We start from the raw sequence: 288,358 nt of genomic DNA on the forward strand, positions 1-288,358 counted from the left end.
CAAAAACTCACAGACACAGACAAGGACAGGGATATAAACACAGCACAGCCCCACAGCAACACGAACCTCAACCTCCATCACCAACATTAACTCTAACATTAACACTGGTGATCAGACCCTGTGACTGGTAATCACCCATTATTCAATTTACGGCTCCAGCCACAATCCCACGTGTATCTACAAGGAGGAATTTAACCCCCTCCCTGACGACCCAATTTCACCACACACACCCACACCTGTGCACCGGCAGGGCATTCATCACCACTGGAGAGCCTGGTCAAGGCGGGAGTCCTGTTACCAATCGCCCATAGTGATTGGGCAACGCATGTTGTTCCAGTACTAAAGAACGATGGCTCCATTAGGATCTGTGGGGATTTTAAGGTTACTATTAATCCAGTGTTGTATGCAGAACAATACCCACTTCCCCTTATTGATGACCTCTTTGCTGGTCTCACTGGAGGACAGAAGTTCAGCAAGACTGATCTGTGTCACGCATACTGACAGATGCATGTTGATGAAAAGTCATAGAAATCGCTGACTATTGTGACACACAAAGAACTCTATCAACATTTTTGTTTACATTTTGGAATAACATCCACTCCAGCTTTGTTCCAAACAGCCATGAACCAGATCTAGAGGGAGATACCAGGGGTCCAGTGCTAGTTGGCTGATATCCTGGTAACTGGCAAGAAACACCTCAACAATCTAGGCTGGAAATGACTGGAAATGTGTGGCTTACAAGTCCGCAAAGACAAATGTCAATTATTCTTCCAGCCGTCTGTCAAATACCTTGAATAATGTGATCGACTCCACTGGTCTCCTTAAGACTCTATCAAAGGTCAAAGCTGCAGCTCCTCAGAACTTGAGTCAACTACAGTCTTTACTGGGGCTACTTAATTACTACAGATTTATTCCTCAGCTAGCTACAATTCTGAAACCTTTACGTGGGCTACTATGTCAGAACAAGACCTGGAAGTGGACACAAGATTGTGATATAATGTTTAGCAAGGCTAAAGAATCACTGCTAAATTCATAATTCACATTATGCCTTCAGGAGAAGAGAAGCCAATTGCAGCAGTGTGGAGTAGTGGTTAGGGCTCTGGACTCTTGACTGGAGGGTCTTGGGTTCAGTCTCTGGTGGGGGACACTGCTGTTGTACCCTTGAGCAAGGTACTTTACCTAGATTGCTCCAGTAAAAACCCAACTGTATAAATGTGTAATTGTATGTAAAAACAATGTGATATCTTGTAACAATTGTAAGTCGCCCTGGGTAAGGGCATCTGCTAAGAAATAAATAATAATTGCTTTTGCATTAAGCAAGGCAGAAAGTAACTACGCCCAAATTTACATGAAGCACTGGGAATCATCTTTGGTGTTCGCAAATTTCACCAGTACTTGCTTGGACTAAACTTATTATTATTATTTATTTCTTAGCAGACGCCCTTATCCAGGGTGACTTACAATCGTAAGCAAAAACATTTCAAGCGTTACAATACAAGTAATACAATAAGAGCAAGAAATACAATAACTTTTGTTCAAGTAAAGTACAAGTTTGACAAACCACAATTCAATAATACAGCAGGTAATAGTGATAGTTACATCAGGATATGATTAAATAGTGATAGTTACATCAGGATGTGATTAAATACAAAGTACTACAGGTTAAAAACTTGGCAGATTACAGTATTCTGAAGTACAGGATTAAATGCAGTAAAATAGGGGCTGATAAGAGCAAAATAAAGCACATTTACATGAAGGGTGATAGTGTCCCAGGATACAAACAGAGGAGTTCTACAGGTGCTCTTTGAAGAGGTGAGTCTTGAGGAGGCGCCGGAATGTGGTCAGGGACTGGGCAGTCCTGACATCTGTAGGAAGGTCATTCCACCACTGCGGAGCAAGTGTGGAGAAGGAGCGGGCTTTGGAGGCAGGGGAGCGTAGCGGTGGTAGAGCTAGTCTTCTAGTGCAGGCGGAGCGGAGAGGTCGAGTGGGGGTGTAGGGAGAGATGAGGGTCTGGAGGTAGCTGGGTGCAGACTGGTCAAGGCATCTGTAGGCTAGTACAAGAGTCTTGAACTGGATGCGAGCGGTGATCGGGAGCCAGTGGCGCGAGCGGAGTAGTGGAGTAGCGTGGGCGAAGCGAGGCAGAGAGAACACCAGGCGGGCAGCAGAGTTCTGGATGAGCTGGAGCGGATGGGTGGCGGACGCAGGGAGGCCAGCCAGGAGGGAGTTGCAGTAGTCTAGGCGGGAGAGTACCAGGGCCTGGACCAGGAGCTGGGTAGCATAGTTGGTGAGGAAGGGTCAGATTCTTCGGATGTTGCTCAGGAAGAATCGGCAAGTGCGTGCCAGAGTGGAGATGTGCTGGGAATAAGAGAGGCAGGGGTCCAGGGTGACTCCAAGGTTCTTAGCTGAGGAAGAGGGAGAGAGTGTGGTAGATTCCAGAGGAACAGAGATAGAGAGATCAGAGGAGGGGGAGGAGGAGGGAAAGAAAAGGAGGTCAGATTTAGAGAGGTTCAGTTTGAGGTGATGCGAGTGCATCCAGGAGGAAATAGCAGACAGACAGGTAGAGATACGGGAGGAGATGGTGGAGTCAGAGGTGGGGAAGGAGAGGAAAATCTGAGCATCATCAGCATAGAAATGGTATGAGAAACCATAGGATGCGATGAGGGGGCCCAGGGAGCGGGTGTAGAGAGAGAACAGGAGAGGACCCAAGACTGACCCTTGGGGGACTCCAGTTAAGAGAGGGTGAGGTGTGGAGGTTGCTCCACGCCAGGTTACCTGGTAAGTGCGGTTGGAGAGGTAGGAGGAGAACCAGGCCAGAGCAGTGCCAGAGATCCCCAGGTCAGCAAGAGATGATAGTAGAATAGAGTGATCAACAGTGTCAAAGGCAGCAGAGAGGTCGAGGAGAATTAGGACAGAGGAGAGAGAGGCAGCTCGGGCACATTTAAGTGAGTTGGTGACAGACAGGAGGGCGGTTTCAGTGGAATGAGCAGAGCGGAAGCCAGATTGGAGAGGGTCAAGCAGAGAGTGGTTGGACAGGAAAGCAGAGAGCTGGCGGTGTACAGTCCGCTCGAGGGTTTTGGAGAGGAAGGGTAGGAGGGAGACAGGACGGTAGCTCTGGAGGGAGGTGGGGTCGAGGGTAAGTTTTTTGAGGAGGGGAGTGATCGAGGCTTTTTTGAAGGCAGAGGGGAAGATACCAGAAAGTAGAGAGGTGTTGAGGAGGGAGGAGATGAAGGGGAGTAGAGCAGGAGCAGCAGCTTGAAAGAGGTGAGTGGGGAGGAGGTCCAAGGCACACGTGGTGGGTTTGTGACCCTGGAGCAGGGAGGAGAGGTCAGAGTCTGAGAGGGGCAAGAAGGTGGAGAAGGAGGGTGAGTTAGTAGGGGTTGCAGTGGGTGCAGGAGTTGGAGCGGGAGGGGGTGCGGGGGAGGGAGAGGTGTTAAAGAGTTTGCGGATATCTGAAATTTTAGAAGAGAAGAAGGAGGCAAAGTCATCAGGGGAGATAGAGGAGGGAGGAGGAGGGGGGAGGGTTTAGGAGGGAGGAGAAGGTAGAGAATAGTTTACGTGGGTTGTTAGTGGAGGCTTGGATTACAGATTGGAAATAAGCACATTTAGCAGAGGAGAGAGTAGAGGAGAAGGAGGAGAGGAGAGTGCGGTAAAGGTCTAGGGCAGCAGGGAGTTTGGTTCTCTTCCATTTCTTTTCAGCAGATCGCAGTGTGATTCTTGCCGAGCGGATCCTCTTCCTATCTCTTCAATTTTTGGACCACACACTGGCATCCCATCATTGGCTGCAAGTAGGATGCAACGTTGGGCTATGCTGTTATCTGCTCACACATATGACAGTATTGGAGATCCACACTGCATGGCAATGCTGATGGTCTTTCCAGACTGCCTTTACCAGCCAGCCAGCCAGCCATTCCTCAAAGGGAACTTTTCTATTTTGGACAAGTAGAGAACACACCTATAACTTCTACTCAAGTAAGGAAGTGTACACGAGTGGATCCAGTCCTGTCCCAAGTTATGGATCTGGTGATACATGGTAAGTCTCCAGTGAACACCAGGGTCTCATCAGACTTAATGCCTTATGTCACAAGAACGAGGGAGCTATCAGTTCAGTCTGGATGCTAGATGTGGGGGATGCGAGTCATCAGTTGCGACAACAGATGTTACAACAGTTACAGGTCACTTTGGAATAATTTGTATGAAGGAAATTGCATGAAGTTACTTCTGGTGACCTGGCCTGGACAATGCTATTGAGGAGAAGGAAAGAGTTTGCACTTCATGTCAGAGGGTGAGGAACGGAACATGTCTCAACTGGCATCCCTGCATCCCTGGGATTGGCCTGAAAATCCTTGGCAGCACATCTATGACGATTATGCGGGACCTTTTGAAGGAAACATGTTCTTAATAGTTGTGGATGCTTATTCCAAATGACCAGAAATCTCTGTGATGACATCTACCACGACTGAGAATACTATTCAGAAGTTACGAGAAACATTCAGTCGTCTTGGTCTTCCAGAACAACTAGTGAGTGATATCGGGCCTCAGTTTGTCTCTCATGAGTTCAGAACTTTCTGCAAGTAAATGGCTTACATCAGATCAAGATTTGTTCAGACAATGAAACAAGCTTTAAGATCAAGCTTTAAGATCAGCACAGGGACACTTGTCCATTCAAAAATGTCTGGATAACATCTTGCTGTCCTACAGGAATATACCTCATGCTACCAGCAAAGTATCTCCAGCACTTCTACGATGGGACACCAGCTGTGTACCTGTTTCGATCTACTGAAATCACTCAAAGCAAAACAAGTTGTGCAACATCAACAACAAAGTAAATGGACAAGAACTAAGGGCAAAGGTTAGACTTTTTTTATCCTGGACAGTCAGTACGAGTGCAACACTATGTTACTGCAGCTAAATGGATCCCAGCTACAGTAATTGCACAGAGAGGACCTGTTTCGTACACTGTCAAGACTGCAAACAATCTCATCTGACAGAGACATGTTGATCAACCTTTGTAAGGAGCAGCAATACCTCAGGACACACCTCTTGTTGAAAGTGCTACAGTGCCTGGTTCTGCCATGGAAAACAAGTCAGGCCTAAACCAGAGTTACACTTTCCGCAGTTCAGAATACTACATCCCTCCATGTTCCAATGGCGAGTCTGGAGCCTGCTCTCAGACAACATTGATGCCTACACCAACTTCTGGTAAAGATTCCACTGCAAGAACACCAGAAGTCTGTCGTCACACAACTAGAGAGAGCAGCCCTCCGCAAAGTTTGAATTTATAGTTATGGGTGAACCCAGGTTATTGGGGAATAATCTGCAGGGTTAAGCCGTCTACCCTCATTCCCTAGTTTAGAAAATGTTATGTTAAATAGACATTGCCAATAAGGGGGGAGGAATTGTGGCTTAGCGTATTTGGAAGCAAGTGAATTATGGGATAGCTGGGGCCATCTTGTTACATTTTATGTTATGTTACAGAAAGCGAATAAAGAAGTTAATGCAAACTCACCTCTGGGTCTCACGTCAGCTGAATAAACAATAATAAAGGATATATTATTGCCTTCCTGAATATAACAAATACCATTAAAAATGTAATTCACCTTTCCCATAATGTGTGTGTTTTTTATATAGGAACAAACCGAGACCTATGGGATGATGGAATACATTATTATTTGGTTACCGCCTTGTGCTTTAACACAGCTTTATTGCTTGCAGTCCCATTTCTTGTAATATAAATCTCACTCTCACACCTCTGCAGTCGAACACGCACACAGGTCCATGATGATGTCTAGCGCCTCAGAAGGGCTGCCCTTCCTTTGGTAATCGCCTCTCACACCTTACAAGACAGACCTGCCGTGGTGCTTGAGGCTGAAGAGACTCTGTGAGTTCATGACCCAGTGGTTTGTAATTACAGAACTGACAGGCGACGAGAGCTGCTAGACGCTGATTCCTTCAAACAAGTTTCATTTCGCTGTTGAATCATCCTCTCTCCGCTGGGAGCCAGCTTTAAACAGCAGAGCCTAGGAAGCTGTGAAATGATTATCCGGCATTGAAACATCTCTCTGGGTCCCGGCCAGTGCCCTTACACGGAGAAAGAAGGGCTGTAGCCACTGGAAAGCACTTACACTAGTTTCTGAGGTTGGTCAGCTACAGTACAAGCCACTGCCTCTTCTTTCCTTTTTATCTCACTGTTTCAACAAAATAAACATTTGCAAATTGAGTGTTCTGTTATAAATGACTTATTTAAACAATGACTGCCATTACATCAAGTGTGCAAGGAGATTTCTGAATGGCTGACAAAAGGTCAGGTTTATTATAGAAGCCAGGGAGACTGTTGTATCTGTGAGATCACTTTAGGAATCTTCTAGTTCTGGCTATTTGAATTCTATTAGGGATACACTGTACATTAAAACCACGATTAGGCCACTTTGTTTTACAGTCTCGATTGACTCTTATTGATAGCACTGTAAAGTCATCCTCAGTATTAAATCCCCTGTAGAATCACAGGAAAGGGGACTTGAAAGGGGATCGCATTGCTATTGTAGTGGGGTCGCGAGATCACAAAACACTGTCGTAACTTTAAATTCCTTAGCATTTCATTACAGCGCATATACACTTAATCCCTAACAGTAAACGATTTGTTATGAAGCCATCCCTCCTTCTGTGTTTTGCTGGTCAGCCAATTAGCTTTGTTTTGTTTTGTTTTACTCGAGTAGAGCTATACCATAAGCACACAGTGCTTAACAGCGTCGCCTCTCCCTGCCCACCACGCACTGCAAGCAGTTTGAGTGACAAGTTTCGACACGAATGTGTTTAGGGTGAGGGAAAGCGGACACACACTAGTACAGTTACAAATAAAATGTAGCAGTCTATTGATGCTGTTTTTTGGTTCGGTATATTAAATGCAATCATTTCTTTAAGTGTGTCTATTTTGCTTAATAATATACAGTGCCTTGCGAAAGTATTCGGCCCCCTTGAACTTTGCGACCTTTTGCCACATTTCAGGCTTCAAACATAAAGATATGAAACTGTAATTTCTTGTGAAGAATCAACAACAAGTGGGACACAATCATGAAGTGGAACGAAATTTATTGGATATTTCAAACTTTTTTAACAAATAAAAAACTGAAAAATTGGGCGTGCAAAATTATTCAGCCCCTTTACTTTCAGTGCAGCAAACTCTCTCCAGAAGTTCAGTGAGGATCTCTGAATGATCCAATGTTGACCTAAATGACTAATGATGATAAATAGAATCCACCTGTGTGTAATCAAGTCTCTGTATAAATGCACCTGCACTGTGATAGTCTCAGAGGTCCGTTTAAAGCGCAGAGAGCATCATGAAGAACAAGGAACACACCAGGCAGGTCCGAGATACTGTTGTGGAGAAGTTTAAAGCCGGATTTGGATACAAAAAGATTTCCCAAGCTTTAAACATCCCAAGGAGCACTGTGCAAGCGATAATATTGAAATGGAAGGAGTATCAGACCACTGCAAATCTACCAAGACCTGGCCGTCCCTCTAAACTTTCAGCTCATACAAGGAGAAGACTGATCAGAGATGCAGCCAAGAGGCCCATGATCACTCTGGATGAACTGCAGAGATCTACAGCTGAGGTGGGAGACTCTGTCCATAGGACAACAATCAGTCGTATACTGCACAAATCTGGCCTTTATGGAAGAGTGGCAAGAAGAAAGCCATTTCTTAAAGATATCCATAAAAAGTGTCGTTTACAGTTTGCCACAAGCCACCTGGGAGACACACCAAACATGTGGAAGAAGGTGCTCTGGTCAGATGAAACCAAAATCGAACTTTTTGGCAACAATGCAAAACGTTATGTTTGGCGTAAAAGCAACACAGTTCATCACCCTGAACACACCATCCCCACTGTCAAACATGGTGGTGGCAGCATCATGGTTTGGGCCTGCTTTTCTTCAGCAGGGACAGGGAAGATGGTTAAAATTGATGGGAAGATGGATGGAGCCAAATACAGGACCATTCTGGAAGAAAACCTGATGGAGTCTGCAAAAGACCTGAGACTGGGACGGAGATTTGTCTTCCAACAAGACAATGATCCAAAACATAAAGCAAAATCTACAATGGAATGGTTCACAAATAAACATATCCAGGTGTTAGAATGGCCAAGTCAAAGTCCAGACCTGAATCCAATCGAGAATCTGTGGAAAGAACTGAAAACTGCTGTTCACAAATGCTCTCCATCCAACCTCACTGAGCTCGAGCTGTTTTGCAAGGAGGAATGGGCAAAAATTTCAGTCTCTCGATGTGCAAAACTGATAGAGACATACCCCAAGCAACTTACAGCTGTAATCGCAGCAAAAGGTGGCGCTACAAAGTATTAACTTAAGGGGGCTGAATAATTTTGCACGCCCAATTTTTCAGTTTTTTATTTGTTAAAAAGTTTGAAATATCCTCTTGATCACATTCCAGAGGTTTTCAATGGGGTTCAGGTCTGGAGATTGGGCTGGCCATGACATGGTCTTGATCTGGTGGTCCTCCATCCACACCTTGATTGACCTGGCTGTGTGGCATGGAGCATTTTCCTGCTAGAATAACCAATCCTCAGAGTTGGGGAACATTGTCAGAGCAGAAGGAAGCAAGTTTTCTTCCAGGACAACCTTGTACTTGGCTTGATTCATGCCAAAGCTGCCCGATTCCAGCCTTGCCGAAGCACTCCCAGATCATCACCGATCCTCTACCACATTTCACAGTGGGTGCGAGACACTGTGGCTTGTAGGCCTCTCCAGGTCTCCGTCTAACCATTAGACGACCAGGTGTTGGGCAAAGCTGAAAATTGGACTCATCTGGGGGTGCTTCAGCAAGGCTGGAATCGGGCAGATTTGTCTTTGTGAAGGACGCATGAATCAAGCCAAGTACAAGGTTGTCCTGGAAGAAAACTTTCTTCCTTCTGCTCTGACAATGTTTCCCAACTCTGAGGATTGGTTTTTCCAGCAGGACAATGCTCCATGCCACACAGCCAGGTCAATCAAGGTGTGGATGGAGGACCACCAGATCAAGACCCTGTCATGGCCAGCCCAATCTCCAGACCTGAACCCCATTGAAAACCTCTGGAATGTGATCAAGAGGAAGATGGATGGTCACAAGCCATCAAACAAAGCCGAGCTGCTTGAATTTTTGCACCAGGAGTGGCATAAAGTCACCCAACATCAATGTGAAAGACTGGTGGAGAGCATGCAAAGACGCATGAAAGCTGTGCTTGAAAATCAGGGTTATTCCACCAAATATTGATTTCTGAACTCTTCCTAAGTTAAAACATTAGTATTGTGTTGTTTAAAAATGAATATGAACTTATTTTCTTTGCATTATTCAAGGTCTGACAACACTGCATCTTTTTTGTTATTTTGACCAGTTGTCATTTTCTGCAAATAAATGCTGTAATTGACAATATTTATATTTGGAATTTGGGAGAAATGTTGTCAGTAGTTTATAGAATAAAACAAAAATGTTCATTTTACCCAAACACATACCTATAAATAGTAAAACCAGAGAAACTGATAATTTTGCAGTGATCTCTTAATTTTTTCCAGAGCTGTATATATATATATATATATATATATATATATATATATATATATATATATATATATATATATATGAATGACATTTTTTTTAATATTTACTGCCAGTTTAATTCAAGTAGAGTATGATATTGTAGCGTTTCACGCAGTAGGCAGAACAGTAGACAAGACGCTGCTTACAAATTCAAAGCTTTAGTATTGATGTTATCTCCCAGCACCCTGCACCAGCCACTACTCTAGCTGCTTGCTCCGGAACGAACACAATGAACGTGCAACGCTCCCTTTTATAACCTAGCTCCGCCTCTTTATGCTAATCGAGTGCCGGAGCGAACAGCTATCCCATTGGTCCCCAGCCGCACACTAGGACCAATGGGCACACACAACCAACAGCCAATGACAGGGGCCAGAGCGCACCATGCGTGCAGGATAGCTCGCACAGCCACAGGGACAGAGCGAACCCGCAACTACAGGTAATACAGACGGGGGGAGAGGAACACAATACAGCGGTATTAACAGCACAGACAGTAGAAACAAAAGGGAATACAGTACACAAAACATAAATAAACGGATCGATACAATATTTAAGGCCGTGTGAAAATCGCGATTTTACGGGCTGCGCAATTAGCCCAATACCGCGATTTTTACAATATTCTTAAGAAATAAAATATATATATATATATATATATATATATATAATTATTTGTATTTCATACAAAAAATGTTTTAAAAAATGACATTAATGAAACTGTACAACTCTGCAATGTGCCTGCGTGTAATATTCGCCACTCACACAGTGCTTTGCAGCGATGTCACTATATGCAATCTAAGCGGGAAATTAAAATACTACACACTGTCAACAAGAAAATGGATGTCTCTAAACGTTACTGTAGATCACTACCGAAACTCGTCTGTTGACAGGCATTTAGATTCACCAAAAAAGACAAAGGCGGAAATCCAGAGCAGTACTGCGACTGCTTTATTGCAAGGAAACAAAAAACGGTGACTTCCATATTCCAAAAGTCCACTTATTAAATGTTCACCTGACAGAGGCGTTTGTTTGCGCAAATATCCCTTTTGATAAATTGGACAACCAAAAGTTACGGAAATTCTACAGACAGTCTAGCAAGAGACGTGAATACTTACCTAAAGTTGCCGAGCACACAAGCAGAAGATTATGGAATTGGTAAAACAGTGGTTACTTGTCAGTGGTCACACATCACAGCCTGAGACATTTCCAAAGGGGGTCCCAGCAAAAAAAGTCTGAGAATCTCTGATTGAAATGATCAGACGGCGTGCTTCTTCCCATTCAGTACATGACAAGGCCTCAGTTAATCGTGTCAGCAGCTGTATTGTTTAACTTCACCCCCCTGACTGGCACATGGGGATGAATGCCCCATTCTGTCTCGTTATTTTTATGACTGTAGACAATGGGGCCTATTATTCAACATACCACTGTTTCAATCATTAAATTGAGAGCATCTAACAGTGGCTGTGAACCTCTTTGGTGCATTCCTGTCTGTAGAAACATGTACAATGCTGTACCAGAAAGGGTGTTGTTTATTGATTGGATGAATAGGATAGACCCCCAACACACTAGCCTCTCCCTCATCCAAACCCATTGTGCTGGACCCCCTGCAGTGCAGTAATGTGTATCAGACTGAAATGTCTGGTCTAGTCCTTGTTTAATGGTTTTGATACCAACTTAAATGTATGTATTTGTGCACAGGTGTTTAAGGTAGGCAGGGAAGGGTTCATTGCCTTCCCTGCCAAAGTAGTTCACGTGCAGACTTAGCAAACAGAATTAGCTCAGCAGATACTTGTTTTGTTAGCTGTGTTTGCTTGTTGCCTGTTTATTTTGGCCATTGTGCTGTTTTGTTTTGAAAAGTGTTTTTTTTTTGTTTATTTAAATATTTACAAATAAAACGTGCAACAGCTGTAGTACTAAGTCTGTCTATTTCTATATTTTCTGGTGTGACGTCACCCACAAGGTGACGGGAAGTCTGTTGACTTCCTAGTTCATGTGAGCAGTGTCTTTAGGAGAGGAGGAGAGAAGAGGAGAGGAGAGGAGGGGGGGGGGGGTCAGGTTAGGCTAGGCTGTAAAAAATGTCAATTAATAGAGGAATCAATACTTAATGACAGGAAAGAAGGCTGGCTAGGGACAATCTCACTCTCCAGGGGCAGGTTTTTCTAAACTTTCAATCTTGGTAACAGTGATGCAGATTTTGTAATCCTATGTTTTGTGATCGAGATTACTTTTATCTGGATCATTTTGATCTGGTTTTTCAGAAAATGTCACTGCTGGATTACATTTATCCAGAGAACAAATAATCACGATTACAAAGTCCAGTTTTTTGAAGTGGGCTAGTTCTTAAAAGTGTATAGTGTTTTTGTTTTTTTGAGGCCATTATTTGTGATGTAGTCTAATTTAACAAAAGAAATAAGATTGTGGTAATAATGAGTAATACACAACTTTATGTTGTTTTATAGTCTTTTTTTAACAAAAATCACACATCACTTTTAATGTTGGTGCACATATAACACATGCAAACAATTGTTATTTTATTTATACCTACTTAACAAAAATTAAATAACTAAATCAAAATTGAATAAAAATAAAACTTTTGAAAACAGTACAGTGCCTATAGGAAGTCTACACCCCCTTTCAAAATGTTCACCTTTTGTTGCCTTATAGCCTGGAATTAAAATGCATTAAAGACTCAACCATGAGCACCAAGGCGCTTTCAAAAGAACTCCGGGACAAACTTGTTGAAAGGCACAGATCAGGGGATGGGTATAAAAAAACATCAAAGGCCTTGAATATCCCTTGGAGCACGGTCAAGACGATTATTAAGAAGTGGAAGGTGTATAGCATCACCAAGACCATGCCTAGATCAGGCCGTCCCTCCAAACTGGATGACCGAGCAAGAAGGAGACTGATCAGAGAGGCTACCAAGAGTCCAATGGCAACTTTGCAAGAGCTACAGGCTTTTATGGCAAAGACAGGTCAAAGTGTGCATGGGACAACAATATACCAAGCATGCCACAAACCTGGCCTGTATGGTAGGGTGGCAAGAAGGAAGCCATTACTCAAGAAAGCCACATTGAATCCCGTTTGACGTATGCAAAAAAAAAACACTCAGGATTCTGTAGCCATGTGGCAAAAGGTTTTGTGGTCTGACGAAACTAAAATGGAACTTTTTGGCCTAAATGCAAAGCGTTCTGGTTGGCGCAAACCCAACACAGCGCATCACCCAAAGAACACCATCCCTACTGTGAAGCATGGTGGTGGCAGCATCATGTTATGGGGATGTTTCTCATCGGCAGGGACTGGGGCACTTGTCAGGATAGAATGGAAAATGAATGGAGCAAAGTACAGAGAAGGAAAACCTGCTGCCCTCTACAAGAAAGCTGAAACTGGGACGGAAGTTCACCTTTCAGCATGACAACGACCCAAAGCACACAGCCAAAGCTACACTAGAGTGGCTAAGGAACAAAAAGGTAAATGTCCTTGAGTGGCCCAGTCAGAGCCCCGACCTAAATCCAATCGAAAATTTGTGGCATTACTTGAAGATTGCTGTCCATCAGTGCTCCCCAAGGAACTTGACAGAGCTTGAACAGTTTTGTACAGAAGAATGGTCAAATTATTATTTATTTCTTAGCAGATGCCCTTATCCAGGGTGACTTACAATTGTTACAAGATATCACATTATTTTTACATACAATTACCCATTTCTACAGCTGGGTTTTTACTGGAGCAATCTAGGTAAGGTACCTTGCTCAAGGGTACAGCAGCAGTGTCCCCCACCTGGGATTGAACCCCACGACCCTCCAGTCAAGAGTCTACAGCCCTAACCACTACTCCACACTGCTGCCCCAAAATATTGCCAAATCTAGGTGTGCAAAGTTGGTAGAGACCTATCCAAACAGACTCAGCTGTAATTGTTGCCAAAGGTGTTTCCACCAAGTATTAACTCAGGGGGGGTGGAGACCCTCCCCAATTATGATCTTTCAGTTTTGTATTTTTAATATATAATTTTTTTCTCAATAAAACCTTTTTTCCCCTTAACAGTGTGGAGTATGGTGTGTAGATAAGTGGAAAAAAATCCTCATTTAAATGCATGAAACTCTGAGGCACTGACACAACAAAATGTGAAAAAAGTTCAAGGGGGTGTAGACTTTCTATAGGCACTGTATGTGTTTTTAGACATCTTCATTGTCTTCCTCGTCGGTCGGGAGTCCAGCATCTTAGACGAGCTTTAAGGAGGCGTATGTGAAGGCGTATGTGTATGTTTTTTTTTTTATTAAAGCTATACCACTAAATACGTGTTTTCCTTTTTGCTTGCATGGATACAAAACTTAAATAAATATGTAAATTGATATTATAACATTCGATTTTGACATATAGTGTGTGTTTGCTTTGACAATTCAAACTAAATATCGCTGTTCTATGATCATTTCAAAGCTAAATCCAACTCCGCAGTAGGATCACAATTATCCTGGTATTTTGGATCAAAGTAATCGTGTTCTCCTCTTTAAATTCAAAAAAATCGTGATTAAAAGCGCGATCAGATTACTTACTTGAATTGAGTGGGGGACTGAGGGGGGGGTGATTCTTGGACGCCAGAATCACCGTCGAGCCCTCTTGAGGTGTCGTGGGCTAGTCGACGAAACACCGAGGATGGAAGGTGCCCACTTGAAGACCCCAGAGATGTACCCTACTTCGCTCAATCCAGACAGTTGTCATGCTGATGCGCTGGGGAGACCGCACTGTGGTTGATCCCCGGAGCCATCATCGCAGCCGTTGTATGTGCTGATGCGCCAGGGAGGCAAATAAGCTGATCCCCGGAGCCAGCATTACACTTCAGCCATCAACACCAGACAGGAGATCTACTTCATCATATGGAAGGAAACGCAAATGGACAGAGACACAGATGGATCACATTAGTTTACTGTAAAGCTACGTCTTAGTTGGTGCTTATCTTGGCGAGAGCCGAGTTCAAATCAGCATGAAGTTTTAACATCTACTCTCGTGTAATGGAAATCACCAAAACGAAATCTGGATCACAGTAATCTCGATTGCATTTTGATGTTTTGAAAAACCCAATTTCACAATATAATCCAGATCAAACGCGGAAATCCCATTACTAAAGTTTTGAAAAACTGGCCCCAGGTGACAAAGGAAGTGCAGTGTGTGCAATGAGCTCAAGGCTTACAAACCGTGATTTCTAACCTAGAATAGCATTCAATATCATCTTTTAAAGTGAAAATACACATTTATTCTAACATCTTTTAAAACTGCACATTTGAGACATCTATAGTGACTAGAAGTGCATGCAGTGGAATTATTTTGTTAGCTAATGTAATATAGACCATTTTATTTCTTCCTGCATTGTACTGTGCATATGCAGGTCACAGTTTTAAAGTTTAAAAAAAAAAAAAAACAGTTTCCAGTTTGCATGACAGGTTGGTTTGGGATTGGAGAGTCGAGTGTGGATTTGAATGTTATTTTGCTGAATGCTGCTCTCCTGGAGTCGGCAGGTCACAGCGTCGTTGGAGGAGCTTGTTCCTGTCTGGCACCTGCTCTAATCTTAGCAGCCAGTCCTCCACCTAATTGCATGAGAAGATCTAATTGAGTAATCGTGGGCTCAGCAGCCCTCGTCACAACCTCCAGTCTATAAGCACTCTAATTAAAGTGCAAATGCAATACTCCCCTATCAGCTTTTATTAGCAGTGCCTTCGCTGACACCCTTGAAGTAATTAGGAGAAGACTGCGGTTCAATCACTCTGCTAAAAGGGCACAGATATTTAATGGTGCTGCCTGTGAGCGCCTGCACATTTCTTGGAGTCCGGCCAGTTTATAATGACATTTCTTCTCTTTTATTTGCCTAATTTCTTCTTCTCATCCAAGATGGAATGGAATCGGGAAAGGGCTTGAGTAAATGCTACCTCTGTGGAGCTTCATTAATGGAAGTTTGTCTGCCTTTCTCCTCTGTTGGGTGCTGCTAAATTACTACGCCTATACTAATATTGTGCACAGCCTAAGAATTGGCAGTAATAAGCTCATTAAAGCTACTGCAATCAAGTTTGATTTAACATTGTTAAAAGTGCAGTTTAAGACTGATCACCCTTCTGGAGTGAACAAAATAACCGGTCCCAGAAGACCAGCCCACTTGGTTTCGGATTCCGATCCCCTCCCCTAACTAATATTTTCTCTCCTCCTCCTCACCCCGTATTACAGTGAAGGTAACTAAGTCAAGTAGACAAATGTTTTGGCTACAGTTAAGGCTGCATTATCTGAACACCAGAAACGACACAGAAGGCTACACACAATGCAGTAATATAGTAACTACTGCACACACATACAGAGGATCCTCATAATCTCATTAGAATCGCACAGTACCTGAAAGGTTAAACATATCTGTAGAGAGGTTATCACACTACAGCTACCAACAATCCCAAGCATTTATTGGAGGCTAGGAATATGATAAAAGTTTGGAAAATCAAGGCAGTTATCTGTTCACCATGTACAGTGTGACAGGCATTTTTTGAAAGAGGACCCTAAAAAAACACCAAGTAATTGCAAAAAAAAAAACAAAAAAAAAACACATCAGTGCAAGAACTGGTCAGTAATCCTTTATAAACTGATATCCTGATGCAAGTCATTTGTAAGGAAGTACTTTCCTAAAATGCATCGAAAATAAAGCAGAAATAAAATCCACCTTCTACACCTTCGTTTGCAAACTATCTGAGTCATGCCCTCCACAGCAGAGATTAGCAGAGATCACAGCGCATTCAGCTCCGGTCATTCACTGAATAGCAAGCAGCTTCAGATGTCATTTTAATTGCTTTTTTATATGCCTTTGTTACTCATGGTATCTTAGTGCTTGCAACCCTTTTGAGTGATTCTGTTGCTCCGGTATTGAGCTGTCATTTTCTTAATCTGCCTTTCCCTGGCTTTGAACAGAACCCAGACCTATTACCAATGATTACAAACACCATAGAATAGTGAGGGTGTATAAGGGAATATACACAAGCAGTTACGATGACATTCTGAAGCTGCTTACTATTTATTTAGAAGCCCCTGCATTGACTCTGTCAATAGGGTGCAGTGCCACCATGGGCAGCCAGCATGGTACTGACCTGTCACAAAGACGGCTGTAGTGGGTGACACGTCAGACCAGAAAGGAATACACAGACAGACGGTGGTGATGAAAAGCCGAGTGCAAATGGTAGCACTCAGCGTTTATTAACAAAGTAAAAGGTTTAAACAGAACACAAAACAGGACACGGCACTGGAGCCAAAATAAACAGACAAACAAAAACGTACTAACACACAAAACAAGAAGACGAACGTTAACAAGTACCGTGCTGGCACTTCCAGCACGCTGTAGCAGTTGTTATCTTTTTAGTTTCTTTTTAGTTCTCCTCCTCTCTCTCCCGTTCTCCACTCACGAACACCCAACCCTAAGTGAATGAAACGTGCACCTATATATACTGTTGTGCCGGGATTCAATTACTAATTAATTATTCACTTGAATCCCAGCACGTGAATTAATTACGTGCAACCCCGTGCTCACATATTATTACATACTTTAAATGCACGTGAAGTGATGTGCAATCCCGTGCCTAAATATAATTATACAATTTAAATACGACGTGAAACACAGACCCGTTTATATCCCGTGTACCAATCTCTATACACCAACATTAACACACAAATGTACACAGGGGCGAGGCACATAGCCACATGCCCATACAAAAGTTTCCCATAGTAAGAGCATGGCAAGTGTAATAACGCAAAGTTAGATAAGCATTGTAAAGTCTGGAGAGGTATGGCAAACCTAGGTAAACTATAGTATATGCATAGTATAACCATGGGAAAAGCATAACAAAATTACATAGCAAATTTACTGTGGTAATGTTTTATAAGAGCTGTCAAAGTTTAATCTGCTGCCTAGTGTCACTGCAACAGGGTGATGCAACTTGTATACAGTATATTTCATAAACGTCAGTTGCATGATACATCAGTTATTAACAGCTTATTTATAGCAAAAGTATGTGCTACATGTTGTAGGTATTTTCAATTTTTGGTCCAATGTATTTACGTGTAAAAATGATTGTAAGACACTTTTTCCAGCGAACAAGTTTGCCACTTACAACTACCATCATTATGGGGTATCGTGTCCCCAGCCCCCGATCTCGGTACAATCTCCTTTCTCTCTGGATTAAAATCTTAATTTCTGAAATGACAAACTATTGCTTCACATCAGCCTCTGGGAGCACGATGCATGCAAGTAGAAAATAATTACAGTGATGCATTGGCAAGCAGTCACAATGCACACAATTAAGCTTCTTGTTATTATTATTTTTTCAGAAAAAAAGGATCATCTTATTAAATCACCCCGTACAAAAGCAAAATGCACCTTGCCAAAATCAAATCTAATAAGGGGAAATGTATAATTATTCCATCACACTGGTTTGGACATTAGAAATGACCGATTTAACTTCAATATTCTACCATGGATCACATTTTAGACTCCATTGCTCATTCATATAATCCTGGGAGAGCAACTGATTTGACTCCATCTGTGTCCGAGCATATCAAATAATGTGTTTTTTCCAGGAATTCCAGTGCTAAGATAATTAAAGGCGCAATTTCTCACGATCGCAATCAATTTTCCACTGAAGTGTAATTCCTTGTGTCTGTTTACCTTGTGTTCACCTGGCACCGGAGTGGAGTTCAGCAACTCAATCTCAACGCAGCTGGTCATATTCACACTGTTTCCACTGATATTTTTAGCAGGGTAGAATTCAATCTGCCTTCTTTATAAAGAGCAAAGAGTGTGGGAGTACTAACCTTGACATAATTGCCCCAAAGCACAGAAACGTCTGGTCACAAATGACCCAATACAATGTATTGTTCAATCCACAATAAAACACTCAAAGAGGGTATGTGTAGTAAAACTAACAGAAATTCATTGACAAACGTTTTGAGCAGAATGTCTTTCTTCTGGCATTAAGAAAGACTTGTAGTCGAAATGTTTGTCAATGAGTGTTATACGTTGTGGTTATGATTGATTTAAACTGCAAGCACCGACACTGTGCTGTCCTTGCCACTGTGTTTGTTTTAGTCTTCTCATATATGACACTCGGGGGGGATAAGTTATCGTGTTCAAGACCATAGCGTTTAAGGAAAGAGGAAAAGCATTTTTCAGGTATTATGAAGAGACAAATCTGGAATTAAACTGGTCATAACATATCACCTTCAATTGACAGGCAGATGTCAGCGATGACTTCTTCAGGAATGTATTGAAAAAACTGTCCCAATACAGGTAATTCATTCATTTTGTGAGACTGAACATACCTGGACAATCTGCTTCGTCGTCCTTCTTCTGCCACCCTATACCAATAAAAGCGCAGGACACCACAACACAAGTTTAAAGCAAGAACTACGTATGGATGATGCAACTACAGCAGAAGTGCCGGCTTCATTAATACCTTGGACAAAACATAGAAGCCTGGATGATGCAGGGGGTGCAGTCTAGGGATTAACACATGTTGTTTCTGAAATGGAGGATTGAAAGTGCATAATGCACTAAAGAAAATTTTATTTCATTACAAATGAACCCCCTATCTGTGATTATTGTGTCCAGTATTTGTCCAGCAGCGTTGTGCTGTTTGTCACATGACCGCACACAGTGCATTGCAGAACTCTCTAACATTATGACCAGTCAGTGCCTCCTTCTCGAGTAGACATCCCCAGTAAAGTCTCAGCTAAAGCCAGTTTACCATCAAGATTTTATGACTTTATGACACTGCTAATTGCTTATATTTACAGGAATGAATGTGCTTTACCTCCCTGTGATGGGGTACCCCCGCCCCTGGGTGTATTTTTGAATTATTTTGTATAGTTTGGGTTATGTATCACTGGGTAGTTATTGTATGTTGGTGTGTGAGCATGGGGATGTGGGTTTGTGTGTGTGTGGAATAGTGGTGACAGGGAGGCAGTTAAAATCCTCCCTGTAAAAACACGTGGGAATGTGGCTGGAGCCGGGAATTGAATAAATGATTAAATGTCCAGCCACAGGTGTATAAATAGGGTGATCACGGGTGAGAGAGGTAGAGTGTTCAGAGGTGGAATAAATGGTTAAATGTCCAGCCACAGGTGTATAAATAGGGTGATCACGGGTGAGAAAGGGGTAATGTTCAGAGGTGGAACGAGAAAGGTGGAACAAGTATCGTGCTTTAAACCAGCACGATACTTGTTTTATTTAGTGTTCGCTTTATTTAGTGTTTTGTCTGTTTGTAATGGCCAACATGCCTTTTGTTTTGTGTAAGTGTTTTGTTATGTTTAAACTTTTTATTTATTAATTAAACCGTGCAAGCAGCGCATTCATACTCCAGTCTGCTGTTGATTTTCATTCATTTCCTGGTCTGACGTCATCCACAAAGCCATCCGTCACACTCCCGTACAGGTGTACTCACCATCACAACAGCAGCTTTCCCAAGGTCTGATTCATTTTACTGTAGACTGTTTCGAGAGCTCAATTATTCTGCCACATCCCACGTAAACCCACTCATATTTCAATGATTTTAAACAGTACTGACAGTCCGAGATCCTGTTTGAAGCTGTCCATCTAATAAAAAAAACCTTTGCACGTGAAAGGTGAGTATCCTGTTTATTTCTTGTTTTTTTGTTCGTCTGAAGCCTAAGTCAAGATTTTAATTGTATTTTGCCCCTGAGAGGAATACCATTTTCCCTGTGTTAGACTGATAGAGAGACTCACTCCTGGGGTTGACAGTGGGGCAGGATTTCAGTGGCAGGGCTATGCTTTGCCACTCTCCCTCGTTCTCTGCTTTCTTGTGCCTTGGCTGTGCTTTGCAACACTATTCTATTCTTCACCACGGGGCTACAACAGTAAGCTTTTATTGTAAACTCTATAAACAATTTAATTAAGAACCAAATGATCTCACAGTAGGAAAATAATTTGGAAAACAGTGTGGGGAAGCTCTACAATGTTAAAGGGCTACTTGCTATCCTCTGCACTTTTCTTAGATTGTGTTTCTTACCTGTTTAATGTTCTATTACGCACATTCTGTATCATTTTCTGTTTGTTAGCTTTCTATCTATTCAAGCAAAAGTTGCTTCTGAAAACTGAAATAGTTAGGAAGCATGGCAAATAACGATCTAAGTAGAAACAAATATAGAGAATCACATTCAACACACACACACACACAATAGGATATTAATAAAACTGTAAATTATATATATATATCCTGTTAGTTCCAAACCTATATGGCTGACTTAACACACCAAGATTAGCACTGATTAGGCCTGAAGGCCTAATGCTACTCCAGGTAAGGTAGTCCAAGGCTAGTGTTAATCGGGGCTGTGAGACTAGCCCACAGTGTGACAGTAAGTCAATATGCTGTGTGTAGGTCCTCTTGTGCAGTTTGGATGAGTGAAGCGAAGATGAGTGGTTCTGGCGGCTCAAACTGTGCAGAATGATGTCTTCTAAAATAAGAGACTCCCTACACGCAATGTATCACTATAGACGCAACAATTAATCGATTGTTCATTATTGATCGCCTTTTACTTTTTCAGACTTCAATAAAAACATTAATTGATCTTGAATAATATTAATTTATCATGCATATATATTAGTAAATTATGCGTAATTTGAGTTGCATTATTGTCGATTTATTAGGAAATTGATTGCTGATTGCACTCTAGTATTAACTATTTATAAACAAAAAAACAAGGTTCGATAAGGTTAAAATGCACTGGCATTTTGACAAATCTTTCATGTTGAATTATATATACAGTAGTGTGCCAATGTATTAGAACACCCCATTGCTTCTGCAGTTTTGATTTTCAGATGAAATCAAATCACTGAAAATCTTGGAATATTGTCAAAATAGGCAAATTATGATTGTCTAATTTAAATGACGACCTCAATAGGCCAGTTCATTTCTCACACTCGGAGGTTTGCATGCAGGTAGGTATATAAAGGATATAAATGACCAGAGGCAGTCAGTGTAACAGTGCTTGATTGCTCGTTGAACCCCCAGTCTCTTATTAATGAATCACGCTTCCCTTCTTCTGGGTGATGTGCGTTTAATTTCCCCCTCTCACGTGACACTGGCATATCAACAATGCTGTTCATCCCATCTGTTTAATGAGCTGAAGCCAGGCTTTGCTCACTCAGAAATGCAAGCGCCCAAATCCCCCGTGCACATGCGCAGTAGCAGCCAGGACTGGCTATGATTGGCTTAAAAAAGTCTGGATAGCGCGCGCAGCCGGTTAGCGAACAAGGTGATCAGGTGATCAGGTGATCAGCGCGCATGTGCCAACAGTGTGTTACTTTGCGGAGACAGAAAACATTTAAACTGTTTAAATATTTTTTAAAAATCACAAGTCTAATTATCTTTGTCTAACTTCGTCTAACTTTAAATTAATGTTTATGAATATTCTTATATGTTCAAAATAAAATTACAGTGCTTTTTTTGTTGTTTTTTTTTCCTTTGGACTTAACTGTGACTTCCATTTAAGGTCTTATTTTTTCCTGTTCTTGGACTTTGAACTTGGGATTGATTTAGATTCAGGGACAACTTCAATTTAAATAAATACACATTTCCCAGTACGTTTAATATATTTGTCTTATTTCAGCATCTCACTTTTTATATGTATATATTTTTTTAATGTATGAAAACCGAACGATGTAATGCTTTAGCCATGGTATCAGTTGAAAAAGACATGATGGCTGACACTCCTGCCTTTAATAATAAGGTACTGTAATTGAAAACGTTGCCACAATAAGACATTGCCGAGCAAACATTTTGTATCGCTTCCAACAAGAAAAACAGATCCACTGGACAGTGTTTCTACCACTGAGGCTGGCCCCCCGACCTCACCCAGGACCCCACCCATCACTGCACCTGAGGTGTGAACAATCAAACATTCTGGCCAGCAGCCGCCACTGTAAATGACAAATCTTGACGTGCTCTAAGACATTTGCACACTACTGTATATATGTTACAGTTCATGTGTAAAATCGGTAAATCTATATATTAACCAGTAAATGTGTAGATTTACCAGCTCAGCGGTCAATCTAACAAATAACTAAGGACATGGTAGTAAACGATCTCTTTTACTTACATACATGGATCACTGTCTGGCAACAACAATTCACAATACAAAATAATGTTTTGCCGGGAAAATGACATAGCATACTATGTAATATTCCCACTGAAATACAAAACCTGCATGCACTTAGGTTATGCTTTTTTCTAAATGAGTTCAACTGAATAATACTAAATCATGCCTGTATGTAGGACAAAACATTACTACATAGTCTATGCTAAATACATACATTATTATTAGGCTTCCCAGGCATTCTGGCTGGGAAGCCTATTGTTATTGTGAGGATCTTTCTTCTTCTTCTTCTTCTTCCATCAATTTTAAACTGCTCCTGTTTGCACGGGGTGTAACCAATCAACATGAAACTTGGTAGGTACTTCACATACGTCATCAGCAACCAAACCCACTTCAAGTTTGCGAAGTAGAAGTTGCTGCGATAAATTTTACTATCAAAATGGCTGCCACCAAATTCGCCAAAACACGTCCCAAACATCAAACTACTTCCGTTTGCACATCATTTAACCAACTCCTAACTTGGTAGGCGTCATCCTGGGGACAATAGAATTCAGATATGGAAAATTGTGTTTTTTTTTTAAACAAGATGGCTGCCAGACCTACATCTTCTTAAATTTAAAACGGTTTAAAAACGGTTTACTTTACCAAACCTGAAAACCATCGTACCTGTATCAGTACAATTGACTTTTTCAAAAATTGTGTTTGTGCATTAACCAAGATCTCTGCCTGACGCAGTTTTTGGAAAAAACTTTCAAACTCTTCTTCTGGAGAACTGGTAAAGTTACTGATTTCAAACTTGTCAAATATCAAGAACTAAACTAAAGGTCTAGGGCAGTAGGGAGAGAACCAAACTCCCTGCTGCCCTAGACCTTTACCGCACTCTTCTCTCCTCCTTCTCCTCTATTCTCTCCTCTGCTAAATGTGCTTATTTCCAATCTGTAATCCAAGCCTCCACTAACAACCCACGTAAACTATTCTCTACCTTCTCCTCCCTCCTAATCCCTCCCCCCCTCCTCCTCCCTCCTCTATCTCCCCTGATGACTTTGCCTCCTTCTTCTCTTCTAAAATCTCAGATATCCGCAAACTCTTTAACACCTCTCCCTCCCCCGCACCTCCCTCCTGCTCCAACCCCTACACCCACTACATCCCCTACTTACTCGCCCTCCTTTCCACCTTCTTGCCCCTCTCAGACTCTGACCTCTCCTCCCTGCTCCAGGGTCACAAACCCACCACGTGTGCTTTGGATCCCCTCCCCACTCACCTCTTTCAAGCTGCTGCTCCTGCTCTACTCCCCTTCATCTCCTCCCTCCTCAACACCTCTCTACTTTCTGGTATCTTTCCCTCTGCCTTCAAAAAAGCCTCTATCACTCCCCTCCTCAAAAAACCCTCGACCCCACCTCCCTCCAGAGCTACCGTCCTGTCTCCCCCCTACGCTTCCTCTCCAAAACCCTCGAGCCGTCAGCTCTCTGCTTTCCTGTTCAACCACTCTCTGCTTGACCCTCTCCAATCTGGCTTCCGCTCTGCTCACTCCACTGAAACCGTCCTCCTGTCTGTCACCAACTCACTTAAGTCTGCCCGAACTGCCTCTCTCTCCTCTGTCCTAATTCTCCTCGACCTCTCTGCTGCCTTTGACACTGTTGATCACTCTATTCTACTATCATCTCTTGCTGACCTGGGGATCTCTGGCACTGCTCTGGCCTGGTTCTCCTCCTACCTCTCCAACCGCACTTACCAGGTAACCTGGCATGGAGCAACCTCCACACCTCACCTTCTCTTAACTGGAGTCCCCCAAGGGTCAGTCTTGGGTCCTCTCCTGTTCTCTCTCTACACCCGCTCCCTGGGCCCCCTCATCGCATCCTATGGTTTCTCATACCATTTCTATGCTGATGATGCTCAGATTTTCCTCTCCTTCCCCACCTCTGACTCCACCATCTCCTCCCGTATCTCTACCTGTCTGTCTGCTATTTCCTCCTGGATGCACTCGCATCACCTCAAACTCAACCTCTCTAAATCTGACCTCCTTTTCTTTCCCTACTCCTCCCCCTCCTCTGATCTCTCTATCTCTGTTCCTCTGGAATCTACCACACTCTCTCCCTCTTCCTCCGCTAAGAACCTTGGAGTCACCCTGGACCCCTGCCTCTCTTATTCCCAGCACATCTCCACTCTGGCACGCACTTGCCGATTCTTCCTGAGCAACATCCGAAGAATCTGACCCTTCCTCACCAACTATGCTACCCAGCTCCTGGTCCAGGCCCTGGTACTCTCCCACCTAGACTACTGCAACTCCCTCCTGGCTGGCCTCCCTGCGTCCGCCACCCGTCCGCTCTAGCTCATCCAGAACTCTGCTGCCCGCCTGGTGTTCTCTCTGCCTTGCTTCGCCCACGCTACTCCACTACTCCGCTTGCTCCACTGGCTCCCGATCACCGCTCGCATCCAGTTCAAGACTCTTGTACTAGCCTACAGATGCCTTGACCAGACTGCACCCAGCTACCTCCAGACCCTCATCTCTCCCTACACCCCCACTCGACCTCTCCACTCCACCTGCACTAGAAGACTAGCTCTACCTCCGCTACGCTCCCCTGCCTCCAGAGCCCGCTCCTTCTCCACCCTTGCTCCGCAGTGGTGGAATGACCTTCCTACAGATGTCAGGACTGCCCAGTCCCTGACCACATTCCGGCGCCTCCTTAAGACTCACCTCTTCAAACAGCACCTGTAGAACTCCTCTGTTTGTATCCTGGGACACTATCACCCTTCATGTAAATGTGCTTTATTTTGCTCTTATCTGCCCCCTATTTTACTGCATTTAATCCTGTACTTCAGAATACTGTAATCTGCCAAGTGTTTAACCTGTAGTACTTTGTATTTAATCATATCCTGGCGTAACTATCACTATTTAATCATATCCTGATGTAACTATCACTATTATCTGCTGTATTATTGAATTGTGGTTTGTCACACTTGTACTTTGCTTGAACATAAGTTATTGTATTTCTTGCTCTTATTGTATTACTTGTATTGTAACACTTGAAATGTATTTGCTTACGATTGTAAGTCGCCCTGGATAAGGGCGTCTGCTAAGAAATAAATAATAATAATAATAATAATAATAATAATAATAATAATAATAATAATAATAATAATAATAATAATAAACCTGCTTCTCCCGTAATTGCTTAAGGGTTTAGTACTGGAACTGGGGCTTCGGAGCCGTTAAACTGCCTGGCAGTTCTCGTTATTAATATTAATAATAATAATAATAATAATAATAATAATAATAATAATAATAATAATAATAATAATAATAATAATATTGCAAGCAGGGATGCAGTGAAGTTTAGAAAGACGAATCAAATAATACAAAAAATAAATAAATAAATAAATAATCCTAAGGCTGGAGTTTAAGAATGTATGTATTTATTTATTTATTTATTTTTGGTCAGCTGCCTGAAGGGAGGGGGGGGGGGGGGGGGGGGGGAGATTTTTTTTTTTTTTTTTTTTTTCAGCCGGGATGGTCCCGGTTTTCCATCAAAGGTCCCGGTGTCCCGACATTTTTCTCGACGTCTTAAAAAATTCCTGGTTTTCAGCCACTTCATGTAGCGCGACACATTCAAAATAAAATAATAAAAAAACAAGGTACAGGGTAATCAAGAACGTTATTTTTATAAAGTGATGAACACAGGCGTACGTGCTTATTCTTCAGTGGGCATGCGTTTTCATTTAGTTTTTATTCGATATGAATCTACAATTGTGTGTAATATTGTAATGTTGTAGCTGTTCAGTTCTGGCGGGATTTAGCCAGACACTAGGCAGTATTATTATTATTATTATTATTACTGAACTCAATATAAAACTATGCAATACATATAACACAATAAGGCTACTTAAACTATAGCCACAAATTATACACCCAGGAGTGTTGTGAAATGAGCTCTTATCAAGTATTTAACAATGTGTCCCGGACTGGTTTTGAGCTTTGAAAATTTGGGCCCCCTAGCCTTACCATGCTTTCCCTGTTCTTTATTAGGCCTACCCTTTTTTATGCTTTTACTATGGTAAACATTTATAAGGGTCCCAGGGGCTAGGCAGGCACTATTCCCAGGGACTGTTTCTACTCATCGCACTACAGCGGACTCTACTGGCAAGGCGCCATCCTGCATTATGGACGGCTGACTATTTCAGCTTTACTTCTCTAGTCTTCTCTTCCGGTCCCTAAAACTCTCCTTCTCATTCCGCCTCCTGCTTATTTATTTATTTATTTATTTATTTATTTATTTATTTATTTGTTTGTTTGTTTGTTTGTTTATAATTAAATTTAAAATAATTGGAGATAAGGGGAGTAGGCAGGAGGGGCTACAGCAGCGGAATCAATAAGTTACACAGGAAATTAATGTTCCAGAAATTTGACAACAAGACTCAACCACAGAGCACAGCCGGTCGGAAACAGCAGAAAAATCTACTGCTTAACCAGCCACAGCATGTCTAAACCTGGGCTGCACGCTTTCATCTCAACAACTCCCCTAGGAGTGAAAATTAACTTCAAGGCAGTGCGGCCTAGTGGTTAGAGCTGAGGGACTGGGAGGGAGGGAGTGTGGTCTAGTGGTTATAGCTGAGGGACTGGGAGGGAAGCAGTGTGGTCTACTGGTTAATGTTGAGGGGCTGGGAGGGAGGCAGTGTTGTCTAGTGGTTAGAGCTGAGGGACTGGGAGGGAGGCAGTGTGGTCTGGTGGTTAATGTTGAGGGACTGGGAGGGAGGCAGTGTGGTCTGGTGGTTAGAGCTGAGGGACTGGGAGGGAGGCAGTGTGGTCTGGTGGTTAATGTTGAGGGACTGGGAGGCAGTGTGGTCTGGTGGTTAGAGCTGAAGGACTGGGAGGGAGGCAGTGTGGTTTGGTGGTTAATGTTGAGGGACTGGGAGGGAGGCAGTGTGGTCTGGTGGTTAGAGCTGAGGGACTGGGAGGGAGGCAGTGTGTTCTGGTGGTTAGAGCTGAGATACTAGGAGGGTGGCAGTCTGGTCTAGTGGTTAGAGCTAAGGGACTCGGAGGCTGTGTGTGTTCTTGTGAAAATCAATGTGTGATTCAGTGGTTGGGGTTGTGAGGCAGGCTTGGCCAGTAGGGTGAGGAAACCTGTGGGAGTGTCAGAGAATTCCAACAGGGTACATATGTTAATTTGAATAAAGTAACTGCCAAATAGAATACAGCTTTAACCAGTAATGCAAAACAAAATAAAAAAATAGGAAAAAAATAAATGTAGATTTTATTAAGCACCACATTGAAGCAGTGCATATTACATGTATTGAAAACCTAAACAATATATTTTAAACATAGAATACATTAAAACAGAAGTCTCATATCAAGCCACAGGAGTAGCTGTGATTATTGGCATTAACACGCTGGCTCATACTGGATAAAAAAATCTTAGCTCAAATTATACCTCAAAAATCATTCCTTATTTTATGCGTCAAACGTTATAAACAGGGCGCGGTGACGTCAAGGAAGCCAGTTACTAGTACGATGTCGTCACAGTGGTAACCCGGATGTAGAGAAGCGGCTGTGGGAAAATCCGATCCGGCGAAGCAGCTCCTAAGGGGGTGAGTTTATAGTAATAACAACATATTGTTTTATTTAACGTATCTTATCAGTATGTGATGTGGCTGGGTACCGCTGTTTTAATATTGCATGTGTACAACGGTGTCTGGTTTTCATTTTGTCGGTGGAGCGGGACAAATATTGAGTTTAACTCCTTGTCTGACTCACTTCCAAAACAAAACTACCGTGGCCGCTTTTGACACTCGAACTATTTTTATTTTCATTTGAAAAAGTTTTTTTTTTCTTTTTTTTTTTTAACCGAGAGACGGTAGAAATGGTTGATTTGTAAACTAGAAATACAGAGCGAGTGTTATTGTTTGCATATGAGGCGTATATTTTTGGTAAACTATCATCCTCTGTCTCATTTAAACGTGGAGCGAATTGGTTTATTCTCTCTTCTTATTTTGGAAACTGTAAATAGTTACATTTTTACGTTTTATTTGGACCGTACGGGCTTGTGCGTCAGTGCAGGGGTCTGCCTTGCCAGATAATGAGCCGTTAGTGAAAGCGAATAGGTTGCGGGGTATCCTGCCACATAATACTCCCCGTCAATGCGTGCATGCGCATTTGAGCGCTGCAGGGATCCAGCCTGCCAGATAGTGAGCTCAATGGTGAGTGAATAGATCAGCCAAAGACATGCTGCAGGATAGGGTCCGCCTCTGTGTAAGTGAGTTTGTTTACATTGTGGAGTTAGAATAGAGGCTTTTCTTCTTAGAGATTGCGTAAAATATCGGTGTGCTGCTAGAATAAGTCAGTAAATATGCACTGTGTCGTTGGCAGCGACAGAGCATTGTAAAAAGTATCATTATGACATAATCATTTATTGTATAGTATATTGTAAATACAGTGACAAACAATGGATTTTATATGTCAAGCAGACATAGATGTGTGCAGTGCTTTTTGAAAGTAACGGTTATACTGCATCTGTTATATTGTTGGTGCTGCTAATCAAGACAGACTAATAGATTTACAGTTTAACCTACATTTAAAAGATCTCATATAAGCAGGTAGCCTACATTTATCCAAGGTTAGTCTGGAAACTAAGGGGCAGCCTTGAAATCGTACAGGTGTGACTAAGAAGGACAAAGCACAGCTTAAGTAAACATGTTTTAAATGCAATCATGTTCTACAGCTATGCTTGTATCTTATCTGTTAGAAGAAGCCTTTTACAATCGGAAGTATATTTTTTGTTTTCATGGGAAGGGCTTCAGTTAATCTATTAATCGATTATTGATCGACATGTCTTGCGCAGGGCCGGATCAAAGGATGTGGGGGCCCTGCGGTAGCCCCATATTTTGGGGGCCCTATGCATATTACGACGAAAGGTGTTATTGGCATATTGGTTAATCCAGCCCTGTGTTGGGGACTAGAAAGCGTGAGTGGAGCCAATTGTATATGGAGCAGGGGAGCGTTTTTTCTTAAATACATGTTCGGCCATGGAGTTTGCACAAAAAATATTTTAAATAAATGTGACAAATACAGATGCAGTCACTATACAGTATTTTCCATCATGCCTGTGCATCACAACCAATCATTTTCCAGTTTCGAACCAAAATTAGACATTTTTATGTTTTGCAGACTTGAATTGCATTTTCTTTAAAAAAAAAAAAAGCTTTTATATTCAATGTAATTGGCATTGCACTTTATAAAACATTATGGAGAGAAAAATATATATTCTGCCGATTGGAGCTGCCATATAAGCATGTGAGCAACGTCATCAATGTGTCCATCTGTCTGCGGTTGTTACATAGCCTAGATTGTTTTTATGAGTTCTACGGTTATGCACCAATACAGCACTGTGAACACGGTTTATATTTTCTGCACTCAAGGATAGTTCATATACTACAGTGTGGTCTGTTAGCCCCGTTGAGACTCACTCATATGTGTTTGTGGGTTGCTTTGAGCTCTCTATGAGATGTTCGGATACAAACAAGCCCAGCATAAAGCTAATTTGATACGAATCATATGCAAAATTTGAAATAGGTGAGTCTATCTATCTCTCTCTCTCTAACTCTCTATCTCTCTATCTATCTATCTCTTAGTCCCAGTATTTTAAATTCTACTACTTCATCTGATATGCATTTATTTGTGGTGACAGAATCTAATAAAAAAAAAAAAAAAAGGTGAGTATGACCAGTCCCTTATTTAATGTTTTGGGCTTGTAAATTCATACCTGATTTATTCACATTTGACTGGCTGATATTTGAATGTATCATTATATTCATTGGTGGTGTTTTAAAAAAAACAATTTCAAATAGTCAAAAAACAAAAACAACTAGAGTATGCTACAAGTGAACTCACAATTAGTTTGATTTAATCCACAGGACCGGGTTAAGATGGGATCAATTCTTATTGTGAAAAGAAGCTGATTTTAAATCCTGTTTATTGTTTCTCCATTAACTGGCCTCTCCTGGATGCATCATTTACATTATCAAGGGAGCTGTTTGTGCAATATCTCCGTTATTCTTTGTCTGGCAGTAAATCAAGTCTTAACTACAGTCGGTCTGAATTTGTGGAGAAAAACAAGCGTACTACAATGTTATTCCGTGGTATTACTCAATTTACAAGCTGCTTGAATTTTCTGTTGGTTTATTGTAACATTCGCTTCATTTAGGAAGTCATTTTGAGCAAAATGCAGCAAGTTAGTCCCCTGGAGAATAATTGAAATTCATATAATTACCACTTTGGTGTAAATAATTTAAGAGTAAAATCCCAAGATAAGTGTAGAAAGCTAGTGCTGTCGTCGGTGGGGAGACCTTTCAACACATGCTGTTCTGAGTTCTGTTTTAAGGTTAAATTTTGTAAAGACCACAATCCGTTTTCGACTAAAATCTGAACCTGTGCTATGATGTTGGACGTCAGATCATTGAATGTCATGAACTAAACTTCCCAAAAAAGTAAGTTACAGAAACTAAACTACTAAAACTGTAAAAAAAAATTAAAAAAATACTCTGTCCTTGAACAGTGCTGATAGTCAATGTATCTTTAGCGTTAATTAATCCATTAGGTTGGTTATTTGCTCCTTTGCGGAGTGCATTTTGTGGAGCCAAGCGGTAATGGTTCATTGTGATTTAGTGTTACTTCTACTACTTATGCAAGGCCCGAGGCTTGCGTCTGGGTCTCTGTCTGCAGGTAGGTGGATACATGCTTGTGTCGTAGGTGGTTTAACACTGTCCTTATGCTGTTCATGAAGCTCGGTCTTTCTTTGCAAAGTGTGAATTTTACGGTTGTAGTTTCCTTTGGTAAAATTTCTCCAAACACAACGCCAGAGTCCTGCGCAGGTCCGGGTTTTTACGACCCGCTTTCAACCCGGACCCGCAACTCGCTGCAGCACCGTCGTCTTGCCCGCGACCTGACCCGCTTTATAAAATGGTATAAAAAAAAAATAAAATTAAAAAAAACAAACAAACAAAAAAAAACTTTCAGAATGAAAAAATACAAAGGGTAATTTGGCAAAAGAAATATTCAAGGTATTTTTTTTACTAAACTTGGTCACACACCACTTATACATAGATTAGACTGGAGGATTGGATACAGCCTTATTGGTACAACAACACAAAAAAAGCGATGTCATTGAAGGGAAAGATGGATTTTCAGGAAAACTGGCTGAAGATTTACCCATGGCTGGAGTTTAATAACGATAGTGGTCAAATGAGTTGTTTGGTCTGCAGTGTCTGCACAATTGTAGTTTGCTACCGCTGTTACAAAAACCTGTACAACTTGTAAAAACAACCTGGCTTTCAAAAAAAACAAAAAACAACCCTCGAAATAAAAACTTACCGGGTTCACTAAATTCTTCAAGATACACAAAAGGTTCCCTGTGACCTCACCTCAACAAATGTATAACATACTTTAAGGAAATGTTCCTTTCAGTGCAGTTTGGAACACATGTACAACTATAATAAGCAATACCTGGAGTTATTCAAATAGAAAAATAGCTTCTGCTTGTTTTTTTCCACTCTTTCTCTATAAGCTGAATTCAGCTCCTGATGTACAGGTGTTTTAGTTTGTCGCATCGCAGATTCGAAATCATTGTCAGCTATTACTGCTGCTTTGTGGAATTCCGATTTCTTTTTTTTTTTTGTGATCAAATTTTTATTGATTTTCACAGAGCACAAGCAAACACAAAAACAATATCACACAACATATCATATTCTCCTTCCTCCCTCCCCGCCCTCCCCTAGCGCCCAGCCCCCCCCATCCCTCCCCGGACCTCCTGAGAATAATTTGACATCGAATTAGCAGTTAGACAATAAATCACACAGTGACAGTCGCACAGTTTTTCTCCAATGCAATGACAATCAGACTTCAGACAGTAGCTTAATTATCTCAGTTGCAGCTCCCTTCCACATTTCTAAAGTGGTGTTTTTTGCCTTATTTATTCTGGCGGTAGATAATTCTAGCATGACTATGTCATTAAAATAGTACAACCATTACCGTACAGGCAGTCTATGATGAGGGAGCCAGCAGTTTTTCTTTGCCGCTGTTAAACTAGCAAGCCAAATTTTCCGCAGACGTAAGTAATAGTACAACTGGATCCAATGGTAAGCCTCTCCCAATTATCCCAGACAGTATAGACATCACCTGGCACCAAAAAGAGTTAACCTCTGGACATTCCCATGTGCATTAGAGTGTGAGGTGTGTTAAGAGTACAGAGTTTACATAGAGGGTCCGAGGTGATTCCCACAAGATATCTCTTACGAGGAGTCCAGTATGTCCTGTGACATAATTTAAAATGAATTAGTTGGCGATTGGGATTTTTAGATGCATTAAATATATTGTCCCAGACCGCATTCCAACCAGTTAGCACATCTTCTAAGGTGAGATCTTTCTCCCATAATTTGAACAAAGCCAGGAGGTTATATGACGCTTTTAGTAGAAAAATATGGTAAATGGCAAGCTAGGTTAGCAACACTAACAGCCATTTTTGGGTTTCTTTGTAACCAACAGAAGATCAGCTTGTTCTAGGTGCGTTGCTTTCTAGAAATATACCCCGGAATGTCTTTCTAGCAACAGAATGAACACAGGACAAATAAATAAATAAATAAATGCTACTTGTCTGAGGGTCAAAGTATCACGGCAAATCGTGTTGTCCTGGGCGTCGGACGTTCTGGATTGCACACTCAGGTTTTGAGTTTAGTTACGTGATAGAATAACCAATCAGCTTTTGAGTTTAGTTGACGATCCACTCTCTGTTTTCAAAAAAAAGTTATTATGGGTTGACTGACAGAAATTCCTACCACCCAGTTTCTTTGTATAATCACTGACATTCTACTGTAGCCTATCAGGCTTTCTTGAGCGGACTCGCTTTTGTTTCAACTGCCAGTTTCGGACACACTGGAGGGAGTGTGAAGTACTGTGACTTGTGAGGAAATTATTTATTTCAAACTGGCTACGGTACCTTTGTTTTTTAATTAATGCATTAGTTATGCATTCATTTTTGTCTGGGGAAAAAAACCCACTTACGTTTTAAAAAACAAAAAAGTGCTCGGTTTAGGTAACTTGTTAATGTAAGGATTTCTCATTGCCTATGTATGATATGCACATCTATGTATTCAGTTGTATTTGCTTCTTGCTTTTGAATACTAACAGGTTTTCAGTGCATTGATTTTTAACACATCTTTATGCTATTCGACCTGTGTCAAGCCAATTTCTCTTACCAGTGTGCTCTAGATTCACTTCCAGTGCACCAGGTATCTCCATGTTGATGTTCCATTATTCTTAATCCAGTCACTGTACATACCAGCATTCTGTATAATTTGGCAGGATCTTCTGCTTTGAACAGCTCAAAAGATACAACACTTTGTTCTGTTTTTTTATTTATTTTTTGTTTAAAAAAGAAGTGTTCCTGCTGTGATCAATGAACAGATTCAGGAGTGACTTCTGCCAGGGACAGGGAGAGTTTTTTGATGCAAAAACAGGTGGCCTGGTGCCACACATGATATGGTACTGTAGGGCTAAATCAATATTTTAGTGTTGGGGGAATATTTAGCATGTTCCAGTATTCTTTCAAAATCCAGGTGCATATTGGAATATTCTATTTTTAATTAGTTGATAAAGTTGTATAATATAGCACTGTATTACAATAATGGGAGTAACGTGTATACCCTGTATCCAAAGGGAAGAAGCCCTCTTCTGTACAGTAGAATGATGCTTTTTCTTTGATATCCATTGAGGAAACCCTACAGATGCAGCAATTAATTGCTTCATTGTTTTATCAGTACGAATAATAAACAATCTTGAGGTGCATTAATTTATCTATATGTTTTCTTTTTATAATAGATTATCACTGCCTTGCATACTTATTCTGTTTAACTAGTGAAACATATATATATATATATATTTATATAGCACCATCAAACTATAACTTGTTCTTTTTTTTTCTTGGGTGATATACCTTATTCTGTTATTACAACTGGAGATGGGAATTTAAAAAATGTAAACGTATAAACTCTGAAGAAGTAATTAAACGTTTAATAATATGCTAGACGTATAACCGATCACATGACAAATGTCACCAAATGCATATTTTATTTATGCTAATTTTAGTAATTTATCATCAGTAATCCGTCGCGTATCAGACAGCCCTAGTGCCACAGTAAGGGCGGATATTATAAAAAGTAAGTGGTTTGGCAGTTGTCTCCAAGTAGCTTTTCTAATTTGTGCAACAGAAAGATTGACACTGGGGCGGGTTTTATTCTTGGTCCATCTGGCGCTTCATTGGTGCACTGTGTGTGTTCATGCCTGTGGTAGGCGTGGTATGGTATCAATTCCATGGCAGGGTAATAACGTTAAGAGTTTGTTCCATATTTAAAATGGCATCTGTAAACAAAGGAAGCCACATTTGTAAATATTATGAGGAACCGGGCGAGAAAACCGTGGTATGTAAATAATTATGCCAAACAAAATTGCCGTACCACAAAAACACAATGCTTCACCATTTGAAATGAAAACATTCAGTATTGTTGTGGATAAAAAGCAAACATCCATAACAACATTTGCTGTAGATTTGGGCGTGATCACATTATCCCCTATGAGGACAGTGCGTGTGACTCGTGAATGTAGCAGTTTTGAAATCGGTGTAAGATTATCCCAATACTGTACCAATCCTAAACCAATAACAGCGAGGCTGGAAAAACTTAAAGAAAACCGTGCTGCAGACCAAACTTTCAAAGGGAGAAAAAGTTGCAATTACCACAGACTCGTGGACCCCGTTCCCCAATCTTCCCATAGGTGGAAGGCTTTTTCACTTGAAATTGTTCTGTAAGCTGTTGGACTGAACGGCCATTTGTTTAGTACAGTTTTTATTTGTGTGTTGGAACTACTGCACTAGTAAAGGACCACTGAGACACAGTTCAAACAGGTAGGCCAAGCATCTCTTTTTACAATTTAATGTAAAGTTGTGTGGATACGTGAATTTGAATACTTTGCGTTATTTAGTAATACTTGGCCATATACAATTAACTGCACAAGAAGGCAAACATTATATTAATTACTTAATATATTATAGGGCTGGGTCAATGCTGCTAAGAAATAAATAATAATAATAATAATAATAATAATAATAATAATAATAATAATAATAATAATAATAATAATGCATCGAATTGTTGGAATAATCATTGATGGATAAAATAACCATCTGGTTGTAAAAAACAAACACATCTATCAGTTCATTAATAGGACCTTTTTTTTTTTTTTTTAGGACAAGCACAATTTAAATCTACACTCTTATTCCTTGCCTTTCCTTTGGTTCCTTTAAATAATAATAATAATAATAATAATAATAATTAAAAACTCGCAGCACGTACATTTTCAGAGTAATAAGCATGACAAAAAATCTAGAGAAGAGACTAGAGGTAGGCTGCATTTTCAGGATCTGTTTTTGCTAGTTAAATTGTGAATTTAATTTAATTTTAAATAATGCCGTCAGACGTTTGGAGGTTTTTTTTTACAAAATAACAAAATGGAAAGGTAAAATGCGCTGTTTGTGAGTTTTAATGAGCTGCTGTGGCAACCACCAACCTGCGGGATCATTTAGTAAGACAGCACCCGACAAAATATGACAGCGGGAACACAACTAAAAAAACAAAAGGAAAAAAAGTTGATCCAAAAAGCATCAGAGCAAAAGAAATAACAGGCCTGATAGTGGATGTTGTCACACAAGATATCAGACCTGTTAGTATAGTAGAGGGAGCTGCGTTTAAAAATCTGATTTCGAATCTTGCTTCGGGCTATGAAATGCCCTGTCGAAAGACAATCTACAGATTCATTACTCTGGATCACGAACGTGCAAAGGAAAAGCTTAGACAGGATTTAAGTCAGGAGTGTAATTCAATGTCCATCACTACCGACGTATGGACAAGCATGACAAGAAGCGTGTTTAGCAGTCACCTGCCATTACATTAAGCAAAACTGGGAACTCGAGTCAAAAGTATTGGTGACACAAATTACACGAGACACAATAACTGTGAATTTAGCAGAAGCGATCAATTAGATAAACACAGAGTTTCACGTGGCTACAAAAGTAATAGCTTGTGTTCATGACAATGCGGCCAACGTGTGCCAGGTCCACGGTTTTCCCGCGGAATTGGGCTACTTCAAAAACTAAATATTAAGGAGTCGCAGGTTGATAACACTATGTAACACAATTCTTGTTCCTGGGTAGTAAGTGTAATTTCCTAATTGCTTATGCCTCAAAAATATAGAAAATGGCTATTATTCCTCACAAACTTTGCTTTTGTGACCAGGACAGTGATATTTTGAAATGTACCTATTTCCAATGAGAAAACGGGCGAATTTGTGTCTTTTCGTTCACATAAAGTCAGAAAAAAACAACATATGAATCCAAATTAACATGTATTTATACTAAAGTAATACAAAAATGACTACAAAAGATTTAGAAGTGAGTAGTTTTTCGAGATTTACGATTATACTGTAAATCACTTTCACGAATCAGCCCCCAAATGTAGTCTCCCATCATGTTCTCGTTATACTGTCTTTGGTAGCGGCGTTCAAAGTCCAGTACATCCTGGTGGAAGCGCTCGCCTTGCTCCTCCGAGTACGCTCCCATGTTCTCCTTGAATTTATCAAGATGAGCAATAAGGATATGGACTTTGAGGGACATCCTACAGCCCATTGTGCCATAGTTCTTCACCAGAGTCTCAACCAGCTCCACATAGTTTTCGGCCTTGTGATTGCCCAGGAAGCCCCGAACCACTGCGACAAAGCTGTTCCAAGCCGCTTTCTCCTTACTAGTGAGCTTCTTGGGGAATTCATTGCCCTCCAGGATCTTCTTTATCTGTGGTCTGACGAAGACACCGGCTTTGACCGTCCTGGTCACAAAAGCAAAGTTTGTGGGGAATAATAGCCATTTTCTATACTTTTGAGTCATAAGCAATTAGGAAATAACACTTACTACCCAGGAACAAAAAAAAATAATAATAATTGTTACACGGTGTAATGTAATTAGATTGGTTGTATAACTTTAAAAGACTGAACTGTTTTCATTTTTGCAATATTGTTTGGGATACAGTACCAGCATTAGTATTTAAATAAAGGGATCACGCGGTAATTCGGTTGCTGGCCTGGTCTGAATGTTGATTTCTCCCTTCAGAGCTTCCGTACGAATTTGTTGATAGTGACGTATGGATGAGCTGTACTGGGGCTTGTAGTTTTTATCAAATTTATACTAGGTATCTTTCCTTATGAAAGCTTTTGATTGTTTTTTTGATGCATAGGCCTATGTGTTAATAATGAGCTTGCTTTCACTTAAAACAAATAATAGGGCTATTTTTGAAGTGACTTTGGGCTATAAACCCTGCAGAACTCTGGCAACCCTGGTGTGAGCTGTACAGGGCACAATATAAATCTCTGCTTTCAGAAAAGCAAGGAGACTGGTTGCACATTTTAAAAAGAGTGAGATGGCTACAAGCGTTTTAAATAGGAAAAAAACGAAAATGCTGAACACAGAAAAAGCACCACTCAAGTTAATAAAGGACGTACAAACAAGGTGGAACGCGGTTTATTATATGGCCAGTTATTGCTGTTTTGTCAAACCCAGATTTGACCAAAAAGTCTAACGCAGCTACTTTAGATCTCACGACTGAGCAGTGGAAGCTAATGGCTAAAATACTACCTCTACTACAGCCATTCAAACTGGCTACAGTACTTTTGAGTGAGGAGAAAAACATTACGGCTAGTTTTTTGTACCCACTTGCAACAGGGATAAAACACAGACTGACTGAAGTTCCTGATGAAGAGGAGACAAGAAGTTCAACTGATTTGCTAATTCCAGTTACATGGAGTTTGAGAGATAAGCTAGTGCGTAATTTGTCTCAGCAATTTTGTTTACATCAGCTGAATGACCCACGTAATGAGGTTTGCCGCTGCTTTTTGTGTCATTTCATGACCCCATGATTTCATCATCTGGATTTCTTATCCGAACAGGCCAAATTCCGCGTGTCTGAAGAACTGTCTTCCAAACTAGTGAGGCTGGTGGAGGACAACCTCGAAAATGACGGAAATCGTGCCTGTACAAGCGAGTGCAGCACAGAGGCCTTGCCTGTTAAAAAAGAAATGAAGACCGAACAAGCAATGGAATTGTTACTTTGTGGACGGCAACAAACACACACTACTTCCAAGGAAACCTTAATCCAACAAGAGATGACGATTTATGCTACTGAAACTCCATTAAACATCAGCTAAGATCCCCTGATTTGGTGGAAAAATAACCAGACACGCTTTCCCAACCTAGCAGCCTTGGCAAAGAGCATGTTAAGTATCCCTGCAACACCGCTGGCAAAGAGCATGTTAAGTGTCCCTGCAACACCGGTCCCGAGCGAGAGAGTGTTCAGCAAAGCAGTGATGGTTGTGAACAAACTCCGTTCTTCTTTGAAACCGGAGAATGTGGATGCCATAATATTTCTGAATAAAAACAGAAAATAAACTCTGGAGAGAGCACAGACTTTGTTATGTTGGACTTGTAAATAGTTATTCTTGTGTTCCCCGTTGGAGATTTTTTTCCTATAATCCGGTTGCTGTCAAGAAATCTTAAGGTAAGACTGTAATATTTTTAATGTTTTATTAACTTTTTGTGGGGAACCTTGTCGGCAGTGTGACTAGACATAAATAATTAAATATGTAGTTTTAAGTTCAACTGGAGAAACGTTTACTTTTCGTGATTAGATTTGATGAAAATATATGTACTTATTATTTACACTGTTACTTTTGCGTTATGTAAAAACGATGCATTGGGTTATTATGAAAACGATGGATCGATAGTAAAAAACCACTATCGTCCCAGCCCTAGTATGTATATTTTTAAAGGGATATGCACATAAAAACAAACACAAAAACCATAATAAACAGGAAAATCGGCTTAAATAATGTTATATATATATATATATATATATATATATATATATATATATATATATATATATATATATATTTTAAATAAGGACCACAAAGTTAAAATAAATGATTGCTTTTCATATGTAAATATATGTTAACGTCTGTGTTTCATGTTGGATTGTGTTATTATATTTCTTTGTTTTTGGAACACTTCAATATTATCTATCGAAATACGTGCACGATATCGATATACAATTTTCATATCGATGCCCACCCCCAATATATATATATATATATATATATATATATATATATATATATACACAGACGTGCTCAAATTTGTTGGTACCCTTACAGCTCATTGAAATAATGCTTCATTCCTCCTGAAAAGTGATGAAATTAAAAGATATTTTATCATGTATACTTGCATGCCTTTGGTATGTCATAGAATAAAGCAAAGAAGCTGTGAAAAGAGATGAATTATTGCTTATTCTACAAAGATATTCTAAAATGGCCTGGACACATTTGTTGGTACCCCTTAGAAAAGATAATAAATAATTGGATTATAGTGATATTTCAAACTAATTAGTTTCTTTAATTAGTATCACACATGTCTCCAATCTTGTAATCAGTCATTCAGCCTATTTAAATGGAGAAAAGTAGTCACTGTGCTGTTTGGTATCATTGTGTGCACCACACTGAATATGGACCAGAGAAAGCAAAGGAGAGAGATGTCTGAGGAGAACAGAAAGAAAATAATAGACAAGCATGGTAAAGGCTACAAGACCATCTCCAAGCAGCTTGATGTTCCTGTGACAACAGTTGCAAATATTATTAAGAAGTTTTAAGGTCCATGGAACTGTAGCCAACCTCCCTGGGCGCGGACGCAAGAGGAAAATTGACCCCAGATTGAACAGAAGGATAGTGCGAATGGTAGAAAAAGAACCAAGGATAACTGCCAAAGAGATACAAGCTGAACTCCAAGGTGAAGGTACGTCAGTTTCTGATCGCACCATCCGTCGCTTTTTGAGCGAAAGTTGGCTCCATGGAAGAAGACCCAGGAGGACTCCACTGAAAGAAAAACATAAAAAAGCCAGACTGGAATTTGCTAAAATGCATATTGACAAGCCACAATCCTTCTGGGAGAATGACCTTTGGACAGATGAGTCAGAACTGGAGCTTTTTGGCAAGTCACATCAGCTCTATGTTCACAGACGAAAAAATGAAGCTTTCAAAGAAAAGAACACCATACCTACAGTGAAACATGGAGGAGGCTCGGTTATGTTTTGGGGCTGCTTTGCTGCGCCTGGCACAGGGTGCCTTGAATCTGTGCAGGGCACAATGAAATCTCAAGACTATCAAGGCATTCTGGAGCGAAACGTACTGCCCAGTGTCAGAAAGCTCTGTCTCAGTCGCAGGTCATGGGTCCTCCAACAGGATAATGATCCAAAACACACAGCTAAAAGCACCCAAGAATGGATAAGAACAAAACATTGGACTATTCTGAAGTGGCCTTCTGTGAGTCCTGATCTGAATCCTATCGAACATCTATGGAAAGAGCTGAAACTTGCAGTCTGGAGAAGGCACCCATCAAACCTGAGACAGCTGGAGCAGTTTGCTCAGGAAGAGTGGGCCAAACTACCTGTTAACAGGTGCAGAAGTCTCATTGAGAGCTACAGAAAACGTTTGATTGCAGTGATTGCCTCTAAAGGTGGTGCAACAAAATATTAGGTTAGCGGTCCCATCATTTTTGTCCATGCCATTTTCATTTGTTTTATTATTTACAATATTATGTTGAATAAAAAATCAAAAGCAAAGTCTGATTTCTATTAAATATGGAATAAACAATGGTGGATGCCAATTACTTTTGTCAGTTTCAAGTTATTTCAGAGAATTGTGTATTCTTCGTTTTTTGTGGAGGGGTACCAACAAATTTGAGCACGTCTGTGTGTGTGTGTGTGTGTATATATATATATATATATATATATATATATATATATATATTACAATTACACACACATACACACTGTAGAACAGGAATGTTGAAATGTACAGCACTTTCACCCATTGGCAATATGAATAACAATTTAAATGATGGCATATAAATAATTGGATAGACTTTCATAACACACTTCTACAGTTGCTCACTGCAGCTGACTGAGCTTGTAATAAATAAAATTGGTCTGCTTGCTATTTGGTTGTTTCATTAGCAGAGTTTTATAATTTGTGCTTCTGAGACTCATTGCTGTATTATTAATACCTAGTTTTGAAGCGGAAAGAAATTGCACTGAAACATGCTTGTTTATTGGGATGCAGAAATTACAAGGCTTTCTAACTGAGTTGCCTTTTGTAATTGAGAAGAATAGTTCTCTCTGCTCTAATTCAGAAATGAAATGAGATGTTCCTCAAGTGAAGACAAACACCAGTACATGTTTGTCGCCTGAATAAGATTTTTAATTGAACTAACTGGCTCATGCTGGTCTTGTTTTGTATTTTCAGGCATCCTGTGACCATCAGTATACTGGGTTGAAAACTCACAAGTCCAGAAACCAGTCCTGGGTTTCAAAATTGCCCTTGTTTAGGTATTGCTGTAATGACCAGGTGCCAGGAATTTGAGCAGTCAGGCCCCTGTTTAATCCTCTGAACTTCCTCTGAAGTGATCATGCTTTTCACAGCATGAATTGCTCCCGATCCACACTGTCTCAATAATGTGCAAGCAGCATGTGTTGTAACCAGATGATTGGCCTTCACTTTCAAAACATCATGCTTGCATATTATTCAGGTAGTGTTAATAGGGTTGAAGTCTGGATGAATCTGCAGTATTTAGCGAGGGGTGATATGAGGGGTCGGTGTAATATATTGATTTTTAAGGGTGTAATAATTATTTGTCTATCAATGAGTCGTAATACTTTCTTTACATGATATATTACATTGTGATATAGGTATGAATAATTTGTATTGTGATAGTTTATCATTACAAGCCTGTTGATATTTTGAAACCGTACACTACAGCAAGGAAACAAATGCAGAAATCACATAAGAACATAAGAACATAAGAAAGTTTACAAACGAGAGGAGGCCATTCAGCCCATCTTGCTCGTTTGGTTGTTAGTAGCTTATTGATCCCAGAATCTCATCAAGCAGCTTCTTGAAGGATCCCAGGGTGTCAGCTTCAACAACATTACTGGGGAGTTGGTTCCAGACCCTCACAATTCTCTGTGTAAAAAAGTGCCTCCTATTTTCTGTTCTGAATGCCCCTTTATCTAATCTCCATTTATGACCCCTGGTCCTTTTTTCTTTTTTGAATAAATCACACCCATTCTGTTGTATATGTGGGTGTTTCCTTTCTTTAGTAGATCATTTGATGAGGTACTGGGCAGCGTTCCCTCTAAGCTTTTTAGATACTGAGAAACTTGCCATTTTTGACTTGATTTTGAGGGTAAATTAACCTTTGGCCACGCATTAACCCTTTTAATAATATATTATTTTTGTTGCATTATACAATTTTGAAAATATTCCAACACAAGTATCTCAGCAATTTTACAATTTGCTTTAAATTTAAACAACATTTATTGTGACTCTGCCTCTGAATATGAATCATCCTCCGATTTGAAAATATTTTGTCTTGCGTTCATGGGACGCACACAAAGGGAAAGGGGCGCAGACATCCATATTCGTGGTAATGTATTACACTGCAGCAAAATGACCATCTCAGTCAGTCGAATTGTACAATTCAGTCAGTCGTCCTTGTGATGCAATGAATAGAACATTAGAAACGTCTATTACAAACTACAGTACTAAAGTTTAATAATGTTTTTTTTAGTAAGAATGCTGATGAAGTAGCAGCCAAATTGTGTTTTTTAAAACAGACAAAAACCGCACTTACATTTAAGATTTAATATATATTACAAAAACATAAATAAGTGCTACACATTTATTTTAAAAAGTCTGTTCCACCTCCACCTGTAAAAGGCTGAACTGATGTTGCATAGCCCGCCACTGTTGTCAAAGTATTGTGATTTTATTTATTTATTATTTATTTCTTGGCATTTATACTTCTAAATACTACAGAAAGACTGTGCTTTACTATTTAGTATTCAATTATACGACAAGTTCAAAACTGTAAAGTTCATGAGCAGCACTCTCCATAGAGACGCCTGCTTCGCCCAAGCGAGTGCTGCACGAATGTGACGCGCATTTCTATAGAGAATCAGCCGCAAGACAGCTGCAGATCGCTTATGTTAACGCTTTGCAAGAATACACACAAAATGATATGTTTACCTTTAAGGTTGATATTTATGATAATAACTTGCAAAAGTTAGTAAACGGAGTGTGAAGGTTGTTGCCAGTTATTGTGAAAAATGCATGCATTTTAGCCTTAGAGGGAACGCTGGTACTGGGTTTATTTTTTTTACTGTAATATGGCACAGTACTCAATTACACACTATTCATTGTTGGTTTACATTTTGAAAAAATGTCTGAACATGAAAAGCCTGTATTTGTCCTGGCTCTGATTTTTAAGGTAAATTGGGTAGATTGATTAACCCTTTAAGGACCAGGCGTTTTTCAGTGGGATGCTCCCCCAGGACCAGAGTTGACTCTCTTGCTATTACAATTCATTAACACTATTTTTTTTTTACAGTAGCATCTAATTGGTGTCCCTTTTTTCAGAACACTCTGGGGGAATACTATAAAGCAATGCAAAACCTTTTTTTCAACACAGTATTTAGTAGGCCTATTTACTTTTTTTTTTTTAAACATTGTCTTTTTTAATGTATTTTGCTTAGTGTTTTCAAAGACAGAAAGGTACAAAAACATTTTTTTTCTCTTACGTGAAGGACCCTGCAACACTCCCTGAAAGTTTTGTTGAAAAATGTAAATACGGGCAAAAGACATTCTTTAATTTGAGTGATTTTGAGTGTAGAGCCTTTTGTTAAAAAAACAAACAATACATGGTTTTGAACATTTTATTTTAAAAATGAATAATACTAAGAGGAGAACAACCTATATTAATAAACTGAATCACTGTCAGCAAATTCTGATTCACCAGAATCAGATGCCAGTATTTCTGTCAACAATGATTTTTATCCAATTGTCTTGCCATCTTGAAGTGAAATTCTATGGAGTGGAAACATTTTATATTATTGTGTGCATAGCAGTTTGTTTATACATAAACAGTAAACATATACACAGAATATTCTATTATCAAAGCAGTGTTTTACAAACAGCAAGAGCAACAGAATAAATACCGCTAAATAAACTATACAACACTATTATAAGCAAAGATTGTACAACTGCAATGCCATAATGTTTATTCTCAGGATCTTTATAAGCAATAATAGACACTACTCTCTCTCAGAAGGTTAAGTATCGTAACATGTTTTATGATTTAGTGTGTACTTCAAGTCTGGATGAATATTAGATAGAGCTTGGGAACATGTTGATCTCATTGAACCCATTAATGTTGGAACAAGCCGTACTATGGAGCACCATTTGTGCCCAAACTATCCGACTGTCAATTTGTTTGTAAATTCGTGAATTTGTCAATTTGTGAATTGGTCAATTTGTCCAGCAATTCATCCATAAATTTGTCAATTCATACAGTAATTCATAAACATATTTGTTAATTCATCTAATAATTCATTAATTAATTTGTCAATTCATTAATACGAAAGGCTGTACGGACGTGCAAATTTCCAGTTAACCAGACGAACTTCCCAACAAACAGACAAACATCCAACTGTCTATCTCGGCGGTTCTCCTCTATGGGCAGCAGTGTGGAGTAGTGGTTAGGGCTCTGGACTCTTGACCGGAGGGTTGTGGGTTAAATCCCAGGTGGGAGACACTGCTGCTGTACCCTTGAGTTCAGTTTCACGATACTCGATACCTCTTCAATACCACGGCAAAAAAAACCCCATCTGAACACGAAAAATAAGAGAACATTCCTTGAATAAAGGTAAACAATCTTGACTCTAGGTCATACGGTGCAGGTGCAGTAAACATAATTTGCATATTGTCACTTATAAAAAATTGTGTAGGACTATTAGCCCTTTAATAGTTCTGCTTGATTTTGGTAGCAAAATAAAGAGGATGAAGTAAAACTACAAGTGGATGAATTTGAGATTGTTATTAAGTGATTCAGGTGAGTGCTCCGTACATTATTGATGGAGAAAAGTTCTCCAAAAAGTTTTTACTGTTATTATATTTGTGCTTATAACTGTGACTACAGGGGTTTCAGGTAAGTACCATATGTGGAATAAATCAGCACAAACTGGGTTCAGAAAATAAAAAAAATCCATTGTTTGATTTGATACCCACTAAATTTAGTAGAGAAACGTAGGGCAGCAGTGTGGAGTAGTGGTTAGTGCTCTGGACTCTTGACTGGAGGGTCGTGGGTTCAATCCCAGGTGGGGAACACTGCTGCTGTACCCTTGAGCAAGATACTTTACCTAGATTGCTCCAGTAAAAACCCAACTGTATAAATGGGTAATTGTATGTAAAAATAATGTGATATCTTGTAACAATTGTAAGTCGCCCTGGATAAGGGAGTCTGCTAAGAAATAAATAATAATAATTAAACAAAAAACTAATGAATGGCATGATAAATAAATAAAATATGCTTTTTTGAAAAAAAAGAACATTTGTTGTCAATAAATATTTTTTTCAGTGCTCCGAGTAGAAAAAAATGTCTTTTACAATCAAACTTCAAGGTCTTGGGAACATGTCTAAAATGAATGAATTAAAATTGGAACACCAAAACAAAAGTTACAGACATTTATAACAAACTATAGAAAACGCAAGAAATGCAAAATAATATATAAAAGTAAAAGAAAATTACGGGTTTCCTGAAGCCTCTTGTCATACAAACACTGTGCTATTTTTAAAAATACACGTATATATATTTTGCTTGTTTAAAGAACTGAGCTAGCTAGCAGAGCTACCGATGTATTAGCTTAGCTAGCTTGCTCGCTCGCTGATTATCTGTAACATTAATGTGAAGGCAGACAAATACTACCTATCACTCCAACGTAGAGCACAACACCGTACACATTAGCGCGAAGTTAGCTAGCTTGCATTCTTAATTTCACATTTCCCCATCTTTTTCATTGCAGACATGTGCGAAATACTTCCACACAGCACTCCTGCTGTTCTCTTTTTCTAAGAGCGCCGGCCGCTGAGCTTGTGTGCCTTCCATCTTAACCTTTTACTCCTGAATCCTGGCTGTCTCGTTGTCATTGTTTCCACTTGGAGTGTATGGTGTCCCTGCGCGGACATAAAGGGAAGCTTTTTTTTTTTTTTTTTTAGAAAATCGACTCTGTCTTTTACATGAAGGATGCAAACACACAATTTTCATTATACAAGTAGTGCTCCGATACTTTCTGTTTTTCGGTATTACCGAATGCATAATTAATGAAGCTCAGAACAGTTTTTGAAATTTGGTATCGTGGTAGTATCAAAGTATCAGTATTTTTGACAACCCTACTCCCAAGTACAGTATCCACCACTTATACCGTACAGGATTATTTCGGTCAGCCCTTTATATCGGACAAATAGCATTTGCCATTCCCATTGATTTCAATAACAAAAGTATAATTTATACCACATTAAGCACATCGTATATTTCGGGCAAACTCAGCTGTTTGGATCTTGTTATGTGCCATTCACATAGATTTAAATAACAAATGCACTGCTTATTATTGTAGTAATCGCTCTTACTAATCCACCAATCAGCTGTTTTCACCTTGTTACCTTGCCATTCACATAGATTTCAATACAAAAGGCAGCACTATACTGTAGTAGAAGCTTGACAGATCAATCAATCAGCGGTTTGAACTTCGTTACTGAGCGATTATCCCCGTGTTGTACCTTGGCTATTTAATCCCTGTACGCAGTGTCATGTTTACAGTTTGAAAAAACAGCACTGACTGCAACAGCAAGCTAGCATGGCTGGAAAGAGAAAAGGAAAGAATTTCAGTCCTGCTTTGCTGTAATGTGGATGGCAGTGAAAAATATGATTGACAAATCGAAAACCCCCACGTTGTTTTAGATTATTATTTATTTCTTAGCAGACGCCCTTACCAGGGCGACCTTACAATTGTTACAAGATATCACATTATTTTTACATACAATTACCCGTTTATACAGTTGGGTTTTTACTGGAGCAATCTAGGTAAAGTATCTTGCTCAAGGGTACAGCAGCAGTGTTCCCCACCTGGGATTGAACCCATGACCCTCCAGTCAAGAGTCCAGAGCACTAACCACTACTCCACACTGCTGCCCTACGTTTCTCTACTAAATTTAGTGGGTATCAAATCAAACAATGGATTTTTTTTATTTTCTGAACCCAGTTTGTGCTGATTTATTCCACATATGGTACTTACCTGAAACCCCTGTAGTCACAGTTATAAGCACAAATATAATAACAGTAAAAACTTTTTGGAGAACTTTTCTCCATCAATAATGTACGGAGCACTCACCTGAATCACTTAATAACAATCTCAAATTCATCCACTTGTAGTTTTACTTCATCCTCTTTATTTTGCTACCAAAATCAAGCAGAACTATTAAAGGGCTAATAGTCCTACACAATTTTTTATAAGTGACAATATGCAAATTATGTTTACTGCACCTGCACCGTATGACCTAGAGTCAAGATTGTTTACCTTTATTCAAGGAATGTTCTCTTATTTTTCGTGTTCAGATGGGGTTTTTTTTGCTGTGGTATTGAAGAGGTATCGAGTATCGTGAAACTGAACTGGTATCATATCGAAGTTCAAAATTCTGGTATTGTGACAACACTACTTGGGAGTTATTCAAATATAAAAATAGCTTCTGCCCTCTTAAGGTGTCGTGGGCTAGTTGATGAAACACCAAGGATGGAAGGTGGCCCCTTGAAGACCCCAGAGAAATACCCTACTCAGCTCAGTCCAGACAGTTGTCACGCTGATGCGCTAGGGAAACTGCACTGCGGTTGATCTCTGGAGCCAGCATTGCAGCCGTTGTGTGTGCTGATGCGACAGGGAGGCAAAATAGGCTGATCCCTGGAGCCAGCATTACACTTCAGCCATCAACACTAGGCAGAAGGATATCTACATCATCAGTTTGAAGGAAACGCAGATGGATCACATTAGTTTACAGTAAAATAATCTATGTCTTAGTTGATGCTTATTATTATTTATTTATTAGCAGATGCCCTTATCCAGGGCGACTTACAATCGTAAGCAAATACATTTCAAGTGTTACAATACAAGCAATACAATAAGAGCAAGAAATACAATAACTTTTGTTCAAGTGTGACAAACCACAATTCAATAATACAGCAGATAATAGTGATAGTGACATCAGGATATGATTAAATAGTGATAGTTACATCAGGATATGATTAAATACAAAGTACTACAGGTTAAACACTTGGCAGATTACAGTATTCTGAAGTACAGGATTAAATGCAGTAAGATAGGGGGCAGATAAGAGCAAAATAAAGCACATTTAAATGAAGGGTGATAGTGCCACAGGATACAAACAGAGGAGTTCTACAGGTGCTGTTTGAAGAGGTGAGTCTTGAGGAGGCGCCGGAAGGTGGTCAGGGACTGGGCAGTCCTGACATCTGTAGGAAGGTCATTCCACCACTCCGGGGCAAGGGTGGAGAAGGAGCGGGCTCTGGAGGCAGGGGAGCGTAGCGGAGGTAGAGCCAGTCTTCTAGTGCAGGCGGAGCGGAGAGGTCGAGTTGGGGTGTAGGGAGAGATCAGGGTCTGGAAGTAGCTGGGTGCAGTCTGGTCAAGGCATCTGTAGGCTAGTAAAAGAGTCTTGAACTGGATGCGAGCGGTGATCGGGAGCCAGTGGCGCGAGCGGAGCAGTGGAGTAACGTGGGCGAAGCGAGGCAGAGAGAACACCAGGCGGGCAGCAGAGTTCTGGATGAGCTGGAGCGGACGGGTGGCGGACGCAGGGAGGCCAGCCAGGAGGGAGTTGCAGTAGTCTAGGCGGGAGAGTACCAGGGCCTGGACCAGGAGCTGGGTAGCATAGTTGGTGAGGAAGGGTCGGATTCTTCGGATGTTGCTCAGGAAGAATCGGCAAGTGCGTGCCAGAGTGGAGATGTGCTGGGAATAAGAGAGGCAGGGGTCCAGGGTGACTCCAAGGTTCTTAGCGGAGGATTCCAGAGCCGAGTCCAGTAGCAGCACGAAGTTTTAACACCTCCTCATGTACTGGAAATCAAACCTGTTTTTTTTCCACTGTTTCTACAGCTATTTTTCCTCATCCAACATCTTGTCCCATGATGGCTAACTGGAACACTGCTGCAGCAGGGTGATCCTGGTTTCATGCCCTGATGGTTTTTTTTGGGGGGGGGGGGGGGGGGGGGCAACATTTTTTCCCTGCACTACTCTCACAGAAAAATAAGCATACATTAATTAAAACATAAATATATTACCATGAGATTTACAGTATTTTAAAATAACAAAATATTGTATAGATAATATAAGAATTTCATTTCTATCATTATAAACATTGCCAATTTTCATGTTTTAAGTTTCACAAATCGATGTATTGTGCATGTCCAATAAATAACTAATATCGCTTCTGTTCAAATCTAGTAAATTTGAAATCTAAAAAAATATATGTAAATATTGTAAATGGCATACTATGTTAGCAACACTGGACCTCACTTACGAAGCGTTTACCGTACACAAAACATGATTACCGTGCGCAGTTCTGTCCCCGTCCTATTTACCCGCAAAGCGGGTGAGCATTGGTGGCGGAAGCTGTGTACGGGGGCGGGGGGCGTTCCAACTAAAACAAATATATTGAGTTAATACTGAATATTATTAAGGCCCTGCCAAAAAGTAAGACATACAACAAACAACTTTTCATTGTCTTATTTCATAAAAATACAGATTTTGAAATGGCAGATATGTAAGGTCCTGTATAGCCAGAACGTGTGAATGCGACACTATGATTTATTTTAGGCCAATTGTAAGTAGACTAAAATAAAAAGAAAATATGCTGAAATGTAGTTTAAATTTAAAATAATGTTATTATCTATGCATCCTACAACAATGTGAAGCCTACAACGCATCAGCATGGTTTGTTTTGTACTGTATTACACTCCTACATGTAATACAGTACAAAACAAACGAAAAAAGTAAAAAAAAAAATACTGCTAGATATTCATTTGATTTTACTACTGTACTGTTTAAGACTTTTGTACATATCTATAGGTTTCCATAATGTAATGTGTACTAACACATGTTATTTTAATATGCCCTACCATCCCTGACCATCTGGCGCCTCCTCAAGACTCACCTCTTCAGACAGCACCTGTAGAACTCCTCTTTTCCCTCTGGATACTATCACTCTTCTTTAAATGTGCTTTACTTGCTCTTATCTGCTCCCTATTTTACTCCATTGAATCCTGTACTTTACAGTGTTATTTAATCTGTAGTGTTTTGTATTTAATTATATCCTGATATAACTATCACTGACACTGTTATCTGCTCCGTTATTGAATCGTATTTTGTCATATACTCGTACTTGCTAGAACCGAAGTCATTGTATTTTATCTTGCTCTTAATTGTATTAATACTTGTACTGTGATTCTTGAAATGTATTTTTGTTTACGACTGTAAGTTGCCCAGGATAAGGGCGTCTGCTAAAAAATAAATAATAATAATTATATATAATTAGCTCAAATTATATATAATATATAATATATATATATATATATATATATATATATATATATATATATATATATATAATATAGTGCATAAGTATTCACCCCCCTTGGACTTTTCCACATTTTGTAGTGTTACAATCTGAAATTAAAATGGATTTAACTAGGATTTTTTGTCACTGATCTATACAAAATAGTCCATAATGTCGAAGTGGGGAAAAAAAAATCTACATATTTTTCAAAATTATTTACAAATAAAAAACTGAAAAGTCTTGATTGCATAAGAATTCACCCCCTTTGCTCTGACACCCTTAAATAAGCTCTGGTGCAACCAATTGCCTTCAGAAGTCATATAATTAGTTGAATGGAGTCCACCTGTGTGCAATTAAAGTGTCACATGATCTCAGATTAAATACACCTGTTTCTGGAAGGCCCCAGAGTTTGTTAGAGAGCATATCTAAACAAACAGCATCATGAAGACCAAGGAGCTATCAAAACAAGTCCGGGATAAAGTTCTGGAGAAGCACCAATCAGGGTTGGGTTATAAAAAAATATCCCAAACTTTGAACATCCCCCGGAGCACCGTTAAATCCATTATTAAAAAATGGAAAGAATATGGCACAACCGCGACTCTGCCTAGAGAAGGCCGATGGTAAGCAACCAAGAGGCCAATGGTAACTCTGAAGGAGCTGGAGAGATCCACAGCTGAGATGGGAGAAACTGTCCATGGGACAACTATCACCCGGACGCTCCACAAAGCTGGGCTTTATGGAAGAGTGGCGAGAAGAATGTCATTGCTGAAAAAAAAAAACTATGTTAAATCCCGTTTGGATTTTGCCAAAAGGCATGTGGAAAAAGGTTCTCTGGTCTGATGAGACCAAAATTGAACTTTTTGGCCTTAGCAAAAAACGCTATGTGTGGCGCAAAGCCAACACTGCTCATCACCCTTAGAACACCATCCCCACGGTGAAGCATGGTGGTGGCAGCATCATGTTATGGGGATGCTTTTCATCGGCAGAGACTGGGAAACTGGTCAGGATTGAGGGCAAGATGGATGGAGCCAAATACAGGGAAATTCTAGAGGAAAACCTTTTTCAGTCTGCAAGAGACCTGGGACTGGGGCGGAGGTTTACCTTCCAGCAGGACAATGACCCTAAACACACAGCCAAAGCTACACTGGAGTGGTTTAAAAACAAGAACCTGAATGTCTTAGAATGGCCCAGTCAAAGCCCAGACCTCAATCCGATTGAGAATCTGTGGCAAGACTTGAAAATTGCTGTTCACCAACGGTCCCAATCCAACTTGACAGAGCTTAAGCAATTTTGCCAAGAAGAATGGGCAAAAATTGCAGGATCCAGATGTGCAAATCTGGTAGAGACTTACCCAAAAAGACTCACAGCTGTAATTACTGCCAAAGGTGCTTCTACCAAGTATTGACTCGGGGATGAATACTTATGCAACCAACAAATGTCTTTTTGTTTGTTTAATTAACTTTTGTGTCACAATAAAAAAATATTTTGCACCTTCAAAGTGTTAAGTATGTTGTGTAAATCAAATGGTAAAAATCCCAATTAAATCAATTTTAATTCCAGGTTGTAACACTACAAAATGTGGAAAAGTCCAAGGGGGGTGAATACTTATGCAAGGCACTGTGTATGTGTGTGTGTGTGTGTGTATATGTATGTATGTATGTATATATATATATATATATATATATATATATATATATATATATATATATATATATATATATATACATACACACACTACCATTCAAAAGTTTGGGGTCACTTAGAAATTTCCTTGTTTTCGAAAGAAAAGCAAATTTTTTGTCCATTAAAATAACATCAAATTGATCAGAAATGCAGTGTAGATGTTGTAAATGACTATTGTAGCTGGAAACGGCTGATTTGTAATGGAATATCTACATAGGCGTACAGAGGCCCATTATCAGCAACCATCAGTCCTGTGTTGAAATGACATGTTGTGTTTGCTAATCCAAGTTTATCATTTTAAAAGGCTAATTGATCATTAGAAAACCCTTTTGCAATTATGTTAGCACAGCTGAAAACTGTTGTGCTGATTAAAGAAGCAATAAAACTGGCCTTCTTTACACTGGTTGAGTATCTGTAGCATCAGCAATTGTGGGTTCGATTACAGGCTCAAAATGGCCAGATACAAAGAACTTTCTTCTGAAACTCGTCAGTCTATTCTTGTTCTGAGAAATGAAGGCTATTCCATGCGAGAAATTGCCAAGAAACTGAAGATCTTGTACAACGCTGTGTACCACTCCCGTCACAGAACAGCGCAAACTGGCTGTAACCAGAATAGAAAGAGGAGTGGGAGGCCCCGGTGCACAACTGAGCAAGAGGACAAATACATTAGAGTGTCTAGTTTGAGAAACAGACGCCTCACAGGTCCTCAACTGGCAGCTTCATTAAATAGTACCCGCAAAACACCAATCTCAACGTCAACAGTGAAGAGGCGACTCCGGGATGCTGGCCTTCTAGGCAGAGTTGCAAAGAAAAAACCATATCTCAGACTGGCCAATAAAAAGAAAAGATTAAGATGGGCAAAAGAACACAGACACTGGACAGAGGAAGACTGGAAAAAAGTGTTATGGACAGACGAATCTAAGTTTGAGGTGTTCGGATCACAAAGAAGAACATTCGTGAGACGCAGACCAAATGAAAAGATGCTGGAGGAGTGCTTGATGCCATCTGTCAAGCATGGTGGAGGCAATGTGATGGTAAAGTGGGAGATTTGTACAGGGTAAAAGGGATCTTGAAGAAGGAAGGCTATCACTCCATTTTGCAACGCCATGCCATACCCTGTGGACGGCGCTTGATTGGAGCCAATTTCCTCCTACAACAGGACAATGACCCAAAGCACAGCTCTAAACTATGCATCTCGGATCTCAACCCTATTGAGCTGTTGTGGGAGCAGCTTGACCTTATGGTACGTAAGAAGTGCCCATCAAGCCAATCCAACTTGTGGGAGGTGCTTCAGGAAGCATGGGGTGAAATCTTTTCAGATTACCTCAACAAATTGACAGCTAGAATGCCAAAGCTCATTTCATGTATGTTTTCATGGAAAACAAGGAAATTTCTAAGTGACCCCAAACTTTTGAACGGTAGTGTGTGTGTGTGTGTGTGTGTATGTATGTATGTATGTATGTATGTGTGTGTGTGTGTGCATGCATACATACATACATACATACATACATACATACATACATACATACACATATACAGTACTGTGCAAAAGTTTTAGGCAGGTGTGAAAGTGCTGTAAAGTAAAAATTCTTTCAAAAATAGACATGTTAATATTTATCAATTAGTTTATATTTATCAATTAACTAAATGCAAAATGAGTGAACAGAAGAAAAATCTACATCAAGTCAATATTTGGTGTGACCACCCTTTGCCTTCAAAACAGCATCAATTCTTCTAGGTACACAGTTTTTGAAGGAACTCTGCAGGTAGGTTGGCCCAAGCATCTTGGAGAACTAACCACAGTTCTTCTGTGGATTTAGGCAGCCTCTGTTGCTTCTCTCTCTTCATGTAATCCCAGACAGACTCAATTGATGTTGAGATCAAGGCTCTGTGGGGGCCATACCTTCACTTCCAGGACTCCTTGTTCTTCTTTACGCTGAAGATAGTTCTTGATGACTTTCGCTGTATGTTTGGGGTCGTTGTCATGCTGCAGAATAAATTTGGGGCCAATCGGGTGCCTCCCTGATGGTATTGCATGATTGATAAGTATCTGCCTGTACTTCTCAGCATTGAAGAGACCATTAATTCTGACCAAATCCCCAACTCCATTTGCAGAAATGCAGCACCAAACTTGCAAGGAACCTCCACCATGCTTCATTGTTGCCTGCAGACACTCATTCGTGTACCGCTCTCCAGCCACCTTCAGAGCTACAGCATCGGAGGACCATGCAGCTCTGGGCTGCTTGCAGGCAGGCCCGCAGGCGCCCGGCCAGTCTACAGGGGTTGCTGGTGCACGGTGAGCCGAGGACACCCTAATCGACCTAAGCCGTCTCCACCCCGGTTGGCCAATTGTGCGCTGCCCCCTGGGAACTCCCGTCCATGGTCGGCAGTGGAATAGCCTGGACCCGAACCGGCGATCTCCAGGCTATAGGACGCATCCTGCACTCCCATGCATAGCGCGTTTACCGGATGCGCCACTCGGGAGACCCAACAAGTTCATGCTTGACCATGAAATCTCACATGAAATACTGTACTACTATTGTAGCTTCCGGTAGAATTTTGTGATATCATTTTGTAGTTTCTTAGATCACGTGATGTTAAATAAAATATCGAAATGATGTCTGAATCCTAATAATCTACTAGGTGATGCAAAACTTTTGGCTATATATGTAAATTATATGCGAGTGCATAACCTACAGTGTGGTACTGACAACTACTGTAGCATTGAGTTTTTCTACAATATTGTAAGAAAAGTCAGTCGCTCAGTGCATAATGCTTATGTGTGCCCTGGTGTGGACTAGCGGTATCGCTCCGTGAAAATGCCCAGTGGTGCCGCACCTGTCTATCCTGGGCTTTAGACTTTATACTTTTATTACTGGGAACCCCAAAATGTATTCTGGGACCTTCAGTTTTTTTACTTGAGAGTCCTGGACTCTCAATGGGAAAAAGTTTTGGAGAGCCCTGAAGTCATGTAAAAGTGGGTTAAAACTGAAAGAGCTCAACTTTATACTCCACAAGTGTGGTTCACAAGGCACCCAGCCCATGCTCTGTGCCAGCAGTTTCTGCTTTTTGTTAATGACAGGCTGAAGCACCGAACAACACGTGGGTGTTGTGACTCCTTGTGATGTTTGTTTCGATGATTCAGTGTGGGTTGCACTTGAATTTCTCACTGAAGGGGCTTCAAGGAAAATAACAGACCATGTCATGTCCGTGTCTACAGTACATTGTTCTCTCTGTTTACTGAGGTGCTTCACTTTAAAGATTCATGGTGTTCTCCTAATCGGATATGCCAGGGAGAGAGTATGTGCTGGAGAAGAATGAATCTTGACAGGTACTGTACAGTAGCAGCAGTAAACCTGGTGCATCTGAAATAGTATGGTGACTGAGTCCTGGCCTTGTTTTGAATCAGCCAAGGACAGCCTTCAAGGGAGCCTGCAAATCATTTGTTAACCATGAAGTGCTTTTTGTTCCCTGTTGTGCTGGGATAAGTATTTGAGCATATTGGAACAAATACAGCTTGAAATTTATTCGTTGCCATGCTCGTATTTGTTCACACAATGTATAAACAACCGCATCAGAAAGCTGCCATGCCAAGGAAACCAATGCATAAATGACATCGGAAATGAAAATTGTTTCTGTCCTTTCATCAATAGGTGAGTTCATGGGGTACTGTGTTTTTCTTACTCCCCAAGAGTAATATGGTATAAATTATACTCAGAATGAAAGCATATTCGAATATTTCATTACATTTTGAAAGAATAAGCATGAAAAAGCCCTGTTCGTCCTAGCTAATTTCCTGTTTTTTGCTGTGGGTAACTACCATAGCAATCCTATTGGCCGTGCTTCTTTTTTCTTTTTTGCTAGTAGGCACAAATGATTTTACAGTGTAGTAAAACTAAAAGAAACACTTTCTTTCTCAATGGTTTTTACTTAATTTAAATGGCCTCATTTTTCAAAAGATACACAAAAAATAAATCAATAAATTAAATTAATTACAGACTGTTTTCTTAAATGAAATCCCTGCAGTGCTGCTTGCTAGTTTTATACATGAGTTTTAACACGTGTTTTTTCCTTTTGATAATAAATGAGTAATGTACTCTGTCTTATGGTCAATTGAGTTTTATGTCCCATGATAAGGTGTGAAAATCTCTTAATAGTCCCTTTAATGAGCATGTCCTGGTCTTGCACCGAGCAGACATTAACCTGTGTCCGGGTGAAAAGTCTATCACCAAGTACTCTCACGTATGCAGAGGAGAGGGATTCAGTAAAGTTACAAAATAAGAGAAAGCTGTCGGGGAATAACATAAAGTAAAACGTGGAAATAATGCAGGTAAGAGAAAGGACATTAAGGTTTTAAAAGGGAGATGACCAGTTATCTCCATTTTTGATCAGAAGAAACACATTTTAAACCTGCACGTTGAAGTAGCCTGCTTATAAATGTCCCCAGGATTTTGTCGCCTTCTCCAATGAAAGATAACATACTTCATTTCATAGCAATAATCTATTATCCCTTTTTCCACTGGCACATCTGAGCCATGCGGGCCCCAGGCCCTCACAGTACAGGTGGTTTTCCACTGGCTATTTGTCGAACCGAGAGAGAACCAAACCGTGAAACTGTGGCCTCACGACACATCAGAATCTGGCTTGGGGGCGGGGTTAACCATTACGTAGCTTCAATCAATGAGCCTACGGTTTTTACCGTATGACGTCTAAGGCAGAGTATCTTGCTCGTTGGATCCAAATTAATGCTCTGTCTGAGAAGCATGCTTCTCCTCTTTGTGTAATCAGCCCGTTGTTGTATTTCAGTTGAATTCAGTAATATATGATGAACAAAAATGAAGAAAAACACAACCATAACCTCTGGATCCTCCATTGTCAACTCAAACACACAGCGCCTCTTAATACCACATCATCTGCGTGCGACTCGACATGTTCGTTGAGTGTGATGTCAGTGGCGTGGCTGTGCCTCTGCAGTCCACCTTTGCCGTGCCGGGCTGGATTTTTCCACATGTGGAACCAGGAAATCAACACAGACTGCATGGTTATGGCTGCTTGAAGCCTAGACAGGCCTATTTCTTTTTTACATTTTAATACATAGATTGAGAACATGAGTCTGAGAAAAAATAAATATAAAAAACAATAACCTGAAAGCAACAAAAGGATCCCAGGGTGTCTGCTTCAACAACATTACTGGGGAGTTGGTTCCAGACTCCCACAATTCTCTGTGTATAGTGCCTCCTATTTTCTGTTCTGAATGCCCCTTTATCTAATCTCCATTTTTGACCCCTGGTCCATGTTTCTTTTTTTCAGGTTGAAAAAGTCCCTTGGGTCGACATTGTCAATACCTTTTAGAATTTAAAATGCTTGAATCAGATCGCCGCATAGTCTTCTTTGTTCAAGACTGAATAGATTTAATTCTTTAGCCTGTCTGCATATGACATGCCTTTTAAACACAGAATAATTCTAGTCGCTCTTCTTTGCACTCTTTCTAGTGCAGCAATATTCTTTTTGTAGTGAGGTGACCAGAACTGAACACAGTATTCTAGATGAGGTCTTACTAATGCATTGTAAAGTGCATTACTTCCCTTGATTTAAATTCAACACTTTTCACTATATATCTGAGCATCTTGTTGGCCTTTTTTTTTTTTTATAGCTTCCCCACACTGTCTAGATGAAGACATTTCTGAGTCAACATAAACTCCTAGGTCTTTTTCATAGGTTCCTTCTTCAATTTCAGTATCTCCCATACAATATTTGTAATGTACATTTTTATTGCCTGCGTGCAGTACCTTACACTTTTCTCTATTAAATGTCATTTGCCATGTGTCTGCCCAGTTCTGAATGCTGTCTAGATCATTTTGAATGACCTTTGCTGCTGCAATGGTTTTTGCGTCTCCTCCTATTTTTGTGTCGTCTACAAATTTAACAAGTTTGCTTACTATACCAGAATCTAAGTCATTAATGTAGATTAGGCGTAGCAGAGGACCTAATACTGATCCCTGTGGTACTCCACTGGTTACCTCGCTCCATTTCATGCATTATAAGTTGCTGTTGTTGTTAGCTATAATTCTGTATCTGAGACTCGCTCACATTGACTGGATCGGGTCAGTAGGATTGGTTTCTCTTGTGTTATTTTCTGCTGGAGGACATGCTGTTGGCAGAAAAACATGTTGGTTGTTTTAAACCACCTCGTAGTAAGAAGATACTAAATAAAAAGCTGATTTCATAGGCAAAAGAGAATATGGTAACCAATAGATGCATGCTCTGTTTGTTATAGATCATTGAAATTACTCAGTTGTGCAAAGGATTAATATGAATGAGTTATTTAATTATACTATTCTCTGTTGTATTAAACATAGTGCTGTTGTGCATGAAATCCCAAATCAGCCCCCTTGGCAGATTTATGTAATCATTTTTATAATTCTGTACTCAGTTTGTACATTATTGTAACTGCAGGACAGACAATATTTTACAGTCTTTTTTTTGTCTTCCATTTTTTTATATGGTCTAGTGTAGCAGGCACAGTTCAATTCAACACGACTTCTCTGGTTTGTGTTTACAGAAAGGTGTAGCCTAAACAAGCTGCTGTTCAGTAGAAACTTGCTCCATTTTCATTTTTTGAATTTTCAAGTAATGTACTGTTTGTTATCTAGGGAGACTCTCTCCAAGCGGAATTTCTCAATTCCACCAAAATTAGATCAAGGAGACGCTTTGAATGGTAAAAATAAAAAACAACGGACTATATAAGTAAGGTTTCTCTGTGTCCTTGCCATTTAGCATGCCAGCGATGTCAAGTGCTATGGGGCCTTGTGGATTTACTGCATCTCAATAAGTCTCTCTTCTGGCTTACATTTAGTAATTGTCATACTATCTGCACAGCAGTTTTGCAGCTTTTTGTTTGCTTTCCCTTAGGCTGTTCAGCAGGCTAGCCACATATGTGGCATCTATAAATTGGACGTGTTGAATAAGATGAGTCACCATGAACAGGAAGATGTTGTTTTTGTTGTGTGTGGTTTTTTTAAATTTTTTTATAAATGTATACAAACCAGTGACTCTCCCAGATTAGGCAGTGCTTCCAGGGTAAACAGATGAGGACTGTTATTGAAAAATTGTGATCATTTGGTTCTAAATTGATCATTTACTGTGTGGGTAATCGAATCAACTACATATTTTAATCTAAATTGCTTTCCCATTTTGATTTCAATTAAATACCTGGTATTTGAGTGCATCAGTTGCTTTATGAGATCAAAGTGAAGGTTAACACGATCCCGTTCGGTTTTCACGGAATCTAGAAGATTAAAAACGAACTCACAACAGTAATGATACTAATGTCACAATTCAATGTGTCTTGATTATTATTATTATTATTATTATTATTATTATTATTATTATTATTATTATTTAGCAGACGCCTTTATCCAAGGCGGCGTACAGAGACTAGGGTGTGTGAACTATGAATCAGCTGCAGAGTCACTTACAACTACGTCTCACCTGAAAGACGGAACACAAGGAGGTTAAGTGACTTGCTCAGGGTCACACAATGAGTCAGTAGCTGAGGTGGGATTTGAACCGGAGACCTCCTGGTTACAAGCCCTTTTCTTTAACCACTGGACCACACAGCCTCCAAAGATAGGATATGCATCACGATACTATCGTTTTTTTTTTTTTTTTTACATTGGTACAATGTCATTTGCCACAAGTTTGTGAGAATGAAAATCCAGGCTTCCCATACATAGTGCATTTACTGTAGATTTGTGGCGATTCATGTTTGCTTGATCGAATTTTGTGTTTGTCGTGGTGGGAGATGTATTTGTGTGTTTTTTTTTTTTAAATCATACACCCTACATCAAGGGAACCCTTGAACCCTGGTTCCCTGAAAGAGAAGACGATCGCCAACCACAAGGTCGCATTGGTCGCCCTCACGGGTTCAATGCAAAAAAGAGAAATGGCTTCCTCAGTATGACGGTTTTAATCTCTCGGTGGGCGGGACTGAGTGCGTCATCCCAGGAAGGGGCCTATCAGCAGCTCTGATATAAAGAGCTCAGTAATACCTACCCAATAGGCAGGCATATCCCATAAGGTGGTGGATGTCTTCTCTTTCAGGGAACTATGGTTATGGTAGGTAACCTAACATTCTGAGCACTTGCTTATTTTTCTCTGTGCTGTATAGGCTGCAGTATAGTACTCCTTTCTTTACTGTAGTTTAACACTAGAACCGCCATGCGGGTCAATTTGACCCATTTTGGATTTAAAATGTTAATTGCTCTTCCGTTGTAAGTCTTATGTGTGTATCCGTTTTTGACTTTTCCTAAATATATGAATTAAATATCCAGACAGCGTTTGATAGCTAGAATCACAAAAATGATAGTTATAAACAGTTCTACCTAGAACAGCCACGTGAGTCAGTGTGACCATGCATTACAATACATGTCTTTTTTTAATATAACGTAAGATATTCTATTTTTTTGTAAATGCAGCAAACAAAACACGCCCCCTCCTAGCACATGTTTTTTAAATTTATTTCAGGCCTTTCTTTATTTGTAGACTGACTAGGAGACAGAGATTGCTATGATTGTGGATTTGTCAAGATGCAAACTCCTGGTCTAGTTGCTCATTTTTCAATGTACCTGGAGACAACAGTCCTTTTGTTTTGTTCCACAAATGCAACTGGGAATATATCAGAAGGAAGTATTTAATCTTGGAAGAAGTCATTTTGATTGGAAATACGGCAAGCTGCACTCAGATGCATACAGCAAACCGAAATGACAGGCAGGATAACAACTTATGTGCCTAATATGAAACATATGTTTATATATTCTTTTTTTATATTACTATTAGAAAAAAAAAAAAAAAAACACATTTTGGTTTTACAGGTTTGTATGTACCTGTTTACACAATAGTGTTCAATGGAACTGCGTCTGTGTTTACAACACAGCTCCTGGATGCAGGCACAGTCAGCTGGCAGACGAGTACGCTCCTCCATAGAGTACAATGCAGCCATCATACTGGAAGTAGTGTCATATTTTCTTTTTATGTAGTATTACAAACAATGATTTCGGTTTTATAGTTTTGTGTGTACATATACATTTGCGGTATATGTACATACCTGTTGTATGTGTGTGTTATATTTTTTCACTGTTTGTAGTTGTGCTGTATATGCACTCATTTTAAAAATAAAGCAGTTATGTTTAATTTTCCATTTAAATACGGTGTTTCTGCGATGCAAATGTTAGATATGATGTTCATGAATAAAACTTTTCAGTTGTATCCGATAGTATGTCTTTAATTTTTGTAACAAAGCAGTTTAAAAATGTATGGGACACAGTGACCCATGTGGCGGTTCGAAAATTCGGCGGTTCTAGTGTTAAAATAAAGAAGCAACAGAAGCAGCACAGTTGTTTAGGCTATATTACACATGTGCCATATGGCTGTGTTTTTGTTTGTTTTCGTTTTACAATTACATTCAATTAAAAAAAAAAAAAAAGTTCCACTTTTCTACAGTTATTATTATTATTATTATTTATTATTATTATTATTTATTTCTTAGCAGACGCCCTTATCCAGGGCGACTTACAATTGTTACAAGATTTCACATTATACAGATATCACATTATTTTTACATACAATTACCCATTTATACAGTTGGGTTTTTACTGGAGCAATCTAGGTAAAGTACCTTGCTCAAGGGTACAACAGCAGTGTCCCCCACTGGGGATTGAACCCACAACCCTCTGGTCAAGAGTCCAGAGCCCTAACCACTACTCCACACTGCAATTATAGCTCAATTATACAGTGAGCTAGCCTTATTTTTTTATTTTACAAACAACAATATTTGTGTTTTTGTTAGAAAACCAGTCATGCTTTGCCAGTGTACAAATTATCAAAATGAAACCATGACGTAAAAAAAAGCATACTGTTTAAAATCAATACTTACCTTCCCAGTGTTTTATGCCTCACGCTGACAGTTTAGAGCCGCTTCCTACTTCATTGGGTCACAGATGAGAATTTTGATTATCGATAATAACTAACGCAATAAAATTATCGCTGCAAAACAATTATCGTGATTATCGATTTATTTTTCCAACTCCAGCGACCATAGAGAACCATAGTGCTGACCTGACCTTTATTACATGTAAATACCAACCTTTTATTCATAAAACCACCCGGAACAGTCGGCTCCGAAGTTCCATTTGGGAGGAAAATGATGCACGTAATAAACACATAATACTACTGAAAAAACCTACCCCAGTGACCTTTATTGATCAGTGTTCGAAGCAAATTCCAACTGTCTGAAACAATGTTACAGCGCTTTTTAATATATATATATATATATATATATATATATATATATATATATATATATATATAATCTCACACCAAGAAAAGCTGCTCTTCCCTCACCTTTACAACTGAGCACCAGTCAATGGCAATTCACTTTCACATGAAGTGATTTAAAATCAGTTTGGAAGCCAATTTTCTTTTCACCCAGAGCATCAACATTTGTACTGCTGTACCGAGGCTGTAAACAGACAATGAAACTAGCAAGGGCAACTGATTCAGCTTGAACACAGGACCTTCCATTAGACCTAACCTGAAGAGCTCAGTGCTCCAGATATTTGTTTTTCTATCAGTTGTAATTACTCCCAGAAGTTTGACAGCAATAGTCATTTTAAATTGCTTATAAACTGCAGTAGTACATTTTTGTGATAATAAAATTAACTCACAATTGGTACAGGTCATAATAAACAAAAATAATGACGTCATGACTGTACAATTATTATTTTTTTTTTTAATTAAATTTTTTTACAACATTTGATAGGCCTATTAAAGTATAAAGGTACATGTTTTCAGATTGTCGGACTGAGCTTTTCTGCAAAGGTGCTTTCAGCTGCAATAGGTTTGCCACTTTTTCCACAGACCAACCCAGACATATTTCTCATTCAGCCTAGGTCTATCCAAACTGCAGAATACTGTAATAGTATTGGGGCAGCAGTGTGGAGTAGTGGTTAGGGCTCTGGACTCTTGACCAGAAGGTCGTGGGTTCAATACCAGGTGGGGGACGCTGTACCCTTGAGCAAGGTACTTTACCTAGATTGCTCCAGTAAAAACCCAAGTGTATAAATGGGTAATTGTATGTAAAAATAATGTGATATCTTGTAACAATTGTAAGTCGCCCTGGATAAGGGCGTCTGCTAAGAAATAAATAATAATAATAATAATAATAATAATAATAATAATAATAATAATAATAATAGTGTAACACAATACTGCCAGATTGCGGTACAAATCAGTAAGCATGCAGTATACACACTATTGTGCTATTGACATTTCTAGCAATCGAACTTGCAAGCCAGAAAATGAGTAGCTATGTCGTGCAGTATAGGCTAATCTTACCTGAGACAAGTAGCTGTGGTGATGAGTAACACCGTGACAAATCAATGCAATTTCTGAAGTGACGATCCTGTCTACCTGTTTGGTATTTTTTTACAAATAATTTTTCCATACAAGTCACTGAATTTCTGAGCCTGAAAAGCCGGTTTGACGATCAGAATTTTTACAGCCATTGTGTCATAGCAAATTTCGCTTGCACACGCAGACCAATTATTGAATCGTATTTTGTCATATACTTGTACTTGCTAGAACCAAAGTCATTGTATTTTTATCTTGCTCTTAATTGTATTATTGTACTGTGATTCTTGAAATGTATTTTTGTTTACGACTGTAAGTCGCCCTGGATAAGGGCGTCTGCCAAGAAAAAAAAAATAAAAATAATAATAATGATAAATGTTAACCTATATGTGTGTACATCTGCTGTCATCAATTAAATCTACCTTATTTAAACATTAGTCACCTCTACGTCGCTGTCTTGTGTTTTTTCGTTTTTGGCTTAAACCTAAGCGATTTCAAGACCCATCTACTTTTGCGTACCTCAATAATGGAGTACTTGCAGCAGTTGTCATCGGATTCAGAGGATTCCTAGGATTTTCTGTCATTAACAGATCATTCTCTTTCAGCTTCAATCCAGGGTCCATCCAGTCTCTGTTTTTTCTCCCCTTCTGGTATTTCAGTTACATCTGATCAGGCGCTCGACCAGGTTCCAGTTCAAATGCTGCCTACCGTTCCTGCCACCCAAACATCGAATCTGCGGCGATCCAAGCGTCTTCGGCCTCAGGACGCCCCTCCGGATCGATTGTTTTGGAAGGACTGGCCCATTAATAAATTGATAAAAACCCTCCTTAAAAATGGTAATGCGATTCCGGCAGGGAGTGATAGAGAGTCTCTTTTCATTCTCTATTGCAATTCCGTCTCAGCAGAACCAGTCTTTCCTCCGAAAAAACATAATCAGCCGCGCCCCGCCATTCAGCGTCCTAAAACAGACAGCAGGCAGTCTATTACGAATCTAGCCACCCCCACAACTAGCACCGCTAACCAGCAGCCAGCCATTGAAATCCAACATTCGCAAATATTCAACGAGATAAAATCATTTATGCAGCCTTTTTCCGATACTCTCTTCGGTCAGTTCTCAACTGTCGGATCTAGAAAAAAGGGTGTCTATTATGGAACAGGGAAAACAGTCTACAGCGCAGCCATTATTTTCAGCATCAAATAATGCAGCGCCGCCTACAGCTTCTTCCGGTCCAGCCCTAATTTCAGCCAGCGAAGCAGATTCTCCAATATACAACCTTGCTACCGCATCTACATACGGATCCTCCTCTCCAACGACAGCTAGACGTCACACTATATCTCCACAAATCAGACGTATCATTCTCGAAGGTAAGGACATTAATCTTGTTTCACTATTAATGACGACTTCGGAATTCTTGGACCATAGAGTGGTCGATTGTGGAGAATTGGCGGTAACTTTAAAATCCAGAGATCCAGAGATTAAAAATCTTACATTAGGGGAGTTTGTCCTTGCCTTCTCCATATTCAGAGATGTGTTATGCTCGGTATATCCTAACCGCAGAGCTGAATTGGAATCTTACGAATATTACATCGTGGAGCTGTCTGTCAGATACGGAGGGTCTATGTTTTATGAGTATCATAAAGCATTCTCTGCAAAAGCAGCAGCGATATTGGCAGCAGATAATCACATCATCTATTGGGCAAAACCTGATCCAGATCTATTTAATAGAATTTTTGGTGGTTTAAGGGCTAATGCATGTGGGGTCTGCGCTTCAACAGCTCATTCAACAGCCCTCTGCCCTAAAGCTGCAATTGCATCAACTTCTAAAGCACCCGGTTTCGCCACTAATTCATACAGATCTTCAGTACCTAATCCTATACATTCTTCAGCTCCCCTCGATCAATCTACAAGGAAAGACAAATACGGGCGCAGTATCAGATTTTCAGGAGGAAGACAAATCTGCAACAATTTCAATACTGGCTTCTGTTTGAATAGGCAATGCAGTTTTATCCACATGTGCAGCAAAGTGTCTTTCCCCGATGCTCACCGTCTTTACTCCTATAAACATCCTGGCGTTATCAAGTAAATTACAGAATCATCCCAACAGTAACTTAATTACCTGATCGACGGATTAAAAAATGGTTTTTCAACCGGTCTTACTCAAATTCCTTCTTCCTCGTTCCAAAGCAAAAATCTTTATTCAGTGACTCAAGATCCACAATCAGTGCAGTCTCTCATCGAAAAAGAAATTAAAAAAGGATTTATAGTTGGTCCATTTTTAGCTTCTCCTTTTCCAGTATATAGAATTAATCCTATCGGCATTGCCACGAGGAAAATGTCAGGAAAAAAGCGTCTCATTATTGATTTATCAGCACCACGGGGGTCAAGCACCAGAAGCATTAACTCATTAATTCCCCAAGATCAATTTTCCCTGCATTACATCACTATTGCAGACGCAATACATTCAATTAAATTAGCAGGTCGTGGTTCCTGGTTAGCAAAAGCAGATATATCAGACGCATTTAAAGTAATGCCAATCCATCCTTCTCTCCGTCACCTGTTTGATATATGCTGGAAAGGGAAGTTTTATTTTGCCACTCAATTGACTTTCGGCTGCCGCAGCAGCCCGAAGATATTTGATACCCTGTCGGAAGCATTGTGCCGGATCCTTCTTAATGTCTATCATGTCCCGTTCTTGCTCCACTTGCTGGACGATTTTTTAGTAATTTCTCCTCCTTCAGATGCACCAGCAGAAGCGATTTCCAATCTTAAAATCTTATTTTCTGAAGTTGGCGTTCCGCTTTCAGAAGAAAAATCAATCGGTCCCCTTCATTCTTTGGAATTCCTTGGAATCATTCTAGATACAGAAAAGTTTGAAGCCCGCCTGCCTGAGTCTAAACTTAACCATATTCGTTTGCTCATTCAGGAATTTCAGATCAGTAAAACAATTAAAAAACGGGCACTGCTTTCATTGCTGGGTTACTTTAGTTTTGCAATACGTATCATTCCACAGGGGAGGACGTTTATATCTCGGCTGCTAGCGCTGGCATCAACAGCAAAAAATCTGGACTCCTATTTAAATATCTCTTCAGAAGCTAGGAAAGACATTAAAATGTGGTCTGCGCTTATTCAGCACTGGAACGGTCTCTCTATGTTTTATGATGATTTCATTTCAGCCCCTCACGATATGGCTTTATTTACTGATGCCTCATCTCTGGGATTCGGAGGTCTATTTAATAATCAATGGTTTTGCAGTACATGGCCTGAGGAAATCGAGAACATATCTCCTCATCTAAAATCCACAGCTCTACTAGAGATATACCCAATAGTAGCAGCTGCCCAGCTATGGGGTCATCTCTGGTCTAAGAAATCAATACTATTTTACTGTGATAATTCAACTACAGTGCATATTATAAATAAAGGACGTTCCTCCTCCGCTCTTATTATGCAATTGCTGCGGCGACTAGTATGGATTTCAGTCTCTAATAACTTCCTAATACAAGCTCGCCACCTACCGGGCATTTTTAATAATGCAGCTGATGCTCTTTCCCGTTTACAGATTTCCAAATTCCACAGTTTGCTGCCCTCAGCTCTGCAATATCCAGCAGCAACGCCACAGTTCAATCAGCTGATTTTCAACTAAATCCAACTATTAATAAACTTCTTAATTCAGCTCAAGATTACATGGCATCAGCACTTGCCCCGTCTACCAGATCCTCGTACTCTACAGGTTGGGCATGTTATGTAACTTTCTGTTTACAAAGCAGGATTAATCCTACTCCATTCAACCAGGACTGGATCATGGCGTTCATAGTGCATGCAAAAGACTCTCTACATTTGGCACCAGCTACAATCAGACTATATTTGTCAGGAATTCAGCATCAATTTCGCTTGATGTCCATCAATTCCCCAACTCTTATCAATTCCAGCGGTTCGTCTCCTTTTATGAGGAATTTCCAAGTGCTCTCCGGCTCCTTCTTCTGCTCGCCTGCCTATTTCTATAGACATTCTCAGTAAATTGATTTCAATTCTCCGCCACGGCTGTTTTTCTCCATTTGATGATTTGACTATGGAAGTCATATGTCTATCTGCATTTCTTGGATTTTTGAGATGTTCTGAATATACAGTTCCTTCTATTGCCAGCTTTCCTACCCTAGTTATCCGCTGCAGTGACCTCATGCTCATCCCCGATTCTCATTTCATCTTATTTCTTCGCATTTCAAAAACAGATCAACTGCGGCAAGGACAATGTATTCAGCTTTCTAAGATCAACTCTCCTCTGTGTCCCTTCACTTCCATGTTGAAGTACATTGCAGAACGCAAAGCCATTTCATCCTCAGACCCTTTGTTTATCAATTCAAGCCGGTCCATTGTATCAAGGCATTGGTTTTCAACACACCTTTCCACTGTGGTATCCAGAGCAGGTCTTCCTTCGCAATTCTACACTCCTCATTCATTCAGAATAGGGGCAGCTACTTCAGTCGCAAAAGCCAACATTAATCAGCATTTAATTAAAAATATGGGGCGCTGGACTTCAGCAGTTGAAAGTTATATGCGTTCTTCATCATCTGAAATATCCTCCGCACATCAGTCCATTGCTAGTATGTCCGGAGTGGGGACGACCTTTCTGCCTGAGCCACCAAAGATTTCCCCCTAAGAAATAAAATTAAAGAAAGGGTTTTTTTTTCTTTCCACTGTGCAGAGGGTCTTCACATAGTCGTTAGGGTACAGTCTACTAACCCCTTTGTCACGTTAAGTGTTAGTTTTCTTTCGTCTAAATGTTTTCTCTTTTCTTCTTTCTTATGCATTGGTGGTTCTCTCTTTTTTCTTCATGTTGCGTCAGCGGGGAGCCGGGGGTCCATCTTTTGGGGGGGGTTAGTGATTCCACTTTCTCCAACCCTTTTGTTGAGCTCCGCTTCATTTACCTCATAGAGGAGGGTTCTCCATGAGTCAGAGGGGACCTCCGGCCAAACCCTTCCATCTGCATGTATGTTTCTTTTGGGATTCTTCTTTCAGGTCTGATGCCTCTATGTGAGGGTCCCCAAGCGGTGGCATCCCTCGTGTTTGTCGGGTCTCCTCAGCGACGGAACCCCCCTTCTATTATGTTGGGCTTCAAAGAGGTGGAACACCATGCATTATATGTTTTAACAAATACTAACTTTATGTTTTCTTTCCGGTTCGCGAGCCTCTTCGTATGTCGGGTAACCTCAGAGACGGTGCCCCTCTCGTATGTCGGGTCACCTCAAAGACGGTGGCCCCCCTCCTGTTTATCGTGTCTATCGATCAAGTAAATGTTGGGCCTGGAAGAGGCGGAGCCCCTCTCTCCATGTGTATATGTTTACTAACTCTGTCAATAAACACTATCAGGTGGCATAGCTCTGCCCCGTGAATAATAATAATAATGTAAAGCATTATTCAAATGCTGGGGGCACAGTACATTTCTATAACTGGAAATTCTGGCTGGTATTAAATTCACGGTTTTACTACTACTGGTAGATTTTGACAGTTTTTGAATTGGCGTTTATCACTTGGCACGTTCACAAAGAAGAATGCCACACAGTTTTGTATTTCTACTTTTTAATTTCAACAACATTCAAATACATGAAGTTTGTCTGCTAAAACAGTATTTCATTTAGAGTAACTAGTTAGGATCTACAATGTCACTGTAGCAACTTGGATAACAAGAAAGAAGGCCTTCTAAAAATGATTTACAATATTCATCGTTCTTATATGGCCCTTCAATTTCAAATAAGATATCAGTAATTGGAAATGATTACTAACTGCAGTACACTTTAACAATAGGCATTTATTAATTCTTAGTTTTGAAACTTAGCTGCGGTCCACTGACATAACACAGTGGAATGATCACAGTGTCATTTAGTAATTGCAGGACAGTTTTGCCACGTGTAAACACAGTTTACACCTCCTCAGAGTTTCTGATCGCATCATACATTCCTAAATCCATTGATGGAAATGTCCAGTCTGCTTTAAATTTTTTTAAGCAAATTGGCATTGTCACTCACTGCCATTCTCCTATTCACTTTAACAGTCGACACATTCTATCCCTTGCCCAGCGCGTGCTTCTTTAACCTGTGCTGCATACCACTAGTCTGTCAGAGGGCGGGATTGCTCACTGTATGCCACACTCTGATTTGTGGAAGTATTATTGGCGATCCAATCCAAACCACTAATAAAGCCAAAATAAATTCCACTCCAAAATGACCCGCTATACGGTATGTCAAAGAAAATGTTAAAGGAAGGTTGGTGTTTCTTATACGTTTCACGTAAAACTGGACATTAGGGTGTCCAGATTTTTAATTACTGCCACCCAGACACAGATGCCAACGTGTTCCTTACATGCATTGTGTTTAATCAGTGTTTTGACAGTGTTTAGACAAACAAGATTAAATGAATGCAGCAATTGCAGTAACTCACTCTATATGATAGCATAAACATGTAAACGTGTAAAGAAACATTATGATGAACTTATATCTCCGATAGCTCATTAGAATAACAATGACAAACTGAAGTTCCTGTAAACAAATAATTCAAAATGCTATGTGGTTTTCCAGCAGCCATAACGCAGGCCAGACCAGACTAGTTGTAATTTCTGCTGTATTCTTTATTTAATAGCTCCATCATTTTTCTACATTTTCTACTTCATTTTTTGTTACTCATGTATAAAATGTGCTTTTCATTTTAAATGACTGTTTATAGATAGATAGATAGATAGATAGCTAGATAGATAGATATAGTTTTAATTTGTTGCAACAGTATTCTGTCCGCTGTAGGTCTTTCAAAGCGCTGTAATAAGGAGGGTCTAGTTTCATTTATTTATTTTTTTTAATATTTACACAAACTGGACAGTTATTGTTTGTGACATGAATCAGTTATTCTCGAGTGCACCAGTAGAAGCTTCTGCCGATCGCAGAGAAACTAAACACTTGCTTTCTGTACTACCTTTAAAGCGACGGGGGTCGTATCTGTTTTTCTACGGCTGTGAAACAAATCATCTATTTTTTTGCTATGTTCCCTCTAAGACTTTCTTTTAGTTAGCCAATGTGGCTAAAGTAACAACATTTTTTAGCCACACTGGAAAAACTTAAGCCACTTAACAATACTGTAAACAAGTTAAACATACTGTTTCACAAGGCAAAATGACATGTATTTTATTTGAAAACATGTAGATATTTAAATACCAGACCCTACCCTTTACAATACACATAAACAGTATATTTAAATTGCACTTTAACTCTGATTCCTGTTTAATAAATGCCAAACTTAGTCCCACATGAAAAAATGTCATTACTGTTTTCCTAAATTCTGAATATGTTTGAAGAGATATTCATGTACTGCATAATCCTTTATTTTGACTGATGCGGTTTTCTTTCCACTGCAGGACATGCTAGTGTATGTTAATATTAATGCCTACCTGACCAACCGCAACTCTAGTTACACAAGCTTGTACTAATGTGATTAATAATATTAGTAGGATTGCACAGCCAATACTGTGTTCTTTCACCTGGGACTACTGACAGTAGTATTGCACCGATTCTGACATTAAAACTCAAAATATCATAGTGAGATGAATCATTTTTAAAATAATAAATGTGTTTTAATTTTTTATTAAATTGTTCCTCTTTCGAATTCACTCTGTTACTATTTCCAAAATATATTTCAACACATTTTAAAGAGAAAACAATAAAAACAAAAAAACTTAGCTGTGATCTTTTGAAGCTGCGTGTTTCTGTCTTACCGTCTGTGATCAGTGTTCTTTTGGGACCAGGCAGTATATTTGAAACCATGACTACTTTACCTCGCTGTGACTATTGCGGTCATATTTTAGTAGAGGAAACGTAGTTTTGGGGGGTGTAATGGTGGTTTTTCATCAGGAATTACGATGACCTACCTAACTTAAAACATTTATAAACACAACCCTAGTATATACGTATTTTTATTGCAGTTAAAGAACCAAATTGTACAGTTTCTATTTGTTTTCAATAAATAATCCTTAAACAGAAAACTGAATATTCAGGAAAATGTAACTGAAAAAAAACAAAAAAAAACTTAATTACCTGGCTAACTTCAGAAACTGGAAACGGGGTCCATAACCTGTGCTTGCTTGTTTGTTTGTTTGTTTGTTTATGTATGTATGTATGTATGTATTTATTATTTTTAAAGATGGTCTTATTTAAAAAAAAAAAAAAAAACAACATATATATATATATATATACTTCAGAAACTGTCAGAATCGGTGCAATACTACTTATATATATATCTATCTCTCCACTTCAAAGTTATTTCCAGTTAGAAGTCCCAACGTAAACCAATCTGAGCTGTGTATTTGTTTTGTAACTTTAACATTTTAGATTTTTCGGAAGCTATGGTACAATCTGCGCTGAAGAAAAATGATTCTATTTTGTTTTGGTTACAGTGTTTGCTGGCATAACGCAGTGTGAGTCCGATTTTGGTCTGTCTTGTTTTTCTTGGGCAGTTCTGCATCTCTTGGGTCTAGTAGCATAATTTTACCATTTTACCCTCTCTTCCTTTTTTTTTCATTATGAGCAATTTCCCCTCACCAGAAAGAGTTTCCGTACTGGTTTTGTTTTCTCTTGGCTTCCCATATCGGACACAAGCACCTCCTAGTATATGTTTCTTTTATGTAAAAGCGGAAATACTGTAGAAGAACTAGGATCGAAGTATGTCTCAAGTTGGACTGCTGTGTTTTCTGGGAAGATTGGTGGCATACTCAGGTGCCCGCAGAGATGTGTACACCATAAATCAGTCTGCATAAGTTTTAATGCTGTCTATTGCTTAATTACAAATACATGTCTAAAACCTATTAAACCTAGTCAAAGTAATTAAACGCATATTTTTTGAAGTGCACATGCAAGGATGCTGGCATCTGTGGTAGGGCATGTTTATTCACTGTTACACTGATAACTATTTTCCAGATGATTTATGACCCATTACAGCATGTGTGAATACAAATATCAATCAGGATTATGTTGATAAATATATTGCTGCCCCATGGAATACAGAGAAGATAAAGTAATGTGTCTCTTGTGAACGCTGCAAGGTCTTCTGTAACACTTAACTACTGTGTCAGAGTTCTGTAAACAGTGAAATAACATCCGTGATACAAGTTAAAATGAGATGCCCTTTTCATAACTGGAGGAGGGAGGATCTGTTTTTCCAAACTAGCTTTTGAAGTTGTAGAGTTGATAAAACAAGCAGGATTTTACATGCAAGTGGCCTGGCTTAGAGACGTCAGTAGCCAGATTTTTGTATTTGTCTGTATTTTGCTCCTGATTTAAATTGCAAAAGAAAATTGTAGGTTAGGAAGTGAATGTGTTTCAGGAGAGCCTTGCACTGCAGAGCTACGTTAAATTTGTGTCTCACCTTTTAACTCAGAAAAGAGAAAATTGGTAATTGGAAATCTTGGTCCCTGAATGATAATAATCAGCTGTTAGGATGGCATTTTCTCGAGCAGTTGCTCTAAATGGAGAATGTTGAAAATAATGGAGTGTGAAGATGAAAGGCAGTGTGGCCTCGTGGTTAGAGATAAGGTCTTGTGCACCAGGGATTTAATGTGTTTTTTTATTTTTATTGATTTTGTTCATATTTCTAATAACCTTTTGCAATAAACCAGACAACATGCAAAATACAAAACATGACCTATAAGACTGTTCATTGAGAATAATATCAACCAACAGGTAATACCTGCATTTTTTAAAATAAATAAATCATGAAGCTTATACGTAAACTTCTGAAAACGTCATTGACAGTACTGAGCATTCATGAGATCAACTTTGTTTTGGATGCTTCCAGCAAGACAGGATTCCAAATGTACCAGTAAATCAGTGTTTTGAAAGCTGGTTCATGGTCCCTTGTTTGTCAGAAGAGCTACACACGGCATCATTTGTATCTCAGGGCATGAAGCTAAGGTCATGAAGGGCAAGTCAGTATTGCCTTTGTTGGGCGTGAAGATTCAGGGGCACCAAGGCAATTTATAGGGGGCAAAGATGCAAAACATAAATCCAACCCAAGGGCACCAAGGCGATTTTCATGCTCATTCATAAAACAACTAAAAAGAAATACAGAGAGCCTTATGTTGATTGAATTAATTCAAACAAACACAAATCAATTGGTGATTCACACACTAATTGTTTCAAAAGTAAAATAAGTCACTTTTTCCATTGTAAAAATTAAAATGGTGTAAAAACAAATCCAATTTAAAAACATGAACTTTCATAATGAAAAAATACAAAGGGTAATTTGGCAAAAAAATTATATTCAGGGTCTTTTTTCTAAACTCGGTCACACACCACTGACTAATACATAGATTAGACTAGAGGCTTAGATAAGCCTTAGTGATACAACAGCACAAATAAGCAGTGTCACTGAAGGGAAAGTTAAAGATAGTTTTTCAGGCAAACTGGCTGAAGATTTGCCCATGACTGGAGTTTAATAACGATAGTGGTCAAATGAGATGTCGGTCTGCACTGTCTGTGCAACTGTAGTTTGCTAACCGCTGTTACAAAACCTGTACAAACAACACAGCTTTGAAATAAATAAATAAATAAATAAATAAAATAGAAACTTAGTCAGGCAATGGAGAGTGCTCTGCATCACAGTGATGAACAGCTGGATGTACTGGACTTTATCATTTCGCAGTTCTTGAAATTCACAGGTGCAAGGGATTTACAGTTTTGTTGTGGTGCATTGCTGGACACTATTCAGTAAAGAAAAGGTATGCTGTTTTTAAGCATACACATGCTAACCCTTTTTGTTAAAGCAAACATTTTACTAGTTAAGCAGAACTACGTAAGGTAGTGAATGTATTGCACAAAAATAAATGAAAAGAGAAATCGATGCACTTCTCAAGATTGTGTTTCATTCACTTATGTTATCTCTCCTACTCGTTTCATAACGCAGGGAGCTGCTACTTGCTCAGTGTTGGGTTTTTTTTTTGGTGTAAGAATTTGATCAAAACTAATAATTATCTACCTATTGTGTGTTTATTTTTAGTGATGGTGTTTTTGGGGGAATAGCACAGAATTACAAAACAGCAACGGTTATTGAAATGTCTATATAAATTAGCAATTTATATACACTGAAGAAAGGAGTTAATGTGTATTCACCATTGCATTTTGAAGTATTGCAATTTTAGGCCTATTCTGTCACAATTCAATTTCATTCTGTCTAGTCAAGTACTGCAGAAAGGACAAGATAACTAAGTTCATATTATTATTATTATTATTATTATTATTATTATTATTATTATTATTATTTATTATTATTGTTGTTATTGTTATTATTATTATTGTCAGGGACGAATTGTTGTGCACCCATTTCTTACCTGAACATTAGGTCAATCTTGGAACACTTCACTGCCACTTGAGACCGCTCTTCCTTCCATCTTTCTTTTTAAACGTTTTTGAGTTGGCACGGTGCTCACAGACAGAAAAGATGTGCTGGTGCTGATGGACACCGGCGGCAATGACGGACGGGCTTACAGACAATGTTTGCCTTTTTTTTATTTTTATTTTTTTTATTTTATTTTTTTGTGAGGCATTGCGGCAAGCATCTTGTGCGCTGCGGCAATTGCCATAGGTGCCGTCAGTTATTTGCAGTTGCCAACATTTTTCTGCATTGCTCAGCAGACTGTGAAGCAGCCCTAATGTTGGGTATCAGAATCTGTGGGTATACTGCATGGAGTTGCCTGTACACAAGTTCTTAAAGGTATTGTCACGTACAGAGTTAATTAGAAGTAGTGGTGCCTGGTTACAGAGGGAGTATTTACATGTGGCCAGCATTCCTACACACAAGCTGAAGGCTCTTCACCCTGCTCAGGTGTAATCCATTCCCTTGGTTACCAAGTGAGGTTTGATTATTTCATTTATGCAAAGCTTAAATCTGTACAGTTTTTAGAAAGGACAGATGTTGCCAGGATACTGCACTGTGGAATCTTAGTAACTGAGCCATGGCATATACATTCCATTAAATACTTATGATGTAGGTTTCATCGCATGGCTGAGAGTATATTTACATGGTTTGGGTTGGATTCATGTTTCAGCTTAATTATGGCTGAAACGATCTTGAGCGTTGTATGTTGAATATTGTTGCTCAATATATATCCCCTTCAGTCACTGCGTGTATAATTGTACCATGTTAAGTTTCCTATCCATGTATCCATTTTGTAATGCATATGTTTTTTTTTTGTTTTGTTTTTTTCAAAGTTTTGGCTGGGCAACTTCTCAAACTGTTTTAAAAATGCAAAAAATTACATTAAAAAATTGTCACCGAAGGGGAGATAGTGAGGACACCCGATAGTCAGTCATAAGTGAGCAATTAAATAAATAATTCAAAATCAAAAAAAAAAAAAAAAAAAAACAGCAGTGAGTGAAAGAAGATAACCACTGAGGGATGAAGAGCAATCGTGTTTGGGTTTAAATTCCCATTAAATCAGAAACCTGACAGAATGTTCCCACAGTGTTGTAAGTGGTTACGGGATGTTTGATTTCCACCCACGAGATTGAGAAACGTACGCTCCAATCGTGACCATTTAGCAGATTTATGCAGGCTGATGTAACCATGGTGAGCTTGCTTTCCATCCCTGTTCCTCAGTTCTGTTGTAATGTAAACCTTTACTTGTACACAAGCAGGCCCCACACATGCAAGAGTGTTTTTAATGGCTATTTAAAGAACCTCCAGTCCCACTCCCACATTTAAACTGAGTAGGGAAAGAGCAGTGGAAATTGACTTTAAAAGAAAAAAGGCCTTGTGCTGTTGAAGTGCAAGAAATCGTCTTTTAAATGCTAATCAATGCTGACTGGTCCATTTGCATTCAGATGAGTCATCCTGGCAATGTGCAGACTGATTAAAACAGCAAGACATGTTCCACTGGAAGTCAGACTGTGGTACTGTGAGGCATCTGTCAGTCAGTGGGATTCCACAGGGTTCCAGGTTCAGACCCGGAAACTGTAAGGCAGTGGTTTTCAACCGGTGGTTCCCACAGCGTAGCTCTCGCAAGGAACTCACACAGGGTAGTGCTGCCTGCGCAACTGGGAGCCTTCGTTCTGCAGCAATACCCTTCTAGTGTGGACGCAGGATCAAAAGTAAAAAATACCGGTGAAAAGCATCAAATGTGCAGGAGTTTTGAATGGGTTTATTAAAAAAAACAAAACATTATTTAAAAAAAAAAAAACTTCATTATGGTTCTTTTGATAAGAAAGACAGTTACCTATACTGGCATGCTGAGTTTCACATGAAAGTAAAGCGAATGTGTTTATGTATTAGTTACATTTGTCTATTGAATTTTGTCAATTATTTTGTTTACCTATATAGTGCTTAAGTGCAAATCTTTTTTTTTTTTTTTTTTTTTTTTTTTTTAAAGCATGATATTGTTGTATTGTGGAGGAGTATGTTTGCAAGAAGAAATCTGTTATTTGTGTCAATAAACCGTGTTTCTATAATCTGTGCGGCCTGTTGAGTGGATATATTATTATTATTTATTTCTTAGCAGACGCCCTTATCCAGGGCGACTTACAATCGTAAGCAAATACATTTGAAGTGTTACAATACAAGTAATACAATAAGAGCAAGAAATACAATAACTTTTGTTCAAGTGTGACAAACCACAATTCAATAATACAGCAGATAATAGTGATAGTGACATCAGGATATGATTAAATAGTGATAGTTACATCAGGATATATTTAAATACAAAGTACTACAGGTTAAACACTTGGCAGATTACAGTATTCTGAAGTACAGGATTAAATACAGTAAAATAGGGGGCAGATAAGAGCAAAATAAAGCACATTTACATGAAGGGTGATAGTGTCCCAGGATACAAACAGAGGAGTTCTACAGGTGCTGTTTGAAGAGGTGAGTCTTGAGGAGGCGCCGGAATGTGGTCAGGGATTGGGCAGTCCTGACATCTGTAGGAAGGTCATTCCACCACTGGAGCAAGGGTGGAGAAGGAGCGGGCTCTGGAGGCAGGGGAGCGTAGCGGAGGTAGAGCCAGTCTTCTAGTGCAGGCGGAGCGGAGAGGTCGAGTGGGGGTGTAGGTAGCTGGGTACAGTCTGGTCAAGGCATCTGTAGGCTAGTACAAGAGTCTTGAACTGGATGCGAGCGGTGATCGGGAACCAGTGGCGCGAGCGGAGTAGTGGAGTAGCGTGGGCGAAGCGAGGCAGAGAGAACACTAGGCGGGCAGCAGAGTTCTGGATGAGCTGGAGCGGACGGGTGGCGGACGCAGGGAGGCCAGCCAGGAGGGAGTTGCAGTAGTCTAGGCGGGAGAGTACCAGGGCCTGGACCAGGAGCTGGGTAGCATAGTTGGTGAGGAAGGGTCGGATTCTTCGGATGTTGCTCAGGAAGAATCGGCAAGTGCGTGCCAGAGTGGAGATGTGCTGGGAATAAGAGAGGCAGGGGTCCAGGGTGACTCCAAGGTTCTTAGCGGAGGAAGAGGGAGAGAGTGTGGTAGATTCCAGAGGAACAGAGATAGAGATCAGAGGAGGAGGGAAAGAAAAGGAGGTCAGATTTAGAGAGGTTGAGTTTGAGGTGATGCGAGTGCATCCAGGAGGAAATAGCAGACAGACAGGTAGAGATACGGGAGGAGATGGTGGAGTCAGAGGTGGGGAAGGAGAGGAAAATCTGAGCATCATCAGCATAGAAATGGTATGAGAAACCATAGGATGCGATGAGGGGGCCCAGGGAGCGGGTGTAGAGAGAGAACAGGAGAGGACCCAAGACTGACCCTTGGGGGACTCCAGTTAAGAGAGGGTGCGCACTTTATCACAGTAGCGGGGGGGGGGGGGGGGATAACATTTTAATCTAAAAAAAATGTTCTTCTCACTTTGTTTGCGGTCTCTTACATTGAGCTGATTATGATCGCATAAATCAAACCAGGGTGGAAAGGACTGGTATTAATAATGTCAATAAATTGCAGTATGTATGTACGTCTGTCTGTCTGACCAATTTAATACATGTTTAAGCTAATGATGGTAAATTTACCTTTTATTTGAACAATGTAATAAAGACAATAAACAATACAAGTAAAAGACGGAAAGAAAATGTACATGTTAAATATATTGGCAGATAAAAAATGTAATTTAATAATTGATTTGAAAAACAGAAAATAAATCCTAGGACTTGAGGACATTTAAAAGGACATCATATGCCAATTTTAATTAAACAAATTCCATTCATGTACCAATGCAGTATTAGTTAGTATTTTACAGTTAAATGTTCTAATGCTTTTAATGATCAAAAGTATTTTCTTTGCTCCTTTGTCATAAATCATGTTATTTGTTATAAATTTGCAATGTGTTAAATACTAAATGAAAATGCTTATGCATAAGTAGATAAACTGAAGAAAGTCCAAAGACATCAAACATGACAGGCAAATATACGAATAATCATTGTAGTTTATTACTGAGCCTCAGTTAAAAAAAAAATATATACAATAAATAAATAAATAAATAATCGCAAGTTAAAGTGTAATGTTAAAGCGCAGAAAACACAAGCTTATGAATTGAATGTGTCATGTTTCAGCTCAGTTTGAGACATATGCATTATTCACTGTTTCAGTTCATTTATTGACCAAATAATAATAATAATAAATCAGTCTGGTTGACCTATGGAAATCTTAATTTGTTTTATTAAAGGTGTTTTTTATTTTGATATGGTATTTTCCAAATACAATTGTATTTTGTAGTTAAAATACAGTTTATCCAAAGTAGTTTGTATTTGGTGTTTTTATACATTTTTCTCTGTTTTGTATTAATACATTTACCCAGTAATATTTTGGCCAAGCCTACAACAATATGTAGAACGAAAGTCTCATAATAAACCAACCACGAGATGCGAGATAAATGTAAAATGTATTCATTAACTGAGGATTGAAGTAGCTATTAACAAAAACGTTATTTCAGATTTACAACCGTTTTCTAAGTGCAGTGTTTAAAGTGGTTTGAAAAAGATCCTGGGGAGGTGGGGGTGGTTGCATGATTTTACCACATATATCGTTTTTAAGTTTTACTGTCAATTGTTTTTAGATTACGCATCATAAAATGTTTATATAAATTAATTTAAAAATCTTTACTTTTTTTGTGAACACACCCTGACAGTATTTAATTTATTTGCATCATGACAGCACCTTTTGAAAACAGCTCTTTTATATTTCTCTTTGTATTCCAGGTGGTGTTGTTTACATCAACAATCTAGGCAGGGGTTTCGCTGTCGCTCGTCACTCTCGTAATTTGCGAATGTTTTTTGAAACTGACGACAAAAAAAAAAAAAAAAGTGGAATCGTCACTAGTGACGATCGTTTCTGTTTGTACTATAAAAACAAATCCCTTTTGTTAAAGTCACACACAACGTCTCGTTCTTTAAAAGAAGGGATCGCTAAACCATAGAGTCACTGCTGCTGATCAGATCAGCGCTTCGGCCTCAGTGTTGCTGTAGCTTTCAGCATCACATTATTCTTTGCAACCTGACAGCTTCTGCCGCTGCGCTTTCACGACTACAGAGAGTTCTGCTCAAACCTTTGCATCCGCAGTGTTAGCGCCATTGCGCCAATGTTCCGCTGAAATTCTCTTAACGCGCTCGTGTGTCCCCCTTCCCTGACCAGACGCAATCAATACCAATACGCAGTAAATGAATGTATGTTGTATTACCATGACATGTCTGACGACAGGCTAATCTTTTTTTCATAATTAAACTCCCGTGCTTTTGTTCTCCAGTCCAGTAGAATGCGCTCACACCCGCCCTGGTTACACAGGCAGTTTCACAGTAAAGCATGGACAACAACATCAGGCTTGCTAACAACATGGTCCGGCGCAAATATAACCTCGTATCTGTTACACCGACCATTACTTCTGGAAGAATAAGTAATAAGCTTCGGCAGTGACTGTTGAAATATAGGTTATTATAGTTGTGCTTAAAAATACTGTCTGCAGAAGATTTGTGAAACGAAAACGCATCATTACCTAAAAAAGAAAAAAAGTAGCCTACGGTAACGTTATAAAATATGTGAAATGTGTGTTTTCTATGACCAAAAATGCTAAAATTCAGGGCCAAAAGTATTCCGTATGTGTTAAGCACCAACTGTCTCTTGACCATTTCGCCAGTAGGCCTATAACGAGCATGTTAAAATTATATATATACAGTGTATGTGGTTTTATACGGCACTGTATATATGCCTCAATACATCTTGCATTGAGAAAACACCACTGGAATCGGAATAAAGGAAATTATTATGTAATAGAGTTCACGTGCAGCATGGTTTTGGTAAGTATCAATTTCTAAACTATATAATTGTGCAGTATTAAAAATAAGTTAAAAACATAGCAAATCCACAAAACCAACGAAATACATAGTGTATATTTGACATTTTATTTGTAGTGTTTGTAACACGGGCCATCGTTTAACCTGAAGCAGATATACTCGTTTATCATATTATCAACACCACCAACGTGTAAAAATAAAGCAACAATTGTTTTGAAAACTGTCCAAAATATTTACTTGGTGGCTAAAAATGAAAAATGTCAAGATAAAAATGTCATTTTTTATATGGAAATTGTCAAAGTAAAAGGGGAAACTGGAAGAATTTACCATTCAGGACAACAGCATTTAAATACTACTACTATTAAACTGTATCTGTTGGTAATGTGGTTTCTTCTAGCAGCTTTTCAGGGCAAATAAATCTGGTTCTTGAATTTTAATGTTCTAAAACTTTACAGCTGTACATTACCAATTTATTTAAACTGTAGAGCATTATTAAAACGGTTTAAATTAAATAATTGTTTTGGTCAATACAGTGATTTAAGGTATAAAATAAAAACAGGCTTCATAACACCCTTGAAGACTTGAGCTGTGCGCCAGTAGTGACTACTGAATATCTGTAGTGACTAATGTTTTTAGAAAGGATTAGTCACTAGTGACTACAAAAATCTAGAACCCAGGGGAAAGCCTGAATCTGGGTAATCAACAGAATTAATTTTTTTGCGGAGGAGTTTCTTTGCTCTTGTCCAGATATTGCTGATTTAGTTTGGGCTTGGTGTCGACGACTTCTTTTTGTAGGTCTGATGTTTTTGTGTTGTCCAAACTGTCGGAATTGTCACTCTGTGATTGCTCAGTCTTAACATTGCTTTGGCTGGCCTAGACTGCTCTCTTCATTTTGATGTCAACAGATTAGCAGGTAGAAAAAGTGTTCAAACAGTTTTAGAATTCATTATAAAATCAAGTAAGTGTTACTCATGTATCTGTGTGTCAAATGGGAAGGCATTTAACTTTCAACAGTGGAGACGTACAGTAAAGAAAGACTGCTTTACACACTCGAAACGGCACGCAAAGGCTAAGGTGTCGGAGCGCACTCTGACCATTCGTAAACTCCTGGAGTGCTCTGTGGTGTCGTTCGAACAGATGAATTCCAGCGCGCTCGGAGCACACTCTGGCTGCTCCAGCTTCAGAGCTGGATTCTCAGAATGTTCACTTTCAAAATGGCTAACGGCTCACTGTGGTGGATGCTGGTATATATTTTTGTTATTTATTTCTATATTTGTCATTTTTTAATGTTTTCTGAAGGAGAAAAAAAAAAGATATATGCTTGCCTTGTTCAACACCAATTGGCACTGACCAGTTTTTTCTTTTTTCTTTTTTTTTTATAAACAGTACCGCTAAACAAAAAAAACCTGAAGAGCAGCAGTAATTACAGTAGTATTAGACTTTGAGTTGAAAAAAAATATAAATAAAAAAAAAATCGGTTATATCAGCCAAAGAAAAAGCCATTAAATGGCACAACTGCATAATGATCATAAGTTAATAATAGTTAAGGCTACGATTATGTCATGGAGGTCACGGAAGTCACGGATACAGTAAGCACATAGCAGGCACGTGTAGCTCAGCCAATGAAATTTGTTGTAATTGAGCAGTTAAGCGTGTGAAGGCTTAGATCGAAGAGAGGGCGAACTGTAAAAATGGCGACGCAAGTGCATCAGTGAGCAAAGTGGCAAACATCACTGCTAAGCAGAGAACTGGTAAATACCCAAAGGCAACATTTAATGAAAGTGGTGGATTAATGCTTTACATAAATGGAAGGCACAAGGCCTTGAATCGACAGTAGGCGAGACAGCTAAAATACAAAAAACGGTGAGCAAGCTGTTTAATGTAAAGACCGAAAGACCATAGGTCAGAAGTTTACCGACTTACAGACACTTTGTGCACCACCCTGCTAAGAAAAGCTATCTGGAAAGCTTGCTAAAACACTTTGGTGTTATACCTAGCTCAAATCAACTCAGAAAAACGTACTTGCCAAAGCTTTTTGAAAGGCATGTAAATTATCTGAAAAAAAACGCTGAATGACTGTTTTGGAATTAGTCTCGTAGCAGACGAAATTACAGATGCTGAAGGGCGCTACGTACTACATATCTTGGCAGTTCCAGCCATTTCAAGCCAACAAGGGGAAGGGAGTTTGGAATTGAAGTCTTTTTTAATAGAGTGTGTTTGTTTGGAGATGGTAAACTTTAAAACTGTGAGTCACGCAGTGGTGGAAACAGTTAAATACGGAATTCCTTTTGATAAAATTACTGCTTTTGTTACAGACAATGCTGCATATATGAACAAAACCTGGAAATGAAGTCTCAAAGCACTGCTTCTGAATGCAGTGCACGTAACATGCACTGCACTTCTCCTCAACTTAGTGGGTGATACCTGGAGAAACATTTGGAAAAGGAAATTAACTTGTTATTGCTGTAAAACGTGCTTTCACTGCCTGCCCTGCCCGCAAAGCACGGTTACATCAATCACTGCAGGAAAAGGGGAAAGCGCCTGCCATTCCACTGGTAATCACACTGGTGGAACAGCTGGTTTGAAGCTGGCCATTTTCATGCCAGCCACCTTAAGGATTATGTGGATTTTTTTTTTGAGGAGGAGTGTTGAAAATGTGGGCACCTTAATGACAACTCTCACTGCTTACGAAAAACCAGAAATCAGATCACATAAGGTGAAAAATGATTTGGCTGATCTTGCCAGTTGGGCAAAGTCTTTCAGTGACACGACTGACAACGTGCTAGCTAAGAAAGCCCTCCGCGAAAACAGCGATAAAATCGTAAACCTACATGACTGGATCTGCACGATTCTGTCAACCCGCTGCCAATTTCTTCAACACCTACAGAGTGTTTGATCCCAATCAAGCCAAATATCTTGACCTTGTATCACTAGGTGTATTTGTGGATATTACCATGTTTGAGGACAACACATTAGCAAAAGCGAAGTTTAGTAGCTACAGCAGTGCAATTTCTGAAATGAAATGCCTTAACATTGTGGAATTTTGGGTTTATTTTTAAAAGATTGCTTTCCAAATCTGGCAGTAATAGCTCTGAGGAGTTTATCGGTGCCAGCTAACAGTGCGGACTGCGAGAGATGTGTTTTCATCTTAAAAAGATATCTTGCGAGATGACAGACGCTCAATCAAAGAAGACAACCTGGCGATGTACAACATTCTGTTTCAGAATCGAGGAAAGCTCTAACTGCAAGTAAATTGCCGTTTTACACTCTAACAATAATTCTTATCAGTAGTCAAAACTATATTATAACGTTTAATAGGTAATTTAAAATCATCTTTGATGTAGCGAAAACAGTATTGCGTGTCTAAGTTTCCGTGATTTATTGTTTATTGCCCGCGACCTATCTGTGAATTTTGCTAAAATTCCCTGGGCTAAAATTGTAGCCTTAATAATAGTACTATCACCAGTATTAAACCGTTTTAGGTCGTTCGAAAACTAGAGAGAAAATTCATGCTCTGATGCACGCCAAAGATTTCTCGGACGCTCTTTCAGAGCGCTAGATTGAGTTTACGAACACACCCTAAATATTAATAACATTCACATACGTCATAAAACCAGTACACAAAAATAAAACAGATGAAATTAAACATGAAACGTATTAGTAGGATTTGACTGGTACGATTTCCAACACACACATAAGGAAATCATGAATTTTGCGGGTACAGTGACCTACAGGGGAAGTGCTTCCAGAGAATAAGGGCGTGACCTGAGGTGAAGTTTTTTTGTTTTAAACTATGGAGGTCTGGGTAGCAGCAGAACGGAATATCCCCTAGAAAGTGTCCTGAGAGGGATCAGATGATTCAAGGGCATTTGCCAAGCACTCCCACCTTTCACTTCCAGAGCTTGGCAACTCTATGAAATCAACCCAGCCTGACCCCGACCCTAACCCAACCCCACCCCAACCCTAACCTTAAACAACCCAAGCGCTAAAACCTAACCCTAACCCAATGCCCAACCATTAAGAATCTGATGCCCTCAGGACAGTTTCTGGTGGATATTCGTTTGTGCTGCGTCCGGGTAGGGTGTTTTGCTGCAGTATAACATTTATATAATTTTTCCTCCCTTGATTTTTTTTCTTTTCTTTTGCCGATTTTTATGCTATACCGTCAGTTTTATGAAATTAATTCAAGTACTTTTCAGGATTTCAGGGACCTGTATGGACCCCGATATTTACTACATATGATGTGAAAGCATGTAAAAATTAAAACAGCAAAATAATGAAACAAAAGAAAACTGAACAAATAAATATAAATAAATACATAAATAAATAAACAAATAAAGTAAACAGAATCCGACCTGAATCCTCACAAGTATCCGTGGTTGTGGACAGGATCGTCTTACGTTTCATTCGTTTTCTTCAGATAAGACACGATGAAGCCTGTTTGCTGCTTCATCTGTTCAAGCCGAGATTATTGGAGCATGCTGTGCAATGTGAATGTTTGCTTGATGACATACAGAGCTTTCCATTGCGTACAGTTCGGATGTAACTTATTTTGACGTACAGTACGTATTCCGTTCTACAAAATTAGGGGTTCACTTTTTTTTTTTTTACTGGTACAAGATGGCACAAAAAAAAGAAATGATATAGAATTACAGTAAAATTATCCCCCTGACCAAAAAGTAGGGGGATATATATACCCTCCCCCTGCCGCCCCCCCATGCAAGAAGTACTCCTTGCACGCTTTGCTCCATGCAAGGAGTATCATACGCTGAAGCATTACACACTCTCACTCCCTCCGCCCCCACAACCTGTTATTCATCTCTCTCTCTCTCTCTCTCTCTCTCTCTCTCTCTCTCTCTCTCTCTCTCTCTCTCTCTCACACTCTCTCTCTCTCTCTCTCTCTCTCTCTGTCTGTCACCCCCCTTTTTTTTGCTAGGACATGTTGTGGTTGTTCCACCGCGTTGTTTATTGCCTACATGTTTTTTAGTCAAAACCTTTCCCTATGACTAAATAAAAATATATATTTGTTTTATTTATTTACGGTAAAAATGATTTGTCTGTTTCGTCAATATTCATTAAATACATTACATACTTTCAGCTTGTTTGTACGCTGTACTCGTAATAATCAAGCGCATGCAAAAAAAAATGCCTTGTGCGATGCAATGTTGATATGCAGGGAAAACTAAACTTGTCTGCCAGCGTTTTGTTTCATGCAATTTAATAGAACAAATATCGGGCAAATTATTATTATTATTTATTTCTTAGCCAACGCCCTTATCCAGGGCGACTTACAATTGTTACAAGATATCACATTATTTTTACATACAATTACCCATTTATACAGATGGGTTTTTACTGGAGCAATCTAGGTAAAGTACCTTGCTCAAGGGTACAGCAGCAGTGTCCCCCAGCTGGGATTGAACCCACGACCCTCCGGTCAAGAGTCCAGAACCCTAATCACTACTCCACACTGCTGCCCTATCAATGAAGTTTTGGCCGATACCTATACTTATAAAAACCGAAATATTGGCAGGTATCGGTCGACCACTAGTTACCATATTGTCACAGCAACGCTAAAAGGTGAACTGAATTATAACAGTATTAATAATAAAAACTATTACAATAATCATAATACGAATAACAATCCTTCTCTGAATGTTGTCGCTTGTGTAGCCTCTCCCTATCTTCCTGCTGATACAAATGAGTCCTGGAAAGATTGTGAATTGCATTTCTGACCTGAACACCACCTAATATTCCAAATCAAAAAAGTTTGACAATTCAGTCCCGGATCTGGGTATCCATCGGCGCATCTTTTTTCGCTGCAGTCACAGCACAGAAACCTGCTGTGTTGCAAACTATTACTGTGAGACTGGATATAATAAAAACGAAATGTTGAATTCCCAACCAAAAAGCTGTTTTATCTGCAAGTCTGGGAAACTGATGGCAAACAAGGCAGAACATGACATTTTTTCACTATCATAAAGCCAGGTGGTCTTTCTTCCACTCCAAGACTGCTGAAGGCTGGCCAATGAATTTATAAATAGCACATATACAAAAACCTTATACATAGAGGTAATCTTGGACTTTTGTGCAATGTCCGGTTACAGATTGGATTTTAGACTGCAGATGGAACTGGTAGTGGAATGATAGTGGAATGAGATGAGGCTGAATTTGCACACTTGTTTTGTGGTGCAGATGGACATGTAAAGGAGGTGTAACATGTATTTTGCTGTTTCCTGTTGCAGATTGGTGGCCAGGTGGAAGAACTTGGCCAGCAACGGCTGGATTTCCATGCACAGATGTCCCAAGAGCTTTGATCAGGGTAAGGAGAGGGCAAGGAGGGGTTATGTGTTTCTTGGAAACCAAAATCTACTGTAAGGAAGAGTTCTTCACCTCCCTCTATCCAAAAATGAAGCCTAATGGAATATCAGACAATATTTGATTAATCGTTGAATTGTTTCAGCCCTACAGTTAATGAAAGGATCATATGCAGTGGTTGCCTTAAGATGAATATTGTAATTCCTTGAATAGTTTAGTTTAATTTCACTATGATTCAACAGTTCTGAGTAATAGTCTGAGTGAACGAGACAATTGCATCTCAGTTGACTAATATGAATAAATAACTTTTGACTACAGTAAATACAGTCCTAGTGTACAATTGCAGTGCCTTGCTTGCAAGATAACTTGAGGCCATGTAATTGCATTTTCTTCATTTCTATCAATCAATGATAAAATAAGTCAATTAATGTAAAACAAGAAAATTTCGTGAGCAAGAAATGTTTGTTAATTTCACATTTTATTAAAAATCTGCAAAATGAATGTGCTGTGAAATATATTATTCATATATGTGCCGTACATTGCGAAATTAAGTTGCCGCAAAAAAATCCTGTTTTATAGTATTGCTGGAAGAATTGTAAGATGATTTTCTATTCATGCCCGCTACTGAAGCAGCATTGGAAAGTGCTTGATTCAGTAGCCTCATTACACAAGGACAAGCTGTTTTCTCCTGGTATGCTTTTAGTGCTGGCCTGGCTTTGCCCAGGCTCAAACCAGCAAACTGTCTGCAATCCCAGTGCACTAAACACTGATCCACTTTCAGCTTGGAACAGAGCAGCGTGCAGTAAAACATGATGCTGGGTCTGCATGCTTCACAAAAGGTTAATGTGCACAGGTGTTATAGAAATGAAGACACTTCTGAGGTTCCACTAGTTCTACAGTACAAGGCGTATCGGTGATGTTGTTGTTTTTATGTGTCATTACATATTTGAGACATGCCATTGATTCCCTAACAGTCCTAGACTAATAGACATGCAATCTATCTTCGAGTGTTCAGGGTGGTGCTATGTTGTTGTTGCATAGCTGTACCATAAACAAAGAATCAAAAAGACAATCCCACTGTCTTTCCAAAAAGCACTGATCTTGGACCACCTTGCATAAAGTAACGTTATGTAGTCCCAGATTAGTGCTAATTGGCCATTACGAGCCATGAAACAGTAAATATCTTCAAATAGCATTTAATTTTGTTAGCTTTCCCCTACTTTTATGATAGTTCTTGTGGGTCTGTAACTTTCAGTTAAAATCAAATGTAAAAAACGCCTGGGGAATTGCTGGGACACGACAGTATTCCTCAATAAAACAGTAAAGGTAAAAACAAAAAATCAAAATGACACTAGAAGCTGCTTCTTCTGTTCAGGGCTGGACTGTTGAGCACCTCCTGGTGTGAGAGTCCGCTTGTGATGGTAAATCACAGTACAGGTTATGGGTATGGGGGTCAAGGTGAAAGATCACATTATGGCCTAGGGGCAATGGGATTTTACATTATTTTTAAGTGTGTCATTTCAAAGTATGGATAAGAAAGATACATTAGACGTTCTGTAGGGTTATTTAAACTTGGGAAGTGGCATCTCAGATAGTGGACTAGAGGAGTCAAGTAGCTTTTTCATGGAAGATGGATCTGACTGGGTGGCATACTTGGTCAATGCTCAAATGAATTGCTACTCTGAATACGTTCTCTGAATTGAGTAATACTACTTCCTCTCTGCACTGAGTTAAACTAGACACCAATGTTTTCCATTTAATTTTAGCGGATAAAAAATATAGATCTGAATGATCTATTAGATTTATCTAGGTGCATCTTGATGGACTCTTCAGAAAGAGAAAAGGGAATTAGAACAAAAGTTATAAAGGAAAAGTTGCATTTTTGTCCAAGACCTGTTTTTTTTTATTATTTATTTATTTATTTATTTATATATATATATTCTGGGTAATGGAATCTGTAATTCAGCATGCTTTGTTTTCCATATGGACCCATGAATCACAACCAGGTTCCTCCGAATTCAAGATGGTGACTCCAGATGCACTCTGCCGTGTTCATTTCACATGGAGTTTTCTGTTGGAGAGCCTATGAGTGAAATCTGTTATATCAACTCGTTTTGCTTTTTATTTTATTAACCACTTTTTATAATATTGCCCTCTGGGTCGTTAAAGTTTTAATTGTTAAGTTGGGTCCTGAAGCAAGTGGTGATCAAAAAATCTATAACATTTACATTTTATGTATTTATTTATTTTTTTTCATTAAAAACTGGAAATGCATGTGCAGTCATCTTTACCATTTGCCCACTTACTTGCCTGGTTAATTGAATAATTTCAGACTAGTTTTGAAGGGTAGTTAGTCTTCATGGTTATATAATGAAAGTGAGTGTCCCTGTCGGATGTTTTGAGTCTAATGTGGCTCCTAGTTACACAGCTCTCAGTAATGTTGCATTTAAGATCATGAGTCGGTGGACAGCATTGTGGTCAGCCACAGTGCCCACTGGAGCAGAAAACAAGAGATCCCAGGGAGTTAAAATAAATCAGTGCCTGAGGGAGTGCTGCATACTGAGTGGAGTGGCTCACTGGTTTCCGGATACTGGGAGAATAAATAATTATTTCTCATTCTGTACAATCCACATTTTTAAATAGCAAATTACTAAACTGTAGTTGTGTTATCTCTTTTTTTTATTGTGTGAAATTCTATAGGCATATTCTTAGACTTGACAAGGTGCAGATTAGCTGCAGGCATGGTCAATGTTCTTGGTGCAATTACTGTAATACGGGTTTCTTTATTTTTGATAATTCTGTGTCACTGTGCTTCTCACATGAGTTCAGTTCTAGTAGCCTGCCATAGATACACTTTTATATAAAAGTTTACCAGGGTAAATCTGCATGGTAATTTTGCAGTTTTCCCATGGTTATATAATGCACTATGCATAGTTTACCATGTTTTGCCCTGTTTCCTAATTTGCTTGACCTTACTTCTCCTGGGCTTTACAATGCTTACCTATGCTTTTATCGTGCTTTCGCGCTACTAAAGTGGTAGCTGCAGTCAGCTATGAAAATACTCTCTGCGGTAACTGAAGTCAATGTGGTATGCAGTTTTTTTTTAACCGCTAGAAGGCGTTATCTGACTAGAAACTGGTTTGTTACCAATTTACTACAGTGCGGATGTCTCAAGCTAAAGCTCGTGAATATCGCAAAGCTTACATTGAGTTAAAGTAATGTTTATACAGCACTGTATGATTCCGCTAACAGCTGGAATTTTAACGTAATGGAAATAAAAACAGTAACCTGATAACTGCACAAAGTAAAACAATACTGTAAGCACCATCTTTAAAATATTACGTTGCATGTAGGCTGTCGTCCTTTTTATTTAAAAACAGTGAACAATACAAAATAGACTGCACTGCAAATGTTTCTTACTTTACCATTTACTTCCTATCTCTGCATAATTGTGTGCCATTAAATATCAAAAACATTAACCTCAAGGTGAAACTAGAATAACCAACAATGGTAAACTTTTTTTTTATTATTATTAAAGCAGCATAAACATTATCCAAAGGGACTCTTTCTGTCGTTTTGCATTTTCTGTAGATGGTTTCCTTCCTTCATTTTTTATGGATCCATTTCAAACACAAACAAATCCACCAACTGAAGTCACACATGCGTACAGGTGGAAAGTGCGGACGTGATAGATTCTATGGGTTTTTTTCCATCTGCGGTTCACTTTGAGCTGCTAAACAAAAATGAAATATGTATGCATATTGTTTTAGAGATCAATTCAAGATCATTATTTTCTTTACTTTCATTTTTATTTGTGCATTTCTGAGTTGTCATGTGTACCCCCTATAACTCTTAGAAGTACCCTCAGGTATACACGTATCGCCAGTTGAAAATCACAGAGCTACAGTATAGTATGAAAATATAATAAATATGAATTTGGTTTAATCAAACCTTGCAGTTATTGTTGCTGTTGATCATTCGTTTACCCGTGCAGCATTACTTGCGGACTAAGAAAAAAACTCATTTAAAACAGCAAATTCAGCTCTGCAGGACAGAATTGATTCAGTTGCGCATAAAATAAAAACCCACTGCGTTTGGGAATTCAGTTTAACTTTTTACATGCTGTTATTTCCGTAGCCTCCAGTACTTGGAGCGCATTTTCCCCCCTGGTCTGCCCAAGAGGCAGTGGATACATTAAATGTGTCCCGGCTGAGAATAAAGAATATAAAAAAAATCAAAAAAGAAATCACTGAACTACTGTATTTTCATAGAACACCAGTTATGACAAATGTGCATAACATATATACAGTATGACATCGATTTTCGCCGAGTTTTTTTCCCCCACTTTTTGTGCATATACAGTATTAACAAATACAAAATGAACAGGAGTGATACCGAGTAGTGCATCATTATAGTTGGAAGTTATCAAGTACTGTACAGGTACTGTAGTGTAAATACATATTTACATTAAAGACTGCAGATTGTTTCAGATTCTTGCAGGACTGATCTCCTGTACGCTTAAAGGGCAAGTGTTTTGTGCGGTATTTATACTTGTAGTACTTTTTATAAAACCTGCTCTATTGATGTTAGTTCAATAACTATCACTCCTCCTGTTTGAACAATCAATTGACTAAGAGCAGAACTCCAAACCATGTGGCTTTATAGCAACGCTCGATTGGCCTCTGCGCTTCCTAATGCATTTTCTGCTCTCATGTTGGCAGGACTAATGAAGTGCAGCTGATTTAATTGTCGTAAACGGGATTGCAAAGCTGCGACATTTTTACGTTATTGCACAGACATTTTAATAGATAGCTGAGGCTCCTTACTATACATGTATTATCATAAGTTTGAACTGGTACTTATCCCTAATTTACTGTGCTGTATCCTTCCATAACCCCACTATTGTAACAGATTCTTAAAGGGGTATAAAGTGTTTCAGTTTCCAGTAGATTGCAACCCATTTAAACATGGTTTGAGAATACAATCAATGCACCCAGCTATTGTAACTGTTTTTTATGTTCGTCCTATTTGACTGTTAGGAAGAAGAGCAAGTTTCCATGCAAAGCTGCCATGTGATTACACTTAGTTTATGTTCTCCAGGATTCGCCTGTGAGCTTGCTGTTCAGTTAAAAATTTGAATAATAAAGCTTGAGTTTTATTAAAGGGCAGTCTGTGTTGGAGGATGTGGCTGTAGAGCTGGTCTGTGCTGAGTCTGGTCCTTGCTAACTCCTTTCCCTCTCAGCAGGGGCAGTACATTGAAGCCAGCGTCCTGCACAGAGAAAAGACCATCTAGAGTAGAGATCTGGGTGGGAATAGCAGAGGTTGCAGCTTTAGGGAGTGAGTATCCACATAGCTTTGTACTTTTGAGGGGGTTGGAAATGAGAAAATTACACCTTTTTTACAAAGATTAAAAAAACCCTCTATAGTGGTGATAGTAACTACAACGTTTAAGGTCTCCACAAACAAATAAATCAATTTTGATTCTAAATGCACACGGGGAAAACCCTGCTAAGGTCTATAACATAAGGGAGATGTTTGACTTTAAGTATAATTTTAAAACTAGGGCTAAGTGGTGTAGTCAGATAATTCACTTGTGTAAATAATGTGTTTGGGAATATAGGGTTGGCAGAGATGGGGTTAATTCTGTCCCTGCCAATCACAGGTGTGGCCATCCTCCAATTGGGTAATTGAGTGCTAATTGGAGACTGGCCCCCTGTATAAAAGCAGGGAGAAATCATTTGTTTGGGAGAGAGGAGTTAGGTGAGTGTAACTTTGTGAAACTGTTTGTTTGCAACTTAGTGAAGGCAAATGCCCAGCGTACGTTTGTGTATTTTGCTTAAATCTTTATTTTGGCCCTTGTGCCTTGTTTTGTATTTGTTTGTTAATAAATGTGCGCAAGTTAATACCAATTGCAACAAATTAAGCAGCTCAAGATAGTCCCTGGCTGCGTATTAAAAAATTGCAACAAACCCAAAGTAAGTGCTGCTGCCCTCTAGAGGATACTAAAACATGTTAATAAGTTAGTCCAGCAATTTCTGAATTGGCTGCATGACTGCTATTTTGTATTTCAGTGACTTTATTTTGGAAAGATACGTAAAATCCCCAAATGTATTGCCAACTTTTATGAAACTGAACTATTCATAACCAAAAATGATATAAAATGATTTGAAATCTTCTGGGGGGGGGGGGGAAGAAATGTGTCAAAACGTTTGCAACAAAACCAGTTTCATCCTTATTCAACTTAACGTAGGCCTATTTTATTATTATTAATAATAATAATAATAATAATAATAATAATAAATCATTCAAGTACGACTTTATAGTGTCTACTTTCAGCCTCTTCCACAGATCTTTTGAATTTGCTGCTGTACCTGACCGCCTCTCAGGGAAGGCAGCATTAAATCTGCTTATAAGTGTATTCCATGCAGTTGTGCACTGGAGAATTGCTGTGGAATCTTTTCAGCCATCCTTCACAGTTCCAATACAATCTTTTTATACACTCTATGAAATAAAGTTTTTGCTCCATTGTATAATTTTGCACACGACTACTGGCCATGATTGCCTTCATATGGATGTACTGAGAAATTAAGCTTTTATAGGCAATACCTGAAATATGTAATTAGCATTTCTGATTCGATTTACACATTTTTTAGTCCAGAATGCGCCTTTGGTCCTATAAAGGAATGCATTTGTTTTGTGTGTGAATTAAATGAGTACCAATAAAAGTTGTTTGTCCTCTAACGCAGCTTCATTAATTTTGGTGGTGTTTTAGAAAATTAGATTATACATGTGAATTTGGTAATGAAAATGGGAAAATATTCTCATGCAATTCAGTCTTAGTATTTACTTCCGTGCGTAAATACATGTCCGTACATAATTTTTAAAGTTTAAAAAATGTAAATTAAAAACTTCTTAAAAACAAAAACAAACAAACAAAAAAAAGATTTCAATCTTGTAACAAAAGATAACACTCTTAAAGGGTACCTGTAGCTAAAAATAACAAAGCTCTCCAAGTGCTTTGCATATCCAATAAATGGTTCTTGATGCACCAATTTGGTCAACAAGTCGCATGTTTAGCGATGTTTTCAATTTCTTTGTCCACTTTCTGGGTCAAGCAACACTTGAGGAAGCTGACATATTGGAGCCTTTCAGGCAGTGACGTCAAGTCATGATTTCCCTGATAGGCCAAAAGTTGCACGCATGGGTTTATGGGATACAGCTGTGAAAACCCATAGCGTGCAACATGGAGAATGCAAAGCATTCAGGTGCTTGAATAATAAACGTAAAAACAAGTTATTTTGTGTGCCGAAGTGTATTGATTCAATTTTTTTTTTTTTTTTTTACCAGTTCCTGTTTTTTAGGTTGTCTGTGTGTTTCCTCCTTTTCTCTTTCCGGCAGTACCGCTTCCTTTTTCTTAAAGTTTCATGATAATAAACCTTATAATATTAGGTAGCCTACACAAGGCTGTCAACTCCGGGAATTCTAATAGAATGTATAGGCTGTAACCAGCTACTACTGATGATGATGATGATGAAAAATGTGTCTCGGATGATTCGACCAGTTACGGTACAGAGTGCTTTGTTCTCTGTAGGCTTCTATGTACTTTGAAGTACAAATTAGAGTGATTTTACTTTAAATATGCGTGGTGTGGAGGTTTTGTATAATAATTTACACACGGACAAAAGTTATTGCAGCAGTTTTTCCATAAATATTTTACATTTCTGCAAAACACACTTACTACAAGTGCACCAAGTATTTGGAGCCTTCTTGGTTTGGTTTTCTCGGATTAGACTGGTTGCAGGCTCATCCTCATCTGAATCTTCACTATCGCTGCCTGACCAAGTTAAACTGGGGCAGTCCAACTTCAACGGTTCATAGAAGTACCCTTCTATTGGACTTTTTTCATCCATAATAATCGGATAAATGCTGTCGCAAATTATTGTGTTAGCTGCAGCTATAGACTAGCAGAGTTTGTAAATAGGGAAATCAACGACCCAATGTCATATCCTGTGCGCCACATGAGACGCAATGCATAGACGCAATGCATAGACGCTTCACATTGTTTTAATGCTTTTAGATCGTAAATTGGCCCAGCAGGTGCCTTTTAAATTGTCACGTTTTCAGCCACATGTTTTCTATTGAAATTATTCTATATTCACTACCACTATAGGTACCTTTTTTAAAATATCAGCTAGTCCCCAACTTTGTTCCCCAATCTATTTTCATTGCAATTGGTACTAAGTTAGTATGTATCTGGAGATGATCCTGAGACAGATAATACCGCATTAGCTAGTCTGCAGCTCCGTATTAAATCTACAAGCTTGTTGCAATTGACCCAGAGGAAGTTGAACTGGGTGCTTTGACTGCCTCAGGCTGGAGTTCTGCCAAGCGGCCTCACGTAATACCTATGGGGTGCATGCCAGTTCTTGTACAGCAGGTCTCCATTACAGAAGTGTGTGGGGGGGGGGGGGCAGTTTAACCATCTACAACTACCTTCAAACTTCACTTAAAAAAAGCTTTAATAATAAAACCGATTTTAATTAGACCTTCTGAAAAGACCTGAGGGTAGACTGGATGGCAAACAGCCGAAAGAAAAACAGCTATTTGAGTTTGGATTAAACTTTCTGCACCATCACAGGTTGCTTAGCAACTCCTTAAATCAGTAGAAACTGAAAGTTGGAGCCGGCTTGTTTCACCCTTATTACGTTAGGGTCTACAGCACACATCTGCCATTCTTGGTGACTGAAGTCTCCAGTGGCATGATTTGAATAAAGTAGCTAACAGTGATCACTTACCTCAGATACTTGCAGCAAATTCAAGGATAAAAAAAAAAATATATATATATATATATACACTATCGGTCAAAAGTTTTAGAACACCTCAATTTTTCCAGTTTTTATTGAAATTTACGCAGTTTAATGTCTCAATGTACTCTGAAATTAAAGCATAGAACAAATAAACAATTGGAGATAAAAAAGAAATCATGGAATCGTTTTGTTTAACAAAATTTAATCTAAATTTTTGACTCATCAAAGTAGCCACCTTTTGCAGATATAACAGCCGAACACATTCTTTCTACAATTGAAATCAAATATTATCGGAAAGTTCTTTCCAACACTGTTGCAGAAGTTCCCACAAATGTGTTGCACTTGTAGGTTGCTTTGCTTTCACCCTTCTGTCCAGTTCATCCCAAACCAGCTCGATGGGGTTTAAGTCTGGAGACTGTGCTGGCCATTCCATGATTTGAAGCCTACCGTCTTGTTCTTTTCTTCTAAGGTACAGTACTGTGCAAAAGTTTTAGGCAGGTGTGAAAAAATGCTGTAAAATAAGAATGCTTTCAAAAATAGACATGTTAATAGATTATATTTATCAATTAACTAAATGCAAAGTGAATGAACAGAAGAAAAATCTAAATCAAATCCATATTTGTTGTGACCACCCTTTGCCTTCAAAACAGCATCAGTTCTTCTAGGTACACGTGCACAAAGTCAGGGATTTTGTAGGCATATAGTAAGGTGTATGATTAAACAATTATACCAAACAGGTGCTAATGATCATCAATTCAATATGTAGGTTGAAACACAATCATTAACTGAAACAGAAACAGCTGTGTAGGAGGAATAAAACTGGGTGAGGAACAGCTAAACTCAGCTAACAAGTTGAGGTTGCTGAAGACAGTTTACTGTCAAGTCATACACCATGGCAAGACTGAGCACAGCAACAAGACACAAGGTAGTTATACTGCATCAGCAAGGTCTCTCCCAGGCAGAAATTTCAGGGCAGACAGGGGTTTCCAGATGTGCTGTCCAAGCTCTTTTGAAGAAGCACAAAGAAACGGGCAACGTTGAGGACCGTAGACAAAGTGGTCGGCCAAGGAAACTTACTGCAGCAGATGAAAGACACATCATGCTTACTTCCCTTCGCAATCGGAAGATGTCCAGCAGTGCCATCAGCTCAGAATTGGCAGAAAACAGTGGGACCCTGGTACACCCATCTACTGTCCGGAGAAGTCTGGTCAGAAGTGGCCTTCACTTGCGGCCAAAAAGCCATACCTCCGACGTGGAAACAAGGCCAAGCGACTCAACTATGCACGAAAACACAGGAACTGGGGTGCAGAAAAATGGCAACAGGTGCTCTGGACTGATGAGTCAAAATTTGAAATATTTGGCTGTAGCAGAAGGCAGTTTGTTCGCTGGAGAGCGGTACACGAATGAGTGTCTGCAGGCAACAGTGAAGCATGGTGGAGGTTCCTTGCAAGTTTGGTGCTGCATTTCTGCAAATGGAGTTGGGGATCTGGTCAGAATTAATGGTCTCCTCAATGCTGAGAAGTACAGGCAGATACTTATCAATCATGCAATACCATCAGGGAGGCATCCGATTGGCCCCAAATTTATTCTGCAGCATGACAATGACCCCAAACATACAGCGAAAGTCATTAAGAACTATCTTCAGCGTAAAGAAGAACAAGGAGTCCTGGAAGTGATGGTATGGCCCCCACAGAGCCCTGATCTCAACATCATCGAGTCTGTCTGGGATTAATGAAGAGAGAGAAGCAACCGAGGCTGCCTAAATCCACAGAAGAACTGTGGTTAGTTCTCCAAGATGTTTGGGCCAGCCTACCTGCGGAGTTCCTTCAAAAACTGTGCAAGTGTACCTAGAAGAATTGATGCTGTTTTGAAGGCAAAGGGTGGTCACACCAAATATTGATTTGATGTAGATTTTTCTTCTGTTCACTCACTTTGCATTTTGTTAATTGTTCAATATAAACTATTAACATGTCTATTTTTGAAAGCATTCTTACTTTACAGCATTTTTTCACACCTGCCTAAAACTTTTGCACAGTACTGTATATACACACGTGCTCAAATTTGTTGGTACCCTTACAGCTCATTGAAATAATGCTTCATTCCTCCTGAAAAGTGATGAAATTAAAATCTATTTTATCATGTATACTTGCATGCCTTTGGTATGTCATAGAATAAAGCAAAGGAGCTGTGAAAAGAGATGAATTATTGTTTATTCTACAAAGATATTCTAAAATGGCCTGGACACATTTGTTGGTACCCCTTAGAAAAGATAATAAATAATTGGATTATAGAGATATTTCAAACTAATTAGTTTCTTTTAATTAGTATCACACATGTCTCCAATCTTGTAATCAGTCATTCAGCCTATTTAAATGGAGAAAAGTAGTCACTGTGCTGTTTGGTATCATTGTGTGCACCACACTGAACATGGACCAGAGAAAGCAAAGGAGAGAGTTGTCTGAGGAGATCAGGAAGAAAATAATAGACAAGCATGGTAAAGGTAAAGGCTACAAGACCATCTCCAAGCAGCTAGATGTTCCTGTGACAACAGCTGCAAATATTATTAAGAAGTTTTAAGGTCCATGGAACTATAGCCAACCTCCCTGGGTGCGGCCGCAAGAGGAAAATCAACCCCAGAGTGAACAGAAGGATAGTGCGAATGGTAGAAAAAGAACCAAGGATAACTGCCAAAGAGATACAAGCTGAACTCCAAGGTGAAGGTACGTCAGTTTCTGATCGCACCATCCGTCGCTTTTTGAGCAAAAGTGGGCTCCATGGAAGAAGACCCAGGAGGACTCCACTTTTGACACAAAAACATAAAGGTAGACTGGAATTTGCTAAAATGCATATTGACAAGCCACAATCCTTCTGGGAGAATGTCCTTTGGACAGATGAGTCAAAACAGGAGCTTTTTGGCAAGTCACATCAGCTCTATGTTCACAGACGAAAAAATGAAGCTTTCAAAGAAAAGAACACCATACCTACAGTGAAACATGAGGAGGCTCGGTTATGTTTTGAGGCTGCTTTGCTGCGCCTGGCACAGGGTGCCTTGAATCTGTGCAGGGCACAATGAAATCTCAAGACTATCAAGGCATTCTGGAGCGAAACGTACTGCCCAGTGTCAGAAAGCTCTGACTCAGTCGCAGGTCATGGGTCCTCCAACAGGATAATGACCCAAAACACACAGCTAAAAGCACCCAAGAATGGATAAGAACAAAACATTGGACTATTCTGAAGTGGCCTTCTATGAGTCCTGATCTGAATCCTATCGAACATCTATGGAAAGAGCTGAAACTTGCAGTCTGGAGAAGGCACCCATCAAACCTGAGACAGCTGGAGCAGTTTGCTCAGGAAGAGTGGGCCAAACTACCTGTTACCAGGTGTAGAAGTCTCATTGAGAGCTACAGAAAACGTTTGATTGCAGTGATTGCCTCTAAAGGTTGTGCAACAAAATATTAGGTTTTTGTCCATGCCATTTTCATTTGTTTTATTATTTACAATATTATGTTGAATAAAAAATCAAAAGCAAAGTCTGATTTCTATTAAATATGGAATAAACAATGGTGGATGCCAATTACTTTTGTCAGTTTCAAGTTATTTCAGAGAAAATAGTGCATTCTTCGTTTTTTGTGGAGGGGTACCAACAAATTTGAGCACGTCTGTGTATATGTGTGTGTGTATATATATATATATATATATATATATATATATATATATATATATATATATATATATATATATATACTTCATATATACTCTGCCTCGCTTCTCCCACACAACTCCACTGCTCCGCTCACTCCACTGGCTCCCGATCACCGCTCGCATCCAGTTCAAGACTCTTGTACTAGCCTACAGATGCCTTGACCAGACTGCACCCAGCTATCTCCAGACCCTCATCTCTCCCTACACCCCCACTCAACCTCTCCGCTCCTTCTGCATTAGAAGACTGGCTCTACCTCCTCCTACGCTCCCCTGCCTCCAGAGCCCGCTCCTTCTCCACCCTCGCCTCGCAGTGGTGGAATGACCTTTCTACAGATGTCAGGACTGCCCAGTCCCTGACCACCTTCCGGCGCCTCCTCAAGACTCACCTCTTCACACAGCACCTGTAGAACTCCTCTTTTTTTCCCTCTGGACACTTATTACTCTTCCTTAAATGTGCTTTACTTGCTCTTATCTTTCCCCTATTTTACTGCATTTAATCCTGTACTTTAGAGTACTGTAATCTGTCAAGTGTTATTTAATCTGTAGTATTTTGTATTTAATTATATCCTGATGTAACTATCACTGACACTGTTATCTGCTCCGTTATTGAATCATGTTTTGTCATATACTTGTACTTGCTAGAACAGATGTGATTGTATTTTATCTTGCTCTTAATTGTATTAATACTTGTACTGTGATTCTTGAAATGTATTTTTGTTTACGACTGTAAGTTGCCCTGGATAAGGGCGTCTGCTAAGAAATAAATAATAATAAATAATAATATATATATTGGTGCTGGGGGTCTCCCGAGTGGCGCATCCAGTAAAGGCGCTTCACGTGAGTGCAGGATGCGCTCTATAGCCTGCAAGTCGCGAGTTCGAATCCAATCTATTCCTTTGCCGATTGAGGAGGGGAGCTCCCAAGGGGCGGCGCACAATTGGCCGAGCGTCGCCCGGGGGGGGGGAGGGTTAGGTTGGTCAGGGTGTCCTCGGCTCACCGCGCACTAGTGACCCCTGTAGTCTGGCCGGGCGCCAGACTAGTGACCCCTGTAGCTGCCCGAGAGCTGCGTTGTCCTCCGACGCTGTAGCTCTTGGGTGGCTGCATGGTGAGTCTGCAGTGTGAAGAAAAGCGGTCGGCTTGACGGCACATGCTTCGGAGGACAGCGTGTGTTCATCTTCGCCCTCCCGAGTTAGCGCAGGGGTGGTAGCGGTGAGCTGACCGTAATAAATAATTGGCCATTCCAAATTGGGAGAAAATAATAAAAATAATTGGCAACGACTAAATTAAAATATATATATATATATATATATATATATATATATATATATATATATATATATATATATATATATATATATATATATATATATTGGTGCTGGGACGAACACAGGATTTTCATGTTCAGATATTCACTCATAATTTTAAATATTTGTTCGTTTTTCAAAAAGTAATAAAAGCCATTATATTGCTCAGAACGCAGGCAGAGACAGCATAGCAGCAGAGGACGTGGCCGTGGCCCCTGTGTGTGTGTCTTTATTTACAGCAAGACCTTACAATATGGAACACGTTAAAATAGAAAAATATCCCAGAAGTAAAGAATAAGTTGTGTAGGACTTACTTTACCCCAGTGAATTAGCTACAAAACAAAGGATGCCAAATAAGAGTTCAAATTAAATGTTGTTTTGTTTTTTCCCGAAATAAATAGTACATAAAGTACACTGCATTTTTTTTTTCAATTAATTCCTTGCCATTGCCGTTTCTTCACAGTAAACAGTGGCCAGAGACACGTTTTCATAAAGGGTTACTTGTGCCTTTTGTAGCTGAACAGCAACGGAAACTGAAATTTAACTTTTAAAAACAAATAAAACAAACATGGAAATGGCGTTGTAAAGTGAAGGGGGAAAAAACTCACTGTTTTGGATCTCGTTTATTACATTCCACATAACAAAGTCGCAACAAAAAAATGTATATGTAATCTATATAAAAACCCCTAAACAACATTTTCAGGAAGTTGGGTACTGTTTAAGCGAGGCATTTCAGAATGACATGCTTGTTTCTGTCCCATGAGATTCTGGCTCGCTCAAAAGCAGCACAACGCGTTTTTGTCCCAGAGGCTTTCAGTAGAGATCATATGTGTGTGCACACATAATCTGGTTTGTTTACTTTTTGCTGTCTAAAGCTTTTAAATAGAGGCTCAGGAGCTGCTGTGTTGATGATGTGATTTTTTTTTTTTGTTGCGCAAATTCTGATGAGACGGTAAAGTCATTTGTAGTGACTACGAACATCTGTTTTTTGTATCTGAATATATATATTTGTCCCTATATATATATATATATATATATATATATATATATATATATATATATATATATATATATATATATGTATATATAAAATAGTGCTGTGCAAAAGTCTTAGACATGTTGCATTTTTCTACTCTGATGCATTGTGATCATTAGCAGTTTACTCAGCCTCCACTAGTGTTTTCTACTATTATGACAACCTTAACTTTCAAAAAGAGAGAAAAACATTGAGTGAAATAGCTTGCATCACTTTATTTTCAAGGTGTGGTATCCGAAGCATAATCAGAGTAACATCATCTGTAATTGACAAACCCAGGACTGGAAGACCCAAAAAGCTGTCTAACAAGTATGAGCAATACTAGAAGATAATATCCTTAAGGAATAGAAAGAACACAAGCGTTGAATTGACAACAGAACTGGCAGAAGGCACAGGTGGTGTTGTCCATCCATCAACAGTCCAAAGCACCTTTGACCATTGTTCCATAGTCCAATTTCTGTATTCTTGTGCATATTTTAGCCTTTAGTCTTGTTCCCCCATTCTTAAGATGTTCTTACTGTAACACATCCTTTAAGTCCGGATTTCAAGAGTGACCTTCGTAATGTTCATTTGATGGTCAATGACACCTGTGCCTTCTGCCAGTTCTGTTGTCAATTCAACGCTTGTCTTTCTATTCCTTAAGGATATTGAGTGGAAAAAAAGAAAGCTGCATCAGTCTCTGTGTGAAGTGATTTAAACAAATTGCAAAATGACAAAATGACAGTATGCCCCCCGTGCGAATGCCCGTTTGTGCCGCTCTGCAATATATTTTATTTTGAAGAGAAATGCACAATATTTAATTATGCCCAACTTGTCTTGCATGAATAAAGCAAACATTTTTTAATAATTAATATAAAGAGTTGAAGTGGTGGCTAAACACAAATGTTATAGGGTTAACCAATGACGCATGTCTCTTAAATACAATTTGCATATTTGTCTGCGTGGCAGCGCAGACATGCTGTTCTAGGTTCGGGATCTTCTACTTATTCTCATTTCCGTCGAAACTTTCAAGTGCTTCTAGTCCTACAGCTTTGATGCTATCGACGTGTAAATTGACAGTTAGGTAGCTACGGTATGTCTGGGGTGTGATTTGAACGGATCAGTTGTTAGGGGGAGTTTCTTTAAGCCTCGTTGAAATCTATTGTGGACCCTCTGACTTCACGCATGCGTATCAGGAATGACTGACGTCACAATTCCCATCATCTGATTAGCTTTCAGTTACAGTTACTCGCCTATTTACTCAACGTGAAATTCTGTACTTTTCCAACAAAAATATAACTAGTAAGCTCGTTTTGAATCTCACAATCGTATTGCATTCTTTAAGCTCACGTTTAATCCCTGACACAGAGACGCCTTTGTGGTCTTAATATATTCAGCATGACATGTTTCTATTCAGAGGACAACATATAAGAAAAACGTTGTTTTGAAAAATAACCTTTTGTGTAATTACATTAATTGTAGACTTTATTATTATTATTTATTATTATTTATTTTATTTTATTTTACATTTACCGTATACAGTATATTCCTTGTGCTATTGTTTTGTACGGGTCTGTTGAACGGATCACCTGTTGCGGAGGGATTCCTGTAAGCCCAAAAAAAAAAAACCCAAGGCCTTTTATTACCATTGCCATTCAGACAGAGTTTATGTTCATTCAATAAGCCTCCTTTTTTTTCTTTTTTTTTTATTGAACGAACATAAAATATGATTGCATTTATGAGACGTGTCATTTTGGGAGGGGGGGCGTATTACCTCGCGTGAATGCCCGCTCTGCAATATTTTATTTTGAAGAGAAATGCACTACGTTTTCAATTATGCCCAACTTGTGGTGGCACATCCAGGCCATGAACGTGATTTCGCCTAGAGAATACGATCATATTCAATGTAAGTTTCTGGTGGTACGCTAGGACCCTGGGGATCGAGGCAGCTGCATTTTCAAAATTTCCACAGGAACTGTCAATGCATTAACAAAGGTAAGGCGTCTCTTAATAAACAAATAATAACAATACGACACAGGCTGAAGAAACTGTCTTTGCTTCTATGTTTTTTGTTTTCCTGTTCATTTCACAATGTATAAGTAGCTTTGCATCTTTCTATTTTCTCTGATTCGCTCTTTGTTAGTTTTGTCATTTTACGTTTCACAATTTGTTTAAATCACTTCACAGAGACCGACACAGCTTTCTATTTTTCCCCGATTCTCTCTTTTGTTGGTGTGTCATTTTCCACTTCGCAAGTTGTTTAAATCGCTTCATACAAAGACCGATGCAGATGTTTTTGTCTTCTGCTTCGACCTTTTCTTAGTGAATTTTACATTTTGCAATTTGAGCAAAATAATTTACTCAAACACTGAAAACATTTCATTGCGGGCATTCCAAATTTGGTCATGTTAGTGAATTTGTTGCAATTTTAAATCATTATTGAGGCATTAAGGCATTTGATTGGCCTGTCATTTGTTTTCTTATTGAGATGAAGCAAAAATAATAATAATAATTCAGCATGTTGTCTGCAATATAAACGGATGTCTGTACACTTTCTCCAGCTTACTTTGTACTTTGCAAGATGGAACTGGAAGTCGAAGATTCTTATTGTCTTGGTGTGCAGGGAAAAACACAGCTTGTATTTGAAGAGCTTGTAGTCCTAATATCTAACTAACTGTTTTTTACAATATAAAAAAAAAATTGAGACAGATTTATTCCATCTTCCTTGTGTAACACTGTCAGGAACTACTGCTGCTTCTCCTCATTAGGCACCCAGTAGTGGTGGACTGTGTAACTGCCGACTCTACCGATCAGCTGCTTAGCAATGAGGGCAGCAACACACAAGCTGTGTGCTCCTACTGTATCTCAAATTCCCTGTTTCTTGAGGGATTACTTTTCTTTTTTGACTGGAAATAAACAGAGCGTGTCTCCTTGCCTTACAATCCTCAGGAGCTACAGCGGGTTCATCATTTGCTCTGGGTCCCTTTTTAAATCCCTTGTACGATATTGTGATTTTTTTTTATTTATTATTTATTTATTTATTATTAATTTTATTTATTTTTCATTTACAGTCAGTAACGCGGGTTATCCACAAACCACAAATTTGTGACAATGAATTTGTGTAATGAGTGTAAGGAGTGTAATGAATGGGGTGTATATTGGGAGAGGTATGTCAGCTGGAGTGTAATGAATGGGGTGTATATTGGGAGAGGTATGTCAGCTGGAGTGTAATGAATGGGGTGTATATTGGGAGAGGTATGTCAGCTGGAGTGTAATGAATGGGGTGTATATTGGGAGATGTATTTATTTTCACCCAGTGCCTTGCTTGTTTAATGCGGATCCCAAGTATCAATTTACTGCAATCCAGATTACATAAGAACGGAAAAACAATTCATGAAAGAGACAAGGTAATTCAGCCCTCAGTGCTTGTCTCGTTCGCTTTCAAGTATGAAATGTAACCATTACCTAATGGGTGTTTACCTCCTAAAGACCTGAAACCTGAATATTCTATACCAAAGCTTCTCAGCCGAGCCTGTGACGTAGTCATGACCCGCCCCCGAGGGCACAAAATGACAGCGCTCACTGACCCCGGCGCCATTTTTATTTTCTAGAACTGACCTGACAGGAGGAGCCTATCAGATAAGTGCTTATGACTGTGTCATTTTTTCGCTAATTATTGTGTTTTACATACATTGGGAATTTACACCTGTAATAGTTTTTTTTTTTTAATTAATTACGTGTATATTGTGCACTACAGCCTGTTTGTTACGCCCCTTCCCAGGGATCAAGCAATGTAAGTCGGCTGACTTTGTGCTCTCTCCCCAGGCTGCAAGAGCTCCGGCTGGAGTTATTTTATTCTCATTTTGGCTTCGGCCAAAATGACGTGATGGTTTGTATAATTAAGCGACTAAGCGCAGGCTTGTCTGCAATGCGTGCTGTGGCACACATGTAGTGTGGACCAAGAGGCCTCTTCAGTTGTGGTTGCTTGCAATCCCACAGCATCTTGATGCCGTTTTGGTGACATCTCGGCATCACCATTACGAGGGCTGTTAGTTCATTCTAACAAGCAGGTTTCCCTCAGTCTACCCACGGCAACTGCGAACCGGTGGACCGTTCCTGACCTGGTACCGTACCGAACCGGGACCGAGGTTACTGCACTGGTACCATACCGACCCTGTGCTAAAGTCACCAAACCGGTACCGAACCGACCCGGTACCGTCGCGGTTCCAACAGAGCTGTTGATTCATTTTAAAAAGCAGGCTTCTCTCAGTCTCGTGTGAGTACTGACTGAGTGGCTTTGCCAGTAACTTGCACAGGTCGGCATACCTGTACAGTGCCATCCACGATAACTGCGTACTGGTGGACCCATACCGTATCGGTACCGAGGTCACGCACACAATCCGTTCCCGGGTACAGAATCGAGACCGAGGTTACCGCACCGGTAGCGTCCCGGTTCCGACCCGCTGCCGACCACGGCTTACATCCCTGGTCCGGTATCAAGCCGGTCTTGTTCATGTCTTGAACAGCCCCGTTACTGTCTTTTAAAAAAAAAAAAAAAAAAACTGAGGCAGCTCCTGTACAGTGTTACTGTACACTGTATTGCTACTTGCAAAGTGCCTGGGTTTTATCCCTGCGAGACATGCAAGGCCAGTCTGCCTGTTGAGGACAATCATGGCAGATACTCTTCCTGCCTGGGGCCAGAGCACACAAAGGAGGCACTGGTGCTTCTGCGAGTTTCGCTAGTAGGAGGAGATGGAGAAGCTTTGGGCAGCAGTTTCTTACCAAGGAACAACGGTTGCAGAGTTACTATGTGAACGTTTGGCACAGTCTGCCCCGCCTGTCCCCTTGGGGTCCCAGGGGGCTACGAGCGCAGATTGGAGTAGGAGGGCACGAGCAGAAGTTGGCGTTCCCGTCTGAGGACATGGACTCAGAAAGCACATCCCCTGTGGTTAAGCGCTCCCTATCGGCAGAGCTTCTACCACTGCAGTATTGCAAGTGCCCTGGCCTACAGCAGGTGAGACAAGACAGTCCATCTTTGATGACGAGCCTACCACCTCCCTTGTCCCCCTCAGTACACCCGGAAATTATTTTTGAGATCCAGTCATCCTGGGGTCACCTCATATCCCCATAAAACCAGTGCACAGCAAGTACCTGAGGTTTGCGTTTTCAGGGAACAGCATACAAGTTCTGGGTCTTGCCATTTAGCCTCTCTAGCTCCCTGTGCCTTTTTGAAGTGCATGGAAGCTATATTGGTGCCATCTGAGACTCAAAGGCATCAGTGTACTCAATTATATGGACAATGCCTCATTTGTGCCCAGTCTCCAGCACAGGCAAACGCCCACGTGGAACTTGTCAACGGTTGGGCCTTACGACGAGTCCTGTGAAGCCAGCTCACGCCTTCTATCTAGGAGTGTGCTTGGACTCTATGTCCATGCTGTCCACTCTGTCGGACGGTGGAGTGCAGAGAATAGCCATCTGTTTAGAGCTGTTTTAGGTCAACAAGAGCACTCATAGTAGTGAAGTTCCAGAAACTTCTGAGCTTGATGGCAGCAGCTTCTCAGAACCTACCTTTGGGTCTCCTGCGCATGCACCTTCTGCAGGCCAGGTTCAACAGCAGGGTTTTTCAGCCCGCGTTGAACTGCAACCACCTAGTGACAGTGTTTCTCCACTGTCTAAGGCTGTGGTTCTCAAACTTTTGGTCCCCCCTTCCTCTTGTCTGGTACTATTTGTCGAGCCGAGCGAGAACCAAACCGTGAAACTCTGCCCTCACAAGACATCTGAATCCAAGCCAGGGGTGGGGTTAAGGATTTTCATCATTACATTGCATCAATCCGTACACTCCAGAAAGACAAACAACAAACATGGCGGGCAGCGAGTGTGATGAGAGAAAAGTACAGCCTTGGAAGTGCAGGCTCTAGTTTCTGTGGGCAGATAGAATTTTTCAGGAAGATCTGGAGTCGTGCGTCAGAAATAAGAAAGTTTATGCCCGAATTTCTGATGATTTGAAGCAAATGGACATAAACCGCAGGTTCGGTACACTTAACTCACACACTAAAAAACACAACATTTTACCAAATTGCTCATCCTTGACTTTTATTATATTAATATTAAGAAAAATAAAACAATTCTGAACTTATTTACAAAAATATAGTAAAACAAAATGCAACTGTACAATACTTACAACTATACAGCTCTTGATGCCCTCACGCAGCTTCTTTTTTTAAACGCCGAAACAAAAAACAACTCTAGAAACAACTATCCTTAAACGGGATATCTTTGGCAAATCATATTTTTAAAACCTTTTTTCCCCCTTCAGCAGAACTAATTGAACTTTATTAAGTCGATATAATCAGTAAAATGTGTGGATTGTAAAGAAATTCCTGAATATATTTTACAACATATAGCGATACAAGATACAGCTGTACCATTGGTCTATTCATTTTTGAACACCATTTGTTTGCACATCTTTTGGCAAACTGAGGGCTCGGTACGGCCCTGGCATGGCTCGGTTGTACAGTGGAAAAGAAGCAAGAGTGGAGACTAACCCTGAGGTGGTGAGCCTCGTTTGGGAGAGGTTTAGGAGAGCAGAGATCTCTTTGCCTCCCAGGAATCAACCCACTGGCCCCTCTGGCTCTCCAGAATAGGAGGTGGTGACCCGCTGGCGGTAGATGCCTTGGCACACCAGTGGCCGAGGCAACTGTTGTATGCCTTCCCACCGCTCGCCTTCCTCCTGCTTTGTCTGGAGAAAATCAAGCAGGACTGGGCCAAGGTGCTCCTCATAGCCCCTTATTGGCCCAGGAGACCCTGGTTTTAAACCCTGATGCAGCTCCTGAACGGCCAGCCGTGGAGACTGCCCAAGCACCGTGACCTGCTCAGTTAGTCACTGGAGACCTTATGGCATATTGACCCATCAATCCTGTAGCTCTGGGTCTAGCCCCTGAATGGCTGCATTAAGCTATCTGGGTCTGTCCAATAGGGTTATTGACACCTTACAACATGCCAGAACAACGGGTACAAGTGGAACGTCTTTCAGACGTGGTGTCTGTCTCGTGGTTTTGACCCCACGACTTGTCCCATGGTAGTAATACTACAAGTGTTGAGGGACTTGTTTGATGAGGGGAAATCCCCTATACATTTACAGGTCTATCTGGCAGCCATTCGGCTTCCTGGCAGGACAATTTGTGAAAGTGGTTTGGCGGCTTTGGCTGCCTAAGAAGGACATTTTTCCTCACTGGAGATTAAACGTGGTGCTCAATGCACTCTTGAAGCCTCCATTTGTGCCCATGCATTCAGCTGAGCTGAAGTATTTATCGTCCAAGTGACTGTTTGCTTGCTGTCACCTCCGCAAAGCGGGTGAGCGAGAAGCAGGTATTCTCTCTAGCAAAAGGCCAGGACAAAGGTTACGGTAGCTCATTGCTAGCTTCCCAGCTTTTAGATATATTTATTAGAGGAGCGAGTGTTTTCAAAAATTATATATTGGTCATATGGTTTCTTATGGTTTCGTCTTACAACACAGGCATGGAGGTGAGTTTCTCCCTCAATTTTTTAGCCCCAGCTACTTGTTATTGGGGTTCAGTATGGTAATGCACAAGGCAGCCTTGGCTTAGCCTTGTAGCATTCCGGTAGTGCAGCAATTTTGCACTTGCAATGACTTGGGTATACTGACCCATTCGGTAATGGTTACATTTCGTACTTGAAAGGGAACGTTAGGTTATTATCATAACCCTGGTTCCCTGAAATAGAAATCTAACCATTAACCTTCGATACATCTTATTCAGGTTTTTGGTCTTTGAGGTTAATACCCAAATGGTTACATTTCTAGTTCAGGGAACCTGGGTTATGATAATGACCTAAAGATTTTGGACATTCTGCTACCCTGATAATCCTTTACCGAATATTTCTTGATCGACCAAAGTTGATGAAAATCTCTGTTTTCAAGTTTTGAAAAAATACCACACCAAACAAATTACACAAGGCAATTATTATAATTTTTTTTTAACTTTTTTTTTGCTTTTTGGTGTCCCAGTGAAGCACATAGTGGGTAGACAAACGGATGATTTAAAACGTAGTTCCCTCATTTTAAATAATGGCCAACAAAACCAGCCTTGTGAATTTGTCATTGCATGTTTCTGGCTAGCTCAGCTTTTTCACTCATTTCCTTTGCAGCTTCTACAGGATAATGCTGTATTGTCTGTAAAAAAAATTCCTTTCATTGGCTCGGAGTGTTGGAGGGAATGTTGTACCAGGTGATAAGAACAGTCCATTTAATTGTACATTTTGCCCAGTCTGTAGCTGGAGCTGAGAAATGACAGCATCTTGTGGAAAATTGGAGCTCTGTGAATCGCTAACAGTAAATAGTGGACAATTTCCCTGTAGGCTAGTCAGCTTTGTAAAAATGCAAAACCTTTCCACATGCTCCTTTTGAAGAGCTAAGCCAGTGCATTGGCATTTTAAATAGGAAAAGGCATAATTACAATCAAGGGCCCCTCCACCCCCCCTTCCTGCCTCCCTCCCAAATGGAACTGACTTTTGAGAGACAAATTTAGACTTGTGTTCAAGGGAAAATTAATTTATTATATTCCGTAATTATCCTGATGCGCGTATTTACATGTCTGAGGGTCAGTGGCTTGTTTTCTTATGGTGAGGTGCTGGTGTTTACTCATGCTGAGGAATCTTTTGTATTTCATACAAATAACTGTAGTGCCATCGTTTGGGGGATTGCAGGGGAGCTTGGAGAATAAATTGAAAAAATGAGCATGCTTTGTTTTCTTTAATAGCTTGCTGTTCGGAAATATGAGACCAGGTTGTGTGAGGGATTGTTTGTGCTACTGGTTTTGTATATGCTGGTACTGTATGCAAATCTACTGCAACTGTTTTTGTATTTTCTGTGTGGTTAGCACTTTGCCTAACCTATTTGCATTGTTGAAATGTCAAGTTATTTGGATTAGGCTTGCAATATTAATACAGTCAAGAATGATATCTATTCTATCGGGAAAGTTTTACAGGGATAAACATTTGTTTTAAAATATAAATGTGATTTCACACATCCTGTGTAACACCTGTGGTTCCATGCATTGTATGAAGTGCATGTATTATATACTACCCTCTAAAAACACTGTTGTATTCTAGAGTACTCGAGTATACTTCACACCTTGTAGATAACATGCAGAAATGAGTACATGTTATAGAACTGTATTTGGTTATTTTATATATATATATATATATATATATATATATATATATATATATAATATATATATATAGTGAGCGTGTGGGTGCACACAGACGAAGCAGACAGTGGTTTCCGATATAATCCAAGTTTGTTTATTACACTTCACAAAACAGGATTTATACAACAAAAAAACAACAATAATGTAAACTAACTGGACAGTTAACCACGTCCAGTTGAAGTAATTGGTTCCTGGGTTTTACCAGCGACGTCTCTTTCCACTTTGCTGTATTCCCTTCCAACAGAGCCGGCCCAGGAAAGATCGCAGTCGCAAAGGCAGTTTTAGCTTCTCTTTTGTATTCCCGTTCAGTCTTGGTTGTAGATAAGCTCACGCTGCTCACTGGTTGGAAGCCAACCTTGACTGGCTGTGAAGGCTTTCTTTTAAAGGTGCTGGATCATCTAGGAATTGGACGGTTACAGGCTACAGGTGCAGGCCAATTAAGGCTAACGTGAATTAATCAAGGTACAACCTTGATCCCCTACCTAACCACACCTGCAGCCTGTTTACCCGTTAACTCCTTGACGTCATGGCAGGCAAGTACGCTGACCACAGGTCTATCATTGTGTTATCTTCAGCACCTGTGGGCTCGTTCCTAGCCCGCCATGAACGCCTCCTGCTGGTGAACCTGTGAGATGGCTCACATATATGTACAGTACCAGTCAAAAGTTTGAGTACACTTGCTGGAAACTAGGTTTTTTTCATAATTGACAATGTTTTACGTCGTATACGTTTCTGTAAATACTTGAAAATGAAAACACACGTTACAATATACAAAACAAAACATAAGGAGTATCAAAGCAATGTTCAAGAAAATTGAAAATTGTCTCTAAATCTTGGATTCCTCAAAATAGCCATCCTTTGTCTTAATAACAGCCTCATAAACACGAGGCATTTGGTTAACAAGTTTCAGCAGGAAATCACCCAACATGTCTTCCCAGCTCTTCTGCAGCAATTCCCAGAGATGTAGGGCACTTGTGGTAGCTTTGCTTTGACTCTTCTGTCCAGTTCATCCCATAGAATTTCTATGGGATTGAGGTCTGGAGACTGGGCAGGCCAGGTCATTAGATTGAGTTGTCCTTCACTTTCCTTCTTCACCAGATAGTTCTTGCACAACTTTGAGGTGTGTTTCGGGTCATTATCTTGCTGAAGAATGAAGGACTGCCCAACTAGCTGTAATCCTGATGGAATGGCATGCCTCTGACGTATGCTATGATAGCCATGCTGGTTGAGCTTGCCATGGACTTGGTGAAGATCACCAACTCTGTCACCAGCAAAGCAACCCCAGACCACGACACTGCCTCCTCCATGCTTGACAGTGGGAACCACACATGCAGAACTCATGCGCTCACCCTCTCTGCGTCTTACAAATACTCGGCGGTTGGACCCAAATATTTCAAATTTTGACTCATCGGTCCATAAGACCGACTTCCACTCCTCAAACGTCCAGTTTATGTGTTTTTTGGCCCAGGCAAGTCTCTTCCTCTTATTCTGCATCTTAACAATGGTTTCTTTGCAGCAATTCTTCCAGTTAGGCCAGCTTCACGCAATCTCCTCTGAACAGTTGATGTTGAAACAGCTGTACTTCTAGTAGCATTTAGCTGAGCTTGTATTTCAGGGGCAGTTAATCACCGGTTTCACAGACTTGTGACTCGAATGAACTTGTTCTCTGATTCTGAGGTCACCCTTGGCCTGCCTGACTTTGTTCGGTCCTCATGAGTGCCAGTTTCTTCAAATCGTTTGATGGTCTTGGCCACAGCAGTTACAGACACTTGCAAAGTTCTTGCGATTTGTCTTAAAGATTGACCTTCATTTCTTAAAGTAATTTCTTAAAGTAATTTTTCTTTGCTTAACTGAGCGTATTTTGCCATTTTCTGCTCCCTTACAAACTTGTGCCTATGCTACCTATATTTATAGTAATCATGGACCCTCAACAATAATTGGTGACAAAAGGTTAATTAGGTAACATGCTAGTTAACTCGGAGAACATCTAACAAAGACACTTCTATACTTAGGCCAGTGTTATACACATTTCATACTTTTAACTGACTTGGGCTTCAGACTGAAATCGCCTTGCTTTGGGTGACCATTTAATTGAAATTGACAAGATTTACATTTTCATTTAAAAATAAAATTTTTGAATGCAATTCACTTATGATTATCATCTTATATAAGTACACGTATCATATAATGAAATATCAAGTGTTTATAGACAAGTTTATAGAGTTAAAAGCATAGATAATCATGAAAAACCTGGTTTCAAGCAGGTGTAGTCAAACTTTTGAATGGTACTTTGTATATATATATAATATATATAATTTTGAAAGCACTTTGAAAAAAACAAATAAATGAAAATGTTAGCGCTTATACCCAATCTCCATCTCCATACCCAAGTGTAATACAGGAGAAATTTGGACATGGAACTGGTCGACGGGGGGCTTTTGTGAAGGAAGTAACATGGATTTGGTGCCGGAAAAGATTACAAAGTATCTCTGGGAAAGCGATCAGGTTTGTTTTCTTCTGACCAAGCAATATGGAGACAGAGAGTTCAACTTGTGCGTGGAGTTCATCCTACTACAAAGAAACCATATTACAGGTAATCTTTGTCTTCTGATATATCGCGGATACACTGTGATCGTTATTCCACGAAATGACCCACCAGCCCCCGAAGAGCACTCTGTGAATCTTCATACAGTATTCTTTTTATTTATCAGGTATTATATGAAAAAAGTTAACTACTGAATTCAGAGATTTACTTACTTTGTCAAGCTCTGCATCTTCTTGGCAACGGTGCGATTCCTCCAGTCATTCTGTTGTTGGATTTAAATAAATACAAGATACATTCCAAAATGAGATCTGGTTTAAAAAAAATCGAAAAAGAGGGAATCATGGCATGCACGTGAATGCTGTAAATGAAAACGTAGGCATTTGTGGAATTTGAAAAAAAGCAAAACAAAAGTATGACTAATAAATAACTAGAAATACTTAATATGTTTGTTTTATTATATTGAGTTTCTTTTAAACTTTGCAAGGTATTCTGTAACACTTAGCCCTAGTTTTGTGTGCTTGCTTATTTTGCTGTGCAGGTATTGAGAACTTTACCACAGGAAAATCCCCCCTGGGGACTGGATGGTGGGGGTTATTTGTGTTTGATGTTTTTTCTCTTTCAAGTACCAGTAAAAAATAATTTTAATCCTCACTGTTTGCGTCTATTTTAACTGCAGTGGTGCTGTGAGCTCGGATGCTGTATTACCCAAAAGTTTGCATTGCAGGTAGTTTGCATTGCATGTCTTTTAAAGAACCATCTCTTCAGACTTGATGATTATTACATTGATACACCAATTAACATTTTTTTGCCTTTTAAAATCAGTTTAGGAATTATTATTTATTATTATTATTATTATTGATAAAAATAATAATAAAAATAATTATTATTTTTATTAATATTTAAAGATATTTCAAGCTGGATTGCCTCTCTTGGCATACTACTTCCAATGTGTGTGTTTCGCAGGAGGTATTTGAAAGCCTTCATGCTTGAAGACAGAAGTATACAGTATAAGGCACTTTGTTGAGCAACATGTTTTAAAAACAACCCCCCTTCCAGCAGCACTGAGTATCAGTGTTCATGTATCCCTCTGTATCCTGCACTCATTGATTTATTTTGACCTTACCCGCTTATTGTGTCTTCTCTCTGTACTGAACACACCCTGCTAAAACTCTCTAGTGAAAGAAAGCTGGCTTTCCTTGTGGCTTCAGTGGTGTCATCATCACTCTGTTGTCATGGTTACCAGAACCTTGTCTTTTATTTTGAGGATTTGACTATCCGAATCTGATGATGTCACTTCATGGGGACAGGTTCTGAAATGTACATGAAAATTCATCACAAACCAACCAAAGCGTGTCATTCTGGAAAGGAATGCAAATGTGTTTGCAGTGCATTTACTGCTTAATTCTGACTGTGGCAGGATTGATTGATTGATTGATTTTGAAATTGTATGAAAAGTTCGAAGAGCAATTTTTGTTTATACCCATTTCCTAAAACAGGACTCCTTTCCAGTTTGATATTGTAACACCGGTTTCGCCACCAGTTTAGTTCTCACACTTTGTTGCCTAATTGATTGACACAAAACAATTGAACGGAACCTGCTGATATTGCCATAGTAACTGAGTCACCTCCTTACACTTTGACCCAGATGTACTTTTCCTCTTAAATTGTAGCCGCACGGCACGCAACTAGTTAAATCAAATGCGTAAAGATTTAACTATATAAAATGGAAGACACAAATGATAATATTCAGTGGCCCTGAGGACAAACTAACGAAAAAAAATACTAGATCGATTTTGTCTGGAAATATTTCGGAATGAATGCGGAGGACTCTGAAACAGGGCAACCTATTTGTAGTACTTGTTTGAAGCTGGTACCGTGCAAAAGTGGAAATACGTCAAATTTGTTTGCACATCTTCGTGATCATCACCCAGCTCAATATAACTTCTATATAAAATCTCCAGCGGTCTGCAACACAAAGAAGATGACAGCTGCTGCTGCTACAGGAGCTGCCCCAGGCACTGAAAGTCATGATTGTTCAAAGTCATCACAGCAAACTTTATTTGAATGTTTGAAAAAAAAAATAAAAATACATTTGCAAATACCACAAATGAGGGCTGGAAGTATCATAGAGCAGTGGGATATTTCCTGGGAAAGGACATGCTCCCAATCTACACCGTGGAAAAGAAGGGTTTTCAGCTGCTGGTACAGACTTTAAATTCCTTGCAGACAAGGTGATGCCTGATTTGTATCACAGCATCATGGATACAGTCAGAACGAGCTTAATAAAGGCTGACTATTTCAGTTTCACCACGGACATGTGGAGCTCACAAGCACTAGATAGTCACATGGGCGTTACAGTTCATTTTATTAATAAGGACAGGGAACTTAAGTCTCATTGTCCGGGGGGCATTTCCATTTTCAGAAGATCATACTGGGGCGCACATTGCCCAGGGCATACTGGATTTCCTTGAAGAATGGGACTTAAACAAAGAAAACGTAATAGTAGGAACCACCGACAATGCATCCAATAATAAACAGGCCTTTGAAATTCTAGGATTTAAACGACTTGGATGTTTTGGGCACAACCTTGACCTTTTTTATCAATAAATCACTCAAAATAGACAGCGCTCAACGAGCAGTCAGGTATGTCGCACTGCTGTAGATGATTTCAGCAGAAGCTGCAAACTAAATCGGACTGAATCTACCGCCGCACAAGCTGAGTCATGCAAGTTGGATATTCCTTTTTTGAATATATAATGTGCTTGAAATGCAGCATATAGTTAAAGCTTGCTCTGAAATTTAACATTTGATATTTTAAACTTTCATTAATTTATAGCTGCAAAGGTTTAAATGAAAAGAAATGTCCAAAATAATAAATGTCTAATGTAAACTGTATTACACAAAGTACCATTGTTTTCCTGTGGGACACATCATGTTTTACTTGTTCTGTAACGTTAAATGTTTATTGATAACACATCGTTTACATTTTACACCGTTTTATTTTTTGAAAAAGACAATCATAACTGTCCCATTTAAAAACTGAGGGAAATGGGAAGGATCAGCTGGACCAGCCCCACCAAAATGCTGCTACACCTGCTGAGTCTGACCCTGCTAACCTGAGTGACACACTGCGCAGGGTCAGCCAGCAGAAAGCACACAGAAGAATGCAGAGTTCTCACTGAAAGAAAGAGTTCATAAAGAGATTCATTCCTACTTATCCATCCCTCAACTTGATGTTGATGCTAATCCTCTTGATTGGTGGAAGGTTAATTCGTTGTCCTATACCCAATTGTCAACACTTGCACGTAAATATCTTGGGATTCCAGCAACAAGTGTGCCGTCAGAAAGGCTGTTTAACAGTTCAGGACTAATTGTTAACCACAAACTAAACAGAATAAAACCAGAAACCGTAAACAAAATGGTTTTCCTGACCAAAAAATGTAAAGTAAATATGGTTTCAAATGTTTACCTCTGTTGTATCTTCTGATCTGATGTGTTTATTTTCATGGTGTTGTAGGTTTGCCAAAACCAATGATTTTCAGAAAGTTCAATTTCTTGTGAAAGTAAAGATTACAGAACATACTGTGTACAAATAAGTTCAGAGGGAAGCTAATAAAGGCTGAATTGTTATTTTTAAGGTGATATTTTTTCAGTACTGAAGTCAAATATTAACATTTTTAAAAGATGTTTTAAAAAATGTTTTGTTCAAAATAAAGCATTGCTTGTTGGAATTGTAGTTTCAAAACTTTTTTTTTTTTTTTTTTTAGAAAAAACTACCAAAATAAATTATCGCGATAATAGCAGTTATCATGATCATTTTTTAGACAATCGTGATACAAAAATTTAATTATTGCCCCAACCCTACTTTGTAATAATTTATGGCATCTTGATGCACTTGAATACTGTAACAGTGTGGAGTTAAACTAATATATTAGTTTAAATTCACACTGTAGACCCCTATAAAGGTCCAGGAAAGAACACTTAATTAAGTTAAGATGCTAAAACTGTTTAATAGCTTGGGGTAAAGTTACTTGGTACTGAGTTAAATGGGAAAAGACCAATTACATAAAAGGTTTAAATTAGTTTATATAGTAGACCCCTCATTTATTGAGACAGAGATAGAAGATGATGCCTTTTGGAGAAGGCAGCACCTCCATGTAGACAGAAACAATCAATGAATGTATTTTTTGTTTTATGTTTGTGTTTATAAATGTCTTATTGCATCTGGCTGTTCCTGAGAATGTATTTTCCAAAAATCGATGGTCAGCTCTTAAGAAAATCACTGGATGAGTGGAGTTTAAATGGGCAATCGAAACATTCCCAGCACACCGGCCAGTGTCTTTGGTGTAGTTTGCTCTGTAGTTTAAGCAGAAAAGAATGAAAAACCGTGGAATTGATTTTCGAGTTGGTTAAACAGACAAAATGGAGGGTTCTGTGAGGGGAAATGCAGAAGAAACATTTGTCAGCAATGCCATGACAAACATATATATTTTTTGCATTCCCTTCTTGGGAACTGTGCAGGTAATCCTCTGGGGTCATACAAAACACATTCAGACACCTGCCACAACACTGTTAATAGGGGCCGGGTTAACTCTACGTGGCAACGAGTTTGAACGTTTTTTTTTTTTTTCTTTCTGAAATTCATGTCTACTCTACTAAGATATTAGGATCTTCATTGCCTGATAGTCGGACCTGACCTGAGATGCAGCCTTGTACAATAATAATAATAAACTATTTTGTATAGCGCCCTTAAAAGCAATCATCTCGGAGCGCTTGACAATTAATAATACAGCAATAAATAAACAGATTATACATAACAAAGCTTTAAAAACACTCAAAGAAGCAGAGTCCCTGATCTCTAGTGGAATAGAGTTCCATAATTTGGGGGCATAGCAACAGAAGGCCCTGTCACCCATAGAGCGCAGGCGAACAGGTGGGACACACAGTAGTCTGAGATCAGCAGAGCGGAGGTTGTGAGTAGGAGTGTAAAAAGATAAAAGATCTGACAGATAAGTCGGAGCTAGCCCATGAAGAGCCTTATATGTCAGCATTAAAATTTTAAAATCAATTCTGAACCTGATAGGCAGCCAGTGCAAGGCCTCCAAGACAGGAGTGGTGTGATCTCTTGAGCGGGACCAAGACAAAATTCTGGCTGCAGAGTTTTGAACAAATTGAATTTTAGTGAGGATGCTATTAGATACCCCTGCAAGCAGGGCGTTGCAGTAATCGATCCTGGAGAAAACAAAGGCATGAACCAGTTTTTCAGGTGCAGGTAGAGAAAGCATGGGACGCAGTCTGGCAATATTTCTAAGGTGAAAAAAAGAAACCTTGACAGTATTCAGCAAAACCTTGTACAGTATTCAGTACAAGGGACCACACCTCTTATAGTGTCAACCATACCACTACTCGAGGTGCAAGCAGAAACACATTCTGATCCAATATCCAACGAATAATAACAGACAATAAACAATGCAGTGAGAACAAAAGCAAGAAGCAAAAATGTGTCGATATGAATATAACTTAACTAAACATGCATGTGCATATTATAATTAGGGCTTCTGCTTTTCGGTTTTTATTATTTTCATTTTTCAGTGTTTTTATTTTTTAGCTATTTTCGAGTTTTATGTAAATCGTTGTTTTTCAGGGCTCTTTCTTTTTATATACTGCTTGAAATGATTGGTTTCTGTTACTTTCCAAAATGCTTGGGTGTTTTTTTCTGTCACAATAGTAGTAACTCGACAGTACTTGCACACTTAGTTGTACATTCTTTCCTTTGCTGTCTTCCACAACGAAATCTTATGGTCACGGGCACATTCTTCTGGGGTTTTTGTGTGTCTAGGAATTTTTTACATTTCGCCACAATTCTGCAATTCTGTTTTAAATTCTCACTATCTAAAGCCCCTTTCACACACAAATGCCGCGACTGAGCCGTCTCGGAGATTTAAAGATTATTTAAAATACTCATTCACACAGCACGAAATTGCGCAATCTATGCTGGTATAATACCGTCATAACCAGTCAATGGATTGTTTTCATGGCAACGGCGATTTGCCCATAAATTACAGCATCACGCACCGTCCCTTCTATTTGTGAATTCACCTCCTCGTCATCCGTGAAGTTAACAGTTCCTTCACTTATTCCAGACTCCAATTACTACCTTGTTCTTGATCAGCCATTGTATTTGAAAATAAAAGCCTGTAACACCAATGACAAAAATACTCAACATGTCTGGTATACATGCATTCATTTGGGATGTTCACTTTCAGTCCACAGCCACTATAGTGCTTCAGTGCTGGCATAGCATTTCACGCAGGAGTTAAGACGGTTCAGTGCCGTCTCTGAACCACCTCGCGAGTCAGTGCTGGTTCTGAGCCATCATGACTTGTCTGTCTTTTCATTGCTGTCCCTCTCTCTCCGGTTGGAAGGCTGGCAGCTCTGCATGTGTATGTATCCATGTCAAGCAAAATACATTCTCACTGCTGCTGCCAACTTAGGCTCCAGAAAAGGTTGTGTTTTAATTATGAAGGTATCACGCTGAAAGCAGCTCATTAAAAAATTTGAACTATTGTCCTTTTATTTGATATGCGCCCTTTCAAAATGAAAGCCACATTAAATGAGACTCGGCACACAAGAAAAGGAGCTGATCTTCGTTCAAACGGCAGTCTGTGTGTGTGTGTGTGTGTGTGTGTGTGTGTGTGTGTGTGTGTGTGTGTGTGTGTGTGTGTGTGTGTGTGTGTGTGTCTGTGTGTGTGTGTGTGTCTGTGTCTGTGTGTGTGTGTGTGTGTGCGTGTGCGTGTGCGTGTGCGTGTGCGTGTGCGTGTGCGTGTGCGTGTGCGTGTGCGTGTGCGTGTGCGTGTGCGTGTGCGTGTGCGTGTGTGTTTAGACACTTAAATAAGTATATTGTGTGAATCTCTAGTAAATAACTTTTTTTTTTTTTTTTCCCATCCACAGAGGGAAGACTGCTGCATGTGTTTTTCAGTTTTGTATTTTGTGTTTTTTTATTTTGGTGATTCGGAAGCTCCCATTCACACTCCAAGCTGGCGATGTCAAGAGTGTCGAGTCCCCCTCCTCCCGCGGAAATGTCAAGCGGGCCTGTGGCGGAGAGCTGGTGTTACACGCAGGTAACTGTGCCTCTGTGTCTCTGCCTGCACAGAGAAGCAAGGCTTTTATTATTACGGATAGTTCAAAATACCTTTTATGTCTATTTCCCAATTTTGCACCAGTCTTTTACCAAGATTTTATCATACACTCCTATCCTCCTGTATACATTTCAGATTACAGTTGGCTATAATCCAATAAACTCTTGATTTTTCTCCAAATATTTTGAACCTTTTTGGATTTTGTGCAATAATTCTATGATTATAAGAACCATCTGTATGTGCGTGCAGTGGTTTATGTTTTTGGTTCAGGTTGCTTTGCCCGGAGTTCAGCAGCAGTTCTTAAATTCTAGACATTATCTATCTACCTATCTACCTATATCGATCTATATCTTGAGATTTGATCATGTCTTTGAATTTTTCAATTTCAAGTGCTTTATTGGCATGACTTATACAAGTATTGCCAAAGCAATGATGGGAAAATTCCATCTTTACAATTAACATTTAAGACATATGTAAATGTTACATTAAGTAAATAAAACAAAAACAACACAGTATACTTAAAACAAATCATAACAACAATATATATTTATTTATTTATTTATTTATTTTGTGACAGGCGCTTCTGAATTGGACTGCCTCTTTTAATGCAGCTTTTTTCCTCTCCTAAGAGGATGGAAGAGTTTTTCATGGTCTGGCAGGTCTGGGAATTGTTTGCAGAGGTTTTCTGTTTTTGGGAATATTTTTAATTTTGGGCTTCCCTTAATGGATTATATTTGGAGCACTGCACTAGAAAATGTAACTCTGTCTCGACCTGGTTGAGAGGACAGTGAGCACACAACCTGTCTTCTTTGGGCAGCCATGTCTGCCTGTGTCGGCCGGTCTCGATGGCCAGGCTGTGCTCACTGAGCCTGTACTTTAAGGTCTGTTTCTGTTTCTGTTTACTGTCTTTCACCCTGGTCAGGTATTCAACCAGGGTGTAGTGTCTTTTTAGGGCCCGATTGCATTCCAATTTGCATTCAAATTTCCAATTTACTTAGTGTGTGTGTCCCAATAATAAGGTATTCTTACTTACTGTACACGGTTTACTCTGATTATATGTGTTAGAGTGGTGCTGTCCTTAAGCTGGTTGGTGTTAGTGTGGGTTAGTGCAGTGAGCTTCAGGACCAGCTGGCTGAGGGGACTCTTCTGTGAGCTCTGCTCTTGGTATTGCAGGGCTTTCTGGTGGTAAAGCTTTGTTACTATTTTTTAGATGGAGCCAAAATTGAATTGCTCTTTCTTGGATATTAATCAATAGTGGGTATTGGCCTAATTCAGCCCAGCATGCATTGTTTGGAGTTTTCATTTATATTTGCAGGATACTTCTGCAGAACTCTGTATGCAGGGCTTCTGTTGGGTGTTTGTCCTTTTTTGTAAAATCCTGCTCTGTGAGCGGACCCCATTCTTCACTGCCATACAAGGCAATGGGTTGGATGACACTTTCAAAAATTTAGCCAAATTTTAATTGGGATCTTTATATGAATTTTTCTCTTTAATAGCATAAAATGCCCTGCATGCTTTTTCTTTTAGTGCATTCACTGCAAGGTTGAAACTCCTCGACGTGCTGATTTTGAGGCCTAGATAGGTGTAATTTTTGCAGTGTTCTAAAGTGTTTTTGCCAAGGGTGAAGTGGTACTTATTTCCCTGAGATCTGATAGCTTGTATCAGATGTTACCTGATGACAATATCATTGGTACAGACACTTGTCTTTTGCAAGCTGTATTTTGTGATTGTCTCTTTAAAGCTCTACTACAGGTGGTGTCCAGTAGAAATTGTTTCACTGGACATATGAATTATACAGATCTCTTTAACATATTCATATTTACAAATCATTCCATCTCATATGACATACCACTTTGTTACCGGGATGCTTTGTTCCCTCAAACTCCCATTTCATGTTTTTGCTTAAATTGACAAAACCAAAGTTGGGTTTGGTGGCCATGGTTTACAGACAGTTAATTAGAAGCAGTTCTGGCATCAGAACAATATAGATATTAGCCATGGATTAATAAATAACAATGAAATTGAGGAAGGAAAGTTGCATGTTCATAATTATCAAAATTTTGTTCTTGTGTTTTTGTTTGTTTTTCTGTGTTGTCTGTGGTTGGCTTCTGAAGAGATGATCGCTATTTTGATGTGGTGTTACTCAGTGCCTTGTTCCCTGTCTGTCTGCACAGATTAAAGTGGTAAAGTTTTCCTACATGTGGACCATCAACAACTTCAGCTTCTGCAGGGAGGAGATGGGGGAGGTCATCAAGAGTTCAACGTTCTCGTCTGGAGCCAACGACAAGTTGAAATGGTATGTGAAGGGGCAGTAGGTATGCGCGCATATTTGCCATGTTAGTTTACTCTGCAGTATTAGTACTTGGGACAATGACTGTTTTGTGCTTGCCAGGCATAGGAGGTTACTCCTAGTCTAAAGAGTGGCAAGCCATCTGAGTGAAATGAACACTCATGTACTTCCATGGAGTCTTCAGTGTACAAAACAAGTACAGTGTGAGGAATAAATGTTGAACCCTAAATTAAATAGATGGCTTTAGAGTTCTTGGATCAAGCTCTGCATCTGCTTAGCAATGGGACACAGAACAAAGTGATTTTGCACCGCGGTTCTGTCGTTGGATTTAAATGAATGCAAGGTAGATTCCAAAAAGAGATTTGAATTTAAAAAAAAAACAAAAAAAACTTTCATTGCAGGAGAAACCCAGAACTTTCTGAAAACATACAGCAGGGAAGCCAATCTGGCTCTGTTCCTTTTAATGTTGAGAGGTTTGAAGACATCTTTTTTGTTGATGAAGGCTGTTTTACAAGCCATCTGCTGTGAAATGTTCAGACTTGCTGACTCGCAGCTCTACCAACAGGTGTCTGCGAGTGAACCCCAAGGGGCTGGATGAGGAGAGTAAAGACTACCTGTCTCTGTACCTTCTGCTCGTCAGCTGTCCCAAGAGCGAAGTGCGAGCCAAGTTCAAGTTCTCCATTCTCAACGCCAAAGGGGAGGAGACCAAAGCCATGGGTAAGTTGCGCTATAGTATGAAAGCAGTAACACATGGCATGCCTAGGCGTGCAGTTCATCACAAGGAGAAGTAGAGTGTCGATAAGCAGCCTGGACATGCGGAGTGTGTTCCTGTGCTTGCCCCTCTACCTGCCCCAGCCCTACCAAAGTGAATGGGTTGTCCAGTGAATTGGGCAGAATGGTTGGTTCTAAAAGTCCCACGCTGTGCTGGGATGCCGATTTTGCAGGTTGGAACACTTGTTAGCCAGTGAGATGGCTCCCTCTATTCTTGCCATTTTTATTTTAATCACTTAGTTTGGGGGGTATCCACACATGCTGATGTTGAGTGCTGATGTTTAGTACTGGCACACAACAAGCCATAGGAACACATTTATGCTTTTAAAAAAATGGCAATATGGGGTGCTGTTTAAGCTCATATGTGCTTGTCACTTGGTTTATTAAATATGAGCAGCAGTAAAGCGGTGTGTTTTTAAGGCCTCAGCTCATAAATTCATAGTGGTATTATTAGGTGATTTAACTAAGTTGAGGTTCCTTGTGTTTTTTTTTTTTTGTTTTTTTTTAAATAGAACACAAAATAGCGTAATAATCACCTTTAGGAGTAAAGTCTTTAATTTGAGCTGATTCGGGGTCTTCATTGACACATCCTGAAACCTTGTCAGGTTTTGCCACTTAACGAGATAAGACATACAGTAGTGTGCACAGTCGTTAAAACGCCAAGATTTGTCATTTTATATCCTTACCTGCATGAAAAACTGGTTGTGAGAATTCCAATTCAATTTCCTAATCAGTGATCTAGAAACAATAGGCAACTCATGTGGGAAAATTAGGCATCTTAAACAACTTCTGACAAGTCTCTGTCATTTTACCATTTGTGGCTATGCTCCCTTTCTCTCACTATTTTAAATGAATTGCATGCATGGTCTACTAAAGTCATTTCAACAATTTTCCAAGATTTTTAGTTTTAGTGGTTTGATTTCATATGCACAACAAATCAAAACAGAAGCAATGGGACTTTCTAATGAATGTGCACACTAGTGTATATAATGTGATTTCCTAGAAAAATAAAGGTTTAATAATAATAATAATAATAATATAAATATATGCAGGTAAACAAGAAAGCAAATGAGTCGGATGGTGTTTCAGCTGGTTAGAGACAACAGAAACCGTTTGACTATAAATCACACATTTAAATGTCACTCACATGCAAAATGGATCTTTTGATTTGTATAATGCATATTACGTAAACAAAAGTTGTTGTATTAAAATCCACTACCAAATCGTTATACATGGCAACTCTAAAGTACAGAGAAATCCTGGAGGAAAACCTGCTGAAGACTGCAAGAGACCTGGGAGAAGATTCATCTTCCAGCAGGACAATGACCGCAAACATACAGCCAAAGCCACACTGGAGTGGCTTAAAAACAAAAAGGTCAATGTCCTGGAGTGGCCCAGTCAAAGCCCGGACCTCAATCCGATTTGAGAATATGTGGAAAGAGTTGAAAATTGCTGTTCACCAAAGGTCCCCATCCTACTTGACGGAGCTTGAGCAATTTTGCAAAGAAGAATGGGCAAAAATTGCAGTGTCCAGATGTGCAAAGCTGGTAGAGACTTATCCAAATAGACTCATGGCTGTAATTGCTGCCAAAGGTGCCTCTACCTAATATTGACTCAAGGGGGTGAATAATTATGCAATCAATTATTTTATGTTTTGTATTTGTAATTAATTTAGAACAATTTGTAGATTTTATTTTTCACTTTGACATTATGTGCAACAGGTTTTTCGATAGACAAAGGCCATTCAGAAACCAGCCACCTCAACCATGGTTCAACAGGTAGGGCCACTTTCAACATGGCCAGGAGTTCAGACCACGTAGAACAGGACGTGGCTATTATAAAGAGGGAGGTAGACTGTCTACCTCCTCCTGACATTTTCTCAGCCTTCCAACCCCATCCACTGCCAAGGAGGAAAGATGTCCCATTTTTTAACCAGCTGGGAAAAAATTACATCAGACCCCTGGGTCCTGAGGCTTATTCAACAGGGTTACAGGATTCCGTTCCAGGTTTTACCACCATCAACAGGCATCATCCAGACAGATTTAGACTAGTCAAGGCTAAGGAGAATCTGCCTTTAAGAAGAAATAACAAATATGCTGCATTCCCATGCCATAGAAGAGGTCCACTTATCTTCACAGACCCAGGGCCATTACTCAAGATACTTTCTGATACAAAAGAAAAACGGGAAATTCAGGCCTATTCTAGACCTCAGGAACCTGAACAGTTTTATTCTTTCAGAAAAATTCAAGATGGTATCAGTAGCCATTATCATCAAGGCAGTTCAACCAGGGGACTGGTTGATTTCTATAGATCTCAAAGATGCCTACTTTCATCTTCCTATACACAAGGAATACAGAAAATATCTCACATTCTCCATCAAAAACTGCGAATTCCAGTTCAAAGTACTTCCTTTTGGGATCTCCACAGCCTCCAGGGTATTTACCAAGGTAATGGCTGTGGTAACTTCACATCTCCGGGGCATGAGCATCCACGTCTATCCATACATAGACAACTGGCTGGTAAGAGCTCCTTCCAGAGAAAAGGCTTTGGAACACAAAGACAAGGTACTCTGCCTTGGGCTTACTGGTCAACGAAGAGAAGTCTCACCCCAACACAGTCTCTAATCTTCCTAGGAGCACAGTTCAATACAATCTCAGGAAGAGTCTACCTCACAGAAGAAAGAGCTGCTACAATCCGACACATCGCAAAACATTTCAAAATAGTGGCCAGAATAACAGCACGTTCCTATCGGCAGTTTCTGGGGCACATGGCAGCATCAGTCTTCCTAGTAAAAGATGCGGCGTGTGAGGCTGTGTGGTCCAGTGATTAAAGAAACAGGCTTGTAACCAGGAGGTTCCCGGTTCAAATCCCACCTCAGCCACTGACTCATTGTGTGACCCTGAGGAAGTCACTTAACCTCCTTGTGCTCCGTCTTTCGGGTGAGACGTAATTGTAAGTGACTCTGCAGCTAATGCATAGTTCACACACCCTAGTCTCTGTAAGTCGCCTTGTATTAAATAATAATACATATGAACACACACAGAGGTGCCTCCTTTCTTCTTGGAACCACACCGTGCCAGACTCCCAGCGCATCAAGGTCTCCACAGGGGCAGCCACAGAAGCCAGATGGTGGTAGCTTTCATCTCGGGTATGCATGCCACTATCTCCACATCCGTCTACTCTCCGTCTATATACAGACGCCTCCCTGTTGGGGTGGGGAGCACACCTAGCAGACGCTCAGGTCCAAGATATGTGGTCACCAAAACATAAATTATTTGGAGCTCTTAGCAATCCCCCTGGCACTAATATTGAAACAAACAGTACTGATCCTCACAGACAACACCACAGCAGTAAAGTACATAAACCATCAGGGAGGCACAAGATCATGGGACCTCTGCACTTTAGCCATGAACATCTGGAACTGGTTCAGAACACAGGACATCTCTATAAGGGCAACTTATTTACCAGGACTCGACAACGGTGAGGCAGACCTACTCAGTGGAGTAATGGCACCCCACGAATGGAGGATTTGGCCAGACATCCTATAGTGGGTATTCAATGAACTAGGTCACCCGAAAATAGACCTGTTTGCAACAGCAAAAAATACCCAGCTGCTTTTGCTCCCGGTTTCACCAGGAGGCAGCAATAGCAGCAGACTGTCCATTTCATGGTCAAACGACCTGATGTATGCATACCCGCCCTTACCTCTAATACCAGAGTACTCAGGAAGGTAATAAGAGACAGAGCCAGTCTCATATTAGTAGCCCCCTACTGGCCCAAAAGGTATTGGTTCTCGGAGATTCTACAACTAACCGAGACAAGACCCATGCACTTTCCACTAAAACCTGACCCGTTATCTCAGAACAGGGGGAGCACTTTTTCAATGGCAACAATTGAAAAAAACCCATCCACCTTTCAAACCTATACAGGTAAATGAAGGGAGTTTGTTTTCTGGTGCAAATCAAAAAATCAAAATCCTTACACCATTCAAACATTCCCATCTCAGAATTTCTATCTTACCTCAGCCTCTTATTCCATAAGGGTCTCTCTCTGTCCTCTATTAAGGTACATGTTGCTGCTCAGTCTGGTACATAATAAGCTCATAGGTCCCCTATTTGAGCCCATGGCAACTTGTGACATGATGTATCTGACATGGAAAACAGCATTCTTGATGGCAGTGACATCGGCAAGAAGGGTAAGCGAGCTTCAAGCACCGGTTATTGAAGCGCCATATTTTCAGTCCTTTAAGGACAGGATTGTGCGCAGAACTAGTCCTCAATTCTTACCAAAGGTGGTAACTGAATTCCATATAAATCAAACCATAACATTTCCAGATTTCTACCCAAAACTTCACAAATCAAGGGAAGAGGCTAGACTTCATCTTATAGATGTCAGAAGAGCCCTAAACTTCTACATCCACAGGACCATCGGTAGCAGACCAATCAGGGCAACTTTTTATCTCCTTCAACTCACCAGACAACAGGAAACCTGTCTCTAAACAGACGATTTCGCGCTGGATAACATCATGCATTGAGTTCTGTTACAGGCTTGACAGCAAAACAGTTCCAAACCCCATCAAAGCCCACTCAGTAAGAGGAGTGACTACTACTTGGGCAAAATTAAAATCTGTTTTGATTCAGGACATTTGCAATTCTGCCACTTGGGCATCTTTCCGTACTTTTATCAAACACTATAACTGCAATGTATCTTGCTCTCAACCTAACTTTACTCATTCAGTTTTATCTGCGGTTTCTTCTACTAGCATCTTACCTACCACCCTTCAGTCTACATACTTTGGTATAGTTCACCTTGTGTGGAGTTCATCATACAAGGTAAGAATGCGAAAATTACCTGTAATATGGTTTCTTCATTGGGTGATGAACTCCACACACCTATATCCCACCCTCCTGTCCCCCTTCTCTTTTCATTACTATTTTTTCTTGTTTGGTTTACTTTGGTGAAATTTGGACAACCTGACTTGTCTACAAGGTGGGGGTTTTATGGAGGAGGAGCACATATTTGGCACCAATGAGGATTATAAAAAGGATCTCTGGGAAAGAGATCTGGTTCTTTTCTCCTGACCCAAGCGACATGGAGACCGGGAAGTTCACATTGTGTGGAGTTCATCACCCAATAAAGAAACCATATTACAGGTAATCTTCATATTTCAATCAAATATAAACAAGTAGCTATGATGACGTCGCCAGTAAATTATGCAAATTAGTACCGTCAATGGTTCGAACCTTCCTTCGGTAATGTGTTCTGAACCTTCGAAGGTCAAAATGTACCCTTCATTGCAGCCCTATGTATTGATAAATAAAACTTATAACTTAGTGAAATCTTTTGATTTAAGTCTATTTTGTCTGTGAGTCCTGTTTAGTTCATGTGTACTCATTCATTTTGATCACATACAGGGGTTGATTCAATTAAGAGACTATTAAGACTACATTCTTTGGTTCATTTCAATCTCATGAAAAAAAACAGGTGAGTTGTTTCATGCACAGCTTCCCTCCAGGTCAGACAGATAAGTATCATTAACAGTGAAATGCTGCTGATTTGTTTTGGTGAGTGAATGAACTTGTATCATTCAGTGACCGGTCTCCAAAAGGCGGCTTTCATTTTGTATTGTTTACCAAGGCCATGTTTGAAAGAATGATGTCAATCTGCTGGATTTTCCATTTCGAGCGGAGAGTGGCAGTCTGATCACAATAAGAGATAGCTCAAGTCTCAGTGGGGTTTGTATAATGCAGCGACGAATATTCAGCAAGCAAATGCTTTTGGTGGCCAAAATGACCATCGTTCACACAACAGAATTTATAGATTACTTTCAAAAAGATGCCATGCAAAGGAAAGCAATGCCTAAATGATATGTGTAATAAATACCACCTTCCACTGCACAGAAGAGTGTTTCTCTCCTTTCTTTAACAGGCGTTTGAGGTACCGGGTTTTACACCTGAGATTTTTTATTTTACTGTAATGCAGTATACATAATACTTTTGTTTTCCAGTTTATTCTAAATTAAAGAATATTTGAACATGGAAAACGCATGTGTATCCCAGCACTAATAGCTGAATATTTGTTGGGAGTGTAATGTATGGGTTGCTGTCAGATGTTGTCACTATACTGATTTAAGGTAGCTTTGATGGATTGTAGTTGAATGCTGTATGACTAGTTTGTTCATTTGTTGTCTAGAAGCAGCAAGTAGCCCGGTTTCCTCCTGACTTTTTTATTCTCCATGCTGTCAGATTACATTCCATTACCTATGTTTTATGGCCCCTCAAGTAGCAAATGAATTTGCTGTAAAAGGAAAATAATTGAGTGTTTTTAAGGACTTGTATTGACATCCGCTTCAATGCAGAAGTTATACAGGGGCTGGGGAGCATGGTGGATTAATGCAGAGGTTTTAGCTATGAGAGAGTTTTTTATAAAATCAATTGTCCTACCCAAATACATTGGACTCTCACACATCCTAACCAGTTTGGAGTAGTGATTTGTAATCTGTTATTCTAGTCCTTGAATAAAGCAAATGTTTTGCACTATATCAAGCTTGATTATCCGGTAACCTGTCCAGTTGTGTGCAGTAATCTGCTATGTTGCACTGCCATACTTACTTGTAAGGGTAAAGAGGTTGCATCGTATTTGAGGAGGTTTCTTGATTGTGGTCCCACTTATTTTGGTTAAACTTTTCATTTCTATTAATTCTCTTCTCTAATCACAATAGATTAGCCCTCTTCTGCGTTAGGGGTGTGCTGATTCATCAATTCACACTCTGAACCTTGATTTTTCTTTCTTGACGATACGATTATCGATACTGTGACCCCTGTATCGATGCATTGTTTATTTATTTTTATTTAAGTAAAATTTGATATGGTAACAAACATTTAATTTGTGTCTATACTGATAATTAGATAATATTAGTACTCTAGCAGCCTCATCTACCAATCGCTGTGTTAAGAATGCTTTTGTCAAGTCCGGCGGCAGCCGAGAAAAATGGAAGCTGACCGGAGGCGGGTTATATTAATGCTAATAATCTCATCAGGGTGATGGCGAAATTCAGAATGCTCTGGCTGGTTTAAAATCTAGTGTGGACTCACCTCATTTCTGTAAAATGTGTAAGAATCGAATCAAGTATTCAGGGAATACAACCAATCTGAGTGTCCATGACACCATCAGATCGACAGCACATCATCGCCATCACAGTTACAGATGCCGTCAGATCGTGAAGGTACGATAACTCGATATGCACAAGCTACACTAGACATAAAATCATTCAAAACGATCTGCAACATCTGTGCGCGCTAGCAAAGCATTACCTGTTCATCCCAGGGACCAATTTCTGCTGACGGACTGTTCTCCATTGCTGAAGATGTGGTAACGGCACAGAGAAGTGCGCTCAAACCAGGACTTCTAGATCACTTTGTGTTCCTCAAGAAAAAACTAAAAATGAAAATTCTATCTGTTTCAAAAAGAATCTGCATTTAGAGAACTTTTTTTTTCTTTGTCAGATTCAGAACTTTTTACAACTATACACAATTAGAGATGCCGTCACCAATTCCAGACTTGCAAAATAGTTAAAATATGAACATGCTGAGTTCATTGCAGTCATCAGCTGCATAGAATAACCATTCAGCAGAATGAGGCAACAAACAAGTGAGTACAGACATTAAGTTACTGTTTTGGTATCACCTAAATCCTTGAGACAGCACTGTGCACTAGGGGTGTGACTATTCATTGTGTATCGATGAATCGTACTGTCTTTACATGATATATTGTAATGTATGTATTGTAGTTTACCGAATGGTTCTTGAATGAAGAATACTTGTGCTTTTTAAATGGTATGAATACTATCTCATTTAAACTTTGTCTTTTTTTGGCCTCTGGAGGAGAAAGTTCAGCCCTGTAGGTGTCCCCCTGAGCTCACCAGGCTTCTGGCTAGTAGGATCCTTTGTAGCACGATGAGGAGAAACACACTCTGGTGGTTTTGCCTCCCTAACCTGCAGGAGCGCCAGAGCCAATGCAACGCTCCCTCTGGGATTAATCTTTGTCTTTTAACACTAGAACTGCCACGGCAGTAATTAGGATGGTTTGAGGCTTTCAAATTTAAATTACTTGCATGTCCGAAAGTTATGCAGTTGTCCGTTTTATGACTTTTCCAAAATACATGTGTTAAATACCCTGAAGGCATTTGAAAGGCATGATCACAAAAATAAGGAAGTTATAATCCCACCCACCTAGAACTGCCAAAGCAGTCATTTTGACTGCCTTTTACAATACTTTTTTTTTTTATTTTGAATATAACCTACAATATTCTATTTTATTTTTATAGACAAGCCTGTTATCTCTACTGGACCTGGCAACCATCAATTCCTTCGTTTTGTACAAGGAATGCACTGGGGAAAATATCAGTAGGAGAGATTTAATCTTGAAGTTAGCCACAGCGCTTCAAAATTAAAGCGCTGTGGTTGTATGATCTGCTTGAATAAAACTATTTTTGTATCATTTTAATATTGATGTTTAAACTCATTTAGGTATGAATATAACCACGGCCGTTCCAGTGTTAACAAAATAGTCCACCATTTAAATGATCATTTGATCGTATTGTGCATCCTACAAGTAGCCCTTGAGGACCATCGCTTGTATTGTGGTGCATATCGTATTGCGATCTGCATATTTTGATGCATATTGTGTTTAGTATCATTAGACCCTGAGCACATCATCTGGATCCCATTTCAGCATTAAGTATTGGTATTTTTCCCCTGGCTCCCATTTCCGATGTTTAACCACTGTGCCCAGTGCCCCTCACTGACTTTTATAAACTGCTACGGTATCTGAATTGTTGAAGAGTGAAACGCTGAAGTTTTCCAACCCAGTTGATAGACCAGAGACATTTGTCTGCTATAATGGAGACAGATATACTGACAGAATGAGACAGACATTGCAGGCTGAACCTTATTCTAGTGTTCAGTTGTACAAATATTTTTCTTCCAGGGTATTTCGGCTGCATCCCTTGGGTCTTTGTCATCCTCTCCCAGCAGACTGGAGGAAATCAGTCCTGGGAGAACTCTGTGACAGCTCAGAGTACAAGAATATTGATTTACAGGATTTATTGAAATTGATTTAAAAGTATAGCAGCATTGAGACCACGGCGCCTATCTATCAAATCTGTTTACTCCTCCAGGATGCAATTTACATCATTATTTTTTTGTGGCTGGAAAATAAAACTGCCAATGTGACTTAAAACGGATGAAAAATAAATCAAAAGGTTAATTTTAGGACTGTAATTGAATTCTACCAGGTTTCACATAAATGTAACATTGCTCGTGTGTTTTCCTTTCACAACAGAAAATGATGAAATGCTGACCCAAGTAGATCTGTCTAGAGTTGTTGCAGTAATATCAATTTGTTTAGTCCGAATTATGTCGTACTGAAAATTTGTTACGCTAATTATATTATCTGCGATAATCATGCTTCTGACACTTCTCTAAAATAAAGCTACGAAGGAGCAGTGCCACTGCCACCGAGATGTTATGTTCATCTCTACATCCATCTTATCCATACAGAGAGTGCCATGATGCTGGGCATCAGAAAATGACTAGTACATTCCCACCTCTGTTGGGGGAAAGAACAGGGGTTTGGCTTTATTTTAAAAAGCCAAGAAGCAAAAAGCAGACCAAGAAATAGTGTCCAAGGGACAAGTGGGAGTTAAAACTGGTTTCAAGATAATTGTGATTTGTCTTGATAATTTGTATCTAATAATCAGTACTTGAAAATGTCATTATTGTCCAACCGTACCAGAGAGGAAAGCAAACCTCATTTGGGTCATTTTCAGCTGGTGGCTTGGCCCGCTGACTGCTGCAGTAAGTAGATGGGTTGTTGTTTCCTCTTGCTTATCTTAACCCCAGTCAGTGGTAATACTTAGCAGGTGATGATAAATCTGCACGCACCCTGTCAAGATGGAAGATGACAAAGTGTGCAAGAAGTATTGTAATAAGCCTGTTCGCTTACTCGACAAGCAGACCCTATGGCAAACCAAGCAATTAATTTCAATGGTGTGTTCACTGTGATTTGATGGCACAGCTCAGCGATTACAATGTTTTCTGACCTGTGGGATCACAGTTGTCCAACCTGTTTGGATAAAATAGCCATACAAAAAAATTATAATCATCACCACGAGATAGAGTACTGCAACCTCAAATAATGGTTTACAAAAAAAAAAAATCTGACTAAATAGTAGAATGAAAAAAAGAGGTTTAACCAGACTGCAATATGTTTATTATTGTGCTCATTAAACATGTTTAAACACTTGAGTTCTGATGCATTTTGACTGCACTTGCTCCCACCAAAGACACCTGCAGTCTATTCAAATCTATTAATAGCCTTACACTGTGTTTCACCTTAGAAAAGATCCATATTGTGGAGCTCAATGAGCCAGCTCTGTGTTAGACCTACAGCCAGTTATGTTAAGTGAATGGTTGCATAGAAAAAAAAACTAAAACTAATTATGCCTCCACCATAGCAGACTATTAAAATTGCCCATTATCAATGTGTTTGGAGGGTAGACTTTTTTATTAACAACCTGCTGCAATGAGCTATAAATGAAAGTAATTAAATAACAATAAACAAATGCTTTCATCATGCAAATAGTTCCAAACAGACAACAATAACTGACAACAGGTTGCAAGAGATGACTGGTTTAAGCAACATGAAAACACTTACTGCATCATTTATTATAATTAAGGAAAGCAGGCTGGGCTGTGCAGTACATGTTTCATTTGGAGACAGTTGCATTTTCAGCATTTGTTTTGCCTGACAGGGAGGACGTTCTGCTCCACTGGGGGAACGCTGCACAAGCCCGGCACTGGCAGATGCAGATGGTCCTCTGTGGACTAAATATTTGTTGGCATCAAAAAACTATAGTGAGTGACTAGAGTGATGAATCCAAGATTGACCATTCATGCAGAGATGACCAGATCGGAAATTTGCATTCCTGTGTTAACAAACTTTCTTATGAATGACAATTTTATTGTTTAAACATGCTATATGGGGTGGTGGATCTTTTACACGCACTTCTCGTTTGTAAAACAAATTACTTAATGTACAGAAATAAGGAAACAACAACTGATTTACAGAATGCCTAGTGGTGGGGATTGTATTGCCCATTTTTCCTCACTCAGATCCTTAACTTACTCAATACCCTGTTATCTCTGAATAGATAATTGTCTCCTCTTTAAAAGTATTTTAAATATTTTAATGAGCAAGACATTTCACGTGAGAATGGTACCCCGAAATGTTCTTTTTTTTTCTAGGAAAGCAGTAAAACGGGGGATGGGGAATTTGTTGCCGGATAACTTCACTCAGACGACTTGCTCACTAAATATCTTGGTATCCCTGAATAGATCATTGCCTCCTCTTTAAAAATATGCTAGGGATTTTAATGAATTACTTTTTAGTAACAGGTCCGAGTGAGAAAAAATGGGCAATACAATCCCCACCCCTAGTCTTGCTGTAAATTAATTTTTTGTTTCCAAACTTTTGAACACTACAGTATATACTTTTGCTGTTCTTGTGAGAGATCAGCCTTGTGATAATGTATATAAAACATCTACTTTCACTGCAGTTTCTTTCATGTTCATGGTTTGCCTATTTCTCAGTTGGGGGTTGGGGGGTCCCTGTTTTTAGAAGTCCACCAAACAAAAATGTGTTCGCACCTCACCTCCTAAAAGATATAATTTAATCCTTTAAAAAGAGTCGTTGATAACTCTTTCTTCTTGTTTTGTTCTTCAGAGAGCCAGCGGGCATACCGGTTTGTGCAAGGGAAGGACTGGGGCTTCAAGAAGTTCATTCGAAGGGATTTCCTTTTGGACGAGGCCAATGGACTCCTGCCAGACGATAAGCTCACCCTCTTCTGTGAGGTATTAGTTTCACTCTTGTTTGATACGGTTGGATTAGCACCACTGCTCAAGTGTTTCCAATGTAACAGTTCCCTCGAAACCCCCCACAGATCCATCATCAAGCTTATATTTGTATCTATATCTTGAGAACCACCCATGTTCAACTGAGAGAATATTTCATCCAAATAAACTACATAAACAATAGTGCTAAGTTTATAAATACTGAAAGAAACTAAATTAATTCAATGCAAAACAGTTTTAACCAGAACTCTCTTCAATTTTAAAATGTGTATCACTTGAATGTATAAAGTTTCTCTTAGTATTTCTCCGTTCCGAGCAGACTTTAGCATTGCCTTCCTGTGTATCTTGTAGAGGTTTGTCTCAGTGCCGTGAGAGTAAACTAGGGGTGTGATAAGATACGCATCACGACATGCATATTGTTGTATTACAATACACGTGATGGTCCTGATAGTGCTTACGCATAATAAGATCAAATGATTAATTTAATGATGGATGTCATGTAAAGAATGTATCCCGATTCATCGTTACACCCCTAGAATACATTGCAGTAACTTTTCATACCTTTTTGTATGATGAGCATGTGTATAAAATATCTTCAGCAATGAAGGTTTGGGTTACTGCTTCAAAAATGCATCAACTTCTTGTGCTTGAGAAGGAACGTACTTGTGTATGAGTTCTGTCCTCCTGAACAACTTAAGTGAGCCGCTCACCAACCATGGTGAAAAACTGCATGGGCATTTTGTTGCTGTGGTTAGTGCATATGCAGGGAATTTGATGAAACTTGAGTGTGATGCTATTCTGTGGGTTTCTTTTTCAACACCTGTGAGGTATAAATTATCCTATGCAGGGTCAAACTGCCCACGCTGTGATGCCACAATTGCAGATGCCTCCCAGTTTTTCAACACATTAAAATCAAGAACATGTACTCAAAGCCGGTACAATCACAAAGTGATCACGATGGCAACATTTTTTTTTTGGACAATAGTCAGTTGATTGGAGCTTCTGTTGTCCAGACTTAGCCTCCCAAACTCTCTACATCAATCAAACAGAACATTTTGGGTGCAGAACTTCCTTCTCCTCTCCAGAAATCAATGTCACTGTATGTCTGGAGAAATGTATACTTGAACTCAGGGTAATGGGGGGAAAAAAAGTCATAGGACAATATTGTATTTATGTCTGAAAAACATACTCTACTGACCAGTCAATCCTAACAGACCGTGTTATAAGCCATGGAAAGAGCTCTGATTTAAAAAAAAAAAAAAAGAAGAAGAAAGAGAAATACAATCTAATAAAACAAAGAAAGCAGGAAAGTCAATAGAAATGAGTCCTGTTCTTTGTAGGGGGGGTGGTGTGGGCCCAGGGCATAGTGCAATCATCTGAAACCAGAATCTGGGGCAGCACAATTCACACTTTGATTTTCACTAATCTGAAGATTAACTTTTTTTTTTTTTTTTTTTTGCTAAACATTTCTTAAAAGGAGAAAAAAAATCCAACCCTTCCATTTTCATCACCCACAAACCCATATTTCAAAATTGTGTGTTTTGTCTGCCATTCTTAAGATGCAGTGTCCATTTAAAATGATTACTAAACATTTAACCACCGTCAAAGATACGCATGTCAAATATAGAGCTGGATATGTACAGTCCAAGGTTATTTATTCAGTATTTATATGGTGTGCACATGGTCACCTTATAATATTGGAGTATATCATAAAAAAGAAACCGTATTCTAATGGACGGCTTTTTTAATTGCTTAGAGACATTCACAATATGTTAAAAGTTTCAACTTTGTTATAACCCTTAGGGTGGATGGGCAGTCTCCTTTTTATAATTTCATCTTTTGTTTTGTGAGCTATAACAGATCTTGATGTCAGAAACACACCCATTTGCTGGGGAATCTGAACCATGGCAGAATGGAATAAAGAGACATCTAGGAGTTATATTTAAGTATAAAACTGATCGTGATTGTGGGTCACTGCCAAGAAGCAGATACCCACGAACACACACACACACACACACACGTTGTTTTAAACAAGCAACCTGAATATCATCCAGCTTTAGTAAAATCAGTCTTGGGTTTGTGCTGGCCTGCTCAAGTGCAAATGAGTCTGGAAGCGAGTCCTTTGAAGTCTATTGCTGAGCAGATGGTACTAAATTGAGCCACTCTGGAGCCCTGCATTTTTACTCCTGTTTTGGGGTAAACAACCAGCAGCTCATTCAAGCAATTTTATTTTATTAATCTAATAAACGGTGCTGGATCCAAATAATGTCACCGTTTTAAGTAATTAATTTTGTGTTTCACAGTTATGAAACCCTGTACACTCACTCTCTCACTCTCTCTCTCTCTCTCTCTCTCTCATGGATTTTTGTCTTGGTGTGTATAACGTCTATTTGAATTATATACATGGAGGCTGTACTAACACTGGTATCCGTAAGAATTGGCACCCTTAGGTTTTAGATACTTCATCATAAAGCTGTCAATATACTTTTACTAGTTAATTAACCCTTTGCAGTCCATTTATTAACTGCACGTCAGGCACGCCAGGTCTAATTAATTTTCACACGCGCAGTTAATTTTATACGCGCTGTTTAAAAGTATTTTTTTTCACAGTCAAACGGGTTTAAATGGCCCTGCATATCAACAAAGCACTCACTAGGCATCTCCAGCCCCGCCCCACCCTTTCGTTTGCTATAGCGTTCACCTATGTAAGAAATAAATAATAATAATAATAATAGTCGTACATACCGATCGATCATCTCCGGATCACTCGTTTTATCACCAAACTCCTCAATAATGCGATCCAAGTCATTATTTTATTACTATAACATCTGAAAAAAGCTCTGCAAATGTCCATGATAGTCTCTGTGCGCTGACGCACTCAGCCAGCTTGTTTACTATGAACGCCCCGTTATCTGATACCTGATACCATGTATGACTATTCATGAGATACTCCTTTTTTTTTTTTTTTTTCGACTTGTCTCGGCTCCTGTCGCTCCCACTCGGACATTGAATGGTTTTCTCGGCTTTTTCCGGAGAAAAAACGACTAAACACCCTTTTATTGCGTTGCTATAATGATGTCGGACCCAGTCCGACAAAGGACCTGTGAGGAATAATTGCAATGTCGGACCCAGTCCGACAATGGACCGCAAAGGGTTAAGCATCCCTGTGAAGGCAGCTGTATGAGTTTGTAAATCCACTGCCACACCTACTACTGCTAATATCTCATTAACCATTTCAGCTGGCAACTTCTTATTTTCAGTCTGGTGGAAATTCCTCAATCATCATGGGGGCAGCAGTGGAGTAGTGGTTAGGGCTCTGGACTCTTGACCGGAGGGTTGTGGGTTCAATCCCCAGTGGGGGGACACTTCTGTTGTACCCTTGAGCAAGGTACTTTACCTAGATTGCTCCAGTAAAAACTCAACTGTATAAATGGGTAATTGTATGTAAAAATAATGTGATATCTGTATAATGTGAAATAATGTATAATGTGATATCTTGTAACAACTGTAAGTCGCCCTGGATAAGGGCGTCTGCTAAGAAATAAATAATAATAATCATCTTCACAGCACTCTTCACTTTGATCTGTGACCTAAGATTCCTACCATATTGTGACTTTTTGTTTTCCAGATGCTAACTGTGTGAGATACTGGCAAAATACTCTGTGTGCATCTGTGTTCTATGACTCAGAATTCGTTCACAAAGTGTGTTTGTTCATTTTTCCAGGGTAATAGAATAAGTAATAGAATATGCCAAATATGTTTCTGACCTGAGTTAATATGAGGTAATGGGACTTAAGTATAGAGACCGTACACTATGAGCTGTTGTCTTAATATTTGGTACAGTGTAATACAGTGCTGTGTTCTTTGAATGTCTATACAGGTTCCATACAAATTAACCCTTTCACTGCTGCATTGCTGTAACCTCATGGATTATATATCCCTCCTCATTCATGGAATAACTACATCACTACATGAATGCTCATTATTATTATTATTATTAATATTATTATTATTTATTTCTTAGCAGATGCCCTTATCCAGGGTGACTTACAAATGTTACAAGATATCACATTATTTTTCTATACAATTACATTATTTTGTACACATTATTTTTCAATACAATTATATATATATATATATATATATATATATATATATATATATATATATATATATATATATATATATATATATATATATAATAAAAATATGTATGAGCTCACAGTCTGAGACAATGGAGGTGTTTCTCCAGGATTAAGACATGTTCAAACAAAGGAATTCTAATATGGGTCAGAATTCTGGCCTGATAAAGCTCTGCTTATCCTGGTTAACCCTCTCATAAGAATGGCATCACAGGAGAACAGAGGTTGCAGTGGAGCCATCCTTCTACAAAATCCATGTACTGTGTAGTTATTTGTTATTTAACCTGTGAATTCACAAGGCATTATTTCTATGCTGATTTTTTTCAGACCTGCTACTACCACAATAGAGAAATTGCAGGTTAATATTCTGCTACTACCACAATAGAGAAATTGCAGGTTAATATTCTGCATATATTTTAATGAAATACATGCATACATACAAAAATATTTTAAAATGTAGTTGTCATTTAAAACAGTTCTAATTGACCCGGAGGGTACCACAAGCAGGTCTCGAAGTTGGTGGACAGTTGAAGGCTTGGAAAAGCGTGCTGAAAGTGATTCCAAGTTGTCGAATGGGTGAAGAATAACTCAAATGTGTGTTTTTTTTTTTGTTTTGTTTTTTTTTAATATAAATGTGCTGACATTTTCTTACTGCAACCTGCCAGTCACAGCAAAGGATAAAAGGATATACAAGTTTGCAAAATTATTGGAAATAATAATACAGCACTGCTTTGTAATTCAGTCAGTCCTCTAGTATTGTGGTAACAAAAATGCTCAAGCCTACCGTTAATGTTCAGTAATCCTTTGTTCAAAATACATACATACTGCCAGGGATTTGAACCGGAATTGTTTCCGTTGGAATTCCAAACTGGAATTTTCGGCTCTGGTTCCAAAAGTTCCAAATGGCCGATTTCATTATGTTCCAGTTCGAACGAAATTAAATACCAGTTAATACCGTCTTTTTCTAGCCAAGTAGGCTATTGTATTGGTGTTCATAGGTCAAAGAAAATGGAATAGAGTAAACTCCAGATAACTCGGCACTCCAGGGGAAAACGGTGTGACAAGCTATCTGTCTGTATCAGTAAATGCACTTACTTCCTGTCTATAGAAACAACAAAGCCTACGTTGCAGCCTTAAAAGAAAATGACAGCAGTCTGCTTCTTTTTTTTTCTCCGTTGCAACTTTCTTTTGCATCAGTTTGAGTTTACTTTTTTCTTTTTTTTTTTTTAAACTGTTCAAAACAGCGACATTTCCAAACAATCTCGATGGGTTAGTGTCCATACATTCAACGTAATAACATCTCTTCAAAGCATGATATATTTACCATAACCTACATTCTTCTTCTTCTTCTTCTTCTTCTTCTTCTTCTTCTATTTAGCAGACGCCTTTATCCAAGGCGACTTACAGAGACTAGGGTGTGTGAACTATGCATCAGCTGAAAGACGGAGCACAAGGAGGTTAAGTGACTTGCTCAGGGTCACACAATGAGTCAGTGGCTGAGGTGGGATTTGAACCGGGGACCTCCTGGTTACAAGCCCTTTTCTTTAAACAGAAAAAATTCTCTCCAAGTAATCAGTTACGTATGAACACTCTAGCACTAAGGGGAACATTGTTATCATCAGTATGCATGTTTCACAGTTAAAAATTCAACAAATGTAACATGTACATACGTGCAACTTTTCTACGTACCACTTTTGGATATAACAATGAAAATGAAACATTGAACAATTAAACATCATGCACAACAAAGGAAATATGTTCTGCTGTGTGCTTTTCATGTAGATCTTTTATAGCTAATGTTCGGAGGACAATTCGATCACCATCAGTGTATTGATCAGTAATGCCCAGTACAGACCTATAAGGAATAGTTTAAATGAAATGTGTGTGTATATATAATAATTTGTATGTGTTTTATATGAAATTATGAATTCACCATATATATATGTATTTTGTAGCATGCACAGGGGAAAGCAGCAGCAGGGCTGGCAGGTGACGTATCGCTACTCTAATTATAGTTAATGCAGGCTTCTCTCTCTCTCTCTCTCTCTCTCTCTCTCTATATATATATGTGTGTGTGTGTGTGTGTATATATATATATATATATATATATATATATATATATATGTGTATATATATATATATGTATATATATATTGGTTACCTCCAAAATTATTGGCACCCTTGATTAAAGATGAGCAAAAAAGACTGTATAAAATAAATACCAGTACTGAGCTATATTGTAATTTTCCAACATGTGGAATATATTTGACTTTATTAATGATTCAATGGAATCAACACAAATTACACATTTCTATAAATTTATTTCCCAAAAAAATGAAGTGTCACAATTATTGGCACCCTTGTTTTCAGTGCTTTGTGCACCCTCCCCTTGCAAGGATAACTGAGTCTTTTTCTATAATGTTTAATGAGATTGGAGAACACATTGGGAGGGATCTTAGACTCCATACAGAATCTTTCCAGATCCTTGATATCCTTTGGTCTGCGCTTATGGACTGCCCTCTTCAATTGAAACCACAGGGTTTCAATGGGGTTCAAGTCCGGAGACTGAGATGGCCATTGCAAAATGTTGATTTTGATGTGAGCTTGGGGTCATTGTCTTGCTGGAAGATCCACTTAGGGCCAAGTTTCAGCCTTCTGGCAGAGGCAACCAGGTTTTTGGCTAAAATGTTCTGGTACTGGGTAGAGTTAACATGTCTATTGGCATGGAGGTGGCGTCTAATTGTAGATTTGGAGACTTAGTGACCCCAAGATGCAACCAAGTTCTGTAATTCTCCAACTGTGGCCCTTGGATTTCCCTTTGCCTCCCGAACCATCTGCCTCACTATGCGTGGGGGCAAGATACACTTGTGTCCTCTACCAGGCAAGTTTACCACTGTTCCAGTGGTTTTGAACTTCTTAATTATTGCCCTAATAGTGGTACGTGGTATATTTAGTTTTTTAGCTTTTGTTTTGTACCCATTGCCTGATTTATGAAGGTCAACAACCATTTGTCTCTCTTCATTTGTGAGTTCTTTGCCTTTCCCCATGGTGATGGATGACAAATGGATTTCATATGCGTGTTACCTCATTTTTATACCCCAGTGAAACAGGAAGCCATGGAAGGCCACAATACAGTTCCTTAAGACTGAGATGAACTTAAAGAAGTAGAATGTTAATGCAGATTTAATTTTGTTTGATTTTATTTATAACAATCTTTAGGGGTGCTAATAATTCTGACACCTATCTTTTTGAGAACCATTTTTTATTACTTGCTAATAAAAAACTTTCTCTGAGAAATTGTATTAGAATAAAAGAATATGGTTTCCCATATATTTGAGCATAAAATATAGCTCATTACCTGTGTTTATTTTATACAGCTTTTTTTTTTTGCTCATCTTTATCAAGGGTGCCAATAATTTAGGAGGTGACTGAATGTATGTGTGTGTGTATATATATATATATATATATATATATATATATATATATATATATATATATATATATATATATATATATATATATATATACACACATATACACAGACGTGCTCAAATTTGTTGGTACCCCTCCACAAAAAACGAAGAATGCCCTATTTTCTCTGAAATAACTTGAAACTGACAAAAGTAATTGGCATCCACCATTGTTTATTCCATATTTAATAGAAATCAGACTTTGCTTTTGATTTTTTATTCAACATAATATTGTAAATAAGAAAACAAATGAAAATGGCATGGATAAAAATGATGGGACCGCTAACCTAATATTTTGTTGCACAACCTTTAGAGGCAATCACTGCAATCAAATGTTTTCTGTAGCTCTCAATGAGACTTCTGCACCTGTTAACAGGTAGTTTGGCCCACTCTTCCTGAGCAAACTGCTCCAGCTGTCTCAGGTTTGATGGGTGCCTTCTCCAGACTGCAAGTTTCAGCTCTTTCCATAGATGTTCGATAGGATTCAGATCCGGACTCATAGAAGGCCACTTCAGAATAGTCCAATGTTTTGTTCTTATCCATTCTTGGGTGCTTTTAGCTGTGTGTTTTGGGTCATTATCCTGTTGGAGGACCCACGACCTGAGACTGAGACCGAGCATTCTGACACTGGGCAGTACGTTTCGCTCCAGAATGCCTTGATAGTCTTGAGATTTCATTGTGCCCTGCACAGATTCAAGGCACCCTGTGCCAGGCGCAGCAAAGCAGCCAGTTTTGACTCATCTGTCCAAAGGACATTCTCCCAGAAGGATTGTGGCTTGTCAATATGCATTTTAGCAAATTCCAGTCTGGCTTTTTTATGTTTTTCTTTCAAAAGTGGAGTCCTCCTGAGTCTTCTTCCATGGAGCCCACTTTCGCTCAAAAAGCGAGGGATGGTGCGATCAGAAACTGACGTACCTTCACCTTGGAGTTCAATTTGTATCTCTTTGGCAGTTATCCTTGGTTCTTTTTCTACCATTCGCACTATCCTTCTGTTCAATCTGGGGTCGATTTTCCTATTGCAGCCGCACCCAGGGAGGTTGGCTACAGTTCCATGGACCTTAAACTTTATTATTTTTATTATTATTATTTATTTCTTAGCAGACGCCCTTATCCAGGGCGACTTACAATTGTTACAAGATATCACATTATACATTATTTCACATTATACAGATATCACATTATTTTACATACAATTACCCATTTATACAGTTGGGTTTTTACTGGAGCAATCTAGGTAAAGTACCTTGCTCAAGGGTACAACAGCAGTGTCCCCCACTGGGGATTGAACCCACAACCCTCCGGTCAAGAGTCCAGAGCCCTAACCACTACTACACTACTTCTTAATAATATTTGCAACTGTTGTCACAGGAACATCAAGCTGCTTGGAGATGGTCTTGTAGCCTTTACCTTTACCATGCTTGTCTATTATTTTCTTTCTGATCTCCTCAGACAACTCTCTCCTTTGCTTTCTCTGGTCCATGTTCAGTGTGGTGCACACAATGATACCAAACAGCACAGTGACTACTTTTCTCCATTTAAATAGGCTGAATGACTGATTACAAGATTGGAGACATGTGTGATACTAATTAAAGAAACTAATTAGTTTGAAATATCACTATAATCCAATTATTTATTATCTTTTCTAAGGGGTACCAACAAATGTGTCCAGGCCATTTTAGAATATCTTTGTAGAATAAGCAATAATTCATCTCTTTTCACAGCTTCTTTGCTTTATTCTATGACATACCAAAGGCATGCAAGTATACATGATAAAATAGCTTTTAATTTCATCACTTTTCAGGAGGAATGAAGCATTATTTCAATGAGCTGTAAGGGTACCAACAGATTTGAGCACGTCTGTGTGTGTGTGTGTTGTGTGTATATATATATATATATATATATATATATATATATATATATATATATATATATATATATATACACACAGTGCCTTGCAAAAGTATTCAGACCCCTAACCAATTCTCTCATATTACTGAATTACAAATGGTACATTGAAATTTCGTTCTGTTTGATATTTTATTTTAAAACACTGAAACTCAAAATCAATTATTATAAGGTGACATTTGTTTTATGTTGGGAAATATTTTTAAGAACAAAAAAAACCTGAAATATCTTGCTTGCATAAGTATTCAACCCCTGTGCTGTGGAAGCTCCCAGTTTACACCGATGAAAGAAATTGCCCTAACGAGGACACAATTACCTTACCATTGGCCTCAACCTGTGAACCATTAAAGTTGCTGTCACATTTTCTGGATAAAAACCCCACTGTTGAAGGATCATTGGTCAGGCTGTGAATCTGAAGGAAAATGAAGACCAAAGAGTATTCTACTGAAGTTAGAGATAAAGTAATACAAATGCATAGATTAGGGAAAGGGTACAAAATAATATCCAAGTGTTTGGATATCCCAGTGAGCACAGTTGGATCAATAATCAGGAAGTGGAAGCTGCATCACACCACCCAGGCACTGCCAAGAAAAGGCGTCCCTCAAAACTCAGCGCTCAAACAAGGAGGAGACTTGTGAGAGAAGCCACAGAGAGGCCAACAATCACTTTGAAGGAGCTACAGAGTTCAGTGGCTGTAATGGAGTGGAGTAATGGTGCACCAGTCAACCATATCAAGAGCTCTGCATAACACTGGCTTGTATGGGAGGGTGGCAAGAAAGAAGCAGTTACTCAAAGTACCATCTGAAAGCACGTCTGGAGTTTGCCAGAAAGCATGAGAGTGACCCAGCTGCGATGTGGGAAAAGGTTTTGTGGTCAGATGAGACCAAGATAGAGCTTTTTGGCCAAAACTCAAAGCGCTATGTGTGGCGCAAACCTAACACTGCCCATGCCTCAAGACACACCATCCCTACAATGAAGTATGGTGGTGGCAGCTCCATGCCGTGGGGATGCTCCTCATCAGCAGGGACTGGGCATCTTGTTAAAATTGAAGGAAGAATGGATGGAGCAAAATACAGGGAAATGCTGCAAGAGAACCTGCTTCAGTCCGCTAAAAAACTGAAGCTTGGGAGGAAATTCACCTTTCAGCAGGACAATGATCCCAAGCACAAGGCCAAAGCAACATTGGAGTGGCTCAAGAACAAAAAGGTGAATGTCCTACAGTGGCCCAGTCAAAGTCCTGATCTCAATCCCATTGAGAATCTGTGGCACTATTTGAAAATTGCGGTCCACAAGCATCGTCCAACCAACCTGAACAACCTGGAGCAAATCTGCCAAGAAGAATGGGCCAAAATCACTCCGACACTGTGTGCAAAGCTGGTACATACTTACCCCAAAAGACTTAAAGCTGTTATTGCAGCGAAAGGTGGCTCTACCAAATATCAATGTGTGGGGGTTGAATACTTATGCAAGCAAGATATTTCAGTTTTGTATTTTTCTTAAAAATATTTCCCAACATAAAACCAATGTCACCTTACAATAATTGATTTTGAGTTTCAGTGTTTTAAAATAAAATATCAAACAGAATGAAATTTCAATGTACCATTTGTAATTCAGTAATATGAGAGAATTGGTCAGGGTTCTGAATACTTTTGCAAGGCACTGTGTGTGTGTGTGTGTATATATCAGGTTAATGAATAATTAAAAAAAAGAACTACAGTATTGAAAAACTATTACTACATACTAGTATTATGTTTAAGTTAATTATAGAAATATCTATATATTAGTAAATTGACAGAATGCAACGTAATTACATTAAAAAAAATGTAAATGAATGCTTAGGTCCATCAAAGTATGCCGCTACAAAACAGCAAATTGTAGGTCCAGGAATATAACTAGCAAACCTCTGATGTATTAACAAAGCGCTTCACTTAATTGCCACACATACTTGTTTTGTGTACATAACTTAAGTTAATAACAGTACCTGTTTATTTTGAGCAAATACAAGATAACGTAACGTGGATCCAAGATGTAGCCGACCGCAAGGTGGAGGCCTGAACTGAAGGCAATTATCTAGTGCTATTTCATTCACTGTTGGCTGCCCCGAAAAATAAAGCTAAATGTAATGTTGAATTTCATTAGCTGGCTGTGATATAATGCTTTGTCGTTGACTACTGATTTGAAGACCAAATTATTGTATTTTTGAAAACAAAGGAAAGAGACAGAGAGAACAGGCTGCAAGGGAATGAAAAAAAAAACCTGATAAACGAAATCTTGAATGTCGTTTTTGCTCCAGAACGTAATAAATTAATTTTGTTTAGTTTTTTGTTTCTGTTATGAATTTTTTTTCCCGTTTATCGTTCAATTTTGAATCCCTTCATACTGCACATCAGAGCGTTTGAATGGGGGAAAAAAAAGTGTTTTTTTTTTTTTTTTTTTTATTTGGCAGCTGTTTCTGAAGTAAAGAACAGGGCCAATGTATATTAACAGATTCTGCCGAGTCAACACCCCGGTTTGAACGATCACCCCACCCCATCTTTTACCTGAAAAATCGAATTTTCACCATTAATTTCCGATTTTTAATAACTATCTGCAAGTAATGCTTTATCGTGACTGTGTGCTGTGCTCTACTTTTGAATTTTAAGCATGTCTAATTGTAAATGTAATCTATCTACCTAATGTTAAAAAATACTCCCTCTGCAATAATGCCTGTAATTTCACCCTGCCTGAGTCAAACCCCCCCACACACAACACACACACTTTTGCCTTAAAAACAACTTTACGCCCTCTGGGCGTTGACTCGGCAGAATCCAGTATTACTAAACCCTTAGACTGAAACTCAACCCCTATTGGCTAATAGTGTCACATGACCAAGCATTGTTTGTGCTATTGCCCCTAAACCAGCCCAATACTTACTCGAACGGTTAATAGTCAAAACTATGTTGCCCTCTGTCATCACTATAAAAAAATATATTATATATATTATATATATTTTTAAGATTTTAATATTATTTTTTAGTATAAAGAGTACAGTACAATATACATATAGTGACTGGGTTTGGTTTTCATAGTGGAAAACTGTTCCCCTTGGTTTGAAATAGTGACTCTAGTAATCAGCTTTGGGCATCATTGCTCTCTGTCTGTACCTCTTTCAACCCTAAGGGCTACAGTTCTGCCCTGCAAACCTTGGCTCCAGTCAGTACATGCACGCTATTGTCTGTATTGGTGCTCAGTATATTCAGATATTCAGGTGTCCTGTAGTCCTAGCTTGCATTACACTGTCACAGACGAATACTATAGAACGGCAAGCATGAGTTGCAGAAGTGCTATTACTAACTTAATATACAGTAGTGGGCACATTTATTAGAGCACCTCAATATTTGTCATTTGATATCCTTTATCACTTAAGGACCAGGTGTTTTTCAGTAGGATGCTCCCCCAGGACCAGGTTTTTTTGTTTTGTTTTGTTTTTTTAAAGCTGTATTTGACTCTGCCTATAAAAATACTTACATTTATTCTTTACAGTAGCATCTTGGAATCTGTGTCCTTTTTTTCAGAACAGTCTGGGGAACATTATAAAATACTTCAGAAACGATAAAACGTTTTAAGTATTTATTTTATGTATTTCTCTTAGTGTTTTCAAAGAGAAATTAATACAGTACATTCTATGAACTGAGGGACCTAATACTTCCTGAAGGTTTTTTTTTTTTTTTATTGCTGTTTGGGCAAATTCCAAAATATTATTTTCACCAGAGTGATTTTGTTATATTATTTTCTTACACATTTTTAGCTGACTGCCTTTATATCTGAAATTCATAAAAAAAATAAAATCAATTTTTAGTAGTAGACACTTTTATTTTGTTGTTCAGGAAACTATAATATTTTTAGAAACTCAAAAAAAATTAAATTCTTACATTTTTTAAAAATGTAGATTTGGGGTTTTCAAAGGGATAAAAGTAAAAAAAAAAAAAAAATTAAAAAAAATTCTGTTCCCAAAGGACCATACAAAACTCTTTGAAAGTCTTGTGGAAACATGTAGAAATTAGGAAAAATACAAGACATTCTTTCACCTGAGTGATTTTATGATTTTAGAGCCTTTTGTTAAAAAAAAAAAAAAGAAAACCAGAACACATGGTTTATAACTAAACATTTATTTAAAAAAAAATGAATACTGAAAACACTCATATAAACTAAAAATAACAGTTCAGTGTAGTAAATTTTGTGGCAAGGTGTCCCACATGGGAGCTTTACACTGGGTGGTACATGTATCTTGTGTCTCTGGCTCCTCCTCTTTACACCGGGCGGTACATGTATCTTGTGTCTCTGGCTCCTCCTCTTTACACCGGGCGGTACATGTATCTTCTGTCTCTGGCTCCTCCTCTTTACACTTGGCGGTACATGTATCTTGTGTGTCTGGCTCCTCCTCTTTACACTGGGCGGTACATGTATCTTCTGTCTCTGGCTCCTCCTCTTTACACTGGGTGGTACATGTATCTTGTGTCTCTGGCTCCTCCTCTTTACACCGGGCGGTACATGTATCTTGTGTCTCTGGCTCCTCCTCTTTACACCGGACGGTACATGTATCTTGTGTGTCTGGTTCCTCCTCTTTACACTGGGCGGTACATGTATCTTCTGTCTCTGGCTCCTCCTCTTTACACTGGGTGGTACATGTATCTTGTGTGTCTGGTTCCTCCTCTTTACACTGGGTGGTACATGTATCTTCTGTCTCTGGCTCCTCCTCTTTACACTGGGTGGTACATGTATCTTGTGTGTCTGGCTCCTCCTCTTTACACTGGGCGGTACATGTATCTTGTGTCTCTGGCTCCTCCTCTTTACACTGGGCGGTACATGTATCTTCTGTCTCTGGCTCCTCCTCTTTACACTGGGTGGTACATGTATCTTGTGTCTCTGGCTCCTCCTCTTTACACTGGGCGGTACATGTATCTTGTGTCTCTGGCTCCTCCTCTTTACACTGGGTGGTACATGTATCTTGTGTCTCTGGCTCCTCCTCTTTACACTGGGTGGTACATGTATCTTGTGTCTCTGGCTCCTCCTCTTTACACTGGGCAGTACATGTATCTTGTGTGTCTGGCTCCTCCTCTTTACACTGGGCGGTACATGTATCTTGTGTCTCTGGCTCCTCCTCTTTACACCGGGCGGTACATGTATCTTCTGTCTCTGGCGCCTCCTCTTTACACTGGGCGGTACATGTATCTTGTATCTTGTGTCTCTGGCTCCTCTTTAGTGTAATCGATTAATCTATGTATCTGTTGCTTCGATTAATCAATTGTTCAGATAAATACCAACACCTCACCCAATAGCTAGCAAGTTGAACAGTTAACAGATTTTTATGTACCCAGTACAATATATGTCCCTTGATGATTTCACTTGCTTTGCTTTTCTATTTCAGCAACAAAAAATACTCTAAAGTATTAAATAGAATACACGTAGTATCCTAATGAACTTAATAATTTTACAATCAGAAACTAAGTTGACCACTTCATAAGACAAAAAACAACTATATGTTAATTATTGCTTTCTTCTAATTATTTTTTTCTAACAACAATGGAATGATATGAAAAAAATGTCCTTTACTTGTGAAACAAAACAAAAATGGTCTAACTTGTCTATTACATTTCGCAGCGGGATGTACTTTAAACAAATAACCTGTTTTGTTTTTAAATCTTAATAGCCTTTTAAAATAATTATTGGTTGAGGACTTTTGTCTCCTTCAGTCACGTGGCAATACAAAGTTGCATTTTTGTGAGTCCTCAGTATTTGCGTGTAAGAACACCAGCATATACATGTTCTGGGGTCAGGCTTGCCTTCTTCCTTGAGACTGTACAGCCTGTTACTGAAAACAAACGCTCAGAGGGAGTTGTTGTTGCTGGTATTGTAAGATAAGCTCTTGACAATTTTGACGGGTAAGGGAGTCTTTCCTGATTTGCCTTGCACCATGTTAAAGGGTCATTGTCTCTACTGCTAGACTTTTCTGAAAGATATTGCATCACTTCTTTCTGCACACATGAAATTTGCACTCCATCAGAATCTTCACTGCTGCTGTCTTCAAAAGAAAACATTTTGTCTATCACTGTCTGCTTCATTCTAGTTATCTTTCTTTTAACTCTACCGCTGAACAGTGAATGCTAAACATTAAATATTTATAATAAGATTTAGTGTTTAGTGTTCAGTGGTAGAGTTAAAAGAAAGAATAACTAGAATGAAACCGAAAGAAATACACAAAATATTATCCTTTACATTTATAATTATTTTAATAATTATTCAACTAAGGGGCTTTGTTGCAAAAATATAAATCCGTTACGAGTCTTTGTATTTCGCGTTTGCCGTTTCAGTGTTAACAGACGTTATTAATACATTTCAAAACAACAAAATAACCATTGGGGTCAGTGTACGAGACAAAATGAGTTAATACAATTCAAATTAGGTATAGTGTGTCAATATGTAAGGAATAACACGCCAGGGCGTGGGTTGTGTTGCATTAACATACGAGTGCCTTCATACCAACAAAGCCGTATGTTAATGCAACACAACCCACAAGCCCTGGAGTGTGTTATCCTGCTTATAAATGGACACAATAATACATAGAAAAACACTTTTATATATATTTTTAAAAAGCATCTGAACATTCAGTTTTATAAGATACTACAAATAATTGAGTTGCGCATAAATACGTAAACATACACACACGCATATCTATCATTTATTAACCCCTTCGCTGCTAAGGCTTTTTCCACCCCCAGTGCTAGAGGTTTTTCTTGAATTTGGGACTGAATTGTTTAAAAGTCAAATTTCTCACAGGTCTCTAAAGGAAACATAGGAAACCTATATATTGTTTTTTTCAGCACAATCTGAACATTTATATAATGGGCATATCTACTCAACTGATTGAAATATTGCAGATGAAATGGGGGGAAGAAATGAAAAATTACAATTTCTGTGCCACTTAAAAGCCCTAAAAAAGTAATTTCCAAACATGGTAATTGCATGTATTTTGCATTATTAATACATTAACTATCTATGGAGAAAAAAAAAAATAGGAGTTGGAATGTTTGTCATGGCTGCGTCAGCATTGGTATTAATAAATAATAATAAACAATATATGGAAACTGTACATATTTTTAAATGTAGACAGAAACTAAATTCAAAATATAATTTCGAAAGACTAAATCCCCCTACACATGTCCTAAAATTTTGTAAGCGATTACTCACTCACAGCCTTTAGGGCACCTCAATTTAATAAGGCTGTAAACTTCTGTAGTTCATACAGATGTTAATATTTACTAGCAGTGTGGAGTCGTGGTTAGGGCTCTGGACTCTTGACCAGAGGGTTGTGGGTTCAATCCCAGGTGGTGGACACTGCTGCTGTACCCTTGAGCAAGGTACTTTACCTAGATTGCTCCAGTAAAAACCCAACTGTGTAAATGGATAATTGTATGTAAAAATAATGTGTAAAAAAAATAATGTCATTGTATGTAAAAATAATGTGATATCTTGTAACAATTGTAAGTCACCCTGGATAAGGGTGTCTGCTAAGAAATAAATAATAATAATAATAATAATAACTTACAATTATTTATACAGGGATTGAAGGGGATAGTGTATCTTCTGAGAAACAGGTTTTGCTCTGTGTATAGCTCTCATCTCCAACACATTCTTAGCAGGATTAGAAACTAACAATATTGTGCTAGTAGTCCAAAGGACTAGTACCTTTTGAAACTTGGTAGTCCTGATGTAAACTTGCTAGTCCTTACGTGAAGTGCCTAAGTTGGAATCAACAACAACAGTTGGGGTCCCGAAAAATAGGCTTAGATTTTATTTTGCTAAAAAATAAACAGTTATAAATTTAGATTTTTTTTTTTTTTTAACAAAGCATCTTCGTAAACACTCAATCACCTGTTTGCACCTCATTACTGAGCGACTAACTGTACTGTGTGCTGAGAAACTGACACTGACAGCACCAGACGGGATGACAGAGGAAAAAATTCTCTCAGCTGTGTCACCTTGCCGACCACGAAGCTCAGCCTGAAACTGACACAGATGACACAAGTAAAATGTTTATTTTATTGTACATTACATGTGTTACTATTTACAAAAATGCTGGCTGGCTATGAATTACTATCTACAATAATTAATGTACTCACGTACACATGCAGTCTTCACTGTAGTCCCAATTTAAAGACAGTACGTTTCACTGTAGCCCTCTGGATGAAATTGTTAGGTGGCTATTTATTTATTTATTTATTTATTTATTTATTTATTTATTTATTTTTAATTAGCAGTGGGAGAAAACCGCTTCAGCAAGTACAGTAGAATCTGCCAGAACTGATGGACGCTGAATCTACTATAGATACTAATGAGAGCATAACAACTACAAAAGAAAAACGAGGGACACACAGATGTTTTCAAGAAAGCTGGGAGACTTTGTATAAATGGGTTTTATATTTTTAAACGCTGCAATAACAGTTGTGCTTATGAAGCATCAACACTGTATATTGACAGAACAGGTGATTTATTTGCACTAGGTGCGGGACCTTATTTTCCCCCACTGGTGCTTGAGCCCCAGAGCGCTCACGGAATCACCGCCTGTGCACCTATTATCAGTGATTTAAAGCCTGGTTTTCAAACGAACTGATTACCGCTCAGCAGTACTTTTACTGGTATAAGAAATGTGTGTTTTAAAAAAGTAATTTCAGCTTCCAGTCACTTAAAATATGCTGATGATAATGTAAACAGCACCAAGCTACAGACAGCGAGTGTGTCTGGCTTTAAACATGTTACTGTTTATAAATAATAACAACTTTATTATGCAAATATTTGTGTTATGTTTTAAGCTACAAAATACGAAAATGTTCATTATGGTAATTGTTTATTAGTTTTAAAATGTTTAGTAAAATGTGACCTATTGTACAACCGGTCCCCTTTGCTAATGACATCTTCAGTCTGGGTCGTAACCCGGTATAAATCTCCACATTTTTGTAAAATGACTTTACACTTACTTGAAAAGATGCAACATGTTTCAGGAGAACACAAACGTAAAACGTCATTAAGTGGGGTTGGCATTTCAGGGGAGATGAAGGGAGGTTTCAGTTCCGAGTTCCGAGTTTCTTAGCATTATTTGTGAATGCTTATTCACCACTGCTACACCCTGTTAGAAAATTGATTTCCCTGCATTTTTTTTAACACAAGACTGAACATGCGAGTATATGTGTACATTTGTTTTAAGTACTTGCCCAGTGGACTACTGAGACACAGACATCTACTATTCCTCATCAAATATAATTCGCCGCGGGCGAGCGTGAGTTTCTAACCCTGGTCTTAGTTAATTTAGTAAGCCAACATTTCTGCTGACAAAATTGTCTGATGCTTCAGCATGCCATATTATTTGTAAGAAGTTGCCACACAAATTGGACATGGTAACCCAGGGAATGTCTGCTGTCTGGGGTACATGAAGAGATTGATTGTCGTTAAGATATTGAGTGGTTTTTCTTTTATTGCCCTTTTATCTTCAGCAGATTGACGTTGGAATTCCAGCCCACTCCTGTTAGAAAATAACACATGAAACAAGTTGTTTTGTTAGGGAGTTTTGCAGATTTAAAGTCATCACACAGCTTACCCTGGTTTTGTATTATAAAATAACTCCATTTCCTTCTCTCCCTCTGTCTTACCCAGCAGGGAAATGCATCTTGTGGAATAAACAAGCTTCTTGCTTTCTATTTTCTTTGATGTTTGTTTTTTTTTTTCTTATCTCTTTTTAAAATACTTTGCTCATGACAGCGTACATCTTTTATGCACTGCTACCATATGCCGAGCGAGTATCTCGATGGCAGGCACAGCTGGTGCTAGCTTCACATTGGCATCTCGCCAGTGAACACACCCTGGGTTCCCTGCTGAAAAGGGATTCATGCGGCCCTGGGCTCAAGCCTTGACACTCAATCTCAATGGCTTCTACTCTGCTGGGGGTGCCCATTTCCTGTCCTGCACAATTGATGAGTTTTGGAGACTAATTGTGATCCCCAATGGCTGATCTTTACAACTAAGGGCCAGCCAAGGATTAATAGGGATGTTGACATTTCAAAGGGTTGGGTGGAATTTGCATAGTCTAGTTGAGTTGGCTAAGGTAGAAAGCACTGCATCTACACTCTTAAACTTTTAATTCCCTCAGCTAAATATATATTGTACCTCGAGTAAATCTTACCTTTTATTTATTTATATATATATATATATATATATATATATATATATATATATATATATATATATATATATATATATATATATATATATATATACACACACACACACACACACACACACACAGTGCCTTGCAAAAGTATTCAGACCCCTGACCAATTCTCTCATATTACTGAATTACAAATGGTACATTGAAATTTCTTTCTGTTTGATATTTTATTTTAAAACACTGAAACTCAAAATCAATTATTGTAAGGTGACATTGGTTTTATGTTGGGAAATATTTTTAAGAACAAAAAAAAACTGAAATATCTTGCTTGCATAAGTATTCAACCCCTGTGCTGTGGAAGCTCCCAGTTTACACCGATGAAAGAAATTGCCCTAACGAGGACACAATTACCTTACCATTGGCCTCCACCTGTGAACCATTAAAGTTGCTGTCACATTTTCTGGATAAAAACCCCACTGTTGAAGGATCATTGGTCAGGCTGTGAATGAAGACCAAAGAGCATTCTACAGAAGTTAGAGATAAAGTAATACAAATGCATAGATTAGGAAAAGGGTACAAAATAATATCCAAGTGTTTGGATATCCCAGTGAGCACAGTTGGATCAATAATCAGGAAGTGGAAGCTGCATCACACCACCCAGGCACTGCCAAGAAAAGGCCGTCCTTCAAAACTCAGCGCTCAAACAAGAAGGAGACTTGTGAGAGAAGCCACAGAGAGGCCAACAATCACTTTGAAGGAGCTACAGAGTTCAGTGGCTATAATGGAGTGGAGTAATGGTGCACCAGTCAACCATATCAAGAGCTCTGCATAACACTGGCCTGTATGGGAGGGTGGCAAGAAAGAAGCCGTTACTCAAAAAGTGCCATCTGAAAGCACGTCTGGAGTTTACCAGAAAGCATGAGAGTGACCCAGCTGCGATGTGGGAAAAGGTTTTGTGGTCAGATGAGACCAAGATAGAGCTTTTTGGCCAAAACTCAAAGCGCTATGTGTGGCGCAAACCTAACACTGCCCATGCCTCAAGACACGCCATCCCTACAGTGAAGTATGGTGGTGGCAGCATCATGCCGTGGGGATGCTTCTCATCAGCAGGGACTAATCTTGTTAAAATTGAAGGAAGAATAGATGGAGCAAAATACAGGGAAATACTGCAAGGGAGCCTGCTTCAGTCCACTAAAAAACTGAAGCTTGGGAGGAAATTCACCTTTCAGCAGGACAACGATCCCAAGCACAAGGCCAAATCAACATTGGAGTGGCTCAAGAACAAAAAGGTGAATGTCCTACAGTGGCCCAGTCAAAGTCCTGATCTCAATCCCATTGAGAATCTGTGGCACTATTTGATAATTGCGGTCCACAAGCGTCGTCCAACCAACCTGAACAACCTGGAGCAAATCTGCCAAGAAGAATGGGCCAAAATCACTCCGACACTGTGTGCAAAGCTGGTACATACTTACCCCAAAAGACTTAAAGCTGTTATTGCAGCGAAAGGTGGCTCTACCAAATATCAATGTGTGGGGGTTGAATACTTATGCAAGCAATATATTTCAGTTTTGTATTTTTCTTAAAAATATTTCCCAACATAAAACCAATGTCACCTTACAATAATTGATTTTGAGTTTCAGTGTTTTAAAATAAAATATCAAACAGAACGAAATTTCAATGTACCATTTGTAATTCAGTAATATGAGAGAATTGGTCAGGGGTCTGAATACTTTTGCAAGGCGCTATATATATATATATATATATATATATATATATATATATATATATATATATATATATATATATATATATATATATACAGACGTGCTCAAATTTGTTGGTACCCTTACAGCTCATTGAAATAATGCTTCATTCCTCCTGAAAAGTGATGAAATTAAAAGCTATTTTATCATGTATACTTGCATGCCTTTGGTATGTCATAGAATAAAGCAAAGAAGCTGTGAAAAGAGTTGAATTATTGCTTATTCTACAAAGATATTCTAAAATGGCCTGGACACATTTGTTGGTACCCCTTAGAAAAGATAATAAATAATTGGATTATAGTGATATTTCAAACTAATTAGTTTCTTTAATTAGTATCACACATGTCTCCAATCTTGTAATCAGTCATTCAGCCTATTTAAATGGAGAAAAGTAGTCACTGTGCTGTTTGGTATCATTGTGTGCACCATACTGAACATGGACCAGAGAATGCAAAGGAGAGAGTTGTCTGAGGAGATCAGAAAGAAAATAATAGACAAGCATGGTAAAGGTAAAGGCTACAAGACCATCTCCAAGCAGCTTGATGTTCCTGTGACAACAGTTGCAAATATTATTAAGAAGTTTAAGGTCCATGGAACTGTAGCCAACCTCCCTGGGCGCGGCTGCAAGAGGAAAGTCGACCCCAGATTGAACAGAAGGATAGTGCGAATGGTAGAAAAAGAACCAAGGATAACTGCCAAAGAGATACAAGCTGAACTCCAAGGTGAAGGTACGTCAGTTTGTGATCGCACCATCCGTCGCTTTTTGAGCGAAAGTGGGCTCCATGGAAGAAGACCCAGGAGGACTCCACTTTTGACAAAAGAACATAAAAAAGCCAGACTGGAATTTGCTAAAATGCATATTGACAAGCCACAATCCTTCTGGGAGAATGTCCTTTGGACAGATGAGTCAAAACTGGAGCTTTTTGGCAAGTCACATCAGCTCTATGTTCACAGACGAAAAAATGAAGCTTTCAAAGAAAAGAACACCATACCTACAGTGAAACATGGAGGAGGCTCGGTTATGTTTTGGGGCTGCTTTGCTGCGCCTGGCAGAGGGTGCCTTGAATCTGTGCAAGGCACAATGAAATCTCAAGACTATCAAGGCATTCTGGAGCGAAACGTACTGCCCAGTGTCAGAAAGCTCTGTCTCAGTCGCAGGTAATGGGTCCTCCAACAGGATAATGACCCAAAACAAACAGCTAAAAGCACCCAAGAATGGATAAGAACAAAACATTGGACTATTCTGAAGTGGCCTTCTATGAGTCCTGATCTGAATCCTAACAAACATCTATGGAAAGAGCTGAAACTTGCAGTCTGGAGAAGGCACCCATCAAACCTGACACAGCTGGAGCAGTTTGCTCAGGAAGAGTGGGCCAAACTACCTGTTAACAGGTGCAGAAGTCTCATTGAGAGCTACAGAAAACGTTTGATTGCAGTGATTGCCTATAAAGGTTGTGCAACAAAATATTAGGTTAGCGTTCCCATCATTTTTGTCCATGCCATTTTCATTTGTTTTATTATTTACAATATTATGTTGAATAAAAAATCAAAAGCAAAGTCTGATTTCTATTAAATATGGAATAAACAATGGTGGATGCCAATTACTTTTGTCAGTTTCAAGTTATTTCAGAGAAATTGTGCATTCTTCGTTTTTTGTGGAGGGGTACCAACAAATTTGAGCACGTCTGTATATATATACATATTATATGGCTTCTTTTTTTATTCATTAAATTTTTCTTTATGGCTTCTGTTTTTATTAATTTCATTTTTCGGTTCTTATTTTTAGCTAATTTTCGAATTAGATGTGAATCGAAATGGTTATTTACATTTGTGGGTAAATCGAATGGGTATTTACCTGTAAAGACCCCGAAACCTGAATAGAAATACCAAAGCTGCGCGCTAGCGCCTGTGATGCAGTCATGCCCGTCCCCGGGGCATAAGAGCACTGCAGACACAGCTGAACCTGGCGGGACAGGATAGACAGATAAGTACCGGTTGCTTCTGTCTGCATATTTTTTCGTTATTGTGTGTAGTACCTACTAATGCGATATTTTTTTAGTGTTGTATTATTAGTTTTACTAATTACACATAATTTTGCACACAGCCTTTTGCTTGTTAGTTCCCGCACCGGCCTTGTGCCCTGTGTGAAGCCGGCGGCTTCTGTCGCCCCTTCCCAGGGATCAAGCAACTTGAGTCGGCTAACTTGTGCTCTCCTACAGGTTGCTTAACTCCAGCTGGAGTAAAAAACTAAAACTTTGTTTTTGTGTACAGGTTTATAATTATTTAAACTATAATGTTGTGATTACTGTTTTACTGTGAGTTTTTTTCTTGTTTTTATGTGTGTGTGTGTGTGTGTGTGTTTTACTTTTTTTAATTTTTTACTTTTTTTTTTTTAAACACGGTTACAGCTTCTGGGCTCCGTTCCCGACCTGGCACATGCCAAACAGGGAATGAGGTTACAGCACAAGTGCCGTACCTACCCAGTTCAAGTCACCGCATGTGTACCGTACTGAGGGCGCCGTGTCTAGGATACCATATCGACCCTGTGCAAGTAATCGCACGTGTATCCTACCAAGGGCACCGTAGCATAGAGGCTGTTCAGATTTTACTGTTTCAGTTTACTGTGCAGTTTTACAGTACTGTACACTGCATTCACCCTGTTACGTTCTGTACAGTGGGGTTGTTACTGAACAGCTTGAGGCAATACTGTACTGGTACATTACTGTGCAGCGGTGCTTGGGTAGACTGAGGCAACAGGTTTTCACTGCATTGCTGTTTGCATCATGCCAGTTTCCTGTGACACATGCAAGGCCAGTCTCCCAGTGGAGGATAAGAACGGCTGGTGCTCTTCCTGCCTGGGGCCAGAGCATGCAAGATGGACACTTGTTTCACGGTCAATGGGGTCATTATACAGCCTGCGTGAAATTGGAGACTGGTGCAGGCACCTAAACTAAACTAGTGCTCTTGACCAAGGATGCTACCTACCCTAAAAAACAGTGTTTTTTGCATTTCTATTTCAGGGAACCATGGTTATGATAATAACCCAACGGTTTAAAGTATTCAGAATAAATCAATGTGAGATATAAGTCAGGAAGGAGGGACATTGCCCTGCTGCACTGGGAACTTTTTATTTATTTTTTTATTTTAGGTATTTTATAAAAAGAAAATCATTTGGGAAGCGGGAGTCAAGTCAACGTCAATTAAGTAGCCATTTCCATTGATTTTCTGGTTTATTGGATATACACCAATTTTCCTTTTTTTTTTATTTTTTATTGGGTGGGGGCGGGTGCTGTTTTATCTGTTTTTATTGGTTAAAACCGAAAATCAGAAACCCTATATATATATATATATATATATATATATATATATATATATATATATATATATATATATATATATATATGCATCATTTCTTATGTCTCAGTTTCCTGTATTAAAGATGCAAACACTTGATATTATAACATTTGTATATTGTTTTAGGTACTGAGATGCGTCCTTGTTTTTAATTAGTTTTTTTTTTTTTTTGCACAGTGTGCACTTCAGTGAAATAATAACAACTTCAACAATTGTGTTGAAACCTTTCAGTGACTTCTGTTTTTAATAGGGCTGGTAGCAGAGCAAGTACCACAGGTCACATTGTTAATGATCTTCAGGGATCTTCAGGTTTATTTTGTCTTGCAGCTTAATTTAGAAAGCATTTGCCATTTCATTTGTGAAATTGCTATTTTTTTGTTTTGTTTTTACAAGACTTGTCTTCCTTTTTACCAGAACCTATTTTTTTATTATTCTTTTTGATTTCATGACCATTTTTGTTCTTTATCTTGTGGAAGTTGCTGTCTATTACCTTTGTTAAAGTAGTATGCTGATTTGCTGTGCAGTAGTTAATGAAATTCAGGAATTAAAATGTCCCTTGTGCTCACAGTTGAATGTGTTTTTTTTTTTTTTTTTTAAGACCACCTTGAAATATGCCTTTCTATTGGCTTCTAGAACACTTAGAGCAAGGGGATGCCTTGGCGGAGAGTTTTAGTTTGGGATTTGCCTATTTAGGGCCTTGGCAGATGCACTAAACTGATAGGGGGAATTTAGCAAAGGACACAATGACATGTGTTGCATCAGTGACATTTGAAAATCAATTCAACATAATACCACTGATTTGCACACCACTCTTACAAGTTAAACCATGTTAGAATTAACAGTTTAATTGACATTCAGATAGCAAAAGCAGCAACAGGAGTTTCATCGATGCATCCACAGTTTTTTGGTTGAATTGGAAAATCTATTAATGTTTTAAATGTGAAATAGTCAGGATTTGAGGTGTCTGTATGAAACTGGATGTGTTACAGAAAAACTTGGTACAGGCATGAAATATCATTTATCTTAGTGAAGTCACTTTCAAATTGTGCTTTTATTACCTGAATTCTGCTCCCCTGATTGACAAGACACTTTTACCTTTGCCTTTTTATCTTGTCTGTGCAGCCCCTAATCAGCAATGTGCAAGAGTCTGCGCTTGTCCTTCAAAGAATCCTTCTGGAATATTATTTTGCAATGTGGTTCAGAGTTGACCTCTGAACATGTGCAGAATGCAATCTGTTACCCAAACCTCGACTGACCACCAGCCGAACTAGATGAACAAGTTGGATTGACCTCTGTTTCACAGCTTGATGTGAAAACAGCGTCACCTCCCAAAGGCTGAAATGGCCCATTGGAAAGCATTCAGTCTCTGCCTAGTTGCAGCGCAAACATTTAAAAGAATCAGATTTGGGGCTTGACACTCACTGGCTGATTTCATAAGTGTCGTCGGTTATATAAAAACTAGGTGTTTTGATGACAGTTCAACCACACAGGTTTTAGGAACGAAAGAAAAATCTTGATGCTGACTTTCAATGAAGCCTTCCAGGTTTCAGTCGCACTGCATCATCATTCTGCATGCAGCGTGGAAGCCCGGCTGCTCAACATGTCAGAGTCCTGCAGCACTCACAACATAAGAACAGTTAGAACAAGCAAAGGCAAGCATGTGTTTCAGAGATTTTATTTGCAATTGCAAACACATATGTTGTACATTTTTATAATTGATCTTACAAAGTCCCAATGAGACATTAAATTAACTTTGTGTCATTTCTTTTGTTTGTTAAGTTGATTTTTAATTTCTTTGGTTGTATGGTTTTCTAAACACGTACTGTTGCTGGTATTTAACCCTATAGGCCACATCAATGATCGCTCTTTGAGACAGTGTCTTTACAAATGGTGCAAAGCTGTATTCTATAGCCCCCTTTCCATCCATTTATCGAGCAAGTTTATAAGTCACTCGGTAAAATTGCTACAAAAATAGAGGGGTCATGTGATGCATCAGGAGTAAGCGGTCTTTCATATTTAATTTAAAATCCTATAAAGTGCTCAGCATAAGTTATCTTATCTTTTTAAAACCACTGAGATGGCAGGGAACAACATGAAACCAGTTCTGGGTGCAAGAACTGAAAAATCTGCTAAAAAAAAAAATCATTTAAACCTGACTCTCTGACACAAGATGGCACCGGCTCTCTCTTCTCAGAATATTAAAGCACAATGCAGGAGTTGGCTGCATTTTAGAGTCAACTAAAATTTCATGAACGGGTTGATGCTGTCGAAAAACAAACTGCTGAAGCTGTAACTTGCATTTCAGGTCTGGAAGATAAAATAATATCAATGGAAAAAAATGTTGACAATTTACAAACGGAGCAACAAAAGACAAATGTGAAACTACAAGACCAAGAAAATAAACAGGAGGAATAATTTGCGCATAGTCGGTGTTCCTGAATCATCTAATCTAAGAATCTATTTGAGACTTGTACGGGAAGGAAAATGTGGAAACTGGAAGACCTCTTGAAATTGAAAGAGCGCACAGAGCATTCTTGCCTAAACCTAGAGATGGAGGAAGACCACGCTCAATTGTCAGGCTTTTGCGTTTTCCAGACCAACAAAAAAATACTGCAGTCCAGATTCTACGTACAATGGATACAGATTTTCTGTTTTTCAGGACTACTCGGCTGAGCTTCAGATGAAACGCTCAAAACTCACACCAGCAAGGAGGTTCCTAAAAGAAAAAGGAGTTTGATACGGTCTGCTATATCCTGCAACACTGAAAGGCCCTGTCCACACTACCTAACCGATCTCGAGAACCGTACTCGAAACTGTTCTAATTAATCCAGCTCAAAGCGTCCACACTGAAGTACCGTTTCATGTTTAATCAGGCTTAATGCGTCCACACACCATTAGAATAGTTCAGTTACAATTCCCAGCAGTGCAACGAACCGTGGAAATTAATACGATAGTATCCCACCATGCACTGTATTTTATTTTAAAAGAATGTGTTATGCCCCATATTAACAGAGGTCCATATTGCTAAAAAGAAATATAACAAGTATTGTGGAAAAAGTAAATCCGAACACACACACAAGTAGGGCTTGACGTTTTCGGGGTTTATTTTTAATCAGGTGAAGTCCCTTTAAACAAATTGAGCTGATTCTGTTTTATAATTAAACTCAGAAAAAGCTGTTAATTACAAAACCATCTTTGTTTTTACCTTCATATCTTGCCTGAGCCTAATTCTGGTCCTCTTAATTTTATTTCAAACAGAGCTGACAAATTACGTGATTTGTTCATCCAACTTTTAACATGCATTTCATTTTTGCAGTCACCTAATTTAACGTTGTGTTATTTTCCCCACTAGTTTAACAGAGATATCCTGACAGATTTTTTGAAGCATAAAAATGAATACCTAGTGTGTAGTGTACACTGATAGCAAGTCCTTCAGGCGCCTGCTCTGAGTATTTCGCCAAACATACCACAAAGCATTTTGGGATATTGGAGGATACACAAAAAAATGTAGTTTGGTATTACAGCGTCCACACTTCTGATACAGAGGGCAGCAGTGTGGAGTAGTGGTTAGGGCTCTGGACTCTTGACCGGAGGGTCGTAGGTTCAGTCCCTGGTGGGGACACTGCTGTTGTACCCTTGAGCAAGGTACTTTACCTAGATTTCTCCAGTAAAAACCCAACTGTATAAATGGGTAATTGTATGTAAAAATAATGTGATATCTTGTAACAATTGTAAGTCGCCCTGGATAAGGGCGTCTGCTAAGAAATAAATAATAATAATAATAAACCGCACTACCTGATGCGATCTAATTAATTCCCCCCTGTGGTGGTCTCGAGTACGGTATTAAGTGCTGCGTAGTGTGGACGCAAACCGTATTTAGCACTTTTAAGCCGGCTTAAATACAACTAATACGGTTTAAAGGCATAGTGTGGACAGGGCCAAAGTGACAGACAAAAACAGCACTGTTCTACTGAAAACCTTTGAAGAGGTGAAATACTGTCTCTGTGTCAACTTTGACTTGATTGTGAAGGACCAGGAAATTGAGCAATAAATAGCTAACTTACATTACACCAAATTGACTTGAACATTCTGGAAAAATGTGTTAGAACCTTGTAATTTGAAAATGGGAATGCTCAAATGGAAGGTAACACCTGCAGCTGACGTGCTATTTAAGATATACCATAGCGTTTATACGTTGGGTGATATCCTTGTAAATGGTTCAACTTATTGTTATAGATTTTATTTATTTAGCTCATCTATCTATCTATTTATTTATGTATTTATTTATATGGGGGAAAATGGCTAAATATATTAACTTGATAATGACATTTATTTATTTTTGTAAATCTACAGTAGTTCAAAATGCATATTTTATATATTACATACATATCTACCATAAATGTCTATCTTATAGTTATGTATTTATTTAGCTTATAAATGTATTTATTTATCTGGGGGGAAATTGGCTAACTATATGGATTTTAATAGTGTCATTTACTTATACAAATCTATAGCAGCTCAATATGCATATTTATACATTACATATAGTACCTACCTAACATATAGTAAAACGCTGTATGTTTTCCAGTTTATTTATTTGATCTATTTTAGCGTTTCTGATTGAAGATTAGAAGAAAGGTGTATTCTTGTATCTTAACGTTAGGGCCCTAAGCCTAGTTTATAGTTTATCATGTTAGTTATCTGTCTATACTATGCTTTGCTGATGTTGATTGGTTAGGTACAGACTACATTTGCAGTTTTTATCTTTTGGAATTACTGAGCGATTTATTTTTTTCTCTACTTTAATCCTCTGTTGGGACTCGTTTTGAATAAGATGTCACGACCAATCAGCGATGTTCAGATTTTTCTGTATATTGTATCCTTTTACATTTCTTTTTCACATTCACTGTCTCGTTTCGTTATGTTCTGTCTGTTCAGTCCTGTTTTTTTTTGTCATCTCCTACTAACACAATTGATCTCCTTTTGATTGGCACAAAGTTAACAAATACAGTTTCTTCAAGTTAGATTAAATTATTACAACCGTTCAGCAATTATCTTTTTAATAACATTGTATTTTATATGGCCTTAACAAGTTTATATTGTTATATTAATCTCTGAATCGAATCATAAGTAATTAAATTACAAAAAAGGTGGGTGGGTACAGCACTACACTCCTCAAACACTTCTTTGACAAGAGGGGTTCTTATTTTAATTAATGAAAAACTTAATATTAGAGTACTTGATCTTAAACAAGATAAAGAAGGTAGATTTTTAGCAATTCGTGCTGAGTGTGGAGGTAAAGAGTTAGTCATAGCTAGCTAGTTTATGCCCCAAACATAACAGACTTGGTTCTTTAATTTCATTATTAACTCATTAAGTGATTGGATTGATCTTCCTTTGATACTGGGTGCTGACTTCAATGCAGTGATAAATAACTTTAGAACGTGATAGAACTTCAAAAAGACCACAGATTTTTAGTAAATCAACTCAAATAATAAATAACCTGGTTGAAGAGCTTAATTTACTTGATGTTTAGGGAGTTTTTAACCCAACTGGTAAAGACTTTACATTATTCTCTGCTGTGCACAAATCCTTTGCTAGAATTGACTATCTGTTTGCTAACCATTCTCTTTTACAATACATGTGTGATGCCACCATTGAAACCATTGAGATTTCAGACCATGCCTGTTACATTATCCTTACTGACAAACCAATTTAAAAACCTAGTAGATGACGATTTAGTAATTCTCTTGTTAATGATCCGAATTTTGTTGAAAATATAGATAAACATGTTAAATAATTCTTAGAATTAAATAGTAATGGTGAAGTATCTCAAGGGATCATTAGAGATACCCTTAAATGTTGTATTAGAGGCAACATTATATCTTTTACATCAGTGAAAAAGAAAGAACACATAGGTAAGATTAAACAGATGAAAGATTCAATTAAACAAGCCGAATGTTTATTTATAAGAGAACCTAGTTCTACATAATATTCTACACTTATACAATTAAAATTCCAATTGAATAATCTTCTAACTGATGAAGAAGTCTTCCTTCTTAAAACAATTAAAAGCAAGGTATATGTTAATGGTGTAAAATCTGGCAAGCTACTTGCATATTCATTGAAACTATTGGAAGAATCCAAGATCATCTCTTCACTTAAGCTTCCTACAGGTGAAATTACTGCGGACCCAAAACAAATTAATAGCACAATAGAGAATTTACAAGAAATATACACCTTAGAATCCAAGAAAGAGGTTAAAAGCATACAGATATTCCTAGATAAAATAAAAGTAGATCCTTAACTGAAGAAGATAAAAATATGCTTGATTCACCAATTAATTTGTCAGAAATAATCACAACCATTACTCCCTCCCTTCTAACAAATCTCAAGGCAAAGATGGATACACTTCAGAGTTTGTAAAACATTTAAGGAACTGGTCACACCTGTTTTTCTAAAAACTCATCTTTCCTGGAAGGTAAGCTTCCACCTACAATGAATACTGCAATTATATCATTACTTCTTAAACCTAGTAAGGATCCAAAAGAATGTCAAAGTTACAGGCCAATTTCCTTATTGCAAACCGATTTGTAAGGTTCTAGCAAGAATTCTTACCAACCGATTAACCAAATGTATCGGTAAGGTAATTGTCTTGATCAGAAAGGGTCTATAAAAAATAGATTTGCTGTAGATAATATTAGGCAACTGTTAGCAGTACTTGATATTCATAAAAACGCCTTACTTAAAAGGAAAGATAAAAGGAAACCTTGTCGTCCACAAATTACCAAATTGGAACAGTTTTTATCTGATTCTAAGAATGCACAGAGATTTGTTTCAAAATTATATAAATTGTTTCAAGATAGTCAAATTGCCTTTGGCTCTTTTAAAAGCTTACTGGGAAAGTGTTTTGAAAACAGTTCAGCAATAATACGTGGAGATTGATCAATAAAAATGTCAAATTATCCTCAGAAAATGCTAAATTGTGTTCAATTCAATATAAAATACTGCATAACGTTTACTTTACACCATCCAAGTTATATAATTGTAAGCTGTCAGGTAATTCTTCATGCTGGAGATGTGGCAAAGATAACTCTGATATATTACATTTAATTTGGTATTGCACAAAAGTTTCAGTATTTTGGAAATATATATTCTTTAATGTAAATAATATATTTAATGCCAATATAAAAATGTCTCCTAAACTAGCAATACTTGGAATACCTCTGATCTTTCTTTTGTAGAACGCAAATTACTTCTTGGTCTATTCATTCTTGCTAAAAAAGCTATCCTTTGTAGTTGGAAGGATACTGAACCTACGACTCTGTTACTGTGGCAAAATTTGGTATTAGGAGCCCTAACACTTGAGAATTCAGTTTTTCTGTCTGGATAAAATTTTCAGAGTTTTCTAATCAATGGCATGAAGTAACTGCTTATTTATTATCGATAGACTAGAGATCACTGCATGTGTATATTTATTAATGCTTGGCCGTGTGGTTAATACATTAACCAGTAGTAATTTTACATAATGTTATGTATTTGTAGGAGTTGAAAATCCTGTTATTGTTATTTAAAAAAAAAAAAAAAAAACTAATAAAATATAAGACAAAATAAAATAGTAGCGACATAAGGGTGAAAAATGGTTTTCCATCCACTGCAAATTCTAGCGAGTCAAAGCGAATTCCCTGTGACATGTCGTGATGTCATACCCAAGTTGCATATGTCGCAACGTTTTCTGCCAACTAAAATATATTCGCTAGATGATTTTCCATAGTTTTTTTTTAACTCGCTCGCTAGTCTAGCGAGTGTACATTCTACCGAGCAAGCACCTTAAAAAATGGAAATGAAACTTGATCAAGTTACATAATCATCATAATAATAATAATAATAATAATAATAATAATGATAACATTTCCTTACAGATACTTTGTTGACATTATATTAGAAATGTTCCACCGCGTTTATTTATTGAAAAACAATTTTGCTGACACAATTATATATATATATATATATATATATATATATATATATATATATATATATATATATATATATATATATATATAATATATATATATATATACAGACATGCTCAAATTTGTTGGTACCCCTCCACAAAAAACGAAGAATGCACAATTTTCTCTGAAATAACTTGAAACTGACAAAAGTAATTGGCATCCACCATTGTTTATTCCATATTTAATAGAAATCAGAATTTGCTTTTGATTTTTTATTCTACATAATATTGTAAATAAGAAAACAAATGAAAATGGCATGGACAAAAATGATGGGACCGCTAACCTAATATTTTGTTGCACAACCTTTATAGGCAATCACTGCAATCAAACGTTTTCTGTAGCTCTCAATGAGACTTCTGCACCTGTTAACAGGTAGTTTGGCCCACTCTTCCTGAGCAAACTGCTCCAGCTGTGTCAGGTTTGATGGGTGCCTTCTCCAGACTGCAAGTTTCAGCTCTTTCCATAGATGTTCGATAGGATTCAGATCCGGACTCATAGAAGGCCACTTCAGAATAGTCCAATGTTTTGTTCTTATCTATTCTTGGGTGCTTTTAGCTGTGTGTTTTGGGTCATTATCCTGTTGGAGGACCCATGACCTGCGACTGAGACAGAGCTTTATGACACTGGGCAGTACGTTTCGCTCCAGAAAGACTTGATAGTCTAGATTTCATTGTGCCCTGCACAGATTCAAGGCACCCTGTGCCAGGCGCAGCAAAGCAGCCCCAAAACATAACCGAGCCTCCTCCATGTTTCACTGTAGGTATGGTGTTCTTTTCTTTGAAAGCTTCATTTTTTCGTCTGTGAACATAGAGCTGATGTGACTTGCCAAAAAGCTCCAGTTTTGACTCATCTGTCCAAAGGACATTTTCCCAGAAGGATTGTGGCTTGTCAATATGCATTTGAGCAAATTCCAGTCTGGCTTTTTTATGTTTTTCTTTCAAAAGTGGAGTCCTCCTGGGTTTTCTTCCATGGAGCCCACTTTCGCTCAAAAAGCGACGGATGGTGCGATCAGAAACTGACGTACCTTCACCTTGGAGTTCAGCTTGTATCTCTTTGGCAGTTATCCTAGATTCTTTTTCTACCATTCGCACTATCCTTCTGTTCACTCTGGGGGCGATTTTCCTCTTGCGGCCGCGCCCAGGGAGGTTGGCTATAGTTCCATGGACCTTAACTTCTTAATAATATTTGCAACTGTTGTCACAGGAACATCAAGCTGCTTGGAGATGGTCTTGTAGCCTTTACCTTTACCATGCTTGTCTATTATTTTCTTTCTGATCTCCTCAGACAACTCTCTCCTTTGCTTTCTCAGGTCCATGTTCAGTGTGGTGCACACAATGATACCAAACAGCACAGTGACTACTTTTCTCCATTTAAATAGGCAGAATGACTGATTACAAGATTGGAGACATGTGTGATACTAATTAAAGAAACTAATTAGTTTGAAATATCTCTATAATCCAATTATTTATTATCTTTTCTAAGGGGTACCAACAAATGTGTCCAGGCCATTTTAGAATATCTTTGTAGAATAAGCAATAATTCATCTCTTTTCACAGCTTCTTTGCTTTATTCTATGACATACCAAAGGCATGCAAGTATACATGATAAAATAGCTTTTAATTTCATCACTTTTCAGGAGGAATGAAGCATTATTTCAATGAGCTGTAAGGGTACCAACAAATTTGAGCACGTCTGTATATATATATATATATAAAGAGGTTTTGGAGTATGCGTATTTGAAAGCAAGTCATGTAAATGGATCCCCGAAGGGAAAACACACCACTGCAAAGAACACTTTTGTTTGGAAGATTACTACTGCTTTTGCTGGCTCAACTTGTCTCCACCATGAAAATGATTCAACGGAGAAGGTGGCGGCAAAGACTAGCCCTCCAGAAGCTGGAGATGTCCATGCAGATGTTGGGTATACCGTGCCAGTCTCCACCTGACACATGGCAGTACTACCGCACTCAGAAGTGGTGGGAGGTAGAAGTGCAACAACACTTCACACACAAGCACTAGCCCTCCATAATCCTCCAAGCTGTAGTTGATGACAAATGAATTTTCCAATACATTTCTGTTGGAGTTCCAGGCAGTTCTCATGATGCAGCAGTACTCAAGATGTCTCAGCTGTACAAGTATCCAGAGCACTATCCCCAAACAGTAGCTGAGATTGAATAGGTGAGGAGAGGTGAGAGTTCCCTATGTTAGCTGGAGATCTAGATTACCCACTTCTAGAGTGGATCGTGAAGGCATTCCCTGGACCAGAACTCAGTCAACAGGAAGAAGCCTTTAACAAGGGTAAAGGTCGGGGGGGGGGGGGGGGGATTTTGGGGAAGCACTGTGAGGTGCACCATGAATTTATGCCAACAGTTACTACAGCCTGCTGTGTGCTTCACAACATCTGTGAATTGGGCTTCGAGCAAGAGTGGGTGTCTAGCGTAAGCGAAGAAGCTAGGGAGCGCGTCCAGCCAGTGCAGACATATGAAGGACAACCCAGTACAGAGGCCTGACGTATCTGTGATGCTTTGCGGGACTTCTTGCAGGTGAAACTGAACCTGCAGTGAGTATAAATGATGTAAATAAGTGTTGCATGCATAAAAGGTATTTACAAAGTTAAAGGTCTAAAACCTGCAGCATTGTTTTCACATACTTTTCCACTAGTTTAACACTAGAAGTTCCGCGGCAGTCATTTTGGTGGTTTTTGGTTTTAAAATGTAATTTTCTTCATGTTACACATATGGGGCTGCGCGTTTATGTGCGGTGCGACGGTGGCCTTTTCAGGTGTTTTACAATGTATTGTTCCTAGCAGCTATCAACTCCTGGTTACTTTACAAAGAATGCACAGAGAAGAATTTACCAAGGAGAGAATTTATTTTACTAATCTTGGCCCACCTAATGTTGGTTTGTAAAACAAAGGGGGAGGGGGGGTTATGTGGCTGTCTTGTATTAAAGTACCAGCTGCTTGAGTTAAGTAGGGAACAAGTGCCACTGGTTTGTTGGATCAGCCTGCAGTTTAGTGCAGCACAATTTTCACACATATCTGTCTTGGTCTCAGCATTACATTTGCTATTCAGTGTTATTCAGTAGTGCAGCAAAAGACTGGGTAACACTGCAAGGTGTCTCAGCAGACAGCCTGATTTCTTGGGGCGCCAAGCCAGGGGTGGCCAAGATTTGTGAGTGATGGATATACCGAGTGAGAAGCTGGTGTACTGCCTGGTTATGCCCATAATGAAAACTGTGGTAGGGGCCATGCTGCACACCAGTATTTAGGATGTTATTTTGGCCAAGTGTTTGATCTGTTGCAGAGGCCTGACTTTCAGCAGCATTGGCACATCTTTCAAAGCAGTCTACTGCTCTATTAATGGCTGACACAATAGAGTCAAGGGCCTTTTTGATCATTCTCTTCTTGTTTATTTTGTTTTTTCATAATTTCCCTGTGCATATCTTGCAACTGCCTAAACATTCCTTGGGTTGCACTATCACGCTTTTTTTAGTGGGAGCCTCTAAACTTTACCACCATTGCCTAGCCTAGTGCTAACCCCCTGGCTTGCAGTGCCACTTAATGTGGCAGATATTGACAGAGGTGTTTCAGTCTGTATTGTCCGATTTTAAATGTGTGGACAGATCGCTGTCTTCAAAGACTTTATCTGCAGCCTCTGCACTTCGAGTGTAGGGGGTGTGAACAGAAAAATCTGGGGAAACAAGGAGGGAGGTCACAAAACAAGCTCTCATTGCACAAAAAATGTATTTGAACATTATTATTATTATTATTATTATTATTATTATTATTATTTATTTGCTTGGCAGAATCTTCAGTTTCAGAGTGTTCAGTTTCAGGTGTTCCCAAATCTGATTCTTCTGGATCATCTGAAATTCAGAATTACAAACAAAATGATAATTTAAGACGTAACTGGACATTACATCTTGTTCTTTAATAGTCATTTCTATAGCTATTTTACAATTTAGTTCCTAAAATGCACAAGTAAAACTTTTTTTATATATATAATACAGTATATTGGTATATATAGGAGGCTCTGTGGTCCAGTGGTTAAAGAAAAGGGCTTGTAACCAGGAAGTCCCTGGTTCAAATCCCACCTCAGCCACTGACTCGTTGTGTGACCCTGAGCAAGTCACTTAACCTCCTTGCGCTCCGTCTTTCAGGTGAGACGTAGTTCTAAGTGACTCTGCAGCTGATGCATAGTTCACACACCCTAGTCTCTAAGTCGCATTGGATAAAGGTGTCTGCTAAATAAACAAATAATAATATATCTTAAATATATTGTAATATTATAAGCACACAACTGTTTGACTGAAGAAAAACAAAACATGAATCAGCACATGAAGCCTTCTCGATTGCTTGATTAACTGCAGTCTACCATTCCGACGTATTTTATTGCAGCACCATGTCTGGTCTTGGTTTAAAATGAATATACAAAAAAAAAAAAATACAAACAAATACTTCAATATAGACCACCATATACTAAACTCATGTACAATTATCGTAGCATTAAGACACTTACCATCAAGACTGTCAATCACCGAGGCACTGGCAACAACAATGGGTCCGTTTCGAAGAAGCATGGCCATTTCATTGTACCACTGAAATTCTTTCACTGCACCAGCTCCACTTTGTCCTAAAGTACGCCGTTCAGCCAAATAACGCTGCTTCATTGCTTTCCATTTATATCTCAGCACCTCCCAAGGTTTTAAAATACCTTGCGCTGCCATGTAATTTTGTATGTTTTGAAATATTGTTGCATTACGTTGTCGTTTGCCGTCAAGTGCAGAGGCAACATCATTTTTTGTTAAGTAATTTAAAAAATAATTGTTTCTCCTTTGCTCCAAGTGTGCCTTGTTTTCTCCGCCATTTGCAAGTAAAAAATTAAACCACCTCTAGCGAGTGAGCTTGTGTGGCGGAGTGTCCCGCCCCTATGTATTTATTTATTATTATTTGTATTTGTTTGCGGCGCGGATAAAAGCGCAGCATCTTTTATTATTTATATTTAAAACCTTGTGAGGATGCATGACTGATCAGCTACTGATTATTTAACTAGCTGACAGTCATGCATCCTTACCAAATGCGTGCAGACTGTGGCCAAGGGTTAATAAGATAATTAACAGCTAGTTAACCCCTCGGCCAGAGTATAAGAACCTGCAGCTTTCCGTACTGGAGGTGGGAGTGTAGAGAGGAGAATACGGGAGAGTGGAGAGAGAGAGAGCGAGCGAGCGAGGAGATAAAGAACAATTGCTATATTTAAAAAATATACTTGTTTCTATTTGTTTGGCCATCGTGCCTTTTTGTTTTGTGTTTTGTTGTTTGTTTAAATGTTTTGTTTTGTTTTGTTTTGTTTTGTTTGTTAATAAATAAGCCGAGTGCCATTGCATTCAGCTTCACCCGCCCATCCATTGTTTTGATTCAGTTACTTCCTGGTCCGTGACGTCACCACACCTCACCACTGCGAGCCAGCTTAAAAGTTGACTTAAACCGTTTTTCATAGCGTTTCAGCTATTTTCTTATTCACTTAAGTTTTACCAAGCTAAAAGATGGAAAAAGGCTTTATGATTCTCTCAATAAAATTCTACAGGTGTTGTCTTCTAAAAATTAACCTTTGGCCGTATCACAGATCTTTTCACATATCAATGTTACTTTAACAAAGCATGTAATCAGAGATGACTTTCCCCTAATGTTAGGCTCTGGGTGATGCTTTGTTTATGTAAAAAATAATAATAATTGTGATGCACTGAAATGTGAAGTGTACTATTTTGTGTTAATTTAATTAACCAAGTACAAATAAGCAGAATAAATCCACCAACCAGAAAGGTGACAAATGAAAAATACCATAGATAGAAGCATCATATTGATGAATCAGGAATTCCTGTGAGTGTGGTTTCAGTCGTGGATAACATGGAACTAGCATTGCATTGAAAGACAGCAGCTGATCTCCAGGGTCTATTGCTGACAAAACCACTTTGAAATCAATGTAAAAAAACACACAGAAAAACTGGGTGTAATATTCATCAAAGATGTGTTCCTTTGCTTAGAACTCCCCTTGGAGAATATATTCTCCGCGTGGGCCAAGAATCCTAGCTATCACCCTCTCTGTGAGGTTTTTAATTGTGTTTCTGGGCGTAGTGGCAGGGATTTGAACTGTGTGGTGCTGAATGCCTAATGCCTTTCTCCACTGCAAAAAAAATAAATCAATCAATCAATCAGCCAAGGCATCCTGCTTCAGCAGACTTTTAGTCCAACGCTTTACCTGCCCCGACATCCCCCCCCCCCCCCCCACACACACACACACTTGTCAATGTTGCTAATAATTCTCAGCAGAGATTCCAGCCCACTGGCTCTCCCCCCTTTATGCTTGTGCTGATGGAGTGGTTATCACAGCTGCTAATGAGTGAGTGATTAATTCCTGTCAGAAAAGAAGACTGATGGCCCAGCCACTGCTCCAGTTCTGCACATCCTGGGCTGTGATTTATGCTGCTGGAGTTGAGTTTGTGTTTTGGGGCTGATTTTTTGAGCTTTTAAAAGGTAGACGTTCATGGCTAGCTGTCAAAGCCATCAGATGGTACTGCAGATTAAAAGGTTAGATCAGCAGGGTACTGCTTGTTTTGAAACACTAGACTCTACTTGGAGGCAAAGGCAAGTTTTCACAGAGGAATAAAGCAGTTGCAACAGTCCAAAACTAGCAGTAAACCGCATAGTTGCAACCTTATTGATCTTTGAGTATGTAAGACATCCTTTAGTTTAGCTGCTTCTGTTTAGGATAGTGATGCACTCCTGGATGCTGCTTGTGTTCGGATTCCTCACACTGCTTCTGTTGCTGTTAGCTGCAGTTGGCCAGCATTAACGTCACTATAATCACTGCATGTTGATTAGGTTTTTTTTTTTCTGATCAGATTTCACTTTGGCATTTGTCACATATATCCCATTTAACTTTGTGTTGGTGCTCATTGGTTAATCAGCCAGAGACAGTGCTGTGTGAAAGTAGGGGTATTGAATAATATTATTTTCTTTAGCGCTGGGAAAAATATCAGAATATTCAAGCGAACATTACTCCATATGAATTCCGCCATAAATTACATAGTTGCTAAAAATTAGAAATACGTATCCCATCATTTTTTTTGCCTTGCACTGATTTACCACCTAGCCAGAATTTGCAGACAGTTCTATAATGGCGAGTGAAAAAACAGCTCTGCCTGATGTGTGGGATTACCACACATATATAAAAACAGGATCAACAAAATGCAGCTTCATATTTGGTAAGCAAGTCAGAATCGGGGGATACAGATGCAGGTATGTCACTTGAAACTGCTTCACACTTTCCAAACACTGGCCCAACTTGCAAGTTGAATGTTACTTATAGTGATCAATGTTTTGAAAAAAAAATATCAAAATGGTTAGTTTTTCCTTCTGCACAACGCTTTCTTTTCCACATTTATTTTATTTGAAGAGTTTATTTAAGTTAGATGTAACAGCTTTCACTAGCATGTACAGCTAAAAAGGCATAAGTAAACCTCAGTAATGCTATTACTTTATGAAAATGTCTTTTGCCACTTGGTTTATTGCGAAGAAACAACAATGGCAGGGATTTAAAAAAACATAGTCTACTTTATGAACTGGGTCTGCCCGGACTACACACAAGAACAAATGTGTAACTTTAACTACTGTGTAACATACTTTGCTTTTATAGTTAATTCGGTGGGGTAAAGTACAGTTTTCACAACCTATCCTTCTGGGGTATTTTTAATACAGTTTTACATATAATTTGGTGATATAAAATCATTGCAAATCGTTATACTTTTGTTTTAGCTGGGAATTGTGCAGCATGTGATTGGACCAGGAAAGTGGAACTTGGTTTTGTATTTATTTAATTAACTTTAATATGTTAGTAGTGTAATTTAGATTAGAAGATTGTTTGACCTGCTGTCAGAGCAGTAATAAAAAAAAAACTAGCAAAATACCAGGTTTTTGTCTCCAGTTTGTCATTAGAAGGGCCTGGGAATTAAGATCCTGGAATTAAGCGGAGACTGGATTGATCTCGAGCACTAGAGTTTTGCACCACTGATTTAGGGTATTATAATATGTATGCCAACGTCTTGATTCAGGAATTTGAGATGGTGTGTGCCTCGGACATCTGAATGTAAGTATGTTCTTTATTCACTTGCAGGTTACAGCTCTCAACCGATAACTTCAGGTTTACAGTATTCCACTTGTCAATACTTTATTCTGAAGCAGGCAAACAAGCCACTGCCCCAGAGTAACTATAAGCACTCAAGCTACTGGACTAGACTGCACTGGTAACTGTTAGAATCTGCATCCTAGTATACATGGCAACCTGTACATCATCAGAGCTACAACACTCGCTCCTTCCTTAAAGGAACATAACAAATAGTGTCTTGCTACATAGTTACAATGTGTGTGTGTGTGTGTTTTGCCTTAAAATGAGGGATCCTGTGACCTCCTCGCATCCAGTTGCATACAGGTTTTAGCTGGTCCAGGTTTTTCTGTGAATTGTAAGTGTTGTGAATATAAGATGCATGCTTTTGCCTAATTAGGTGCATACAAATCAAAACAAAAAATCATTTAACTGTGTTATATTATGTTATGTTCATGTACAAACACAGAAGTGGGCATCACATTTGACAAAAAGTCATTCATACACGGAGAGAGCCACCCCTCCTCATTGTGGTCATGGGTTGACATTTTGAGAATGTCACCCAGCTCTTCATTGTTAAAAACAGCTTGCCGTTACAAGTGATGAACTGGCTGGATTTATTTACTGACGAATGCATGCAAATTTACAGATGGAACAGAAAGTGCTGACCCGGCTTATTCACAAGTCATGCATATCTGGATCTGTACATGTTTGCAGACAGGCAGGCGTGCATTCGGCAGCAAACACGCTTGCATTTATTATGTTTTTAATTAAAAAACTCTTAAATCAGGACAGGCTTTCTGAAAGCGGCTCATCTGGTATTCTGGCAAGTCTGGAGGGAGATTGTGCAGCAGCAGGTAAACAGCTGCTATACAGATTACACTTGATTTAAGTCAATTACATTCACACAGAAAGAGAGACAGAACATTTACAAGTACAGGTGCAAGTCAGGAGATTTGGAACCTCGGCTCTGGCAGTGTTGGTCTCTGCGTCTGTCTCTGTTTTTTGGATGTAAGCTTTTTTTCTCCTGCGAAATCCGCCTGTTAGTAAAATCAGCATCTGTTTTAGTCCCACGCCCAGTTGTAAAAATTACTTGAGCTACACTTTGGTAATTCGTGTTTTATAAAGAAAAGAAATGCCTGGCTACTTTATTAAGACAATATTGCATAGGTCCCAAGTTTCATCAACTGGAATGCTGCTCCACACTATGTGCTGTGGATAAGGGGGGGTTCAGGTTAATCCCCTTCACCGAGAACATTTTGGACAATTATTTAATCGGATCTAAATGATTTAAATGACATTTCGAATTAATTAAAAGAAAAGGAAAACAACAACATTGATTAATTTAAAATTTATATAATTTGCAGCTTGAATTGAGAACCCATCTGGAGTACATACAATTTGATGAAAAACTTAAGTTTTTTACATGGCCCAAACAGTGATCTTACATATATCTTTTATTGCATTTGTACAATGACCTGTGAAATGCTGGTCACTTGGGTGGACCGTATTGGGTTGGGCTGCCGGTTGCCCTGATCACAGCTTTAATGAGACGTGTCATAGACTTCAGAGGGTACTGAAAGGTGACTTCAGGGATGTTAATCGATTCAGTAATTCATATTTTAGGTAATTGGTGCAGAGAGGTAGGCAGGTGATTGAAATGTGACCAGGTTGATATGAAGACTAGTTTATCACTCAGACTGCTGTCTGTCAAACACTTTCAATCTGAGGATATTGGGAACAGCTCTCTACTAAAAAATATGTGACCTGTGATGGTCAGACTAGAGGATTCAACTTAAAACAATAACGCATTTCAAATAGGGATGCACCGAATCCAGGATTTCAGATTGAGGAGGGTTCGGATTCGGCCGAATACTTAGGATTCGGTGAACCGAATCCTACATCCGTCCAAACACACACCCATTTTAATACATCCCTCCAATGTATGCAGTTCTTTAAATAAAAGACACAAATCCGGTATTGAACGTAACTGTTGTATTTAATAACAGGTATTCAAGAACAAGAACACATTTGATGAACTCTGTCGCAGCTCTCAACTCCCTAAATTACTGGTGGCGCACTCACTAAACACGTCACGCAGCTGCTGAATGTAAACAAAATAGTTGAACAATATGCTTCAAGATAGTTGAACAATATGCTTTAGTAAATTACATTTTACATTATTGCAGTGTGCCAATACAAGTTGAACCATTTGGGAACTGCTGTGTTTTATTAAAATAATTAAGACTAAAATATTAAAAATGCACTAAAACATCTTGATTAAGAATAAAGTGATCACCTGTACAACTATGATGGCTAAAAAATAGATTACCTTAGTAGGTGTGGTATAAAACAGCACCCCCCATTTAGTAAGCAGTTTCAAATTAGACTCTTTCTGTCTCCTTACCTTTTTTACAATGACTGTAGTCATTCTGAGTGGCTCTGTTTGCAGTTACTCAAATACTGTTTCTTTTTATTTTTATATGCAGTGGAACTCTGTTTGTCTGCGTGCTTGGGGGGGACGACATAGGTCCACGGATGTGTGAAATCCGTAGCTTTTTCTGTTATCAAAAAAAGAATAATACAAATAAATAAATAAATAAATAAATAAATAAATAAATAGAAATACTACAAAGCTACAAGATCATAAGACATTTTATGGCAGGAATAAGCTATTCAGCCCATCAGAGCTCTTTAAACTAAGTTTTGTGTGTGCATGTATGTATGTAAAGGTAATTTTGGAGCTGCTGTTCAGTTAGTCGCCTGCCATAGACATATATAACATGGGCTAGATCAGCCAAAGTCTGTTTATAGAGTCAAGAACCAGCGCCATCTCATATACTGCTGTGTATTGTAGATCAGCTGAAGTAAACTTATACAAATAAGGAAATGAAAAGATGACGTAGGCTCAGACTTTTTTATGAAGACAAAAAAAAAAAACACAGAATTTGAGTAATAGCAGTAATAGCCCTCAGACTGATTTCAAACATCATAACAATGTAGATTTAAAGCTACTTGCTCTTTTAACTTGCCGTTTCCCTCCATGTTTGAGAGTCCTGCTGGTGCTGAGTGTCTCTCCTCCTTGTGTGTTGCAGGTGAGCGTGGTGCAGGACTCAGTCAACATCTCGGGACAGAACACCATGAACATGGTGAAGGTGCCAGAGTGCCGGCTGGCGGATGAGCTAGGGGGATTGTGGGAGAACTCTCGCTTCACAGACTGCTCCCTGTGCGTGGCAGGACAGGAGTTCCAGGCACACAAAGCAATACTCGCAGGTGAGGTTGTGAGGACTAGACTGGGATTCCAGGAGCACGACAATCCCAGTTAAACTGTAAACCTTTTAATCATCGCACACAGTCCAGCAAAACAGGAACATGTCTGCATGAACTGGACCAGTCCATCACACCTGGGATGTGTTCTGATTTGATTACGTTAACTTTCAGGAATTTACATATTTTATTACACATAGATGAAAGATTTACCGATAGGCTTGCAATAAATACTTAATAATGCCGTTGAATTTCCCGAGGCAGAATGGACCTGTCGGTTAACTAAGCATTTCTTTAATTTGAGCAAACTATGAGCCCTATGGCACTTCATAAGCCCCCTGTGCGTGGTTGCTTTCTGCCAGATTGCTGTGCAATAGTGGGGCATGAAGAGATTACTCCTGTCCTTTTGATTTAAACTTCTGTTTTCTGACCAGAGCCCGCCTTCTAATATCTCAAAACTAGAACCAGTCATATCATTCAAAGTCCCTGAAGCACTTTTGTAACATTACTGTGGAACTTTCAGCTCTCACATTTTTTATAGACTGCTTTTTATCTTTTTGGGGGGTGGGTGTTCAGGTAGTCCTGTTTTTTGGGGATTCTCCAACCAATTTAGCAAATAAACAAATAGTCAGCTTGTTTTTTAGGTGTTGTATTTGGCTCCAGTGTAGGAGAGAAATGATCCAGGGATGCAGTTTAAATAAGCCTCACATTGTATTGCAGATTGAACCATTCTAGATGTTGTACTTTGAGCTTGATTTAGTCACACCTTAGCTCTAATAGATAAACTGTGGAGCTCACCAGCAAAGGCACTCTAGTGAAACCTGGAGTGCATGCATCTAATATCCAAGTGGCTCATTGGCCTTTTGATTACTAGCATCATTGGGGGAAAAAAAAAAAAGAAAAAAACAGGTTTGTCTTGGTAAATACAGAATTGATGTAATCACTAAATTGTGTAGGCACTGTGTAAAGAATTAAAATAAAAAAGTAAAATCAACAGCATGTGAAATACAATTTAATAGCAGAACTACCTAAAAACAATCCGATCATTGTTTTATAACTCATATTCTGGGATTATTAAATGGTCCAGTGGTTAACTAATGTTTAATCACAGGACAGGTCCTGATTCATTATATATAAAGAAATTGAATTAAATTGGGGGAGAAAAAAAACAACAAATTACATTCTGCACAGGCTGACAGATCCAGCATCTACTAGCAGGGATCAGAAGCAGCCGGTACCCATGGTGTGTATCAAGCACACAGCTTTACTACAGTGCACAGTGATTAACCCTGGCTGCAGCACACCACACGCTCACTTCTTATTTCTTAACCTCATCTAATACCATACCCTCACATTTCACAGTGTATTGCAGTCCTGTATTGCACATTGAAAGGTCTTAACACCACTGAGTTAAAGAGGATGTTTTCCCATTTGCTGTGGTCTCACCAGGACTTCATTTTGCTGATATGGCTTTTGCAGTATACAGCATTCAATTTGTACAGGATATCAAAAAGATTAGCCTGTTTGCAAGATTTAGACATAAGGGCCAGCATCAGGTCGGAGCATCATGTACTTTCTGAATGAACTCAAAAGGCGGCAACTAAGATTCTGCAGGTTCAAATAATTCCAGATGGATTCAGAACACAGAAGCACTCGGAATGATTGAAACAAATAAAAAGGCATTTTAAGCTATCTCCACCTTCCACTTTGGTTACTTTAGTGCTCATAAAAGGTGAAGGACAATGGTACTGCCAACAGGCACCATGAGACTTGAACACCCCCTGCCATTCAGTGCTGAGCCTGTTTCATGCAGAGGGACTGACAGGCTATCAGAGCAATGCCAGAAAAGACATGGGACAAATACAATCTTGTAAGTCAGAGTCATTTGAAAACTTAAGCAGGTGCAAAGTCTCTGGAGGGCAAGTTTGTCCCATGAATTCTAAGTTTGTGCTCTTGTTTTCCAGCTCGTTCACCAGTCTTCAGTGCGATGTTTGAGCATGAAATGGAGGAGAGTAAAAAGGTGAGCATATCTCTGGTTTGTTGAGTTACTGTCTAGTGAGGGGTTACTGTTCTGTGCTGTGTTTTGTACATTAATACACTGTGTCTGTTTACTGCTGCAGGGGACCCTAGTTATATTAAAAAAGAGGCTTCTCGCAACAGACCTTTGTGTTTAATCCTTTACAATTCTTTTATATATAAAGCCAAGGTCTGTTGTGCCGGTCAAAGAATATGTCAACCAAGACAGCAGGGCTCAGTGTCTCAATAGACAAGGCTTTCTTTTATTTTAAAGGTTATAATAAAATGCCCTTTTTTCCCTCCAAGTAACCAGCACTTAATAGTTTGTCTTCCTCCAGGGTCTCGGTTGTCTAGAATATATTTTTGTCTGTGTTATTGAACTGTAGGCTCTGCTATTGAACGCTTTCACTTATAGTTCGTTTCCATGTTTTGGTGCAGTTTGAAATAAGCTCATTTGCAGGTGTCTGAGATTTTCATAACATCCTGATCTGCTTCAAACCAATCAAAAAATATCAGTACATTTGCAAACCGGTCGCGCTTTAGTTCTTGTGCAAATGAACCAGCTATTTCAGTATGGCAGTCTACAGTACAATGTCTAATGTGCTCTGTTTTCTGCTATTACAAATGGTTCCTACATACTTTATAATTTAGTTCGCCAAAACAAAACAGGTTGTAAAGTTTGATTTCTTCCCAATAATAATCAGACTCTAGGTAAGTTCAATCAACTTTCTGGAACACACACATTAAAAAGTAGTACAGGACACAATAGCAACAGCAGTGGCACTGTGAGTAAACTCACAGGTCTCAGAGGATGGAATATGAGCCCCGAGCTGCAAATAAACCTACAGGTCTCGGCAGGTGGAACCCGAGCAACGAAAGACCTGTTACAAGCATTAATGTACCCAGCAAACGCCTGCCCACTGGGGTGGAACTCCACCTAGAAGGTGTGGAAATCGACTTTCACCAGCGAACCGAGATGGCCCCCTTCACAGGAGGTGTGTTAGTAGGTTTTCCGTGACGCTTACCTAAAGTTATAGTGCGTCACTTTTAGCAGAAGTTTGTGGTTTGGAACCAATTTGAGCTGCTTTGATTGTGGTTTGTGATTTTTTTAAGCTAAAACTCCTCCTGCGAAAACAAGGGTTTTATCATCCGTCCGAGGTCACAACTGCACACTTCAGTTATGAAAAAACAGTTACTAATCACAAATCTCAGTGAAGGGTGTAGTTCGGGCTACATGCAAAGCTACAGAGCTACAAGGTCAAGGCAATGCTAGGCAAGAGTTAGGAAAGCAAAGGTCATCACACACATTTTGCTTTACTCACGCAACACTAATGTCCACATCTATTTTGCATGTCATCAGCATTATACAAATACACCAAAAGCCACACTTCACATGTAATTTCAGACATAAGTTAAAATAAACCACAATAGGATATCCTACCAATTTAAAAATTAAACAAAGTATGTGTGAAAAGATCAATATCAGTTTTCCTTGGCATCGTTCGGTGTGTCTGAGAGCTGGTTTTGATCAAATGTATTTAATAAAAATAAAAAGTGCCTGGCTATTCAAATTACTATATTTGAATGTCTTTTTCCTGTTTCCAGAACCGTGTTGAAATAAACGACGTGGAGCCTGAGGTTTTTAAGGAGATGATGTGTTTTATCTATACGGGGAAGGCCCCCAACCTTGACAAGATGGCAGATGACCTGCTGGCAGCTGCGGACAAGGTGAGTAGTGAAACTCACTACCAGTACCGCAGCATGAACCACACCTACACGTAGACATAAGATAAATAACTGATTATTGATCGCCGTAGCTTTTATTTAGGCAGCTTCAATTAAACATTTTAATTAATGGATTCATCACCCTGATCCCCTATTTGGAGCCTCATGTAGCTGGCTTCTTAAAAACACCTGCTTTGCTTGTGCATCGCCAGACTAAAGCACTTCTGTTTCATGATGAGAAATGGTGGAATCTACTGAATAAAAATCAGTGGCTGTATTATATTACTTTGCTTAATGTGTGTTTTCAATTGTGTTTTAGGGCTTGTGATTAGCATACACATTTGTATTTTAGGGGGTGGAGAGTTGCTTTTGAATAACAGAGTGTTTTCAATGCATTATTGTTGGTTGTTATTATTATTATTATTATTATTATTATTATTATTATTATTTCTTAGCAGATGCCCTTATCCAGGGCGACTTACAATTTTTACAAGATATCACATTATTTTTACATGCAATTACATTATTTTTTACACATTATTTTTGCATACAATTACCCGTTTATACAGTTGGGTTTTTTACTGGAGCAATCTAGGTAAAGTACCTTGCTCAAGGGTACAGCAGCAGTATCCCCCACCTGGGATTGAACCCACGACCCTCCGGTCAAGAGTTCAGAACCCTAACCTCTACTCCACACTGCTGCCCTTATTATTATTATTAACTGTCTGATATTGGATAAGCTGATTGCACCTATGTTTAACTCAGATATGGTGAATAGTTGTAGCCCTGACCTGTGAGCTGCTCCATTCTTCTGCTTTTGCTCCCGATTTGAGGAGCCCCATGCCTGACTCGCTGTCTCTTGTGTCCCCTGTCCCAGTATGCTCTGGAGCGTTTGAAAGTGATGTGTGAGGACGCACTCTGCAATAACCTGTCAGTGGATAATGCTGCAGAGATTTTAATCCTGGCCGATCTTCACAGTGCAGACCAGCTGAAGACCCAAGCGGTGGACTTCATTAACTAGTGAGTTGGACGCACAGTTATGGCTTTTCAGTAATAATAATAATAAAACCATCCATCAGACTTGGATCTAGTTTAATAGCAGTAACCGTGCATAACAATGCAGTTGTCAGCAGGTAGGCTCGTACTGGTGATGCAGGTGTCCTTGCTATGTTGCTATGAATCTTGGCGAGCCTAAACTTCTTAAAAAATAGGTTTCAATAATCTAATAAATAACCAAATTGGAAACCAAATAACATGAATTCCATGTGGATAAGAGAATGACTGGCATTTGCAATCCCAAAAATGTTACCATTAGTATTAGTTTGGAGCAGAGATGATATTAAGTCACAAGACCACACAAATCTGGTGACATCGTCTTAATCATCAATGGACAGAAGTTTGCATTAAAAGAAATGCCACAGATTCTTTTAAATTAAAAAAATCCTAGCTTCATAAAATGGCAGGTTTAGCAGCAGTAAGTCTCCCTTACTCACAGTCCCCCTGAATATCATTAGCAGTCTAGTCCCGATACTGAATTGAAAGGAACCATGAAGATATCCATAGTGTGACTGCCTCTTTAAGGAGGTCAGGGAAAATTAGGTTTTTCTGTAATATGATCTGAAAACTTAATTAATTTTTACAAGGGGGAAAAAAAAATCTGCTGTGTTCCTTTGATGTTTGGAAACCTCTGTGAAAAGTAAATTAAAAATACCTGCACTTTTATAATTCTATTTTTTGTTAGCTTCAACTCAATAATTGTACATTCCGTTATGACAGTTTCATTTGGTGCTATATCGTGGCTTTGTTCAATTGGCCGCCAGAGATGGAAGGCTAGTGCATCAGTCTAATCAGCCCTCACATAGTTTTATTTTATTTATATGTGTGTGTGTGTCTGTGTCTGTGTGTTTAAAATCAATAAAGAAAATGTATTTAAAAAAAACTTAAAAAACTACAATAGCTCTGATCTTTTAGAGCTATTGAAATATTGTGAATAAAAGTCCTATACATTGTGTCCAGCTGGGTGCTGTCAAACACCAGAAGTAATGATTGCTTCCTGATTAAGTGAAAGGTCTGGGGTAAGAGGGAAGATGGATCAGGACCTATCGTCCCCTTTCTCTCTGAGCCACAGTCTTGGCATTCTGATGTTGTGACAATACCCCTGGGGCCTGCTTGTTCCAAGCATTTCAGTTTCTCTCAAATATAGAAACACCTAACGGATGCCAAGGAAAAAGAGTGGATATTGATCTTTCAATATTCTCCAAACCCCAGGGTGATGCAGAATGTGGGACTGCTCTTAAACCTGGCCCGAGGCTGTTAAAAAATTAATCATATCTCGAGACATTTCGCTGTGTAATCGCCTGACGATATGGCAGCCGTGTTACTCTGCATGTGCCTGTATTGCCTGTCTCCTTCTGGGTGCTGATGTGATAAGCAGTCACTTTGTAAAGTGGGCGGAATGGAGACCAATTCTACCTTCCGAAGTTGGGCTCCTGTGCACCCTGGGAAAACTAACGTTATTGGTTTGTTCGCCCGAGGGGAAAGCTTACCATATCACTCGCTTGATGCAATTAAGCGCAGATGCTATTACCAGGCAGGCTCTCGTTAGTCAATTAAGTCCACTGTTCCATCAGTAATGATGGATTTTATAATTGCAGCTCACAGAAAGACAAGGCAGTAGCATGAATACCCCTGTGTCTGCTTAGATGATGGCTGGTGGGGGGATGTTGGCGTTTTTTAACCAGATGTGAACCAGATGTGTCACCTTTTTGTTTTTTAACTAGACCAGCAGATGGCTCTTAAGCCACGTGTGACTTACTGAGCTCCATAGTATGTCTTATGTGAAGTTTCCTATTTAAGGTTTTAGTTTGAAAAGACTGTAAAGGGCAAGCTGTAGTCTTGGGTCGAGTCATGTACAGTCAACAAGCATCATATTGGTTGTTTTAATAAGCAGAAAACTACTGAAGCAGTTTCTTAGTGTAGTTGCTACTGTTTAGTCAGCTTTTTAAAAAAATTAAATGTTACAAATGTTTTAATGCAGCTATATATGAATTGCAGAAGGGACAGAAATTACAGCTACACAACCCGAGGAACCATTTCTAAAACCACCTCCCTAAAGGAATTCAGCTGGAGCATCAATAGAGCATCAACACTGTTATATGCTCCTAATATTGAGCAGGTGATTCAGTGGATACATCATGCATGTTCATACGATACTGAGGTTATTCCAACAATAAGTATAGCTGAATAACCCAGGAGCCCTGAAGGGGTAGAGCAGATTGTTTACACATTGAGTGTTCTGTTTATACTGTATAAGAAGGATTATTATGGAATAAAGTATTTTTAAACCTAAATTAAACAAGTTAATTCCTTAAGTCAAGCTCTGCTTAGGAACGTCCTGTAATTTGTAACAGTACAATTCGCCCGGTCATTTTCTGTCATTGGATTTGAATGAATGCAAGATAGATTCCAAAATGAAATGTGTTCACTCAGGACCACCGAATATGAAGAAGTTACTTGATGCTAGATATCTCAATGGTTGTTGTATTAAACAGGATATTAAACAGTTTATGCATGAAGTATCCCTTTAAGTAAGTAAAACATGTGCTTTTCAGCACGCCACAAACCCCATCAATATCTCTTATTACTGGCTGTGCATGGTGAAACTATATCGAGACAAACCAGGATAAAGGTTAAGCCTACACTGCATGCCTATTTTCAGAGGCAAAAAAAGTAATTTACTTGTTGTAATGCATTTAAAACAAGTTTAATGCCTTAGGGCAAGACCGTGTTGCACATGGTTAAAATAAAAATATATATATTAGAACAATGGTTCCTATACATTTTAGTAAGGTGACCCACCAACTGCATTTTTTTTTGCGACCCTATATATATATATGTGTGTGTGTGTGTGTGTATATATGTTTGTTGTTGTGTGGTTTGCAGAAGTATTCACCCCCTACCAATAATGTCACATTTTGTTGAATTACAAATAATGTATGCACAGTTTTTCAAACAAACTTTTTTTATTTAAAGCTGTAGTAGTTAAACTGAACACTGTTATATGAGGAGGAGGTTAAATGTCAGCAAAACTTGCAAAGAAAATGTACAAAATGAACTTTACTGGTTGCATAAGTATTCAGCCCCTTAAGTCAGTACTTGGTAGAAGCACCTTTTGCAGCAATTACTGCTATGAGTCTTTTTGGATAGGTCTCTACTAGCTTTGCAGAGTAGGATGGTGAAATCCTGTTCTGATAAGTTTGGGGATTGTCGATGAACTGCAATCTTCAAGTCTCGCCATAAATTTGATTGGATCCAAGTCAGGACTTTGACTAGGCCACTCAAGAACATTAATTATCATCTTGTTCAACCACTCCAGTGTGGCTTTGGCTTTGTGCTTCTGGTCATTGTCCTGCTGAAATATGATTTGCCTCCCGAGTTTCAGAGTCTTAGCTGACTCAAACAGGTTTTCCTCAAGGATTCACCTGTACTTTGCACCATCTATTCTCCCCACTAACCTGACAAGCTTCCCAGTCCCTGCTGAAGAGAAGCATCCCCATAACATGATGCTACCACCACCATGCTTGACAGCTGGGATGGTGTTGACTGGGTGATGTGCAGTGTTGGCTTGCGCCAGCCGTAACGCTTGGAATTTAGACCGAAAAGTTCAATTTTTGTCTCGTCTGACCACAAAACCTTTATCCACATGTCTGCATTATCATCTACATGCTTTTTTGCAAACTCCATATGTGCTTTAAAATGAATCTTTTTGAGTAATGGCTTCTTTCTTGCAACCCTTCCATACAGGCCAGCTTTGTGTAGGGACCAGCTTATTGTTGATGTGTGAACACTGACTCCCATCTCAGACACAGAACTTTGCAGATCTCTCAAGTTCATTGTTGGCTTCAGAGTGACATCCCGAACCAGTTTCTTTGTCCGGCTGCTCATTTTGGGAGGGTGACTTGATCTGGGTAGTGTCTGGGTGGTATGATGCATCTTCCACTTCTTAATGATGGACTTCACTGTGGGATAATCAGCCCCTTTTGAAATTTTCTTCTACCCTTCTCCTGCTCTGTGCCTCTCTACCACTTTATCCCGAAAGCTCCTTGGTCTTCATGGTTGCTTTGTTGGATCACTATGTGAGTTGCAGCTTGAAAGTCTTTATATACCTGAGGTAAATTATCTACAAGTTAAACCACTTTGAGTACACAGAGGCTGAAACCATTTCACTAATTTTGTGACCTTTCAAACAAATCATTTGCACCTGAGCTGATTTAGGGCTGCATAGCGAGGGAAAAACATCATCAGCAAAGGGCAAAAGTGGGTGGAAGCGCATACTCCAGGATCGTGATATCCGTGCATTAATTCGAAGTGCAAGACAAAACGGACGAGCAACTGCAGATCAATTGACTGCAAATTTCAACCTGCGGCGCGAGCAACCAGTTTCATCAAAAACAGTCCGCCGAGAACTCCACAGAACGGGATAACATTGGTGTTTCCATTTTTTGGTCCACTGTATGTATGTATGTATGTATGTATGTATGTATGTATGTATGTGTGTGTATATATATATATATATATATATACATACACACACACACACAGTTGTAGTAAAAAGTTTACATACCCCAATGGAAATTTTTATAATTTCTAGAAATTTCTCAAACAAAGAATTGAGCGAATCTTTTGCAGCAAATGTTTTGCATTTGTGGATGAGGAAAAAAAAAAGTTACAAGAAATAGATGTCTACAGTTATTTATTTCAGCAATATATATAGTGGTAGTTGCTTCCTTACTAAAACTTAGTGCTGTCATTTGTTAAAGGCAAGCATGCAACATCCCCAGCAGTTGCTGCCATTCATTCTCTGTCCGGTGTGGACCTGCCCATACATTGAGACTGCACGTCTGCATCCACTGAATTGGTTGGAAGTGTAAAGCAAAGCTTTGCCAAGTTATACAGATGAGGAAATCGATTAGAAACAGTCCCAAAACTTGGTTACTCAAGGGCATCTGGCATACTTTAATAAAGTCCATATGTGCAGCACGTTCACTGTCATGTTGTTTCTCCCATCCAGGAATTTATTTTATTAGTACAGAGTCAAAAGAAAGAAAACGTGCCTATTCAGGTCTAAAATTCTAACTGCGTTTAAAAAGTAAGGCAGCAGGTTGCTTGAAGCGAGGTGGCTTTGCTGATCTTACCTGTAGTACTGATTTAACTTGAATACAACCGACACCGACAGGAATACCTTTTGTCTGCACTGACTTTGAAGTTTGTTTTCTGAAAGCTGTTATTTGTTTTACGTTCTATTTAGCAGACTCTGTAGTAGCCTTTTGTTTAATAAGTGATTATGAAGCTAAATAGCGATTTGATTGTATTTTCTCCAAAGTCACATTACAAGATGTGCAAAACAATTTACCTCCATCTGCATGTAGTTTCTTTGGACATTTCTTGACACGATCCTTAGTCGTCCATTTTTGGTATTTTACCTGAAAACTAGTAGATTTTAGCAACCTAAATCAAAATAACAATGCAACACTGACTTTGTCCCTCCTCCTGTACAGGTCGCAGAAAAGTACGCACGCACTGATAAGCTGATTTAAAACATCGTTGTCATGTGAACAGTAGATAAGAAAGTTAGTCACTTTGGAGTATTTTTTTGTAAATGTTATTTGTTTTTTTTGTTTTTTTGCCTAAGTGCAATGCACACAGGATGGCAAAGGAATAAAAAAAAAGCCTATCTACAGAATTAGGATTCGTAGTTTGTGATCACTTGCGGTGTGCAGTAATTAATTTAAATTAATCTGTGGTTTCATGGGAACCACACGGCCAGTCATGGTTTTGGTTTATATCAACATGCAAAAATTTAGTTATCTATAATTAAATAGCTAACTGAATATTAGCAAGGACATTTTAAATTTCAGCATGTTTTGTGCTCATTAAACTGAACTTGCTTATGCCAAAGACTACTGATAGCCTTTGTATTCTTTTTAAGCCTGAATGGGATACTCCTTTTGGGGTGGTCAGTGAGCATATATGGTCCAATAGCCATATTCTGTTCTATAAAATACTGCAGCAAGAAAGCCTACTTTTACTTTTTGTACTCAATTGAACTATAATAAACTGCACAAATCTATTGATTAATAAGCTCTCTCTCTCTCTCAGCCATGCGGCGGACGTGATGGAGACGTCTGGCTGGAAGTCCATGGTGGTGTCTCACCCTCACCTGGTGGCAGAAGCTTACCGCTCCCTGGCGTCAGCACAGTGCCCGTTCCTGGGCCCTCCCCGCAAGCGCCTGAAGCAGTCCTAATGCTTGTCTACCCCCCCCCCCCACCCCATCAATCCTCTCCCTCCTCCTGCACCCCATCTACCAGATCCTCCTCACCAACCTGAACCCCCTTTCCGTGTGAGAACAGTTGTGATTTCATTCTTGTGAATTTTATCAGAAACAAAAAGGCAAGTCAGCACTGCCTGGAGCCATTGGCCGCTGCCCAGTGCAGGGTCTGTGCAAGGTGCCTTTGCAGCGTGGAGAAAGACTTCACTGAGTGCAGAAATCCACACAGAGACTTTTTAAAAAGCAGCACGAGCCGACGGGAGAGGGGGACCGGACCTGGATTCTCATAGTGACCCACTGCTTCCGATAGTGTGTTTCCTTGTAGACGTCAGCTGTATGGAACGCCCTGCTGTTTGTTTTTTAAACTAGAGTGGCAGAGGATGAAGATTAAGGATAAAGACTGTTTTTAACAAGGAGAAAAGCATTTAGAAATAATAAGTATAATAATAATAATACAAATCAACCAGAGGCTTTGAAGCAAAAACAAAAGCGTAGCGCTGTTTTAAACTTTGCACTACTTTTTCCTTTTTCTGAACTTGTCGCTTTTGTTGATCACAAAAAATAAAATAAGCAAACAGCAAATGGATAGGCTAGGATGCTGAAATAACGATTCCAAAATGTAACTCAATTTGTTTTTAGTTTTGTTTCCTTCGAAAAGCAGAAAAACTAAAGTGTAAATTCATTTTGTGACATATTTGTGTTGAGACTTTCCACAAGTAGTACTTGTGTATTAAATGGCCATGGAAAATAGTTTCAAAACTGAAAAGCAACAATGAAAACAGCTCAGCCCAGACTAAATTTTTTCATTGTATTAATATAACAAACACACAATTAAGTCTGATGTTTTTCCCTAGCAATTTGTACAGATTTTGAGAAATATTTTTTTTTTTGCTTTTATCTCCATTTAAATTAAAAAAGGATTTCTTTTTTTATTTAAAGAAAAAAGAATGAACATGTTGTATTGTTCATGTTGTCCAAGCTATTTCTGTAAGAAAAAAAGAAAGAAAAAAAAGCTGTTTCTATGTTACTCAATCAACTTTAATATTACATCTTAAAGAAAGATTTTTGTTTTCAGTGTGTGTGTGTGTGTGTGTGTGTGTGTATATATATATATATATATATATATGTATGTATGTATGTGTGTGTGTGTGTGTGTGTGTGTGTGTATATATATATATATATATATATATATATATAGTATAAAAATATCATCATCATCATCTTCAGTCTTTTTCAGTCCACAGCTGGATGAAGGCCTCCCCAAGATTCTTCCACAAAAGCCTGTCTGCTGCGTCCCTCATCCACGTTGCTCCGGCATGTTTACTAATTTCATCTTTATATATATATATATATATATATATATATATATATATATATATATATATATATAGTTGCTGTTCAAATGTGGAATACATTTAAATAGTTGTAACATTATGTTTGTTTGTTTTTGAAGATATAAATTACAACTATTTTGTATTGTATTGCATTTGTGTGTCTTGTGCTTTTTTTTTTTTTTTTTTTTTTTAAACAAATCAATCTGCTTCACACAGTGTCATGGAGTAACTATGTATGTGGAAGGTGTTGGTTTTTTTTTTATTATTATTTTTTGAAAGTCTTCACCTGGTGGTCTATAGGACCTTCTTGGTGTGTGCATTTATTTTACCCTGTAAGTGACGAGTATCCCTGTAATGGCATGTAGTGAAGGTAGGTATATTACACTTACACTTACTGTGCTGTGTCATGTCAGTTTGAGAGGGCAGGACCAACAACACAGATCAACCAACAGTTTTTCAGTGTTATATTGGATGAGCAACAGAATACAGTTTAATGGGAGGGATGGTCTTACCGTCACAGTTGGGCTGTATATGTGTGCTGTAATACCAGTATGTTCTGTATTCTCTAGTGTTTTAGGACTATGTTAGCAGATAGCACACATGCATGCGTTCTGTAAATATCCATCCTTATGCTATCTTCTGACAACCTCGATAGCCTCCCAGTAGGTCTCTAGGGAGCACTTAGAGGTCATACACCTAGTGGACCATGATGATGGATGTCTTGTGTGTTATCTGCAGAGAGTTGTATGTTGTTCGTCTTCAGTGATGATGGCTGTCTGTGGTTGCTTGTGTTGCCTTGCCCCTTCCACTGCTTGTAAGGGGGTGGGAGAGAATGCATTGCATTTCTCTATTTTGTTGTTTTAATATCAACCCTGACTGATGTATTAACAAAGGTTTTTGCAAATTTTATATATATATATTAGTGCCGTGAAAAAGTATTTGCCCCTATCTGATTTTATGCATTTTTGCACATTTTTCACATTGTATTTGGTCAGATTTTTTGGTGGGTTGTAGTAGTATATAGAGGGAGTCTGAGAGAAAAAAATGACACCAAAGTTTGGTGCGTCTCTCATTTGTTTGGTGTGCAAGGTAATCAAACATGCAATCTTCAGGTGTGAAAAAGTTATTGCCCCCCCCCCCCACAGTTAACTCAACCCAATTAAAGGGATAATTAGGGTCAGCTGTTTGAGTACTTTGGTTAACAACCAGGCCTGATTTGGGCCAGCCCTGCCCAATATAAATTGTCATGGTTTGGGGATGCTTTGCTGCATCAGGACCTGGACGCCTTGCCATCATTGAAGGAACCATGAATTCTGCTCTGTATCAGAGAATTCTACAGGAGAATGTCAGGCCATCCGTCCGTGAGCTGAAGCTGAAGCGCAGCTGGGTCATGCAGCAAGAAAATGATCTGAAACACACAAGCAAGTCTACATCAGAATGGTTGAACAATAAATTTCTGGAATGGCCTAGTCAAAGTCCAAACCTAAACCCCATTGAGATGTTGTGGCAGGACCTGAAACGAGCAGTTCATGCTCGAAAACCCACAAATGTCACTGAGTTGAAGCAGTTCTGCATGGAGGAGTGGGCCAAAATTCCTCCACGGCGCTGTGAGAGACTAATCAATAACTACAGGAAGCGTTTGGTTGCAGTTATTGCTGCTAAAGGTGGCGTAACCAGTTATTGAGTCTAAGGGGGCGATTTACTTTTTCGCATAACTTTAATAAATAAATAAAATATGTATCAAATTTTTGTGTTACTTGTTGACTCAGGGTCCCTTTTATCTAATATTAGGTTTTGGTTGAAGATCTGATAACATATATATATATATATATATATATATATATATATATATATATATATATATATATATATATATATATATATAAAATGGACTGGAGAGGAGGGCTATAGTGGAAAGTTAGTGACCCGAGGGAAGACTATTGTTACCGACGGGGCTATAATGCCCAAAGTAACAGTAGTCTTCCCGAGGGGCATTTCATTTTCCACTATTATCTGAGTCTTCAGTACATATTTAATGAGTCACAGTGCTCGAGTCCTGGTGGAACGCACCAGAACAACTTTCCTTTGCTTTTTTTCATAGCCGGAACAGAGTTCTGCCACTTTTTTTGGAACCTTTTTTGAAAATAAATAGAAATCTTTTCAAGCAAACTTATGTTCAAATTTGACCAAACACACGTGAAAATGTATCTAAGAATATCGCTGTCGCTTCGTTCTGGACGTTGAGACAGCAAACTCACATCTTGCCATATATTAAAGTTAAGAAAAGTAACATTTATTTTAATAAAAGCAAAGGAAAAAAAACCCATAAAATTTGAATTTATTCAACTTTTACTCATGATATACTGTGGGACGAGGGATATGAGTTTTGTTTCTATCCTAGCATGTGCTGACCGTGATTTACACTTACAGTCACTTTCACATATGCCTCAAGTTCAAGTTCTTAGTTATTTGCTTGTGCCAGGTCAGGGGTTTCATGTCTAGTAATTGTTGGTAGCTGCACGCAGATCTTTGCCTAGCCAAGTTATATAATATTCAATTTTGAACAATACCAGGTTTTATTATTATTATTATTATATTATTATTATTATTATTATTATTAATTTAATTCAGTAAAAACATTTTACGTTGTAAGAAGATCCAGTTAAAATAGTAAATGTGAATTTATTGATAAGAAACGTAACAAATTAGAGGTGGAACCTGAGTTAGACAAGCTGTTAAAGACGTGATACCGTATCGCTTATTTAATTTCAAATGTCATAAACTATGTGGTTGTTGTTTTGGGGGAAATATCCACACAAATGTATAAGCGTACAACTGTAGGACCAGCAGCACTTACGGAATACAGCCTGCTGTTTTGAGAATAGTATTGAAACGTGTTTTCAGTGCTGTATAGAGTTTATAGGTCAGTTTATAGTTTTTCCTTTTTGTAACGTTTTAAAAAATTGTGAAAGCAATGAACTGATATGTATATGTATACAAATATAACACACAGTGCTTCACTTGTCTGAATCAGTTTTACATTTAATGTACTTCTATATAACGCTTCAGTACCGCTGTCACATGTGCTTTGCAGAGTGACATTGCATACAGTGTAAAACTCAGGTTTGGGGCTATCACAAAAATACTCATTTTTAAATAAATCTTTAGAGTGCAATATCTGTATGTGTATTGCTGTTTTTGTAAACATCTGAACGCTCATTAATACGAACCGTTGCTGTTCCCCAGCTGTTCGGATGAACGGGCTTCTACTGTATGTTAGTCTTAGTTAATTTTGAACTGCTGTTGAAATGATATAGTGTGTTCTGGCACTTTTTTGGGGGGACTCGAGCACTGATGAGTCGGTCAATGATAGGCAAGGTTGGATAGTAAATATGACTTTAAATACTGTAAAGCCATAAATATTTGCGAGCCTTTTATCATGGGTTTTTCCTGTATGAAAAAAGTAAACATTTGTGGCACAAATATCTTAGTGCTTACATATAATGAAGTAATATACGACCAGTGCAACAGGTCGCCAACATTTCTGGAGCAAAATGGTGCGATTTGCCAAATATTTTGGAAGCAAATATTTATGGCTTCACAGTATTTTGTTTTAAATATAGCTGATACAGCATAAGTAAATAACATAAATAAACAGAAAATGGTTTTGAAGTTCATACCGCAAGTGTGTTCTTTTTTTTTTTTGTAGTATTTTTTATAATTCATTTTCTGTCACAATCGCCGTTCAGCAGTTTTTTCGTTCAGCCATTTTATCTAGTTGTTGGAGTGGAGGTGGAGGGCTTTCCTTTGAAAAGGGGCGGGACTGATAGTGATGTGAACCAATCACATGACAGACAGAGATCATTGCCTGGTGGTGTAAGGATATGAGGACAATAGTTCAATCTATTTTTGCTTCTATGATGAGGTTTTAACCAGTCAGAGGCCAGATATATATGTATATGTGTGTGTGTGTAAAAGAAAACAAATTGAATCGTTCTTGTGTGTGTAGTAAAGGTGGAAGGGAAAAAGGTCATGGCCCTACTTGATTCAAGAAGTATGGTTACCTTGGTAGCGGCAAAATTAGTGCCCTCCACTAAATTGGAAGAAGACCTGGGCTTAAATATTATGTGCGTACAAGGTGACACCCCCATATATACTTCAGCTCTAGTCTCCCTAGAAACATCAGAGGGCAAACTGGAGTATGACGTAGGGGTGGTCCCGAACTTGCCGTACGACGTAATACTCGGGCAGTACTTCCCTAACTTCACAAAGTTAGATCCAAAGTCTGTAAATTTGACCCCGGAAACAAGCAGGAAGTGAGAAGTAAGGTGCAAGAACAGGGTAACACTAGTGGGGGGGCAGGAACAGGCCAATCCCAAGTTGTTAGGAATGGAACCCTTGGAACTAGAGGAGATAGAGCCCAACCCCAGTAATTTGGGGTCATTAATGGAAGGTACGTGAGGGCAAATTTGATAAGTTTGCCCTCACGTTACCGGAAGATGGCCGACCCAGAGGAAACTTAACCTCCCAGATGTCCTTTCAGTAGGAAATGATGTCATCATGAAAGGCACATCTCAAAATAAAAAGGGCTTACTCACAAAGTCAGTTGGAAGGCGTAGAGGAGAGCTTTATGCTGAGAGAGAGAGAGAGAGACCTGTAAGTGCTGTTTATTGTGAATACCCATGTTTGACCTGCTTTTGTTTGACTGCCTGAATTGATACCTGACCCCGGATTGTGCTGTGAACCTGATTTTGTGTACCAACCTTGTGCCTGTTTTTTTTACCTGTCTTTTGGAGCTTGTTTATTAATATCAATAAACCTCCATCAGGTGCCATCCTGAATTAACATTGTTGTATGGGAGCTTATTTGTATGGATTTCTGCTATTGTTACATGCGTGCACATTCACTCCCACACAGTGCATTTGTCACTAAATATATATATATATATAATTAGTAGCCTACCAGACCTGTTTATTAAAGGCTCTCATAGACCCTCACCACAGCAGCTAGAGGAGCTGTGCCTGGTGAATAAAAACCTGCTCTGTATCTCCAAACTGAACAGACAAGCTGTGGGCAGGAATCTTGCTGCTTTGGTAGCTGCAAGACGACAGCTTTGGCTTTCGCAGGCACGAGTGTCTGATGGGGATGAAGCACCGCTGTTAGATGTCCCCATTACACCGGGGCATACCTTTGGTACGGCGGTGGATGAGATGCTGCAGCACTCCCACTGTGCACAGAGGAACTGGTGCATCTGCATCCCAAGCAGCCACCCCAGGTGCGCAAACCAGCGGCAAACTGACGTCCAAGGCCCCAGCAGCTTCAGAGACCGCCACAGCCTGCTGCAACTACAGCAAGGGGGGTTTTCATAATTGGCCCGCGGCTGCACACCGTGGCAGCTTTAACAAGTTCCACCGCCAGCCACAGAGACAAAGACTTCACTAAGCCACAAGCCCAGGGTCCCTTATCAGGGAACCACCTGGAGTATTGGCGTCAGTGCACCACGTTCATCTGGGTGCTTTCTACTGTACAGACCGGTTATTCTCTCCAATTCTAGCACGGTTCCCCTCCCTTTCGGGGCGTGACTACAACGTTAGTCACAGACCCTCGAGACGCTGGAGTAGTGTCTCGAAGTGGCAGCTCTGTTTCAAAAACGAGCTATTTGCACAGTACACCCCCTCCATTTGATGCTTTGGAAGGGTTCTACTCCAGGTACTCCCTGTGCCCAAGCAGGATGGTGGCCTCAGACCAATCTTCGACCTCAGACAGGTCAACCTGTATCTGAGTCGACGGAGGTTAAAAATGTTGACCATGCAACTGTTGTTGCAGTCAATAAGGCCAGGCGACTGGTTCATCACAGTGGACCTCAAGGACCCCAAAAAACCAGGGCACAGGAGGTGCCTGCAGTTTGCTTTTCGAGGAACTGCGTATGAGGTCCGTGTACTACCATTTGGCCTCTCTCTGGCTCCCCATGCTACCTTTACAGCATAACCTAGAAATCAGTTTCTCCCTCAAATTTTAGCCCTAGCTACTGGTTACTGTGGTTCTGAATAGTAACGCACAAGGTGGCCTCGGCTTACCCTTGTAGCAGTCTGGTTATTGTTCAATATTGCCCTTGCGACGGTGGTTCTCAGATTTATTTTAACTGGGACCCTCTTGAAGTAAATTGTATCTCGGAGATAAGTCACTGATTTCAGATGAATGGCTGCCTGTGCTACTGGTTCTATCCTAAACAGAAACTTGATCATCAAAAAGTCTTGGGCTTGCTTACATTGCTACTGCAAATAGCTATGTAGTGTTTTGGTCATGTATTCAGATTCATCAGTACACAATGATTCACACTTGTGTGAAATACTGGGTCTAGTTAATCAAGTTTTACAAGCACAGTTATCCTGAGAGGTTAGAAAAAATTATAGGCAACCAATAGTGGGTACTTTAGGATTGGCAAAAACCTGCTAGCTTAACAATATCTATTTACATCTTTAAGGAGGATGTCTCTTTATGATCCCTCAGATGAACGTGTTAGATCCATTGGCATTTCCCTGTAAAATGTTGTTCTTACTTTATAATAAAAAAGCAGCATGTGGAAAAGGCCATTCCCTGCTAAGAAACAGCAAAGGGTTTTTATTTCCCTAAAGCTAAAAACTCACAATCAATAAGGTCTGCTTTTTTTAATGAAGTAGAGTGCACAAAAGCTGAACTTTCACAAAATCGTAGTAAACAGACACAAAGGTAGTGTATATTAGATTCAAAGTGATCATGACTGAGGAGGGGGTGGGGTGGGGTGGGGTGCAGCTGTAACTGCTCTAAGCGTCCTATTAATATTATGTCAAAGGACAAACATTTCAACCGCAATGTTCCCAAGCCTGTAACGGGCATTTGAAGACAACACTATTTCAGTTTATATGAGAAATGAGTCAGTAATGATAAAATGTTCTAATAACCTAGCTGGGAGAGCGTAGTTGCACTCCCCCACCCCACATTGGAGATGGGGAGATGTGCTGGTCCATTTGTTACCTGTGAATCACAAAATGAAAACATTCCCTTTCCGTCTCATTAAACATGATGCACGGCTGAATGTGTGCCTGGCTGATTAAAATGCAAACCTCAGCTTTGCTTGGAATTGACAAACAGTCTTTAAGTTGCTGGTTGAAATCCCTAAACAAATGGTCTTTGTGTTTTTGCTTTGGTGTCTTCAGATAGAGAGACCTAGGTAGCCTAGGAGAAGAAATGTAATTGTTAAGGGACAGAAGTCACATTTTTGGAGGGATAGTGGAAGGAGATTTGTGAATGCGGGATATGTAGAGTGAATGTTATCCTATACCTCTATGCCTGTACCTATACAGTATATGTATGTTACAGATGAGTTTGTCACGTATATATCTGGAACACTAAGGACATAGTTAGTGTCAAAGTCTGTTGCTATGTGGAATATGGCCATGTATCACATTTGTCCTGAGAACCACTTATCCAATTGTGAACTTGGAAACCAACCAAAAAAAAAAAGTAATGTGTAAAATTATTTTCAGTCTCATAGCAGTGCAATTCTTGGCTCCAATAGGAGGCAATACTATTATTGCATTGATGTAACGTCAGAAGGTGGGATATACTGTTTTTAAGGAACCTCACTTCAGTCTGAAGCGTGAAAAATAACAAACAAAACCTGGTAAATCCAGATATTAAATTAAATATTTATCTCTGCCTAATTTTACCCCCATCAATCAAACAAAAATATATAATTTGTGGTGCCACTGTATGGTATATGTTGTTTCTACTAAACATCTTTGACTCCTTGGATGAACATCTATCTGGTTAGCATGCCGAGGGGCTTTTCCAGGGGTTTCAGCTTTTACACCTAGTCCTTTTTATTAACACTAAATGGAGCCAAATATCCCTTAATGTCCTTTCTGGTTAGAAATGCCATATATTTATTTTGCAGTCACCTTGAAACGAAATGTTAAACCTACCCCAAAGGCACAAAGAACATTTTTTATGCCTGTTTATATTTACACCATCCGTTCAACATTAAGGGCTTTACAGAGCAAGCAAAAAATTAGAACGTATTGTCTCGGTCGACAAACATGGCTTTTAAAATAAGCCGTTTGAAGCCAGCAGCCTGCACTGCTTTTGTTTTTGTATTAGTATTTCAATCCCAGATTAGGTGGTAGATAAGACACAGACATGTACCTAATAGTAAACCTGTTCTGAAAAGCTGATACACTGTTAGTGTGGTATTCTGGACAAATGTGGCTCATAAAAGTCAAACCACAATCCTGAATACACAGCTGCACCAAGACCACTCCAGTGAGCATAAACTGGGACTGAGGCCATGCTAGGATTATTCTGGGGGGGATCGTGACCATTCCTCAATGATTAGCTCCTTGAATTCCTGAAGGGGGGTTGTATTGGGGTTGGACATCTGCAGTAAAGTCTGTTCACCAGAATGGACTACGGGGGCATCTACAGCTGTGGCCAAAGGTTTTGCATCACCCCATAGAATTAACACATTTAGCTTCATAAAGTGGAATGAAACCTGCTGAATAATGTTATGTTAACATATTTAATTATACACTGCTTTTGTAGTTTTCCACATACTTCATGAAAAGCTGACAACAATGGAAAAATGTGACATTGAAATACTGTACTAGTATTATGGCTTCCGTTAGACTTTTGCGATATCATTTTGTAGTTTCTTTGATTACATAACAAATAAAATATCTAAATTATGTTCATGTAGTTTTTTTTTTATTATTTTATTTTATTTTGTTCTCAATCCTAAAATTCTAGGTGATGCAAAACTTTTGGCCCGAGCTGTAGAGGGTCATTCTTCTCTTTGAGTCAGGGAGATGCAGCTTCTATATATTACAGAATGCATATTAAGGTATCTTCATTACACAATGACTTTGTTGTGTGCAGAGTATCTTATGTCATCTTGTGCATGGCTCAAACTGCAGAAAGAATTTTGGTATAATACGTATGATAACGTAGTCACATGCATCATAATGCAAATTTATTTAAACTTACTATAAATCACAACACAAAGACTGCTACTATTTAACAGAAAGTGGTGTTTCTCCACATTAGAATTGTGTGTTCTAGGCACAGGATAGGCTGTGCTGGAGTTCTGACACCCCCAACAGTAAGGGCTTGATTTCTCATGCGTGAGATGATGGGTATCATAGTTGCCTTCTCCTGGGTGACAGTATTATGGTCGGTGTTTATCTTTTGGACAGACAAAACGGGGAAAAACACATATTAAACAATTTTATAAACATTGATTAAAAAATTCACTACATTTCAATATACTGCTTTTCAGTGTAGGGTGAACAGACATTGAGTCGGGAAACTCATGCGATAGATTATTTATTAAGACATAGACTGGGCTACACTGCTACATTATAAATACTGTACACAACATTGTTTGGCCTGACCATAGGGAAGCCATGGGCTGGGGGGAAGGATAGCTGCCCTCCCCATGCCCTTTGAGCTCACTGCGCACCTGGCCAGCAGGGTTCACTGTAGCACAATAAGGAGAAACAGTCCCTGCCAGTTTTGCCACCCTAGCCAATGCGACGCTCCCTGCAGAGTGCCTAGCGATGACTGGATATTTACGTGATTTGATCTGAGGTTAAAGTGAGTTCCCTATATCTAATTGGTCTTTTTTTTATAGCTTCCCCACATTGTCTAGATGGAGACGTTTCTGAGTCAACATAAACTCCTAGATCTTTTTCATAAGGTTCCTTCTTCAATTTCAGTATCTCCCATATGGTATTTATAATGCACATTTGTATTGCCTGCGTGCAGTAGCTTACACTTTTCTGGATTAAATGTCATTTGCCATGTGTCTGCCCAGTTCTGAATGCTGTCTAGATCATTTTGAATGACCTTTGCTGCTGCAACAGTGTTTGCCACTCCTATTTTTGTGTCGTCTGCAAATTTAACAAGTTTACATTGTTACATGTGTAGTGAATTAGGTATACAATTTATTTAAATATAAATTAGTCTCTAGTCGCCCACTCAGGGACGTCAAAATGTAAGCAATGAGACATACCATATTTAAGTTCTGGATCATGTAGAACTCAGATTCCATTGACAACAACCAACATTCACACGACGTGTCAAATATAAAGCAATAGTTTATTTGAGAATAAAAAGGGGTGCACAACTAATCTAATGATACAGAAAGGAAAGGCAATTAGTTAGAGATATGTATCCAGCAGTCAGTTTATGACTTTTTTTTTTTAAAAGCATTCTTTGTCAGTGGGGGAGTTTGTGACCAGAAACCAAGTAGACACAGAGAATGGCTTAGGACCCCCCTCTATATACTCTATTTCTGTTAATTCCATACACAGAATGATATTATGACCAACTCTGACACTACACCTGCCTGAACCACTGCTTTGCTTAATTGATTCATTTCACCTCTACAAGTAAGTGCTATTTGTGCTGTTGAAGCTGTTCCACCCCAAGCCTCAATCTAAACCCATAATTCTGCACTGCTGTCAAGCTGCTTTGAACTTGAATCCCATGAAAAGACCCCATACCGTGCCGATATAGAATAATGTACATTGCTTTCTAATGAGATTTAAACCCCTGTGATTCTTAAATGCACTTCACAGCACTGTGTGAGCTTCCAAGCTGAGTCTCAGTCACAGCTCACACTTGATAGCTAATGAGCTGAGTGATCAAGCATGTTTAAACCGTTTGCAGAGCTATTTTTTCTTTACACCCCTCCACACCCAAATTATTTTACGAAGAGGAGGGCAATGGCGAATGTAGGGTTATTGTAACAAGATGTTTCAGTAGTTTTGGTGGAACAAGACTATCTACCAAAATAACCATTTGACCCTGAAGAGGTGTGTGACCTAGGCAGTGCAAGTGTAACTGGTTTCCTGAGAGGGAAGGCATGGATTACCTAATGTACAAGTTTTAAAATGAAAAGACATGTTTGACATATAATGTTTGACATTCTGTGTTTCTTAAAACAAACTGCATTTGAGACCAGTGTAGCTAACGGAAGTGCAAACAGGTCAGATTTATGGAATTATTTGTAAGCTACAATCATTTTAAGGGAAAGTATTGGAAGGGAAGCAGACGGGAGAGTGGCATTAGGGAGGTGTTTACTGACAGAGGTAAAATCACTGCTTTTTGTTCTCTGTCATTGGTAAATTGAACTGGAGTAATTGAGCATGCCCCTTTCCATCTGACCTGAGGATTGGAGCAGCCCTATTCCTGGAAGTGTGATTATTGCAGTACAGTGATGGGGTGGACTGGTGATGAATCCTCATATTGCTTCATTGATTCAAAACATCTCTTTCACTTCCCTGCCCCTCTCACAAATCAGAGCTGTCAATTGAAGGAATTGAAATATAAAGAAACACTGATGACAAGTCATTTTCAAACTGTGTGTGTGTGTTTTTGCAAGATTTAGGTACTTGGGGTGGTGGTAGATCTAGGGCATTTTGTAGTTTTGGGTGTGTTGGTGATGAGTCTGATTGTGGCCAGAATTCAACATTCAAGTTCATCCCACAGATGCTCATCTGGGTTGAGAGCAGGGGATTGAGCTGGCCAAGGAAGATGACTGAAGTCTGTCTCATCCAGGCCAATCACGGACAGTATCAGCACAGGAGATGATTACTTTTATCATCTGGAATGTTCCCCGTCTGTCAGGTCAGACATTCAGCATTGTGAGGTGAACTGGTCAGCAAAAATTACTGCTATGGCCAGTGAGTACAGAGAACAAGGGTCTATAAAATTGGAATTTGCCAATCGGTGACGACTGAAAATGAAATATTAGCAAGTTGTTTCACCTTTTAATGGAACTATGATATTTTCAGAAATTTGAATTGTGTAGGCCCACTTGTGCAAGTTGCTCATGTCAAGGTCATTTTTATAATGAGAGCACCATCTTTGAACAATATCATCAATGCATACGTATCTCACAATGCTACACAACATAACAAATGGATGCAAAATGGGAAACATGAGGAACATGATTCAGCAGTGTGGAGTAGTGGTTAGGGCTCTGCACTCTTGACCGGAGGGTTGTGGGTTCAATCCCAGGTGGTGGACATTGCTGCTATACCCTTGAGCAAGGTACTTTACCTAGATTGCTCCAGTAAAAACGCAATTGTATAAATGGGTAATTGTATGTAAAAATAATGTGTAAAAATAATGTGATATCTTGTAACAATTGTAAGTCACCCTGGATAAGGGTGTCTGCTAAGAAATAAATAATAATAATATGCATAGGACACAAGCAGAATGTGACAAGTTCATTTCTGCAACTATACCCTATGGAAGTTCCATTGAAGGTGAAACAACCAAATCCCCATCATTTAGATCCTTGCCCTTTCAGTATTAAACACAATTCCTTCAGCCCTTGATGATTGTGTGTGATGTTCCAATCAGCCCTTCACTGGCTACTTTGTCTACTCTCAGAAAAAGGAAAAAAAAACAGACAGAAGAAAGTGTGGATGTGACAATGGAGCCGTGAAGGTTGTGTTTTTCAGCGACCGTTTTACTGGTCAGTAATCTGAGGTGCTAATTGAATTAAGGAGCCATTTGTTCTCCTACAACAAGCAACCGTAAAGCACCTTATTATGATACAGTTTCTTGATTTTTAACAGCTGCCTGCTTTATCTACCGGGGTTTAAAAGCAGATATTATGAGCATGTGATTTAATCATTTTCATGATCAACATTCAGACACACACTGCTGTACAGAGGAGAGCTCTTGTAGGTTGTCAGTAGCACTATAGAATCCTTGCTGCAAGCTTGTCTCACTAAACTTTGATAAACGGCAGACGTTAAATCCCTTAAACCAGTGGTTCTAGGGTGTCCTGTTTTTGCATTTGGAAAAGATGGTCATCTTAAGTGGTTCCCAACCATTTTCAATCTAGGGACCACCTTCATGTTTGGATTTTACACACTGACCACTTGCCATGCATTTTTCACATCAGCATTTTGAAACAAATGTGTATGTGTATATGTATATGTAAAAGTACATGTAGAAAGTATTTATATATCTAACTTCATGAGATTCCTGGGCTTGAATCTTCGCTACCCGGTCAGCACAGAATGTTGTCATTTGCGCATTGAAAGTTGCTGATGGCAAAGCTCCTGTTTCTTTTGTTCATTTATTTTTTTCACATTCTGAATGCTTTGTAGATAAACGGCATCTCAATTTTGTAGGTTTAAGAGTTTTTTGTTTTAAAAAACTTCCTGACAAATAATGCAGTGGGGCTTGTGTCATCCTTGTGTACAGTGCTGGTCCCAGCAACCGTTACCTTGTGTAGCAAAGTAATCTATCCATTTCTAACATAACTGTTATTCGCCAACTTTGCTCGATGTACATAAAAAAAAAAAAAAACACTGGAGGAAGAGGTGGGTGGGAAGCAATTTGAAAAATTAAAAAATGATTGGAGTCAAGAACAGACTGTACATATTATTACCAGAAGTAATGTTAATAGAATTTTTTGGTATATATAGTCATGTGAGATATTAAACCTGGCTGAAATAAACCCATAATAACATGGAGCTGAAATAGATCATTCACATGACGGTACAGTTCACAAGTCAAGCTAATACTGACTGTATAGCCTCTTTTTGTTTCACATTAACTTGTTACTATATGCAGCTAAAAACGTATGATATTAATGGGTATATTCCTGTATTCCTGGCAACACTGTAGCACATAATTTATATTATTGAAATGAAAAGTACAAAAACTGGTTTTAATGTGTGTTTTTTTTTTTATTTTTTATTATTATTATTTAGTCATTCCAACCGAGTTAGGAATGTTAAATGCAGTGTGCTACTTTTATGCTGAGTGAAAAGTAAGTTTACCACATTTACCATTGTGATCGTGTAGAAATTTATTTTTGCAAGAACTGCGTAACCGAATTTTGGGAGTTGTTTGCAGACCACCTGGAGTTTTGCTCATTGACGACAGGTTGGGAACCACTGCCTTAGACAGTCGCAGTCTCTCTACTTTTGTCCGGAGTGGCTGTGCACAAAATGTAATTTTACCTTTCATTGGAATGGGGATTTTGTTTTCAGATTTCAATATTACAAACAGTGGTCCAGATAAGCTGCATATCTGCCTTTTTTACTCATTAAAATATCTGAATACGCACTTGTGACAGAATACAGAGTGGTGACGTCAGGCCAGCAACAGGAACAAAAACAAAGAGGCAAGTACTGCAGGGCAAAAAGACGCACTGTGCGCCGTTTATTTAAATAACAAAACAAAATAAAATATTTTAACAAAAACACTTGCTCACAGAGCAAAAACAAAAGGTTCAACAATAACAAATCATGAACACAAAAAACTAAACAATACAGGTCAGGCTGGGCAATCGCTTTCACTGATCCTGTATTTTTTATCTTTTCTTTTGCTCTCGCTCTCGCTCCTCTGTACATCCACCCGAGTGCCGAAAGCTGCAGACTTTTATGCAGGTGACCATCTTCCGATTTAGCAACAATTAAACAAAATGAACTCGGGAGATGGTCACCTTCTGCACGAGGTTTTTTTTAATGTGGATGGGGCTTCCCATCCACGCTACTAAGCAATACAAAATAATAACAAAACCCGGCTCCGTCGTCATATTTATAAATAAATAAATAATAATAATAATAATAATAATAATACAACAAAACAAATACAAAATAATAAATTGCACATGGGGCGGAGGGGTAGTCCGTTCTAAAATAAACAAATACATGTACAGGGCTCCTCGTCCTGTTACAGCACTAAATTTTTAAAATGTAATATGCAAAGCAATTTTGCTACACCACTTGTCTGCCCCTGATCTGTAGAGGTAGAAAGTGGTACCGGCACCAAAACTTGACCTGTGTAATGTAAGAAAGTTGTACGCTGTCCATTTGGATACAGGTGCAATGAATTGCGATCTGATGTGTGTGTTCTATTGTCAAACAGATTTACCATTAATTATACATGATTTTTTTGCAAACAGACAATCCATTTCTCTAAAAAGAAAAAAACAATTCACGACAAACAAGACAAAATGAGAAGTAAAAAAATGTACAAGACCCAATGTGTTGCATATGATAAATATTTGCATGCTATTTTCTTAATGGTGGAAAAATATGATAAATTACATTAAAAACAATGTCAAAGACTGGAAAATATGATAGATTAAATTATAAAAGATGTAAAAGGTTGAAAACAGCATAACCTACAAGATTTGAATGGGCACTTCCCTGCTTTCTTAGCTGAAGTTGTTTAGGCAGCGTGAGCAAGCGCAGTACTGGTACCTGAAAGTTCCACAAACGGCATCTCATAGAATACATTATCTTCAGTTACTAGGAAACTGTCCACAAGAAAAAACAACCCAGCAAACATTATCCAATCTCTGGCTAGCCCTGTTGTTTTTGCATCCAATCACAGTAAGAATAAGAAATATTCGAAGCTACACAGGTTGAAGCGTAAACTCCCCAGTCCAGCTACAAATCCAGCTGGAACCATCGTCAGAGGCAACCGCTAAAAAAAAATGGTGCTTATAATATTAAACTGTTTTATAACTGTATTAATGCATTTCCTTATTGTATTTATCTGTATGGCTTTATATTGAAGTCTTAAACAAGTTCACTGAGTTTAAGAATTTAATGTTAAAATATAAGTAACGTAATTCATTTGCAGAGGCAGTGTGATACCTTAAAAAAATCGCTGAGCCGATAAAGAACCTTGTAGAACAAATGCGTTGTTGTACAGTAGTTCAAAAGTAATATTGCACTGAAAATGGAAGGCTGTTTTTTAATGCCTACCCCATTACCATTAAAGATTGTACAGTATTTATCGAGATTACTCATGATTTCAAGGTAATGTTGGGCATTTTACCCCCTGAAAATACATTTTACTCTCTGTGCTCAAATTAGAGGGGAAGTTACTCCCAGACCCAAAAGCTTATCTGAAGCACCAATTACAAATACTTCTGAATACATATCGCTTATTAACCAAGGTTGTAAAAATCATTTCTCTCAGTAGACATTGAAAAAGACTTCTGGTTGAAGTGTGTCCTGTTGTGTTTATTGAGTTTCTGTTTATTGAGTTTCTGTTACTATGTCTTAACCTTTTATAGTGTAACAAACTGCTTAGTTTCCTATATTCAGCGTGGCATGTGCGTGGACGGCAGCACTTCTTTATATTCTCACTGCTGCAACTCACTTCAGTTGTAAAGATCAATGGACCACTTCCATTCCTGCTGTGAAGCCAATCGCCTGTTTCCTTCCACCCAACCTGAGCAACAGATGTTGCCAAGCTGAAGTGCTTTTTCCTTTTTGATCATTTTCTTGAACTGTCATAATTGTGAAGTTATTTCCAAATGGCGTACCAAATGCTCTTCAATGGCAATGCAGACAGCGGCACTACAATGGCATTGCAGTGATTCTGCACTAACAAGCAATGGTACACTGGTGCAGCTACAATGGGATGAGGCTGACTTGAAAGGTATAACATTTTCATAGAACAACTGTAACACAATGGTAAAAAAACAGATTGAGGTTCTTTACCAGGGTACCATATTAGTACCTGCTGTGATACTGTATCTATTGTGATGCCATTGGTTGTAACAGGCTGTTAAAGAATTCTGTAAACCATACTTTTTTGGGGGCATATTAACTACATAGTCTCAAATGTGCAGTTTTGAAAAACATCTGACTACATAGGGTTAAAGAAAGTTCTCAGGTTCCATGCCTTGTTCTCAGGAACTGTTCCTAGGAGGCTGTGTGGTCCAGTGGTTAAAGAATGGGGCTTGTAACCAGGAGGTACCCGGTTCAAATCCCACCTCAGCCACTGACTCATTGTGTGACCCTGAGCAAGTCACTTAACCTCCTTGTGCTCCGTCTTTCAGGTGAGATGTAGTTGTAAGTGACTCTGCAGCTGATGCATAGTTCACACACCCTAGTCTGTAAGTCGCCTTGGATAAAGGCGTCTGCTAAATAAACAAATAATAGGTGACCTTAGCAGTGTGGACACAGATATTTCTTAAACCTAGTGTAGCACCAGTTGCTTTAAAATACAAGTAAATGTTTACTTTCACATTGGATACCTACTTAACAGGGGGTGTAAAGCTGTCATTAAGGCAAGTGGAGAGGCATTGAGTCAGGCAGGGGCAAAATTACAGGTGTAGGCTGGTAAAGTTTGTGTACTCTTCAGAGGAGCCGGACGGGTTCATGAAGATATAAACACTTCAGAGATTTCTCTGTTCAATAGTCTTTATTTCCTTGGCACAGGTTTATTGCTTTTGTTACAGGTTACAGCATTAGAATACAGAGCTCGGGGGCTCCCGAGTGGCGCATCCAGTAAAGGCACTCCGCGAGGAGTGCAGGATGTGCCCTATAGTCTGGACGTCACAAGTTCGAGTCCAGGCTATTCCTTTGCCGACCAAGGACAGGAGCTTCCAGGGGGCGTCACTCAATTGGCCGAGCGCCGCCCGGGGGGAGGGAGGATGAGGTCGGCCAGGGTGTCCTCGGCTCACCGCGCACCAGCGACCCCTGTGGTCTGGTTGGGTGCCTGCGGGTTTGCCTGTAAGCTGCCCAGGGCTGCGTTGTCCTCCGATGCTGTAGCTCTGGGTGGCTGCATAGTGAGTCCGTAGTGTGAAAAAAAAGCAGTCGGCTGACGGCACACGCTTCGGAGGACAGCGTGTGTTCATCTTCGCCCTCTCCAGTCAGCGCAGGGGTGGTAGCGGTGAGCTCAGCATAATAAAATAATTGGCCATTCCAAATTGGGAAAAAATAATTAAAAAAATGAATTGGCGAAGACTAAATTTAAAAAAAAAAGAATACAGAGCTCGAAGACACGTACTCAAAGTACCTCATGGTAACAATCTCTCTCCCTAGTTCCAAGACACAACCTAACTCAAAACAATTCAGCAGCCACATCACAGTACGTAAGGTCTTCCAGTTAAAGCTACAGCAGGATATATAAACATGTGATTACTTCTCGGCAGTTTTTTCTATTCACGTGAGCCACTCGGGCATTATTTACACATGGTTACTAAAAAACAAAAATGAATGGTGAAAATTTTACTTAATAAAAGTTGGGTGGGGGATCGTTCAAACCGGGGCGTTGACATGGCAGAATCCGGTATTATTTTAATGGTTCGGATAAGGTTTCTTCAGGGAATATACTGTGATCCCAATGGGATTTTTGTGTTATCCATTTATTTCAGGTGCTGAGGGGTACATGGCTGTTTTCTGCATTCAATAAAACTGAAAAAGTCTGAGTTTGAGAAAGAATTTGTTTGTGTTCAGAGGTAGCACGCACTTTCCCCTCTGGCGAGCTCGGACTCAAATCTCTGCAGCAGACGGTACAGTCAGCAGGTTACAAGTCTTCTGTGCTCCCTGCGAGCCTGGGCTTCCACATTAGCCACACTCCTTGAATTAAATATGGATAGTTCAGCAGATCACTAATGGCAAGACACATTAACGGAACAACCGTCTGGACCAGACAGATGGTCAAGTGGTAGCTGTGGGTGTCCTTGTATCGGGAGGTCAATGGACGATCCCCTACTGGGAACTCATTAGTTGGCCTGTGTTTTCTAGAAACTATCAAAATGAGCACGTTGTTTCCCCCTAAATAAATCTGTATTTCAGACATACATCTGTTTCCAGATTAGCACTAGTCTTTGACGTCCTTACCTAAAGTAACATTTGGTAGTCCAAGATTAGTACTTTAATACTAATAGGGGTCTGTTGATAAATTGATCATGTTTAAAATATCATGATCAACAGTAAAGGTGCGCAGATACTCACTCAGATTCTCCAAGTAATTCCCTTAAACATGTTTTTGCAAGTATTGATAACAATCTAAGTGAAGATCAAGAAGTGAAACAAACATTATTTCATATCAAATGGATAAAAAAAGACAAGACCAATAATCTCGGATAAAATGAGTGGTTTTATTTTATTATTATTTATATTATGAATTGAGCACCCAACTAATTTACCCCTCGATTTCTGTCCCTAATATGTCCCCTCATCGTAGCAGTTACCTGCAACAGCTCAGGTACACTGAAGCTTAACGGGCCTCCTCCCATCCCACGACCAAGCCAACCGAGTCCCTGTCAGTTCTTTTACCAGGTGATCCACTCAGAGACCCCTGGCTTTAGTTGGTTTGATTGCGGCAGATTCTAATTGAAGCTCACTGTCAGATTGTTACTGATTCTCTCAGTAACTGTGTAACTGGAACATTGCACCTTAAATCCATTGGGTATCGGGGGCTCCAGATCACTGTAAAGGGCTGTTAGTCACTGGTTAGCTCTGGTGTACCTGCTCTGAACTGATTTCACTTCTCATCACAGCATGAATAAGTCACACTTGAGTCTGTAGGGTTACTAATAGGATTGTTTAAGGGAGGAACAGTCTATTTTAAATCAAACTCCTGGCTCTTGATGATTTTAAATAATATACCTGAGTAAAACCCAAGGCTGGGTGCAGGGTTAGTTTCAAGCCACGATAGTCAAAACATCAGTCCATTTGATTCTTTTTTTTTTATATTGTGTTTAGATGTTATGGATTATTTACAGTGCCATGAAAAAGTATTTGGCCCCTGTCTGATTTTCTGCATTTTTGCACATTTTTCACATTGTATTTGGTCAGATTTTTTGTGGGTTGTAGTAGTATATAGAGGGAGTCTGAGAGAAAAAATGACACCAAAGTTTGGCGCTTCTTTCATTTGTTTGGTGTGCAAGGTAATCAAACATGCAATCTTCAGGTGTGAAGTTATTGCCCCCCTAGTTAACTCAACCCAATTAAAGGGATAATTATGGTCAGCTGTTTGAGAACTTTGGTTAACAACCAGGCCTGATTTGGGCCAGCCCTGCCCAATATAAATCTGACTAACTTTGGCCCTTACCATCAGAGTGAAGTTGTCAGCACACAGGTTCTAGAGGCACATCATGCCACGAACAAAAGAAATTCCTGAAGACCTCCGGAAAAAAGTTGTTGATGCCTATCAGTCTGGAAAGGGTTACAAAGCTATTTCTAAGGCTCTGGGGCTCCACCGAACCACAGTCAGAGCCATATTGTCCAAATGGAAAAGTTTGTGACACTAGTGAATCTTCCCAGGAGTGTCCATCCTGCCAAAATCTCTCCAAGAGCACGGCGTAAAATCGTCCAGGAAGTCACAAAGAACCCTTGAACAACATCCAGGGATCTGCAGGCCTCTCTCGCCTCGGCGAAGGTCAGTGTTCATGACTTCACCATCAGAAAGACACTGGGCAAAAATGGGATTCATGGCAGAGTAGCAAGGCGGAAACCATTGCTCACTAAGAAGAACATGAAGGCTCATCTCAAGTTTGCCAAAAAGCACCTGGATGATCCTCAAGAGTTCTGGAACAATGTTCTATGGACAGATGAGTCAAAAGTGGAACTTTTTGGCCGACATGGGCCCCGTTATGTCTGGCAAAAACCAAACACTGCATTCCACAGTAAGAACCTCATACCAACGGTCAAGCATGGTGGTGGTAGTGTCATGGTTTGGGGATGCTTTGCTGCATCAGGACCTGGATGCCTTGCCATCATTGAAGGAACCATGAATTCTACTCTGTATCAGAGAATTCTACAGGAGAATGTCAGGCCATCCATCTGTGAGCTGAAGCTGAAGCGCAGCTGGGTCATACAGCAAGGCAGTGATCCGAAACACACAAGCAAGTCTACATCAGAATGGTTGAAGAACAAGAAATTTAATGTTTTGGAATGGCCTAGTGAAAGTCCAGACCTAAACCCCATTGAGATGTTGTGGCAGGACCTGAAACGCGAAGTTCATGCTCGAAAACCCACAAATGTCACTGAGTTGAAGCAGTTCTGCATGGAGGAGTGGGACAAAATTCCTCCACGGCGCTGTGAGAGACTAATCAATAACTACAGGAAGCGTTTGGTTGCAGTTATTGCTGCTAAAGGTGGCGTAACCAGTTATTGAGTCTAAGGGGGCAATTTACTTTTTAAATTACAGAAATATGTATCAAATTAAATGAAATATGTATCAAATTTGTGTGTTATTTGTTCACTCAGGGTCCTTTATCTAATATTAGGTTTTGGTTGAAGACCTGATAACATTCAGTGTCAAAAATATGCAAAAATGCAGAAAATCAGACAGGGGGCAAATACTTTTTCACGGCACTGTAGTTAAGCTAGCTTTTTTTTCATTTTCCCTGAAGATTGTTGTTTCGCATTTTTGTTCTTGTTTTTCAACTTTTTTCATTTTGTCCCAGTGTGCAGGAGCATGCTAAAGTATTATTATTCTGTGCTGTGCATCCCAAGCTGGAATGGGTCTCTGTCACAAAGACGGCCGGAGTGGGTGGCGTCAGACCAGAAGCAGGAAATAAACAGACAGAGATGTGGTTTGGTGAAGCTGAGCGAATGCTGTCGCTCAGCATTTAATAAACAGAACAGAAAATAAAAGGTTTGAACACAAAACAGGACACGGCACTGGTAGCCAAAATAAACAGGTAAACAAAACGGACTAGACAGTAAACAGACAAACAAACGAAACACGGTGAGTGAGACAGTTCTTTTCTTATTGTTCTTTTCTTATTATTCTTCTTCTTATTATTATTCTTTTTACCTCCTTCTCCACACTCGTTCTCCACTCACCGAACACCCAACCCCGAGTGACAGAAATGTGCATCTATATATACTGTTGTACTGGGATTCAATTACTAATTAATTACTCACTTGAATCCCAGCACGTGAATTAGTTAAGTGTACTCCCATGACCACACATTACATTTTACCAGCACGTGAAGTGATTTGTGCCCTCCTCGTGCCTAAATACAAATCTACATTTTTAAATACACAGACCCGTTTATATCCCGTGTACCAATGACTATACACCAACATTTACACACGCACGCAACACATAACACACAAATGCACACAGGGGCGGGGCGCATTGCCACAGTCTCGTTCAGGGTTTTTTTTTTGTAAAATATAATAACACTATAAATTTAATGATTTTCAATAAAAAAATAAAAGGAAATTGCACAATTGTATGTTTAGGCATGTTGATATGAAAAGGTTGACGCTACCTCAGCTAGGATAGCACAATACTGCAGTGTAGTCAGGTTGCGTTACGATGAGACAAACTGCACGGATTCCAGACTGGAACTGAGTTCATCTGCTTGCTTCCCAGTTATACCTTCCTTCAGCAAGTCTGCTATATCTGGGAGCAGCTCAGAACCACCCCTGTAGAAGACACCGGGCAGGCAGGACAATCCCAGGAGGAGCTCAGCACAGTTATTTGCTCCCATAGCTACAGGGTTATAGTGCCACCTTACTACAGTAAAAACATTGCAAAGTGTAGTAAAGCACAGAGAGGTATGGTAAAGCACATTTAAAAACATGGTTAACCATAATGAACTATGGTCAGTGGTGTAGTCCTAAATCTGAAGATACCGGAACGTCACTAAAATGTTCTTAAATCAATCAATCAATCAACCAATCTTTATTTTAAATAGCGCATTTCATAGTGGACCACCATCACAAAACGCTTTACAAGATGCAGTAACACCAAAATCCATAATGCTTTAAATACAGAGAAGTGCATAATTCTTGATATACAGTAAAAAAAAAAAAACAATGCCTGGAAAGCAAGAGAGAACAAGTGGGTCTTGAGAGTTGATTTAAAGCGAGCGACGGTGGAGGCATCATGCACCAAAGCTGGGAGAGAGTTCCAAAGAGTCGGAGCCATGAAGCTAAACGACCGTTCTCCAAGTCTGGTGCACTTTTGCTTGGGGATAACAAGCAGGCTAGAGTCGGAGGACCTCAGCTTGTGGGAAGGGACATAGCGGGTCAGCAGGTTGAGGAGGTACTCGGGACCTGTGTGATGAAGGGAATTTAGGTGAGCAGGAGAGTTTTCAAAGTAATCCTGAATTTTACAGGTAGCCAAAACAGGGGGTGATGTGTTCATGTTTTTTTTACATCTAATAAAGATCCTGGCAGCGGCATTCTGAACTAGCTGCAGTCGGTTTATGGTGCGTGCCAGGAGACCACCATAAAGAGAGTTGCAGTAGTCGAGTCGAGAGGAGACAAATGCATGACAAAGTATCTCTGCATCTGGGAGGGATTGGTAGGGACGGACTTTGGAGATGTTTCGAAGATGGTAGAAGGAATATTTGACCACGGAGGAGATGTGGGCATCAGAGGAGAGGCTGCTGTCAAGAAGTACACCAAGGCTTCATACTGTGGGGGAAGGCAGCAACAGACAGTTTCCAAGGTTCAGGGCAGCTATATTGAGATTCTTAAGTTGAAGGAGTTCACATTTGCTAGTGTTCAGCTGAAAAAAACTGACAGACATTCAGGCCTCGATGTCTTGAATGCAAGCCGGGAGCTGGACCATGGCAGAGGGGCTTCCAGGGTCGAGGTTTAAGTAGAGCTGGGTATCGTCAGCATAGGAGTGAAACATAAGGCCGTGTTGGCGGATGAGGTGACCCAAGGGAAGCATGTAGATATTGAAGAGAAGGGGCCCAAGAACAGATCCTTGGGGGACACCACAAGTGACTGCGACACCACTGCATCCAGCATAGACAAAAGACTGCATGTGTCCGGATAGGTAAGAGGACATCCAGGAGAGACAGGTTCCAGAGATCGCAGCATATTTCTGAAGGCAGTCAAGAAGAATGCCATGATCTATGGTGTCAAAAGCGGCTGTTAGGTCAGGGAGGACAAGCACATAGGGGGCACCAGCATCAGCATTAAGCAGGAGATCATTCACAATCCGGAGCAGAGCAGTTTCAGTACTGTGATGCGGCCGGAAGCCAGACTGTAGGGATTCAAGCAGATTGTTATCTGTGAGATGTTTCATCAGCTGACTGGCTACAGCCCTTTCGAGAATTTTGGAGAGAAAAGGGAGATTGGAGGTGGGACGGAAATTAGATAAGTCAGCTGGGTTGAGGGAGGGTGTTTTGAGTACCGGGGTAATTCGGGCAAGCTTAAGGGCAGCAGGAACCAGGAGACACCAGGAATGGAGAGAGGAGAGGGCAGGTGGGGCAACTGGGGCGACAGGTAAGAGAGGAGGATGAAAGGGAGATGGCTCTGTCGGTGGCTAGATGTAGGATTTGGTCAATGGTCTTAAAGAGAACATTGGGTTTACCGTATCCCATAGTTATGATTTCAGAGAAGTACTTCACCCTGGCAGTGGCGAGCGCCCGCCTGTAGCTACAGAGATGGTCGGTCCAGATCTCTCTGTGAACCGTTAGTCCAGACGACCTCCACTTGCGCCGAAGCTTGCAGCAGGCAGACTTAAACAATCGAAGTTCAAGGGTGTACCATGGGCAGTTTCGATTTTTCTTGACGGTTCTGGTTGTAAGCGGTGCAACTGTGTTGCTGATATGAGTAAGGGTGGTGTTGTAGAGGGTCACCACATTGTCAACGGAGGACGGGAGAGTACCAGTTAGAGGGGATGAAGAGACACATTCGGAGAGTTTCGGAGGATTCTTGGGACAGAAGGAGATAACTGTATATAACAGTAGCAGAGGAAGGAGCAGGGAGATTAATATTAGCAGTGATTAAGAAATGGTCAGAGAGAGAGAGTTATCTGAGATGGAGAGATTTGAGGGGTCAAGACCCTTGGTGATGAGCAGACCCAGGGTGTGTCCTCGGGTATGAGTGGGGGCGTTGACAGATTGAGAGAGCCCAAGACAGTCCAGGAGCATGTTGAAGTCGGTTACTAGGGGGGAGGAAGGCAAGTCAACATGAATGTTGAAGTCACCTAGGGGTAGGATTTTGTCAGTAGAAGTGCAGACGAGGGAAAGGAACTCAGAAAACTCGGCAATAAAAGCAGAGTTGCTCTTAGGAGGACAGTAGATAGCCTTATAGGAGGCTGATTGGTCCAGTGGTTAAAGAAAAGGGCTTGTAAGCAGGAGGTCCCCGGTTCAAATCCCACTTCAGCCACTGACTCATTGTGTGACCCTGAGCAAGTCACTTAACCTCCTTGTGCTCTGTCTTTCGGGTGAGACGTAATTGTAAGTGACTCTGCAGCTGATGCATAGTTCACACACCCTAGTCTCTGTAAGTCGCCTTGGATAAAGGCGTCTGCTAAATAAACAAATAATAATAACACTATGTAACACAATTTTTGTTCCTGGGTAGTAAGTGTTATTTCCTAATTGCTTATGCCTCAAAAGTACAGAAAATGGCTATTATTCCCCACAAACTTTGCTTTTGTGACCAGGACAGTGATATTTTGAAATGTACCTATTTCCAATGAGAAAACAGGCGAATTTGTGTCTTTTCGTTCACATAAAAAACAACAACATATGAATCCAAATTAACATGTATTTATACTAAAGTAATACAAAAATGACTACAAAAGATTTAGAAGCGAGTAGTTTTTCGAGATTTACGATTATACTGTAAATCACTTTCACAAATCAGCCCCCAAATGTAGTCTCCCATCATGTCCTTGGTAGCGGCGTTCAAAGTCCAGAATATCCTGGTGGAAGTGCTCGCCTTGCTCCTCCGAGTACGCTCCCATGTTCTCCTTGAATTTATCAAGATGAGCATCAAGGATATGGACTTTGAGGGACATCCTACAGCCCATTGTGCCGTAGTTCTTCACCAGAGTCTCAACCAGCTCCACATAGTTTTCGGCCTTGTGATTGCCCAGGAAGCCCCGAACCACTGCGACAAAGCTGTTCCAAGCCGCTTTCTCCTTACTAGTGATCTTCTTGGGGAATTCATTGCACTCCAGGATCTTCTTTATCTGTGGTCCGACGAAGACACCGGCTTTGACCTTTGCCTCAGACAGCTTAGGGAAGAAGTCTTGAAGGTACTTGAAGGCTGTCAACTCCTTATCTAGAGCTCTGACAAATTGTTTCATAAGGACCAATTTGATGTGCAGTGGTGGCATCAGCACCTTCCGGGGGTCCACCAGTGGCTCCCACTTGACGTTGTTCCTCCCCACAGAGAACTCGGTCCGCTGTGGCCAGTCCCGCCTGTGGTAGTGCGCCTTGGTGTCCCTGCTGTCCCAAAGGCAAAGATAGCAGGGAAACTTGGTAAAACCGCCTTGGAGACCCATCAGGAATGCCACCATTTTGAAGTCTCCTATGACCTTGATGCCATCTCCGAAAAATGCAGATATGTATCCACTTAGGCAGCTGGAACTAAACTGAACTGGTGGGCTTAAGGCCCCTGTATTTATACTACTATTTATATTACTGGAAAATTCTAGAAAGTTCTAGAAGTTACTCCAAGTTTACTCAGCACTGAATCGATCTGGAATGTTCTGGAAAATAGGTCAATTTCAAAATATCACTGTCCTGGTCACAAAAGCAAAGTTTGTGGGGAATAATAGCCATTTTCTATACTTTTTGAGGCATAAGCAATTAGGAAATAACACTTACTACCCAGGAACCAAAAAAAAATAAAAAATTGTTACACGGTGTAATAATAAAGTAGATAACAGCAAGGGTGAGGGACATGGGAGAGGGGAGCTTGATGGCGAGATGCTCAAATGAAGAAAAGCTGGCAGAGAAAGAACTGAGGAAGAAAGCACAAAATTGGCAATAACAGCAGTGCTCCCGCCTCGGCCAGTAAGGCGATATTTGTCAGAGAGGGAATAGCCCTTTTGGGTGGCTAGGTGCAACAAGTGCATGTCGTTTACAGAGTGCCAGTTATAAGTTCGCTGAGAAGCAGAGATTTGTTAGTCAGAGAACGACAATTGAAAAAGGAGATTTTCAAATTTGTAGCAGGCAGCATAGGGTGAGAAGGAGTTAGTAAGGGTATGTGCAGCAGGTTCTTGCCAGTGTTCATTTTGGGAGTGGAGAAAGAGTGAGCTCATTTTGTCCAGGGGATCCAGACATTGGGTGTCAAAGTAGGAATGAGGCCTCTAGTAGCCATTGGGAGAGATTTGGAAGAGGTCCTCGCTCTGACTGACACAGCTCAGACTACCCTTGGATGTGTGGCCCTTAGACAGCTGGCGCTTAGAACGGCCGGTGTTCTAAGACACTGATTGCCAATTTATACTACTCTGTAGGCCTAGAGCCGTATACTTAACACAATATTCTAATCAACCTCACGATTAAACACAACCCAGCACAGTTTACAAAATGTAAATTACAGCTGTTAAAGGCAGGGATAGTTATCCCAGCAACAACGATTTTAACTAGCAAATTAAATAGAATCCACTTACCTGGTTATATGTTGAGTCGCCCAGCAGCAGCATGGAGTTAAGAAAATGGGCAGAGACACACAACACGTGTGGCAAGGTAAACAAACAAACAAAAAAAACCAAGAAACAAGAAATGTTATTTGTATACCGGACTTCTAGTAACACCTATTATAGGTAATGCATTTATGTAATCTCTACAAGTATTTCCACAAAGTGTCTTTCTCCATCATGTCAGAATGCTGTGTCTGTGCAGAACGATGTTGTCTGAGCCCAGTTTTGGCAAAGCTGAGAGGATACTGCTGTTGCTGTCATCTTTGTCAGCATTTTTAGCCTTCTTAAAAAAGTTGTTCACCAATAGAATTTCCTAATGCTCTTTTCATTGCATCAAGAGAACGGACTGAATCACACAGTTGTGTGGGAGATATTTTTCATATGACTTGACTTGCCTTATGCGAGTTCCAGCTTGACTATACCACTGACTATGGTTAATGCACAGGATGACTACAGGAAAAACTGCATATTTACTGTGTTAATCTTTTAGAAGGACGCTCTGGCAGGGTTTTGAATGGAAGTTGGTCAGTACTGCAGCACTTGGCTTGTAAGAGGGAGTTCATAAAGCATCATATGAACAATACATCAGTTTCTCATTTTGTAGACAGTCATCGTAGGCAGGAATACTTAGTGTGGATGGACACACCCACTTCATGTGTGCAAGTTATGGGAGAAGTGCAGCAAAGGCCTTCCATGAAAACTATCCAGAAAGACCCATAAGATGATTGCTGTCATTACCAATAAGTCAATTTGGGGAAAAAGTAAGTCACCCTGGATAAGGGCGTCTGCTAAGAAATAAATAAAAAAAAAAAAAAAAAGATTTTAAAGCATTTGAGTATCCCAATTTCAACTGTTTGTGTTATCAAGAAGTGCAAGACTCCTGGTACTGTCACAAAGCTCCCTCGGTCTGGAGGAAAGAAGGTTCTTTCACCAAGAACAAGTAGAAGAATTGTGAGGAAGGTTCATAACAATCTGAGATTGACTACCAAAGATATTCAAAGTGAATTGTCTGCAAGTGGGACTGGGATTTCCATTTCAACCATAGGTCGAGTATTGCATGGTGAAGGTCTCAATGGTCGCAGGAAAAAGCCACCCTTAGGAAAACGTCACAAGGACAATCGCTTAAAGTTTGCAAAATTGCATTTGAATGATGGATATGGGTTCTGGTCAAAAGTTTTGTGGAGTGATGAAACAAAAATCGAGCTATTTGGTCACGCTGATAGTCGTTACGTTTGGAGAAAGTCTGGTGAGGCGTACAAAGAGAACACCATACCTACTGTCAAGCATGGAGGTAGTAATATCCTTCTATGGGGCTGTTTTTCCTCTAATGGTACAGGAAATTTAGTTCCAATACATGGTAAAATGGATTCCATAGCATACCAAAAGATATTGGCCAATCATCTGAAACCATCAGCTGCAAAACTTGGTTTAAAGCGCAACTGGACGTTCCAACACAACAACGATCCAAAGCACACGTCAAAATCTACTTCAGAATGGTTAAAGAGGAATAAAATCAAGGTTCTGGAATGGCCAAGTCAAAGTCCTGATCTAAATCCAATTGAGAATCTTTGGTATGAGTTGAAGGCTGTGCACAAGAGCAGTCCTCGGAATTTGAATGAACTGGAACAATTTCGGAGTTGAAGAATGGTCAAACTGGTCAAAGCTCCATTTCAACACGTTCTCTAATAATGTTGCCAAGAGTACATGAGCTACTGTATTACTCCAAAACGTCATTAGCATGTTTTGTCCAGATAATAAAAATAGGATTGCCACCTGGCCCCATAATTCCAGAGCACTGTGAGACAGAAAAGGATTTTGAAGTTGCCTTTAAACTGAAGGAAATCAACACGTGAATTGAGCGCTAAACCTTTGCTAAATTGATTCTGTTGATTAATTATCTTGAGCCAGCATGACAATACAATAATAGCTTTTAACAAACAAATAAATAAGTACCATCATTAATATTTATTTATTTTATTAATAGTTTTAAAAATATATAGTTTATAGTTTCTAATAGTATATCTCCTTCTCCCACTCAAATCATTAATACTGACCCGCTGTTAACTATTCCTGACACCAGACAGCGTGAACACCTGATTAGTGTTATTATTTAATTGGGAGAGTCAGTGTAAATTAGGGCTATAGATTACTAATTAACAGGATATAAATAGCAACTTTTAAATCTTGATAACTGAAATACTAATTTTACAAAATAAAAAAGTATCTTTAATAACCTACACACTTTTTGCACTTTCTGCTTTTTTATTTTGTAAGATTTGTATTATCACAATGATTCTGATAATTTAGAAGCAGTATAAATTAAGCAAGTGTTTAGTGCTCAAGTCATGTGTTTATTTCTTTCAGTTTAAGGGCAACCTAAAAACCCTGTCTCGTCCCAACGTGCTTCTGGAATTATGGGGCCAGGTGGCAACCCTAAGTAAAACCCCATCTAATGCAGTTACCACACCAGACATAAACAACTCGAGCATTTCATTGGTGGGCTTGTGAGCAGTCTAAAGATGTTTCTCATTCATTTTACTATTGGAATTTGTCAGTCAAAAATTCAACAATGACGATTTGGAGACAATAACCCCAAAGTGTTCGTTATGTGAAATGGTGACGTTTTCAAAATTGTAGATCAGAATTCATCAGATGTAGCATAATAAAAAGTAATATGAGACCTTAGACTACTCCCAACCCCCCTGACCGCTAAAACTAGCATTGACACGGCACACTGCCCACCTGTACAGATCTACCCCATCGACACGGCACACTGCCCATCTGTAAAGATCTACCCCATCGACATGGCACACTGCCCATCTGTACAGATCTACCCCATTGACACGGCACACTGCCCACCTGTACAGATCTACCCCATCGACACGGCACACTGCCCATCTGCACATATCTACCCCATCGACACAGCACACTCCCACCTGTAAAGATCTACCCCATCGACACAGCACGCTGCCCATCTGCACAGATCTACCCCATCGACACGGCACACTGCCCATCTGTACAGATCTACCCCATTGACACAGCACGCTGCCCATCTGCACATATCTACCCCATCGATACGGCACACTGCCCACCTGTAAAGATCTACCCCATCGATACAGCCCACCTGTAAAGATCTACCCCATCGACACAGCACACTGCCCATCTGCACAGATCTACCCCATCGACACGGCACACTGCCCATCTGCACATATCTACCCCATCGACACGGCACACTGCCCACCTGTACAGATCTACCCCATTGATACGGCACACTGCCCCACCTGTAAAGATCTACCCCATCGACACGGCACACTGCACATCTGCACATATCTACCCCATCGACACGGCACACTGCCCATCTGCACATATCTACCCCATTGACAAGGCACACTGCCCATCTGTACAGATCTATCCCATTGACACAGCACACAGCAGATCTACCCCATTGACACGGCACACTGCCCATCTGCACAGATCTACCCCATCGATACGGCACACTGCCCATCTGTACAGATCTACCCCATTGACACGGCACACTGCCCATCTGCACAGATCTACCCCATCGATACGGCACACTGCCCATCTGCACAGATCTACCCCATCGACACGGCACACTGCCCATCTGCACATATCTACCCCATCGACACGGCACACTGCCCACCTGTACAGATCTACCCCATTGATACGGCACACTGCCAACCTGTAAAGATCTACCCCATCGACACGGCACACTGCACATATCTACCCCATCGACACGGCACACTGCCCATCTGCACATATCTACCCCATTGACAAGGCACACTGCCCATCTGTACAGATCTATCCCATTGACACAGCACACAGCAGATCTACCCCATTGACACGGCACACTGCCCATCTGCACAGATCTACCCCATCGATACGGCACACTGCCCATCTGCACAGATCTACCCCATCGACACGGCACACTGCCCATCTGTACAGATCTACCCCATTGACACAGCACACTGCCCATCTGCACAGATCTACCCCATCGACACGGCACACTGCCCATCTGCACATATCTACCCCATCGACACGGCCATCTGTACAGATCTGCACACTGCCCATCTGTACAGATCTACCCCATCGACACGGCACACTGCCCATCTGCACATATCTACCCCATCGACACGGCCATCTGTACAGATCTGCACACTGCCCATCTGTACAGATCTACCCCATCAACACGGCACACTGCCCATCTGCACATATCTACCCCATCGACACGGCACACTGCCCATCTGCAGGGGAAGCACCAGAAGTGAGATGTCTCTTTTCCACTGGTGATCCTGCTGAGCTGTAGTTATAGTGCATGTCACTAGCAAAATAATTCCAGCAAATCTTACCTAATATGTGTTGCCATCATTTCAGAGGTCTCGGATTTTCCTATAAGAAAAACGCACACATTATGGTTAAGGCTGTATTTTATTTGATGGTTATCACAGATTTCACGATTTCTGTGAAATGTACCCAAATGTACCCATTTAATATGTACTCCCCCGAGAAAATTCCCATTCTGAAAGAATAATATATATATATATAATTTGTTATCACGTAACAAATATTCTACAATTCAACATTTACTGTTTTTCAGGAAAGCATTTAAATATTTAGGAACATTTGTTGTAATAATAACTCGAGAAAAGCATCTATTTTAAATGGGACAACGCAATTTTTTTCTGCTTTAATAAATATTATGTTTAATCATGAAATATCTTGAATACTGCCCTAACAATAGGAAACAATGACCTGCTACACTAATCAACAAAATGAAATAAATGATAGACAGCACTCTAGATTATTCAATCAATTATGAACTAATTTCTACAGTGTAATGTGAAAATAATAGATTTCAGAGATACATAGTTTTCCTATTCACCGTATTTTCAATTTTGTTTTTAAATAATACAAAAAAAATATTTTGTGTAATGTTCAGCACAGGAGAAATCTGTGTGTGTCTTTTTTTTTTTTTAACCCCAAATAGACATTCTTCATGAATACCAAAATACCCTGAAAAGGTAAACATGAAGGATCCATATTTAAATTGCAACAGGATGAAAGATCAACAAATAGTTATTTGAAAATAAAAAATGTATAAGGGGGTTAATTTTTAATTTAGCAATAACTACAGTGTGCCTTGAACGTACAATCCGATTTCAGTCTTGTGAGTGCATTAAATCCATCCTTTGCTTGTAGCTATTATATTTAGGGCTTCTTTTTTGGGGGTTTTATAAAATTATTAATTTTTCGGTGCTTATTTTTAGCTATTTTCGAGTTTTATGTAAACCTGTTTTTTAAACTGTACATTATACAGTGTTACTGTAGGCTCATGCACACACTACTGTATTCTCTGGCAACGCAGGAAATGGGGAAAAAAAAGTGTACAGTGTTGTGTCTCTGAGTTGAGTTGCACAGATTTAAGAAAAACTTCTAAGGCCGTTGGGAAGCTGATTGCTTTAGAATAATAACTCCAGGATATCCAATCATAATTCAAAAAGGATGACACTTCTATTAGCAAAATAATTCAGCATAACCTCACCTCGCTCCGCTCCCAAATCCACTCTGCCCGCTTCTAGCGCGGTGTTACCTTATCTAGTGTCCCGGCCAACCAATCACCTTTCAGAACAATTTGCGCCGTTTATTCCTAATATGGAACTAATGTCATTAGTAATTTTCAACTCTTAAAGGGCTACATATCCCACATACAGTACCTTACTGTAGATAAAAGTCTTTTGATAGAAGTATGCACAGTATCTGGCCTGAGTTTTACAGGTTCGCTTCACCATTTTCTTATTTTTTCCACCGTTGTAAATACATATGCACATAACAACAGCACGTTGACAGAACACGTGGACTGCATTATGCAATTAGCCAAAGTAAAATGCATTGTACAACCGACTTCTGGAGCGCACAGCTTCATGCAATAAAGCGAATTATGCATTTAGACGATATGCATTTAATCGAATCATATGATCATAGAAAACAATGCATTAAAAAAGGGACCAGTTGCATGCTATGCAACTGGTCCCTTTTTTGGGCAGCAATATTGGGCAGCAGTGTGGAGTATTGGGCAGCAGTGTGGAGTAGTGGTTAGGGCTCTGGACTCTTGACCGGAGGGTTGTGGGTTCAATCCCCAGTGGGGGACACTGCTGTTGTACCCTTGAGCAAGGTACTTTACCTAGATTGCTCCAGTAAAAACCCAACTGTATAAATGGGTAATTGTATGTGAAATAATGTATAATGTGATATCTGTATAATGTGATATCTTGTAACAATTGTAAGTCGCCCTGGATAAGGGCGTCTGCTAAGAAATAAATAATAATAATAATAATGCAATTAAACGATGTATGCAATTATCCAGTATGCAAATAAAAGGAGTCGACTGTAATATATATACAGTCACCTCCAAAATTATTGGCACCCTTGATAAAGATGAGCAAAAAAGGCTGTATAAAATAAATGTTATGCTCAAATATATGTGAAAACCATATTCTTTTATTCTAATACAACTGCTCAGAGAAAAAGTTTTTTTTATTAACAAGTAATAAAATATTTTCTTGAGAGCAACCAACAAATGAAAGTGCCTGGAGTTTGCTAAATGGCATTGGCACTTCGATTGGAACTGGGTGCTATGGTCAGATGAGACAAAAATCGAGCTCTTTGGCCACGCACACCAGCGGTGGGTTTGGTGTCGAAAGAAGGATGCGTGTGCAGAAAAGAACCTCATACAGTGCCTTGCGAAAGTATTCGGCCCCCTTGAACTTTGCGACCTTTTGCCACATTTCAGGCTTCAAACATAAAGTTATGAAACTGTAATCTTTTGTGAAGAATCAACAACAAGTGGGACACAATCATGAAGTGGAACGAAATTTATTGGATATTTCAAACTTTTTTAACAAATAAAAAACTGAAAAATTGGGCGTGCAAAATTATTCAGCCCCTTTACTTTCAGTGCAGCAAACTCTCTCCAGAAGTTCAGTGAGGATCTCTGAATGATCCAATGTTGACCTAAATGACTAATGATGATAAATAGAATCCACCTGTGTGTAATCAAGTCTCCGTATAAATGCACCTGCACTGTGATAGTCTCAGAGGTCCGTTTAAAGCGCAGAGAGCATCATGAAGAACAAGGAACACACCAGGCAGGTCCGAGATACTGTTGTGGAGAAGTTTAAAGCCGGATTTGGATACAAAAAGATTTCCCAAGCTTTAAACATCCCAAGGAGCACTGTGCAGCGATAATATTGAAATGGAAGGAGTATCAGACCACTGCAAATCTACCAAGACCTGGCCGTCCCTCTAAACTTTCAGCTCATACAAGGAGAAGACTGATCAGAGATGCAGCCAAGAGGCCCATGATCACTCTGGATGAACTGCAGAGATCTACAGCTGAGGTGGGAGACTCTGTCCATAGGACAACAATCAGTAGTATACTGCACAAATCTGGCCTTTATGGAAGAGTGGCAGAAGAAAGCCATTTCTTAAAGATATCCATAAAAAGTGTCGTTTACAGTTTGCCACAAGCCACCTGGGAGACACACCAAACATGTGGAAGAAGGTGCTCTGGTCAGATGAAACCAAAATCGAACTTTTTGGCAACAATGCAAAACGTTATGTTTGGCGTAAAAGGAACACAGCTCATCACCCTGAACACCCATCCCCACTGTCAAACATGGTGGTGGCAGCATCATGGTTTGGGCCTGCTTTTCTTCAGCAGGGACAGGGAAGATGGTTAAAATTGATGGGAAGATGGATGGAGCCAAATACAGGACCATTCTGGAAGAAAACCTGATGGAGTCTGCAAAAGACCTGAGACTGGGATGGAGATTTGTCTTCCAACAAGACAATGATCCAAAACATAAAGCAAAATCTACAATGGAATGGTTCACAAATAAACATATCCAGGTGTTAGAATGGCCAAGTCAAAGTCCAGACCTGAATCCAATCGAGAATCTGTGGAAAGAACTGAAAACTGCTGTTCACAAATGCTCTCCATCCAACCTCACTGAGCTCGAGCTGTTTTGCAAGGAGGAATGGGCAAAAATTTCAGTCTCTCGATGTGCAAAACTGATAGAGACATACCCCAAGCGACTTACAGCTGTAATCGCAGCAAAAGGTGGCGCTACAAAGTATTAACTTAAGGGGGCTGAATAATTTTGCACGCCCAATTTTTCAGTTTTTTATTTGTTAAAAAAGTTTGAAATATCCAATAAATTTCGTTCCACTTCATGATTGTGTCCCACTTGTTGTTGATTCTTCACAAAAAATTACAGTTTCATATCTTTATGTTTGAAGCCTGAAATGTGGCAAAAGGTCGCAAAGTTCAAGGGGGCCGAATACTTTCGCAAGGCACTGTACCTACTGTAAAATGTGGTGGTGGATCTTTGATGTTATGGGGCTACAAGGGTGCCAATAATTGTGACACTTCTTTTTTTTTTTTGGAAATAAATTTATAATTTGAGAAATGTGTAATTTTGGTTGATTCCATTGAATCATTAATAAAGTCAAATATATTCCACATGTTGGAAAATTACAATATAGCTCAGTACTGGAATTATTTATTTTATACAGTCTTTTTTGCTCATCTTTATCAAGGGTGCCAATAATTTTGGAGGTGACTGTGTATATATATGTAAGCTATTTCTTCCTAATGTATTTGTTGCATCTATTAGGGGCAGGGTGTTGCAGGGGGATACTGGTTACACTGTTGTACCAGCTTCACTTGGAGACAAGACATGTTTGAGAGGTCTATAGAGTCCTCAGGGGTCAGAAAACTGAGATGACTGAAACAGAAAAGTATACATAAAGTTAATGTAAAAAAGAATGTATTAGTGAAGTTAACTGAGATATACCATATGCATAAGTTGCAGTTTAGGGTTATCTCAGAGTTGGATGGCTTTGTTTACACTACCTAAAAAGCAGTCTTAAGACCTAAACCAGCTTAGAGCTGTCCTGCTTTTAAAGGGGCATAAAAGCCCTTACCCCAGCTGATTCTATCCCAACTTTATGGAATCCCCATTAGATCAGAATTCTGGGAGCAATGACTCAGATCATTAGCAAGTCCTGAAGATAAGACCTACAAATTCTGTTAGATAAGATTTACTGAGATTATTTTCTTAGCTCTATCTGCTGAAGTAGCACTGATGTAGCTACATCAATCTTCTGCAGTCAATTAAAATAATTATAATTTAATATAACAATTAAGAAGAATATTGGTTTAATTGCTGCTTGACTGACAAAAATAAAAAGACTAAGATTGATGAAGACGTCCCAATTAGTGGTTGTTAAAAAGAAGTGGGACCATGGATTCTTCTATTGATTTAGGCTTGTATGAAGTAGGGCTATAATTTAGAACACTAATGCGCCTCTATAGGGTATGAATGAGCTGGTGTTGCTGGTATTTAGCTCGAGGTGATCAGAGTTTTAACAGCAGAGCAGTTCCCTGTCCTTGGAAGCCAAACAATTTCTGTGTTCTAGGAATTCCTTTGCTGAAATATTAGGGACAGCAAAGTCAATATGAGCAGCTCTCTTGTGGAATTTACCAGCCCAAATATTGTAAATACAGCACTGTGGATCACAGAGTCTGCACATTCCAGAACAAGGACCATACTGGCATTCCTATCCCATGGGTGCCAGAGCCAATGCGATGCTCCCTCTGTAATCCCCAGCAAAGAAAACTCAACCTGCGCTCCCCTGACTATATGATTCACCCTGGACACCACGCTGGACACCACGCTGCACACCACCCTGCACACCATGAGGCCGTGCTTTTACCAGATGAGGCTCTTGGGGATCCCGACATAATAACTTTTTAAATTTTTTTTCTCCTTTCCTCAATTAATAATATCCCATTTGCAGTGCTTAATTTGTAAATCGGGAGGTCCCGAAACACATAGTGAGCGCAAGGGCTCTGAGGTACCGGAACGCATGAGAAAAAAGTGGCAAACACAATGTAGCCAGACAATGTAACTATAACCTGTGTTAAGGTGTCATCTTTAGCCTTGGCTACAATGCTTGCTGCCGCTAAATGGGCCTTGGTTCGGTCATGTTCAAAAACGTTTTTTCTGAGGGCTCTTTGTTGTTTTTTTTACGTCGGAGGCAGAGGACGTTACTGTACATTCCACCCACTCTTTTGCTAGTTTCATCCCTCCCTATGATTAATACTTCTAAGTCATCTTGAGTAAAGTCAGCCAAATTACTAAATAATAATAATAATAATAATAATAGAGATATACACCTCATTTCCAAAATAAATAAATACAAACATCTACTGGTATTATAACGTTATTGTACCTAAGGCATAATTATATAATTTGTGATTACATATTTCACCTTGAGGAATGAATGTATTTTATACATGACGATTTACAACTACGGTTAAATATTTTATAATTTAATAATGATGGCGATTCACCTTAGTCCACAAGGTGAAACGTAGTATCAGCTACGATACAACAACCTTTTAGGAGGATACTGCACATTCTAATGGATGACATTCTTAAACGTCTATTATATTTTACACGCACATTAAATATATATTTTCTAAATGTTATTTTACTGTGTTAAACACTAAAAAATACTAAATATATACACGTTTAAACTTTGTTTTTATAAAATAAACATGTTGCGGTTATGGGTGTGCTTCAACGTGTGATTGATTACATGACTAATCCCAAAGGTTTACTGGATAGAAGAAGAATTGGGCAAACAGCATTTTGCTATGTGTTGAATAAATACCACGGATTAGTTCCACAAATACCACTCGTTCGAGCCTCTCTTTTTTGTTGTTGTAAAAAACAATGGGTGACTCCAAATGTATAGAAAAAAAACACATAAGAAATGCAATTGACTATTTTTTTTAAAAGATTGAATTAATTTAGATTAGATTAGATTGATACTGATGGCTAAACAATGCTAATGGTTCAAACTGTTCTGTTATCTCCAGTATTCTAAATATATATTATTATTTTTTTGTTAAACTATATTTAATTTAATGTTTATGAACCAAGTCAACCAAATATAGATTCTCCCTAGCTTTTGTGATGTGCAGTTTGTGAACGACTCGTTCTTTCCGGTTCAAGTAAACCTACGTAAACAATCTTAATGCGGTCTACATTGATTGGTTTTGTGTCATTGAATCAGTGAATCAAATGATCGAAATGAATCGATTCACCAAACTGAACTGAATCGAGACACTAAAAAGAATCGAACTGCCCATCATTAGTCCTCCCGACCCCGGCCCCCTCTCCCCCAGAGTCAGACTCACTAGTAGGGCTACTAGCTAGTGGAGGACGTGCCGGTGGTGATGCTGAGCTGGCGGGATTAGCAGCGCAGACAGCGCTGCTAGCTAAGGCATCGCCATCAGGAGCAGTTTCCCCCTCATTTTTGATTTGGCTTTCCTTTCCCCTCGACACGTTTCAAATTCAGTAGCGACGACTAGCCTAGGCTACGTGACGTGATTACGTAGGGACCTCTCACTAGCTGACCACCACTGTTTCAAGATCAGTTACTTACCTCGCCGGCCCGCCCCATAACCGCTATGTACAAATAAGAGAGCAGGTCTGGAATCGGTGTGGCAGGATAGGATGCGCTTTTACTGGGGGACGGGACTAATAACGAGGAGGCAGAAGCAACTTTAACTCTGATCGCTTTTATTAGAATGTTTACAGTGCAAACAGTGGAAAAAATAATAAATCATGCCGCGAGAGGTACCAGAACCGAGCAAATTAGGTGCCGGAAGAAAAAAAGTAAAATCTGAGAGGTGCCGGATCCTGTTCTGGCAGGATCCGGCTCAAATTAAGCACTGCCCATTTGTAGAAAACATTTTGATGCTTGTATAAACCTCTTCTGTTGCATTGTGCTTTTAACCCAGGCCATTTTCCCCACACAACCAATATTGAGGCCAGGTTGCTCAATTAATTTTCCGAGCTCTAGACAAGCATCAAATGCTTATTTTCTATGAAGGGCATATAATCAGGTATCAACTGATGTGAATATTTTGAATTTCCAGAGATGTCATTTTTCAAGCCATCTGTGGGACTCATGTTGAAGTATTAGGGATCTGAGAGCCAGTAAATGCAATACAGAATAGTATAAAGAACTCTTTAGTAATAAACTGAGAGCCTGCAAATTCAATACAGTCTAGTATACAGAACTCAGTACTGTACTGGGGATCTGAGAGCCAGCTAATTCAATAGTCTAGTATAGAGAACTCAGTACTGTACTGGAGATCTAAGAGCCAGCTAATTCAATACAGTCTAGTATAGACAGCTCAGTGCAGGGGATCTGAGAGCCAGCTAATTCAATACAGTCTAGTATAGACAGCTCAGTGCTGGGGATCTGAGAGCCAGCTAATGCAATACAGTCTAGTATAGAGAACGCAGTGCAGTGCTGGGGATCTGAGAGCCAGCTAATTCAATACAGTCTAGTATAGAGAACGCAGTGCAGTGCTGGGGATCTGAGAGCCAGCACATGTAACACTTTAACAGCTGCATGTTTTCCCCTCCTCTTGCAGATGGTGAAATCTCCTGGCCCCCTGAGGGAACTGTTTTACTTCACCCTGGATGAATAGTTTATTGACCGGCCCTTTATTCTTTAATCCGCAGCTTGAGTGAAAGGGGTCGATAAATCACTTCAAGTGCTGTGGGTCCGGGGCCGCTGCTCACTGCTCACTAGAACACGAAGCGAGCCGTTCCCCTGGGGGAGAAGGGGCTGCAACGCACAGCTGAAATTAAAAACACAACAGAAACAGCGTTCATGAAAAACACGGGTCAAAAGTGCCTGAAACTCCATGTCTCATGGTTGCTGAAACTGGTTTCCATTTCTCATTGAATACATTCAATTCATGGCTGATAGAAAATGCCTTAACCTTATCACTGGTTAACAGATGATGACTTCTGCAGTACACCTTACCGGAGGGCATAATGTTTCGGAATAGAGGACTGCATTAAGACATGTCAGACCAGCCGAGCGACAGAAGGCTTGTTTGCCTGACATTCTAAGCTGCTCAAAGTAGGTGGGGCCTATTACCTGTAACACAGGAAGTGCCCTCATAATGAGGTAGCAAATAGTCTTTAATCAACAGCAGTGACGATGTGGTAAGCAGGTTTTGCCAAAACTATGACTGGGAAATGCATTTAAACTGGTCTGTCAACCAGGCCTGCTTTGGAAACTGGGGTGTCAACAAGGTCTGCTAAGGCTACACTACATAAGAACCGATGTGAATAAACAGACTAATTACCAAACATTTCAGGGCAGAAATTAAAAATGATTGTAGGACCTTTCTTAACTCAAAAAGGAAAGCATGTTGGTTTATTAAGAGAGCTGTGTGAAGGGCCTGATTTAATATTAATCAGGATAATGTTTCCTAAGCCTGGGGAATTAATGGGGGTTAACAATTCTGCTCTTATTGTCAATGGGATTTCTAATGTCTGCAGAGTGGACATGACTTTGTTTGATGAGACCACTAATGTCTGCTGAGGGCTAACCTAGAACCCCCAAACGCACTCCGCTTATGACCTGAGTCGTATTCAAACCCGGGCCTCCGGTAGTAAATGGCAATTGCATTAACCTATGCTACCATTAAGCATGATGCATGGTTTCCTTAACACAGCGTAATAAAAACAAAAAATGAATAACATTCACGGCACTCATAATAATATTTAAAAGAAGTTGACTTTTTAAGACGTGTCTCACCGTTGTCCCAAATGAAAAGAGACATTCCTCATTTTAAACCCCAAATTGCCTTGCTCGCTCCCTGACCCTCTTATACCATTGCAAATTCCAGTTGCAATAAAGAAAAGCACCCTCGCCTCATAAAACTGCCTGTGTGGAATACATTACCTGCACCCAGGCAATTATCTCCAAAGCATTTTGCACATCCGTCTCTATTAATGTACAGTGTAGCCTGCAATCTGGCCATTCATTCATTTCTTCATTCATTTCACTTGGTGCGGAGCAGCATATTGACAGTGTGAATGATACAGTGTGTCTCTGAGCTCCAGTATAATTGTCTTGCAGGGCCATTTACTACACAGTTGCTTGTGGTCATTATTCTAAGCTTATTGACTGGAGCATAGCTGTTCAACAATACAATACCACATGGACCTAAAGCGCGTTTTAGTGAACCCCCCTCCGAGTATGGAAAGAAAGCGGGGAATTATTATTACTTTTACTTCAATCCAATAAATAGTGTCAACATTAAGAGTGCTTCTCCTTTTCATTTCTCCAATATGGCACAAACCAAGCAATATATCTTGACATTTTAAATCATCCAAAAAAAAAAAAAAAAAACAACTGTCTATTGTAACGATCTGAACAGGTTTTAATACAGCTGACGTCGAACTGTATTTTTATGGTTTTGTTTTTAAGTGGGTCTATACATCACCACTGGAGGGGGTGGGGGGGAACACCAGCGAGATTAATGCAGATTTAAAGAGATCTGCAGCTTTTTACATCATTAAAATAGACCCCCGTGTCTTTAATGCAGAAATCTATATAATTAAATGTTACGAATTATGTTTTTAAACTTAATGGCTACATAAAGTAACTTGTGTTTTAATACAACCAAAAATTATTGTCACGATTTTACGATCAACTTTAACAGTGAATCTTTGCATTGGTCCAAAGATGAAAAGAGAAACTATGTTGATGGTGATTGTATTGAACCAGCACAGAACTTGTACATGCATGCGTCCAATCAAAGATTACTTAAAATAAAGAAATTGCTGTATTTCTTTTTGTATGTCCAGAGTATGCAAACAAGATTTAAAAACAGTTTGATATTCTGAGTTACAGGGTGCAGATTTATGGATGTCAAACTTTACTGAAGTCCTCAAAACAGACTTAAAAAAAACTTGGGACTTATCATTTACAAATAGAACCCTAACGTTGTAGTGTTTACAGAGTCACAGTGTTGAACATGGATTAAGGCTGATTCTCAATTCAACCATCCCTAGATAAAAGTTTATCTGATAAATATCAGGTTCTTTGTGTGAATTCATTTAATTACTTACTGTACATGTTGCATGATTTAACTATTTAAACACAATAAGCCACTCAAAACAACACCGCTCTAGTAGTATAGGTAAGAGAACACCACTCAACACTGCAGAGCATTCCAGTAGTGTTGGAAAGAGAACCCTACTCAACACTGCAGAGTGCTCTAGTAGTATAGGAAAGAGAATGCTACTCAACACTGCAGAGCGCTCTAGTAGTATAGGAAAGAGAACTCCACTCTCAACACTGCAGAGTGCTCTAGTAGTATAGGAAAGAGAATGCTACTCAACACTGCAGAGCGCTCTAGTAGTATAGGAAAGAGAACTCCACTCTCAACACTGCAGAGCGCTCTAGTAGTATAGGAAAGAGAATGTTACTCAACACTGCAGAGCGCTCTAGTAGTATAGGAAAGAGAACTCCACTCTCAACACTGCAGAGCGCTCTAGTAGTATAGGAAAGAGAATGCTACTCAACACTGCAGAGCGCTCTAGTAGTATAGGAAAGAGAACTCCACTCTCAACACTGCAGAGCGCTCTAGTAGTATAGGAAAGAGAACTCCACTCTCAACACTGCAGAGCGCTCTAGTAGTATAGGAAAGAGAACTCCACTCTCAACACTGCAGAGCGCTCTAGTAGTATAGGAAAGATAATGTTACTCAACACTGCAGAGAGCTCCACAATTCAGTTACCACAGTAATGGAATGTTTTTTTTTCTCTATTATCACATTGTTCCAGAAATCTTTCAATATGCAAATGTAAACAACAACATCTGTTTTCTGCCATTTCCACCGACACCTTTGAGGCCTTGAAAGCTGGTGTTTGTGTATCACAGTTAATCTAATATAGAGTATCAAATCTTCAAATCAGCATCAAACACTGAAACTATTTAAGGAAGCAGCTTGTCATTTTAATTGCTGTTTTAGTATGTGATGGTGTTTACAATTCTTCTGACTGGTTCTGGGTCCAGTTGCTCCAATATGGAGTTAACATTGTTCTCTTTACCTTGCTTTGAGCTTGTCTGGAGAACCCTAAGTGTCAGGGCTGAACAGCCTGACTCATTCCTATCAAATCATGTTACAATGTAACCTTTCAACTCTGCCTAGGCAGAGTTGAAGTGTCACATGATTTGATAGGAATGAGGAAGGCGGTTCAGTCCTGGCACCTGGGGTTCTCCAAACAAGCTAAATGCAAACTCAAAGTCAGGTAGTAGCAGATTTAGAGAACAACGTGAACTCATTATTGAAGCAATGGGACCAGAACTACTCAAGATGATTGGAAACGCTGTAAGATAGTAATGGAAATGTAGAAAAGCAATTAAAATGACATCTAAGGCTACTTAATAAAAGCAAGGTTTAAAAATAGGAGCAATCTGAGTAACCAGCTATTGGTTTTGCTGTGCTTCCAATAGTCTAGTTATCAAACGGTTGCATAATACCAACATGGCTTTAGAACCAGTATCTCCAGACTTCCCAGTCCTCATCTCAAACCACTGTGCCGTAATGATTCACACCTGGAGCTGAACTTGGATAGCAATCTCAAATACAATCCACTGAATCTGTGCCTCAGGCCCTGTTAGCCCACCCTGCTTGAGCACCAGTCACTGGATCAGGGCAATAAAGTGTGTTGCTCTGTGTTAAACCATAAAAATGAATTACAATTTTAAAAGTGTCAGCCGCGTACCTCGTAAATAAGGATCCATATTGCTTTCGCGCAGTAAAGAAAAAGGTTATATTTCATGCTTCATGCTAGAATGGGCAGCCCTCTTTTATAGGCGACTGCCATGCTCCATGTTCCCAATTATACAGTTACTGGGGTGGTGGGGCGGTGATAATTGTTTGTGAATAGGACCGCAAGCTTCAAACAGCATGCCTTCCTGCAAAGAGAGCCAACCGCTGCATGTTTGGGTTAGTGGAAAATGTATTCTGTTGTTCAAAAAAAAAAAAAAATTAAATAAGTACAACCGTCGAGGTACATTTGTGCATGCAACAGCAATAGTGTCAGGGTTTTGCAGGCCACTCAGAGGGAGATGATGCAGACCCCCTTCGTATACGCCTGACAAAAATGACTGATTGGCGCCACTACCCTTATTTACAGTGCCCTGCTGAATGAAACCTGAAGTACAAAAGGGTTTTCCTAATTATTTAAAATTAATGTAAAGTTATTCACCAGGACACACTGCCTCCCAGTCCCTCACCTCTAACCACTAGGCCACACTGCTGCCCTCCCGGTCCCTCATCTCAATCCAATGGGCAGCAGAACTAAATTAGTCAGCATTGCTAGAGATGGTGTGTGTACTGGGGACAGGGGTGGGGGTATGGGATTTGGGAAATGGGGCATGGGGGATGGAGAGGAGGGAGGGGTTGAGGTACAGAGTGGGTCTGCAGATTGAAGTTAATTTACCTGCTCACTCTCCTCACTAATTACAAGCTGGGAACAGGAGTCTGTTTGACTGTGCATTTCTCTTGCCTGGAGTCGGCTGAGTAAGCAAATAATGGAATGATTAATTACAGGGGGAGCTGCAGATGCGGGGAGCTGTGGATTGGGGGGAGTTTTCAGGGAATGCAGCAGACATCTTCCTGGGCTGAATGTGGAGTTCTGAACACGGCATCACAAAACCAGTGCCCCACTGTTCATTAAGCAGGTACAGTGTGGGGATCCTTGACTAAGTCAATCATTCCAGAAATAAATAGTACCTGTTTGCACTTATGTCAGCTACAGAGGTCTCAGACAGGTTAAAGAAAGTTCTGTTTCTATGAACCATTTTCAGGAAATATTTTATACTTGCACCTCCTGAGTCATTCATTATTATTATTATTATTATTATTATTATTATTATTATTATTATTATTATTATTATTTCTTTATTTAGCAGACGCCTTTATCCAAGGCGACTTAAAGATACTAGGGCGTGTGAACTATGCAACACCTGCAGAGTCACTTACAACACCTGAAAGTCTCACCAGAAAGACGGAGCACAAGGAGGTTAAGTGACTGTAACCTCAGCAGTGTCTTCTGGTCATGTTAGTGGCTGAAAGCAAGTGGTCAATAGGGGAAGTAGCCGATTGGTAATTGACTGGAAAGAAGCCAGTGAAGGGATGGGGACAATTTCACTCCAGGTGACCAAGGACGTTCAAGACAGTCTAAAAGCATGGCTTGCAAACAGAGATGCGGTTAATCTAGTGTTGTACCAGATATTATGCTTCAAAATTGAAATACAAGTTTGCTAAAACTGCTCATTTGAGACCTCCATAATGACTGGATGTGCATGGCAGAGAAAAAAAAAACATGTTGGATGTCACGCATCTCAAGAGGTTAATCCCCCTCCGGCTCATTCGTGGTTAATTCTCAGGATACAATAAAGATTCAGTACATAACCATGATGTATCCTCTCTTTAAATATAGAGAATCATACAATGGATGGGCTGCAGTGACTCGCAAAATGCAAGAACAAGGAACTGTTCTAGTTCTGCAGCTTGTGTTATAGGATAAATTCTCTCATCTCTTTACTCCAAATCGCCATATTTTCAAAAAGGAAAAATGCAACTCAGATGTTTCACTGTGTTTGTTTAGATTTCCACTTACACCTGAGGATGAGGCCTTGGAGGTCTTGAAAGCTGGCGATTTTAGTTAGTCAGTATCAAAGGTCTCACAATTTATGTATAAATGGCTTTAACAAAAATTGGAACAAAAAATAAATTTACAGTCAAGTAAGACTAAGTTGAAACCCAGATTTCTTGGTTCAAGTCATGGTCACTACAGTAGAATATGTGAGAAGTTAATTTCTGTCTTTAAAAATGTGAATCTACAACCATTTGGATTAAATATATCCCATTACCTTACCAATATTTGTAAAGCATGTTGTTGCTACAGTTCCTGAAATTAGATCTTGTGATAACGGTTCAGTATCAGTACACAGGTACATGCAGTCCACTGAATGATTAAGTCATCGCTGACAGGAATACATGCTTCCTCAGAGCTAGTTCTCCAATTCTAGGTTACGTCAGAAACTGTGCAGTACGGTAGACTTCGAAATCGAAGTCCAGAAGACAAACGGTTTTGCTCATTCCTTCACCAGTAATTATTCTATCAGAGACGGTGTTAGTCCAGTGAGGGTGTGCGATAGATAGCAGCCTCATGTTCTATTATTTCAGTGACAGTGTTAGCGCTGACAGAGAAAGGACCGCGAGGAAGTATTTAATGTCACCCAATCGAATCCTGAAGACAGAGCTTCTCTGTGCTTACCAGGGAGAATGTGTAAATCATGACACCGCTGTGCTACTTCGAACCTGGCATTTTGAGAATTTCTCATTTCAAGTAAATCAATTCCAAGGTGCTGCTCCAACTCCGAACCAAATGGCACGCTGCGATATGTTAATCCTGCCATTAATCACAATGATTCCATCACCACACTTTGGAGCTTTGAATCATATGGTTTGTTCAACACAAATCAACCCGGTAATACAAATGTGCATTTCACACCCAGAGTCACAGGCGGAGACAGAGGACACATGAATAAATGTATTGGAGTTAAGAGAATTACAAGATAAAGGTAGGCCTACAACTATGATGCCTGGATGTTGTGTGCGTGTGCCCATGTTTACACACTGGGCCAAATTTTGAGGCAAAGTCAGATGGTCTGTAAGGAATTAAATACAGTACACAATGACTGCACTGGTAACTGTTTCCTCCTGCCATGTTCTTATGTTTACAAAGGTAGTTTTGAGTCATTCTCTGCTTCTGGGGTGTCAGAAGGCCAAATCTCTGTTCAAAGTAACATCAGTGCTCGCACACAAACAATCCCCAACACACAGTCCCAATTGCAGGGCCCGCCTTCTTTTATACCTTCAGCCCCGCCCCTTTACCCAAATGAGCTGGTCAAGCCTGACAAGCCTGTTGGGTCTGTCCCGGCCCTTTAGGACCAATGAACATTGCTGAACACAGAACACATTGCAGGATTGCTACTATATATATATATATATATATATATATATATATATATATATATATATATATATATATATATATAATATATACCCGAAACCCCCCGGGTTTTAAATTACCCAATGCTACCCGGATCTCTTTTTACTACCTGGATTTAGATTTATTAATTTGAGGATTTAAAGAAAATGTAGAAAATATGACAATGCAGTTGTATGCGCGGGTCTCTGGCCGGCATAATAAAGACAACGTTAAAACAAGCTTTGCATGAAACCTTTTCTTAACTGACAGGATCTCAGTGTTTTACAGAAAACAATAACACACAGCAAGAAGCAAGTACACCTCAATAATAATAACTGTGGCGATGTAACAGGGGGAGACCTGTACTGACTCTTCTGATGTGTTCGAAGTGCTGCAGGAAGAGGGCAGCCCTGTCAGTCATGGCAGTGACACGGAGAGGTGGGAGAGTGGGTGTGCGGGCTTTCCTTCTCTCTGAATGGCTGAGAGGCGGGTCTTGGGGGGAATTGCTGGCCCAATAAAATTAACATTCTGCTGTTCCCTCAGGTCTGCCCCTTTGAGAGAGAACAGACGTACGGACGCACTGGTCCCGATTCAGAACATGGCCGGAGAGGAAAACCCCAAAAGAAATAAAAGAGAACAGAAAGAAAAGAGGGTTAGCGGGGAAAACCGTGGGCAGACCCCATCAGTATTTGTTTTAGCAGTCTGAGGGAGCGGCGAGGGCAAGACGGAGACCCGGACCGTGCAGGTAGCGACGGTCGGGGTGAAGCTGCCGAGTGCAGCACCTTTTATTTGTAGTTTCTGATTACTGTATTTTATTTTCCTTGTTCTTTTCTCCTTTTGCTTATTTTTGGTTTGAGCACCTGCGAGTGCGCCTGTACTGTGTAACGGTACCGCTTCTGGTATCTCTGTGGCTCTGTTTTATCATCGCTGATAGGCAGACCACAGACAACAGTACCCTCTGCGGGCCAAAACGTGGAACTGTCCCACTAATAATAAAACTGGGCACCTGTGCGGTGTTGTCAAGATCACCAGTGTCTCCCGTGTGTCAGTGAATTACCCACCACCCTTCCACAGGCGACTATTCTTCTCAGGAACTAAATAAAATAACAGGGCAGTGTGTCTAATTTGGTCGCACATGCAACTAAAAATTAAATTTAATCTAAAGGTTGATTTTTAGCTGACTATAAAAAACAGATCTAAACTCTCATAGCTCAATCATAATGTACTCTGGGAATGTAGTTTATTGGTGTCCACAGCCCACTGTTAATCACACATTAAAAACTACAAATCCCATACCCTGCCAATTTCACTGATTTATCAGAGTGATGGCTACTCGTTTCCAGACAGTTTTAAAACTTGTCAAACCAAGATGAGGAAAATAATAAATGATTTAGTTTCACAAGAAAACCGCGATGAACAAAATTCAGATATTTTTATTCAATACCAATAAGTCAATATGGGAAAAAGTAAAGAGCTATCTGAAGACCTTAGGCAGAAAAGTATTTATTGTCATAAAGCTGGAGAAGGATACAAGATGATTTCCAAGCATTTGAGTCCCAATGTTAAGTATTGTTTCTATTAATCAACAAGTACAAGACTCATGGTACTGTCACAAAGCTCCCTCGGTCTGGAAGACAGAAAGTTCTCTCACCAAGAACAAGCAGAAGATTGACTGCCTAAGATATTCAAAGTGAATTGGCTGCAAGTGGGACTGGGGTTTCCATTTCAACCACAGGTCGAGTATTGCATAGTGAAGGTCTCAATGGTCGCGACAAGGTGACAAGGACAATTGCTTAAAGTTTGCAAAACGGCATTTGAATGATGGATATGAGTTCTGGACAAAGGTTTTGTAGAGTGATGAAACAAAAATCAAGCTATTTGCTCACGCTGATAGTTGTTATGTTAAGTCTGGTGAGGCGTACAAAGAAAAGAACACCATATCTACTGTCAAGCGTGGAGGTGGTAATATACTTCTAGGGGCTGTTTTTCCTTTAATGGCATAGGACTTAGTTCCATTAAATGGTAAAATGGATTCCATAGCATACCAAAAGATATTGGCCAATCATCTGAAACCCTCCACTACAAAACTTGCGCAACTGGACATTCCAACACGACAGTAATCCAAAGCACACATCAAACTCTGCTTCAGAATGGTTAAAGAAGAATAAAATCAAGGTTCTGGAATGGGCAAGTCAAAGTCCCAATCTAAATCTGATTGAGAGTTGAAGAAGGTTGTGCACAAGAGAAGTCCTCGGAATCTGAATGAACTGGAACAATTTTGCGTTGAAGAATGGTCAAAAATCACTAAAGAATAATGCCAAAAGCTCATTGACAAATATCCTAATTGTTTAAAAGAGGTTATTATTGCTAAAGATGCCTCAACTAGCTATTCATTTCATTTTCCTGTCAGGGAATGAATACTTTTGCAAAACAACTGCTGAAATAAATAATTGTAGACTACTTTTTGTAACTTTTTCCTCATCCACAAAAGCAAAACTTTTGCTACAAAAGATTTTTCCTATAAATATTTGTTTGAGAAATTTCTAGAAATTATATATTTCCATTGGGGTTTGTACTTTTTACTACAACTGTATATATATATATATATATATATATATATATATGACAGCAGTGTTTTTTTTCCCCTAGAATGCAATCAATAAATAACAGATGAGAGCTGCATTGCAATATTACAGAGGAAAGCAATATAGACTCAACGCGTTTATTACTAGACAAAACACCAGAGCTCAATAACAACCCGTCTCTTTTGTAGTCTGTCTGGAAGGAACAGTACACCACTTTCTTAACCCCAATGTATTACATTGCTTATTATTTCAACACTTGTATTTACCAGATGCCAGAATAAATGTGCATAATTGAAATAAGACACTCATTGCACTGCAGTCTGAGCCATTTCAAGTTTTACAAGCTGCAGGTTCTGTACACATTAATGTAGCAGGGAAAAAAAGAAAATGCCTGCAGTTCGTAAAAAAAAAAAAAAAACATGAAATGGTTTAAACTCCTATGCAAGGAGAGTCTTATTTCCATCCGTGTAGCGTGTAGCTTTGGAAAAACGAATTTGTCATTACAGTCGTCTCTGGCTAAGAGAGAACACCCCCCGGAAGCAAGCGAAGTGTTCTCTAAGAGTTGACCACCAGACACAACATGCCAAGGCCAATCACAAAATGACTCAATAAATACAAATGTAATGAGTGACGCACGTGCATCAGCATATGAAATGAACAAGTAAGAGAAAAGCAATAGGCAAGAGTACGTTAATAAACTATACTAATAGACTAACTGACAAACTAAAGTAACTGATGACAAATTAAATTAACAAAGCACCCCATACATGCAGCAGCGGCTCTAACAGTAATTATGAATACACTATTCAAGGCAAGCATACATTTTAACTAGGTCTAATTTACGGCCATTAGTTGTTTAACCGGCACTGTGACAGGGTTGGCTGAGTGGTGACATCAGACCAGAATGCAGGAAGAAAACAAACAAAAGACGCTGCGGCGCAGTTTATTTAAACAAAAATAAAATAAATATTTAAACAAAAAAGACACTGCTCACACAGCAAAATAATAATAATAAAAGGATATACAAAAACAAATCACGAACACCAAAATACCTGTTAGGCTGGGCAGATTGCTTTCACTGATCCTCTGTATATTTAAATCTCGGTTTCTTCTCCTCTCTCGCTCCCGTTCACTCCTCCGAACACCCACCCGGAGTGCAGAGAGCTGCAGGTTTATATGGAGGTGACCATATCCCGATTAGCAACAAATGTATCACTTAATTCATTCGGGAGATGGCCACCTTCTACACAAGGTTTTCAATTACTATTGGCAGAGGACGATCTGCCGATCTGTGCCAGAACACAAAATAAAAATAACAAAACAAACACACGGCTACGCCGCCGTTTAAATACACAAATACAATAAATAAATCATAATACAAAATAATAAACTGCACAGGGGCGGAGGGGTACCCCGTTCTAAAAATAAACAAATACATCTGTTTGTTTTTTTTAAATAACAAAACTAAACAAATACATTTAAGGCCCTCCCCCCTTTTCATGTACAGGGCTCCTGGCCCTATTACACGCACACATTTTTAATACGTTTTTTAATAACAATTTAGTAATACTTACAAAATCTATAGAATCAAAATAACAAAATAAATACAAATAAAAAATAAATAAATAAATAAATAAATAAATAAATACAACCCCAATGGGAATTTGGTGTTTTTAAAGCCATATTATTTTTATTTTAGTGTAACAAATCCTTTGCGTCCCTATTACCCTAATAAATATATAACTGGGCTAGAGCAGCACAGTTCTACGCGTACTGTTTAACCACTCTTTATTAGCAAAGCACAAACACAGAAACAAAAAAACACTACAAGGTTTATAACTAGGGCCCTGTGAAAATCGTGATTTCACGGGCTGGGCAGAAATTGTGAAATTAGCCCAATACCGCGATTTTACAATATTCTTAAGAAATAAAAATTATTTTACAATTATTTGTATTTCATCACATTCACGAAACTGTACAGCTGTCATATGTGCCTGCGTGTAATATTCGCCATGCACACAGTGCTGTGCAGTGATTATGTAATGTGACTGTATGAAATTAAAATACTACACACTGTAAACAAGAAAATGGATGTCTGCATCAGATCACCTAAAGCAGTATCCAGCAGTAGTTTACACAGCAATGGAGGTAAGCTCTTCTTCTGTACGTCCTGCAACGTTACTGTAGATCACTACCGAGAATCGGCTGTTAACATCAAGTATTCACCGAAAGAGAAAGGCGGAAGTCCAGAGCAGTACTGCGACTGCTTTACTGCAAAGAAACAAAAAAAAACGGTGACTTTCATATTCCAAAAGTACACTTATCAAATTTTGACTTGACAGAGGCATTTGCCAAATTCTTCTGCGTGTGTGCTCGGCAACTTTAGGTAAGTATTCACGTCTCAGCTGGGCTGATGAAGGAATCACTCCACCATTTGCTACACTGCCTGAAGAATTTCTGTAACTTTTGGTTGTCCAATTTATCAAAAGGGATATTTGCGCAAACAAACGCCTCTGTCAGGTCAGCATTTAATAAGTGGACTTTTGGAATATGGAAGTCACCGTTTTTTGTTTCCTTGCAATAAAGCAGTCGCAGTACTGCTCTGGATTTCCGCCTTTCTCTTTTTTGGTGAATCTAAATGCCTGTCAACAGACGAGTTTCGGTAGTGATCTACAGTAACGTTTAGAGACATCCATTTTCTTGTTGACAGTGTGTAGTATTTTAATTTCCCGCTTAGATTGCATATAGTGACATCGCTGCAAAGCACTGTGTGAGTGGCGAATATTACACGCAGGCACATTGCAGAGTTGTACAGTTTCATTAATGTCATTTTTTAAAACATTTTTTGTATGAAATACAAATAATTATAAAAATATTTTTATTTCTTAAGAATATTGTAAAAATCGCGGTATTGGGCTAATTATAATCTGACATTTTTTATTTTAATTTCCCGCTTCGATTGCAGAAATGTACAGTAGCCTCTTCCATTTATAGTACACACTGGAGAGGGTAGTGTATATATATATATATATATATATATATATATATATATATATATATATATATATATAAATAACTCCTCCTGGTTTCATAAACCCGATTAGCAATTGTAGACAGCCAGTCCCTTAACTAAATTAACATTGATTTCAGAAGACGGTGTTTTGAGTTACAGACTCATCTCGGACCCGTTTACTCCAGGAAAAAGAAAATGCAAATAATAACTCGCCAGCCCAGTGGATCAAGAAATTGTATATTATTAAGCAAAATAGACACACTTAAAGAAATGACTGCATTTAATATACCGAACCAAAAAACAGCATCAATAGACTGCTATAGCCAAACTTTTTCAACATTTTATTTGTAACTGTACTAGTGTGTGTCCGCTTTCCCTCACCCTAAACACATTCGTTTTGAAACTTGTCACTCAAACTGCTTGCAGTGCGTGGTGGGCTGGGAGAGGCGACGCTGTTAAGCGCTGTGCGCTTTATGGTATAGAGCTACTCGAGTAAAACAAAACAAAACGAAGTGAAATGCTAAGGAATTTAAAGATGACAGTATTTTGTGATGACCCGACACCCCTGTGCAACTCCCTTATGGGTCGGGACCACCAGATTCAGAAGCCCTGTACTAAATAACGTGTTTTTGACCCGAATGGCCTTCCATACATACCTACATACTTGCGCACATCTTTGAACCCCAACACTGTTTTTTCTGTTTATGTCTTGTGCCGTATAGACAAAACGAACGTTAAAATGTATAATTAGTCAGCCATTCTGGTGCAGGTGAATACACGTTGTTGTTTTGATTTTTTTGTGTGCTGTTAATCCTAACTGAGCCCCACTTCCTGCATATGCAACCCATAAAACCGCTACTGTGTGTAAATTGTGTATTTTAATATATTATTCACACATTAAAGTATTTTTTTTTCTTTTCATAGCCAAGCAGGGAGGTACTGCATGTATACATTCTAAAATACTTTAATTTAGTGTGAGTTGGAGACAAAAATAGTGAATATAAGGTTGAGAAAATAATACATTTTAAATGAAGCATAAACATCACACAACTATTGTTCTGATATGATTCTGTGTATAATTTCCTGTTATCTTTACTTCTGTTTCTATCTCCAACCCCCCTACACAAATTGTGTTAAAAAATACTGCAAATGTAAAACAAAGCTGCTGTTCTAAATAAACAATTAAATGCACTGAATATAAACATTTTAGAAGGTATACCTGCCTCTAATGTGTGGAGAGGATTTGTATCGCACAATCCCAATCCAAAAGTTATTCACATTTTTAAATATAATCCTGGTTGAACCAAAAAATTGTATTTCCCATATTTTGAAAAAACAAAACAAGTAGATTAGCTTTCTTCAGTCAGCAGGTCTCAGAAGATCAGAAGGCCCAAGACCACGCAGGACCTTGTAGTTAGTAACTTTAAAATCAATTCTTAAACCCACAGGAAGCCAGTGCAGGGATCTGAGTACCTGGGTGACAGAGTCACAGAGTGTAAGGAAGCATTGTGATCCTACAAGACATTACAATAATTAAACCTTGAAGTAATACAACGTTAACTGACATCTGTCCCAGTTAACATGGGCCTTGGCTTTGCAATGTCACTTCCATTCGTTATGCAGATCTTCCAGAGAAGCACATTTTAGCATTTTCGTTAAAAAAAAAAAAAAAAACACATATACAGTGATGTAGTCCTAAATCTGAAAGTACCGGAACACCAACAAAACACAGATTTTCTTAAACAAAAATGATACAAATTCATGTTTTATTTGTTCATTGAGATTGAGGTAAAATTTAATAGGTACGGTAGGGTGTGGCAAGACGCCCAGTTGAGGTAAAAAGCCCATGCCAAAAAAATATCCCTATGCACACGTATAGAGTTTAATAACAAACTATACTAGCAGACACCATCTCGTGGAGTTCTGTCATTGCATGCTTGCAGCAACAGAGGCAAGAGTAAGTTTTCAGTAAAGTTTCTTTTATTTTTACCCCATAATTACTAATTCTGCAACATTCTTTTTTTCTCCTGTAATAGTTAATGAACACAGGCTAAGCAGAGGATGCCACCTTTATTAATAATTAAGTTGTGATTAACGTGACGGCAGTGTTTCAGTGATAATATAACTACTTAATGCATTATGGGAAATGTTTGTTCTATAGCTCAAATAGAGCAAAACACCCTGTGACAGGGATGGCTGAGGGTGGTGATGTCAAAACAGAAGCAGGAACTGAAACACACAGGCAGGTTCTCGAGTGCAAGAGCGTACTGCAAGAGCGCACAAATAAAAGATTATATAAACACACTGCTCACAGAGTGCAAATAAATATTTAAACAAAACAAATCTCGGATACTAAAACAAAACAGACCTAAGGTCAGGCTGGGCAGTTGCCTTCACTGATCCTTACTGTTACTTTTGTTTTAGTTTTGTTATTCTCTCTCTCTCTCTCTCGCTCCTCTCGAACACTCACCCCGAAACAAGGAGAGCTGCAGGATTTATACTGTTGACCAGCACAAGGTTTTGTCTGGATGTGCCCCCCCTTTTTTTAAATTTAGTAGTCACCAATTAATTGGCCACTCCACTTCTTTTCACAATGCAGACCTACCATGCAGCCAGCCCAGAGCTACAGCGTCGGAGGCCGCAGGCGCCCGGCCAGTCTACAGGGGTTGCTGGTGCGCGGTGAGCCGAGGACACCCTGGCCGACCTAAGCCCCCCGCCCCCAGGCAGCGCTCAGCCAATTGTGTGCCGCCCACTGGGAGCTCCCATCCACGGTCAGCAGTGGAATAGCCTGGACTCGAACCGGCGACGTCCAGGCTATAGGGTGCATCCTGCACTCCAACGTGGAGTGCCTATACCGGATGCACCACTCGAGAGCCCCTCCCTGCCCCTTTTTATAGTGTGCAGGGCTCTCTCCTGCTGCCCTGCCACACGCCCATATAGCACAAGGGGCAAAAAGCCTACTGTGGGCATTTTGTACCATCATAGAAAATATTTAGTTTTTTTTTTTCAGTAGGCTACATATACATTTTCTATTTACAGGTTGTAATGGTTAGAAAATACTAAAGAAAGACTGAAAGGGGAAGTTATGTGTTGCTTGTTTTCCTCATCCAGACCCTTTACTTACTAAATACCCTGGTATAATCGTCTCCTCTTAACAAAAAAAATAATAATTAATGAGCAATTTATTCATCTCAGAAGTATAATGGTACTCGGAAATGTTATAAAAGCAGTAAAACTGTGGATGGGGATGTTTAGTATATAAAGGGTCTGAGTGTAAGAAAACTAATTTAATTTGATATTAGCAAATGAGTGCACACAATGCCAATGGCTATGTTAGAACATTTCCATTTATTGATTCCATTGATCGTTAGACACAACAAATGTGGCACCTAGTTTTAAACAGAAATGAGATAATGATCAGTTACCTAATTCTCTGGGAGATAGCTCGGGTAAGGAGGTGGTCTGTTGTCAGGAGAGGATTCAGGCAGCTTGTCTCACTCGCACTAATGCGTGTCTGTCTTATATATCCTATCTCACTGAGTGTGTGTGAAGCTGAACTTTGTGAACTCTGCTTACACTACATTTACCTAACAGTATCTAAACACGATCAATTTCTTAGCGCGAGTTATAATGTTGTTCCAGGCAGAACGGATGCAAGGGCAAAATGTACCCTCGTTTATCAGTCTCTTCTTCCTGTCGTCTGGGCTGGTTGAGTAGATACACATATCCCCACAATTGGAGCTGGGCTCCACTTATTTGTTTAGCCTTTTTTGATCCCTACATGAGTGTGTAAAAATGGGCAATGAAATTCCAACCCGACTCATTTTGAAGAGCATTTGTTGGTTCCAGAATTTGTGTCGGTATTGTATATTTGATACCAAACTAGGCTGAAGAAAACTCTCAGGTATTCTGGTACTTCCAGGTAGTCTGGTATACTTGCACTTTCTTTTAGGTCATTTCACCATCAGGGTCATAGCATGTCAGTCATTATGGGAAGCAGCTGGTTGGCTGTCAGGAAAGATGGCATTGAAGGGGTGGAGAGAATCTCACCCTCCAGGTAAAATGACCTAGGAAGTGCAAGTATAGCAGACTACCTTTAAGACTTGCAAACAGAGTTCTTTGTGTAACCTCTGTAACAAGATCAAAAGCATACAGCTGTGTGCACACGTGAGACCAACAGCACACAGCGAATGGAGGTGCAGAACAGGCACTGTAACACTGATGGGATCATTTCATTGGCTAAGATGGAGAGCTACAAGTGTTTAGACTAGTGCCCACCATTAAGGTAGGTTAAAATATAACATTATTATTATTATTATTATTATTATTATTATTATTATTATTATTATTATTTTGTTTGCAATAATTCTGAGGGGTTCTTATTGCAATTGCTCTATGATCTTTTTTTTTTAATGGTCGAAACGGTGGAAGATCTGAATCACACCGCCCTCTCATTTAAAAACCTATTTTTCTATGGACCTGTTTTCAGTACTTTTATTTAATGCAGTAATGTTATGGGTTAATAAAGCACCCCAGGGGGACGGGGGGATGGGACACCAACAGGATTATTATATAAAGGCCGACCGAAGTTAGATCAGTAAAATAGACCAGACTAGCTCACATTGCTAGCCATACAGAATATGTATTCACTAGATGTCTACAAATACACATAGTGTATCTACCCTGTTTTACACACACACACACACACACACACACACGATTGTAGCGGAACACATAGGCATATGCATACATTATATACACATACAATATATATATATATATATATATATATATATATATACACACACACACACACACACACACACACACACATATTGTTAACTCGACACCCCATGGGGATGCCATTTATTGTTGACTTATCCATGGTGTCGAGTTAACCACGGGTGCACATGAGCCATGGCATTAACATGCATATAAGTAACAGAACTCACACGTTTACAGTATTACAGTATTTACAATGTTTATGTTTATTTTTTAGTTAAATGTTCTTAAGAAAACGGTTCAAAGAACGGCATTGAATCAAACGATTACAGTGTACAGTACTGTACAAACTCGGTACAACTAGTATAGTTCGCTTGAAATAAGAATTAATAAAATAACAGCATTATTTTTACGAAAACAATCCAACCACAAACTGTGCACAAACTGTTGACTATACTTTTAGTTATTGGCTTGTACTGTCTAATTTTACGGCTTAAATGGCAAAAGTTAACATATGTACATTATACAGAATTAACTCGGTGAACAAAAACAATAATCAACGACTTACAGTTTCACACAGAAATCAAGCATCGTCGATTGTTCGCATGCAAAAAATAAAGTTCTGCTGACAAGCTTGTTATCCTGAATAACCCGAGCTTTACATCCAATTTAACAAGAACTCATTTCTCGCTTCTCATTCATTGTGCACTGATCCTGTAACCAGCTGCACTTGATCATTGCGAATGAATGAATGAACGATCCCTTTCCAGTCATAGATCAGTCACATGAAACCAGAGTGTGGCAGGGTGCGAATTGGTGACCATGCACACCACAAGCGAGCGCCTTAACCACCATGCAAAAGAGCCAGACTCATCCGCAGATGTGGTTACAGAGCTTTCAACCTCATCTCACCACCAGGGGTCAGAATCCATAACACATCCATCACCCAACACTGCCCGGTAATATGAAAAACAAACCCAACATATATATAGGGCTTCTAATTTTCGGTTTTAACAGATAAAACACCTCCAATACAAAAAAAAATAAATTGGTGGATAGCCAATAAACACCGGAAAGACTGTGGAAATGGTTAATCTATTCACGTGACTTTACCCTTTTCACATTTAAAAAAATAAAACCTACTACAAAAATAATAAATACATTTTCCTGTGCTGCTGGGCAATGTCACGCTTTCCTGACTTGTATCTATCATTGATTAGTTCTGAATACTTTAAACCCACCCCAAACTACTGAGTGACAGCACATTCCTACATTTCTACTGGAGACTTCGCTTGCGAGATTTAAAACAAGATTACAATCAGGATGTAGGCTTGTTAGCGGGATTTAAAGCTGTATTACAGTTAAGACACGGAGGATTTAAAACAGAATTGTGGTGAAATGTACAAAAATGCATACACACAAAAACCCCAGAAGACTGTGTCTGTGATCATAGGAATTTTGTTGTGGAAGACAGCAAAGGAAAGAAGGTACAACTTAAGTGTGCAAGTACTGTCAAGTTACTATAAATATTTTGACACACACACACACACAAAAAAAAAACAAAAAACGCTCAAGCATTTTGGAAAGTAACCGAAAACACTAATTTCATAAAGTATATCAAAAACGAAAGCCCAGAAAAAAATTGATTTACAGAAACTCAAAAATAGCTAAAAATAAGCACTGAAAAATACAATTAATAAAACCCGAAAAACAGAAGCCTTATATATATGCAATAAGAACCACTCGGAATGACTGCAAGCATCATAAAAACATAAGGGAACAGTAACTCTGGAAATGTCATTGGAAGCCACTTACTTGCAAGGTGCCAGTGCTTGATGTTATGGAGAGCTGTGGACACAGTGGTGAACATGTGTAGAAGTGATGCAGACAGACGCAGCAGTGATTGAATTGATTTATTTACTGACATTAAAGGCAGTACATCTAATTGTAAGACACATAAAAAGGGCTGCCCTCCCTTTATTCAAATACTCCAAGGTTCAAATAACTGGCTTCAGCTCCACAATACATGAATGTCTGTCTCTAAACCTGCCTGTGAGTTTGCTAGATATTTACGCCGGTGACATCTATTAGCGTTTTCTGTAAATGTGTAATAAAAATCCCCAGACAGCCACAAATAGTTTTATTATGTAAGAAACGTTTCAGGGGCAGCAGCGTGGAATAGTGGTTAGGGCTCTGGACTCTTGACCAGAGGGTCGTGGGTTCAATCCCAGGGGGGGACACTGCTGCTGTACCCTTGAGCAAAGTACTTTACCTAGATTGCTCCAGTAAAAACCCAACTGTATAAATGGGTAATTGTATGTAAAAATAATGTGTAAAAAAAAATAATGTAATTGTATGTAAAAATAATGTGATATCTTGTAACAATTGTAAGTCGCCCTGGATAAGGGTGTCTGCTAAGAAATAAATAATAATAATAATAATAATAATAGAAAAATAAGACAAAGTTGCCAAGAAGTAAAATAATTAATGTTAACATTAGTTTCCATTAGTCCCTTTCTGAAAACTATAAAACAATATAACTGAGGCTTTGGAAACCATCTTCTTACCCCTTACAGGGAATAGGGCTATCCTTCTGCTGCGACAAGAAAATCATTGATGGAAACCAAACTGCCGTGCCAAGTTTCCAACACCAGTTTACATTTCACGAGGAAATGCTCCATTATTTGAATTCTCTCAGGTAAAGTAAATCAATATTAAAACGTAGACTCATTTCATACCTGCTTCAAGAAAAGCATCAGTTATCAGCGTTAGCCAAATTATCATGCCCCCTTAGTGTTGTGCGGAACATCTTTTCAGGGTGTTACTGCAACTTCCTGTGCTCTAGGTCACATGATCTATTCAGACCACTGGAGTGTTGTATTAAAAAATAAATCTGAATATCGACAGAACCAAGACAAAAAAAAAACACAGCCAGTGACAATTCTTCTAAAGCTTGCTAGGACCAGCTCTATATCAAGACCTGAATAGCAAAGATACAGAAGTTAACCCATGCCACCAATTTAAACCTGGCACACAGAGGAGGGCAGGAATGGAATAAGGAAGCCCTGAACACAGTTTAGGAATCCCCTTTTCTACTTCTAAATGCAGTGACAGTTTACCATGGGGACATCTTAATAGGCTGGGAATATTTGATTCTGTGCGATTGCATTAAATTCCAGTAGGTGGGACAAATGGTGTGCTAGCAATTTATAAGCCTGATCTTGTTTCGAACACAATAAATTCACAATAAACCATTCATAGTTTCCCTCATTCAGCTTTGCACTTGAGTGTAAGTTTCAGGTGGGGTCACATTACCTGCTACAGAGGAAGTGAACAGGCAGGGTAAACGGCTTCACCTGTGTGAAAGTGAAGAAACAGTAGAGACCTGTCAGAATGTTTCTATGCTTAGTGTCAGTAGTGTCATCATTTCCTTCTTTGTTTGTTCCTGTCCCCTTGCCTGCCTGGTCTTTGCAATCATTCTGAGTGGGTTATGTTGTAATTACTCACTTACTTTTTCATTTTTAATTGTTAGGATGCTTTCACCCAAGTTCACAGTGTTTGCCATAGATATATGTTACATAGCCTAGATCAGCCTAATAGATCAAGTTATGCACTTAAACGTCATTACAATGTTATTATGTATAGTTATAATGTACTTAATGTGTACATATTTAACCCTACACTGAACCCTAACCCTTTTCTGATACAATTATGTACTTACATATATGGTGCAAACAGACTTACATAGGAAGTACTAGGGCTGTCAGTTAAGCCTCAAAATAGCAATCGTTTACTTCGGCACATAAAATACAATCATTCGAATAAATATCGATGATTGTACTGCCCACATACATTTTCGCTCCATTCATCTCCCCGCAACGTTATTATTTTAATATCACTGCTGTTAAGTAAAAGCTTGTGCACAACAATTGAATGCGAGCGGCAATTACGCCTTGGTAGCGTCAGGAGAGAAAAAAAAAAAAAACAAAAAAAAAAAAACAAAAAAAAAAAACAATATTCGCTACAAGCCCTACAACTTTAACATACTACTGGGTGTTACTAAAATATTTATTCCAAACAGATTACAGTACTTTGAAATATAATCTATATAAACTAGACACGACTTTTTGAGTGACAGCTGCAGCATCACGCATTGCATCTTGTTAATACTGTACCACCTAACCTTCATTATCTGTGAAACACAATGCAGAAATCCCTGCCTAAAACATCATCATCATCATCATCATCATCATAATAATAACAGATTGATTTACTTACCACAACATGCAGACTCGCTATAGGTCAAGCGCTGATCCTTACTCCAAAATTGCGTTTAACAGCACTGTTTACTTTTAGCGTTATTGAATATTATTAAATATTCATTATATACCAGTTCATTTTGAAACTCCAAAGAAGTGCAAACTATATACAGTCAGTTTTCTTCAATTTGCACAATTTATTTACAGCCTGTTCGCCAAAAATACAAGCCTGTCAACCTGCTCTGGATTCAAGGTGGCGCGCCTTTCATTTTTATAGCGTATACACAGAGGGGCGTACTTGCAAAGCATTTTCAAAACTGATTCGCTGGTAGGATGCGACCAGAAAATCAGATGCTAGTTAACACGAGCAGGAAAAGAAGAGCACGCCCACTGCTTGTCTGTTGCAGAAGTAATGTAAAGGCAGGGGCGTTCGGTGCAGTTTCGTTGACTTAAATAATGTTATTAACTATGCGCGTTCAAAAATGTAATTATTTAATCGATTATCCAGTATTTATATCGATGTATATAATGAGGAATGGAATCGATCTAAAAATAAATTTTCGATTTAATCGTAGCAGCCCTAGTAAGTACATTGTAACTGCATAATAATGACACATAACTAGTATGTAAATACACAGTAATTAGAGACACTTAATGTAAAGTGTTACCAGTGAAACGTAGCTATAGAGAAAATGATAACAATTTAGAGAGCAACAGAACTAAAAAGTCATTTGTAAATGTCTGAAATAATACGAAAAAAAAACATCATCTATTCATCACATATATTTTTTGCCTGATGACCTGATGTATTTGTGATTATGAGGATTGTAAGAATCTTGGTTTTATTTTTGAGGTGTACAGTTAGAAATATAATAATCAGTCCGGGGTCTCTAGGCTCCATCCCTGGATGTTACTATATACAGGGGCTGATGAATCATGGCAGAGGGGGCGATGTCTCAACCGCCTGCGCAGTGGAGTCGGACGCTGGAAGGAAGCATTGTGGAAGTGGGGCTATAGCACCTGCTCAGCCACCTGCGATTGCGGCACTGAGTCTCAGACTATGCAACATGTGCTGCAGTGTCTGCTGCTTGAAGGCAAATCGACAATCAATGACCTTGCAAAGAACAACAAACGAGCCAAAGCAAATGTAGAAAAATTGTCAAACGTGGTGAAAAGACTCGAGAAGAAGACTAACAATACTTTACTAAAGCAACAGTGAAAATAAATCATGCACGAAAAGTCAAATTTCGTGCATGAAGGTCAAAGAATAAAAAGCTTGTGAAAAGCCTAAAGAATAATGGAGAGGGAAGTGAATGAGGGACTGCCTTTCGACGTTATTACACAATACGGTGATGCTGGATGCTTTTTTAATGAGTTGACCTCATAGGTTTCCGTGTATGCACTAAATTTGCATTTGAAGTTATGCAAATACAGATTGAATTATTGCTTTATACATACTGTTTAACCATTCGGAACTAACAATACACCATAATTTTCTAAGCATGCATGTGTATTGTGTACAGCTAGAATGTTCATACTGGGAGGACTTGCATACTGTATACCAAAGGGAAAAGAGACTTAGCTGTTACAGGGGCCAAGTCATATGATCAGGTGTCCACTATGAGCTGTAATAAAAACAAGAATTTGAAAAATGATTCGAACCCCAAAAGACTGCTGGAAGAGATCCTGAGCCATGTGTCTCTATCAAGAACTAGGAACACCCTTTAGTGAGAACTTCAGTAAGTAGCAGGTGGGAAACCTGAAGTTTTCACAACACACTCCCAAGGTTTTGGCAATACATAGTGTTATGCCATGCACCTTGTATTTCCATGATTAACGCTCTTAGAGAAAATCACAGTAATCCAAGCAATTTAAACCACACTGTCCCTCAGTACCCACACTAGACTTGTGAATACTAGTCTCTTAATGCTTTGTAGTGTGAATCAGGGGATCCTTAAAAGTGGGTTCAAGGTGTGGACTACAGATTATTGCTGAGGGACAGACTGGTCCTTGGCTACACTTGAATACCAGAATGGTTGTCATTAGATCTCTTGAGATATTTAAGATGTTTATGAAGTGGTTTTAGGATGCTTTTGACTTCAACAGGAAACTGCACTGGAAATGTCATCACATTGTTTTAAAGACAGTTCAGATTTGTAATTTGACTCTCTTGACTGTCACGCTTTGCTTGCACTTCTTAAATGTCAGCCCCGATAGTTCAATAGACAAGCTAGGCTTAAAAGACAGTCTAGCCCTTCCAGCTGAGGACTAAGCTGGCACAATGGTTTGGGTGTTGGGCTTGAATGCAAGCTAGCAAAGTAGTACAGACTGAGGAGACTGCAACCACAAGACAGCTCAACTAAGATCTCTACTTGGGATTTTCTGGTGGTCGTGTTCACAGCTAGTCTAACCTCTATGATAGCTGAACTTCTCAGACATCTAGTTTTTTCCATGAATTTCAGCTCTGGTACCATTACATGAGCTGTGTGCTGACCTTCACTGCTTCACACACACTGAATAATGCTGAAAGGAGATCCAGTTAGAGGGATACATACTGAACAGTATTCACGTTTTAATAGATATACAGTACAGAGCTAGTAGCACATAGTAAGTATTGTGAAATTCAGAACCAAAAAGGCACCAGGCTGCTTGAAGTAATTGTGTGAACAAAGACATCAGTCACAGCAGTAAACCATTTTGATTTGTATTTGATTGTCCCTAAACATCATATTTGCATAAAAAGATCATGTATGCAAATCTGAAGTTTAGGGCACATGCATACATGCTCCTCGGCTCTAGACACTAGGTCACGTTACCTTTCGCACAATGCCTCAGCTCCAATCCCTGAATCACTCTGCTTTTTTTGAAATTAGCATGACCATGCTAACTTCAAATAGAATCACTAGACCACAACCAACCCCCCCCCCCCCAACCTTCGGCTTTAGTCTCTTGGTTTCCCAGTCCTGTTATACCACATTACCTTGCACACATATATACAACACATAGTCCTTCTAGTACTTTTTTTCCCCCCAGTCCTCAATTACAATATTCAAGAGGATCCTTTGCAGGTTCTCACAAAGGAAGTTCCTCCAGCCCTGTTGCCTCTATCCAGAAGGTAGGTAGGGCATCTCGTTGTGGTAGTTGTAGTCTGGGCACACTTTCTGGACCAGACGGTAGTCAGTGCTGTAGAAGGAGATGTAGATGCAGATGACCTTGAAGGGCTTGGAGCAGACCCAGGAGACGTGGCTCTGGGTCTGCTCCTGGAAGCAGGTCTTGGAGGGGTCGTAGTTGCACAGCGAGGTCTTCTTGTTGCGGTCCACCTTCTCGTACTCCACCCGGCAATTGAAGATCTTGGAGTCCTTGGGATAGAGCACACTCTGCCGCTCCAGATCAAACTCCACGGCCTTGACTGGGGGAACCAGGCTGACGGAGATGTTGCCCTGGCCAGTGGAGTTGTGCCGGAAGTAAACGCTGAAGGTGCCGTTCCCGTGGTCCACGATCTTGCCCGTGATCAGGAGATTGAGGCGCACCGTTTTGATGTTAGAGTAGAAGTCCCCCCAGCCGAACATCTTCTTGAACTTGCCAGTCTTGACGATGGGCCGTCGTTTGACCCTCGAGATGGAATCGGGTCGAAGGTCGCTCCCCAGCATCTCCCAGAATTCCTGCTTGGAGAAGGGGATGGGAGAGCGGTAGGGAAGTTCCAAGGATGTGGCATTAGCCACTCGGCTTCTAGTCTGTAACATCCAGCGACCCAGAGGTGACACCCCCTGTCCCTCTAGAATCCCCAAGGACTTGGGGGGGGTTCTCTCAATGCTTTTGGTGCTTCGGGAGTTGTCCTGTTGTCCTAGAGCCAACTGTAAAGAAGAGACAACAATCTTATATTTATAACGTTAAGCTTCTCAAGTGTAATACTGTATTTTCTTGTGCTGACATACATATATGATATAGACAATATACTGTAAAAATTGCCAAAACATGAATTAAACAGATTTTTGAATAATCACATTGTGAAATACCAAAGGAAACCTGCATTCTGAAGTATTCATCTGCTATTTTGTAGCACTGCTCGAACTAGTTTTACTAGGACCTGCTGGGAGGTCAGCACATTCAGGTGCCTACAGATCTGCAGTACACAAGAACACAACCGCCAGCAACACCCTGCCATGTCATTACTACAGGCTCTAGGGGTAACATGGAGATTACTAATTGAAATTTATATTATATCATCTTCAGCTGCAAGCCCTTGTAGGATCAAGTCTCATTTAACCTAAACAAGGATTTCATTTAGAGCGGCATGCACCTTCTTCAGCGCTGTGATTCTTTGTGATTACAGTACAGTGTGAGACAAAGAAACAGAGTTAGAATTACTTAAATGGAACTGTCAAATTGCATTGTTGGAATGTTAACAATTGGAAATGCAAACAGTTTTAATACACAGGAGTATGTTTCTAAATGCGTTCATATTCGTGAGACCGAACAGACCTGGGCAATCTAATTTGGGGAAAGTGTTCCACCCCCCTTCCCTAGAACATGTTATGACAATAGATCCCAAACATACCGTAACTCTAAAACCGTAGAATAAAATCTGTCACATCCCAAAACCACTGTTAGCTGTGATGCTAGAACAGAAATCGAGCAAACTGATTTCACAAAAAAGGCTACAACCTGCTGCTGTTCCACATAAACAAGCAGAACACGCTCAAGTCTGTTTTCTAAAAGTCCAAAACAAGGAACTGAAATAGTAAAACAGGTAGAAATGTTGATCCGAGATGATCTTACATGGGCTTAACCGTGAATTTAACTTACAGAGACGCAACAGGTATCGGGTATTGATCGCCACTCAATTAAACATGCATTTGACTGGAGATTTCCTTTAACCTGATTAGTCAATATGAGGTCCCTAATCTCTGGTAAAGAACCTCGAATGTTATCATTCAAACTATCCAAAATCTTTGCCTTTGGCTCAGGCATTTAACTGCGTGAGGCGAGCTTTACCAGATAGTAAAACCCTCTTCTTCAGGTTATATTGCTTAATTAATGGATTAATCACCCTAGTGCCCTATTTGGAGCCTCACGTAGCTAGCTACCCAGAAGCACCTGCTTTCCTTGCATGTGGACAGACTAAAACTTGTATGTTTGTATTTGTTTTGTGATGAGAAATAGCAGACTAATGAAAAACAATGTATGTCTGTCTGTATTTTAATAATAATGTTTTTAGACGTTGTTGTTATTCTGAGTGCAGATCTACACTCTCAGTGAAATTATAAGTGTAGTTGCTGCCAATAGGTTCCAATGGGCATGTGATTTATAATTCCTTTTTAAAAACAATGTTCTCAATGCTTTCATTAGTGCTGATTATTACCTGTTCAATATTAGTTAAGTGTTGCTGACTGCACTGCCAGTAACTTAAAAATCATTAGGAGTAATGGCAGAAACTAGACTTATTAAAACAAGAACCTCAATATTTAAGTTCATTTTAAATTTCTTACATCTTTTATATCCTATTACGTGTGTAAATTATCCTATTCCTCCAGGAAAATAATGTCATTTTCAACAACTGATTCTGCTTCTGAAAAGACTCCCAAAATACAATTTTAAGCTGCGATGGTTTAAAAAGTGTGTGTAGCTGTAATTCCTGGCAGTGATTTTCCAAATACTCACAGTTGCAGAGGGGGTAGATATCACAGCTGCCCGCCCCTAGTGGTCATTTCTAAAAAATATGCTGCTTTTAGGAGTCTTTTCAGAAGCAGTGCCTGTGGTGAAGTAGGCTGAACAAGCCTGGTAACTAATGATGTAAGCAGCAACAGCAACAGAGCGAATTATGTGTGCTTTGTATAATAGCAAATTAAACAGTCAAGAAATGAAATATTCAGAAGACGGCATCCCTTTAAGGTGTTCATGCATACCTTTGATGTGAATTGGACTCCTAATAAAAACACAGGGCAGGCAGTTCCTGCTGCGGATACTGTGCAAATACATTTTTCAAATTACACTTTTTTTTTTTTTTTTACCTTAGGCGATAGTTTCCAACTGAACCACTGCTATAGTGTTTCAAGCATCTACCACAGGATAATGAGCACTGTAATCAGACCCTGACTGGAGAGTCGATCAGTGATGTTCTGTATTTCAGATCCTGTGATTTTGTTTAACGGATAGCTTTTCTTTAACGAAGGGCGTTGATGGCATCAGGCAGCCCTGCTTGGCAGTCTGCTCAAAGTACCCAGCTGTTCAGATCAGAGGTGGAAGGAGCGTGTCGACTGAGTGCTCCAGTTTATTCTCTGTAGAATTGCGCTGGAACTGTCTGTCTCTTACAAGATAGTGACTGACTTAGCAGCTCTGGAGATGTCAATCCAAAAGTCCAGGTCGGTGAACAAAACTGTTGCAGTGATGTGACTGTGGGGGAATCCTGAACAGAGCAGCATGCCAACCAGCTGCACAGCACAGCCAAGCTTTTCTGGCTTTTTTACAGTTTTTACTGAAGAGGAACATGATGGTGACCAATTGCAACGTCCCGATGAAAAAGCTGTGTGCAAAGTGTTATTATTATACGGCATAGTTAGAAACCATGAATAACCACGGTATAGCACAGTAAACATGGAAACTGCCAGGGAAACTGGGAAAATTGACTATGGTCAAGTTCTATAACAGGATCTGAAAGATTGACTTTCAATGACATTTTGGAGCCTGTTGCAATGGGTCTGTGGTACTTTACATTAAGGATATAGGGCTTTTTATGGGCAGGGAACATCCGTGGCTCCAGGATTTAGGAGCCATGACTTTAAGTTTTAGGTTGCTGTTTCTGTGTTGCTGTTAGCCTCGGAATGGCACTGAGGGTCACGTGCTGCACTTCTACTGTGTAGAATGGGGGACAGGTCTGGGTCGGGAATGTGCTATTTATTTATCTTTTAAATCACTCAAAATTTTAAAAAGCAACTGTATTTCTTTCATTTTGTGATATAATTGTCCCAATCATTCTGAGGGGTCCTTATTTCAATTCCTCGAACACTGTGTTCTATGTAAAGATGCTTTCACTAGCGCTCACGAGCGGCTTTTCAGTTCTAGTTGTCTGCTGTATACTGGTATATGTGTGTATATAACCTAGGCTAGCTCAGCCAGAGTGTCCTAATAGAAGTATCAGCCAGCGTCCTCTAGTGATTTGACCCTTTTCTCTTGCTTCGCTGTCAATACATTGCCCCTATCTAGCCTGCGTAATACATGTTAATGGCAGAGCAATAGACAAAACACCTTCCACAGACAAAAACTAAACCCATTGCAATAAGAACCACTGAGAATGACTGGAAACAAGTTAAAGAAACGTAAAGAAAAGGAAGACCAACAAAGCAATACCAAGCCAGGAACATTTAAAAATGAAGAACCACATGTCATAGCTGCCATCCTCAGCCCGTGGGACATTGTATGTCTAAAGACAGGAGACACAAAGTTTCAGAAATGCCCAGCTCAGTGCGATTTGTAGCCAGATGGATAGAGGCTGCACAGCAGTCTTCTCTCATTGGTTACTTTAGAAAGGTGCTTCGTTTCAGTGTGTTGTCACCAGTGGCGTAGCTAGGGGGTGGTTTTGTGTTTTGAGGCACTGTATCTTTTTAGTCCCGTGTGAATCGACCATGTCAGTGTTACGTTACAATTGATATAGCATTTCCGGGGGTATTCGCTTCAAAGCAATACCAGCCTTCACAATAAACCATAATATAATATTCAAATTGGTACGATCTGGCCTGAGAGTCTACATTTCAGTAAAACACAACAATTGGGCATAACCAAATTGGGGACGGGCGAAAATACAAAACATAACTGGGGACTTAATTAATGCTCACTGGAAATGGTTATTATAGCCTTTGGAAAAGAAGGTGTAACGAAATGAGGTTCTTTGTTTACAAATCATGCACAAAAGTTTGACCAACTCTGAAGACACCTTTTTTTTAGTCCTGTGCGAATCATGCTTTAAATGGCTGTTGTAAAATCGAGACCTAGAAGTACTCAACAAGTTTGAAATGAAAAACAGGAGGATGGACTTGGGGGTCCAAACTGTTATTTAATTTGCATGTTTGATAACTGCAGTAGTGGTTCTAATGTAAGGTGAAACAGCACGGTTGGTAAGATGGCGATTTCCAGTTCACTGCAGGTTTGGAGTGTAGTTCATTTTTACTTACAAAAACATTTTCATAAATTATTACCCATCTGCAAAAATCTCCACAAAATAACCCTAACCCTAACCTCTCAGTCCTTTCCCCTCACACGTCCCAGCTTCTTCTTCTTCCTCCCTAGACCATCTCTCCATTCATTTTTACATTCATTTCAAATAAGTGGAATACATTGATTGTTGTACTATATACAAATGGTCAATATTTCTGTAAACAAACGCCGAAAGTGATGCAACACACCTCGACGGTGTTGTTGCTGTCAGTTGCCTTTGGCGGGTGTTCCTACCAGAATGTTTTTTTTTTTTTACTGGCATTAAGGGCTGCTTCATACTTCTGTCCAGATGAATAAGGTCACTCCGTTTCTACAAACCCGTCCAGCTGGGACGGGTTCCGTAAGCGGATTTGTCGGTAAGTGGATGTTGTATAAAGTAAACTTTTTAAAAGTATGGTTTGCAGACCTCATGCTGATCTGTGTCGTTTCAACTCCTCAGACACGATCGATTTAATCAGTAACAAGATCACTAGCTTCTGCCTCTGTGTGCTTTGCGGATTTTGCAAAGGGTAACAACACACTGCTGAAGACGAATGAAGTAATATATAATAGGTGCCAAATTTAACCACGCCGATTATTTTAAGCATATGTTCTTGCAACTTTGGAGTTATTGGTTGCGATATTTTTTATTATTATTATTATTATTATTATTATTATTATTAATAATAATAATAATAATAATAATAATAATAATAATAATAATAATAATAATAATAATGTTTCCATGACAACTCCAGTTATCTGTTCAGGCGTGCTTGGTTAACTGGGTTTCAGTTTCGCGGTGTTAGATTTATATTTTTAAATACATATTTACACATAAATAGATCAATACATAAATAATCACCGTACCGTGTGCAATAGATCTCGCTGTTATTAAGCAGATAACAATAGAATGTAACCAAATTCAAGCATCCTTCTAGGTATTTCAAAATGTTTCTGAGACATGCGGAGTGGTTTTCTTGTCCTAGGCTAGATATTCCTTCTCGGGTGTTATTGAGCGGCTGTCTAGTCACCAGTGTATTTTCTTGCACGGCAGTTATTGGTTTTCTCCGGGTAGCCTACGTGCCTATCTGGAAGCGGACTGTCGGAGAGCTGGCAAGTAACCGTGCTGGTGTTAAACTGGGAAATCAAGTGTACAGTGTAATATTCTGCAGTTTTGATTAGAATGACCGTGTCTCCGTTAACGGTTTATTTACTGTAACACGAGTTTGAATTTTATTTATTTCGGGACTAAAACCGTAACACTTTCGCTTACAAGGAGTTATCTGTAGGATAACTGGATTCCAATAATAAAGGGTCTGTTCCTAACAAAATAACGATTTTATTTTTAACACACAAGTGAGCCCTATAAAAATTACACCCAGATGATCCTAACTTTCCTTGTGTGGCAATATGTATTATTGTTTATGTGACAGAAAGAGGCATGACGATAATACGAGATTAATTTGTCTGTTTTGCTGTGGTAGTCAAATATGATTCTGCTGGGATCTGAATACATTAGCCCTGAGCAGATTCATTACTAATAGCTATAAACTTCAATGTCTTTTTAAAATTTTTATTATAGCTGTATTTAATTATTTTGTTGGATGATGTATTAGTCACCAAACGAACATTTTCGAAATGGCCTAGCAGATATTGCAGAGGCTTCTATATTTTAATTATACGAACAAGACATGCAGTTTAAAGGTCAAAACATACTAGTTTATTACTATATTAAAATGTTATGTTTGCAAACCATAATTACCTAACGCGCTATGATAAACACAATACTTAGCCAATGTGTTTCAGTTTAAACTAATATCTTTCAAACAAATACACCGTTACCAATAAGTTTGACTACACTATCCAATACAACACATTGATAAACTGTAACAGCATCTACCCAAAACGTGATATTATTTATTTATTTATTTATTTAATAACCGTTAAAAAATCTAAACTGATTTGGCATAGCTACTGATTTCAAAATAACTTTTGCTGTTTTGTTTGTAGACTATCAATAAGCTCTATTTTTATACCGGATACAAGTATACTCCATGTTCAGACAGAAAAAACAAAATTCAATGGGCAAGGTTACCAAGTTCCTTGGTGACATAATACCCGCTACTAAATAACTGTCTAATGCCAAATCAGTCCAGACAACGAACGGCCAGGTGAACCAGTCAATAGGTTCCAATAGACGGTCGCTGAACATGTTGAACACAGACCCCTTCGCTTACCGGGCACGCTGTCCCTAGTAGAAGCAGCAGCAGCAGTACGGTGCACCAGCGACTGGACCCCATCATCACAGCAAGTTGTAGCGCTCAGCTCCCGGCGTCGTGGCTAGTCTTCATTTAGGGCGATCCAACCAGGTCCTGTAATTCCAAACTATACAGCACGGTCCCATAGCCTAATAACCGGAGCGGCAGCGGTTTCTAAAAAAAAAAAAAAAAAAAACAGGAGGATCCAATTCCCCTTTTCTGTGGAATTATTGTAAAATATTAAAATTAATGAAGTCAATATTTCTTCCTCCAAGACCCATGTGAATAAATATATAACATCCCCGAACAACGTCGAGTTTTAAGACTCACTTTCGCAGGACTTTATTTCCACACAGGAGTAATTTAAAACGATACCGCCTAATTTCGTAAACTGAACATCGAAATATGTGTGTAGTGGCTAGCTAAGTCTAGCTGAGTCTTAATCAGCGCGGATGGAGAGATGGTTCTCTCCTTCTCATCATCTCAACCCCACTCCCTCTCCCTTCCTCCCTTCCTCCCTCCCTCTCGCTTCCTCCCTCCCTCCCTCTCTCTCACCCTCGCTCTCTCTGTATCGGCGAATGATCTACCTAATCACAACTCCCAGCTGGTACCTGGTCGAAAACAGATTTCTCAAATTAGGCAGAGCAACGTCACCACACGTCCATGGAAACCGTTCCTGTGTGTCCCGCTCTATCCCAGAAACCTGTTATAATACGCGGCTTCACCTGCTACAGTGCTTAGGAGATAACATACATGACCCAACTTTTAAAAACTCAAAACGTCGTCGTTCTTTTCAAAGAACAACAGCGGCTGCTGTATTTCGACTGTAGCCTCGTCTATCTGTAAGTGCAGGCGCGCTCTGCCCCGGCAATGCTATCCATACTATATGCATGGCAGTAACTAGCTGTGAGAACAAGACCACGCTTGTTTTTTTGCATCATCAGTGGTGATGCTCATGTAAAAATTCTGGTAACGTACAAAAAACTCCCCAATTTTCTCTGTTGGTTTGCGTGTAACATAGATTTGGAGATTGAATAGTAAATACCAAGCAGTCATAAGAATACTGCCAGCTAAAGCTTGAATCCTCAGTTTGACCTGGTAGAATGGCAGCTGTGGGTACGACGCTGCCTGTATGGTTCTGTAAATAAAAAATCCATGGAAAAGGTGAACTGTATTTAAGATGGATAATTAAGAAAAACATGCCTGGCCCGGATTCGCGGATTTTATTTAAATTGTATACATGTGTAGCGGTTTCTTTTCTAAACAGTTTAAACATTAAATGTTAGATATGGGAATTAAATAGCTAGGAATTAACCGGCTTGTTTTGCAGCTACATCAGTGGTGAAGAAAGAGAATGAATACTTTCTGTTTGTCACCTGTACGTTTCTGTCGAGTCTAGGAACTAAATAGCCACCTGCATGCGAGACCTACAGCGGCAGCGGGGTATGGGTGCCATGTGCAAGCTTGGTTTATATTTTTTAGGTATTTGTGTAACATTTTACTAAATATAAAACTAATCTTTTAAACACAGGCCTGTTGAGGTAAAACACATTTTTTTGTAATGATATATATATATATATATATATATATATATATATATATATATATATATATATATATATATATATTAAAACCGCACCTTTTAAGCTGTTGTCAAACTATAGCATTTAAAAAAAATGGAAAACGTTAAATATAAACGACGGAAAAATTAAGATAACGGACCGTCTTCCTTTATTTATTTATTGTCAGAAGACTGGTACAGCAAGCTTATTTTAACTTTAAACACTCAAAGACAATTACACGCAGAAATAGTAAACGGTTCATACGTGCTGTTATTATTATTATTATTATTATTATTATTATTATTATTATTATTATTATTGAGAAGAAGTTATTTAAATTACTTATACATTCAGTAGGAACTTATATATTAGTTAATGTAATAATGTCATATATTAACGCTACAGTCCGGAACGACGCACGGAAACTTGGATGATAACACCATGTAACACATTTTTTGTTCCAGGGTAGTAAGTGTTATTTCCTAATTGCTTATGCCTCAAAAGTATAGAAAATGGCTATTATTCCCCACAAACTTTGCTTTTGTGACCAGGACAGTGATATTTTGAAAGTTACCTATTTCCAATGAGAAAACGGGCGAATTTGTGTCTTTTCGTTCACATAAAGTCAGAAAAAAACAACATATGAATCCAAATTAACATGTATTTATACTAAAGTAATACAAAAATGACTACAAAAGATTTAGAAGTGAGTAGTTTTTCGAGATTTACGATTATACTGTAAATCACTTTCACGAATCAGCCCCCAAATGTAGTCTCCCATCATGTTCTCGTTATACTGTCCTTGGTAGCGGCGTTCAAAGTCCAGTATATCCTGGTGGAAGCGCTCGCCTTGCTCCTCTGAGTACGCTCCCATGTTCTCCTTGAATTTATCAAGATGAGCATCAAGGATATGGACTTTGAGGGACATCCTACAGCCCATTGTGCCGTAGTTCTTCACCAGAGTCTCAACCAGCTCCACGTAGTTTTCGGCCTTGTGATCGCCCAGGAAGCCCCAAACCACTGTGACAAAGCTGTTCCAAGCCGCTTTCTCCTTACTAGTGAGCTTCTTGGGGGATTCATTGCACTCCAGGGTCTTCTTTATCTGTGGTCCGACGAAGACACCGACTTTGACCTTTGCCTCAGACAGCTTAGGGAAGAAGTCTTGAAGGTACTTGAAGGCTGCCGACTCCTTATCTAGAGCTCTGACAAATTGTTTCATAAGGCCCAATTTGATGTCCAGTGGTGGCATCAGCACCTTCCGGGGGTCCACCAGTGGCTCCCACTTGACGTTGTTCCTCCCCACAGAGAACTCGGTCCGCTGTGGCCAGTCCCGCCTGTGGTAGTGCGCCTTGGTGTCCCTGCTGTCCCAAAGGCAAAGATAGCAGGGAAACTTGGTAAAACCGCCTTGGAGACCCATCAGGAATGCCACCATTTTGAAGTCTCCTATGACCTTGATGTCATCTCAGAAAAATGCAGATATGTATCCACTTAGGCAGCTGGAACTAAATTGAACTGGTGAGCTTAAGGCCCCTGTATTTATACTACTATTTATATTACTGGAAAGTTCTAGAAAGTTCTAGAAGTTACTCCAAGTTTACTCAGCACTGAAAATATCTGTAATGTTCTGGAAAATAGGTACATTTCAAAATATCACTGTCCTGGTCACAAAAGCAAAGTTTGTGGGGAATAATAGCCATTTTCTATACTTTTGATGCATAAGCAATTAGGAAATAACACTTACTACCCAGGAACCAAAAAAAAAATAAAAAATTTGTTACACGGTGTAAACTACAGGTGCAATATTTGACGCATTTATTGCCATTTACTGCCCCCGTGTGGACATTTAATGCAAATCACAAGACACTTGATTTTGGCAGCGTAATCTCCCAAGTGGAAATGTTCCTCAGTTTATTGGCTGTAGGCTACTGTACAATCTTGTTCCCTATTCAGTTTTGACTCATCATTTATTTAAAGAACGCCTTTTCAAAGTTTTTTTTTTATTGTTTTTTTTTTTTATGAATCAAATAACGTTTGAAACCTCTGTTGTTACAGAAGCAAACAGAACCATTTCATGAATATCAGACTGCATTTTAAGAATAAAAACTATTTTTACAAAACCATTCTCAGCCACACTGTCCCTTAGCTTTATACTTAACATTGAAAAGATTAGAATTAATGTATTATTAACTTTTTGTTGTAACGCCATGCTGCTGTATTTACTGACTAATTATATATATATATATATATATATATATATATATATATATATATATATATATATATACACACACAGCTCTGGAAAAAATTAAGAGACCACTGCAAAATTATCAGTTTCTCTGGTTTTACTATTTATAGGTTTGGGTAAAATGAACATTTTTGTTTTATTCTATAAACTACTGACAACATTTCTCCCAAATTCCAAATAAAAATATTGTCATTAGAGCATTTATTTGCAGAAAATGACAACTGGTCAAAATAACAAAAAAGATGCAGTGTTGTCAGACCTCGAATAATGCAAAGAAAATAAGTTCATATTCATTTTTAAACAACACAATCCTAATGTTTTAACTTAGGAAGAGTTCAGAAATCAATATTTGGTGGAATAACCCTGATTTTCAAGCACAGCTTTCATGCGTCTTGGCATGCTCTCCACCAGTCTTTCACATTGATGTTGGGTGACTTTATGCCACTCCTGGTGCAAAAATTCGAGCAGCTCGGCTTTGTTTGATGGCTTGTGACCATCCATCTTCCTCTTGATCACATTCCAGATGTTTTCAATGGGGTTCAGGTCTGGAGATTGGGCTGGCCATGACAGGGTCTTGATCTGGTGGTCCTCCATCCACACCTTGATTGACCTGGCTGTGTGGCACGGAGCATTGTCCTGCTGGAAAAACCAATCCTCAGAGTTGGGGAACATTGTCAGAGCAGAAGGAAGCAAGTTTTCTTCCAGGACAACCTTGTACTTGGCTTGATTCATGCGTCCTTCACAAAGACAAATCTGCCCGATTCCAGCCTTGCTGAAGCACCCCCAGATGAGTCCAATTTTCAGCTTTGCCCAACACCTGGTCGTCTAATGGTTAGACGGAGACCTGGAGAGGCCTACAAGCCACAGTGTCTCGCACCTACTGTGAAAGGTGGTGGAGGATCGGTGATGATCTGGGGGTGCTTCAGCAAGGCTGGAATCGGGCAGCTTTGGCATGAATATATTAGCTCAAAGAGCCAGCTGCCCAACGTTTCGATATGTTGTACATATCTTTCTCAAGGGAGCCTGTGTTTGAATCAAAACATTGGAGGTATTTATAGGTTTTTGACGGCATGACAACTACTTGTTATTGTTTACATTCAAATCCATGATTTATTCTTACTTGATGTAATGGTGTTCTATATATTGTGACATCATTTTTACTTTTATCTTTGAATCTGTATTAATTCTAATTAACACTACTTATATATATATATATATATATATATATATATATATATATATATATATATATATATATTATATATATAGTATATATATTAGTATTGATATTTATATTAGTATATATATATTTTCTTTTTTTTTAAAGAACCACTAAACTACACGCCCCCAAGTTCAAAACCAGCCATTGAGAAAACCAATTTAAATCAATTTCAGCTTAATCTTACAAACCGCAGATCCGAAGAATGGGGATTGTACTGCTGAAAATTGCTCTGCAGTAAGTCAGTTCTCTCTAGTTAAAGCTGTCACAGATTACTAAGATAAAAAAAAAAAAACTACTGGAGATAATTAACCCTGCTAATGTGCTCTTAATGCAGTATACATTATACAGTATACTGGTGCTCCTAATAGAGTATATTTTCCTATTTATAGAATTGTACAATGCCCTATAGAAATTCTAATTGGGTACTGGAAATTACCTAATTTAAACTGGGGTTTAATCTATTAGAATAAACCAAAGACATTCATTTATAATCTGAGTTGAGTGAAGTTACAGGACGACGGTTTTCTAAGTAGTTACGTGTTTTCTGAGGTTTTAGAATGAATGTAATTAGCCCTTGCTTCGCTGTGTCAGACAGGCTGAAAGTGACAGTAGTACCACCTACACATATATTGAGAGAGCTGCAGTTGAACAGTCACATTGCCACAAGGTCTGTGCTGGGAAGCTGGAATTGTCCAGACAAGCTCAATGGCAGGTAAAGACAGATATAGAGAAACATGATGATAGCTTATATTGGAGACCAATGGAGATCTTCCTCCATTGAAATCTCGTGAATATATGGTATGGCTTTTGCCATGTATTGAGAAGGCAATTTACCCACCCTTTTTAGCTATACCATATTTTGGCTGTGCATTTCCTATAGCGAGAGGAATATTCTCACACCAATGGGGAGAGAATAAACTGCATGTAAACCAAACCACAAAGAACATTGCCTTTTTTCATTCTTACTTCTGGCTACCACCTTCAGAGGGCGCCAAATACCAACAAATCCACTCAGATGAGAAATAACATTTCCCTCTCCCTCTCCCTTGATCACTTACAGAATAAATACATCATTAACCTGGTTCATGTGCATTGTCCTTCAGTTATGAATGTCCCTGAACTTCAGGATTTTTGCTGAAGCAGTGATCCTGTTAGCCATGTTAGCGTTGTTAAAAGACTGATCTAAGACAAGTCTCAAGTTTAGCAGACGATAGTCACAGTACAGTTATCACTTCTTTTTCCGGGAATGAACTCCACTGAGAAGGGTGTATAGTGGAGGTGATTTTATGCATATACCATACATATGACACACTTTGGCTTGACTACAAAATTCTGCTCCTTACCTATAAGGCCTTAAATGGTGCTGCCCCCGTTTATTTGAGAGATCTATTGCAAAAGTACATTCCAACACGCAATTCAACCTGGGACTAGGCTCTGTACTATGGGAGGCCGAGCTTTTTGTAGTGCTGACCAACGACTATGGAACATGCTGCCCATATCTATTCGAGATTCTGAATCTGTGGATATTTTTAAATCTCGCTTAAAGACACACCTTTTTAAGATAGCTTTTTCTGATTTATTTTAACTTTTGATTTGTTTTAGTGAACTGATATTTTATCTATACCTTTGTATATTGTATGTTTGTATTGTTGTTCTTGTACAGTGCTTTGGGTCTGAGAAAAGCACTCTATAAATAAAATGTATTATTATTATTTATTATTATTAATAATAATATATGGATATATAGGGAGGTTCCTAGCGCTTGCCTTGTGTGGCAAACTTTCATTTTTAGCTTTGTTTTGTTTTCTTTATTAAATGTAACACTAGGGCTACCATTGCTGGAACCCTAGTGTCAGCACTTGTGTTAATTAAATCTGCGTGCCTGTGCTGTGTGTAAAAAACAAACCCTAATCCCTCCTCCCTCCGGTTTCACAGTCTCCTTCTGTGTTTCAAAGTCCCATCCTGAGCACAGCAGCGTGTCCCCTTTTGTATGCCAAGACCGCCCCTGTAGCTGTGGAACACCAATTCCTGTATGACAGGTGTTCTTAATCTTCACATGACTCGAGTGGCAGGAGATTATATACCAACGCTTCCGCCCCTCACCAAGAATTTTAATATTTATTCGGTTATGTGGCGGTCGGATATGCGACGTTCCACTGTACCATGTAAATATACGAGACACTTAATGTAAAGTGTTACCTGAAATACTGCATTCCCTAGATGGTGTCACGACTTCCCCAGACCACTCGTGGAACCACAAGATCGTTTGGAGACACTTGGGGGTCTGGGAAACTCTGCAGTTTGCAGAAGTTGTTCTTACCATGCTCTCCCGACGTTGGTTATATTAATGTAGCTTTATGGGAAACGGCTCCTTCAGTGTCAACGACTCAGTAATACTGAAATCCTCTTCAACTCCAGCAGTGCTTGATTTGATTCAGAACTGGATATGGACCAAGAACCTTGATGTGTTAAAATATGTCATCAAAATCCACAGATATTGCAGGGTATATAGGGGAATATATATAGATTTCCATTTATTACAAATGTTTTTTTAAAAAACAATTAATTTTCATATAGGAGCCGTTCTATGTTTACAGCATCTTGTAATATTTGACTGTACCTCATATACAGTATTTTGAAAGGCTTTCCTAACTCTTGCCTAGCGTTGCCTTGACCTTGTAGCTCTGTAGTTTTGCACATAGCCCCAGCTACACCCATCCCTGAGATTCATGATAAGTAACTGTTTGTTTATAACTGTAGTGTGCAAGGTATATTTGTATTTGGACTAGTTTAAATTGTAATAATAAAATTCCTTATTTGAATTCAAGTCATGTAGAACCCACCTCTATCGGAATAATCAGACTGCACAATGTTTCTAGTGAATACAAAGTAACAGTTTTATTAGAAATAAAACTAAATAAAGGAAAAATTAAAGGTGCAACAACTAAACTAACATAATACAGAAAGGAAGAACTAACTAAACTAAACAGTTCAGAAAAGGAAACATAAACAACGACACCCCACTCCTGCTGGTTGATCAGCGATCCAACACAATCTATGGGAGATTCCCTTAACGTTACAACTGCATTCCTGACAGCTATTTAAGAAGAAGGTGAGTCTTAACAGGGGTATCGTTAGTAACACAAATATTTACTTTCGTTAATATTTGATATAATCAAATCATCATTAAATCAGTCTCATATATATATCGTTTTGGTTCAGAAGGCAATTCTCACTCTTGTGGGATAAAGACGCTCTTTGCGAACAGACAACCTATCGAGAATTATCTATTATCAAGACAGCTAAATTTGGATTCTAGCCTTAAACACAGAATGATAAATGCCTTGTAAAAGCCACACCAATTTGTATAAATCACAGACAAACCGTTACTGTAGTGTTCATTAACTTCAAAGCATGAATTGAAAGCAATAATACTTTTCTTACATTCTACCTAAAACACAGGTCTGCTTATTTTCGAGTTCATAAGAGGATTAAAACACTACTTATTGAATACTTAATGGTCGTGCGCTGCCTCCTCCAGCTGATCCGTGTCTTCAACAATACAGGCACTCGAAGGCTCTCCTGCTGGCAAGAACAGGTCCAGGTTCCGGGGTCTGCCTTCCTCGCGTTTCATCTCCACTTCAGGGTACGAAAGAAATGTCTTTGCAAAGAACAAGAGTCATTAACTGTCGAGGCATTCCACTGAAACAGCAATTCCTCCACCAACATGTGCACTCTTCGTCCGGTTATTTTCTGGGATATTTCACCGCAAAGCTCCGGCACTGCTAGCTCAATAAATTGAATATATTTCAATTTATGTCGACTTCAAATGTTCATCCAACTCTTTCTCCAGTGATCAGTCTGGGCTAAGTTAGAGATCTGATTACAAGTACTTTATGATTCTAGATGTCTTACGCAGCGGACTCCCACACCAAGGCAAACACTAGAATAGTTATCTCGTATTACAGTGTCCGAAAACAGTATCTTTTATTGATATCCATATTGACTTATTGGTAATGATTTTTTTAAAAGAATGTGTAAGAGTGGGGATAATTTAAATGGAAGTGCAAGGGACTGCCTGAAAGTAAGGTTTGCAAACTGTGAATTTTCTTTAATTGAGTAGAGTACCAGATATTCTTTTTTAAATAAAAACCTTGGCAATAACATGTGCTTCTTTCCAAACTGCACCTATGAAGAAACATTTCAAAGGGTTTATTCCTTGTACAGTCTTTTTTTTGATACTTACATTTTATCATCCAGAAGTTCAAAACGCTCAATCAGAATTAAAAAGTTTATCAATAACTATTTGAATAAAACACATAGACAACTGTACAGTAAACATTTTACATGCTCATCACATAATTATAATATTGAAGCTGCTCACAGCCTGCATTTCGTTATCCTTGCATGATTTGTATTGTAGATACATTCGGGACTAGTGGGATTTGTGTTTTATTTTCTCGATGAGAGATTACCTGAAGCTCTTTTATTCCCCCCACCTCACACACTCCAGCTGGGGCTGGTATTCTAGTATTCCCCTGAGGGTGCTCTCCTCTCCAGACTCAGGGTAATAAAGCACAACCTGATGCACAGCAGGTGCTACCTCGTAAAAGAGCAGAAGCTGCTATGATCTGCTTGTTAGTGCTGTTTGGGACTGGTCCGGATTGATGGCAGGCTCAATGTCTGGCTCATTGTTTTTTAAAGAACGTTTTGATCGATAAATGACATTTTCACTTCACCAAACCTTTTCTCAGCTGTTCGGCCCAGGAGTTCATTTCCACTGTTTGAATGTAAGAAAATGTTTTTAAACACTCCTTAAAACAGTCCTTAAAAGTGTAAATTATCATGTAAATAAAGAGGCACTTTTTTTTCTATCAAATACAAGTTAATTAAAGACTGAAGTAAACACTTTATTACATACATAATACAAATGCTCAATATTAAATTGTAAGAAATTTGACTTAGGGGTTGATTTCAGCCTATAAGCCACCTCTGGTTTAATTAGAGCATTTTCAGAGCCCTGGGAAATCCACACCTCTTTTAAGAGTAAACCCAGGATAACCAAGGATCCGAGGTTGATGCTATAGGTGGCACTGAATCGTCGAGTAGGTCAGTCTTAATGGTTAAACATTTTTGTGTGTGTTTTTTTTTTCTTTAACAAGGGTTTAATTAAGTAACAGCCAGAATTGATTGTGTCAGACTTGTTGAAAGTCTGTAACAAAATGGATGATTGTTACTGTCGATACGTTGTAGATACGACTATTAATGCAGGCATCGTGCAGGTATCGCAAAGTCTGGAAACAAAATGTTAAAACATTTTGCATCATATAAAACTGAGCTGATTTTGTCAGTGCTTGCTAGTCTATTAACCAGTTTGAAATGATTTCGAAGTAAATAAAAGCATTTTCGTTTCGGCTTTACTGTTAATGATTTCACACGTGGCAATACTGCCCTACAATTACTGCATGGTAACACTGTGAACGTTCCACTGTGCCTTCATTGTTGTGACCTTCATTGTTGTGCCTTCTGACCACTTAATTTTTAGAAAATGTAAAAATATTCTGTAAAAAATTGCGCATGTAATTTGGGGGAAATTAATAATACACAGCAATCAAAGTTCATAAAAGTTCCCTAACATACATTTTGAACATGTTTTGGATCAAATCTGGACCCTCTGAAGCCAATTTTATTAATTAAGAATTAAGTTGTTACGGTCATTATATGTGCACTGCCCCTTTAAAAAAAATAACGGTGCTTATAGTGCACAGTAGATTTGCCTCACTGAAGGAAAAAAACAAGGAACCTCGTAAGAAAAAAGTGTTCCATCGTTGAGGAGAGGAGGACTTTAAGAAGAATTGAGTAGTTCCTACTTCGTTATCAGAAATGGTGAAAAAGCACTATGCTTGATTTGTAAACAGCAGTTCCCTTTCAAGTCGAAAACGACCACCAACATTAAGTATGGGATATTCCCTGCCCTTGAGGTAGGTAATACTGAGCTCTCTATATCAGAGCTGCCAAAAGGCCCTTTCCTGTGGTGATGCACTCGGTCCTGCCTACCGAGTGTATAAAACCGTCACTCACCGGAAGATCTCCCTCTTTTTCCTTCTCAAGACGGTAAGGTAGGACCTCTGTGTCTAGACTGAGCGTGTTGATAGGAAGAGCCCTTGAGTCAATTCGGGTCAGTTGTATTTCCCTAGCATTCATGCTGAAAGCTGGCTTGCCACTTTCCTGGAATTAACGACTCTTGAAAAGGACCGAGTCTTTTATCTTTCTGTCTTTCAGCGGCCTCCCTTGGTGGGCTGCTCTCTTTTTTACTGTCATATGTGAGCGGCTGTCTGTGCAGTCACCCGCGAGTGAATTGTCTTTTCCTGAGAGTTACACAAGTATCCTCCTCGGGGCCAGGCCTGGCCGTATCCCCGCTGTCGAGTGACCCAGCCTTGCTCTCCTCCTTGGGGCTAGGTACTGCCGTATCCCCGTTCGAGCGGAGCCGCCGGCCGAACCTGTCGGTTTGTGTGCGTTCGGTGTACTCTCTCTCTCTTTCCTTCCTTCTTAGAAACGTGGTATTTTTTGCTGAACAAAAAACTTCACCCACCGCGGCTTCGGCCTCTGTCCCCCCCTGGTATACGCTCCGCGCTGACCAGGTGTGTGTGTTGACCACGCGGTCTGGGTACACACTTTGCGTAGCGTCCTCTCCGGTGCTGCGGTACCGCGGCGCACGCATAGCCTGATTCTCTCTTGGATGCGCAAGTGCGCAACGCAGGCTGCGTATTATCCAACGCCAGCATAGGAGTATAGCGTAACACGGTACTTGGTGTGTGCCCCAGTACGCATTGTACGCAGAGCGATATTCACCGCACGGTAAACAGTGCAGGCGTTGTCTGTTGCGCACTAGTCCCCATATAATAAAGGGACTATGCACAAGAACAGACCCATGCCGGGGTTCCATGACTGTGAGTGCGGTGCTTGGACGTCCGGCATGCCACGATGGCCCTCGAGAGGGACTGGCTTGTAGCGTCTGCGAGGCCCTTCAGCCTAGGCTGAAAGAGGCTCATCTGGAGAAAGCGCCCATATCCCCGGGACATACGTTTGGGCCAGCTGTGGAAGAGATTCTGCAGAAATCTCTTCAAGAACGGGAGGCTTCCGTCAGGTGGCTGCGCTGCTCCCTCCCCGCGCTCCGGCGTGGAGTAGGTCGGGCCGTTTGCGGGCCCCCCAGACTTGAGTGTTCCAGTCCCCACAGCTCTGCGGGGTGACCTAAGGCAGCGCCTTCAAGGTAACCAAGCCCAACCGGCAGGTAGAGAGAACGCAGGTCGTGGTCGATCCACATACCAGCGCCTCAGGGGTCGCCTTCAGGGCCAGCACGCTACGCGCTCACCCCAAACTGCTCAGCCCCAGCAGGGCCCCTGAAGGTTGGCGGCCTCAGACCCCCTTTTCGGCACAACAGCTGCAGTACTGGCGCGCTTGCACCTCAGATGCCTGGGTGCTCGCTACCGTGCAAACCGGCTATGCGCTTCAGTTTTGCTCGGGACCTCCTCCCTTTCGAGGTGTCATAAGCACCTTCGTGACATACCACTTGCAAGCCTTGGTACTTCAGGAAGAAGTGGCTGCCTTGCAGCGCAAGCAAGCCATTCGTCGCGTAGACCCCTTCTCCCAGGAGGAGGAGTACTACTCGAGATACTTTCTGGTACCCTAAAGAGATGGAGGGGTTCGCCCCATCTTAGATCTGAGGCTCCTGAACGGGTTTCTGAAAGAAAGGAGGTTCCGAATGCTAACACACCGTCACATCCTCCAGTCTGTCCGGCCGGGCGACTGGTTCACAACTGTGGACTTACGGGACGCATACTTTCATATTTACATTCGTCCAGAGCACAGGAAGTATCTGCGCTTTCCTTCGGTCTCTCCTTAGCTCCGCGTACATTTTCAAAGTACGTAGACGCTATACTGGTTCCTCAGCGGCTGCAGGGGATCAGAGTTTTAAACTATCTCGACGACTGGTTGATCTGTTCCCAGTCTCAAGAGGGAGCTCTAGCCCACACAGCGATTGTGACGGAGCATCTGGTCAGGCTGGGCCTAGCCTTGAACGATGCAAAGAGTCAGCTTGCACCAGTGCAATGCACCACGTATTTGGGGCTCCGACTGTACTCCAATGCAATGCGCGTATACCTGTCGGATGACAGGGAAGCAGCTATTCAGGATTGCCTCTCCCTGTTTTGACAGGGATCGCAGGTAACCCTCAGGGTGTGCCAGAAACTACTGGGTCTGATGGCCGCAGCAACAGTAGCGATCCAACTGGGTCTGCTTCGCATGCGCCCGCTGCAAGCGTGGCTCAATACGTTTCATCTCAAAGCCAAACGTGACAGACACCGCAGGTTGACTGTGTCTCATACGTGCTCAGCAGCCCTATGCTGGTGGAGGATTCCCTCTGGCCTGCGCAGAGGGGTGCACGTGGGAGTAGTACTAAATCGCCAAGTGGTGACAACAGACGCCTCCAACCGGGGTTGGGGAGCAGTCTGGGGGGGCAGGGGAGTCCAAAACCTACAAGTGGAAGTGTTTTCAAGCCTGGTGCCTGGCCAGGAGCCATGACACCGTTACTTGCCCTATGCCAGTTATATTGAAGTTCCTGCAGGAACTGCTTGATGCTGGAAGGTCCCCTTCCACCTTAAAAGTGTATTTGGCAGCTATATCTGCTTGTCATGCCCCCGTAGATTCTATGTCTCCGGGTGCACATTTTTTGGCTACGCGCTTCCTTAAAGGCGCGCGGGGATTACATCCTCCTAAGAGGACTGTTCTTCCCGAGTGGAGCCTTGACATTGTACTGGAGGCCTTACAAAGGCCCCGTTTGAGCCCTTAGACTCCATAGAGCTGAAGTACCTGTCTATGAAGACAGCCTTCCTTTTAGCTATCACCTCTGCTAAGCGGATCAGTGAGCTGCAGGCGCTGTCCGTTCACAGCTTCTGTGGGAGGATGGAAGCAGAGTTTCGCTGCGCACCAACCCCGCTTTCCTCCCCAAGGTGATCACAGCTTTTCATATTAACCAATCTGTAGAAATTGAGTCTTTTCATCCGCCTCCATTTACTGCATCGGAGGATGAGAGGTTAAACTTCCTCTGCCCAGTGCGGGCATTGAGGTATTATGTACTTAAGACAAAAGCTTTGCGTAAATCGGACCAGCTTTTTGTTTGTTATGGTACACGGACTATCGGACTGCCCCTCTCTAAACAGCGTCTGTCACACTGGATTGCGGACACGGTGTCGACTGCATATAATGGTGCTGGTTTACCCCCACCTAGTAGAGTAGCTGCACATTCAACTAGAGGGTTGGCTACATCTTGGGCCCTTTTTAAGGGCGCTTCGATGTCTGATATTTGTGCTGCAGCTAGCTGGGCTACGCCGCATACTGTCACCAGATTCTACCGCATTAATGTGGTAGATCCTGCTGTGCCATCTGTGGGCACAAGGGTCCTTGAGGGTGTAAGTTCACACCGCTAACCTCTGGGTTAGACAGTGTTGTGCGTCCCTCATAGGCTGCCGTTCCTTCTCCCTCGCGACGGCTCTGGTATACATTATCCCATACATAATGTTGGTGGTCGTCTTCGAATTGAAAGGGAACATTAGGTTACCTACCGTAACCCTGGTTCCCTGAAAGAAAAGACGACCACCAACCACAGGTCGCTTCGGTCGCCCTCACGGGTTCGGCGGAAAAAGAGGGAGATCTTCCGGTGAGTGACGGTTTTATACCCTCGGTAGGCGGGACCGAGTGTGTCATCACAGGAAGGGGCCTTTGGCAGCTCTGATATAGAGAGCTCAGTATTACCTACCTCAAGGGCAGGGAATATCCCATACTTAATGTTGGTGGTCGTCTTCTCTTTCAGGGAACCAAGGTTACGGTAGGTAACCTAACGAAATCTGCCATGAAAGAGTACAATGTGAAACGTCATTATGAGACAAATTACAATAGTCTTGCGATCAGCGAAAGAAAAAACTTGAACAGCTACGAAGAGAACTATCAGCTCAATCCATTTTCAAAAATGCAACACGAGCTAGCTATGTGGTAGCTCAAGAAATCGCAAAGAGAAGCAAGCCATTTAGTGACTTTAGTAGATTTTATTTTATTATTTTAAGAGCAAAACTGTATTCAGCTTCAACTACATCAGGAAAAAGCTCTTTGTAGAGTAATGTAGTTTTGGTGTTCTTGGATCTTTTGTTTGGGAAGGTACTACTGTAGTAACAGTACCCGGCTACAGTTTTAAATTGTTACTGTTCCATTACTTTTTTGTACAATGTTTCCCGGATGTTACGTAGCAATCGTATGTAATTGCATAAAAAGCGCCAATATAATGGCAGAGAATTTATGAATAATATATAATGCTGCTCTTTAAATAGAAATGTGTGATTATTTCATTGTATTCAGAAAGAAAAAATAAATAAAAACATCAAGGTAAAATACAGTAATGTCTGTGTTTTATTTCTGCACATTTACTATGGAAATACGTAGCTCTAAATGTCCACACCATGGGGCAATTTACATAATTTGTTTAATTCGAACTTTGCACATCTCATACTATTTGTATGGTCCCCAGAGATTTGTATTAAGCCGAGTTCACTGTACATACATTCAGCTCTTAGTGAAGTGGTTAGTTGTACAAATCAAGATGCATTCTGCCTCAGTACTGAAGAATAACCCACAGAAGAGTTTAATTGGTATAGTTTGAAGAGTCTCTATTTCGGTATTATCTTCTCTAATTGTTGTGACAAGGACAATGTAAGATGTGACAGCATGATATTGGTGCTCAAACCTAAGCCTGTTGTGTCACCAAGACACAGGATAAAATACAAATACATTTCAAAGCTGCTGGTGTTGCAGTGGTAGTAATATACATTCCTAATTTAAATGCAAAAAATGTATAGGAAATAAAAAAGGTATGATTTGGGACATATTTCGGTTTCATGAGTGGTACATTTTCTTGTGCGGCCCCCCATCCCATGCAACCTCCGGAAATTGGCCCTGCATCACCAAAACTTTGGGAACCCCTGGTGTAGACGCTATAATGAGTTACTGTAAATGAGACATATTTAATTAAGTAAACATTTATTTAAATGTTTTTGGAATTAAAAGTATAAATGCAAAATTGTGACTTTTTTTGTGTGAACGTGTTGTGAAAAAATCCCCCAACGTAATAAATCTGCCAAATTTAAGTACCGCAGACAAGAGGAAGGGGGCGCGACCCCAGAAATGGAGTGTCAACTGATCACCCGTCTGGATTGAACCCACGAGATGGGAGAGCAAGGCAGCACCATTTTAGTTTCAGCGTCGTCTTATTTCAGTTTCTTTTTGCAAAAAACAAAGCAAACAGCGGGTCTGTGGCAACAGCACTGTAGTTTCAAAGTAGCAGCATCTAAGAGTCTGTGTGTTCCCAGTTTAAACTAGTAGAGAACTAGCAATAGAACTAGAACTACCATATTTCAATTGTATTCAGTTATTTGAATCGAAACAAAGTAATTGTGAAGCATGCAATTTCAGATGGACGGAAGTGCAGTTAATGTACATATAAATTACTTTTTAGAATATGATTAAAGCGGAAAAAATAAATCCAAAATTCTAAACAGCAAAGTGTTACAAAGCACAACATACACAAACAGAGCACCAGGCATTCTGAAATGCTGCATCCATTTCTAATACATGCTTCCTTAAAGTGTCAACTAGTCGACTGTATTTCCCTTAACTATTAGACTATGTCAAATCAGTAGTCATTCTACCCCTAGCTGACACAGTCTAGGGTGATTTCCCAGTGCTGGTAAATGCTCGAGTCCTGTAGTGGTAAATAGGTACGTATTTATCTGTTCCAGTACAGAGTCATTTCTATAATCACTACACTGTGACATTATACACCTCCAGCTGGGGATCAATAGCAAAGCGAGTACATTTTAATGCACTCCAATGCAATTTCATATTGATCGCAGGCAGCTCTTGATGGAGCTCTGTAAGTGGCCGTCCTGAAACAACTCTGACCTTTAAATACCCTTTAACGGTGCTGCGGCAAGCTGCAAGGCTGGCCCCACTCTTCCATGTGGAGCTGTCGGCAGCGAGCAGCAGTACTGCTCTCTCATCACGCAGCACTTACACACAGCAGAGAACACAGTGTGCCCTGAGGCTATAAGAACCCTCAGCTATTATAATGCATAGTATTTCAAATATGATATAGTGGAGAACAAACGTGTTGCATAAATGTGCACTGCACTGAATACTGTATAGTGTGCTGTACGATACAAGCTAATACCCACTGCACAAGGTTCTTATAAAAGAGCCCCACAATACATTTGCATTGTTAGAATATGCATTTACCATAGTTTACTATGGTTTGCCACATTTTTCAATATGCTTTACATACTGGGCTTTACAATGCAAACCTATGCTTTACCATGCTTTCACTATGGTTTGTCGCACTTTTTTTTAATATATATATATATATATACTGTATATATATAGGAAACATATTAATAATGTTACGTTAACATATTGAATCGCATAGCGCTTTGTAGTTTTCCATAGACTTAACGAAAAACTGACAAAAATAAAAAAAATCGGACACTACTGTACTACTGTTATGGCTTCCGGTAGACTTTTGCATATCATTTTGTAGTTTTTTTGATTAGACAATGCTAAATAAAAGATCTAAATTATGTCCGTATAGGGCCCTATTTACGAAGCGTTTACCGTACGCAAAACATGATTACCGTGTGCAGTTCTGTCCCCGTCCTATTTACTATTCCCTATTCCCATTTCCGTGTGGAAAACAAGGATTTAGCGAATGCAAAATGAAAGGGGCGGAATAGCACCGCCGCCTCGTTTGCATTGAATTAATGATGTTTAGATATGCAAAGCAGCATGTTAAACACAGATAATGAGCTGCCATACATTCATGAGCTATTCACAAAGCTCTGACAAGGATTTTGCGGGGGCAAAAATGACCCAAAAATTCAGCTGACAGAATGCTACCGCAAAGCAGAGAGCATTGGTTGCAGAAGCTGTGTTTCATAAAAATACTGATTTGAAATGGCAAATATTTAAGGTCTTGTATAGCTTTAATGTGTTAATGCGACACTATGATTTATTTTGGCTAACTGTAAGTAGACTAAAAATTAAATATGCTGAAATAATTTAGTTTCAATTTAAAATAATAATCTACGCGTCCTACAACAATGTGACGCCTACAATGCATCAGTATGGTTTGTTTTGTATTACATGTAGGATAGACAAAAAAAAAAAGGTATTCAATTAATTTTACTACTGTACTGTTTAAGCCTATTGTACATATCTATATTTTTACATGTACACAGAACACATTAATGTTATTTTAATATGCCCTCATATTTATTAGGCTATTAATATTTTTGCTAAACAAACATAAATCGATTGAAAACTTTTATTAATTAATTTTGAAATAAATATATGAATAACGAACAACTAAACTAACAAATAAATAAAACCTAAGATAAAAAAAAAAACACCTCCCCAAAACCTGGATACATTTTTAAAAATATATTCTTAACCTCAAACAAAAAAAAAAACAAGAGGTCCAATCCGCTTTTATTGTACCTGAAAAAAACAAGCCAAGTTGGTAGAAACAATTGGGGCAACCTTGGCCCTCACCGCTTTTACAGTTGTGCCTATTTGTTTGGTGCTGGCCAAGATTGCCCCAATGGTTTCTTCTAACTCAGCTTGTGTTCAACCTATATTGAGGCAATGTATTGCCGTTTGGATAGGGTAAATGTAAATGGTAGCCTAGTGTGTTGAAAGGGTTAAGATGTGAATCTGTGTAGCGCAGCGGTTATGTAGTTGATTGAAAGTATGACTAGTTAAGGTTCATATCCTGCTTTATATATATTGTAACACAATTGCCCCACTCAGGGTTCGTTGCCCCTTTAAAACAGACCCAGGACACAGGAAATTGAGGTTTTCAGCGCTTACGTGCTATTTTTCCTACAGATGTCAGGACTGCCCAGTCCCTGACCATATTCCGGTGCCTCCTTAAGACTCACCTCTTCAAACAGCACCTGTAGAACTCCTCTGTTTGTATCCTGGGACACTATCACCCTTCATGTAAATGTGCTTTATTTTGCTCTTATCTGCCCCCTATTTTATTGCATTTAATCCTGTACTTCAGAATACTGTAATCTGCCAAGTGTTTAACCTGTAGTACTTTGTATTTAATCATATCCTGATGTAACTATCACTATTTAATCATATCCTGATGTAACTATCACTATTATCTGCTGTATTATTGAATTGTGGTTTGTCACACTTGAACAAAAATTACTGTATTTCTTGCTCTTATTGTATTACTTGTATTGTAACACTTGAATGTATTTGTATTTGCTTGCGATTGTAAGTCGCCCTGGATAAGGGCGTCTGCTAAGAAATAAATAATAATAATAATAATAATAATAATATTTTTAATAAACCAAATGAACAAAAATAAAATAAACAGAACAAACACCTAGCTCTTTCTTGAGCACTAAACTAAAACACAAAACAGGAACCTGAACTATATAACAGGACAGCTAAGCTGTTTACCTGCAAAAAACAAAATCAAAACACACAGTTTTTAAACAAACAAACCTTCACTCTCTTGGTACGCCTGCACACACTCACAAGCAGGCTTTACACACAGCAGCCCTGTGCAGACTGACTGCACCTCTTATATACCCTGCACCTGGTCCTAATTTACAATTACTACCCAGGTGCAAGGGATAATTAACCTGTCAAAACCCCAGCCCCTCACAGGCAATTTCCACCTGGGGGGCTGTGCCCTTAAATAAATCACAATATCTTCCAAAGTATAGACAGCACAGGCATGGTTCAGGGCTTGAATTCAAGGTAACCCTTTGGGCATCAAGACTAAAACCTCAGGTGTGATAAAAGTCTTACTCAGTACCACACTGGAAGGAGATATCCAGAAAAAATACATAAAAAAACAACAAACGCTTTTCATTTTTTTATGTTCTATAGTCATTTTTTCAACTTGTAGCATATAAAAAGAGCCAGATTTGTTTCCAGTGCTTCACCAACATGTCTACTATACTGGGTAAAACAACAAACTGTTTGAACAAAGGGATCAAATTCTACAGGAGTTTTTACAAAGCTAAGCCCAAGGGTCCCCAAACCTCTCCAAAAATAAACATTGTGTAAATCTTTATGTCCAGTGATACACTAAGTTCTAAAAGGGATGTTAACTTCTGGCACCTCACATGCTATCCATTGCCACATGCATTAGCCTTTGTAAGACTTTTTTTTTTTTCCCTTATCTCATTCAAGAGGTGGGCGTGTTTGTTTGCACATCGATTACTCTGTAATGGATTGGGCTACAAACAAAGTAAAGGTATGAATGGAAAGCTTGTGACCTCCCCTACAACGTGATCAGGGAGATTTTACCGTCATCAAGGTTGTAAGACCAGAGCAGCAAAACGCAAGCTAGTCGATCGCCTTTGTTTTAGAAGCATGGGGGTACTAGACACATTGCGAATGGGATATCTCAGCGGTGAAATGACGGATTCAAAAAATTCCTTCGCTGTTTGACGGTAGGAAAACAACGATTTTGATATTGAGTCAGCTTTTTTTCTGTTTTGTTTTTTTAATAATATTACAAATGAGTTATGAAATATAATGTTTACGTGCAGTTCCGTGTTCCGCCCGCGGGACTAGAGGGCGTAAAAGCAATAAAACAATTAAACAAAACAATTAAACTATTAACAAAAATGTGCCTTCGCACATGTTTTATGCAGGGAGGATGCAGGGAGGATTTTAACCCCCCTCCCTGCTATATAATATACATTTAAGTATGCAATATAAGCCATGTGTGGGAATCGAACCCAAGACATGCTTTCAATGCAGCTTGCAATACAGACGGCCTAGCTTTCACGCCACAAAGTTTGTATTTCCATTTCACAACATTTGCAAGTAGTATAGCACTGAAGTTACAGTTTTTAACAAGTAACGAGACAAACAAGATTTTGTAAATAATGATTATGTATTATCCCAATTGTATTGAAAGCTTTCAGCTGATTTTGCAAACTATCATAATAAGCTTGATCTGTTCATTTAGTATATTGTAACGTTTTCATGTTTAGGAAGTAGTACTCAGGGGGACAGTGGTGAATTATGTTTGTTTTATTTGAAACTTCAGAGAATTCCTGTCAGGGGCCAGAATTCATGGGACCAAAATAATAGCCTTGGCACTTTCACTGCATATTCTCTCTGGTTACAGCTCACACGCTCGCTCAGTCGCCTCCACAGTTTGCACCCCTTTATTATATAACCTCCTGTCATTTCCTGCCACTGTCTCATCAACTAGTCACATCCATGCTGTGCAACCCCTGAAAACAACAACACACATTGTCCCCTCTCATTCACTCACTCCCCCTTCCCCCATGCTAAGTAACGGCGTGACCCCTTACAGTACACGGAACGTAGAAGACAGACGAGACAAACTGAACAGACAGTCCTGCAACAAAGAAATGGTCTGGGTCCAACAGTATATATTTTTAATTTGAAAGTAAAACTATATGAAAGCATGATGACCTTTATGTACAAAAATCTTCACTAATATACAATTGAACAAGAACTATTGAGTATTTATTTTCATTTCATACACTATTAAATGACATTGATTATATGATTGTGAAAAATAAATAAATATCAAGATAAAGAAAGAAATGTCTATGTATTCATTTATGTATTCACTTATTTCAATATTTGTTAATTAATGTTTGACTTTTACCAAATATATAGGCTATCCTTCAGCATAGCCAAAAATATGTTCCTTTTTGTCCAGTGGGGACACAAATAGCGTTACTCTAATCAACCAGTATCGAGAGGAACCGTACTTCCTTGCGCCAATAGGGAGCACAATGAGCGGGCAGACACATGGCAAATTACATTTAATAGAGAAAAGTGTAAAGTATTGCACGCAGGCAATAAAAATGTGCATTATAAAGGGAGATACTGAAATTGAAGAAGGAATCTATGAAAAAGACCTAGGAGTTTATGTTGACTCGGAAATGTCTTCATCTAGACAATGTGGGGAAGCTATAAAAAAGGCCAACAAGATGCTCGGATATATTGTGAGAAGTGTTGAATTTAACAAGGGAAGTAATGTTAAAACTTTACAATGCATTAGTAAGACCTCACCGAGAATATTGTGTTCAGTTCTGGTCACCTTGTTACAAAAAGGATATTGCTGCTCTAGAAAGAGTGCAAAGAAGAGCAACCAGAATTATCCCGGGTTTAAACGGCATGTCGTATGCAGACAGGCTAAAAGAATTGAATCTATTCAGTCTTGAACAAAGAAGACTACGCGGTGATCTGATTCAAGCATTCAAAATCCTAAAAGGTATAGACTATGTCAACCCAGGGGACTTTTTTGACTTGAAAAAAGAAACAAGGACCAGGGGTCACAAATGGAGATTAGATAAAGGGGCATTCAGAACAGAAAATAGGAGGCACTTTTTTACACAGAGAATTGTGAGGGTCTGGAACCAACTCCCCAGTAATGTTGTTGAAGCTGACACCCTGGGATCCTTCAAGAAACTGCTTGATGAGATTCTGGGATCAATAAACTACTAACAACCAAACGAGCAAGATGGGCTGAATGGCCTCCTCTCGTTTGTAAACTTTCTTATGTTCTTATGTTCTTATGTTCTTACACTGATAG

The 288,358-nt window shown here is 39.4% G+C and overlaps 2 protein-coding genes across 6 annotated transcripts; one reads left to right on the forward strand and one right to left on the reverse strand.

Moving 5' to 3' along the window:
- Positions 1 to 28,215: 28,215 nt before the first annotated feature.
- On the forward strand, positions 28,216 to 193,634 carry LOC117434577 (speckle-type POZ protein). Of its 4 annotated transcripts, none has more exons than XM_034057158.2 (12): positions 28,216 to 28,290; positions 87,971 to 88,047; positions 93,286 to 93,380; positions 121,598 to 121,767; positions 123,960 to 124,081; positions 124,641 to 124,792; positions 136,631 to 136,758; positions 180,863 to 181,040; positions 182,999 to 183,054; positions 184,656 to 184,778; positions 185,653 to 185,795; positions 191,934 to 193,634. In XM_034057158.2, exons 4-12 carry the CDS (start codon positions 121,690 to 121,692, stop codon positions 192,076 to 192,078), a joined length of 1,125 nt encoding a protein of 374 aa, XP_033913049.1. In that variant the 5' UTR covers positions 28,216 to 28,290; positions 87,971 to 88,047; positions 93,286 to 93,380; positions 121,598 to 121,689; the 3' UTR covers positions 192,079 to 193,634. The 4 variants fall into 4 exon arrangements, with proteins under 4 accessions (XP_033913049.1, XP_058858793.1, XP_033913050.1 ...); XM_059002810.1 differs by having other exon boundaries at positions 93,289 to 93,380; XM_034057159.2 differs by lacking the exon at positions 93,286 to 93,380.
- Positions 193,635 to 251,100: 57,466 nt separating this feature from the next.
- Positions 251,101 to 266,087, reverse strand: LOC117435158 (neurexophilin-1-like). 2 transcript variants are annotated; one of them, XR_009309233.1, is made up of 3 exons: positions 265,602 to 266,087; positions 255,191 to 259,025; positions 251,101 to 254,268 (listed from the first exon to the last, which is right to left on the reverse strand). XR_009309233.1 is itself a non-coding variant. In XM_034058155.3 (2 exons), the coding sequence occupies exons 1-2, from the start codon at positions 265,665 to 265,667 to the stop codon at positions 258,276 to 258,278; spliced, it is 816 nt and encodes a 271-aa protein (XP_033914046.1). In that variant the 5' UTR covers positions 265,668 to 266,087; the 3' UTR covers positions 251,101 to 258,275. The 2 variants fall into 2 exon arrangements, 1 of the variants encoding a protein (XP_033914046.1); XM_034058155.3 differs by having other exon boundaries at positions 251,101 to 259,025.
- Between the last annotated feature and the right edge of the window lie 22,271 nt (positions 266,088 to 288,358).

This window comes from Acipenser ruthenus, chromosome 28 (assembly GCF_902713425.1).
Source record: "Acipenser ruthenus chromosome 28, fAciRut3.2 maternal haplotype, whole genome shotgun sequence".
In the NCBI taxonomy this organism is placed as follows: domain Eukaryota; kingdom Metazoa; phylum Chordata; class Actinopteri; order Acipenseriformes; family Acipenseridae; genus Acipenser; species Acipenser ruthenus.

Bases quoted from the DNA above. Each gene is read 5' to 3' on its own strand.
- LOC117434577 (XM_034057158.2), top strand. From the start codon at position 121,690: ATGTCAAGAGTGTCGAGTCCCCCTCCTCCCGCGGAAATGTCAAGCGGG. The intron at 124,082-124,640 runs GTATGTGAAGGG...CTCTACCAACAG, and splicing joins GCCAACGACAAGTTGAAATG to GTGTCTGCGAGTGAACCCCA. The intron at 136,759-180,862 runs GTATTAGTTTCA...TGTGTGTTGCAG, and splicing joins AGCTCACCCTCTTCTGTGAG to GTGAGCGTGGTGCAGGACTC.
- LOC117435158 (XM_034058155.3), bottom strand. From the start codon at position 265,667: ATGATGGGGTCCAGTCGCTGGTGCACCGTACTGCTGCTGCTGCTTCTA. The intron at 259,026-265,601 runs GTAAGCGAAGGG...TCTTCTTTACAG, and splicing joins TACTAGGGACAGCGTGCCCG to TTGGCTCTAGGACAACAGGA.